Here is a 288358-nt window from a genome sequence, read left to right as displayed (position 1 = left end):
CAAGCCACCTCAACTGTTTCGTCACGATGTGGAGGAGCAGTGGCTCTATTCTGAGTCCCTTCCGGATGACCGAACTCCTCCTCACCCTATCCCTAACAGTCAGTCCAGCCTCCCAGCGAAGGAAACGCATTTTGATCATCTTTCTGGTTTGTACACAAAGCTTGTGACGATACAGGTAGAAAGTAGGAACTACATCAACCTGGAAATTGAGAGCTTTGCCTTTGGTCTCCAATATAGTGACTGATACCGAGATCCTAAGATCACCAATCTCTTTTTGAGCTGTCTGTGCAGAGAAATTCTGTCCATAAAAATAATGCACAGAACCGTTGACAAAGGGCAGCCTTGGTTTAGGACAACATTGTGAACCAAGCTCCTGCTCTGGTTGAAAAGAACCAAATGGCCCGTAACAGCAGGCCCCGAAACCTATACTGCTAAAGCACCACCCGCGGGACATCACGAAGGACTCGGTCAAAAGCCTTTTCCAAGTCCACAAAACACATATGGACGGGTTGGTCAAACCAACCAGGACGAAAACCAACCTCATGTCTCAAAGGTCCGACTAAAGGCCAGACTGTTCTCTCCAGCACTCTGAAATAGACTTCAGCGAGACTAAGAAGTGTGAGGCCTCTGTTGTTGGAACACACTCTCTGGTCACCATTCTTGAAAAGTAAAGAAAAAAATAGGGAAAAGTTTGCGACATCGGTTTGAGGTCGCTAACAAGATCCCATTCTGTATGGCTGTTGACTTAAGGATGTTGTCGACATGTACGGAAATTGATATTAGGTTCTTCAGAAATGCTCACCAAACATGTATCATATAAAATATCAAATTTTGGATTGTCAATAAACGGTCAGTGGCATCATGAGTTTCTCTGTACCAGGAGAAAGCCACTGTTCTGTGAAAGATAAATGTACTCTGCAAGTCAGAATCTCTGTCATGTTTGTCACTCATTGCTTGCCATTCATTGTGCGTCATCTAGTCAATGTGTATTGCCTAATGTAATGACGCCAGCTCAATATTAAGTTGTCGGGTACAGTTCTCTTCCATCTCGTAGTCTGTCCAATCATTGCATCCCGTGTCCATTGTCATGATATCAACCTATACAGAGAATGTTTAAAGCCGATGTAGTCACCTACAATTCTAATGACAAGCGCTGCGAATATTGACATATAAAACAAAATAACCTTGTCCGTTCAAATGAAAAGCTCATCTGCTTCGAGTCAAACACCAGTGGACCTTCTTCCAGCTAGGGAGTTCACTTCAGGCCTCCATTTAATTTAGTGTTCCTTATAACAAGACCCTTTAGTGCAATGCAGATATCACCATCGCCCACTCCAATATGTGCTAATGTCATTAGTGATTTGGGGAAGACATTAAAAGGAGGACGAGCTCGTCGACAGACAGAGAAGCAGCAGGGGATATGACAAGTGTGAGAAGGCTGCATAATTTATTTTAAAGACTCCTGATGGATGAGGTGATTTGAGGCAGTTATAAAGGAAGTCACTCCAATTCAATTTGACGACTGCAGGAATGTTGTCAAGACGCCAATGTTTACACTATGCAGTGTACTCCAGCCTAAGCTAAAACATAAAACATTCACCTATTACCGTATACTGTATGTGTATATACTGCGTCATGGGTGAGCTGGAGCCTATCCGAGCTGACTTTGGGGACACCCTGGACCAGTCACACATTCACACTCATGTTCACCCCTATTGACGGGGTACTGCCCATGAAAAAATAACATATTGCCCCCATATTGAACATATCGAACCAAACTATTTCATGCAGGTATGGGGTGGTTGGCCGCCATGTGACCTAGAGACAGTTAGCATCACTTCCGGTGTTCGGATGGGGATCAAGCAATCAAGCAATGAATATGCCCACATGCCAGCTCAGCATCTTTTTACAATGTGAGTAACGGTGCATGTTTGCTCCAATTGTGTGAGTGTGCATGGTGTGTTGCTTAAAGACATGAAATTGTTGAAAACAAGGCAATCGAACAGCAGTGAAAGCTTATCTTCCACGTCAGACATAACGAATGTAGCAGATGAAAATGGCACTTCTAACATGTCTACATGCGTTCTTACACCACGTCTGTCTGCATGAATACATTCTTGTATGTGTCCTTCATCGTTTCACTGTACTGTTTTTCCAATTTAATTTGATGTGAACAACACAAGTTGCTTCCCAGTAGCCTGCAGTTGACATGGGGGGTCTACCAGGTTGTATCATTCTGCCAGAACACCTGTTTATTTCTAGAACTATTTGATTTAAACAGGTGAATGTGTGTGTTCTCATAGTCTGGTGTTAACGACGAGTGCAGACCTTTCCATCTTATTTTCATGCAAGAGAGGAGACTTTGTAATCTTGGCAGTATATTTTTGCTGTTTACTGAATAATTGGGCACTTATACAGTTGGAGCCTTTAGATAAAGCGGTATGAGGAAATGATGAAGTTGTAGGTTTCTGTTGTGGGGCACTTCTTTCTGCATTTACCATTTTCATGAGCATTTTCAAGTTCCAAATGAAACGACCAGAGAGAGACAAAAAAGGAGATAAGGCGGACTACAGTTTCTGCGTTATAAATCTTTTAGTGAACACTTTTACAAAGCTCGGCACCGAGGCGTTCAACTAAGTGTTAGCACTTTAAGAAAAACAGCCCTGAAACTAGGACGTAACTGCTCTGATATCCTATCCTTAAGCGGGAGTTACATACATACCGACTTACGTGTTACCACACACACAGGCTCTGCAATTTTTGGGAAATTTGTTGGCCGTGGCCAGCACGTAGAGGAAGTAGGGTATCGGAGGGGTTGCAAGTGTGTTGTACGGAGGGAGCAAGCGATTTGTGATATTTTTGCCGTCCCGGGTCCAGAAACTTGAACACTGGACGTGTTTCAAACCAACCTGCTGTATGTGGGTCTTTGTAGGAGTTTGATCAGGACCTGTGGGCCTTTAAACCGCTCACATACCGAGTACTTTGGCCGTAAAATAAACTCAGAGATCTCTAGCGCAATACTCTTTTCTGTGTCTTCTCTTTTCTGTCAAGACTACTCAGTAATAACCTGAAATCCCTTTTTTCAATGATTTCCACATGTGGGAACAGCGCATTTATGCATCATTTTCACTCAGACTTTACATGACTTCTAACTATGAATAAGCTTATTTGCCCCACACCTAAGTCTGGCGTGATGTCATGAAAAACCCAGCAATTGGGATGTTTACTTTGTTTTGCATCGGCTCCTTGTGGCCAAGCTCTCAATTTTGATCTACATTTCTACCCTAACCAATGATCATTAGCTTTGAGTAGTGACCGAAAGGACAAGATCGCAAGTACAAGCGGCTGAAATTAGTTTCCTCCGTAGGGTGGCTGTGCTCTCCCTTAGAGTTAGAGTGAGGACCATTGTCATCCGGGAGGAACTGCGCATTGAGAGGAGCCAGATGAGGCGGCATCTGGTCAGGCTGCCTCCCGAACGCTTCCCCGGGGAGGCGTTCCAGGCACGTCTGACTGGTAGGAGGCCTCAGGAAAGACCCAAGACATGTTAGAGAGACTATGCCTCTCAACTGGTCTGGGAACACCTTGGTATCCCCCAGGTGGAGCTGGATGAAGCAGCCGGGGAGAAGGAAGTCTGTGTTTCTCTGGTTTCTCTTAGGCTGCTGTACTTGCAACCCGATCTCGTATAAGCGGAAGAAGATGGGTGAATGGATGGAGGGTTTGGACCGATTGTTTATTCTGCAATCTACACCGACAGAGTGAATATCCGCTCACTTGTTAGATGCAACATTCACCTTCTACTCAAGCATCAATGAGCCTAAACAACACATTCATCATATTTTTGTGCTTTCAATTAATGGTCAAGGACAAAAGAAAACCGCTTGTCTGAATGTCACACCTGTTTGAACTACAAAGTGGTAAATCTTAAAACTCAGTAAGCTGGAACTGAGTGTAAAACGCAATTACAGTAGAAAAACAGGCCAGGGCTGCTGTGGCAATTCAAAGCACCACTATGGTGCTTGAGTCCTTGTCCCCTCACTAAATAAATAGATAAAATACACAACTATAGAGAACCATGTCCTTTCTTTCACCTACTTCTGGCCTTCTCTCAAATGCCAGAGATGACTAAATGCATGTTTTTTAACAAAATACACACACTAGGATGATCTAGTTTACACTTTAATGGACTGTTTAAAACATTCAGAAGTGTTATGAAAACATTTTATCACACATATTTGTTACAATCATGATAAACAGAAATTAGATATCTTACAATATGCGCAACAGTGGTTTTATCGCTCTTATAGATCCAAATAATGTTAGATATCAATTGCATATCAGTCCAAATAAATAATTTCGGACGGAAAAAAACAATGCAAGAAACACAAGAAACCAGCGAGGCAGGACGGGAAATAACCAAAATAAAAGCATGATACAGACCACGACAGTACCCCCCATATAAACAAGTCTGCAGAAGTATGTAAGGCGAGAACAGTCAAGTACAAGTATAAAGGTGACATGGAGTACCAACTGGACCTTCAGGGATTTTAGTCAGATTCATGATGCACTTGACATTAGATGGGCCAGTATATCAAACCCTTTGTCCAGATTGGTAAGAAGTAACCAAAAACTGGTGGTGGATCAGTATGTTGGCAGTAGAACATGAAAGGGCAGGAGGGCATTCATTCAGGCATGACACTGATGGATCGATGGCACCAAAACTCCAGCCTCCTCTGACTGGAACAGAGGTAGCTAAAAGCCACCATCTTTTAGTATCACCCCATGAAAGGGGTAAACCAGCAATGAAGTCCCCACGATATGACTCAGGGGGTAGAGCAGTTGTCCAGTGACTTGAGTATTCTGGGTTCAGATCCCGTTCAAATCTTCTTCTTACCGATATTCAATATTGTTCAGCACTTCATTGTAGATGCCAATAATGAACTGATGCCGATATCGACAGCAGCTCTTCCCTCAGACTAATGTGGCAATATGTAAGTCAAGTTATAGAAAAGGTGCCAAGAGGCTGCATGTGACTCCGAGTGATTCTTCCTGTGATATTAGATAAGAAACATTGAAGGAAGACGCTTTGCTCTACTCGCATTACCAGCACTTTACAGTTTGTCATGCTTATATTTTGCGTTTCCTTTGTTTTCACATCGTTTCCCGTGTTGTGCTCTTATTTTGTTTTTTGTTTCCTGTTTGGCGTGACGTGCAGCTGCTTTGCGGTTGTCAGTGATCAGTGGCTACGCAAACGATGAACAAAATGTAACACTTTACACTCACTGAAAGTTAAATATTTAGAATCTGGAGGACAAACATGGAAATAATTCCACACGGCAGACATACTGAGCATGTTGCTCTGTGGAGCACGTCATATCGGCAGACTAAACATTACCAATATGATTCGATATCTCATTTTTATGCCAATGTCGGTCGATATATAGTATCAGACATTCCTAACCAGTATGGCCAATTGCAATATAGTTCCTCTATTATTGTATTATACTGTGTTTGGTTAGAATAATATAATAGGGCAGTGTGGTTAATAGTTAGTAGTTTTTACATTTGCGGATTAGCAGAATTTTTTTTTTCCCCTGCCTTTTTTTACCACAAAAAACACATTTCATTCACCCCTTCAGTACCGGCCATATTAGACGATTTTGACAGATTTTTCAAGGTACACAGAATATTGTGTTCTATGGCCGTATAAACATGGAACCTACCAAAAGAAAGCTTAGACTCTTGTCATTCATCAAAAAAACCTTTGTTTCTACCTTTTTCCATTCCTTAGGAGAACGTAGGTAAGTTTCAGGAAAATATCAGTTCCCAGCAAGAAAATGGAGAAAACCAGCTTTTTGTGAAAACATACATTTCAAGCATAACTTTCACTTTGACACTATTTTTTTTTGCTTTTGTGACAGCTCAAATATCTAAACAACTATACCAACATAAACAAAGTTTATTTGTTGTTTGTTTTACAACAAAATAACAATTTATTTACAAATATAACACCATGAACTATTTACAATTTTCACATTTGGAACTAAACTGTGTGTGTGCGTGCGTGTATACGTGTGCATGCGTTAAAAATTTTCCTACATGGTCTTCCACTTCCTCCATGCTGTCGAGTGTGTTTTTTGCATGCAGAAGATCCATGCTGAGCTCTTATCAAATCGCTCCTTGTATCTTGGTTTGGTTTGGTTTGGTTTGGTTTAGTTTATTTGAACATGAAGGTTACAATGGAATACATCTCGTGAATCATTCTTTGACAGTTCCACATGTCCAAAAGGAGTAGGAAGAAGCAAAGCTTATTTAATCCTACCCCCCATCCATTCTACATCTAGTACAGTACATGTAGTTCACTTCCTGGATTCCATGTCATGTTTTCAGTGATAGTCAGGATAACACATAATAGATAACGGTGAGATAACCCTCCCCCCAAAAAAAGAAAGAACATTCATAATAATGATAATAATGATGACAATACTAAATAAATAAATAAATAAATAAGAACAAAGCTTTTTTTTTTTTTTTTTTAAACACAACAAAGAAAATTATAAAAAAAAATAATAACAATAAATAAATAAATATAAATAAATAAATAAATAATAAAATTTAATTAAATAAATAAAAAATAAAATAAAATAAAATAAAATAAAAAACAAAATAAAAAAATAAATAAGATAAAATAACAAACCTGACAGAACAATCAGGACTCTTCTGCCTTGTATTTAGCAAACATCAACTGCTTGTATTGTTTTTTGAATTTGCTCATCTCTGTACATTGTTTGAGTTCTTTACTCAATCCGTTCCATAATTTAATTCCACACACGGAAATGCTGTGGGTTTTCAGCGTTGTTCTCGCATATAAATGTTTTAGGTTTAATTTTCCTCTAAGATCATATTTCTCCTCTCTGATTGAGAAATACTGTATGAGGTTTTTGGGTAACGAGTTATTATTAATTTTATACATTATTCTAGCGGTTTGAAAGTGTACTAAATCTGCGAATTTTAATATCTGTGATTTTAAAAATAAAGGGTTTGTATGTTCTCTATACTTGGCATTATGAATTATCCTCACAGATCTTTTTTGCAGTACAGTGAGTGAGTGAAGATTGCTTTTGTAATTATTTCCCCATATCTCCACACAATACGTTAGATATGGTAATACTAAGGAACAGTACAGAGTGTGGAGTGATTTTTGATCAAGAAGATATTTTGCTTTATTCAATATAGAGATATTTCTCGCCACCTTTTGTTGTATATATTTAATATGAGATTTCCAACTCATTTTTTCATCTATTATAACCCCAAGGAATTTATATTCTTCCACTTTTTCAATATCCGTTCCATTAATTTGTATTTGGTCGTACGTGTCGTGTTGTGGACGTTTGTATGGCTTAAAACTGCTCTAAAAGTGAATTAAATCATCACCTCTTTTTGCCTCTCGTGCAAAAAATCATAATGATTCATTGAATGAGTTAATTAGTGGTGAGTGCGTACACATTTTGTGTCACAAGTGAACAATGGCAACTGAAGAGAGAAGGGGAGGGTTCTGTAGCTGAATTTAATGTAATAATGACAACAGTTGCATTTATTGCGAATGTTGATGCAAAATCCGAGAACGTCAACATCAAGCAAGACGGACAGTTTGGCGACGGACAGTTTGATCGATATTTGTTACGCTCAAATTTTCGGCATTTCACCGGGAAGGCCAAGTGTTCCCAAACACAAGACTTTAACGACGGAAGAGGTTTTCCAAGCTCTGGATTCCCCTTGGCACCATCGCTAGCCATGACCCCCTGCTAGCCAAATACTGGACTGCACTGTACAGTTAAGGTAAATACTGTATTATTAGTATGAAATTAACTAAAACCCCTTTATTTTCAATAAAATGGGTCATAACCCAAATTGTTTATAGTTTGTGTGTGTCCCCAAGAGCAACGACAACACCTGTATGAGACCAAATTAACATTGTTATTGATGTGCTGAGTTGAAACAAGAAAATATCACGTCTGGTAGTTTGTAACTAAGTTGGCATATGAGGGTTGTTAGCCTTTTCTTCCATGGCAAATTTGACAAGCTCATCCAAATTGCTCGACCTCCGAGCATGGACCCTAAATTTTGCTGTCCTTCAAAATATCCAATATATTCACTTGTCGCGATTGGGTCTAGAACCAATGAACCACCATAAATGAGGGCCGACTGTACTCAGGTGAAGTTGGAAGCCATGTTGCCTCTAGTGTGCTTGTGTAGCTTTGTATGTATTACCAGTCAACCAGCATTACCTTTTCCACGTACCAGTACACCATACAAGTAAAGAAGTCCTTTTCTTGACTGAGCTACCTGATTCTATTTCTCTGACTGCGACAGTGCATTTACATGAGCTGTTCTTTCTTTGTGTGGACAAAGGAGTCCTGACAGAGTCTGACAGTGGCTGCTATTCTCTGCTTGAAGAGGACACATGCATTTCCAGGACATTACAGGCACTGAATGATTTCTAACCTTAACCAGGCAGGTGATAGGCAGGCAACATGAAGGCTTCAGATGGCTGCCTTGCTCGTGGTAATTAATGAGTCTGCATCAAATGTGCTCTTTGCAGACAAGCACAAATGCCCCGTCAGTGTCCATTACACACGATGTCAGTGTCTTGCACACACCAACCAGAGCCCTGACTCCAGTTTCTGTTTCCATACCCACCAACCCGAGGTAAGATTTAACAGTTTTCTTTGTTGGTTCTTGATGGGACATACGCAATCATTCCTGGTGCAGTTTCTTTTAGCTTGCAGTAAAACAGTTTTGTCAAGGAATGTCAACAATAAAGGTGCATTGAACCAAGCCAGGGGTGTCCAAACCTTTTCCAGCAAGGGCCACATAGTGAAAAATAAAAGCAGGCGAGGGCCATTTTGACATTTTGTAAACAACAAATGTAGATATACTAAGAGGCTATACAGTATATATTTCAAGAAAATTCTGTGATATAAGTGAAAAAGCCAAAAATTGCAGCTTTATTTGCTTTTCCTACTCATCATATTATGACTTACATTTTTTTTCTTTAATATTTCAACCCTACGCTGCTAAATTGGCATTACTTTTCCTCATAACATTACGAATTTATTCTAAAAAAAAAAAGGTGACCTTTTTCCTTGTTAAAATAATACTTTTTCACTGCTGTTCATGTTCATGTGTTCAGGTCAGAATACTCTAATTACTAAAGAGCGACAGACTCTGTGGGGACACTATTGTGGCTCCGTCTGCCGTCATAAGAGAGATGCGGCTAAACGTCATTAATGAAATAAATGAGTTACCGCCGGTCAAGCGCTATTTTTGACAGGCCTCGAAATAACACCCCTATTGAGACGGCAGCTCGTTAGCAAGGCAGCAAGTTAGCAAGCTAACCAGTTACCCTCAAATTTATAAACATACCACTTCCACACGGAAAGGGAGGAGAGCTTATCATGTCGGACATGCCATGGCAGCGTTAAAGTAATGTAATGTAAAGTCATGTCTCAATGTTTTGTGTCATTACTGCCACCTAGTGACCACAATGCTACATATCACTTGTATTTCAATATGTTTTGACGAATAGTAGACCATAGTCTACCACGAAGCAGCGATCATTTATGAATTAACTAATTTCTGAAAAAAAGCGAGTGTCAAAATGCAATATTACGAGGGACGACTGAACTCTTCCTCTAGTACTGCGAGGCGGGTTTACCTGGAAGGGAAAAAACTTTCTTCACTACATATTTTTGAGGCTAAAAATATTCAGAGTTAACACTTTGTTGTATCGGAGACATCTACCAGTGTAGGAACATTCCAAGAGCATAGAAGATCAAATAGAACATGTCGGGTTTTGAACTCCTCTTCAGGGAACAAGCTGGATTTGAAAAAAAAAAAAAAAGAAAAAAAAGAAACTCAAAGTTTCAGGTGTGGCCCAAGGATCAGCTAAAAACCTTCACAGGACATCGGAACGCATTCTTGACACATCTTTTTGGCTGCTCCTGCTAGGGGTCGCCACCGCAGGATTATCTGCTTTCGTCTCTACCTATGACCAACCCTCTTCAATACATCCACCAAACTCTCTAAAATTGAATATTTTTGTGGTTAGAGCATAGAAAACCTGTTTAAGACCTTCTAAATATTGTTTTTAACATTATTAAAGCCCTCTAGACATGAAATAACACCCCTATAGTTGTCTTTACACTCTTATTACCCAATATACTAGATATAATAGGAGAAAATAAGACAGAAATAAAACGTTGGCACCCTGCCATGGCATGTCCGACATGATAAGCTCTCCTCCCTTTCCGTGTGGAAGTGGTATTTTTATAAATTTGAGGGTAACTGGTCAGCTCGCTAACTTGCTGCCTTGCTAAGAAGCTGCCGTCTCAATAGGGATGTTATTTCTAGGCCTGTCAAAAATAGCGCTTGACCGGCGGTAACTCATTTATTTCATTAATGACGTTTAGCCGCATCTCTCTTATGACGGCAGACGGAGCCACAATAGTGTCCCCACAGAGTCTGTCGCTCTTTAGTAATAACAGTTGAAATAACACCCCTATAGTTGTCTTTACACTCTTATTACCCAATATACTAGATATAATAGGAGAAAATAAGACAGAAATAAAACGTTGGCACCCTTGTTTCTTTTTTACTAGCTGATCTGTACAGTACTTCCTGCGGTGACTATTGTCTCATCAATGTAACATTACTGACACCTAGTGGCCAGTCTGCTATGCGTCTCCCTTAAACAATTCCCTACAGCACTAGGAACCTTTACACTCCACTTGCAACTTTTTCTGCAGCCGTCCTGCAGACAGGAACTGAGTTGTTTGTTGTTCTATGTGTCTTCTATGAACAAATAAACCACACACACATAGTAAAGATGATTATAGGATTCCCTGGCTGGAATCTGTCCATAGCAGGGGTGTCCAAAGTGCGGCCTGGGGGCCATTTGCGGCCCGCCAGGTCACGGCACATTGTAAATATATCATTTTACACACACAAAGAAACCCCAGCACAAATGGAAAAATCTGCAGTAATTTTACAAGAACAAAGTCTAAATAAAATAGTCCAAATTGACTTTATTTTTCCCAGCTTAATTTTCCAAAAATGACAACTTTGTTTCTCATAATATTACAGCTTTTACCGACAACTTTCAACTGTATGTTACTAAAATGACATTATTTTTCCTCATAATATTGAGAGTTTATTCTCGGAAATTAACATTTTTTTTCTCATTAGAATACGACTTAATATTTTGACTTCATTTTCTGAAAATTACAGCTGATTTTTTTTTTTTTTTGTAGTTTTCTTGGAAAATTACACTTTTAAATGTGCCGTGAGCCGAAAACGAAACAACGGCAGGCCGCAAAAGGCACCCGGGCCGCACTTTGGACACTACTGTTTTTTTTCCACGTCTGCTCCTATTTTTTTTTTATTTTCCTTTCCAACTATTTCAACCTTTTTGTTGCAAATTTTCTTCTCATAATTATGACTTTATTCCCATAATATTTTGACTTTATTCTTGGAACAGTATAACTTTTTCCAAAACCAAATTTTTTTTTTAAATTACAACTTTATTCATTTTTTGTTTGTTTCTCATAATATTTTGACTTAAAAATGAAGGTCTTTTTTTCTTGAATATTTCAACTTTATCGTCCTAAAATGATGTCATTTTTCCTCAGAATATCACGATGTTAGTCTCATAAAATTACACCTTTTTTTCTCTTAGTAGCTCGGCTTTATTCGTATAAAATGAATTTTTCAATTTTTGCTGTTTTTTCTTCTTAAATTATATTTTTAGAAGGTGCCGCGGATCAATAAAAAAAAAAAAACAGCCGCAAATGGCCCTCGGGCGGCACTTTGGACACCTCTGCGTTACACTATCATTTGGTTTATCCATGGAGGCATAAAGACAGCTTGTCTTACATCTTTTTCATGCCCAGCTGTCCACGTTACTCCATGACGACTGTTTAGAATAAGCAAAATAAAATGCAGCTGGAAATAAAAATAGCTGCATCCCATTTAGCGCACTGTGCAGAATGAAATGAGAGAGTTCTCGATATCACGGCGTGCTGCACGCATCATGCGTGTTGTGTTCTACTCTGCTGTTGGTAATTGATCTGGCAGCAGTACTAACCACCTGGACCGAAGTCTCTTGAAAACAACGTCGGAAAGACTTCGCCTGCGTTCATGCAGATATGTTTGGATGGCCTGCGGGCGCACAATCAGGCGTTTTCTCAGAAGCACCCACCCAGCCTCTGTACACAATTCAATAAATTAAGTAGGTCCGTCATCTTTTGCCAAGACTGGCTTGTTTTTAATCAAATGTCTGACTTCAAAATACTATTCGGGCAAAAGCATTGCGAGAGCTGGCATTTATTAAAAATCGATTTAATAAAAATCCAAATTTGTGGGTGTTGTTTTGGGTTTCTCTGCTAGAAACCTCACATAAAATGAGTGGTGTAAATGAGTGTGTGGTGAAACAGCAAAAGTAATTGGAATTTTAGGTCAATCAGAGCACATCCTGAACCTTCAACACTGTATTGCACTCTGTATTTCTATGACCTTATCTGAATTAATGTGTGGAGCAGTCATAATAGCACCTTACCAAAGTTACGCACGCTACAAAAGAGAGTCCTGAGGACGGTAAACAATGTTGGGTATAGGGAGCACACACAAATGCATTTTTCATAACAGGGGTGTCCAATTTTCCAGCGAGGGCCACATAGTGAACAATGAAAGGACTGAAATGAAAGGACTTTGACATTTTGCAAAGCAGCACATGAGAATAAAGTCAAGATATTATGGGACTAAAGTCATAATATTAAGAAAATAAAATTTATAAAGATTATTTAGGAAGATGCTATGCTAAGAAGTTAGATATATTTCAAGATTTCAGCTTTGTCATGTACTGTAAGTGAAAAAGCCTATTATTAGTAGCAGCTTCACTCTTTGCTGTTTTTTTCCCCCATTTCTGCTGTTTTCTTTTTTTAATTTTCCAAATATTTCAACTTTTTTCTTAAGTAATTCTTCCGAAATTTTCTTTTTGTGATATTATGACTTTATTACCATAATGTTTTTATTTGTTTCTCATAATATTAGGACTTTATTATTTCAACTCTTTTGTGACTTTTTTTTTTGTTGAATGCAATTTTTATTTTGACTTTATTCTTGTAAAATTTCTGCTGATTTTTTTTTTACATTTTCCAAATATTTCAATGGTCTTCCTAAATAATCTTTATAAATTTTATTTTTTTTAATATTATGACTTTAGTCCCATAATATCTTGACTTTATTCTCATAATATTACATACATATAATATTATATTATTATTCTTATTCTTATTATTCTTATTATATATTATTCTGCAGCATAATTTAAAAAAATGACAGCTTTATTCATTGTTTTGTTTGTTTCTCATAATATTCAGACTATATTGATACAAATATTTATATAAATATTTATAATTTTACTGACTAAAATGACATCATTTTTCCTCATAATCCTACGACATTATTCTTGTAAAATTACGGCTTTTTCTCGTTAAAGTCTAACTTTTTTCTCCTAATATTTTTCCTTTATTTTTGTGAATTATTGCTGATTTTTCCACGTTTTTTTTGTTTTTTTTTTTAGTTTTCTTGTTAAATTACGTTGAAATACAATTACGTTTCTGCTACTAAAATTACGTTATTTTACGCAATAAATACAATGTTATCCTCATTTTTTGTAAAATTCTTGTTAGATTACCACTTCTTCCTCTAAATGTTTGACTTTATTCTAAATTTATTGTTGCTCTTTTTTTTTTAGTTTGATTCTTAAATGCTATTTTTAGAATGTGCCAATAAAACATTTTTTAAATTTATAGATGTGCTGAAATTTAAACCTGCACAAAGCAAGAAATAATTTTGTGATACTAAACATCCCCAAATTGTTCAAAAATCTAATTGAAACTTCATTTAAAACAACCTTGTGTAAAAACTAGGCATGAGAGAGGAGATAATAGACAACGTGTGCGGTCTATATTAAGTGTTTCGTGTTTGTGTGATACAAGTGACAGGGAAGAGGTGTTGGCCGTGATATCTAAAACGCAGCAGCGACTGAAGCGGACAGATGGAAGCAGCAAATAGGAGTGTGACACTCCAGCATGGTGGAAGATGGAGCTTAGAGTCTTGCATTGTGTCCAGACAGGCGGGGCTAACTGCGGCTGGAGCTGCATGCTGTTTCTGCGATTAGCGTTCCATCTGGCAGGGTGGGCCGAGACGAGCGGCCAGACTGCTGCAGCGTGTTGGGGATGTTCCTTTGCATTTGGCAGCAAGAATCCTTACACTCTCATTGTCCAGTTTGACACAACAGACCCAGAGGGATCAAACATCTGGCAGACTTAGTTTTCAAAACAATGAAGACGCCCCCGATACTTCACTCATTTCACGCATGTTATCTGTCGTCTTTGTTATCTTTGTCTTTCTAACCATGACTACTCATACTATTATTATTATTTCCCTACATTTCTGGTGGTTGACACTGGCTATGTTGTCCTTCCCCCTCACTTCCGCTCTGCTTTCACACAGCACAGCGGTCAGAGGTGTGGGCGTGTCTGTTGCTGCTGAGAAACTTGAGCTCTTTGCATATTTTCAAGATTTGACATTTATTATAAAACCTAATTTAATATTTAGATTTAAATGTAATATTTCGATTTTGTGTTTATATATACAATTTGTCTTTAGATTTACAATTATTTTTAGATTGTATTTAGATTCAATCTTTCTATTTACAATATGTTTAGCATTTCTATTTATATTTAATATTTATATTTACATGAAACATTCGATATTTTCAAAACACGAATTTCAAGATTTCACATTTAACACCTGATTTAATATTTAACATTTATTTAGATTTAACATTTACATTTAGCGTTTACATATACGGTTTATATTTCGATTTATGATTATTTGTAACATTTATTTTGATATGTAATATTTGTATAATATTATATTTAACATTTATATTTAGATTTAAGAGAGAGAGAGAATGGCCTTTACTTGCCGCTTATATAGAGGTACAACCGAAATCACCCGTCCACACATATACAACATAGCATACAATATGACAGGGGGGTCGGCAGGACAGGATGACTGGGCGATAAAAGGGGGAAGAGGAAAAGGGAGAACAAGAGGAGAGGGGAGGAGAAAAAAGGCAAGTCCAAAGGTCTGCTCGTCTGGGGAGTACAATGTGGGACTGTGGGCATACTGTACGACATAAGACCTCCACACACCAGAGATGGGAGAAAGGGGGGGTGAAGGTGTTCCAGCGCAGGCTGGCAGGAAGCCATATTTTAGCACATGCCGTGGACCCCGCCTGTCAGGACTGGGGGTGCTGATGCGGTGAAGGCATGGGACGGGAGAGGGGGTGTGTGTAGCATATGTGTATGTGTGTCCTTGGATGCGTGTGAGTGTCGGCCTGGAGAAGTCGCGGTGCTCAGTCCTCAGGACAGCATCACAATAAAACAGCAGCTGCCATGGAAACCACCGTATCCTGACCACATGCAATATTTGGACGTTATTCTTGTAACATGATGGTTTTTACGTGCGCAGATCAGGGTTGTCCAAACCTTTTTCAACCAAAGGCCACGTAGCGGAAATGAAAGGATGCGAGGGAGACTTTGTGACGTAGGTGAAAAACGTATTATTAGGATGAACTTTTGTCTTTGCTCTTTTTTTCCCATTTTTGCTGATTTTTAAAAAAATGTCCAAATAATGTTTGCCTATTGTTGTTATTCCCATAATAATTTGACTATTTCAACTTGTCAGTCTTGTACATTTTCTTCTCGTAATCATGACTTTCTTCCGATAATATTTGGACTTTATTCTCGTAACATTATGACTTTTTCTGCGTCATCATTAAAAAAAAAAATTACAGCTTTATTCATTGTTTTGTTTGTTTCTCGTAATATTAAGACTATATTGATATAAATATTTATATAAATATTTATAATTTTACTGACCAAAATGACATAATTTTTCCTCATAATATTACGACGTTATTCTTGTAAAATTACAGCTTTTTCTCGTTAAAGTCTAACTTTTTTTCCCCTAATATTTTCCCTTTATTTTTGTGAATTATTGCTGATTTTTCTGTTTTTTTAATTTATTTTTTTAACTTTTTTTTTGTTTTCTTGTTAAATTATGTTTTTAGAATGGGCCTTATCACAAATTTATACTGGACACAAAAAGCAAACGTACGATCTGAAGACGGCGTTTCTGACGCAGTACTTATTAAACGAGGTGTGAGGCAGGGCTGTATTCTATACCCTCATCCCTGTTTGATATCAACACTCAACGCATTTTTAAAAGCATTGAAAATTCGAGAGGCGCTTCGTTTTATCAACACCCTTTATTAGGTGTGCACAGTTATTAGGCAGCTTCTTTTCCTCTGGCAAAATGGACCAGAAAAGAGATTTAACAGACTCTGAAAAGTCAAGAACTGTAAAACATCTTTCACAGGGATGCAGCACTCTTGAAACTCTCTTGCCGAAATTGCACAAAAGCGTCTCAAGAAACGTGTCGAGAGAAAAACATGCAAATGAACTGCCAAATATTCCAACGTGAAGCTCCCAGGAACCCGTCCTTCCTTCAGTGCTGTCATAATCCAGAACTGTAATCTACCTGGAGTGTCCAGAAGTACGGTACATGGTGTTCAGTGCTCAGAGACATGGCCAAGGTAAGACAGGCTGAAACCCGCCCACCACTGAACAAAGACACACAAGTTGAAAGGCCATGACTTGGCCAAGAAATATCTGAAGGCAGATTTTTAGGCAGGACAACGCTCCATCTCATGCATCCAAATGCTCTGCTGCGTGGCGAGCTATTAAACCTAAACCTAAACCCTACTGAGTACTTGTGGGCCCTTAAATGTAAGTGAAGAAAAAGGGTACACCTCTCTGAACAGTGGCTGGGAGGCTTTGGTTGCTGCTGCACAAAAAGTTGATGGTCAAATGATCAAGAAACTGACAGACTCCATGGATGGAAGGCTTTTCCGTGTTATTGAAAAGAAGGGTGGCTGTATTGGTCACTGATTTATTTTTGGACATGTCAGAAATATTTATTTGTAAAGTTCGTGTTGTTTGTTTATCATTCTGGCTTTAAAAAAGTTGAGGAAATGACGTATTTAAGACAAACTATATCAATGGAGGGATCATGTGAGACAGAAATGAAATGTAGACTAGCTATAGCCAAAAGGGCTTTCAGTGCTAACATCAAGAAAAATCGCCTTCGACCGCAGGTTTAGAATACTTAAAAGCTACAGTATATAACTTCTACTTTATTATATGGATCTGAAACTTGGACAATAACTAAATCAACTGCAAAAAGATTGAAAGCTTATGCGATGTGGTGTGTACGTAAAATAGTTAAGGTATCCTGGAAAGAACAACAAACCAAGAAAGGAGTCCTAACAATGGCAAATCAACAGCGAAGGCTCTTGAAGTACAGTATAGTATGGAACGGAAAAACATGTTGTTTGGCCACACAATCAGACATAGCCTATTTCAAACTCTGCTCCTAGAGAGGAAAAATAGCGGGAAAAGAGGAAAAGACGTAGCCCAGGACGCAAATGAACTGATAACATCACCACATGGACAACAGATGCCATCAGAACCGCAAATTAGCGTCTAAAAACCGGGGCTGCTGTCGAACCATGATTTCCAACCTTCAGTGAGAAGATGCAACTAAATGATGATGAGAATGGACCGGAGGCCAACAAAAAAAGTAGCGGCGGGTCGCAAACGGCTTTGGATACTGTAGAAATTTGCACTGTAAGGATGTCATCGTTATGTCCTGTATCATCTTGCATGGGCCTCAGCCACAATGAACAATGCAACAACCTTGAAACCTTAGAGTACCGGTAAAGAGGAGGTCCTGAGTTTTACTTGGGGATCAAATAAAAAAATATCAAATACGGTGGAACCTCGGTTAGGCGGTTCTGTTTTTTGTGGAAAAGTTTCACCCTCCGGTACGTGTCATGTACAAGAAAGAAGTAACTGCAAAGTACGAGGATGTATGGGCAGACCGCATCAGCAATAAGGAGAAAGAAGAAATCAAGGAAGCTAATGTGGCCAAAGGGATAAAAACTGCGACTATTCCCTCCACTCTACATGCCTGCATTTGTAGAAAAACCCGTGATGCTCAAGTTCAACTACCCAAACTACTGGAACCCTGACACAAACGCCATACACAGGTGAAATACGGTCTTGGTAACCACTGGTGTGTTTTTTTGTAGATGCACACCGGAGCAGTCGGTAAATAAATGAAGACAGAGATGGAAGGTACCACCCAAACAGAAGGCAGGTTAAGATAGGGATCGTCAATGGCTACTGGACAAGATAGGTATGACTGAAGACAAAGTGCTTTAATCAGTTTCCCCACACTACTGTATCGTGTTGGTTATCAGCTGAGAACATCTGAAATATTTGTGTACTTTGAAGCTTATCTCGTTTACGAAAAAATCCATTTTTTTTTTTGCGTATGCACTGACCTTGAAGGACTGTGCAGTAACATCAGGAGCACTCATGTATTCGACACCATTTCTTCTTATTATGCTGCTAACCACTCCCACATTTCTCAACCGTTTCAGATCATTCAGGACACGTTGGCTATCTGTCAGGACTTTTTAAAAAAATCCCACATTTACCGCCTGGACTGGTCGCCAGCCGAAAGAAATAAATAAAATTAACATTGAAATAAAATATATGTAAAATATATTCTAGTTGGCATGGTTTCATTTTATGAAATGAACCTTGCAACGTTGCAGACTCGTGCAAAAGTACGAATTTGAACCGTGTGAATGATTAGTTCGAGAATGTTTTTTTTTTTTTGAGCAGTAAAAAGAGATGTGACTTTGCTCTCTCACGTTTTTTTTCGAAAATATCTGCTTTTTCGCGGTTGAAGGTCTCTTCTTAGTCAAAAAACATGCATGTATTTCCGTGCCAAGTCTCACCTCGAGGCTTGTCTTTTGATCACGGCAGCTCAATAACGAAAGTGACAAACACTATTGAATTAAAACGGTGGTGTCACGTTGTGTCTTTGGCTACAATCACGTCTTCGGTTACGATAAAAACAACCTTAAATGTTCATTTACCCCTTTTATTCGGATTGTTTTCTGCATGACAACTACAGGCCGCGCTGTGGTTAGCATGTTGGCCACACAGTCAGGAGATTGGGAGGCTCTGCGGCATCTCCGTGTGGAGTTTGCATGGTCTGCACGTGCATGCGCAGGTTTCCTCCCACGTTCCAAAAACACGCATGTTAGGTTAATTGGCGACTCTAAATTGTGAGTGTGAATGGTTGTTTGTCCATATGTGCCCTGCCATTGGCTGGCGACCAGTCCAGGGTGTACCCCGCCTCTCGCCCAAAGTCAGCTGGGATAGGCTCCAGCATGCCCCCGCGACCCTAATGAGGATAAGCAGCATAGAAGATGGAAGGTTGGATGAAAACTATTAAAAAAAACGTGTTTTGTGTTCACATTTTTGAAGACGTGTTAGTTAGCAAAGAACAGTCAACCGCTGATGACATCATAGACGGGCGACAAAGCTGATTTCCACTTCCTGTTTCCATGTGTTAGTAAGCTAGTAGGGTACTAACAAGGACGCTTTTGCGATAAAAAAAAACAAACATAAAGAACACAGTTGGACTCACGCAGTGTATTAATAAGACAAAAAGACGCACAGCATATCGTATGTACGCAAACTGAGGCAAAATTCTGGTGTCAATTTCCGGCGTGGACAAAAAAACATGCCAACCGACGTTCCACTGCAGTTGATGAAGGATTTTGTTTGTACTTGAGAAGTTTGTGAATGATTACTTTGTCTTATTTTACAGTTTCGATGTAAAAGTCTTAGTGATATGACAGGACGGCCAATCAGCATTGCATGGAGGACGTGGTGGACATACACTGTCATATTCAACTGATATTAAAAAAAAAAAAAATACGCTGAATGCCATGGGTAAATGTCAAGCAGAAAGCATGTGTGGCTTTCTTGTGGGTTCAAGGTGAGCAGTGTGTACAATGAAAACAACCACTGTGCCGCACAGGCAGTAAAAACAACAATAAGCCACACAATGGTTGTTAAAAACCACAAATAGGCTGCACTCCATTATTTTGTGCAGTGTAGCCTCAAGTCGTTAAATACATTAAAATGAAATGGTACGTTCTCCACAACAAGAACATTTAATCCTACCCAAATAAAGAAAAAAAAAAACGAGTATTACTACGACAGTATCATTTTACTGTGCCAGCTTGTGTAAACATAAGTTGGATGAATATGAAAAAGCTGTTTTCTAATTCAATAGACAACAGAGACATTAATACATTCCAAAAAACTATTAAAGTCACGCTGTGCCTATTTCCTTTTGTACCACGGCAGTACGAGCAATTGAGTTAAGGCATGCATATTACAGCCCTGCTAGAGGCATGTAAACATTTATTATTTCACCACTGATTAACTGTGCTATTATCAAACATATCAGCATGGCTCTCGGGAATCACCATTTCATCCTTTCGAACAGTTTTTGTGTCGGTTTGGAGAGACAGAGTTACAACTGTCAGAAATACAGGCTTTCAAGAACATGTCACGTAGGGCGCAGTAGTAGTCTGCAGGCAAAAATAGAAAAACAGCTACCAACAGGAGATGCGAAGGGAAAAGGACTGGAAATAAGCCAAAAACGAAGAATTGACCAAAAGCTACAAGTCAAGAACTGAAGACGAGGAATCAGTTCCAGAATATAGCTCAGTATGAAATAAAAAAATACTACACCATAATGGAAGAAAGGGACGGCATACAACGCTTACAGTCCTTGGCGTTACGAGAAAAGGACCAATCCAGTGTTTTTCTGCCGTAGCCGCTGTGCCTTTGAACGCCATTAAAGGTGCTGTCTGCCTCGGATAGGTACTGCATAGGGCACCCTAACCTTCGAATCTGTATGTAGTAATCCCTCTTTTATCGCAGTGGTTAGGGTTAGGACCCGACTGCGATAAGTGAATTTCTGGATTCCTTCGAGGAAAAGGCTTCTTGAGACGTCATCTGTACTTCTGTGTAGAAGGTGTCGGACGTTTCGCTCCTCATCCGAAGAGCTTCGTCAGCAAACTAATAAGTGCTGGTAGCTTAGGCCTTAAATACAGTAAGAGTGGGCGGAATTGGTGTGCCAACACCCTCCTCCTATTGGTTCGTTACACTAAGCCTGCATTCCTCATCTTTACAGTGGTATAATCCTATCCTGTTATTCACACCTACGATAAAAGGGAAGTGTCGCTCCCTGAATTGGGTATGAACGACTCTGATACTGGCTTGTTAGCATCTATTGTTCTGGCTCGGCCCTGCCTTCACCTCATTTGCAAGACTAAGAGCTGTGGGTTTTGGTCTCAGTAACCTGCTGAACACAGGGTCCAAATTGAACCTCAAACCACCATTCCGATTCAATGATGGGTTCTGTTGTTTGACAAAAATAGCTTCCTTTACTCCTCTTTCAAACCATCTGTTTTCTTTGGCCAAAATCTTTACCTCGCTGTCCTGAAAAGAGTGATTGGTAGCTTTCAGGTGTAGATGTACTGCTGATTGAGGACCACTAGCATTGTCCCTGCGATGTTGATAAAGCCTTTTTTGGAGCATTTGCTTAGTTTCCCCAATGTAGTGCTCTTTGCATTCCTCATCTTTACAGTGGATGGAATAGACCACATTGCTCTGTTTCTGGTTTGGAGCCTTGTCTTTAGGATGCACTAATTTTTGTCTCAGGGTATTTACTGGTTTGAAATAGGTAGGAATTTTGTGTTGCCATAAGATCCTCTGGAGTTTTTCGGAGACCCCCGCTACATAAGGGACTACCACTCCTCTCCTTTTAGCTTCTGTGGGCTTTTGGGTTTCTTTCCCTACTCTCTTCTTTTGACATTTGTTAAAAGCCCACCGTGGGTACCCACAGGTTGAGAGCGCTCTCTGGACATGTTGTGTCTCCTTTTTCTTTCCCTCAGCGGGGGTCTCCGAAAAAACTCCAGAGGATCTTATGGCAACACAAAATTCCTACCTATTTCAAACCAGTAAATACCCTGAGACAAAAATTAGTGCATCCTAAAGACAAGGCTCCAAACCAGAAACAGAGCAATGTGGTCTATTCCATCCACTGTAAAGATGAGGAATGCAAAGAGCACTACATTGGGGAAACTAAGCAAATGCTCCAAAAAAGGCTTTATCAACATCGCAGGGACAATGCTAGTGGTCCTCAATCAGCAGTACATCTACACCTGAAAGCTACCAATCACTCTTTTCAGGACAGCGAGGTAAAGATTTTGGCCAAAGAAAACAGATGGTTTGAAAGAGGAGTAAAGGAAGCTATTTTTGTCAAACAACAGAACCCATCATTGAATCGGAATGGTGGTTTGAGGTTCAATTTGGACCCTGTGTTCAGCAGGTTACTGAGACCAAAACCCACAGCTCTTAGTCTTGCAAATGAGGTGAAGGCAGGGCCGAGCCAGAACAATAGATGCTAACAAGCCAGTATCAGAGTCGTTCATACCCAATTCAGGGAGCGACACTTCCCTTTTATCGTAGGTGTGAATAACAGGATAGGATTATACCACTGTAAAGATGAGGAATGCAGGCTTAGTGTAACGAACCAATAGGAGGAGGGTGTTGGCACACCAATTCCGCCCACTCTTACTGTATTTAAGGCCTAAGCTACCAGCACTTATTAGTTTGCTGACGAAGCTCTTCGGATGAGGAGCGAAACGTCCGACACCTTCTACACAGAAGTACAGATGACGTCTCAAGAAGCCTTTTCCTCGATGGACAACTCCTGTACGACTGAGAGCCTACACAGACGTTCTGGATTCCTTATTTACAAATGGAATACTTTCATAGTTAGAGCATAGAAAACCTGTTCATGACCTTCTAAATACTGTTTTCAACATTATTAGAGCCCTCTAGACAGAAAATAACTCATATAGTCACATTATTACCCAATATAGTATACATAATCAGTGAATATAAGAAATATAAGACACGATTAAGAATCATGAGTGTTGCAATAAATGTGTTCCGGACGTGTGGACAGGAAGTGACGTCGGGGATTCAGAGTTGAGTTTTACCTGGATTATGGTCACAGCAGTACCCCGTGTGATTATTATGTTGCTGTTATTGTGCCTGTTTGGAGGTCATTCAAAGCTACGATAAAAGCCTGTAGTTCCGGTGATCAAGCCTGGTGCGTGTGTGACTTACCAGTGACAAGCTGTCAGGGGAGCCAGCACCTCACCTGTCATGACGAAAAATCCAAAAACGAGTAACAACATACAATAAATATTAATATTTTTCCATTGAACTGTGTTATAAATGTATTTTCTGTATGATTCCAACCATTTTTGACATTTTCTTCAGTAAATATGGCAGAATTTGCAGATTTCCTGATTAAATACAGGGAAGAAACCTAAGATGAGGCCACCGTGAGCGCCCCCCCTGCACACTGAGTTGGACCATGGCGGCTGCCAGTTTCTGTTTGTCAGCATGTGGCCAATAATGGAGTGTTGCAAAAACATTTATTACACACCGTGACTTTCCACAGCCTGTGTCATGTCTTTAATGTACGTGTGACATCATTATTCTTGCTAATTAGACAATAAAAATACATAGAAAGATGAAAGATGCATGAATTAATCAGGCATGCGTGAGCTGGAAGGTGCTTCTTGTCGCTACGGTCTATCTGGCGAGGAAAAGCCAATGAATGTTTTTTAAAATAACTTTATTAAAATATACAAACAGCAGTGCCGGCTAGAGTTACATTTATAAACAAGTGAAATGAAAGATATTTTCATGCTTGTGTACAAATGCTACAACCAGAGCATCTTCTTCCTGGCGGGATGACAGTCAAACATGTTTCTGGTATTCTGCCTGCTATTTTGCTCAACAAAGCGATTGTTGATTGATCATCTCGATCAGCTCCTCGTCCTTTTGGGGCGTAAGGAAGGCAGGTCCTGGGGATGCACACGCACTGTACCTAGCAATTGAAGCGGATAACTTGCTGACTGATAATCATCCTGGAACGATTTGTGGTCATTTCAGAAGAATCAGACAAAACAATGTTGTAGGCACATAATATTATCCAGAAAATAAGAAAAAGGGAAAGAGCAAATTCTGCCATATTTATGTTTTTTTTTCAACTATTTAATTTCAGCTTTCCTATATCTTTTAACAAGAACGTATTTTTTCTTTCCTTCAACATTGTTACTAAAATGATATTTTTCCTCATTTTAGAAGTTTATTCTCATAGAATTGCAACTTTTTTCTCATTAGAAAACTATTTTTGTTCTCTTAATATTTTGACTTTACTCTGGTAAAAATTTCTGCTCTTGATTTTTTCGGTATAATTTTCAACATATTTCAGTTTTCTTCTCCTGATATTTTGACTTTATCCCCATGTTATCAATTTCCCCCCAACCTAAGTTTCCAAAAATTACAACTCTATTCATTGTTTTTGACTTAATTAAAAAAAAAAAACTTTCTTTTTCATCTTCATACAACTAAAATGACCTTTTTCCTCACACTATTACTTTATTCTTGTGAAATTACGGCTTTTTTTCCTTGCTAGATTGCAACTCTTTTCTAAATATTTTGACTTTTGATTGATTTTCCCATTTTTGCTGCTCTTGGTTTTTTGTTCTTAAGTTTCCTTGTTGAATTACATTTTTTAAACTGTGCTGCGGGCCGATAACATCACAGCCGCGGGCCGCAAATGGCCCCCGGGCCGCGCTTTGGACACCCCTGTTTTAAGCCTTTAAAATAGGTGTGTCCCATAACGTCCATTGTTAGCTCAGTCATGCTAACTAGTTTTCTGCGTTTAGAATGTGCAGACCAGCGAAAGAAATTTGTGCTCATGTTTTACATAAGGATTGTGGATGATGGGCAACATTTTTTTTTTAAAAGTGTAGTTTTCCTTTAAGTAGAGGAGTAGTCTAGGTACACTCTAGAATACTACATTTGGTTTTGGGTTTGGTTTAATTTTATTTGAACATGCATGAAGGTTACAAAGGAATACATCTCACAAATCATCAAATCACATTCGATCAGCACCTTATTCGTCTTTTGAATGTTTTGTTTCGTTCATTTAGCCATTTTTATGCTAGAACATGCTCCATTTAGGCAAAACTATGTAAAATATGCACTTAAAAAAAAAAATGCCAGGCTGTATTCAAGCACGAATGATTTATGCAATGCATGTCATTGTGCCTCAGCAGCCATGAACCTCACCACACTGCTCATAATCATCCTGGACCCCATCTAACTGTTACGACTGTTGGTGAGAGGCTTTACTTTTGCACATGTAGAGTGTCTGTAAATAGGAATTGTCACTTTATGCATATTGCACATAAGTGTGCTGCTGCAGGAAGCTGACATTTGTGTATGCAGCTGCCTCATTGGCTCTGTGCAATACCTTTTGGCAAATGGAAAAGAAAGGTCAACTTCCACAGCTCCTTGGCTTGAAAAGGTGCCTTTTTTCCTAACTATGCACAGAAAACAAACAATTACATTCATGACTGCCTTTATTTACTCCCATGATTGAGCAGTGCGGGCAGACAGGCGCAGGCAGATTAATTAGCTCGCGCCTGGAAACCTTTATTTTCAGAGCATTGTCACATTGATGGATGGCTGATTAAAGTCATTGAGATGGTTATCAGTACGCAAGATCAAAACAGCCGAAACAAAGAAAAAAAAAATCTTACCTCAAAGGAACAACTAAATAAAGGAAAACACACAAATTCTAGTTTGGCTTGGGCAAACCAGGAGAGCTTTTTTTGTGGTTGTGGACGCTGTGATGAGAGAAGAAGAAAAGCAAGTAATTGGCTTGAAGGCTAAAAGTACACTACATCATGCCAGCCGCTGCTCAGATTGTCTGGCTTGTGTGTCTTTTGATGAGCTCTCTCATTAGGGTTCTATACAAGCCAGACTCTGGAAATATCACAGAATTAATTAAAATGATAGGGATAGGAGAAAGTGGGCTGCCAATGACAGGACGGCGGAAGACCCATATAATCATTGTTCTGATCAGAGCCCTATTGTCTGCCTATGAATGTGCCTGTTGACGGCGGGCAGCATCTCTTGTATGTTTATCTGGATTCCTGGGCCAGTCGCTGGTTTCCAGCGCGGTGCTGTTGATAGAGCATTCACTTCCCGATGCGCCGAGGAGGTTCAAAGGACTCTCTTAGTTGCCAGAGCGCACACAAAATCACCCCGACGGCGCTCACCGGGCTCCTTTTTTATCAGCTGGTTTTCAGATTGAGAACGATTGCGACTGTGTTCGTATCTGTCCTTGTTCTCACACGGGCGGCTTATTCGTCTCATGTAGAGAAAATCAGCAAATCCTCCAATTCCTCATCTTCCCAATTGTCATGTTCACAGACTGAAGGCTACAGGTTAATCCATCATTATAAGAAGACAGTCAAGCATTTATCCTGCATTACTTGGAGAGCCTGTATCCTGTCAATCTTAGTCATGCATAAGCACTAACTTAAGACTTTTACGAAAGTTAATAAGATGATGCTATATATATGTATATATATACAGTATATATAGTATAGTATAGTATATAGAGAGTACTCCTCCATCTCCATGTCACAGCAATTATGAATCATTTGTAGAATTAAAGGTATGATGTCCAGATAAGGAGAAAGTCCTGGTAATCCACATCATTATCGTTTAGAACCCTATTTAACTTTGACTCAAAAGGCAGTCTTCTGTCTTGTTTTGTTTCTCAGTATTCCAGGATAAAGATAAAGGAAAAAGATATGTAATTATAGAGTTAATATAGTTTGTAGGTAGTTTTTACTGCACGGTAATTCCTCGTTTATCACGGTCAATCAGTTCCGCAACTTCAACTTCCGCAAACTAGGATTCCTTATGAATAAATAGAATATTTTCTTAGTTAGCACATAGAAAACCCGCTTACAAACTAAATGTTTTGTCCACTTCTAGGGGATTAATAAAGATGATCTTATCTTGTAGAAAGACGAGACCCTGCATGGCACGTACCACCAACAAATTGAAGAGGTCGCCGACATCAGGAAAACATACCAGTTGCTGGACTGAAAGACGGCACGGAGGCGCTAATCATGGCAGCACAAGAACCAGCCCTAAACACAAGATCAATAGAAGCTGGGGTCTACCTCAGGTGCAGGCTGTGCAAAGAAGCCCCAGGGACACTGCAGCACATCACAGCAGGGTGTAAGATGCTGGCAGGAATACTGTACCAGAACATTTGTACCAAATATAGACCAAAAGTCCCAGAACCAAAGGTGGTTGAGAACAAAACCCAGATCCTGTGGGACTTACAGCTCAGGACTGACAAACTGGTGATGGCCAACCAGCCTGACGTAGTGGTGGTGAATAAACACCAGGAGACAGCGGTGGTGATACTGTAGATGTAACAATCTCGAGGGATCGCAACATCCAGAAGAAGGAACACAAAAAGCTGCTTGTCACGTTCCACTTGACATTGTTTGGTGTCCCTGTTTCCCTTTTGTTTATCTTCCATCCAGAGCCCATGTCCCTGGCTGGAGGCGGAGCTGCTGAACGCACCTGAGGTTGATTCCTACACCGACTACTTAGGCTGACTGCGGACAGCTGGGGAACGCCGCATTATTCCTATTGTCTCCATGCTTCTCCTGTGTTTCTACCCCGAGAAATGTGTGTTTTTTCAGTGTTACCTAGCGTTCAGCAACACCAGCCTTCAGCCGGCACTTAGTAGTCTATTTTTCCCATGGTGTACCCTTTTGTTGGCACCATCGCCTTGTGTTTAGTTTTGCAACAGAATCAAATTCTGTAAAGTCCCACCTGCCTCCTGCCTCTGCGTTCGGGATCCAGACCCACGCCACACCAACCCGTGACACTGCTGAAGGAAAAGCTACAAAAAATGTGGGGTGTGAAGACAACAGTGGGGCCAGTAGTGATCTGGCCACTGGGGGCAGTAACCCCCAAGGTGGATGGATGACTCCAGCAGATACCAAGAACATCTGAGATCTCTGTCCAGAAGAGCACAATACGGGGCACAGCTATGATCCTATGCAGAACTCTCAAACTCAGAGGCCTCTGGTAGAGGACCCAAGCTTCAAGGAGGTACCGCCGAGGTGGTTGAGAAAACCAGGCAAATCTTTAAAACCAATGTGGCACATGATTGACTCTTTCGGTGTCTCTACCTATAGTGTCTCCGTCCAACTCTTTCAGTTTATATATTGGGGTTGCTGGGGCTCAATTTCTGGGTGTTAGAATAGGAACAATGTCTCCCCGGGTTACGGTTGTCCTGGCTCACCCTTGCTGCAGCATCTTTTGTTGTACCTAATCAGTCTCTAGTTGCAATAATAAATTCCGCTTCCACAAATTGGACCACTGAGCTTGGAGTTAGTTTAGATGTTTGGTTTTGAAGCATCCATATATCCTACATTCTCTGCATGAACTTAGATTCTCACTGGGGTTGCTCTTGTGGTAACGTTCCAGTCTTGATTGACCCTGCAATGCAGTAAAATCTTCCGGCATTGCTTTCTGCAGTCTGCAACCTTAGCAGGGCGTAGGGATGGTGATGTTGGACTCATATAAGCCATTTCTCTGCCTCCAAACCTCATGTCCAGGCCACTTGATGCATGCAAAGAGCTCCAATTTGATGTCATGTGAGCACTCTCCCAAGCCTTGTCTGAGTCATTCAGGTCGGGTCTGTACCTTGCGGGCACTACAGATTCTTAATCCATTACAGAAAAGTATTTACTACTAACTGTGCTCCCAACTCCCTTGACATCATCAACCAGCTCCTCCCTTGTCATTCTGGGCTGCTCCCTCATCTTCCTCACAACCAGCATTACCCCTCTTATCAAGCTTCTTCTTCTTCTTGATGCTCTTGTAGTCCATTCCAGTCTTGTGCAGGTCTACAATCTTGTCCCCGTTGTCAGTTCTTGCTCTTGGTGGTGGAGTGGTTTGAATGGAAGAGAGCGTTTGTGTGACCGATGCCTTTTAGTCACTTAAAGAGTTGAGATTAGGAGTTCTTTCTTAAAGGGACAGGGCTCATTTGTGTGTTTCATGGACACATAACCTCTCTGTGGGGGTCACGATGCTTGCTGGTCAGGATCAAATACTTTCAGTCCATCAAATTAATTTGATACAATGTTATTTTTTCTGGATTTAAAAAAATATTCCATCTATGTTAGATAGATGATATACTGTTTATATCTTTGTAATATATATATTAGTGATATGAAATCTCTTTGTGGCAGATGATTCGCTACGCTTCTAGGTACATGGGTTTAAATACGATTAAAAAACAGAACAATTCAATGCAGTGTACAAACGATACGATTGATACGATTTGATTTGATACAATTCGATTCGATTCTACGGTTGCATTTGTTGATGAAGACATTAATCTTACATAAAAAAATAAAGAACCCAATTCCATAACAGTGGGACAGCAGTTACGTCACAGAGAGCAGTCATCTTTCCTGCATCGCTTCAGCATCCGTCACAAAGAAAAGTTGTAGGAGACTTGTAAATTTATACACAGATGCGCGGAAATTTGACTCTAGTTTGATTCACTTTGTCTGGACTTATTTCAGGAGCAAAATGCGAATGACAGGTTTGAAAAACGGTTGAAAAATGGTTGAAAAACGGTAGTGACATGCTCCTTTGTATAGCACACAATACAGACAGGCGCTGCCTGTGCTCTCCAGCCGGCGAGCCTGCCTGGGGAGGGGCGATCGCTGTGTGTGACTGGCCAGTCACAGGGCTTGGATCGCGAGCGTCATCACGATTACGGATAATGAGGAGTTGTACTCGTTTCATGTTCGTACTCGTCAAAAATGCCTTATCCGTAACGGATTTAAAACAAATATCCGGCTCATCCCTCGTCTCACAATCGATTAATTTAAGGATTTATGGCTGATTCTTATGTATATAGATATAGATATGTAGCTATACACTACAGTATATATGTTGGATAAGGCATTATGTGGAGAAAAGAGCAGATTACAAGTTAATGAATAGTACGTAATAAAACAGTCATCCTCTGATCTTTCCACAACTCTCTTTGGTGAATCACTGCTCTGCCGACGTGGTGGGGAGGCTTACTGGAGCCGATAAGTAAAGACCTCACTCCATCTGTTTAATTACGGTGGAGATTAGCAGATGATTCTGCATTACTAGTGCAATGAAATGTAGGATTGGGCCAGGCACATTAAAGGGAAAAATATGTAATCAGGTAATGGTGTGCATTAGCACAGTTAACATTCAGTACCAAAACACAACACAAGTACAGTAGATTCCAAAATAAATGCTTTTAGGAATTCAACTGTTTCACATGTGGGGCTGTGCCAATGTTTTGTATTTCTCAGAGCCTTATTATACTTGTAACACGTTGATGATGTCGCATCCTCAAACCAGCAGTTGGTTCTACAGTTGTTCACAAATAACTATTCTGCAGCCAGCTAGACATCTTGAACTGACACACTTCATACCTGCCACTGACAAAACAGTCGAAGAGATCATCTGCAGTTTGGGTCCATCAACGTACTGCCTTGATGAGCTACCCACTGGATTTCTAAAGTCTGTGCTGAGCAGTTTGCCACCACAACTCACGCATCTAGTTAACATCTCACTTCAGACTGGAACATTTCCAAAGGCCCTAAAAACTGCTGTCATTCTGAAGAGCAGTCTTGATGCCTCAGTACTGAACAACTATCGGCCTATATCAAACCTGCTATTCTTGGGAAAAGTCTTAGAAAATGTTGTATACCAACATCTTACTGACTTTCTCCTCTCTAACAAGGTGTTTGATACTTTCCAATCAGGTTTTAGGCCCCGCCACGGCACTGAGACAGCACTGATCAAGGTGACAAATGATATCCGTCTGAACACAGATGCAGGCAAAGCCTCACTTTTATTTCTGCTGGACTTTGGCGCTGCCTTTGACGCAGATGACCATGTGATCTTGAAAACTGGGTGGGAATCTCTGGTACTGCTCTAAACTGGGTCAAGTCCTATCTCGAGGACAGGAAGTGCTTTTTTGGAATTGGTAGATGTGTCTCAGAGCAAATGGCTATGACCTGTGGAGTTCCACAGGGGTCAATCCTGGGACCCCTATTGTTCAATCTATACGTGCTTCCTTTAGGCCAACTAATACGCAGCTGTGTTCTACCACAACTGTGCAGATGACACTCAGATCTACGTGTCACTGACGGCCGGTGAACATGGTCCTGCGGATTTACTTTGTCACTGCATCAAACAGATCAGTGTGTGGATGCAAAAGAGCTAAACTAAAATCATTGTCTTTGGCCCACAAAAACAAAGAGAAAGTGTTAACAGTCACCTTGAGAGTCTTTCTATAAAACCTCATCATCAGGTTAGAAATCTAGGGGTAATAATGGACTCAGATCTGAATTTTAGCAGCCACATTAAATCAATGACATCATCAGCTTTTTGCCATCTAAAAGCATTGCCAAAATCAAGGGAATAGTGTCTAAACCAGATTTTAGAGAGACTAATCCCTGCCTTTGTCTCCAGCAGGCTAGTCTACTGAAACGGCCTTCACACCAGGCTCTCTAAACCAGCAGTAAAACAGCTGCAGTACATCCAGAATGGTGCTGCTCGAGTCCTGACTAGAATCAGGAAATATGAGCATATTAGCCCAGTACTCAGGTCTCCGCACTGGCTTCCTGTTGCTCAGAGAATAGGCTTTAAAAACAGCTCTGCTTGTGTCCAAGTCTTTTCATGGTCTTCTGGACATCTCTTAGATCTCAAGCTCCAAGAAGCTCAGGGAGTGGTCGCCTGCGGGTGCCCAGAGTCAGGACTAAACACGGTGAGGACGCGTTACAGTTTTATGCTGCCAAAATCTGGAACAATCTTCCAGAAGATGTGCGACAATCCTCAACTTTGGTAATGTTCAAATCCAAGCTGAAAACATTTCTATTCAACTGTGCATATGACAACTGAAAGTATTTTACCTCCACTCTTCATTCTTTATCGTTTTTGTTTATGGAATGATTTATGGATTTTTATGTAAGGATTTTAGAATGATTCTATGTTTTTATGGAATGATTTTATGAAGTGCTTTTACCCGTCTTTTCTGTAAAGCACTTTGAATTACCTTGTGTATGAATTGTGCTCTATAAATAAACTTGCCTTGCCTTGCTTGCCTTAGTGACTGCACTGGGATGCAATTTCGTTGCAACACAATATGGTTTCTGTTACAGAAATGAACAAACAAAATCACTCATCAAATAAAAATGTTTATGTTGCCTCTTCATTTCTTTGTGTGTAATTATAACAATTTAGTTCTAGATGGTTTGAACTAATGATTATTTTTGCATGTTTCCATGAGTAATCAAGCTGATTAATTAGAGCTTTCTTACACCCAAGGCTTGGATGTATTGCTTTAAGATACATCATATTCACAAGAAATGGCTTATTTCATCCAAATGTACAGTAAGACCTTCTTTAAATTGGTTCCAGACCTGACCACGATGAGTGAATTTCCGCAAAGTAGGATTCCTTATTATTTATAAATTGAATATTTTTGTAGTTGGAGCATAGAAAACCTGTTTACGACCTTCTAAATACAATTTGTAACATCATGAGAGCCCTCTAGACATGAAGTAACACCCCTATAGTCACCTTTCTGCTCGTATTATGACAACTGTATTTTGGAATGCTTTTAATGTGTGAGTTTGGTGGCTGCCAATCTCATTGAAGGTTCCTATGCAACCTTGTGTTGTCTTTGGGAATACAGTCATCCCTCGCCACTGCGCAGTTTCACTCGATCACAGTTCTTCAAATATATATAAATTGATCATTCATGCTGTTTTGTGGTTGAACAAGGCCTTTATTAGTCAAAAATATGCATATTTAAGAACATTTTATGTGTTAGTTGCCTAAATAAAGCATAAAAATGGCTAAATTAACTAAAATATTAGTATAAGGCATTGATGATATGTAGTATTCTACACTGGTCACTCGGTGTCAAAAATGTTACTGTAATGTTCGGTGAGACACACAAGCACCAGACTTGATCACCGGAACAGCAGGTCTGAATTATCTCACAACAGGCACAATAATCCCTAATAAAAACACAGGCTACTTTTGCGGCCGTTACCAACGCCAAACTGAAATTCAGCTTTGAACCCCCGACATTACGTCTTCTGTTTCAGGTCCCCCATGGAGCACATTTATAGTAACACACATTTGTATGTCTTAAATGGCTTATTTACTCTTATTTTGTATATTGGGTAATAGAAGTGTAAAAGTGACTATAGGGGTGTTATTTCATGCCTAGAGGGCTCTAATATCGGTCGTAAACAGGTCGTAAACAGGTTTTCTATGCTGTAAGCACTAAAATTTTTTTTATAAATAAGGAATCCTGATTTGTGGCAATGCAGTTATCACGGTAGGGTCTGAAGCCAATTAACTGCGATAATCAAGGGATTACTGTACGTGTAAAAAGCATCACTTAGATTTTAACGCCAGTGTCGAGATGCTGCAAAAAAGACTTGCCTTCATTCTGGCCAACGTTTTTTTCATTCATTGGCATTTTAGTCACTGTTCATGCATCACTGGATGAACTAGACAGCGATCATTATAAAAACATCACTGATGGTAGTGCCACTCAACACGCAGCGGCAAAGACAATCACTTTCCAGAAATAATATTGTTTACCCGAAACACTGTTCTGTTTTGTTACCTTGTCTTAATTCTGCTTTTGGTATGCTAGATGCCCCGGACTTAGGCTAGGGCCGGTTCCAAAAGGCGCTCCTGTATCTGATTTACATCAGGCTCTTTCATACCGTTCCTTGAGCACAAGGTCCAGATTAGTGGTTGCCAAAATCTTTTCACAGTTTACCTGAAGCCATGTACCTCCTTACTCCTGCACACTTAAAAAACATATATTTTTAAAGTTTTTATTCACATACCCCCATGGCAATTTGCTTACCCCACTTTGGGAAACTAGGGCCCAGACGAAACCCATGTCCGTATTCCCTGAAGTGCTTCTCCTTCCAGCTTCCAGGGTGTGAATATTTCATGCTCTGACTGGACGTCTTCACGAAAACCACATCCGACTTCTTGTGTGTGATCCAAGATGGCTGAATAAACTTCCAATGCTGAGTATCATTCGTATCTTTATTAATACCACAAGATTCAATGTACCAAATGTTTGTGGTTACCATGTTTTTCAGCAATGTTCTTAATTAGTCCACATTTTTCATTGATAATTGTTAAAGACGAGTCTGCATCCTAGAATCCAATCTTTATAAGAAGACATTATCACATATTCCTCTCCGAGCCAAGCCTCCAAGCTTTGAGGCACATGTGCTAAGCACTTCCGCTTTGCAACCTTGACCATTTACCCCAATACTACTACTAATGCCCATCGCTCCAGATGGAGCGCAGGCCATTGACGACCCCTCACTATGGTACTCGGTTCTGGGCTCCTCTGGCCGCCCCTGGCCAGTTTGTTCCCTGCTGTTTCAGCTCTACATCAGTGTCTCGCCGCGAGCTGTTGCGAGGCTGTCCTCTCTTCCTCTTTCCCTGTGGGTTCCAGGTTGGGGCTTGGCATGTGGTGCTGGATGCTGGCTTCTTGAAGGTGTGTCCCATCCAGCCCCGCTGGAATCTGCTTGGCCACTGGTTTCAGTCGTCGTCACTTTGAATGTTCTCTGGCCAGTGGATGCTATAGATGCGCCTCAGACAGGTGTTTGACCATGTATCTCAATGCAAATGTATTGGTTCTTATACTGAATTTTTCAAATATTTTCTCAGAGCTTGGGACGTCAGACATTATCAATCGATATTTGCATTAAAATGAGACATGGGATCATATCGGTATTGTTCTTTCTGATCATGATATCAGTGCGCGAGTGACACCTCAGCAAACTATTCATTATGTCCACGGTCGGGAAGTTCTGCCTTCAGATTGTAAATATTTCATTTGCAATGATTTTAAAGAGGTGGTCACCAACCTTTTTGAGCCCCAAATCCCTGCTCTCGCCTGAACCATGGCAAGATCTACCCAGCAAGGAACTGTCCTAATACTAACATGTTTTGAATCTATATTCTGTCTTATTTATGTCTTATTTTCTCTTATTATGTCTACTCTCTTGGGTAATATGTCAAGGTGGCGATAGGGGTGTTATTTCATGTCTAGAGGGCTTTCATGATGCTAAAAAAAACATATTTAGAAGGTATTCTATTCTGTAACTCCGAAAATATTCAATTTCTAAGTAACGAATCCTACTTTGTAGAAATTCACTTATCGCAGTCAAGTCTGGAGCTGATTAACTGTGAAAAACTAGGGTTTACTGTATGTCGTACCGGTTGATATGTCGGTAATGAAGTGCTGGACGATATCGGATATCCGTAAGACAGCCAATATTGAGCACTTCTACTCACAATCACAGCACTCAATGAATACTTGGCTCACTTTGTCACCAAGCAGTTCTCACCATTAAATGATAACATTTAACATAAGAAGAAAAAGACACACAATGACATTGACCAACATCATGTCAGCAGGGCACACTACTTAACAGGCTTGTATTGAAAATCAGCGAGTGGCGAGTTTGTGAATGCGTTGGTGTCCGTTTGAAAGTGAGTGTTGGTGTTCGCCTATGAAGCGGAATTGCTCACGGTGGGACAGATAGGGAGCAGCTGTGGGTAATTGTTTTGCTCAGTTGCTGAGGCTCATCCTGGCCCTTTATAGATAAGCTGGAGTAAATCTGCCTTGATGTCCTGAGAGAGGAGGAGAGAAGATGGAAACAGAGGAGAGCAAACACAGGCCTTGGTCGGTTCTAGTTTGAAATGATTCTTCAAGACCCAAAGCGTCAAATGACTTTTAGAATCAAGTAAAGGGAAAAGAACAGCTTTGCTAGACTGCTCCTCCAGACTCCTACACACAATGCTTCATACCAACGTGTTGGCTCATATCCATAAGTGTCCAAATACAGAGAAATATGAAAGTCGTGTCGTGCAGAAGCACCACAAGCAATGGGCTGCACTGACTGGAAGATGGCGTAACTACCAAGGGCGGAAGATTGTTCTCAAAATGCACTCAATATTCCTGTTTTACCAGAATATAATGAATATTGTCAACACTTTGGAGACATGTTAACACCTTTTTCAGTTTGGTTTACATTGATAATGGAAGTGATAATAAACAGGTTATTGGATAATGATAATGTAATAATAGATATCCTTAAATACTTCAATATTATGGAGTACAGCTGTCCCTCACCATACTGTGGTTCGATTATCGCTCCCTCGCTATATTGCTATATTTCATAAATTAATTAACTAATCGATGATCGCTGATTCGTGGTAGACCATGGTCTATTTTTAGGCAAAACATATTGAAATACATGTGACATGTAGTATTCTGGTCACTAGGTGGCCGTAATGACACAAAACATTGATGAGACATTACCTTACATTTCATTACCTGAACACTGCACGGAGTCATGAAGTCAGCCACGGCATGTCCGAAAATGATAAAGTGATAAAGTGTCTCCCATTCCGTGTGGAAGTGGTCAGTTTTTGGCTTCTTCTGCATGTAAATCTATGATTGTAAAACTACAGTACAAAAATGAGTTTTGTGTTAACATTCTGGAGACACAGTTTGCTAACTAACTGTGTTAGTTAGCAAAGAACCACAGCGTCAATAGCTGATGACATCATACCTGGGTGACAAACTTTCAGTTCCTGTTTGCATGTGTTAGCAAGGTGCTAACAAGGATGTTTTGTGATAAAAATACATTGAAGGGATAGTTGGGATTTTTTTACATGAAGTTGTATGACATCCCCATCAGCAGTGTAGTCCATCAATGGTGACTTACACCCCCCCAACCCAATTGGTCCCGCGAGTCCAGTTCTGGTTGGATTTCTGTGACGAGGAACGTAGTTCTGCTTAGTTGCTGGGTCATTTAAGTAAAAAGGTTGGCTTCTCAAAACAATATGCATTCTTCCTGCATTATCACATATAAAAATCATTTTTGGACCAAAAATTCACTGATTTTCAGGGCCGTGAATGTGCAGGGATCCACTGACTTCTTACTGCTTGTGGATGAATTCTTTCTTTCTAAAAAAGTTCTTTCTTAAGACGTTTACCGTGAACTTTTACCTGCTTGACATTTTGCATTTATTCATTCCACTAAACACCACACAGCCATTGCGATCGAGAGGCTCTGTGTCTGTTGTTTCACCATTTGATGTCTTAATCGACCAATTGAAGCCAGTTAATGAGACAGATAATATCAACAGGAATCAGATATGCTCACGCCGCTATGAGATGGTCTGCCAAGGAAGAAAGTGCGATTGAGGGAACAAAAGCGTGCTCATGTCAAAGTATAGCATTTGACTTTCCAAACACAGATGCACACGTACAAAAGCGGACTGACCTGAACAAGAACAATGAAGGGAAAGCTAAAGTTATGATTCGATTCATTGTGGGGTAGCAGGGTCATTTCCATTTATTTCCATTTGAGATGGGTATTTATATCCTTCTTCTCACCCAGTGCTAGCTAGAATGGGCTCCAGCTATTCAGGTATTTGATCCCCTACAAACCAGCAAGCATTCTGAACCCCACAGACTGGGTATGTGCTCATGAAACACACGAATGAGTCCTGTCCCTTTAAGAAATGACTCTTAATCTCAAAACATTACGTGGATAAAAGACACCTGTCACATGAACGCTTTCTTCCATTCAAACCTCTCCACCACCATGGGCAAGACCAAAGAGCCGACCTCAGGGAAAAGATTGTAGACCTGCACAAGACTGGAATGGACTACAAGAGCATCAAGTAGAAGCTTGGTGAGAAAGAAGATAAATGGAAAAAAATCATAATACAAATATATAAAATGTATTGCAAACAACAATTTACCTGAAGTAAGCTGATTAAAAGTTTAAAAACCATAGCTAAACTAAACCTGAACCCCCCCTAAAATAGAAATAGAATGGTCAAAAAAGAAGTCATTAATGAGTAGCTGCACCATTCTTGTTAATCAGTTTAAAAATTTGTTTGGGCATGCTTGATGCCAGTGTTTCCAGGAGGCTAGTAGGAACGTTGCTCCAGGTGGCGAAGATAGCTTCACGGAGCGCATCCACTATCTGGAACTGATGTCCATTTTTGTAAAATGGACATCAAAAAAGGTATGCCAATGTCACAAATTCCTTGTGTGTCGTTTGTGTTATTTGTGCCACACTGAATTTTCGGCGCAAACTACCACCAAAACAAAGACACATTCACGTATATCAAGCCACACGATTAATATCTTTTTATAGATATTCTGTCTCTGTTAAAATGAACCCACCATAAAACAGATGTACCAAATCAGCATGGCATCAAATAAATATTCATCACCTTGTAGTCTCTGGAAGCCCAGTGATGTGTGTTTACCCTGCCCTGCTCTGACTTGAGTTTCGGGTGTGGGGCCTGCTGACAAACTGCCCCGGAAACTGTGGCAGTTGTTGAAGAAATCCAGATCATTCATGGGACACCACCAAAACATGAGGCTCATCAGATTGGGAAGCGGCCCCCGAAAAAAGTCAAGGTGACAAGGTCTTTGCATGTATCCATGCAGATTGTACAGTGAAACTTCTGGAAAGCCCCTTTCTAGGTGATAACCGCATAGGCCATGAAAAACATGGGCAACTGGCCTCAGGAGGACATGGTGGAACAGACAGAGAACCTTCTGGTGCAGCATGGAGCGGAGCAACCCCCATCAGGGATCAGGGTGTCGTCAAAAACCCTAGAGACCAATGGCTGACAACAGCCCTAGAACAACGAGCATGATAACCACATCAGGCATTTACACTTCTTGATGCAGAACGTAACATCTGCTATGGCCTCCCAGAGGACCACCAATTTTGCAATGACCAAAATGGCCTTGTCTCTCCCGTCAGAGAGATGTGAAATCATCAGCCAAAGGAGAGATAGAACTGGACCAGAGCTGTGATAACATCCTGAATTGCAAATTGATTCTTACCCAGAAGCAACTTTCCAGCACACCAATTGTACTCACCGCCGGGATCAACAAAAGGGACCAGGGCATAAAGTGCACCACCATGGAGTAACTTCCAGGCGGCATGGCCAGCTGTTAAAAAAGGGTGCGCCACCGTAATAAAATATCACAGAAAAATGGGGATAATTACAATTTTAACCCATCCTGTTCCGCAGCGTAGTCATGCATTTTGCCAGAACGTATTTGCTGTACAACAGGTGAGTCTGGTGCACTCCTCCTGTCCAAGTTGTAGTGCAGTTTTATTTTTAAATCCACCAAACAGTACATGGTTGAAAAGGGGACAGACAAAGAGGAAAGAAGGAGAAAAGTAATAGAGAATAGCATCGATCACATTGACATTCACTGGGATTGAAGTCTGGGTTGGGGGTTATTCGAATTGCGTTGGGAGAGAAAGGGGGGCAGATAGTAAGAACGTCCACTTCATCGCCTGTTTGTGCAGTGCTGATTCGGTCAGATATGCATCCGGTGCAGGAATAGCTGGTATCTGATTGTAGAGCGTGGTTGCAGAACCTGGTGAATGACAAAGACAGAGAAGGGGGGGAAACACAAGCAGACATAGCAACAACTGTCGCAAGAGCATCACCATCTGCTAAGGCGTAGAAACAACCAACTTGAAAGACCTACGACGGCCATAATAATACAAATATTAATAGTAAGGGTAATAAAAATAATATTCAGTGAAACAACCATGCATGCATGCATGCTAGTGTATATATAATTGAGCCTTTGTTGCTTGGGGCCACTGCTGGTTAACCCTGGGGGTGTAACATCGGCCAACGGCCCAGACCAGACCACCCAGTCATAACCTATGTCCATTTTACGGATCTGCAGCCGACGAAGGCCAATAGCCTACCTGGTCGACGAAGGCTAGATATTCGGAGGCTCCTCCGCCAGCCGCGATCAGCCTTGTGAACTTCGACGGTCTAGCCTTCCTCACACTTCCTCGTTGTGTTCTCATGTTTGCCCTGACGTCATGACGTGATTGCAAAAGGAGATCGAAAACATAACTAAAGTGAACGGGAACAAACAAAATGTGATATTATAGAAGCAAAGGTATTGTTTTTTTTTAAATGTAGGTTTTACAGGACAGACGAGATTTATCTCCAGCTGCACTTCATACAGTGGAACCTCGATTAGCATCCGCCTCCGGTTTTTCAGTTAACGTAAAAAATTTGCGCCACAATTTTGCCTCGGTTTGCGTACATTTTCCAGTTAGCGTACAATACTTTGTGCGTCTTGTTGTGTTATTAATACACTGCATGAGTCCAGTTGTGCTCTTAATGAATTTGTTTTAACCACAAAACGTTTTTATTAGCATCCTATTAGCTAGAAGTTACGTCGTGTCGTTAATGACGTTATTGGCAGTTGACTCTCCAAACTGTTAACGCAAACATGTTTTTATAGTTTTACATGCATAAAACAATTCTAAATGTATATACAGTACATGACAAATGAACGGGATACATGAACATTTAAGCAGAGTTTTTCCGTCACTGAAGACGTGATTGTTCCCAAAGACACGATGTAGCCCTGAGATGAACCACCACCGCCTTCCTATTTTCAGTCACATCAGGAATTCATCAGGAATCACATAGTCAATGAAGGTAAAAGTAACCATAAATGTTTATTTATCCCTTTCATTCATCATTTATATGCATGTAAGAAAGGGAGCATGAGGAAGCCGTTGGTGGCTGACGTCGTCCTCCGACCGTTCCTATTGAATGTGTGTGTGTTTAGGTGTCTACAGTGCGATTAAGAAACAAACAAAGTGGGGGGACCAACAGCACAAGATCCTAGCTGATTGACGGCAGCACGTTTTTTTTAAATATTTATTTTCAAAAGAAATGATAATTTTTCTGGGGACCCCACTGGTACCCCATTGAGGACCCCTGGGCGACGATATGTAACTTGAGTGGTAATACGTGATAAATTCACTATGTGTGTACAGTAATCCCTTGTTTATTGCAGTTAATTGGTTCCAGACCCGACCATGATAAGTGAATTTCCACAAAATAAGATTCCTGATTTATAAATGGAATACTTTTGCAGTAGTTACAACATAGAAAACCTATTTAAGACATGAAAATTAAACATCCATCCATCTTCTTCTGCTTCTCTGAGGTCGAGTCGCGGGGGCAGCAGCCGAAGCAGGGAGGCCCGGACTTCCCTCTCCACAGCTACTTTGTCCAGCTCCTCCCGGTGGATCCCAAGGCATTCCCAGGCCAGTGGAGAGACATAGTCTCTCCAAGGTGTCTTGGGAAATAAGACATCAATAAGACATAACATCAGCAGTGTTTACACATCCAGTGGGATTCAAACCACAGTCTCCTGTGCTAAGTGCTGGTGTCGTTATCCAATCATCTATTTAAATAAGTGTCAGGTAGTGTGTAAGTTCCTTACTGGCTGAAGTGCAGCATTAATAGTTCCAGTTTACAGTTGATCAAGCCCAGCGTACTGCTTTTGTCTTATCTACTTGTCTTTGTCTATTTACATTAAGGCTGTCCAGTGGAGATATTTATAATAAAAAACAAAATTAAAGGGTAAACAACATAAATATATATATTTACATACACCTGTGTTTAAAGACAAATGTTTGTGGTTTTATTAGTTATTAATATCAACATTTTTGATATTACTTGTGGTTTCATTTCATGAAACGCATAACACCGCCTCTCTTTCATTTTTAATGCGCACACCTACCTGGTTACGGTCACCACACTACCGTTCTCAGTGAAGCAGAAGACACGCACTTAACGCTTTACCTTCCAATACATCATCACTGATGCACCTGACTTTCATTTCTGCTGGCAACGTTGAGCATCAATAGCTAACCTCCAACGGTGATTGCCGGTGCTTGTAAATATCTATACTATGACACATATGGTGCAGTTCACAATCGATATTTATCTGATAACATGACAAATACATAAAACCTTCAAATAAAATAGATACACTCACCATAGTCTCTTTTTCCTCCTCAGTCAGCCATTGTGGGTGTGAATTGGTTTGTTGAACAGTTTTGTTATGATGAACCAATCAGGACTGAGGGCCTGCTTCTTTGCTCTGATTAACCAATCAGAAGTGGGGATGCAAGATGGCCCTGAGAGGCGTATCTGAAGTCTGATTGGCTAAAAAAATACAAGATACACATACTCTACTGGAAGCAGTGCAGCCCAGAAACAGGCTACTAACGAAAGATAATAGACTGATGGAAATAAATGACCACAAATACATGGAACAGATGTTAGAATTTAAGTTGTAAATGTATGTCGGTGCTTCTGGTAATGGTTAGGCCAGCAGGGAAGGCCTTGCTGGCCCTGAATGCACACCACGCCACATATATCTGACAATAAATCAAACTATGAAAAAAGAAAACACAACCAATAATCCGGAAAATACGATATTTTTACTCTCCCTTTTGTCTTTGCTTTCTAATTGTTGTCTTCTGGTATTGCTCTCCTCAACTGAAATTCACTGCTTTGAAAATGTGAAAAAGGTAAAGACATTTATTATTTATTGCACTGAGAGGCACAGTTTTGTCCTCGGTTTAAAACGCTAATCAGCGGCCCTGATTGCAATGAGTGGCCTTTGTCACATCTTTAATCCAGCAAATGTTTTCAGAAGTGCATAATTGAAATTCTGTTCAGGATGGCTGCAATTTTCAGCAAGGGGATAACGAGCCATCAGCTGAGAGTTTGAGGGACTGCTTGAAATGTGCCACGTGGTGAGCCTTTGATTGGTTTGCCAATGTATGCTCGATATTGACAATTGCAGAGAGCGACTGGGAGCTCTTTATTTAGTCTTAACCCTTATCCCTTGCTGGTCCTAATTAAGCAATCAAACATAATAAGAATCTATTAACGATGTAACTGTCATGCTGCACACTACGGTGATGCTGTCAAAGAACATCCAGTGCCCCAGTGGTTGCCACCAGTTGTAAACCTATTTGAACTATTTCACCAACTCTTATAATAGTTGTTGTGGATTATACCCCGGTATTACACTTAGAGCATGCAGTAATGCAAAACAACTGCTAGTTTTTGAAAGGCGTAGCGCTGGAAAATGCGCACAAGCGCGTGGTTTTTAAATACAACAATCCCTTGCCAGTTCGCACTTTGAATTTCATGGCTTCGCTCTATTACGGTTTTTCAAACACATATAAAATATATAAATCATAAATGAATACATCATCACTGTTTTGTGGGTGAAAAAAAAAGCATAATTAAGCAAATTTTACAGATTTTGTCATAAAAATGGCTAAATGAATTCAAATACAAATATAAGGCATTCAGAAGATGCATTCAAAGACGTTGTGATGATAAGTAGTACTCTACACTTGTCACTATATGTCAATAATGTTACCATCCATCCATCCACGCCACTTCGGGCGACAGGCGGGGTCGCCAGCCAATCACAGGGCACATATAGACAAACAACCATTCACACTCACATTCATACCTATGGACAATTTAGAGTCGCCAATTAACCTAACATGCATGTTTTTGGAATGTGGGAGGAAACCGGAGTGCCCGGAAAACCCACGCACGCACGGGGAGAACATGCAAACTCCACACAGAAATGCCCAAGGGAGAATCAAACCCAGACTGTTACTGTGTTGGCCAGCATGCGAACCACTACACCACCGTGTGGCTCAGTAATGTTACACTCAACAAAAATATAAACGCAGCACTTTTGTTTTTGCTGCCATTTTTTATGAAACAAACTTTTTCCACATACACAATACCACCATTTCTCGCAAATATTGTCCACAAATCTGTCTAAATCCGTGATAGTGAGCACTTCTCCTTTGCTGAGATAATCCATCCCACCTCACAGGTGCGCCATATCAAGATGCTGATTAAAAGCCATGATTAGTGCACAGGCGGGCCTTACACTGCCCACAAATACATATTATGTATGACTGCATGGTGTTGCCGTATGTGTTCCACCAACAAACATGTCTTTTGTCTGTCACTGGGACATCATGTGGACTGATGCATGTCCACGTTGTGCAAGGATGGTCTCCACTGCCATGTCACTAACCCGTTTCAAAGAAAATACTCTCTCAATAATAACACAAAAGACGTCCACCATAGACTTTATAAAGTGCACAAATAGGATAGTGTTAAAGTGCTAAAGATAATCGTGATCAGGATGGCGCTCCAGTGGTTGTGGTACCACCATGGAACATCACTGATGGCCTCCAAAACTTTTCCTCCTCCTCTTCCTGCACTTCATTGTTATTTAACCTGCACTACAGCTTGATACTGTGCAGGATGCTACATTGTTTTATTACATCAAGTCATACATGTGATAAAACAATGCATGTATTAATACTTATAAATGCTATGCAAGTATCGGCGAGGTTGTCAAATGATCCTTAAATGATCTACATATACACAATTAAAAAATGTGCTGTTGCTAAGTGTTGTACAGATGAGCGAAGTAGCTATTATTATTGTTGGGTGTAACTCTGAGCTGGAGATACATCTGCCCGACGGAGAACCGCTTTTCTTTCCCCTGTAATTTAAAAAAACGACTAACTTTGCCTCTATAAATGTTAGAGTTTGATTGTTCTCCTCCACTTTAATCAGGTTTTCGCGATTGCGATTGAAGGCAGATATCAATCGGTCATGACGTCAGGGTAAACATGAGAACACGTGACACAAGCAGGAAGCCTTCACAAGGCTGGTTTGTAACTGGAGGAGGTTTGGCCTTCGTTGACCGGGTAGGCTATTGGCCTAGTTGGCTGCAGACCCTTAAATTGGACACAGTCAACTATTATGTTTTAAATGTTTTATTTTTTTAGGTTAGGCCAATGCCAAAAATACTGTATCCCAATTGCAGAGGAGAGACAGTCCGTGTAAAAAAATGTATTAACAAAAACGGTCCACAAGGTAGAAAAAGACAAGAAACACAATACAAAGTACAGAAAACAGAAAACAGCCCGGACTTAGTCGTGCGGAAGGAAAAACTATCAAGAAGAGTGCTGCTATGCTACTAGTGGGTAAAAAACTGATGAACCAAACAAGCTGCTGAAAAAGGTAGCAGAGGAAAAAGACTAACAAAGGGCGCTGCTGAGAACCAAGCGGGAATCGAATGCTAACAATAGCACAAAAAAAACACTGCAGGAGGTAGCTTGGCAGGGAAACAACAGGTACTCACAAAAACAGAGACCAGAAAGTAGCGAATCACAGAGAGACTACAATGCTGGGAGGAGCCGGTAGCAGGTGAAGAGCTGGTAACAACCTGGCAACGCATTAAGAAGGCTTCACGATAGTTGCAGTCAGGTGTGTCAGGTGGCTCCTCCCAAGCGGCTCAGCAGTGTGCTGCAACAGACAGCAGATAGGCGGTAGCAGACAGGACGCAGATCATGACAATTGTGTCTTATTACGTCTACTATGTTGGGTAATACGAGTGTAAAGGTTGACTATAGGAGTGATATTTCATGCCTAGAGGGCAAAAGTGTACTTATAAAATATCCTTGACTTTGCACCAGAGCTAGTCGAGTATTGAGCGAGTCGTTTGTTTTGCTGAACCGGAACTCCTTTACCATCTCCTGCCGCTACTGCTAGCTAAATTAATAAAGGAAATAAGGGCGCATGTCATATTACTTGTGAAACTGTAACTCTGACTGCATTTGTATAAATGTATTGCGCTTGCGGAAAAGGCAACAGATCTGACTCTTGTCTCAAATCAACTCTCCTTTTCACTTCCTGTTCCTACCCAAGCTGCATTAAGGGTGCTCGGCAACGCAGAGCATCTAGAGATTATGGCTGCTCAACTGGACGAGTGCTCGCCAAAGCCGTTAAAAACAAACTGCAGATGGACTGTTAAAAAATACTGCAGTTTATCAAGTACAAGTGGACTGATCTTTATTTTTTTTCCACAATGACCTACAATCTCTTCAATTATTGGTAAGAAGTCTAGGGTATACCCCGACTCTCGCCCGAAAGTCAGCTGGGATAGGCTCCAATAATTTAATCAACTTGCGTGATTGGAGTGTTAAAACCCGGTACAATGTTTTCTACGCATGCACGCTGTGACGGCTGACTCAAGTGATCGGATTGTGTCGGATTGTTGGGGCGGCAGCCTAAGACTTCCCTATCCGCGACTGCTTCATCCAGCTCCTCCTGGCAGATCCAGAGGCGTTCCTATGCCAGTTGAGAGACATAGTCTCTCTAACGTGTTCTGGGGTTTCCCTGAGGCGACCTACCGGTTGGACACCACCCCAGGGAGGCCTCCAGGAGGCATCCTCACCAGATGCCCAAGGCACCTCTCAGTGTGTTTCTTCCTGATGACAGTGTTTCTCGCCTTATCTCTAAGAGAGAGCCCAGGCGCTTGTGCCCGCGATCTCGTCCTTTCGGTCGCTACTCATGAACATAGGTGAGGGTAAGAACATAGATCGACCGGTAAATTGAGAGCTTTGCCTTTCAGCCCAGCTCCCTCGTCACCACAACGGGCCGATGCAGAGTCTGCATCGCTGCAGATGCCGCACCAATCCGCCTGTCGATCTCACATTCCGTCCTGCCCTACTCGTGAACAAGCCCACAAGGTACTTAAACTCCTCCACTTCTCATCCTCGACCCGGTGTTGGGATTCCACCCTGTTCCATGCGAGAACCATGGACTCATTGACATTCCGGCCACTTCACACCCGACTCGCAAAGTCCCAATTCTGCAGCCACCAAAGCGGATCCCCTCAAGGCCCTGGCTGCACCTAGAAATTCTGTCCATAAAAGTAATGAACAGATTTGGAATCAGAATCGTTTCGGTGAGTGACTCAGAGAAACTCGAGTCAGTAAAAGGAATGGATTTTACCACATACCCTGCATCCCTCTGTGAACAAGCATATTTCAAGCATATTTCACCTCACATATACATTTCTGTAGGTTTAACCTCCATGTAGAAGTCGGATAACATAACGTGACGCCCAAAGTGAATTCTGGGGCCTCTCTCACTTTGAGAAGTTTTAAAGACGGCTACCCGTTCTGTGAAATCACTCTTGGTAGCAGAAAAGAGAGCTGGAGGTGTTAATTTCATGGGTTAGGTCTTAAATTGAGCTCTGCAATTTTCTCCCTGAGTAGATTAGAGGAAGGTCTCACTGTCTTCAGGTAAGGCAAGCCCCCGTATCCCTCCGACTCATCACTCCTCCCTCCTCTGCTTGACCCCATCACCCCATCACTTGTCACCCTGTGGCTGTGCACACCACACCTGCACTGCGAGTGGCGACACACACGATCAGCAGGGATGTCTTGTGTGTCTCTTTTGGCCTTTAGCAACAAGCTGGCGCCGTGGTCAGACGGACATGTTTGTGGATGGCGCACAGCCATGCTCACATGGTGAGTCCAGAGATTAAGAGCATTATCTTTAGCCTCAGGCTCAAATCCATTCCATTCCTTAAGTCAGCAGGGTTGTGAGGAAGTGCTGTAAGAATAACAGCAATGGACAGGGTCAAGTCGACACTGACGTACTGGAACATATGCTGTTAAATGTTAAACACCAGGTGACAGCATGAATAGTTATGAAAGTTTCTGGGGATTTAACAAATATACTGTACATCTTTCATCACCTTGGTGCTAATATGACATGAAGAAGAGTGGTACAGTTACAAAGGAACTCAGGCAGGCTAAATCACCAAAGAAGACCCTATCCCATATTGCTGAGTCCGTCTAAATACTTACGTCAGATGGTGTTATACGGCTGCCATTGGCTGGCAACCAGCCCAGGGTGTACCCCTCCTCTCGCCCAAAGTCAGCTGGGATAGGCTCCAGCATACCTCCGAGTAATATGTGAGAAATCACTCCTTTTGAATTTATATTTGGATGACTATTATCTTGGAATACTATAATTTCTAGTAGTGTTATCTCAGAATACTATTATTTGGATGACTATTATCTTGGAATACTATAATTTCTAGTACTGTTATCTCAGAATACTATTATTTGGATGACTATTATCTTGGAATACTATAATTTCTAGTAGTGTTATCTCAGAATACTATTATTTGGATGACTATTATCTTGGAATACTATAATTTCTAGTACTGTTATCTCAGAATACTATTATTTGGATGACTATTATCTTGGAATACTATAATTTCTAGTACTGTTATCTCAGAATACTATTATTTGGATGAGTTTGGATTATTATTATTTTGGAGCACTATTATCTTGGAATACCATTCATTTAGAGTACAATTATTTTCAAATACTATTATTCGGATGACTTATTATATTTGAAAACTACGATTTGGAGTACTATTATCTTGGAATACTATTATTTGGATCATTATTTTCTTGGAATACTATTATTCAGATGACTTACTATATTTGAATACTGTTATTTGGATGACTATTATCTTGGAATACTATTTTCTTGGAATAGGCCTACTATTATTTTAGAGTACAATTATTTTCAAATACTATTATTTGGATGACTTGTTATATTTGAAAACTGCTCTTTGGAGTACTATTATCTTGGAATACTATTATTCCGATGATTTACTATATTTAAATACTGTTATTTGGAAGACTATTATCTTGGAATAGTATTATTTTGGAGTACTATTATCTTGGAATACTATAATTTCTAATACTATTATCTTAGAATACTATTATTTTGATGACTATTATCTTGGAATACTATTTTCTTGGAATACTGTTATTTTAGAGGACAATTATTTTCAAATACTATTATTCGGATGACTTATTATATTTGAAAAGTACTATTTGGAATACTATCATTTTGAATGCTATTATCTTGGAATACTATTATCTTGAAATACAATTTTCTTGGTTTACTATTATTTGGAGTACTATTATCTGAAAATATGAATATTTGTGTCACTATTATTTCAGAAGAATATTATTTGTGTCATTATTATGTTGCAATACTACAATTTGAAGTACTATTATCTTGGAATACTATTATTTGGGTGACTTATCTTGAAATGCTATTATTTTGGAGTACTATTTTCTTGGAATACTATTATTTGGAGTACTGTTATCGCAGAAAACTAATAATACTAATATTTGTGTCATTATTATGTTGGAATACTATTAGTTGGAGCACTATTATCTTGGAATACTATTATTTGGATGACTTATCTTCAAATACCATGATTTGGAGTACTTTTATTTTGGAATACCCTTATTTGGATGAATTATCTTGGAATACTATTATCTTGGAATACTATTATCTTGGAATACTCTTTTTTGGATGACTATTATCTTGGAAGTGTAATATTTTGGAGTACTATTACACTTGGAGGTACTGTGTAAGGAACTTGTTGAGTTGGATAAGTGATTTTCCTGCAGGAAGTGTGATGATGAGAGGGTTGCCCACATGAAATGTGTGAGTATATAACATGTCATGTCTGCGAAAACATTCATGTTTGATGCTATTGTTGTCAAAATGGTGTCGTGTTGCGTATGGAGAGTTCCCTGGCAGCGGGAGGATGAGCTGTCTGCCTGCCCAACAGCCATAAAAGTCTAAAAAGCCGTAAGATTCCGCCCGAAAAGAGGACAGAAACCTTAGATAGTAGCTTGGATAGTAGAGAGATCACTCTACCACAAATAATGCGAGCAGTTGAGAATCTGCATTCAATGGCAGAGACACATTCTGCTTCATATAAAGCTATAAGGAAGGCAATAATAGAAATAGAAGTTAAAGGTGATTACAACAACCTCTATGAAGTCATAATGGATGTCAGTAAAGGTGCCACAAACATTATGGAAGAAAATAGAGCACAGAGCAAGGCTATCAAAAAACTAAGAAAAGAAGTCAAATGCAGTCTTATGCAGACTTGAGCGCTGCTCTTAAGGAGGTTAAATACCCTATGGAAGATATCGAGGCTCTGCAGGACGATATTAAGGAACTGTTGAATGACAATGCCGCCTTGCGCTCTGCTCTTAAGGAAGCTAAAAAACCCTAAAGAAAATACAGCATTATGCAAGGATGTTAGGGTTCTGCAGGATGATATCAGGGCATTATTGGAAGATAACGATGCCTTGCGCACTGCTCTCAAGGAGGCTATAAACCATATGGAAGCCACCTCATGTACTGATCTTAAGGACGCGAACGACCCCACGGAAGAAAATAGAGCATTATGCAATGATATCAACATTCTACAGGACGACATCAAGGCACTATTGAAGGGTAATGCTTCCTTTCGCACCACCGTTGGGGAAGAGAAAGAAGCAAAGGAGAATATCACGGAGCAAATTAAAAACTTCATTGACGAGTAAAACTGAAAATAGCAAAAAACAACAACAAAAAATTCCAGAATAACATAAGAACCACCGATTGCTATCCAAAGCTGGATGTTGAAAAGTTTGGAATGGCTATATACGGCTGCAAACCAGCTGAAAAACCACTGAAAAAGTCCAAAAAATGCACGCCTTCCATTTTAAGGCGGATTTGTTAAACAACGCCATGGGACAAAATCTTTAAGAGCAGGTCAGCAGGTCACGTTTTTTCACACCAAACCCATTAAGCCACGCCTTTATGTGTCGTCCTTTTTGCACGTTGTCATTCTGTAACAGAAAAAGAAAATGGAAACAAACTGGAAGCCTTTTGAAGCACATTATTACACAAATTGCCTTGGTAAAGTGGAAACTATTGTCCTAAAAAAGTAAGCTTTTTCTTTTTTAAAAGAAAACATGCACACAAAGTCAAATTCCGAAGCAAAAACTAGGTTTGTTCCCTGGACCCATGTTATAATTCCTAGTTATATTTTCTCATTGAAAGCTCATTTAAGAAACGTAGACAACAGTGTTCTCTCCGCATTGTAATTGAATCAGAAACGAGCCCCAGTGCACTGAGCCAGCCCGCCTTTTAAAGAGTAATGGCATCATTTGTTGAGTGTCCATTAACAAGCAACGCTATTTTATTAATTCCTCAACTTGGTTTCCTGCATCGTCCTAATTAATTCCATTTTGTTTTCTCGACCAAGGAAGTCTCTGCAGATTAATGATGTGGAACAAAAATGTTGTCAAGAAGCTGATGTGTTTCATCTACATGGGGTGAAATTTCTATCATTAGATACAAAATCCTGATGACTACAACTTTTTCCTTTAATTTGACTCTAGTCTTTTGGCAGGACGCATTATCTTCTCAGAGTTACTGATTAAGACGCAACATAATAAAATAAATGTGTTGTTCTAACATGAATATAATCACTCATTGACATTAAACATGTATAGTTCTGGTCAGAGGTTTACATACGCTCATCATGGGCATGAACATCTTATTAATTCAGGGCCCTTAATGATTCATTTGAACAGTTCTTGTTCACTCGTCGGGTCAACCACGCACGGGGGGGGCCCGATGCGGCTGCAGCAGCATGGGCTCGTGATTGTTCTTGACATTTAAATGTAAATAATGACACCTAGGATGAGGAAATTTCTCTGTGTAAGACTCAGTAAGACAGCATATGATCGCCAGCACTTGCTGGACTTTGCCTGGACGAACACTTAGAATTTCTCTGCTGATCAGAGAATAAGGGTGTGGTCTGTGGGGGGGTTGCCATGAAGGCACTCCAGGACTGCTTTGAGTGCACTGACTCGGTCATGTGTCAAGAGGCTGCCACTTACGAGGACCACATTGATCTTGATGAGTATGCCATCCATCTATCCATTTTCTTCCGCTTATCCAGGTCCGGGTTACTGGGACAGAAGTTTCAGTCAGAAAGTCCAGACTTCCCGGTCCCAGGCCGGCCGTGAGACATAATCCCTCCAGCGTGTCCTAGGTCTGGCTTGGAATGCCTGGAAGACCTCACCAGGGAGGTGTCCAGGAGGCATTGGGACTAGATGCCTAAAACACCTCAAATGGCTGCTCTCGATATAAAGGAGCAGCGGCTCTGCTGTGAGCTCCTCCCGGAGGGTCATTAGTCAGTCCAGCCACCCTACGAAGGAAACAGTCTGGTTTTTTCGGGCTGGTTCTGTGTCAGCCACAGCATCACTCAGCCAAACCAGAAACGATGAAAGAAACATTGTGGTTCATCTTTAGCAGATTTGCTATTTCGATTTTTTTAAAGTGCAATTTTGCAAAGTATTTTTGACAGCATGTGAATGTGCACTGTCTTCTGCATCCTTGTGGTGTATTAGTGCTGTGTGTATGTGTCTGTTGTTGTATTTAATACTGCTACCAAGAGAGGGTGTTGTATATTCATGTGAGAGTTGAACACTCCACCTCATCTCAGTATGTGTTTACCAGCATGTAGGAGCATATTAGCAACCCACAGTAGACAATAGCTAGCTAAATATAAAGCTACAACAGTCCTTATTGGCTAAGGGAGAACCCGTCCATTGTGTTCTGCGTCCTGATTGGCTTAAGACCATTGTTAATCAATCTCCTTCGTGTCATTTCCTGTTGCGCTTGTCCTGTTAAGCTAACTAAGTGAGCTGCTTGCTAACCGCTAATAAACAATAGAAGAAGAGGAAGAAGATTTCACTTATTGCGGGCTATTTTGGGAACCCATCCCCCACGATAAACAAGGGAACACTGTGCACTCTAAAGGCACGGAATTAAACAACTTCTTTTGAGAGATTTGTAGCACTAAACAGCATTTCTCCATGTGAAAGCTGGTCCCCATGCAGATGAAAAGCCACTCTGTCGCCACTCAGCTGATGTGCAGCAGACTCTGAAGAGACTCAACACACGGAAAGTCCCGGGCTCTGGTAACATATCTGGACGAGTGCTTAGCGAACGAGCAGACCAGCTGACTTTTGTTGTTGACGGATATTTTTAACACCTCGCTGGACCGAGACAAAGTCACTTCGTGCTTGAAGACAGCCATCTTCATCCCGGATCCAAAAAAACTCAAAATCTCATCGCTGAACAATCACTGACCTGCAGCACTCTCTCCAATTACAATAAAGTGCTCTGAGAGGCTGGTTAAAATAGAAGTACCTCTCCATAGTCCCACCCACATTTGATCCTTTCCAGTTTGGACACCGGCCAAAACGCTCCACTACGTATGCCATTTCCTCCGCTCTCCACCTGTGCCTTGAACGCCGAGAGAAGAAGAATTCATGTTTGGTTTCCGGACTTCAGTTGAGCATTTAATACCATCATTCCACAGCATCTGGTAGACAAACTGGGAACAATGCGGATCAGCGAAAATACCTCCAGCGTCACCACCCTCAGCACGGACTCCCAACAGGGTTGTTCACCCTGATGACACACAACTGCGCCCCCATGGCTGCCACCAACCAACATGGCTGTGGAGGCAGTCAGCAGCACAAAGTTCCTAGGAGTGCACATCACAGCCGACCTCACTTGGTCTGGAAACACTGCGTGTGTGGTCTAGAGGGCACAGCAGCCTCTACACTTCCTGCGCAGGATGACAAAAGCCCAAATGCCCCTTCTAGGAGCATTCTGACCAGCTGCATCTCCAAGTGATGTGGTGGTTGCAGTGCCTCTGACGATGGAGGCCAACAGAGAAATGACAGGTTGATCGCGGTGTCCTGTGTGGAAACATTAGCTTCGACAGTCAACTTTCTTACAATCTGGGCCACAAAACTTTCAGCGAGGTGAACACAAGGTAATATATGACAGTAAGTCGTTACTGGAATTACAACAGGCAAGCGGTGGGGATTACGTAGATGCGGCTTGGAAAAACGCTTTCTCTGACTGCTCTGAAAGCAGGATGACCTAGCGGCCTGCGGCGAAGCGGAGTCACATCCCAGAGAGCCACTTTACAGTGAGATGAAGGCGGCACCAGAGCAGACAAGTGCGGTTGTAGCACTAGTCTGACAACCAGACTAAAGGCTGGATCGTGACTGTGAGTCCATCTGTTGTATCGATCATCTTTCATAATCATTCGTTAGTGGTGAGCAGCTATACATTTTATACTTTAACGTGTGTGTGTGTGGCATGTTTAGGGGGTCAAGCTGCGTTGCGCTTGTTCGTTACCTTCATCGCGAAAAAAAAATGACAAAGGGTGAGGGTTATCAGAGCTGAATCGAATTAATATTACTTTTATTGCAAATGTTGATCTGAAATCGGAGGAGAATGTCAACGTCAAGCTAGCATGAGAGTTTGGAGGAGTAACACAGGTTACCCACATCAAGCTGAAACCCAACTCTGAACCACCGAGGTCACTTTCTGTCCGCCCCTCTTTCAGGTCCCCTAGGGAACACATTTATAGTAACACACACACAAGCACTAGTCTCATTTTATCCTATTATGTCTACTATATTGGGTTCTAGGAGTGTAGAGGTGACTATAGGGGTGCTATTTCAGGTATTCAGGGGTATAATAATGTTAAAAACAGTATTTCGTAAACATGTTTTCTGTGTTTAACTACAAAAATATTCCATTTAAAATAAGGGAAGCTGCTTTGCGGAAATTCACATATCACGGTTGGGTCTGGAACCAATTAACCACAATAAACCAGATTGTTTTTATTGTTCTTCTTATGTTCTGGTTATATGGCGGACTCAAGATGCACAAACAAGAAAAAGAGGGTTGTAACAAAAATATATACCTTAATTTAGTCCAAAAGGGAAACACAAAGCGATGGGGCAAAACTACACATCATGAAGGAGTCCACAGAAACTTCGGAAGTTCAGCAAAGGGGGGACTGAGATTCAGTGGGCAAGAGTCAACTAAGTCCAGAGATTATTTCGCAACTACGGGCAAAAAATATATATATATACAGTACAGGAAAAAAGTTTGGACACACACAACACAACTGATGGTCCCAACCCATTAATAAGGCAAGAAATACCACTAAGTAACCTGACAAGGCACACCTGTGCCATGAAAACCATTTGAGGTAACTACTTTATGAAGCAGGAAAAGGGTTTTGTGGAATCTAAATATTTAAGACATATTTAGAGTAATTTCACACTTTTTTGTTAACTACCTAATTCCACATGTATTCATTCATAGTTTTGAGAACCTACAATGTAAATAGTCATGGAAACAAAGAAAACACATCGAATGAGAAGGTGTGTCCAAACTTTTGACCGGTACTGTATGTCAATCCCTTACTGACGAGTTAATCTAATTAATCATTTTGTTTTTCAAACGCTATCATTATTACTACTAATAATACTACACATCTTCAGCGCAAATAGTAGTCTGTGGTGGATAAAGGTTCGAATATCCTTTATCTATAGCAATAGGTCCAAAAGTAAACAAGATTAAAAGTGACTTTAGATGTTAGGAACGATGGAGTTCAGGGGAGCATGAAGAAAAGCCGATGCAGAGAGCCAGGGCATCAATGGCAATTAATGCAAGTGGTGTCTCAGACAAGCAGCCTAATGAGTTTTAATATACATGCAGGTGAGGGAGAGCTGAGTCGTTGAAGCCCTTAATGAACCCATGACAGCCTAATTAGCCACAATTTACAATTCCAGGATTCTAATCAGAGGCACTGAATTGTTGCCATACATATTTGTGGGAATTACTCCTTTTTTTAATGCAGTCTGCTGCCTTGAGTAACACCACTGGGGAATATGATGTATTAGACCTTTTTGGGGCACATTTTTATTGATGATTCTATTTATGCCATATTTTTCTTCTTCCTCCATCAGCTGTGGTTACTGAGATATGATATAGCACTAACTGCCGCATGAATACAAGCACGCAAGTCATTATAGCGATGAAAGCTTTTTCTCTTTAAGAAAAACTGCAATGTGTCCACGTGACTCTCAAACTGAGGACGCTACAATAGCCACTTTTGAATGGGCCTGCCTGTTGCTTCCCTCTGGCCCAGTGTTGTATCCTTGCATGTTGCTCGCATGTGATCTGTATTTACACCTTCCATCTTCCCAAAGAAGGCAATGGTGATGTTGAACAAAGAGAACTTTATTACGACCAGCAAGCATCATGAGCAGGTCAGCCGCCCGGTGAGAAGGCTAGGTCAGTTCGGAAGCACTTCAAACGAGAATTGGGCAAGCAGTCAGACTTATAGGATTTGCAAACCATTACGTCAATCTGATGTCTAGACGGTTGGCTCTTTCCTTACATTGTCAGGTTGCTTTGACGCTGATTAAGGACTGTCACAACTGTGGAATCATGGTGCCAACCAATCTACCATCTTTAAGACTTTGGGCCTTCTCCCAAACATTGCCTGCATCTGGAAAAAGGTGCAAGGGTCTCACTAAGATCCTATGGGAGGTCTTGTTTGACCTACTCCCAGGGACCATTCAATATGTGTTTATTACCCTTGATTTATTCTTCTGTTTAAACAGTCCCAACAGATATACGTATTGTTTACTATTCAGCTGCTGGTCGAACTCTCGTCAGCAGAGCCTCACATTCCTGGAACACGTGGAGACATATAAGATATGGCGTTTTACCCATTACTGTATCAGATACTACACATGTTATATGCACGGTAGGGCCTGAAGGGTTGGCTCTTCGCCCAATGGAGACCTATCCAGTGATATAACATATGTTGGGGCTCTTTGCACAGTTTGGGCTGAATGGGGATTCCTTTTTCAACTTTGTTCGCCAATTATGTCACTTCATGTACAAGAAATGATGATAGCACACTGCCTACGATCAAGACCTTTCCAGTGATATAACCTATGGGAGTTTTGTGCGTGCCTTGTCCTGCATTAGTTGCGTCAGAATATGATATAATACCTTGAAAAATTCCAGTGGAAATCTTGAATAGGCCTGTCTGTTGCTTACCTCTGGCCCGGCGTTGTATACCTGACGGATGGGTTCCTAATCAAATGGGCGTTTTCAATTTTGTTTGTCAATCATGTCGCCATTATTATATAGAATGTTACCATTTACCGTAATTTCCAGTGCATAAGACGCACCGATGTTTAAGCTGCACCCACTAAATTTAGAGAGAAAAACAGATTTGCCCACATCATAAAATGACATATTGTGGCACGCACGGGTTCATGAGGACTAGGCAGCTCTTTATTTGACAGGAGCCAATCATGAGCTAGGAGAAAACTCACAACGAGCTTACCAACCTCGGAAATTGCAGGATGTCATTACTCAGTGTAACGGCCTGACTCACGGTGTCATCTTAGATAGAAGGGTAAAATCATCACACAGCAACTTAACACTCAATAGGTAGCTAGGAAATATACAAGACAAGTACCAATACGACTTTAAAATAGAAAACAGCAGCTATTTTAACTTCTTCCCATAATGCATTATTCCTAAAAGAGCAGTTCATTGGCCAATGGCTGCCACCAGAGGGAGCTCATGAGGGAATCAGATTGTTAGATGGAGCGATTTCCGATGGGTTGACAAGCTCGTCGTGAGTTCCCTTATAGCTTGTGATTGGCTCTTGCTAAAGAAAGAGCTACCGTTTCCTCACTGACGTGAGCGGCACAGTATTTAAACCATTAGTAGTAGTTCTGAAGTATAGGAGATGACGACATTAGAACATGGTCATAAATTAGCTGCACCGCTGTATAAGCCGCAGGGTTCAAAGTTTAAGATAAAAGTCGTGGCTTATACACCAGAAATGACGGTATAAATAGGGCTCTTCCTGCCATCGAGACCAATCCAGTGATGGGAGTTCGTTACACAGTTTGTCCCACATTAGTTGCGGCGGAATGCGATACAGTATAATAATAAATAATAACTATGATCAATTTTAAGATGGGTTGCTGCTTATTGCAGGCCCATAAAAACAAATTTCTATCCATGCAAAGGAGGCATACTTTTAATTAGGGATGTCCGATATTGGCTTTTTTGCTGATAACCGATATGCTGATATTGCGTGCTTTGCTGTACTGTTGTTGTAAATGGCTGCTAGGTTACACGTTTAGATCTCACATAGTTGTTTATTCAGTGTTATTCGTTGGTAGTGTCTTGTCTCTTGTTATCAACCTATTACGCTGCTGTGTGATGTTTTTTTAGCTCTTCCTTTAAAGACACCGTGACTAAGAGTTATATGTGGAATGGTAACATCCCACCCCCCCTCGATTTCTATGGAGCTGCTAAGTTTATTGTGAGCTCTGTTGTTACTAAGTAACCAAGAGTTACTTCTTCCTCTCAGTGTTGTGAGCGGCACAGTAATAACCACATGATTCCACAATGTGGCAACTTTGCGACATTGGCGCTAAAAGCTCTATATCAGCTTTCATTGTAGGGAAAAAAACGATACAATGTTGCCCGATATAAAGCCGATAATTACCGGTGGCCGATATTATCGGACATCCCGCCTTTTAATGTATTGTAATGATAAGACATCTTTGAGTAAACCAGTGTCATTTGAGAATCTCACTGTCATGTCCTGGATTTCACTTGTTCCCACATGTCCTGGAAGACCTGGAAAATAATTGACTAACTTTCCAGTCACTGAAAACATGGAAAATGAGAAAAATGGTCCTATAAATGGAAAGGTTATCCTGGAAAACTATTCATCCTCCTCTATACATTACGGCATTAAGGCACAGCGCTTCTCTGCTCTCAACTGGCACAGCACCCCACGTGACGCTACAAGCCAATCAAATTTGCATTTCTGCTTTGATCAGTTCTGCAGCTCAGTGCTTCCAGTTGACTTTGCTGCCAGATTTAGCGACTTTTTACCACCAAGAGACAAAACTAGTGACCATCCATACAACGTTATGACTTGGTTCTGTAGCGGCTGAAAATGTCCTGGAAAAGTTCTGGAAAATAATTTCAGGGAAACAGTGGCAGCCCTGCTGGTGTTTTGTTTTATGGAATTATTCATGACGTGTTCTGCTCTCTAACTGCTTGCTTGTTTTTAACATTTGTTCACATTTGTTTAAGTGCTTTTGCTTTGAATTGTCTTCTGTTTTGATAAAAATTGGTTTGGTTGAGCTTTTAGCAGATGTTGTTGCAGTTCCGTGGACATGTGTTTATTGATATTGAGCAGTTACCATAGCAACCCAGCAACCTGCACTTTCAAAAGGTTCATTTGAAGTCTTCAAATCTAAAAGTTCCTTAAACCAACCACCATCCTTCTTCAAGAAACCCACATAAGGGAAAAAAACCCTGGTTATACCTTGGATGCCCGCACGGAGAGTGACATCCGTGGGGTTGCCAACATTGTCAGGAACTCGGCAAGGTGGAAAGTGGTTGCTATCTCCCCTCCAGTGTTCGGCAAGGAATGGGCAGCTAGTAAAATCTTCAGCCTGACTCTTTGGAGACACCATCCCTGCTTTCAAGTCACCCCGCGTCTGGTGACTTTGACTGTTGCAGCACTATTTGTGGGCTGCACCTCATCCAACCCTGACAGAGTCACACTCGAAGATTGGGACTCAGCATCCAACTTTTGCTAGACTCCAAGCCACTAGATAGCTTCCACTTTGGAAGGTGGGACACCTCCTCAAACCCTGACCATGCATTGGCAAAACTCAATGATCCCTAACCCCACCATAGACTCATGGAAACCTTTCCTAGGTCCCAACACAGGCCATCATTGATCACTCCAGATAACCCAATCAAATCAGTACTAACCAAACCAGTGAAGAGGTGGAAAGTGGGGCATAGGGGGGCCCCTGGGTTTTTGTAAAGTTTCTTTTTAAATTTCATTTAAAATAATGATAAATTTGGCCCAGAATTTGGTGCGACGCCGCTGGTTAAGAATGTCCAAGAACTCATCTGTGCTTCTTTTCAACCGAATCTTAGTCGCCCAGGAGAAAGACTGATGGTGACATAACAGAGAGTTGTGTGATGAATTTTGACGAATCAGAGAGGAAGGATGGACTAGGTTTGGGAGGGCAGTAAATGATGGCCATGATGAGGTGGGCGACCAAGGTGTTTCAACACCAGGTGTTCAAGTGATGGAAATGATGGTCTGGATTTTAGATCTTGACTTGACGTGTAGCGTGTTAGCAGTTCAACCTTTACGGTCCTCAGTGCATCGTTGTCATGTATGAATATCCAGCAGGGGTGCTTTGGTTCAATGAAAAATACTCAAATACAGTGGTATCTCGGTTTTCATTATGAAGTGGTTCCAAAAGGCCCGACGAAAACCGAAATATACAACAATCAAAGCAATTTTCCCCATTAAAAAAAGTATATCCAATTAATCCACTCCAGACACCCAAAAATATGAACACATTTTTTTTTAATAGTACTTTAAATTTAAAAAAAAAAAAAAAAAAAAAAAAAAAAGCTTTGTTCTTATTTATTTATTTATTTATTTAGTATTGTCATCATTATTATCATTATTATGAATGTTCTCTCTTTTTTTGGGGGGGGAGAGGGTTATCTCACCGTTATCTATTATGTGTTATCCTGACTATCATTGAAAACATGACATGGAATCCAGGAAGTGAACTACATGTACTGTACAAGATGTAGAATGGATGGGGGGTAGGATTAAATAAGCTTTGCTTCTTCCTACTCCTTTTGGACATGTGGAACTGTCAAAGAATGATTCACGAGATGTATTCCATTGTAACCTTCATGTTCAAATAAACTAAACCAAACCAAACCAAACCAAACCAAATTAATCATCCCGGTGAGTAGAAACATAAACATATCCTAGCACCAAAACTTTTGTATTCATGTGTATTCATTTTTGTATTCACAAATGAATTTAAATGGACTGAAAATCATACGTGGCTGACGCAGCAGCTACAATCTCCAAGCTAGACATAATTAGCGTCCTAATTAAACAACACTGTTGTCTAAAATACCACATTTCTCAAGCCACACGTGGTACAGTATCTTATCATTATAGTTGCACACACAGTCTCTAAGCACCACACCACTTCAGCTTAAAGGCAGCAACTGTTCAATTATTAACAGCATATATTTTGATATATAAGTCGCACTTGACGGACGAAAAGTCCTCCAGAAAATACGGTACTTACAGTACTGTATTTCCCTCAGTCAAATACATTTCTAATCTTTATTTAGCGTTTTGTACATTTGGTCTCTTTTTGTTAAAATGAAGCTACCATAAAAATGTTCATATGTAAACTTACGTACATGCTTGAACAGGCAATTAACAAAGGAAGGTAATGCTGGAAGAGGCGTGACAGTCAGTCTCCATTTTGCTCAGGCATAAAGGAGTTTAATAGGTAGAAAATATTAAAGTGCATTCCCGTGAGCATGAACTGGAAAGCTCAGCAGGTACTAGAAGTACTAGAAGTGCCTGATTTCACAATGACTGACGTTTATTTTGCCAGAGTGGCAGAGGTAAGCGTTTAAGCAGTATATTTACATTTCATTATCTTGTTGGGTTTTCGTGTAATTGAGGTGTAACATTTTTTCACATCAGCACAATAAAAGAAGCTCTCATGCTTGAAATACATAACCGCCTGGGCATCGATCTTTATTTGCTTCATGTTTTCCAATTAAATAGAGTCAATTAATTGAAAAGTACCAATATACCTACAGCTAATTGTATATGCTCTACACAGTAGGCCAGAGGTGTTCAAAGTGGAAAAAATAACAGCAAAAATTTCAGTAGACATTGCATGTGAATGCTGAAACTGTCGAAATGTATTCACCACCCAAGTATCGAACCAGCAACCAACAGGTTGGGAGACGACCACTCTACGACCTGAACTATGTCACCGTGCGCAGAATAAGCAGGAAATTGTCCATTTATTTTCAGTGGGAAAATGGGAAAATGTTGAATTACGGAAAATGTGGGAATGGGGAAAGCCCCATGTCACATGTCCTGAATTTTCATGTTGGAATGGTTTGAAGAAGTTGAGAAATGTGGGAGTAGGTAGCGTACAAAAATGGCGAAATTTGAAATGTTGGAATGAAAAAATAGAGAATGATTGTTGAAGTGTAGAAATATGCTGAACCATTACACAAAGACGAGGATTGAACCAGCAACCACCAGATCGGGAGACAACCAATCTTCTACCTGAGCCATTTTGCCCTGTAGAATAAGTGCAATGTTCCAAAAAAAAAAAAAATACAGTAAAAATGTAAAATACATTTTTTACCAGTAGGGGGCCCTATTTAAATTGTCCGTTCGTTTTTTTTGCAGACTGAAAATGATCAGGATTTCAAATGTTGTAAAATAAAAATGCAGACGTAATGTTGAACTGTTTAAACAAGTTGAATGATTACAGTGGCATCAGAGATTGAACCAGCAACCGTCGGGTTGAGAATGCTTCTCAGCATTGACAAATAATGTAAATAACATGTCTGAGCTTTAGGGTTGGTGGGCTGTTAGCCGATATATACAATTGAATAAACACTTTCAATCCTCAGAGAAATGTGATATTAAACAGGTTATAATATGTTTGTAGTTTTAAAAGCACAGTCCAGACGCTTGTTAATATTCCTCCTGAAATGGTTAAGACTGCGTGTCCAGCTTAAGCATGTGTGTAATTACTCCTGGGCTTACTGGAAAGCCTTTTTCTGTGTTTGTTTGCGTCCACGACATGGCATGCAAAACTGTTGATGTCCAATTGTCAATCTTCTGTTCCACTTGCGATGGTCTCCTCTGTGTAACCGCTTCCAAGGGAGTTGAATTTTAACAGCATTGTTGTGCAATCTGTCAAAACAATGACTAAGCCGATTTGTATACAAGGGAACAGAATGTAATTCCGAATGAGACTTTGGGCTCTTCATCCCCTCTTCACTTGGAAAGTTCAAATATTTCTCGGGATAATATTATCATTTTTTCATCATTGACCTACTGTACTGCTTTGCGTTAAATCGCAGGGATTAAAGACAGCTATTAAAACCAAATCCACTCATGTTTGCCAGAGGATGAGATGAGACTTCAATTGAAGTTTGGGCTTTAGCGGTTTCATTTTGTTATCGATTGGATTTTCTGATCCTTCAAATAAAATGAAAGAAGAGCACGCCGCCTGCTATGAGCCGAAATGAATGTGAATATTTCATTCCATGGGGATTGGAGTAGTCAGTCATTTCCTGACAACAGGTTAATACCATAGACAAATAAATATGTGCGTATAGACATGGAATCAAAACTAAAAAGTGAAGCAGCCTGGTCGAAAAACTGACAACTTTCCAGGTTCCGTTCGGTCTTCGGTCGCGTTTCCAGGCCCGCAAGAGTGCGGTTAAGGTCGATAATGTCTTTAAGATGTTTTTGCAAAGGATTCATTGGATTTACATTACCAAGGGAAAAAATTGCCCAGGTTTTTCACACATTTCTGTTTTCGTCTGATGAATTAAAGACAAAAACCAAAGTTCCACTGTACAGTATGTAAAGACAAAATTTTGGTCTGTGTTATATGGATTAAGGCATGCCCATGTAGTAACAGGCACATTCATGATAACGTGTAATACTTGCAGTATTTGGTCATCAATCATGGCAGGTTTTGTTAGATCTAAGATCCAAGGGTTTTATTGTCATATGCACAGTAAAACAGGTAGTTATACTACGCAATGAAATTCTTATTCTGTTCATTCTCCCCAAAAAAAGAAAGAAAACACAAGAAAATGAACAAGAACATAAGAGACATTAATACCAATAATTTAAGCAACAAGAACAAAAGAGACATTAATACCAATAAATAAATAAATAAAGTGTTATGAGTGTGTGTGTGTGTTGCGTGCGGCGTGTGTGAGTGCTTCGTTGAGAAGCCTGATGTCAGTAAAAGCTTTTGCCAGCCTTGTGGTCCTGGACTTCAAACTCCTGTAGCGTCTGCCTGACGGTAGGAGTGTGAATAATGAGTGTTGTGGATGTGTGCTGCCCTTGATGAGGTTGTGTGTTCTGCGTAGGACTCTAGATTTATAAATGTCTTGCAGTGAGGGGAGGGCTGCCCCAACAATGTTCTGTGAGGTCTTCATCGCCCGCTGGAGTGCCTTCCTATCACGTGTTGTACAGTTACCGTACCAAACAGTGATAGAGGCGGTAAGGACACTTTCGATAGTGCGCCTGTAGAAGCAACTGAGGATTTTGGTTGACATGCCAAATTTCCTCAGTCTTCTCAGGAAGTACAGTCTCTTTTGGGATTTCTTGATAATTTGTTGGGTGTTGTGAGACCAGGTGAGGTCCTCGCTGATGTATGTGCCAAGGAACTTGAAGGTTTTCACCCTCTCCACCTCAGTCTCATCAATAAACAGGGGTCTATGTGGCTCCTTTTCCCTTTTTCTTGGGTCAATGATAATCTATTTTGTCTTATCTCTATTGAGATGGAGATTGTTATCATGAAACCAAGTCATGAGGTCCGTCACCTCTCTTCTGTATGATGTTTCAACACCACCAGTGATCAGGCCAATGACTGTAGTGTCATCCGCAAATTTAATGACGCTGGTGTTGTTCTGGGAGGCCACGCAATATGTTTGTTGCTTATTTGTGTGTGGCAATATCTATAAACTCTTTATTGCTTTATTAGCAAACACCCTGACTCGCTAGTAATTTCAACAACTTCCAGTGTTTCCCGAGGGTGCTAAGCCCTCTGGGTAATGTAGTACACATCAGCATTTACCAACACAGACTTTGTTAGAGCCGCCGCCGCCAACTGCTTTGGAACGAATGAGGATCCAGAGGCCATGCAGACAGAAATCAATGGCATGCAGTGATTACCATCAGTGAAAAGGCTTTGTGTATCTGGCGAGGAGGACACTGCTCCAAGAGACTGCATCACACCAAATAAAGAATTGTTAGTGCTACTAAATCCTGCAGTGGTAGAAACTTGTTTTCCACCTACCCAAAATCAAATGGAAAGAACGGCCCAGGCCAGCTGGACCAGGCCAACTGTCCATTAAATAAGTCATCATGATACTGATACTAATACACAGGGCTCATAGTGCACAGCTATACACACAGTCGATCTATGCCACATGAGTAGTTCTTCTGCCACAGCTCCGGCAATAACAATTTTGCTATAGCTTGGTTAATATGCAGATCACAATATGTAAATAGAGCATTGTCTGAGGTTTTTGACATTTTTTGAGAGTTGAGTCCCATTCCGTGCATTTATTAGGTGCCTCACGCTAGCAGCAACACGGATGTTGTGAGACTGTCTTGGTTGACACATCTCTTCATCACATCACATCTCTGACACAACATTGCATGGCAGTCAGGAACAGTACCTTTGAATTGGCAGACCGGACGGTGGTCCTCACATTCCAAGCAGGAACAAATCTGAAAATTGACAGAAATGCACAGTACACACTCAAGACAGTAGCTGTCAATCAAACTTCAGTTGTTCATCCTACACTGTTTATCCTTGAGGTTCATGGGTGAAGGGTATGGTCAGTCCCAGCTGAATTTGGGAAAGAGGCGGGGTACACCCTGGACTGGTGGTCAATCATGGGACCCAAGAAGACTTTTAGCTAAATCCACCTTGGGTGTGAAAGCCAAAGTATAGCTAAAGAGAAGTCAGCAAAGAAACATGCATCTCTCTTTCATTGGGTGCACGCAGCACACTGGAGGATAGCAAATTGGGCTGAACTAATTACAATTTAAACGAAAGCATAATTGGACATTTTGCGCTTGTCATAGGAATACGATGAGAGACAGATGGGTATGTAATTACATTACAAGTCTGACATCACTGCGGTGAATTACACGGCAACTCCCCATGCCCTTCATGGAGTGCTGCAGGAAAGTGGCCCACATTCAAAAACAATTTACTGATGATTTCCGTAATCAGTCACGCTCGACACTGGCATACTTCATCATCCAAATCAGGATAAATCACCACACTTATCCGCATCATGTTTACCGGATTCCAGGCTAATGTCGCAAAATTAGATGAAAAATGGGAAAATGTGCCTGTATTAATTACACTTTGATTACGCAGGGAGGTGATTACAAATGCACAGCTAATTGTACTGTTTACATAACAAAAAAATAAATATTTTTACCTTCTTGCGAAATGTCGCCACGTCCCAGTTGTTCGAATGTTATTTTCCGAAATCACATTCACACAAAAACGGTGTACGTTTCTAACGCAATTTAAGCTGTAAATTACTGCCACCAAAACGTACTACAGTGAAACTTGGGTTAGCGTACACCCCCCGTAAGCGTGTTTTCCTGTTGTCCAATTGGGATTATTTACGCCAAAATTTTGCCTCGGTATTATTAGTATACTGAGTCCAAATGTGTTCTTAATGTATTTTTTTTTTCTCTCACAAAATGTCCTTGTTAGCATCCTGTTAGCTTGCTACTACATGAAAACAGGAAGTGGAAGTAAGCTCTATGATGTCATCAGCTGTTGACTGTAGTTCTTTACTGACTAACACAGTTATACCACAAGTCTCAAAAATGTTAAGACAAAACATGTTTCTATAGTTTTTCATGCAGAAAACTATTTGAAATGCATATAAATACATATAAATGACAAATTAAAGGGATAAATGAACATTTAAGGTTACTTTTACCTTCATTGAAGACGTGATGATGCGTTACGCGTTAACATGGACACCACTTTGGTGTTTTGACATGAGTTATTTCTGGAATTCAATAGTTTCTTACCTCAAGTCTCTATTTTTCTTTTGTTCAAGGCTGCAAAACAACCCAAAATGGAGCCAAACAAAGTTGCCACTGCTAGCACTTTCATAAGGAAGGTAAGAAACACATGAAATTGTGGAAAAAAAGTGAAAATGTACAAGCAAAAAATAATGTCAAATGGATTCTGACTGGGGGCCCTGTAGCCCAGCACTGGCCTCTGTTCTGACCGCTCTCATGTGGATGCTTATCAAACATCTTATCATCAAGCTGCTCAAAATCCTGAGCTGGGAAATGTCATGGGGAACTACTGTAATGTCTACATCAGTTAACATCTGACAAAACGTAACTGCGACATACCCAAGAAAGCACATGACTTAAGAAAGCAGGAGAAAAGTCAAGGCGCTGTAAAATCTACATCAAGTTAAAGACACTAATTTCGACATTAACAATTCAGAATTCAACAATTCTGAGTTTTTTTTAGCTATGGTCTGAAACTTTTCATCAGTTTTTTGTTTCACTTCCATTTCTCCCTGTGAAAACAAGACATTTGGTCACCCTAGGCTGTACATTGAACGATGGCTAACGTTAGGAGAAACTTTGACAAATTGCTATTATTAGCTGACAACAAACATAACAAATTTGTGTGTGTGTTAATGAGGCGTGGCTTGCAACATCGCAGCAAGAAGAGGGCGGGACATACACCCCTGCAGTACCTAATCAAGGGAGACAGCACCTTAATGTATATCTTCCATGTGTTAATGCATCATACAATGTTTTTTTATCCCTGTGTTTTTTCCTTTATATTTAATCTGTGCATTTATTTAACTTATTTTATTGTTTGTTTCTGTATTGATTTTCATTTATTGTTATTTTAATTGCAAGTTAGCTATTTTTATTTTATATCTTTATATTTAATTTTGTAACATTTTTTCTCTTTTACCTTCATCACTGCACAAACTATATTGTGGCAGGTTTTTACTCCTATCGACTTATTTACTCAAATATATTCAATCTCCTAATTAATAGTAATTGATCATATTTTCTAATAATGTATTTATATTTATTCTTACTTTATTCGCTTTTATTATTTAGTCATTATTCACTTATCCTTTTTTTTTTTTTTACTTTTTCAACTTTTTTCCTCCTAGTAGAAAATCTCTTAATAGAAAATAGAGATTGATTGTATTGTTTTTGCAGATTGACCTTCACATGTCACAGCACCGAAGGGATGAAGCAGATCGACGAGCATTGATATTTTTCAGGTAATGGTGGTGGCATTAAGGGACATGATTAGTCTGGAATGGGTAGAGAAACTGAACAAACTGATTATTGGCTCAACACTCTTTACATTATTTCCCTTCCCTTTATCTCTATATTTCATCCCAGTGAAACTGTAAAACACAAGGCTTACAGATGAATTTATATACAATATACAGTGAAACTTATCGTTTTATGTAATTACCGGATTTTCCAGAGTACAAGTTGCACTTTTTTCATAGCTTGGTTGGTCCTGGTTGGTCAGCTGCTACTTACATATCAAAATATATATACATATATGTAATTTAACATGTTAATTCATACTGAATGGCATGGACCAACAAGTGAACATTACCATCAACAGCCATAAGCGGGCGCTCTAGGCTTGAATTCGATGGATTCGGTGATGTGGAATGAGATCGGGAGCTCGGTGAACTTGTTTACCGCCAACTTCCTTGTTACGTTAATTTAGCCTATTCAGCCTCCCAGGAATGTACTTTACGCTATTGTGTTGATGACATTGCTTAATCAATCAATACATAGCACAGAATTTCTGCACTCTTTTTCATATTGGGTAGCATAGGTTTTGCCTGTGTATACTGCATTTGGAGGTGAAAACAACATGATAACCAGAGAAAATCAATCAGAACCAAACCACACAAACCCTGGTCATAGCCTGTCCTGAAGAAGTACAAAACCACTGGTAACAGATGTGGAACAGGAAGAACAAGAAAACCATCCGCAGTTGATGACAGAAACATTGTGAGAGACGTAAAGGAGACTCTAAAAGAACTGCTAGTGACATCAACAACAACCTGTCTAGAGGGCAGGATCAAAGGTATCACTATCTACTGTTCATAGAAGACTTCATGAACAAAAGTACAAGGGATGCAAACCACTCGTTAGCGAGAAGAAGGCCAGGCAGGAATTTGCCAAAAAGTACAGATATGAGCCTAAACAATTTGTCAGTCCATAAAACGTTGGTCTCAGAATTTCATTATTCAATAACGTTTCTCACCCTCTTTGTCAAAACACTGGCACTTGCAACTTTCTTTGGTTCCATCTTGAGTTGTTTTTCAGCTGTGATCAAAAGAAAAGCAGAGAATTGAGCTGAGAAACACGATTGAATTCAACAAATAACTCATGGCAAAACACAAAGGTGGTGTCCGTGTTGATCTCGCTGCCACATCATGTTTTCGGCAACACTTATCATGACTTCAATGAAGGTAAAAGCAATCTGATACACTCATTTATCACTTTCATTTATCATTTATATGTATTTATGTGCATTTTGAATAGTTTTCTGCATGTAAAAGTATAATTGTAAAACTGTAAAAAAAAAAAACAACATGTTTTGTCTATCTGCAACGGATTCATTGGGTTTACATGATTTGCTATTGGAAAAATGGATTTAGTTAGCATACATTTTGCTACCTTCTGGAACGGATTAATGACGCTAACCAAGGTTCCATTGTCGTAACCAGAAATATATGTATTGTGTATATGTGTGTGTTCAATGATTTAAATGATTCAAGCAGACTTGATTGTGAGCAGAAGGCGTTCAGATGAAGGATCTCTGGTGGCTCCATCCAACCAGCATTCATAAACTTTTCCTCATGATGTCGCTTGCCGTTTTTATGACTCGGGTTTCATGCCAATTGTGTTAATTTCCTGAATATGTAAATTTGGATAATGTAAAACCCCCTTTGATTGGCAAAAGCGTTGTGAGTTAATGAACCTTTTGTAATTACGAGTGCGGGAGCAACAGCGGTACCTGGGCCTACATGATATGACAGGCAGCCTGTTTTTGCAATCAGCCGACACAGGCGACCAAAACCCATTAAAAACGTCTCATAGGCATTTCCTTAGAGGTCTATCATTAGACTATGAAACAAAACACCAGGCGTTACAACAATGGTATACATTTGACTTTCATTCCTTGTTGTAGCGCAGTGGAACCAATTCCACCATGAGCCAAAACAAGACTTGACAATTTGCCTCTAGAAAACAATTATTTCATTGACTAGACAACAAATAAATGGAACAAAAACAACAGTTGGATGTCTGCACCGAAAGACATTAAATTACTTTTATGGGTTCCCGAAACTAAAGCACTATTGTTTCCATTTTCTTATCTGAAAAAATGGATGCAAATAAAAATAAATAATATATTATATTATGTAATAAATGTAATATTTTAAAATAATAAATAAATAAGTGCATCATATATAATAAACAAAAATAAGAAATAAACATGAATAATAAACATATGTTGTTTTATAATGCTCAGAAGCATTTAGACATATACAATTCTAAATAATTTTGTACGCTATTTTTAATGTATTTATTCCTCCACTATCTATCAGGACCTTTTTAAAAAAATTACTGTAATTTCATATTTTCTGTGACAATTTTCCCATTGAAAATCAATGGGCAATTTATTTGGCACCACCTACTGGTAGAACATTATTTTACATTTTGCATTACTGCAACATTCTGCTTACTCTACAAGGTGACGTGGCTCGGATGGAGTGGTAGAGTTGTTGTTTCCCCAACCCGATGGTTGCTGGTTCAGTCCTTGTGTAATCATTCAACATATCATCATTCAGTCTGCATTTTTACTTTAAAACATTTCAAATTTTTAGTCTGCTAAAACAAATGAACATTAAAAGGTGCCCGCTTTACATATTCCACGACTGTAACGGTCCACTTAATCTACAGGGTGACATGACTCTGGTGGTAGTGTCTCCCAACCCGACGGTTGCTGGTTCATTCATCAGTCCTTGTGTCATCGCTCAACGTATTTATACATTTTAGCAATCATTCTCCATTCTTCTGTCAGTGCCGCCTCCTGTTGGTGGAAATTCATTTTAGGTTTTCCTCAGCCCAGCTCGTATCTGAAGATACTTGGTAAACTTGTTTTGTTACGTACGCTGTAAACGGCTCGTGTTGCGTCGGTCACCACCGGTGTTTTGTTGTTTTTTTTCGTCTGCTTGCTTCTAATTTGGCAGGTGATATAAAGTCAGTTGGAAAAGTTTGCTCATAGTTACTGAACGCGGTGCTTTTGAGAAAACTATAGTGAACGAGGCTGACAGATTAGTTCCCTGTTTGCCATCACTGGATGTTTGCAAGAATCACCAACTTCACACAAAAATAATTAAACAATAAAATCTTACAGATGACTTTCACACATACACAGTACACATATAATTGAATAATAAACAATAAATATAGCAACGTATGATCAATCCATGTCAATTTCAGGCTTAAAATAATGTCCTGATTTAAGACCAACCCATTTTCTCTTAAACCACACCCACTTCCGGTGTTTGACCCGCCCACTCCGAGTACAGATACGGATACAGATCATTTAGATGGGTGAACAGATACAGATAGCGGTGTACTCATTCAGCCATAATCTTTAATGTAAGTGTGACATTATAATTGTCGCTAATTGGACAATAAAATACAGTGGAAACCTCGGTTAGCGTACGCTCCAGTTAGCGTGTTTTTCAGTTATCGTCAAAAATGAATGCCAAAATTTTGTTTTTGACAATTTTTGACATTTTCCGGAAGATATACATCCTGATTATAAAATTATTTTTTTCATGTGAAAATTGCTACACAAGATATTTTTTCTTTTTAGGAAAAAAACACGAAAGTGTTGCTTAAAGTGAGACTTTCTTGAAATGTAGTCTCTGGAAATCTATGCACTGATTTTACAACCACCATTGCAATTTAACTCAATACTACAAGGTTCAACAATTACAGATTGTATTCAAATACGATTGATGACGAGATGGTTTCAAGCAACTGTAATTTCTCCAAATGGGAGAAGCGACTGATATCAGGATGGCTTTTTTTTTTTACATCTCATCCCATCCCTCAGAGGGAGGCGTACATGATGGAGAAAAGTCAACGTCTGACAACCCATTATAGAGTTAAAGTCAGCCCGGCTTCATTTCTCTCTGACATTAATTACAGGTGACAGGCCTAAGTACAAAGCTCCACACAATGATAATGATGACTCCTGAGGAAATTCTTCATGCTCTCACTCTGGTCTGCTGTGACAGGAATGATTATGCAAACTCTGAGCTTGTCAAGACGACAATATTGAGCGCCTGACAGTGGCCACCCGAAAGACAAAAAGTACATTAGAAATACAATCTTTTCAGCAGCTAGAATCGAGTCCAAATTGGAACCCTGGCGTTTGACGACGGTATCAAAGCCAATTTATGCGTTATGAGAAGCGCATTTTGAGTTCTTGTCATCAATGGCAGTGATATCATTATCCGAAGCTAACACGCTGCATCTTTGGCAGCTTTCACTCATCAGTCTGCGAAGGTGTTGACTTGAAGCTGTTTGGAATGTGACTGGATGAGTATTGTTGTCCATCATATCCATTTTCAACCCAAACAGATGAATAAATATAGTTGCACTGCTGTAGGTTGTAAGCAGTGATCACGGAAAATAACAAAACAAAAATGATAATATAAAATAAATATTAATATTTGTTCATCTAACTCACTCAATTTGTATATTTCCTGATCAAATACAGGGCAGAAACCGTCTGAGTGAACTGAATTGGATGGCAATTTACTCCGGTTTCCTCCCCCATTCCAAAAACATGCATGTTAGGTTAATTGGAGACTCTAAATTGTCCATAGGTATGAATGTGAGTGTGAATGGTTGTTTGTCTATATGTGCCCTGCGATTGGCTGGCGACCAGTCCAGGGTGTACCCCGCCTGTCGCCCGAAGTCAGCTGGGATAGGCTCCAGCATGCCCCCGCGACCCTAATGAGGAGAAGCGGTATTGAAAATGGATGGATGGATGGACTTTCTCCTGCCTGTGTCATGTCTTTAATAGTGATGAGTACGGGCATGAAACGAGTACAGCTTGTCATTATCCGTAATCGTCATGAAGGAAAATCATCATCGGGTAACTACTTATGTATTTACTCTTCACGCTCTGTCATTGGCCAGCCACACACAGCGACCGCCCCTCCCTAGACAGATGCCCTAAAGCTGGAGAGAGAAACCATGTCTTGTTTTTTTACTTATGCGGTGCATTTGACAAGACAGAGCTGTAAACGTCTCGTGTTGCGTCGGTCACTGCCGTTTTTTTTTTGTTTTTTTTTCTCGTCTGCTTGCTTCTAATTTGGCTGGTGATATAAAGTCATTTGGAAAACTTTGCTTGTAGTACTGAACGCGGTGCTTTTGAGAAAACTATAGCGAACGAGGCTGACAGATTATTTCCCTGTTTGCCATCACTGGATGTTTGCAGGAATAACCAACTTCAAACAAACAATAAATATACAATAGCAATTGATCAATCCATGTCAATTTCAGACGTAAAATAATGTCCTGATTTAAGACCCACCCATTTTCTGTTAAACCACGCCCACTCCCGGTTTATGCCCCACCCACTCCGAGTACAGATACGGATACAGATACAGATAGTGGTGTACTCACTCAGCCTTAGTCTTTAGTGTAAGTGTGACATTATAATTCTTGCTAACTGAACAAATACAGTGAAACCTTGGTTAGCGTACGCTCCAGTTAGCGTGTTTTTCGGTTATCGTCAAAGATTTCGCCAAAATTTTGTCTCGGTTTGCGGACATTTTCCGGTTCGCTACAATATAGTGCGTGTCTTGTCATCCCTCCTAGCAGCCTATTAGTTTGATAATGTATGGAAACACGAAGCGGAAGTCAGGTTCGTTGCCTGTCTTTGATGTCATCAGCGGTTGACTCTGTAGTTCTTTGCTAACTAACACAGTTACGCCACACAGTCTCAAAAATGCTAACGCAAAATACGTTTTTATAGTTTGACAATTATAGTTTTACATGCATAAAGCATTTTTAAATGCATGCTAATAGGCCGTTTTGTGATAAAACTACATTGAGAACACAGTTGTACTTAATAAGATGCGTGCCATATTGTACGCATGCAAATTCTGGCATACAAAAATACGCTAACCTAGGTTCCATTGCACTTTGTTTTCATCACGTTTTTATTACTACCGTACGTAGTCTTGCCAATTTCCTCTTCTCTGTATGAATAAACAGTTTTGTATCACATTCATGAGTGTCATGTCTCCAGCGCGGTCCAAAAGCCTCGCTGGGTCATCACAGAAAGATGACCTAAACTTGTCTTTATGGCATCTCACAGACTAAGGAAAAGTTTTAGCATTCCCCTCCTAGTATTAATAGATTTAACAAAAGCGCGACTAGAATGAAGTCAGTCTCTGTGCAGTCCTTTAATCCTGTAGTTTTTTCAACACCTTGAGATGTCGTCTGCAAGGCTGTAATGACTCTTTTAATGTCCCTTGGATAAGTGCTTGAAACTAGTTGAATGTAATCACCATGTCCTTTTCAACGGAATCATTTTAGGTTAATTTATGCCCTGAGGGAGCGACATACATTATGGCACACGAACGCTCACCAATGAAACACTGAGTAGCAGCAATAAAAATAATGTACTGAGGGAAACCTGTATAGAATTTTAATTCTTAATCAGAGACCACCATCTCGAAACATTCTGAAGCAGTAACAGCTTTCCCAACATGATACAAAAACAGCGTAAAAAAATACAGACATATACGGTAGGCTTTTGTTGTTTGTTTTCAAACACTTCTTAGTCCCGTCTGAAGAAACATTTGTGGTCTTACCTTTTATTTGTACATGAAGTACATGCAACTTGTCCTTCCCCAGGAAAAGCTCTGATACTTTGTTGTAAAAGTCTTGGATATGTAATCCTCCATCAGGCAAATTCATTCCTTCCGTTCACACCTTGCAGCTCACGCACTCCTTCAGGATGAAGCCGGTACTGCAAGCGTCTCCCCTGTGTGTTTTATTGTCCACTTAGCAAGATAAATGACGTCACGCTTACGTTAAAAATATTACACAGGCTATAGAAAGTCCTGGTGTATAATAAACATTTCTGCGACATTATACTATTGGCGACATGATGACAAAGAGAGACCGGCAGGTGCCATGATCCAACTCAGTCCACTCACTCATCTTAGCTTTCTGTCCTGTATTTGACCAGGAAATGTGCAAATTCAGCAAATTTCTGCGATTGAAATCCTACAGAAAATACATTTCTAACTGTTACATGGACGATAATATTTATTTGATGCTATTGTTACTCACAAAGGAAAGGAAAATGTGCTATCTGCACAATTGGGCATGAAACAGAAACGTGGGGGCCGCCACAAGGGGAGAGACCAGAGTGGATATTAATTCTCCTTTGATACATATCTCCCTGATCTCGTGGAGAGTCCCAGAAACCCTTGGATCACGGGGGAAGAATTCAGTCTGATTGATGAAGATTGTATTTAAGATAGGCATCTGTGCTGGAGCTGATACTAGTGGTCTGCCCGGCATACATACTGCATCCTGTAAGGCCTTCTCACCAAATACAATCACACATGCTATAAATTCATCCCAGTAGCATGAGAAAATGCACGGAACCTTGCTTGGTGTCATGAATCCGTTCCAGAATGACTCTAACGGAAATGTACCCCAACCTAATCAATTTTTCCCCAGAAGAAATAATGCAACTCCAATTAATCCATTCCAGAAAGCCGAAAATGTTAACACAAAACAATGTTTTTATACTTCTATAATTATATGTTTACATGCATAAAACAATTCTAAATGCATATGAATGATTAATGAAAGGGACAAATGAAGATTTAAGGCTATCTTTAACTTCATTGAAAATGTGATTGTCAGCAAAGAGACAATATAGCAGCAAGATCAACACGGACGCCACCTTCCTGTTTTGCCATGAGTTATTTCTTGATTTCAATAGCGTTAGCTTTGGTTTTGATCATGGCTGCAAAATGGAGCCAAAGAACGTTGCAACTGCCAGCATTTGAATGGAGAAGACGGAGAATTGTGTCGTAAATGTGTTAGCTAGCAAAGAACTACAGTCAAGGGTTGATGACACCATAGATGGGTGACGGATCGGACTTCCTGTTTCCATGTATCAGCAAGCTAATAGGCTGCTAACAAGAATGTTAAATAGCAATAAAACGACAAAATGGGCGTCATATTGTACACTAACCAGAAAATGTACGCAAAACAAGGCTAATTTTTGCGGAAATTTTCGACCTTAACACTGTTCTTGTGATCTGTACGCTTAAAATGTATTAAATATATTGTATAAAATGTATATATTGTGTTTTTAGGCATTTCTTAAAAACACTTGGAAGGTATATAAACACTTTTCCGGTTCTGTAAGTTAAAAATTATTGTTGATTCTTGGGAGAATGAACAGAATAAGAATTTCATTGCATAGTATAACTGCCTGTTTTACTATATATATGACAATAAAACTCTTGAATCTTGAATCTTGAAGATGTGCACATCACTTCATAAACAAAAATCAATTATAACTAAAATAAAGTAAAATATTTAATCACATTTTGTGTTAATTCAGTTAACATTCAGTTAATTCCTAATTAATCGCAGATCGAAATATATTTTTTTAATATAATAAAGAGGGATGTAAATCTCTTTTTGGTAAACGATTTGATACGCTTCGAGTTAAGATACGATTACAAAACGATATATTCAAACAAATGATATCATACGATTCAATACGGTGTACAAACAATACAATTCAAAGGTTACATTTGTTCTTGTAGAAATTACTCTTACATTATAAAAAAAAAGAAGACAATTCAATAAAAGTGGCATTCTTACATTATTTTCAAATGTTTAAAAGAGCACATCAGATCCCCAAGCATGCTGTACGGCCGGTGTCCCCAACCAGCGGACCGCGGGAAATAAATTAAATAACTTATAAATAACTTATGAATAACGATAATAACGATAATAAATAATTTTATGTAAAGGGATATCAAATTTGGAAATGTGTGCCATTATTTTATTAAAAAAATAATATACAGTTATAAATCCCACAGTTTATGCATGCTTAATGCAAGCGGCAATGGGTTATACTTTATTCTACGGTCCTTGAACGCACCATCTAACTTTCTCCCACACTGCGCAGTAGACTATTATACTGTATTTTATAGAGTGCTAATGTGCATATTTGTGCGGTGCATCTCTGAAAAACAAACTTCAGGCTCGTACAGGTGGATGGTGGGTCTGTGTTTATTTAGTGCTTTTAATTTGATGTTGTTCATGTCTTAGTTTTACACAATACATAATAAAAAAGATAAATTACATCGTTATAATGTATGTATGTTTTGCTAATGTGTTGAAAAGCTTTAGCGGTGACTAGCTAGCGTGCTGCTAATACTATTTAGATTCATTCTCGTCTTCGGTCGCGGTCACATTGACACAGCCCCCAGACAGCTGTCCTCGGCTATGCCTGCCGGTAACTAGAAGCTCGTAACCCAAACAACAAGCTATCACTGTATATATGACAATAAAAAATACCGGCAGCGCTCACCCTCTCACTTCTCTCTGGCAGCCGACGTACTCCGTGACAACTCAACTCACAGCAAGTAGATAAAAACAACTTTGGTCTTGTTGCGAGAGCCATCTGCCAGGGCTTTGAAGTTAACTTACCATTCAAAATACCCTTTTCTTTGTCCATTTCTGCTCAATATTTGTGTCCGCTTGTACTTGTAGCTCCACATCCACTGTGTTTCCTCAAAGTACGGCGTCGGCCGAGGGTCAAACAGGACGTGCATGCATTAAATGTGTGTCAACAAAATCTCCTTTTTCTGTTCTCCTCAGATGCACTCGTAATTGTGAGTTTTAGGCGCTAATTGTTTTTCATTTTTATTCACGTACCCCCATGACAACTAGTGTACCCCTGGGGGTATGCTTACCCCACCTTGAGAACCGAGGTACAACAGTATTCTCTCGTTTATCGTTTATCTCGTTAATTGGTTTTGTGATAAGTGAATTTCCGTAGGATTCCTTATTTAAAATTGGACTGCTTTTCTAAATGTTGTTTACGACCTTCTGAATACGCTTTTTAACATTATTAGAGCCCTCTAGACATGACATAAGACCCGTGTAGTCACCTTTACACTTTATTAGTACCCAATATGGTGGACATAAAAAGAGAAAAAAAGATATATAAGACATCATATAGATGTCTTATATATCTGTTAGCATTGGGAGAGTTCTTTGATGTTATTGTTATTGTTTCTGTACAGTATTTCCTGTGGTGGCTATTGTCTCATCAATACTGACACCTAGTGACCTGTGTATGAAACTACATATCACAACATCTTTGAACGCATCTTCTGAATGCCTTATATATATTTTTTTACTTCATTTAGGCATTTTTTTGCTTGAAAATAAGTTAAGATGTGCTTAAATATGCATAATTTTGACTGTTAATAGGCTGCAGTCTACCATGAAACAGTGGCGACTTATTAATATATTTTTGAAAAACCATGATAGATTATAAATAGTAATATGAATACTTGAGAAATACTGTAGTTACAAATCTTATTTATGGTGCTTTATATTTGTATTTTACTTAATTTAGCCATTTTTATGCTTTTAGGCAGAAAATGCAGAAAAGGTTTGCTTAAATAACTACTACTTAAGTAACTACTGCAAGAATGTGGCTGTGGTTTGACAGACACAGACAGAAGCCAAATGAATCATGATGAAAAAGAATCAGGATAAGTCATATTTGCATTTATAGGGTTTGCCTCTAATAAGCCGCTCTCTTTCTTTTGTTTCTATTTGCCCGTGATGGAAGAATTACTTTGTCTGTCAAATACCACACAGCTGTCAGAAGCAATGAAAGAGACCATTTGTTTGTAGACATTCGTGAGCCATACATTTACACCAAGACACGGGACAAGGTGGGCCTAAAAAATCAATTGAGATTGGACACAGTCCAGTTCCTGCCTCAATTGTCCTTTTAGTCCTAAAGGCTGCTTGGGGACCGAAATCATAAAGTCAAATAAAAGGCAAATTGCTCAAATGCCAGTAGGATGTCTTCAGTAAGCCATCGTCTTTTTAAAAACATATTAATGTCACTAAGGCAAATTCAGTTTTGCTGTTTTGTGCCACGGAGCAGGTTTAGTTCCTTGCTCAAGGGCATGTCGACAGCGCTGAGGAAGTGGTGTGCAGGTGACTTGGGTAAACAATAGCTTGTGCAGGGTTACCTGTTCCAGTACTTCTGGAGGGCGCTGGACTTGATCATAAATAAGGAATCCCACTTTGCGGAAATTCACTTATCACGGTCTGGAACCATTTAACTGCAGTAAACGAAGGATTACCGTACTGCTATAAAAATGTGTTTTGATGGATGCACTGTTTAATATTGAAGTATTCAAGGACGGCTGCCAGAAAGCATATGTAACCCAAGTGGTCCGCCCCTGTGTCCACCAGGGGCTCAAACCATTAGGATACCTTATTTATAAATGAAATATCTGTGACTTAGAGCATAGAAAACCTATTTAGGGCCTTCTAAATACGCTTTTTAAAATGATCAGAGCCCTCTAGACATGAAATAACACCCCTACAGTCACCTTTACACTCCTATTAACCAATATAGTAGACGATATAGACTCATCGGGAGAGCTCAATCCGTGTGTCATTCGTTCATTTTTTTCCATTTGAAACCAACACACAAAAAAAGTATTTTTTCATTATGTGCTGTTTTAAAATAAAGCAACAAAATAACATTTTGTTTTTCGGATTTTACATCAAACATGAAGAAGATGGATGATTAAGCGTATAAAGTACATTTTTTTCACCCAGTTCACCGAGCCGAGTTCACCCAAAAGTAGCTTTATGTGGACTTGGCTGTAAACACAAAACGGCAAGTTTGGAGGCTTTTGATGACATAATTCCACGATGTTTGGAAAGCAGCAATGTATATAATACACAGTGTACTCAGCATCTCAAACATAATTGTAAAAAATGTACTTTATACACTTGTTAGCCATCTTCCTCATATTTTATTTAATTAATAGATGCAAAATAAGGAAAACAAAGCATTTATTTGTTTGTTTTTGTTTAAAAAAATCTCAGAAATCTACTACATTCGCTAATACAAGTATAAAAGTGACTACAAGGGTGTTCTTTAATGTCTACAGGTCTCTAATATTGTTAAAAAAAGTTTTATGAAGGTGATAAACAGGTTTATGCTCTTAACTATGAAAATATTCCATTTATTAATATTCAATCCTACTTTGCAGAAATTCACTTATCACGGTCGGGTCTGGAACCAATTAACGACTGTATATTTTTTTATTAATAATACACAGTATTCCTCCAAGAAAAAGTGATGATATATGAGTTAATGTATTTTTGAAACCCTGCGACCCTAATGAGGATGGGCGGCATAGAAAATGGATGGAAGAGTGAGGCCGCAAAATTCCCAAATTCTCTTCTCTTATTTCAGGAATACAGTATTGTATGCATGGAAACATAGTAATTGTCAGACAAAGCTATGTACATTTTCATTAACCAGTATTGGTATTACATTCCACAGTTGGTGCTATCTAAACCAAGAGCTAAATCAGGAATGGACGTCCGACCCCTGGAATAAAGTGGCTGAATTGAAGATGTATTCTATCAATGACATTTGGAGGACCAATCGCAACATTGGACTACTTTCAAGCGCTGTTTTGTGAGTACCTATACTTTAAAAATTACACCCATGATTATTGGTTGTGGATTTGTAAAAACTGACCCGTTTAGGACTGTGACCACGTAGTTGCAGGTACATTCATGTAATACTGACAGTATTTTCATTATTTTAAGCATTACTGGAGCTTCCTTCTTGGGCGCATTGATTTGGCAAAGCCCATAGCAATGAATGCTGCTTCCATCAAAGAGAGCACGTTTGCTACTACTAATCATGGCAGACTTCGTGAGAGCTACTACTTTTTACTTTTACACCCCCCAGGCAGAGAATAACATTGCTGGGTGCTCAGCAGATCCAGCTACGGTGAAACACTAAGCCATTCTCACCGTGTTAGCATGTAGCACTAGTGCTACAAGCTTCATTGACAAAATAAAACCATAATAATACAGTCACTTCCGATGTCCGCTTTCACAGGGATGCCGACAGATGGGATGGATGTATCCCTCACAAGACCTGTGCTCCCTGTTGAGCTGGTAAATTCAATTCAAACTCACAGGCGATGCAGCAACTCCATTAGCTTACGTTACCTCTCGGTAGTAGTGATGTGCGTTTCGATACCGAAATATCAATACCTCTAAAACCAAACCTTTAGCCTCTAAAATCGACTCTCAAGTAACAAAAAGCAACTAATTTGGTAACTAAACTTGTCAAAATGAAAAGCAGTTGTTTAAAATAAATGAATGAATTCCTCTGATGTCTTATATTGTTTATTTTGCGAGCTATGCTATGATTTTGAAATACACTACTTTTTCAAATTTACCCGACAAGTCGGGCGTATTTGCGCAAAGTATCTGTTTCGGATCGGTATTGCCGATACCAGCCTGAATTTGACCCAAAATCGAATCAGAAAAGAAATCAGTTGTGTCGCACATCACTGCTCGGTCGTGGTGTCACGATATGCAAACGGACCATTGTTGGCTTTTTTGGAGGGTTTTTTTTAGAGGGATTTAGATTTAGAGCAGTGGTCACCAACCTTTTTGAGACCAAGATCCCTGGTCTTCGCGCAAGATCTACATCGTGTATATGTGTGTGTATATATTTATATATTTTATAAAAAGTAAAGTACAAATTGATAGATATTTAAAGCTTTGTCTTTCAATACAAAGCTTTGTGTTATTATTGGCTGTTGGCATCAACATTTCAGCGTTTTCCCATTGTGCCGTTTGCTCTCTTTTTTACCATTTTTGCTGTTTTTTACGTTTTATTTTGTTTCTGCAGTGATGCTATGACAAATAAGCCACGGGCCCCCAGGCCGCACTTTGGCCACCCCTACGTTTGTGGATCTTAGTCAGGGTTGGGCTCTGAGCAAACTACACCTCGGCTTGCTGGCTCAAGTGTCGTCGGCGAGCGATGGTGAGGAGAAGGAGACTACTCAATGCAGCCCCAACGAGCCGCAGCTCGAAGGTTTTTTTGCACGTCTACGGAGTTATATTTGTGCCTTAATTTTGGGGTAGCACATCGCCGCGCGCTCTGTCACTCGCTCTCTCTCTCTCTGTACGTGCGCTGATACCTCCGGTCGGGTTTTGGCGACTGGGCTCCTGGATGGAGCTTGCGGGTCGTGTGCCTGGAGCCGCGTTCAGCGGTCAAAATGCGTGCCTGTTGGTTGCTCTCCGCGAGGGGAGGGCGCTGATGTAATAATAAACGTTTTTCCAATATTCTCCGCGATCGACCGGCAAAATCACAAAGGTTGACCAGTAGCTCGCGATTGACGGGTTGGTGACCCCTGCTCTAGAGGCAGAAGAGGTGTGTCCCATTACGTGCATCGTTAGCTGCCTCATGCGTGCTGTTTTTCTCTCAGAAGAAAAGCGAAGGACGTGTGTGTTGATGTTTCACATAAGAATTGTAGATGATGGGCAAAATTCCAAAATAAAGTGCAGTTTTTCTGTAACACTGAGAAAGGATGAAAATACAGTATTAATGTTATTTTACGACAGCATCCGGCCCTCTCAGTGCCCGCACAGAAAAATTCTAAAAATTCTGGCCTTTGGACAAACGTAGTTGACGACCCCCACTTTATGATTTTCAAAAGAAATCTCTTCATTGTAGACAACAATCTCCACATATTTTTATTCATTCTTTTTTTTATCATATATAAAGCTCGGAGACATGGCGTCAGAAGAATTGTTTTTGATGTAAGTGAAGCTGCAGAAATATCTCATCTCCTCCTGGATCCAGATTGTGATGACCCTGCAGAGTCACCTTGGACGGAACAAATGATATAGACGGCTTACAGTGACAGCAGAGATGCACTTTATGCCATGTGAAGCCTTTTACAGGTCACTTCTTGAAGGATATTCCTTATTTTCTTTCTGGGAAAGTAAAGCAGAGGACCGACGATGCCAAATGGAGCGGAAAATCCATGGTTTAGTACTCAGGCAATGAGCTAACAAACATGAGTGATCATCCACACATCCTGGTAAACGCACAGTAGTTATACCGTACCTTGTTACCTTGTACCTTGTTATGGGCCTGCCCGAGCACATGCTCACATTTACAATGCTTTATTACAATGGAAAATCATTAGTATCAGTATTATTTATGTACCTATTTATAGAGTTTTTATGTGGAAATGATTCAGGTTTGAATATAAAACATCTGTATGACGTTTACAGTAGGTGGCAATGTCAGATTACCTTGCTACCCCTCATTAAATGCTGTACTGCATCCCAGCAAATTCTGTTTTTGGTCACTTCCTGTTTTCTCGCTAGCATTTCCTGCACTCCGCACTTTCTACAAGGCAGGTGGGAGTTATTTGGGAACTATTTTCTTAAGCCCTGCATCCACACCAGAAAGACCCCAGATTAATGCTTATGTTTCCCCCTTGAACTGAGTTTCAATACCTGCCGCTACTACCAGGTCCAGGTTACCTCCCCCCCCCCGGTTCCAGACCCACCCGTGATAGTGAATTTCCACGAAGCAGGATTACTTATTTTTAAATGGAATATTTTTGTAGTTAAAGCAAAGAAAACCTGTTTACAACCTTCTTAATATGCTTTTAAACATTATTAGAGCCCTCTAAACATGACATAACATCCCTATAGTCACCTTTGCACCGCTATTGACCAATATGGGAGACAAAATAAGAGAAAATAAGTAGTGTAAGACATTATATAGACTCACACTTATTTGCTTTGGGGGAGTTCCTTGTTCCTTTTACTTCCTGAACAGAACTTCCTGTTGGGCTATTGTCTCATCAATGTAACATTACTGCCACCTAGTGACCAGTGTAGAATCCTACATATCATCACTATGCCTTTGAATGTGTCTTCTTAAGGCCTTACATTTGTCTTTTACTTCATTTAGCCATTTTTAGGATTGAAAATACTTAATTTAGGCCAAAATATGTAAACTCGGCTTAAATATGGATCATTTTGACAATTAATAGGCTGTAGTTCACCACAAAAGAGCAATGATTTTTAATTTATTTATTTTTGAAAAACTGTGATGGAGTGAAGCCACAAAACTTGAAGCGCAAAGTGGTGAGGGGCGACGAATAAAAGTAGGATTAATACTTGAGAAATCGTTCAAAATCTTATTAATGCAAAATAACAAATTAACGGAATTTTTTTTATCTCTCCCTCTGCCTAACAAGGTAGCAGCTGTACCATTACACCCAAGCAAGTGAGTGATATCTGCCATTTTATTCTCTTATTCTGCTGCATGCTGCCTATCACTGCAACAACGAGCGTGATGTCAGATTACCCGTCTCTTTTTTTCTCTCCTGCCTCGGGCTGACTTGCGCCACACTATGCCCCCTTCCGCAAAATGGAGCCCCCCATGGATGGTGGGGCCCTCCGCACAGGAAGGGGCGGCTCAGCAGTCAGTCATTTACTCTGCGGTGCATTTCTTCAAAACTTAACTGAAAAAAATAGTATACCGTACGTCTCATTAGATACGTACCTCGCTGTTAAGATTCAGTTCATTTTGAATACGCTAAGGGAGCAACATTTAAAACATAAAACTGTTTTGCTTTTGTGTTTAATGGTTTTTAAAATGAAGCATGAAAATACGAAGGCAACCTGTTGGCAAATCATTTTCCATAATTTTCCTCTGGGTACATCTGCGTATCAATTCAATCCGAATACAGTTATGTATGCCCCAGTTAGCTTGTGTTACTGTTAACGCCAAAATTTTGCCCACATTTTCTGTTTCGCGTACAATATGGCGTGCGTCTTTTCATCTTATTATGCACTGCATGAGTCTAACTGTGTTCTTAATGTATTTTTATTACAAAACATACCTCTTAGCATCCTATTAGCTTGCTAATACATGGAAACAAGAAGGGAAAGCCAGCCATGATGTCATCAGTGGGTGACTGTAGTTCTTTGCGAATTAACACAGTTACGCCACAAGTCTCAAAAATGTTAGCACAAGAAATAGCTTTACAATTACAGTTTTACATGAATAAAATGATTCTAAGTGCATGTAAATGAGGAATGAAAGGGATCAATATATATTTCGGGTTACTTTCACCTTCATGGAGGACGTGCTGTGTTGGACCTCCATGGAAAGGAAAACGACATCAACCAAATTAACCAAACTAAAGTCCAGCAGGAAAAATAAATGAATATGTAACCGTTAATAGTGTTTAAGCGTCAAAGTGAAGTGCCACAGTGCCAGTAAAGGACACAAGTCACCTGAAACGAGTCAAACCACCAAGTGAGGCCTCTTTTTAACCCGCAGTCAGAAGACATCTAATTGCTAATCTATAATCCTTTTAAAACGCTTTTGCCTTTTTCCGATTGATCCCATTCCAAGTGGAACAGCAGCACCGGGGGCCACATTAATCCTGTTATTGAAAGCCTGAAGTGTGGCTCTAGAAATCCAAAAACCTCTTTTACCCTTGTCACACACACACTCCCCACCCACTGCTTTGTTATTGTCGGTAATTAAAAACGTCATCGAAACAAAAACAATACCAACTGTGTTCCACTGCAAAAGAAACGTTGAAAGAAATGTTTTGTCCTTTTCCATTGTCTTATTGTATTATTTTATGCATGTATACACTTCAAACTGTGCATGTGTGAGTGCATGTGCATGAACCCCCACCCTACTCTGGTTGCCTTATGATGTTATTGCACTTATATTTACAATTGTACTTATATTTAATATACTTATATTAGTACCTAAGTCAAGGGTGTCCACACAAATACAGAAAGTCTTCACATTTAATTCATATTCTTATTATTTATTGTCTTTATTTAATAAAAGTAGAGAAAACAACTCAAGCCCAATCCCAGCTTTACAACACTTAGAAAGATAGAAATTAACTTAAAAATCCAATTAAACAGACCAAAAAAACCCACAAAAAGTACATAAATATTAGTTATGTGTAAAAGGTCATCCCAAATCCACGAATGAAGTGAGGAAATAGCACACATTTTGCATAAAATACATATAAATTTCATCGATTTAAGTCAATACATTTTGAAGATAATAAACTTTAAAGACAACCCCCATGCTCTGTGACGTCATCCCAGTAAGACATCCTGTCGGCAAATTGTTTTCTGTGCAATCGCCATCCTTTATCGCGGTTAACTGGTTCGGTTAACATTTTCGTAGTTAGACCATAGAAAACCTTGTTTATGACTTTCTCAATACAATCTTTACCAGCCCTGTAGACATGAAATAACACCCCTATAGTCACCTTTACACTCCTATTATTCTTTGTTTATGCCACAGTGCTCAAATGGAATGTGCAGGCTACGGGATCACTGCAGGGACACAAGAGACGGCCATGGCTTTAATCATTAGCAAACTAAACACCTCCAATTTATTTACTGTGTTCTAAATTGAAGAAAGGGTGTAAAATGGAGTGCGGAAGAAGAACAAGAACGGAAGGAGCTTTTGACTTTATCATGTCGGATCTGTCATGTCTAAGTAATGGAACGTTACTGACGCCTAGTGGCCATGATACTGCATATACCTGTGTCTTTCAGTATTTTTGACAAAACAGCGATCAGTTATTAATTAATATATTTTTGAAAAAACACAATAGAGCGAGGGAGCGATAATGTAACCACGACATCACGAGGAACGACTGTAAACAAGAGTTTTAAGCACATTTTTGGAGTGAATGCCAAGACCTTGTGTCACGGGAGGATGCAGTATTGTCACGGCTCACTCTGTCTTTTTAATTGGCCGAAACACCAAACGTTTGCAAATAGCTGGACAAATAAAAAGAGCCTTCGAAGTGGTTGTGGTTGTGGCATTTCAACGATCATTATACAGTCGAACTTTGGTTAACATCCGCATATTTTAACGTTAAAGAAATTGCCTCTGTTCAGTGGAATTCTCCGATTAGCGTACAATATGGCGTCTTGTCACGTTATTAACACACTGCGTGGATTTTTAAAAATCACAAAACGTCCTTCCTTGTTGACATTCTCTCAGCTAGTTAAGCAAAATGGCAACCGCGACCCGAAAGAGGAGAAGCGGTACAGAAAATGGATGGATGGATGGATTGTTACGCATACTATATTAGTTTATTTGAATTTTATTACCAAGGTTCCGCTGTATTCTGATTTTTGAAGCGAACAGCTTTGACCCTTAATGGTAGCAATTCAACTCTTTATGTTGCAGGATATAAAAATAAAATATTGTTATTTGTTATCACAGAACCGGCACGGCACGGCACGGTGGTGTTGTGGCGACGACCACAGGATGCAGAGACGGTACCCAAGTGCAGGTAAGAATCTTTTAATTAATAAATTAACAAAATCCTAAACAACACAAATCAGCGGCAGGTGCGTAAGAACAGAAAGGTAAAGCCGGCAGAAAATAGAACAGACCAAAAGCGGAAGTACTACAAATTATTTGTAGTAGTTCTCCGGAACTAAGGAGATAAAATGGAATGTAAACAAACTGTCACCCAGGCAGAGGCACAGAGCGTGACAGGAACATACACAACAAAGCTGTTCAACGGCCAGTATTTGTCATGGCTTTTATTAATGTCAATATCAGTACCAGTATAGAAAAAAAATCTCCAAGTGTGATAATACTCCAAAATAATACTCTTCCAGGATAACAATCATCCAAATAATAGCATTCCAAGGTAATAGTCATCCAAATATAATTTCAAAAGGAGCGGTGTGGAGCGTTGAGGAGCTACGACTAGACGCAAACTCAATGTCGATAGACATAATTTGGACATTTTTCATCCGTTTCATTCATTATTCATACAGCAGATGTTTCTCAGACATATTTGGACATCAGGCATGCTGTTCTATCTACTGTCCAAGGCCAAAATTGGAATTTATCGCCGTATGACGCCATCTGATGTAAATATTTAGACGGAGGCAGATGGAATTGTTAAACGGCAGAATGTGATGGAGTCTTTAGCAACATTGTTTGTTGTTGGTATTCCAAACAAACAACCTTTTACAATGGAAATTCAGAAAAAAAGGTTTAGGGAACAAAAGGTCCTCACGGTGTGGAATTATCAACAAGACAAAGTGAGTGACAAAGTCAAAATAAAACTTAATATAACATGCCAGGTACACAAGCACCGGAATGGCTGAAAACGATAGGGGAATGTGAATAACTAATCCCCTGAAGGCACCTTTCGGGACCCCAATCAGACAACTTCCTGAAAGCATTTCACCTACCAATCCCACAAGGCCAGACAGGTTGCCGTACAAAAATTGGACTTATTATTTCGTTAATATTTATGTAATTATAATGGTTATTTCAAGCCTTAGTGGAAATTTAGTGGATGCTGTCGGGCACTGCAGTTTCTTCATTTGTGTGCAGCAGAAAGCATTCAAAGAAAACACACATCTCAATGAGGTAAACACCGCGTCCAATCACATGCAAACCAAACGCTTCTGGGTGGCCCGGGTGGTGACCTGGAGTCGTATGGAACGGTACAAAGAGGAGCTGTAATGGCTGGTGTCTGAAGATGTAAAAAGTGATTAACCAAAAGTTATATTCCATTGCAATTAAAATAATTAAAGCTGGGGGGCTTATTGCTGTTAGTTTGAATTGCTGCAGGAATGAGTTGGCAACAAAGCAGAGAAGTAAATTGCATTAGTGTGTTGAGGGGAACTGTATTAAAATGCTAATGTACAGCTGTTAATAGTTCTTCAAAAACCAATAATCCCCTACAGTCAGTCATGTGTCAAAATGGTTAATGGAAAAATATCCCAGAGGCACACAGGGTCCTTTTTCCATTCCGATTTTGATTAAAGCTGAAATTCTGTTCTGGGACAAAGCATGGATTAGGTTAGGATGGGACTGGCTGGTTTCATGTGGGGAATGTCTTCAAGTCTCGTTGTCTTCCTCACGGGAAGAAACCTGACGCCAAACTTATGAACTTATTAGCAGATCTCCATCTGTGGCAGCCATACACGTGGGCGTGTCCATTTGACTGAAATCGTGTCATTTACTGGTCCTAACTATTAAATCGGGGCTATTCAAAGTGTGGCTGAGGGGCCATGTGCGGCCCCTGCTTGTTTTTTTTATTGGCCCGTGGCACATCCTAAAAATAGAATTTAAAAAGAAAACCCCCCAAAAAAACAACAACACCAAAAAATAAAAAAATAAGCAGTAATTGTACAAGAATAAAGTAAAAAGAGAAACGTGTTGTAATCTAATGAGGATAAGTCGTCATTTTTAAAGACTAGCATCATAATATTACGAGGAAAAATAATGTCATGTTAGTAGCATAAAGCTGAAATAAAGAAATGAACGTAAAAATTATTTTTTAAAAGTCGTAATGTTATGAGAAACAAATAAAACAACAAATAAAGTTATAATTTTTGGGAAAATCAGGATGCAGAAAAAATTATAACGTTACGAGAATAAAGTCAAAATATTATGGGAATAAACTGATAATTAGTTGGAAAATTGGTCTTTAGTTGGAAAATAAAAAAAACAGCAGAATTGCAAAAAACAGCTGGAATTTTGGCAGTATTAACAAAATATACACTGCTCAAAAAAATTAGAGGAACACTTCGAAAACACATCAGATCTAAACTGGGGGAAAAATGATCTTGAATATCTTTCCTGATAATAAGTGGGTGATGTATTAGTAACAAAATGATGTCACATCATTTGATAGAAATGAAAATGATCACCCTATAGAGGGGGGAAATCAGACACCCCAAAAATGAAAGTGAAAAAAATGATGCAGCACACTGGTCCATTTTGCCAAAATGTCATTGTAGCAACTCAAAATGATTCTCAGTAGTTTGTGTGGCCCCCACGTGCTTGTACGCATGCGTGACAACGTGGGGGCATGCTCCTAATGAGACTATGGATGGTGTCCTGGGGGATCTCCTCCCAGATCTGGACCAGGGCATCAATGACCTCCTGGACAGTCTGAGGAGCAACCTGTTGGCCTGTTGGCCACCCTGTTCGCTGTATAAGTTATCATTTGTTTGCTGCATCAATGTTGGCATGAGATCGATGTAATTTATTGTTTTACTTACCACACTGGTTGGAAGAAGTCGGGCGTAGCGCATCACAAACAGGGCACTCTGTACGCCCTGTCAATCCGGAGTTGTTTCATCATGTTAGTGGTGCACCCTTTTTTTTGCAGAATTTCAGCCAAACTAGCGCGTGCCGGCGTACACTATCTCTGGTTGAAATGGATGAACACAAACACTTCCTGCCGCTTCTTCTTCGTTGGTGTTATGCGTCCGTTCGATCATCGAACGTAGGAATTGAAATTTTCAGAAATGAACGATTCCGGGAGAATCGGAATGTCAGTCCTGGGTCGCATCGATGCTCAGTGCCCAACCCTAATTGTCACGCTACGCTTTTGTAGTTAGCTGCGTTACCTTTGGCTGTGGAGACACGGCAGTGGGTGCCATCAATGGAGTGTTTAATTAAAACGGACAAGCTCACACAGAGCAGCAGGACAAATGATGATCTCCAACAAACAGCAAGTCCAAAGCATACACACAAAATGATAAGTGTTTCGATGGGTCAGCACTTCTGATTCTGAAGGCCCCGGGCAGATTAAGTCTTCATGGCAACACATAAAAGCTGAAACCTGATTGGACAAAAAACAAAAAAAAATCCAACATTCACAGAGACTACTGGAAGCAGTGCAGCCAAGAAACACTTTATGAAATGAAGATAACGGACTGTTGGGAATAAATTAAAACGATTTCATGGAATTGAAGCTGTAAATGGAGCTCAGTGCTTCTGGTAGCGTTTAGGCCAGTAGAGAAGGCTTTGCTGCCTGCTACTGTGTGGACGCCATGTCCTGAGTCAGGAGCAGTGTTGCCAGGTGCACTTATTCAAAGTGGACTTGCAAATCTTGTGAGTCACAGGTTCGTTTTTTGGGGGGGGTAGTTGCTTATTTGGACTTGCTTTTCTGTCTGTGTGATTCCTCCCAGCTACCCACAAAAGAGCGAAACGAGAGTGCCTTAGGTAGTTTGTTGTCCTTTTCCACACCCCCATTTCCTGGCCATCGCACCCGCCCAGTCGGCTCGGCACGCCCCCCAAACGCACACACATCATAGGGATAGAATTTATGACTCTTTGAAAGGACCTGAGACACGAACACACGTCTTTCTCTTTTCTGAAGATATAAAAACAGATAGAAAGAGGCAGCTACGAATGCACGTAATGGGATGCAACTATTCCGCCTGTAAAGCCTTCTGAAAAACCACCAACAACGCCCCATTTACATCATGTGACCCGCATACTAACCAAGCTACAGCGACATTGTTATTATGATCGTTATTAACATTGCTATGCCAAACAACTACGTTACTGGCGTAGTGAAACTTCGCTACTACTTTATACTCGCAACATTATAACTTTTTCCACAACCTAATTTTACAAAAATTACAACATTTGGTTTGTTGTTTTTTTTGTTTTCCATAATTTTACATCTTAAAAACAATCATGTGTTTGTTTCTTTCATATTTCAACTTTATGCTACTAAAATAACGTCATTTTTTCTCATAATATTACAATATCTCGTAAAATAACGACTTTCTTGGTAGATTACAAATGATTTCTCTTAATATTTTGACTTTTTTCTTCTAAAATGAATGCTGATTTCTTAAATGTTTGCTGATGATATTCCTTCTTTATTAATAACCAGTTGACATGCGCTGATATGGCCATAAAATGCCAGGGCTTGTGGCAGGTTCGACAAACATGCTGCTGGTATTTAGTCATAGGCACTGACGTGTTCAAGGAATCCCCGCTGGCTTGTTCAAGTGAGCATTGAGGGCAAACTTTTGGAGGCAGCTCTTTAATGAGGACAGCTATAAAAGCACCCCGTGGACCACAATGAACACACAAACCTGGCATCCACTTTAATTACTGATAAATCGCAAGCCAGCTAAAGGCAGCGGATTTCGCACCCTCAGAGGCTCTAATCTGTTTAAAGCTGACTGCTGATCCCAACTGCTGAATTGGAGGATTCCATAGCAGGTGCCACTGCGGAGTCCCTGAACAGACGCTATCAGTCTCTCATCCTCGTCTCCGCATCTCTCAGGAATCCAAAGCAAGTTTGCCGCTATGTTCAACTTTCTAGGATGCTTGGTTACGATGGAATCTGTTCAATTGCGCATGCTGTGTGATGGGAAGACGTGCCAAGAAGTAATTATAGTCAGGCAAGGGGCTCATGTGTTCTGGCGCTGGCGGTTTCTGTGGACTGTTTACATGATCTGTGTGCGCAGTATGCAGAATGGGAAGTGTGTACCAAGTGTAATTTGTCTCAATCCATTTTGCTGGGACAAAAAATACCGTGGAAGTTTTCCAGCGCCCCAGTTTTTGTATGATTCGGGTTTTGCCAAAAGTTTGACTTTGCTTTATCATGCAACATCACGTGCAACGTTTTATTTTACCCTTTGGTACATAGAATGTTGTGGTATTAATAAACATGTGGACTCGCAACATTGCAACACCAAATCTGCCGATACAGATTCCCTCGTCACTTTGCAGTTTGAATTTTGCCACTTCACTCGATGACGGTTTTTCAAAATGTATTATTCGATATCAGAGATTCTCAAACTATGATAGCTTTAGAGATCACAGATTCTCACATTTTGCATACACTGACCCCAGGAGGCGTTTTCTTGATCAGCCATTTTTAACCTGTGGAAAAGGAAATGGCTCCTACCTGTAGGTTCTTCCTCCAAGCAAAGGCGAGCTGCATCTGCTCCCGTGCGCCCCAGGGATCCGCGGGCCATACGTTGGGGGTCCGCAATTTTTATTTATTTTTTAGTAACTTAAGTTATGGCCTACAGTATGGTTAAAATGTGCATAACTATGAATGGGAACCACAAGGCCCATAAAGAAAGCATTGTGAGTCACAGTTCCATTAGGATTAGTGAATTTAAAACACTGACATTACTGTGACGCACTAGCTAAATCACTCACTTCACTCGGGATACACTAAGAGCCTCATCGACTAAAGGTTTGCGGGTTAAAAACACGTGCAAACTTGACTGGTGCGACGAGGACTGTCAAATAGGCAAAATAGCACTGGCAGTCCATTTTGCGTCTGCCTTCATGGATATGCAGATTAACAGAGCGCACAGAAGACTGGGAGGAGGGCATGCAAATGTAATCATTTTGCACCCACAACCTGATTTATCAAACATGAAACATGTTAGGGGTCTGTGTTTTTGCGTCTAAATTTAGCACGTTTTGAAGGCAGGTGCAAACTGGTACAGCGTTACTCATGGCAAGAAGGAGCCACGCAGTATGCGCGATGACAGTCGTGTGGCCCTGGCGCATCCCTTAGCGCAATAGTCTAATTTTTAGTGCGGATTTCACCTGGATATGCAGCTACCTGAATAATGTGTTTTCCACATACATTCCCATGCAAAATCACGGTTTGATTATCGCAGTTTTCCAATAAATGAGCGCTGTTTTGTGGTAGACTATGGTCTATTATTAGTCAAAACACATTGAAATACAAGGGACATGTAGTATTCTGGTCACTAGGCGGCAGTTACACAAAACATTGAGACATTACCTTACATGGCATTACCTTAACACTACGTGAATTCAGCCATGGCATGTCTGACATGACGGAGTGAAAAAAGCCCTCCTCCGATTCTGTGTAAAAAGTGCTAAGTTTGTGGCTTCTTCAGTTTGCAAGAAATAAATTTGAGGCTAACTTCTTGACTCGCTAGCTAGCAAGCAAGCTAGCAAGCCGCCTTGAGTCCCTGCAGCATAAGAGGGCGGGGTGTTATTTCATGTTTTGAGGGCACTAATAATGTTAAAAAAAAACATTTAGAAAGCTTAAAGCATACAAAACCTGTTTACGACCTTGTAAATATGGGTTTTAACATTTATAGAGACCTCTAGAAAGTAAATAAAACACCTATAGTCACCTTTATGCTATCATACTACACTATAGTAGACATAATAAGATAAAAAAGGACTGTGCAGTACTTCCTTCCTATTGTCTCATCAATGTAACATTACTGACACCTAGTGACCAGTGTAGATTACCACATATCATTGGAATGCATCTTCTGAATGCCTTATATTGGTATTTCAGTTCATTTAGCCATTTTTATGCTTGAACATGCTTAATTCAGTCATAATATGCACATAAAATTTGTTTCAATATGCACATTTTTTGACTAATAAGTCATATTCAACCAGAAAACAGCAAGATTCATGAGTTTATATACGTTTTAGAGTGAAACAAACAAACCACCATTCAGACAATACATTGTACTATCATTTTAATTTTTGAAACTTTTCCCCATTAAAGAAAATTCCAATGAATACTTTTAATATATTTAGTTGCTACAGCTTCAATACAGGTTTGCTGTTTTCAGTAAAATCACATCTAGGGCAGAAACATCATTTTCTGGGATAGAAGAACCAAGAACAAGCATAAATGACTCAGCAGGAAAGGGGGTAACACCAACAGCTCATGGGGTGCATGTACAGAAGCAACGCTAGAAGGATGAAATATGTACAATACAAACCATTCATACAAATTATGCAATCATTTCTATATATAAATACATTACAATTTTCTCTTCTGTGTGTGTGTGTGTGTGTGTGTGTGTGTGTATGTATATATAAAGTGGGAAAATAAGTATAATGCTAAGTTCAAGAGGCAAAATGTAAGAAAAATCAGGAAAAAAAGCATTAAAATAATGGTTATAAAATAACTCGTAAATGAGGAAACTAAGTATTTGATCCCAATACAAAACCAGGGTTGCATACATCCAAGGAGGGATTTTGGTCAGAGAAACCACCCCAAAGCATGTTTCCATCTCCATGTCAGTAGGGATGGTGTCGTTGGACTCATATTCACCATTTCTCTGCCTCCAAACACGTCCAGTCCATTTGAAGCATGCAAAGAGCTCCATTTTGGTGTTCAGACGGGTCTGGACATGTGTCTGCTTGAGCAGGGGGACCTTGTGGGTACTGCAGGATCTCAATCCATTACAGCAAAGTGTCTTATTAATGCTTTTTTGTGACGGTTCTCTCAACTCCCTTGACATCATCAACCAGCTCTTCCCCCATCATTCCCCTACCGGTTGAAATCTTGCATGAAAGCTCCTAGTCCATTCTGCAGGTCTTCAATCTTGACACCAGCTCTTAGGTGTTGCCCATGGTTGTAATGACAACATACCGAGTTGCGACTAGGAGTACTTTCTTAAAGGGACAGGACTCGTGTGTGTTTGATGGACACATAGCCGCTCTGTGGCGGTCACAATGCACAATGCTGGTTGGAAGGGGATCAAATACTTACAGCGGTGTGAGAAAGTGTTTGCCCTCTTCCTGATTTCTTTATTTTTTTTGCATGTTTGTCACACTTAAATGTTTCAGATCAACAAAAAATTTTGATATAAGTCAACGACAACACAACTGAACACAAAATGCAGTTTTTAAATAAAACGTTTTATTACTAAGGGAGGAAAAAAAAATCCAAACCTACATGTCCCTGTGTAAAAAAGTCATTGCCCCCCTGTTAAAACATAACTTAACTGATATTAATTGAGATCTATCAGTCTGAAAAAGGTTAGAAAGCCATTTTTAAACCTTTGGGACTCCAGTGAACCATAGTCAGAGCCATTATCCACAAATGGCAAAAACATGGAACAGTGGTGAACCTTCCCAGGAGTTTATTACCCCAAAAGCGCCGCGATGACTCATCCAAGAGGTCACAAAAGACCCCACAACAACATCCAAAGAAATGCAGGCCTCACTTTCCTCAGTTAAGGTCAGTGTTCATGACTCCATCATAAGAAAGACACTGGGCAAAAATGGCCTGCATGGCAGAGTTCTAAGACGAAAACCACTGCTGAACAAAAAGAACAACAAGGCTCATCTCAATTTTACCAGAAAACATCTTGAAGATCCCCGAGGCTTTTGGGAAAACACTCTGTGGTGTGACAAGACAAAAGTTGAACTTTTTGGAAGGTGTGTGTCCCATTACATGTGGCATAAAAGTAACGTTGCATTGCAGAAAAAGAACATCATACCAACAGTAAAATATGGTGGTGGTAGTGTGATGGTCTGGGGCTGTTTTACTGCTTCAAGACCTGGAAGACTTGCTGTGATAAATGGAACCATGAATTCGGCTGTCTGCCAAAAAATCCTGAATGAGAAAGTCTGGCCATCTGTTGGTGACCTCAAGCTGAAACCAACTTGGGTTCTGCAGCAGGACAATGATCCAAAACACACCAGCAAGTCCACCTCTGAATGACTGAAGAAAAACAAAATGAAAGACTTTGGAGTGGCCTAGTCCAAGTCCTGACCTGAATCCTATTGAGATGCTGTGGCATGACCTTAAAAAGGCGCTTCATGCTGGAAAACCCTCCAATGTGGCTGAATTACAACAATTCTGCAAAGATGAGTGGGCCAAAATTCCTCCACAGCGCTGGAAGAGACTCATTGCAAGTTATCACAAACGCTTGATTGCAGTTGTTGCTGCTAAGGGTGGCCCAACCACTTATTAGGTTTAGGGGGCAATCACTTTTTCACACAGGGACATGTAGGTTTGGATTTTTTTCTCCCTTAATAATAAAAAGTTTCATTTAAAAAACTGCATTTTGTGTTCAGTTGTGTTGTCATTGACTAATATTTACATTTGTTTGATGATCTGAAACATTTAAGTGTGACAAACATGAAAAAAAATAAAGAAATCAGGAAGGGGGAAAACACTTTTTCACACCACTGTATACCACCAAGTCATAAAGAGTGAGCCCCATCCCCCCCAAAACTATCCACAAACTATAATTAGGTGACAGTCAGGTAATCAGATGACGACCAGTTCAGAATTCCTTTATTCTTGCATTATTACAGTAATCCCTCATTTATCGCGGTTAACTGGTTCCAGACCCGAAAGTGCTAAGTGAATTTCCACGAAGTAGGATTCCTTATTTATAAGTGAAATATTTTCATAGTTAGAGCATAGTTACAGAAACCCGTTTAAGACCTTCTAAATACGCTTTTAAACATCATTACAGCCCTCAAGACATGAAATAACACCATTAGAGTCACCTTTACACTCCTATTACCCACATAGTAGACATAATAAGAGAAAATAAGACATAATATAGACTCACACACATTAGCATTAGGAGAGTTCCTTGTTGTTCCTTTTTTTTACTCCTTGTTTTTGTACAGTACTTCATGTGGTGGCTATCGTCTTATCAATGTAACATTACTGACACCTAGTGACCAGTGTAGAATATTACATATCATCATGTCTTTGGCATCTTCTGAATGCCTTATGTTTGCATTTCAGGTCATTTAGCCATTTTTATGCTTGAAAATGCTTACTTCAGGCAGAAAAATATGTAGAATTTGCTTAAATATGCATTGGACTATTAATAGTCAACCACGAAACAGCGGATTCATTCATTAATGCATTTTTGAAAAGCCGTGACATGGCGAGGGATTACTGTAGTGTGCATGTAACAACATTCTGAAGCCAGTCAAATGCTGAGTTAGTTGTACAGACCACCTCACAAATTCGCATTAAAGTCATGTTTGTATCCTCACAGCATCTTCACCTGGCTCGCACAGTCAATGATCAACAAGCCTGCATGAGTCCATCCAAAGAATTGCAAAAACTTTGTGAGTGTGACCAAACCCCCCACCCCAAAAAAGCACAGAGCGAGTCTGACGACACTCCAAAAAGTACCAATGAATGAACATTCAACAGGGATAAACCCCGAGTTGACAAAATCAAGTCATATAATTCTCTGCTTTTAAGCTTTTTTTTTTTTTTTTTACTAATTTAACATCAAAACAAAATGTAATCCCTGCAAAAATGTAAACGTTAGAATAAGATATCAATAGGATCGTTTGGTACCGGTTTGACATTTTAGCGGATAGGATGGCTAACATACACATTTCTTTGTGGTGGGTGTAAGCCCTGGTTAACGCTTGTCTACTGCATGAGGGGATGTCAGCCAGAGGGGAAGTATGGAGTGTCACTATGGTAGTTGTAATCCGGACACACTTTCTGCACCAGTTTGTAGTCGGTGCTGTAGAAGGAGATAAAGATGCAGATCACTTTAAAAGGTTTTGAGCAGAGCCAGGAGACGTGGCTCTGAGTTTGCTCCTGGTAGCACGTCTTGGATGGGTCAAAGTTGCAGAGCGTGTTCTTGGCGCCCTTCTCCACCTTCTCGTACTCTACGCGGCAATTGAAGGACTTGGAGTCCTTGGCATCGATGACCGACTGCTGCGCTGCTACATCAAACTCCACTATCTTCGTGGGCGGGACCAAGCTGACCGATACGTTGCCCTGGCCTGTTGAGTTGTGGCGGAAGTAGACACTGAATGTGCCGTTGCCGTGATCCACAATCTTACCAGTGATCAGTAGGTTGAGTTTCACTGTCTTGATATTAGAGTGAAAGTCCCCCCAGCCGAACATCTTCTTGAACTTCCCAGTCTTGACCATGGGCCGTCGTTTAGCCCTGGGCCGCGAGTCCTGCAGGTCTGTGGAGTTCCTCAACCAGTCCCACAGATCCTGCTCTGAATAGGGCTCTGGAGTATCATAACGGAAGTCCAATGCCGTGTTGTTCTCTTTGCCATGCAGAGTCTGTAACAACAGCCTACTGATGGACATGTCCTTACTGCCTTCTGTCCATATGTGCTTGAGAGTAGATTTCGGACTCCCAGACTTCACAATCTCAGACTTTGAGGCATGAGCACTTGTAATCTGATTAAAGAGAGAGAAAGAGAGAGAAATAGGTATTAGGAGTATGCATTTTAGCTCCACTTAACAGGTTATTTTATGTGCACGGAACACAGGCGAGTTTGGATGACATGAACATTTTGTGTGTTTGTGACAGTACTCAAGATCTCAACGTGGACAAAAATGGTATCCCCCCCCCCTTCAAATTGAAACAAACTGTTTGTATTCCAAATCATTCAGAAAAATGTGTTATATTATGTTTGTGTAAACGTCCCCCGTATGCCCAGCCTCGGGTGTCTGGGCATGTGAGTCTGCCCCTCACCGTCTCTGTTCCTCACAGGAGGAGGAGCTCAACGCTCTCCTCGAAGTCAGACATTTCGCTGCATATTGTTTTGTCTCCTTGCGTGCAAGTTCAATGAAATTGTACCTCTCATTATTCTAAAAGAATTTGTGTCGTCTCTTATTTATTTTGGAGCTCGCTGCAGACTTTCCCTTGACAAAACCACAACATCAGCTGCGTTGGCCGTCATGTCTGCGTGCACACAAACCATAAACCTGTTGGATGTTTGATAGCATACACTGCATTTGTCTGCAACCTGTTCCGAGGGGAACCCTAAAGCTTATGCAGGAAGTGTAGAAAAGGGTGAGCAGTTTGGACAAGACAAAATAACCAAAGCAGCCCGCAAGGTATGCTTGAGTCTGGTACTACATACTGTATATAGCAACTGCTACTGTATTTTCCAGATGGTAAGTCACACTTTTTTTTATAGTTTTGAGTACAATATGCCACATGTCTTGTTGTGTTATTACCCCTTTAAGGGCGGATGTTTTGTGTATTTTTATCACGAAAAGTCGCTATTAGCAGCCTGTTAACGTTCTAATAATTTGACACAGGAACTGAGACATTTATGCCACAAGTTTCTGCTTTTCTTTTGATCAATAACCTAAAATGGAACCAAAGTGCCAGCATTTTGATAAAGAAACCCAATACAAAGGTGGTGTCCGTGTTGATTTATCTGACTCATAGCCGTCTTTGTCAACAATCAAGTCCTCAGTCAACGACGTTAAATCTTCATTTATCCCTTTCATTCATCTTTTCTGTGTACTTATATGCTTTTCCAATTATTTTCTGCATGTTTCGGCATCCATTCATCATCGGGAGATGATGGTGTAGCGCAATCATGTACAGTTGCATCTTCTAGAGTGGCTGTGCAACCCAACCCTAGAATGGCAGTCTTTGGGGCATTTGTTGCACACAAAGGAGGTTGGCGCTAAGGTAGCAACTGTCCTTGCTTTCCTCTTTGCTCTTTTGTCTGCTTGCTGGTTGTTTCTGTTGTTCTCTGCCCTCTTGACTCGTCGGTGACTGCAGTCCTCCAGAGCAGACTAAACTATAATTATTCCTTATAGGATGTATTTTGTGATAATATTTTTCGGTGTCAGAACAGTTTAATGTGATTTACATTATCTCTAATGGGAAAAATGAATTTGGTTAGAGTACGTCTTGGGTTGCATTTGACCTTCTGGAACAGATTAATGACGCTGACCGAGGTTACCCGTAATTTGGCCTATTTTCAATGGAGCTATAATACAGAGAGAGGTCTCAACCTCGGACCCACATGAAGTTGCGACCCACTTTTATTTAGATCATGTGACATTTTTAATTATTTGTATTATTTTTGACATTTTTATTTCAGCCATTTTTATCTTTATTTTTGTATTTACACTTTTATTTAAGTCATTTTAATTTCTTTTTAAATATATTTTTACACTTATTTAAGTCATTTTTACATGAATTTATTTTTTTCACACTTTTATTTAAGTTATTCTTATTTGTATTGATTTTATTATTATTTACACTTTTTTTTAGGTAATATTAATTTATTTTTACTATGTTTTAAACTTTAAGTCTTTTTTATTTGTATTACTTGTATTTAAGTCTTTTTTTAATTTATTGTACTATATTTTACACTTTTAAGTCTTTTTATTAATTTTTATTAATTTATTTATTCGTTCATTTATGTATTAATTGTAATATTTATTTTTGATTTTCTCCTTTTATTGAAGTCAAACCAAGCATACGTATTTGTTTTTTTTAAATCACCTGTAATGTTGTGAAACATTAATACGCACAATTACATGTCCAAAGTGCATTTTAGAGGCATTTATGAAGGCATTTTGTCAAGGAAATGAGGAAGAACATAACTTCATGCATACAAATAATGCATGAATTAAAATTAAATATCAAAAACACCATAAAAGCAGATACTTCACTTGAAGTCAAACATGAGTTGTAGCTTACATATTTTAACGAATTGTTTTACTTGCTGTCTACGACCCACGCAGAATGGATCAGCGACCCACTTTTGGGTCCCAATCCACCAGTTGAGAATCGAGACGACATGCTGTGCATCCAGTTTGTCTGCGTCAAGAATGGGACATACAGTACGTACTGTATACTTGTACTCCAGGAAATGGGGAAATGGGGTTTCCACTTAACCTAAACATACCAGGAGAAGATGACAACCCCACAAATCAGAAATCGTAACCGTAGGAATTAGTGTATAATGCAACATGGTGACTGTGAAAGAGAATATAGAAATGTAAGTTTAAAAAACGTGCTTCTATTTGAGAACAATTCAGTGGCTTGGACAGGCAGAGGCAGTGCCCTAAAAACTACAGACTGCTCCTTGAGCAGGTGATTGATGAACCCGAGGGTGTTCACGTTTTTGCGTCCAATGAGTGGAATGAGATTGATACACGCCCCAGTGGAGGTATATGAGGTATATATGAGGTATGTGTGACATTGATGCTTTCTACATTCAAATGTGACAGACTATCAGTCTTGATGAGTTTTTTGCATTTTGCGTTTGCCTGCAGGATCAATACTACCAATCTCATAGACTTTCAAAATAATTGCCTCACATGTCTGCCATCACCACTGGGGACATACCACGTGTTGTACATCAGTGATACAAGGACAGTCATTTGATATGGAGTCAGATAGAAGATGTAGACGTAAGTTTTCATGTCAGTGTTAAAACTGAATTCTAGTTCCAACCGTAACTATCAACCCTCCCGCTTTTCCTGCGAAATGTCCGTATTTTGCACTTTTTTCCCTTCACCTACCAGTTTTCTAGTACAGTATTGCTGGAGCAGCGCAGCTTCCGGTCCAATCGGCGTAAAGACCCTGTCCTATACTGCAGTTTAATGATTTCGTCCGTCCTGATATTTATGTTGCACAGCAGCAAATTCCAATTTTTTGGTGATGGACGGAGGATAGAACAAGTCCACTTTGATAGCGGTGACTGAACTAGTGGAAGAGATGACAACAGCAATAAACAATACACAGTTGGAGTCTTTATTGATTTAAGGCTCTCGACACCACTGACCATAAATTGCTTTTGAAAAAAATGGAAAAGTATAGTGATTGTTTCGGAAAAAAATATATATATTACACACGGAGCGCCACAAGGTTCCATATTGGGACCAAATATTTATGTACAGTAGACGCCCCTACAACGTAAATAATCCGTTCGGAGAACGTTTACGTTATAGGGTTTTTACGTTATACGAAGCGTAAAATACATGTAAATAGCCTAATCCATTCTAAGATCTTCCCAAACTCACCCCTTTGGCCCTTCAAAATATTCAAAGTCCACCAAATATGGTGGGAAAATATAAGAAAACGTTAGCATAAACGTAGTAGAGTAACTAAGATTACTGTAAATCAGGGGTCGGGAACCTTTTTGGCTAAGAGAGCCATGAAAGCCACATATTTTAAAATGTATTTCCGTGAGAGCCATATCATATTTTTTAACACCGAATACAACCAAATGTGTGGATATTTAAGGAAGACCAACAATTTTAGAATATAACAAGTCTCTGAATTTATTCTTTGTAATAATATTGTTTTATTGAAGCTAACCAATAATAAATTAATTACTTTTTTACCTTTAATGCGACTTCTGGTGCTGCATGGCTTTGCGCCCTACTCCGTATCTTTCTTTCTTTTCCTTTTTCGTCAAAAGGGTTGCCTCTGCACAATTAGCTAGCTGACTATTTGATTAAAGGAGGGACGACCCCAATAATAATCAAGTTTTGGTGTCTGACACGGAAAATATGGGAAGGACAGCTGACATTGAGCTAGAAAATAAAGTGGATGGGTGGATGGTTAAAATGCATTAGAATGCATATTTTGAATGTTATTTTCAACATTGTGATTTCTGCAATGTTTTACTTTAAAATGTCAGGAAAACAAATTAAAATGAACACATTTTATGGTGTTAAGAAATGTCTGCGAGCCAGATGCAGTCATCAAAAGAGCCACATCTGGCTCCCGAGCCGTAGGTTCCCTACCCCTGCTGTAAATGAATAAAACTGAAAAACAAAAACAATCAACTAGTTTAAGGGCGACTACGAAGGGAGGTTGAAGGGAGAAGCCTGTCTCTCACACAAACTCACATACGTGCTGTATAAGTCAGCCAATGAGATGAGAGCGTAGGCGGTGCCCCGATAATCAGCCAATGAGAGCGTGAAGCGTAAGAAGGCGTCACCAAGTGTACTCTGTTAGTCATGGAAAATGTTTCCCTCTCTCTGTCGCGCCAGCTATTCAAATCGAATTTCTGAACTTGCACCGACTTGACGCTTTACGTTATGTGGAATGTCTTACGTAATACGATGCAAAAACTTTACATAAATTCTTTACGGTCAGTCGAATTTACGTAAAAGGAGGTTTACGTTATGCGAGGTACTAGTGTATAGAAATTATGTTTGTGGTGCATTAAAAATGTAAAATGTAGTAGTATAATAGTATTACTATGAAAGTAATCCCTTATTTATCACAGCTAATTGGTTCCAGACCTGATTGTGATAAGTTCATATACGTTTTTTTAACATGACAGCCTTAATATACACTCACACATTGCTTCGTATTCCGTGGCTTCACTCTATCACGATCTTTTCCAAAATATATTATTATTAAAAATTTTAATCAGATTAATCATATTTTTCAAATTCATTAATCCCGATTAATCACCATGTCACATCGTATGATCATATTACCTTATCGTTTTCCTTATGCATTTTAACTAGCAAAGAGTACATTTGGAATACAGGAAGTGAACAAATGTATTGCATTTGATGTGAAACGGATGGGGTGTAGGATTAAATAAGATTTGCTTCTTCCTACTCCCTTTTGGACATGTAGAACAGTAAATTATACTGTGTGATGTATTCCAATGTAACTTGTATGCATGTTCAAAATAAATTAGACCATTACCATTATCATGTCTGAAATATGCCCATTTTTACTGCATTTTATTGAAAGAAAGATAAATGACAGTGCAGGATAATATATTTGTATGTATTAATTTAAAACTTAAATCAAGTTAAGAGATGCCATGCATGTCTGAAAATCGATTTAGCTAACACTGGTTTCTTTAATAGAATATTTGAATCAGACTTTAGCTGTGTTGCTATGAGCAATGGCGAGTTGCATTCAAAGACACTAGGTCATTCAAGTTGAGTTCACGTGTTTTGAGTGAATTTTCTGGGATTTCCAAGCACACTTAAATACAGCAAATTACTTCCGCATTAAGAGTTACAAAGTGAGTGATAAGAATATCCACTTATTGATTTTCATTGCATTTCTGTTTATTCAGTCCACCCATACACGCATAATAATAATGTTGTTGTGATGTTCTGAGTGTCCATAAACGCACGTCGCGCTTTGTCTCGTGACAGTGAGGAAGTGTTGTTGCAATGAATGGACTATAGACGTGTTTGTTTGGAGTTGGAGGTACATATAAGGTGTTGGAATTGCACTGCTGTTTATGTGTTCAGAGCGTTAATTACGCTAAAAAATGTTATATTAATAAATCATCACTGTTTCATGGTTGAATGTGGCCTGTTTTTGATCATGAAAAAAAATGCATATTTAAGCAAATGTTACATATTTTTGCCTAAATGAAGCATTTTCAAGCATACAGTATAGATGGCTAAGTGAATAAAAAATACAAATATAAGGCATTCAGAAGACACATTCAAAGACTTGTTGCTATGTTGCTATAACATGTAATAATCTACACTGGTCACTAGGTGTCAGTAATGTTACACTGATGAGACAATAGCCAACAAGTACTTTACAGAACAGGGAGTTAAAAAACAACAACAAAGAACTCTCCCACTGTGAACATGTGTGAGTCTATATTGTGTCTTTTTTATGTCTTAAATGTTTTATTTTCTCTTATTATGTCTACTATATTGGGTAATATGAGTGTAAAGGTTACTATAGGGGTGTTATTTGATATCCAGAGTGCTCTAATAAGGTTAAAAAACATACTCAGAAGGTCATAAAACAGGTTTTTCTTGCTCTAGATGTGAAAATATTCCATTTATAAATAAGGAGTCCTACTTGGTGGAAATTCACTTATCACGGTCGGTTCTGGAACCTTTAACCGCAATAAATGAGGGATTATTGTATACTTTATTTATGGTGCATGTATTATATCACACAAGTAACCACCTCAACACATCCAAACATGCATTTCTTTTGTTTGTTCCGGCATTAGGGCGCCGCTGCTGTGACGTAATCCTTGACAGGCTGCCACGTGGGCGTCTTTTTGTCAGCAAGCTGAAGAAAAGCAAAACATACGCACCGAGTTAACGCTTGCCGGGTTTAAGTCTCATAAAATGAGTGACGTCATGCACAACGACAGTTCAAGTTCCCAAGTTCTTGCAACTGAAGGGGGCACATTTTCCACAAAAATATTGGTTACGTTCCAAAATATTTCTTCTGTTTTCGTAATCGATTTTCCCGGTTTTCACTAATCAAAACATGGTCACCCTCTGCATGCAAGCAAGGGAAAACAGTTCGGTTGCTCCGTTAGATAGTATTGTATGACCGCAAAGGATCATTCAGACTGATTACATTCAGAGCAAAAGAAACAAACAGGGCTTGACTCAATCCGTGAATCTACTAAGCGGCACTGAAGAAGGTCTCCAGGGATCTATTTATAGATTCAAATGTGAAACTGAGAAAACACTTGACTGGATGAGGCAAACACTCCAAAAACCACTTTCTATTGGAACAGGTAAAGTGGCCTATCAGTAATGATTATATTGCAAGGCATTTTCAACCATGTACTCCCTTAGAAACTGTAAAATTCTCTCCCAAATGGGAATTCACAGGGGAAAGATAAGATCAAATTAAAGCCGCGAGCAGCGTTGAACGGGCCCCACGCAACAACTGAGGGCATGCGCGTGCCGTCTCCTGTGGCCACTCGGTGGTGCTGAGACGAATTTAGGAAGTTCAAAGTGTTGTCTTCATCACATGTGCCATTTATAGTGACGATCTGACCTTGTGGAGCTGAGTTTTTAGCAGTTTAGTCGAGAATTGTCAGCTTGATCATCAAAACGGGTTGCCATGTACCGCTCGCATCTTATGGAATAGCCTACTCAGTCACTAATGATGAGTTTCAGGGGTTTGTGTTCGGGACCCCTGCTTTTTCATGCAACCTTTTATGCATGTTAAGACCCTCAAAAATGCAAGAAAAATTGCAAAATAGATAGAATAAAAAGTAATAATAAACATAGCTGTTTCAAATAAGCCTTCTTAGCACGTCAGTGCTCGGGCTCTAAAACTACAAACATGAGAAAAAGGGTTGATTTAGAGTTGCCCATAAACCAAACATGGATCCTACGCTGTTCTGTAATGTTTAGTTATACTTTAACCTCAAGCCAGTCCATTAACTCTGTCATATTTCCTTATTCACTTGCTTTTAAATAGAAGATAAATTCAAAGCCTCAAGCATGCAGTGGAACAATGGAAAAATATTTCTTATACATCATTGATTAATGTCTGCCTTCGGGGAGGTTTTTTTTGCTTGTAAGGATATCATTACTTTCCGACTCCTGACTAATGACAGCTTAAACAGAACCAAGACAAAGCTTGTAGCAGCTGTTGTTGGATGCGGCCAAGAAGCACAAATTTGAAGACTGGAATGACAATTTGATGGCAGTTTGTTTGTTTTTAAGGGACTATAACCCCCTTTGCCCGACGCAGTGACGCTTTAAAGGGCTACGCTGTTGTAAAACAAGTCCAATGTGCAGCCTCCCTGCACTGCATGTCATCTGTGTAATTCATAGACACTTTCTAGTAGGTTTTGGGATGAGGGCCAACAGCCAGCTGCGGCGTGGTCACCTGAGGGAACGGTCCATTTGGTAAACATGGCTGGCACCGTTACCAGATACCTTCATACATGCCCCCCTCCTGTATGCCAGCCAGACCTGGACAGTCTACAGCAGACATGCCAAACATCAACCACTTTCACTTGAGGTGTCTCTGCAGACTGCTTCGTATCAGGTGGCTGGATACAATCCCAGAGCACCAGTGTTTCCAGCCTTCTCCAGAAAGCTCATGTCAGGCGGGCAGGTTGTTGTCAGAATGTCTGACAAAAAACAAGAACTGCCTCAAAGTGTCCCTCGAAGACCTGGACCTCATTATGTAGGAATTACTTGCTTTGTGAACGTCCAAGTCAAAAAACAGAAGGATTGCAGAAGCACAGAGGAAACGTACTGCACACACGGCTGGAGCAACTGCTTCCTCCTCATGTCCCACATGTGGGCAAGCCTTCCTGGCCCAGACTGGCTTATTCAGCCACACGCACAATCAATGATTCTCAATCTGGCACTGAAGTCATGGTCGCCTTTGAATGGGAAGGACAAACATCATCAGTGCAAGGATATTTGGTTGCGCGTAGCAAGCAGCGGCGTAGATGCATGCTGACGCGGTTCTGTACACATTGACCATTCTTGTTCAAGTTTTCAAGGACGGGTTGCCACTTCGACTGAAATTTCCTGTAATGGTTGAATTTGGTGCCATGTTTGGAGGCAGGATGACTAACCCTCCTTTGTTTAGCGGTTGATACAGAGTTATATTCGCGGCAGACCTAGTTGTGCCACTGGTGTTACGGATGCCAGCTGGTGTGGCTATGTGAAAAAATACCTCCCCTCCCTCCCTGACGCCTGAAAGAGCCACGCTGGATAGCGGATAGTGGATAGCACAACTAGCGCTGGTTCAATTCTTGGGCGTGCACTTGGTTGTTGTAGTTAGCGGTGTGTACCTATCTAACGTAGCTTGTGGGGATAATCCCTCCTGCTGTTCTGATGGATCACAGCAGCCAGGCAAAGACAAAAGAGAGAAGTGAAGAGTGTCTTCGGCTTCCGCTGACACAAAAACACGGAGGGCAAAACAAATGACAGCTGTCAAAATGCGGAAACGCCGGAGACAGACACTGTAGCAGAAGATTATGGTAAATTCAGTCCCAACAGTTTCAGTGGTCCTTTGCGCTACAGTGCCCACCAGAAGTATTGGAAGAGTGAGGTCATATCCTTTATTTTTGCTGCAGACTGAAAACATTTGGGTTTGGATTGGATACACAACCTAGAAGACCCACCCCATTGTTCATGTGAGCAAACACCCATAGACAGCACTTTGCTTTTCATGTTGTTTTCACTTCTAAATGCAGTCTACACCTGCAAAACCTTCCTTACCCAATCTGAAACTGAACACAGACATCCAATGCTATTGCTAGTCGTACTGGTTGAATAAGAAAGGTAATAGGACACACATGGGCAACAAAACACACCCGCCAGTCACATGATCCGATACTTTTGCTCACAAGGAAAATGGGTGGGTTCCAAGCCATACACAAAACCATTCATCCAGATTTGTGAAAAAAATCTGGAATGGAGAAAAATCCCACACAGTCCAAAATGATGCAGAAGGTCCTAAAATAAGTTGATGCTGCAAAGTGGGGAGTAGCTATATTCTCATGATAATACTATACTACCTGTATATATACACACACACACACACACAACAATACATCCCATTTGCATTCCTCAACTTAATGGCCAGTTGTCTTAATACTTATGTCCTTATAGAGGATTTGCAGGCCAGATGGAAAATAATGAATAGTTCTTCTCAGCTACTGGTCAGTGTTAAATGAAAGTATAATATATTATTATTATTATTACAGCTGGCTCCAGCATTTGTGCCTCCCCGGTTAAACAGTCCATCAGCTGATCCTTACACATACCTATTATGGGTGATGCTTATCTCATAAACACAATGACAATTCTAAGTGACTGTGACTGACGGCCCTATAAAACTACTCGCCTTCTCGTAAACATAGCTCACATATAACGAGCGACAGTTTACTTTCGCTTTATAGAAGTGTGGACATGGCGTTTAACATAAGAGTGTTTTCTTTTTGCATCAGGAGGTTTGGTAAAATGTGTTATTTTCCGAATCCGGTTCGCTCTCATTAAACAGGTAACGCTGCAGGCAAGATCACACACTGACCCATTAACGTAGTTTATCGATTGAACCATAAATGCCCCGTGATAAATGGTGCGGCAACCCACTTTTATGATTTGATGCCATCCAAATCTTGTTTTAATGTTTTTTAATGAACCCATAAAACAAGAAAAATAGAAGCGGAAAACGAGACTGATATTGTTTTTGTGCGAGCATTCATTAAGCAGACAAAACACGCCTTAACTAGATAAAGCAATTTCAGTCGAAATTGAATGTGAATGCTGAACTTAAATGTAGAATAAATGTTGACATTGTCTAGAAATCTTTTGAAATCAATTCATCAACTGAGGATCAAACCGGCAACCATCAGGTTGGGCGAGGACATCACATTGTGTGCACGATTATTAGACAAGACAGTATTTTGACCATATTCTCAATTTTATGCATTTTTCCAAACCCAAGCTGAATAAACTTGAATGGCTATATTTTCCATGACAGATTTTTCAAAAGTTTTATGTACTGATGAGATGAGAGAGGCGCCGCACGGTGGTCTATGGTTAGCCTGCTGGCCAACACAGTAACAGTCTGGAGATCGGGAAGACCTGGGTTCGATTCTCCCTTGGGTATCCTCCCACATCCAAAAACATGCATGTTAGGTTAATTGGCGACTCTAAATTGTCTAAATTGTATGAATGTGAGTATGAATGGTTGATATGTGCCCTGCGATTGGCTGGCGACCAGGGTGTACTCCGGGATAGGCTCCAGCATGCCCCCGCGACCCTAATGAGGAAAAGCGGTATAGAAAATGGATGGATGGAGATGAGAGTGACTCTTGATGGACCAGAGTGATGGGTCTGTGGCTGCATCAGCAATGGGCGGAAAGCTCCACGCCTCAGACGCCAGCAAGGTGGAGGTGGGGTACTGGTAAGGGCTGGAATTATTAAAAGATAAGCTTGTTGGGCTGGAAGATGGACTCAAACTCAACTCCCAAACCTACTGCCACTTCCTTCACACAGCGGTGCAGGAAAAAGTCTGCATCTTTCCAGAAGACCGTGATTTTTACACAAAACAATGCTCCATCTCATCCATCCAAATACTCCACTGCGTGGCTAGCTAGTAGAGGTCTTCAAAAATAATCACCTGACCTCCTTGCTCGCCTGACCTAAACCCTACTGAGTACTTGTGGGCCCTTAAATGTAAGATTTACAGTGAAGAAAAAAGGTGCACCTCTCTGAACAGTGTCTGGGAGGCTTTGGTTGCTGCTGCACAAAAGGTTAGTGGTCAAATGATCAAGAAACTTTAAAAAAAAAAAAGAATATTTTTGTTTTTCTTTGAGTTAATAATCGTGCACACAGAGATATTCTCAACAAAAGCCAAAACCTTACTTTCACTCCCTTAAATATTCAGGTGTGAGGTTTATTAACATAACGGAGCACTGTTATTGTTAAATAATAAAACTAATAATAAATCATGCAAATTGCCTAGTAATTGTGCACACAGCGTATGACCTGAGCCATGCACCATACACAGAAAAAATGGGATGTTGCATGTAATAATACACATGTGAAATACATTGAAATTGTCCATTCGTTTTCAATGGGAAGAAAATACTAAATTATGGAAAATGAGTGTATTTTTTTTTAGAAAAGCCCTGATAGATACCCAACATGAGCCGAAGGAGCTGAATCTTTTGATGTTGCAATGTGCGAGTAGTTAATAATAAATCATAAAAATGGCGGAATGTGAAATGTAAAAATGACAAATGGTTGTTGAACCATTACACAAGGACCGAGGATCGAACCAGCAACCATCGGGTTGGAAGACAACTAATCCACCACCTGAGCCGTGCCACCTGTAGAATAAGCGGAATGTTACAGTAATGGAAAATGTAGAATGATTTTTCATCAGTAGGGTGCGCCTAATAAATTGCCCATTCATTTTCAGTTGGAAAACTGTCACAGAAAATATGAAATTACAGTAAATGCGGGATTTTTTTTTAAGTGCTGACAGGTAACCAATGTGTTGAATGACCTGAACATTTTTGGTTTGAATCGGTTGAAGAATTAAACTAAAAATGAGGCGGAATAAGAAGAAGTGGAGGAACTAGATGAAGCAATTTCTTTCGAAATTGCTTGTGAATGCTGAAAAGCTAAACTGAAATGCTGAAACATCCTACAAATGTGTAGAAATCTCTTCAGCACCTGAGCCATGCACAATACTGTGCACCCCGATTAGCGCACGCCCCGGTTAGCATGTGTTTCTGTTTACGTAGAAAATGTACACAAATATTTTGCCTCAGTGTGCGTACCCTGTCTTGGTTGTTGTGAGTGATGGTAAACTTCCTTTTACTGACTCGAGTCATTATGAGTCACTCACTGAACTGAAGCGGGTGCTACATGCTACTCGTCACATAGCGCGCACACGCAACAAGTCAACACCGTCAGTCATCGCAGTTAATTGATTCCAGACCAGACCGTGATAAATTAATTTCCACAAAGTACTATTCCTTATTGATAAATGAAATATATTTGTAGTTAGACCAAGAAAAACCTGTTTATGGCCTTCTAAATATTTTTTTTTTAATTTTTGGAGCCCTCTAGACAAGAAATAACACCCCTATAATCACTTTTATATAATATAATAGACATAATATGAGAAAATAAGACATAAATAAGACATAATATAGACTCACAAATGTGTACAGTGCTTCCAGCGGTAGCTATTGTTTCACCAATGTAACATTACTGACACCTAGTGACCAGTGTAGAATACCACATATCATCGCGACATCTTTGAATGTGTCCTCTGAATGCCTTGCGTTTGTATTTTAGTTCAGTTAGCCAGTTTTATGCTTCAAAGTGCTTAATTTAGGCAACAATTATGAATTAGTATATTTTTGAAAAACCGTGATAGTGATAAAAAGACCCCAGCACCTTTGGAAGTTCAAGTAGCGCTGCCCTTTCCTGCGTAGGGTTTTATCTGACCAGCCATTTTATTGTCCAGTCTCTCTCCATCATCTTTGTTTTCAAAGTCCTTTACAAAGGTTCTGTTGTCCCTTTTTCTGACCCATTATTTCTCTCTACACTACTATGAGCAAACAACGTACACGTACCCACCACAGCATTAGCTGTCCATGCAGAATCTGAGCTCTGATACGATAACTGTGTGGAAAATGATGTCTTTGCAAAGACAATACTGACAGTGATGTATTGATTTATTTGTCAGTGGGTGCTCCAAGTGGATTGAAAGGCCTAGAAAGTGACTTGTTTTTTTTTTTTTAAATGATTACACATAAAGATTCTACAAAGGGTGATGGTTAAGTGTTATATTTGTGCACCGAAGGCATACTGGGAACGTACCAGTGCTTATCATTTGTACTCTGTTGTGTGGTTCTGAATGGACGATCATGATACATGAAATACAGCATGGCCAGAACCATCCCATTGGCTTTTTGAATAAGACTGAAGACAAAAGCTCTTTCTCGATTCGGTGGGTCCCTTGAATGTTCCCAATTATTGAGAAAAGGCTCAATTCAAATGTGAGAAATGAAGACCCAAGCACAACATGACGTGTGTGAAAGAGGCATTATGACAGCGCCGAAAAAACACAAAGGCGGAATGTGGGGGGCGGCGGGCATTTGAGGTTCTAAGCTTCCCCACATAGGAGGAGGAGGAGGACTGATCCTGAACCTGCAGACAATTAACCCTCAGCTCCGATTCTTCAAAAAATGAGCCAACATAGGCTGGACTGAGAAGAATAAATGGAGTATGCCTCATGATTGTCGTCGGAATACAAAATATGAACGTCTATACATGGCGCATGCAGCCACAGACACAACAAACTCTGAAATAAATACAAATGAGCTTTGTATTTCAAACTGTGTCATGGTTTGTTGCCTTTGGTTCATTTTCCACTGCAAATATCACTAAACAAAACAAATACCATAATTAGGAAGAAAAATTGTAGCACAGCCAAAACCATTCATAATTTGAGCTTGTGTGACACAGATTACAATTCTCAGATGTTTTTTTTTCCGCGCTGGAACATTAAGCAGCGCATTTATATATGACCAAAGCATTCTGGAGCTCTTTTTCTTCTCATTGTCTACATCTCATAAGCTGTGAAACACAGCTGCCAACACACCAAAGGCAATTACAAGCTAAACTATTGCTGCTTGTTGCCATAATATGGTTGGAAAGGACTCCCTGAATATGATATGATGGCTTTTGGTGCATAGTGTCAGTACGAACTAACTTAAGAAGAAGATCCTGTACTCAGGGTGATACTGTAGGTGTTTTTTTTCCCACCGTGCTGATCTTTGCTGGATTGTATTTGCACTGGTCTGTGTCTTTGGTCCATCCAGCGTTCACGCTTGAGCTAAAGTAACCCAAACACCCTTATATAAATATAATTTAATTAAAAAGTACATTAAAAAAACACCCAACTACAGCAACAATGGAAAAATCAGCAGTAATTTCCATCATGAACAACCGGTATCATCCAATGCACAGCATCATCTCTTGACCGAAGAGCAGTTTCAGTGGCAGATTACTATCACTGTCCTGCTCCACTGAAGGACTAAGCAGTTCATTCCTCTCCCACACCATGCGGCTTTTTAACACAACAGAGGAAAAGCGATAAAATACACACACAGGACTGGTTTTATTACCTTATTATCTGTCTGTCTATCCATCCATCCATACATCCATCCATCCATCCATCCATCCATCCATCCATCCATATATCCATGTCATTTTAGTAGCATAAAGTGATAAATATTAAAGTTAAATATTAAAGAAAAAAATAAAAATTCAAAATATTATGAGAAACAAACAAAACAAAGAATGAAGTTGGAATTTTGGGACAATTAGGTTGGGGAAATATGTAATTACAATATTACAGGAATAAAGTCAAAATATTATGGGTAGAAAGTCATATTATTGAATATTATATTGAAATATTTGGAAAATTATTTTAAAAAAAAACAACAGAAATGGTAAAAAAAAAAATTCTGAGCATAAACTTGCAATAGTATGGGAAAAAATAAGTAAAATGTCATATTAGTGGCAAAAAGTTTAAATATTAAAGAAAAAAGTAACCTTTTTAAAAGTATTATATTATGAGAAATAAACAAAACAATCCAAAAAGTTGTAATTGGAAAATGTGGTCGGGGAAAAGTTATGAGAATATTATGGAATAAAGTCTAATTAGAAGAAGAAAACTCACAAATGGAAAGTTGAAATAGTAGCAAAAATGGAAAAAACACCTGTCATTTTACGAGAATAAAGTCAAAATATTCAGAGAATAATGTTGTCATTGAATGAGGCAAGAAAAGTCCCACTTTTTCAAGCATAAACGTATGACATTATGAGGACAAGTAATGTCATTTTAGTAGCGTTTCGTCTATATCACAAAGCTGAAATGCAGTTATATGCAAAATGTCTAAGTGGCCCTTGCATCCTGTCATTTTTCAGTATGTGGCCCTTGGTGGAAAAGGCTGGACACCCCTGAAATATATTTAGTAAAAGGCATTGGTCCTCATGGAGTGCAATCCATTGCTGTAAAGTTCGACACAATTGGTAAAAGCAACTTACGTATTAACTGATATTCAAGACCCCGACTGATATTATTACTTAGAACTCCTTTACTCAGTTCACCTAAAGACCCGAGGAGGGAGCTTAAAGGCCAAACGTGGCACCTATTTGCCTGTCATAGCCAACGCTTTCCTGATCAGCGGCTGTGAGCTTCCCCCTGAGCTGTTTTAACACTGAATACATCGCAAACAATGCAAAAGCCTCCCTGCAGCCCCTTTGTGAGTTCATTCACTTTCCACTTTAGTCCCACTCAAATAATCTTCAGTGTCACACTTAATGAGATTTTTCAATAATAAAAAAAAAGAAGAAGAAGAAGGAAAATGGGCCAATAACTCCCCCATCACACAGGATTGTCAACATTCCCAGCATCGGCTCAAATGCTTTTAAGGAACCACCTCTCCACCTCATTCTGCTCATAAGGATGCAAAATTGAGGATTATTACTTACTCAAATCGCATTAAATTATTCACTGTGCAAAAATGCAGCTGAATGTTGAGTATGCGTGAAATATGGCCCGTTATTCCCCTTCATTACCAATTAGCATTCTCTATATATTTTCCACGTCTTCAGAAGAACAATCAGAGACTCGTTTATCAACATGGGAATCAGATAACTGTATGCGCCACTATTAGCTGAAAGACCAAGAAATAAAGCCTTAATTATGTCGCCACCCGCGAAGGCTGTTGTGTTTCATGTAATTCATGTTTGGATTTGTGTGATGTTGATTCAAAGGCTATCCAAGACCGAAAAGAGGCACACTTTCTTATTTAGGTATTATTAGTGTGTGTAGACACTATTTATGTTTATTAAGTACAGTTGGGGAAATACGAATCTGAGCAAAGAGTCCGTCATACCCATAAGGGTGGGTTTATTTTAAACCTCAGCAATTTACTACCCTTTGCGGTCTCGAGAGGACACAAAACTCCCATCGACCCCCAAATCTGACACAGAAAGTAGCATACGAAGCATCTGAGTCAATTTTATTCCTAATATTTTTTACTGTAAATTTAAGCCAGATATTTAAAAAAAACAAAAAAACCCGACCATATAAATGAATTTCCACGTAGTCTGAGTCCTTATTTATAAATGGTATACTTGTGTAGTTAGAGCAGAGAATACCTGTTTATGACCTTCTAAATACAGTTTTTAACATTATTAGAGCCCTCTAGACATGAAATAAGTAACACCCCTGTTGTCACCTTCACACTCGTATTACCCAATATAGTAGAAATAATAAGACAAAATAAGACATAAATAAGATGCTTGTGTTCGTTGTTGTAAATGATACAGTAACCCAAGTCACAAATGTCACATGACATCAGTCAGCTGACCCTTTAATACAACCTTTAGATGTTTTTTTTTTTCCGCTGATGTACATCCGCAACTTATTTCAGACTGGTATATTTCCAAACAAAATGAAAAGCTAAAGTAGAGCCAATTTTAAAAAATGGAGACAATCATCAATTTACCACAATTTATTACCACAATTTTCTAAAATCATTGACAAGCTATTAAACAGCAGGTTGGACAAATTTTTGAATAAAAATGGATTACTCACCGAGAGCCAATACGGATACAGAGCTAACATTTCAACTTCCGCTAATCGCTGGCACTAATGGCGCTAATCGCTGGCGCTAATGGCGCTAATCGAAATTACAGACGAAATTACCAGCGCTATAGACGGCAGAGAATGTGCAGCTGCAGTATTTATCGAAAACCTTCAATACAATTAACCACAATATCCTAATTTAAAAAAACTAGAAAGGTGTGGAATCGGAGGGTTAGTTTTGGCCTGGGTAAAAAGCTACTTAGCAGATAGGAAGCAGTATGTGAAGCTAGAAGAATGTACATCTGCAAGCTTAAATATATCGTGCAGCGTACCCCAGGGGTCTATACTGGGACCAAAACTGTTCTACCTATACATTAATGACATCTGTAAAGTCACAAAGGACCGAAAGCTAGTAATATTTGCAGACGCTACTACTGCATTTTGTTCTGGAGAAAGCACACAAGAGCTAATAAAAATGATGAATGAAAAGATGAAATGTCTATACTAAGAAGATACTTTGAAAGGATACTTATGCACAAATACACATTGACGGCGTGGACATTGACAGGGTGAGTGAAAATACATTTCTAGGTGTCATAATAGATGACAAACTGAGCTGGAAATCTCATCTTAAAAATATACAACATAAAGTGGCAAGAAATACGTCAATACTGAACAAAGCAAAATTTGTTCTGGACCAAAAAAATCACTCCATACTCTCTATTGTTCTCTGATATTAGCATATCTAACTTATTGTGTGGAGATTTGGGGAAATAACTGCAAAAGTACACTTCAGTTGCTACTTGTGTGGCAAAAACGGTCAGTTAGTATAATCCATAATGCCGCTTAAAAACCCTGTATTCCTAAAATCACAATTATTAAAGTTTGCTGATCCAGTAAAATTTCAAACAGCTAAAATTATGCACGAAGCAAACAATAACCTGCTACCCTGAAACATAACACAATATTTCTCAACAAGAGACTAGAAATACGACCGTAAGGAACAATTTAACTTAACACTTATATGCAAGAACAGTGCTAAAAACCGTTAGCATTCCTGTATGTGGAACCCTAACCCCAAACCCTGTGGAACCAACTGAGTAAACAATGCACTAAAATGAGCCATTTCAAGAAACAGTACGAGCAGTTGATGTTTACAAAGGAACAAGAGTGTGTACTGTACACTGTGTACATACAATGTTATGTCTAATCACTCTTTCACTTACTACAAGTACTAACTCTTCATTTCTTTGTGAGTCCATAGTCTGTACTCACTCATCACCCAGCCATGTTTCTGTCAACTATTAACCTTTTCACCAGTTACTATGATGTATTTATTATTACTTATTATGACTGTTATATCATTTCTTTACAGTGACTACAAACCTTGACTCCTGTACCACATTGGTATCATTTTCCTACGTATTTAAAAATGGCAACGGGTACATTTTGAATACGGGATTGGACACGTGGAACTGTGAATTGGACTATGTGATGTATTCCAATGTAACGTGTATACATGGTCAAAAGAAATCCATTAGCATGGCCTTTTCAAAGGACCTGATCTCCACATGACATCAGTCAAAGTCCCAGGAAGCAATTGGCACCTCTAGCAAAACAAGTCAGTTCCGCTGTGTGAGCCCTTAATTCCATTGTGGAAATGTGTTTTTCTACACTTGTAATTGTTGCTATTAATTCATGATGAATTTAAAAAATTGTATTGTTTAGGTTTTTTTATGCGCTGCCTTGACTTCGGCTGTTCTGTCATTTCGATACTTGTTTTTGTTTATTTTAAACAGTATTTATACAGCACCCCCACGGTAGAGCAAAGAAGTTGGAGGTTGAATCAAGCCTGCGGTGAAATGCGTTGCAGTCTTAACGGAAATGGGAGTGAAGCCAGAGAGCCACATCGTTACTATGCAAAATTGTTACCTGCAGCCATATTATACTCATAATCCAATAAACCACAATTTCAGCTTCCACTGACCCCAAAAGACCTCGTCTTACACCCGTGACAGGCTGAAATCAATAAGATATAAGAGCAAGTGAAACGCCTCAGCTGAGACAATACGGTGTAGTTAAGGGGTCAATGCAGCTCTTGTATCCTGTAATTGCATTTCTAAAATTCTTTTTGCCTTCCTGCTGTTGATCATTGATTTTTACACCATCTATCACCATGTTTGCATGCACTAAGAAACAATGATTGGATAATTAAAACACCTTAATCAGATGCTATTGGGCTGTTTAAGGATGGGGTTAACACACGGAGACTATATGATTCTTCTTGCATGTATAGACTTTGATGGATGGATTTTTATGCAGAAGTCGCTTGCTTGTGTCCACTCCTCCTGCCGCTCCTCCGCTGTCTCTCCTCAGTGCCCGTGTTTGGGGTTCTTGGGGCAGAGCCACCCGAGTGCACCCTCCAGTCAGGTCTTCATGAGCCATGCGACTGCGGCAGGAGGGTGCCTAACTTTCATTTGACTTCAGTTGATTCCTTTTTTCTTTTTACGCTTTACTATTCTTGCTGGTTCTTATGGTTGCTATCATGTGGTTTCTCACTCACCCACTGATGTCATTATCAGCAGAAAAACCGACATCGATGTTATATATCATTTTTACGCCAATATCAGACTTTTTATGTCTTATTATGGCAAGTTGAAATGGTTGCGGGGGAAAAACAGCATTTTACAAGAAAAAAGTCAAAATGTTAACAGAAAAAAGTTGTTTTAAGAGGAAAAACTGTTATATTATAGAAAAAAATCATATTATGAAGAAAAATTTGTAGCATAGAGAAAATTTTAAAATCTGCTTTTTTAAGAGTCATAATATTTAAGAAACAAAAAAAAACAAAGTTGTCTTTTTGGAAATTAAGGTTAAAAATGTTATAAAATGTTCTATTCTTATTATGGGTATAAAGTCCAAATATTATGGGAATACAGTCAGAATTACGAGAAGAAAACCTGCAAAGATTATTTAAGTTGAAATGTTTGGAAAATAAAAAAAAACAGCAAAAATGAAAAAGTAAAGAGTGAAGTTGTTTTAAAAAAAAAAAAAAGCTGAGATGCAGTTTTTTCTTGAAATATACTGTATAGAACTTCTTCGCATATCGACATGTACTTTACAAAAATACCAAAGTGGCAAATCTGGCAAACCCTTTCATTTTCCACGATGCCGCCCTCAGCAGAAGTGCTGGAGCGAGTCTGGAACGGACTGCTTGTATCCGAGTGCAGAGATTAGAGATTTTAAATGCAGGCCAAAAATATAATAATCAAATATTCCTTTTGGGGTTGTTTTTTTTGCTTATATCAGATTGGGACGCCCCTAATCCCTACCACATTCCAAAACGTCCAGTCCCAGTTGACGTGGTTGTCAATGAAGAGCAAGCAGACTACAAATCAACTCTCAACTTTCTCTGAGTCCACTGGCAATTTCATGATAGTATATTGTATATACGGTGGAATATATACAGTACATAAATCTGGAAGTCATTTCAGTATTCCAACAGCGTTTTAAAATGAAATGGAATCCAAGTTTTGGCCAATAGGTGGCTTTTAGTTAGCCTTATCTTCCGTTTCCAATTATATTCACACCAGCTGCTTCTTATTCTCAGCATGTTGCCCAGCCACAGGCCTTGAATGCACCGCTGTGTGGTGGAGGGGGGACTTATTATTCATTCCAATGAAGTCCATCAAGTGCTCACCTGCATCTCAGAGCTGCAGCAGCCTCTGACAGGGCAGGATGAGTGGATACGAGGCCCTGCATGCGGCAATAAAGTCAACGCCTGCTTGTAAATGAACAGCAGCTAGTTGCAGATTAGGCCTTATCTGGCTGACTGGAAGGACGGATGCGGGGTAAGGCCACCGCAATCTGCTCATATTTGAACATCATAAGTCAGGTAGGTTCAGGCTCCTCTCGTTGGACTGCTAATAGGAAAATCAAAGGCCTGTGCTGTGTGTGTGCAGCCTGAGGGTAAAGGCTGTTAAGTGATCGCTTCGCCATGTCTGTCTGTCTCTCCACGCCTCATCAAAGCAGAGCAGCAGATAAATGTGAGCTGTTATCCGTTACCTAAGGCCTAATTGGCCCTTTAATTTCATATCAGATCTGCGGCCACTTCAGCCTCTTTGAGTCGCCTCAGTGGCCACATGATGCGAACGTACCCAAGCCGTTTCCGTCTGACAGATAGAGCACCTTTTAAAGTCACCCACCCTTTTAAGATGGTCCTCGTGCTGGGCGCAGCGGGCCGTGCGTTGTCACATGCGGCTTGTCAAGCTAACAAAGCATCCGAGGGACAAAGCACATTACCCACAGAATAAAAACGCTCCGAATCCAACGCATCGTCCGCCCGCAAAGACGGGATGTAAAAAAAGTCAGCCTAACGTTTCCCACAAAAGTCAACGCGAAACGTTTCCTGCTGCCGTATACGTCCATAAAGCAGACAAAAGTAGACGTGTGTATGTTTTACAGTGCACTTAAAATTCAATTTACGCTTTACTACCAATTACATTGCATTGTAAAATGTAATTGGTAGTAAAATCATGTGCAGACTGCAAATTGCTACATTTGAACCCAGTGAAAGCTGAATTGGTGCTCTTTCACACCAGGTGTGTGTGTGTGTGTGTGTGTGTGTGTATATCCACGTATATTTAGGCATGTGTGTGTGTGCGTGTATATGTATATGTGCACATATATTTTTGCATATATATGTGTGTGTGGGTATATTTATGTATGCATGTGTAATGTATGTATCGATGTGTGTGTGTATATTATGAGTGTGTGTGTATATACATTATATACACGTGTATGTATAGGTGTGTGTGTGTGTGTGTGTGTGTATATATATCCATATGTGTGTGTATTAGATAGATACTTTATTTATCGCCAAGGGAAATTCATATTATGTAAGTATATATGTATGCATATATTTGTGTGTGCGTATGTACTGTATACAGTATGTGTATGTGTGCATGTGTATAAATATTTCTATACACAAACGTACATATATATACAAATATACATACATATTTATGTATGCATGTATAATGTATGTAACGTAGAAGGACTGTGTAAAATGACAATGTTTAATTTTAATTTTAATTTTTTTTACTTTTTTAATTTTTTTAATTTATTTTTTTATTTTTTTTTATTTATTTTTTTTTTACTTTTTTATATTGTATATTGTTTATATTTTATATTGACAATGTTTCATTTTTAATCAGATTAGTTTAGAAATTAATTCATCACGATTAATCACATTTGAAGCTGTGGGTGAAATTGCATTAACTGTGTTTGATTCCCAGAAAGAACACTGAAAGACAGGATTATGTTTACCACAGTGTATGCTTGTTAACATTTTAATCACGCTAAAACATACTAAAAATTGGGCTGAGTTAGGCTATAGGCTGGAGTTCCAGGTATTTTGAACAGTATTGTCGTTTTCAAACGCAGTACAGTAACAACAAAGTTTTATCCAACACTAATAATAATAATAGTTAAATATTTGAGCCTTTTTAATCAGTTCCCTTTTTTGTACGGCAAATGGAGGATTGTTTGAATGAATCTTTGTAGTAGTTGTTGACGTGCAGTGGCCTCCTATGACCTGCTTTTGCTGTGCTGTGTTGTGTAGACTTTGGAGTGTCCGTGAATGCACAACAAGTGTTGTTCCGAGGATGGACGGCGAGAAGCGTTTGTGAGTTTGAGATACGAGTATGGTGCTGGAACTGAGCGCTGCTGTTGATGTACAGGTATGGAGGCAGGAATACGTTTTTAAACGTGTCATACTCTGTGTATGTCTTTGGGGACGCGGGATGAAGACCTCCAATAGATTGTCTCCGTTTGTGAGGCCTTTGCTCCACAAAACTCGCTGATATTGCGACAAAGGTGTACAGGTTGACTTTGGCTGCATCATGACCTTGTCTATTGTCCAGCCAAATTATGGAGCTTTTGTAGGAGTAATGTCCACTTACCCTGTCCATTGTTCTCCCAGTGTGCCTTTCAAGCCGATGCTAGGTACCATTGATCACAGACGACAGCAGCCAGCTGACATCGTCACGCACATGTCAATGGCATTGTGCTTCCATTTTGCCTTTCTCGTGTGGCTCATTAAAAGGGTAACGAGAAAAAAAGAATGATTCAATTTCTGTTAAAAAAAAAAAGTGTTTTATACTTTTTACTCCAGTTTATTTATTTATTTGAAGGCTGAAAAACATTTGTGGTATTACATTTTATTTGGATATGAAGTACATGCACCCTATACACCCTCCTGGAAAACTTACTGATACTTTGTTGTAAAAGACAGATCACCTTCTGGTGAGCTTGGATATAATAATCCTGCATATTGGCAGTCAAACTCATCCATTCATTCAGCAGCAGCATTATACAGTCGTGCTGATATAGTGGCGTCCAAAGTGCGGCCTAGGGGCCGTGTGCGGACCACTGCTGTTTTTTTATTGGTCCACAGTGCATTCGAAAGATATAACTTAACAAGAAAACTAAAACAAAACAACAGCAAAAATGGAAAAAAAAGAGTAAACAAAGAATACAGTCAAAATGTGAAGAGAAAAAAAGTTGTAATCTGACAAAAAAAGGTACAATTTTCCGAGAATAACGTTGTAATATTATGAGGAAAAATAACATAATTTTAGTAGCATAAAGTTGAAATGTTAAAGATATTTTTTGTAAGTTGTAATATTATGAAAAACAAACAAAACAATGAATAAAGTTGTATTTTGGGGAAAACTAGGCTGCAATAATGTTACAACATACTGGATTATAGGAATAAAGTCATGTTTACAAGAAGAAAGGTGAAATAGTTGGAAAATAAATGTAAAAAAAACAACAGAAGAGATGAAAAAGAAAACAGCTGTCGTTTTACGAGAATAAAGCTAAAATATTAAGAGGAAACCATTGAAGTATGAAATATTTCAGACACAAACAAACAAAATAAAGCTGTCATTTTTGGAAAATTTGATCAGGGAATAAGAAGTCATATGGGAAAAAAAAAGTCCAAATATTATCGGAATAAATTCATAAATACGGGGAGAAAATTGACAAGCACAAAGTTGAGATAGGTGGAAAATTAAAACAACAACGGCAGAAAGCGCTGTCATTTTACGAGAATAAAGTTAAAATATACTTAAGAATCCGATGCGAAAAAAGTTGCAATTTTACGAGAACAAACCCGTAACATTGCGAGGAAAAATAATGCAATTTTAGGAGCACAGATATTACAAAAATATTAATATTATAAGAATATTAAAGGGAAAAAAATAAGTTGTAATATTTGAGAACCAAACTAAGCAAAATAAAGGCTTCACCTATATGACAAAGCTGCGATGCACTTTCTCCATCCATCCATCCATTTTCTATGCTGCTTATCCTCACGAGGGTCGCGGGGGTATGCTGGAGCCTATCCCAGCTGACTTCGAGCGAGAGGCGGGGTACACCCTAGACTGGTCGCCAGCCAATCGCAGTACAGTCTTGTCTTCCATTTGCCAAATCCCAACAAGGAAAATAAATCCTGCATGTTGTCACGCATGCTTCTCCAACGTAATCCAGTGAGAAAAAGCTGTCCTGATTTGGCAACATCTTTGATTTCTGGTGGTCCAACGAAGCCACGGCACATCGACAAGTCATCCCGCTTGACGACACACACACACACTCTCGCACACACTCTGAATGCAGCGGCTAAAGTGTTGTGCTGCAGAGTTAACCGGTGGGATTTTCCCCCAACAAGCGTGGGGACAGCTGCGGTATTAGCGGCACGGGCTATTTCTCCCGGTGACTGAGATCTGCTCAAAGCATTTGGGGCTTGAGTCGGGCTATTTAAGAAGGGGGATTAGAAAAAGGATTCCATCCAGGATTTACTACTCCTGGGCGGTGTTTGTGGGAGAGTTAAACGTGCTTCATAGCAAGCAAGAACAGTGAGGCGGCGCCGATGTTCGACGTTTCGTCAATCATTTACAGCGGTGGTTGTCAACTGCTGGGTCGGGACCCAAAAGTGGGTTGCGGATCCTTTGTGGGTCGGTTGCAAGTCAAAAACTCCATCAACATATGTAACATACAACTCATGTCTGACTGCGGTGTTTTCTGCATCATTTGCATGCATGCAGTTATCATGTTCGTCCTCATTTCCTTGACGAAATGCATTCAGAAATGCCTCTAAAATGCACTTTGGTCATGTAATTATGTGTATTAATGTTTCAAAAGATGACAGGTGATTTAAAAAAAAACAACATCAATTTGGTTGATTTGACTTCAATACAAGCAGAAAAAATATAAATGATTTAATACAATTATTTCATAAATGAAGGAAAAAATAAATAAAACTGGAAAAATAATACAAATAAAAAGACTTAAACACACGTGTAAATGATAACGACACAAAGACTCAAATAAAAGTGTACAAAATAATCAATGCAAATTTAAAAAGACTAAAATAAAAATGTAAAAAATGTAAATAAAAACAAATATAAAACACTTAAATAAGTGTAATGAATCATTAAAAATGAATTTAATTGACTGAAATAAAAGTGTAAATAATAATAAAACAGAAATAAAAATGACTTTTAAAAATAAATACAAATATATATCACTTCAATAAATGTAAGAAATAATTAAAAATAAATCAAAATGACTGAAATAAAAGGGTAAATAGTAATAATATAAAAATAAAAATTACTTAAGTAAAAGTGAAAAAAATAATATAATAAATAAAATAAAGAAGACATAAACATGTAAAAAATAAATACAAATATAAATTGCTTAAATAAGTGTAAGAAATATTTTAAAATAAATTAAAATGACTGAAATAAAAGTGTAAATAATAATAAAATTAAAATGACTTCAACAAAAGTGTAAAAAAACAATACAAATAAATAAAAAACAAAAATGACTTTAATTGAAGTGTAAAAAAATAACAGCACAAATGAATTAAAATGACTTAAAAGTGTAAATGATCAAAATCAAAAATCGAATAAACAAAAATTAAGATTTTCCATCTTCTCTCAGATTTGCAGTTGCTCGTTTGCTATTCAACAGCTCTATGGTTTTCATGTTGTTTTCACCTCTAAATGCAGTCTGCACAGGCAAAACCTGCTGAATTATTTGAAGGATGAGCTTGGCTAAATGAAAAGCAGAGCGAAGGAAGACGTGTCACTGAAGTATGACTTCCATCCTGCATGACTGACAGCTGTCAGTCGCTAACAAGTTCTCCTTCGCTATTTTTCCAGCCGCCCCGGTGGGAATGGGAAACCATCCATAGCGCGCCAAATGGAATTGTAATTTTGAAAATCAATACAGCTGTTTCTGTAACTAATAAAGTCCTGTCATGTCCCCACAATGGGATCCTGATAAGGACTGTGATTGGCCTTTTCCATCATCCATGCGGTCCTGATCCAGATAATTCACAAAAGGACACCGAGGTAAGTACTTTCATATATTGATTTGTAAGTTCACATCTAGAGATATTGTATTTCTCATCTAGTCGCCCACAGTGTTCCATCCCTCATCAAATAAACACATCTATTGAATCCAAGTGAGGCGCTCATGATTGACAGCTGGACATTTTTACCTAATCGATAACAGCAAAGCCTCGCTAACAGCCAGCACACACGCTTTGGCTACAACATGAGGTACGCTAGCACAAGCACCACCGTCAATTTCTTGCAAATCCCTACTTTGAAAAAGATAATATTGCTCAGTTTTGATTGGCATTGTAAGATTTGTGAATATTTTGCTTGTTATTTTAGCTGAAGTGTGCAGAATTTTTAATATGGTACATAAAGAAACACTCTAACAGTGCAGTTCTATAATAGGAGTGTCCAAAGAATGGCGCAGGGGGCATTTGGGGCTTTTTTTATGGGCCTGCAGCCATCCATCCATTTTCTATGCCACATATCCTCACTAGGGTCGCGGGGGTAGGCTGGAGCCTACCCCAGCTGACTTTGGGCGAGAGGCGGGGTACACCCTGGACTGATCGCCAGCCAATAAAACGCACGCACGCACGGGGAGAAGATGCAAACTCCACACGGAGATGCCCAACAGAGATTCGAACCCAAGTCTTCCCGATCTCCTGACTGTGTGGCCAACATGCTAACCACTAGTTGCCCGCAGCAGATTCTAAAGATAGAATTTAAAAAGAAAACAACAAAAATCTGCAGTCATTTTAACATTAATAAAGTCAAAATATTAATATATATATATAATAATATAATATAATAATATTATAATATATATCATAATATAACGGTGTAATATTATGAGAATCAAAAGAATAAAACAGTTTGGGAAAATTAGGCTTCGTCGTAGTTACATGAAGAAAATTTACATGAGGAAAGTTGAAATAGTCGTGGGAAAAAAACAGCAGAATTGGAAAAAAACAGCTGTCATTTTACAAGAATAAAGCCAAAATATTACAAGAAAAAAGTCGCACTTTATGACGGAAAAAAATTGCAATTTTTTCACAATAAATTGATAATATTATGAGGAAAAATCATTTAATGTTGTAATATTAGAGAAACAAAACAAGTCAGCTTTATTTCAGACACATTGAACAAAGTTTAAATATTTGGAAAATTAAAAAAAAAAAAAACAGCAAAGTGGTGGAAAAATTCATTTTAAAATTTCATTTTTCACCATGTGGCCCACCTGGTCGACACCGATTTTAACTTCATCAGCTATTTGCTAAATTACTTTCTGATGCTCTGAACCGAACTTGAGCACAACGCATTTTAATAATTGTCACGCTCTGCATAAGGCTCAAGATTTTATTTATGCATTTTATTTATACTTCCTGTTTCCGCCTGTTTGTGCTTTGCCCTGCAGGTATCTTTGTCTCGTGAGTGGGGGCGGAGCAACGTGGTCGGTGGTCGCAATCGTCTTCATAAATTCTTTATTCTGCGCCACTTCTTCCATGCCTCCTATTTGTTTGCTGCCCGATTCCTTGCTTAAGTCTTTCTTACGGGTAGGCTTTTTCTTTGGCGTCTTCCTGGACTGCCTTGTTGCTCCGTTCCAACATGGAGTTTGATACTTTATTTGATACTTTAGTGTCACGGTTCGATATTTTTTTTTTGATACAACAAAAGAAAATGTCCTGCCTTTTTTAAACTTGTGTTGAAATGATTAAAATGACCAATATGTATTTGTTTCAAGTCAAAGGTAGCTTTTAAATGAAACCTACGTGGTGAAGCTGTTACCTGCAGTGCATCCTCAGTATATTAAACATTACAATTAGAAAATTGAAAAAAAAAAATCAATTATCCAAATGACAACGCAGCCGACGTCAAGGGGAAAACATGAAAAACTTAAGCCACTGGAAGATTTGTACAATTCCTCATAAAATAACAGCAACAATAACAAGTATGTGTAGAAAAATGCATTTCCACAATGGAGTTCAAGGCGCGCATGGCGCAATTTACTTCTTTTTTTTTAAGGTTTTGCACAAAACTAGCCGGGTGAATGCTCGTTTGTGTGTGTGTGTGTGTGTCCTGTGATTGGCTGGCGGCCAGTCATGGGTGTACCCCACCCTCACCCAAGGTCCCTGATGAGGACAAGTGGTGGAGAAGAATGGACGGATGTCTTCCCTACAAGAGATTAGTCATTTACAAGCGCTCATCGCTCATTTGTGTTCATTCTGTTACAGTCATCCGTAAGTGTCCCTGCAGGGTGACCGGTCCACCGTAGCATCGCTGCAGGAGAAGATGAAAAGGGGACGCTACTGTTGGGTACTGTGTACAACACACCACTCCCGTGGCAAATGCATCGCTGGCAAGGCAGTGGAGGGAAACATTTCCCCCCTTCTTTTCCTATCTGTGCATTATCCTCCCCAAGGGAGCGCAGCGTCTCAGCCTGCTCCGTTCCACTGCTCAGCCAAGCCGGTCATCAGGTTAGAAAACGGGGTGATCCATCACAGTGCTACAGAAAATCCACTTCCTGGATTGCCAAACTCAGTCAGTGCCAGAACTCATATGCTGTTTCTTGTGTCTCCCCACAGCTAATGACTAAATACTGCAACCGGAACACAAACACTCCTCTGTGGCTCTTATGCCGAAATGAGTAGGATTAATATCACTTCGAGACAGACTGTTATTATTCCTATTCACCAGTAACTAGGGCTGTCAACCGATTAAAATATTTAATTGGGATTAATCACATTTTGTCAATAGTTAACTTATAATTAATCACATTTAACCGCAGATAGAAATACGTTTTTATCTATACTAAGTAGGGCTGTAAATCTCTTTGTGGTAAACGATTCGATACGCAACTACAACGATAACTGATTTTATGTAAAGGGCCATCAATTTTTGGAAATATGGACTATTATTTTATTAAACAAATAATATACTGTGCAGTTAGAAATCCCACAGTTTTTGCATGTTTAATGCGAGCTGGGTTTTGTCCCACTTTGTTGGACGGCCTTTGAAAGCACCTTCTTCTGTCTTTCACGCTGCACAGATAGACTACTATACTGTATTTTTACCCTTTTTCTGTCGCCTCGTTTTTGCTCCCAAATGCTGATACTATGTGGGAATGCATAATTCTGAAAAAGAAACTCCAGGGTGGTACTGGTTGGTAGATGGTGGGTCTGCATTCATTTCATGCTTTTAATTTGATGTTGTTCCCGTCATAGTTTTACACAATACATAATAAATAAGATCAATTAGGTCGTTATAATGTACGTATGTTTTGCTGATGTGTTGAAAATCTTTCCCGGTGACTAGCGAGTGCACTGCTAATGCTATTGACATCCATTCTCATCTTCAGCTATGGTCACATTGACACAAGCCCCCAAAATAGCTGTCCTCGGCCATGCCTGCTATTAAATAGCAGCTTGTAACCCAAATTTTAGCTGGCAGTTCAAAGCCAAAAATTAACAGAGAGACAGCTTGCATCTAAAAAACACTGGTTGGGACACACGTATGCCAACATACCACTGCATAAATGACAATAAAAAATACCGGCCAGGGCTTTGAAGCTAAATTTACCAAATAAAATCCCCTTTTCTTTCTCCATCCTGTTCAATATTTGCTCCCGCTTGTAGCTCCACTGTCACCGCTGCGTTTCCTCAAACTACGTTGCGGTCCGAGGGTCAAACAGGGCATGCGCACGTTAATCACACGTCAAAAAAAATAGTGCTGTTGAAGGAAACTTCCATTAACGCGTTATTTACACAATAAGAGTAAATAACAGATAAATATGACATAACATAGATAGAGAGATACAAAAAATTCATGGCAACGATGTGTGGTGTTACATACAGTAATCACTTGCCACTTCCCGCTTCGCATTTTGTGGCTTCACTTGATCGCGGTATTTGAATAAAGCTTGTTATTAGTCAAAAATGTCAATATTTAAGCAAACTCTACATGTTTTTGCCAAAATTCAGCATTTTCAAGCCACTAAAAATGGCTAACTGAAATAAAGTACAAATATCAGCCATTCAGAAGACAGATTCAAAGACGTTGTGATATGTACTATTGTACACTGGTCACTAGGGGTCAGTAATGTCACCGCAGGGAGTACTGCACAGAGCAAGAGGAGACAAAAAGAACAAGGAGCACACCCAATGCTAACATGTGTGAGTCTATGTTATGTCATATTTATGTCTTATTTACTCTTATTATGTCTGCCATATTGGCTAATACGGGTAAGACATGTTCTGTTTGGTTTTGGTTTGGTTTGGTAACCTAAAACAACAAATCTACGGGATTCGACACGAGGAAGACGCCAGATTGTTCCTAATGATTCGTTGACCTGAGTTGTCTACTCTGCGCCACTACTTCCTTGTTCGCTTATTTGCTTGTTTCATGCCCAGTAACTGTTGTCGTTTTTGTATACTTCCTCAAGCTGTAGTATCTGCTCTTTTGGATAACACAGTAGAGTTTGTGTAAGGTTCAAATAACCTGTATTGCACAACATTCACGACTCTAAGTAAGAGCAAGGGTAATGTTCACTACTCACGTCTGGGACTAGCGTTGCCAGATGCACAATAATTGTTGTTTTTGTACAATGATTTCACCCTCTGTGTGATCAATAAGTCCTAAAATATTAGCAAACACATACAGGATACAACCTGCCTTGCCTGATGTTATGTATTTCCTCATGTACCTCTTTACCGCATCAAAGAAAAGGAAAGTGAAATTAGACATAATGTAAATGTATTAGTTATTAGTACTGTACTGTGCAGTACTTATTTTACAGTAAGTTCAAATGCATAAATGTAAATGTTAGTTATTAGTACTGTAGTACTTAATTAGTACTGTGCAAAAAGAAGAATAGCATGATGGAGGAAAACAGTCACTTCTGGTCTTTAAGTGAACTTTTTTTCCTTCGTAGTGAGTCCCAAGCATGAGGCAGACTCTTCTTTAAAGACAAGGAAAGTGAAAATAAACAGTGAAGTGAAATTAGACATGGTAAATGTATTCGTTATTAGTAGATTTTTACATTTAAATGTATAAATATGAATACATTTACTGTTCTTTACTTTTTACCGTCGTAGTGTGGCCCAACCGCGAGGCGGACTCTTCTTCAAAGAAAAGAAAAAGGAAAGTGAAAAGTAAAGTGAAATTAGACGTGGTTGTCAGGAAACGTGGGGGCTGCCGAGTGCTTGACCCCCAGTATGCAGAGACAGACTGCGGTGGTGGAAAAATAAAAGTCTTTTAATAGCGCGAGCGGGTCAGGTGCTCACAGTAGTACAGGATGAAGGCGACACAAACCGACTCTGCGAAAAACATCCACGGAAGACTTGGGCAGTAGCAACAGGTAACGGAACCGTCAAGGTGACGGCACAGACGCAGCACGCAAAGGCAATCACAGGCTTTTAAACTCCACTAATAGGGACAGCGAACATGTGTGCAGAACACCACCGGGGTAAAGCGGCCCAGCGGGAAGTGCAGCCCTCCAAAATAAGAGCGCAGGACAGGAAGTAATCACTCCTGTCCTGCGGAACATGACAGTGGTAAATGTATTCGTTATTAGCACCGTACTGTATTGGTACTCAGTACAATACCGAAGTCCAACCATCCATCCATTTTCTATACCGCTTCTCCTCTTTAGGGTCGCGGGGGCATGCTGGAGCCTATCCCAGCTGACTTCGGGCGACAGGGGTACACCCTGGACTGGTCGCCAGCCAATCGCAGGGCAACCTTTGCAACCAAACAACCATTCACACTCACATTCATACCTATGGACAATTTAGCGTCGCCAATTAACCTAACATGCATGTTTTTGGAATGTGGGAGGAAACCGGAGTACCCGGAGAAAACCCACACACACACGGGGAGAACATGCAATCTCCACACAGAAATGCCCAAGGGAGAATCGAACCCAGGTCTTCCCGATTTCCAGGCTGTTACTGTGTTGGCCAGCATGCTAACCACTAGACCACCGTGCGGCCCCAATACTGAAGTAGTGCTTATTTTTACATTTAAATTTATAAATATAAATGTACTAAACTTAAATGTATTACTTATTAGTTGTGTACTGCGGTAGCATTTATTTAGTCCTGTACAAAAAGAATAATAGCATGGTGGAAAAATGGTGGAAAAGAGCCTTCTCTTGAAAGAAAAGGAAAGTGAAATGAAATGTTCAGAAAGTGAAGAAATCAACATCCAAACGGCTCAAATGCGGCGGCCGCCATAAAGCATCACGATGGTATCTTTGAGCATGTGACATGATCAGCTCCTATGAAATGGACAGTGATAACTAAGCAGTGAAGTGGTCTCATTTTCGACACTTCCTCCATTCAGTAAGCCTGTCTCTCCCTCCCTTGCAACACCCCTTTTATGTGTTCAACGTGCATGTGAGTGGTTGAGTTTGAATGCAAGGATGCGGGCTGTAGACGTTAAACGGCGATTGCTGCATCACTTCACTCGTGAAGAGTCGAGAATAAGGCAGACACTGGCGCACCTGGAGATGTAAGGACGGTCGGATGAGGTTATCTCGGGGTTTCAGGGACGCTTCAAAGCACTACTTTAAGGGGTGACACGCTTTGCCGTAAAAGGATTGCGGAGAGGGAAGTGAGGGGACGTTTCTCCAGCTTCTCTAAGGATCAAACCCGGGGCGTGGGCTGGTTGGGAGTTTTTGAGAATAGGACCCTTCGACGGTCGGCTCTATCTTTGACCTCTGAACTGCAAACATGATTGAAAATGTGGAGCAGAACATAGAGGAGAGAGTAGAGGCTAGAGCGTCATTAATCATAGAGCCTGGCTGCCTTGACACACACACACACACACACACACACACACACACTTGTGTTTACTTATTGTATTTTTTTAACACCATCCCAGATACAAATCACTCATTTGCCCCCCATGTGGTTGTGGAATATCGTCCTCGCAATGATGCATGCAGAGACGAATAAAACCAAACACAACAATTGCGCTGCTGATTGCCGTGTGCGCAGGAGGCAGCGATATCGCCGACTTCACGGGCGCGCACCAAGGTCAAGCGTGTTTTTTTTTTTTTTGTCCGGTGCTGGCGGGAAACATGCTGCACTCGGATCAGACGTCCCATGGCTCCCACACCCGGATCACACGGGTTATGGGTGACGCAGTGTAAAGACCGAATCACCTTGACGTGTCCATTCCGAAATGATCCCACACTCGTCCTTCTGCGGCATTCGTTTACGTTTCACGGCCTTCTCGGTTAACACTTGTGGCGGAACTGGGTTAGTTAGCAAAGAACTACAGAGCCAAGCGCTGACGACATCGTAGACGGGCAACGGCGCGGACGTCCGCTTCCTGTTTCCGTGTGTTAGCGAGCTAATAAGATGCTAAATAGGCCGTTTGGTGATTAAAAAAATACATGAAGAACACAGTTATTTTGGAAAATGTACACAAACCGAGGCAAAATTTTGCTAACCGGGGCGTGTGCTAACAGAGTTTCTACTGTAATGCGCATTTATATGCGTAAATAAATAAATAGGAGTAAAAAGAGGAGACTATTTAACTTGTTTAATAAAAGAACAATGTATAGACCTGTTCCACATGAAATGTATCATTAAATCGCTTCTGTTGGCACATAAATAAATAATAGTAAGTACTGTAAATAAATAAATATTTTATCTTTAATATTCACACACTTCCAGCAATTCCTTCTCGGTGACCCATACATGACTCTATGGCAAAACATGCAGGAGGTTGTTATCCTAATTTGGGTTTTTTTTAAGATCTTTTTCCTAAAAATGTTTTTTTTGTTGTTGCTTACACATCATTTTTATATGTAATAATTTAACATATGGAAAGAAACGCTTAGCATTACAGCCTATTATTAATTACACTCAGATTTTACTTCTGTTTGCCTAAATTAAGCTTTTCTGAGCATAAAAATGGCTAAATTAAGTAAAATACAAACATAAGGCATTCAGAAGACACATTCAAAGACGTTGTGATGATATGGAGTATTCTACACTGGTCACTAGGTGTCAGTACCGAAGTATTGTACACAACAGGAAGTGAAAAAAACAACAATAACAAACCTAAACCTAACATGTGAGTCTATATTATGTCTTATTTATGTCTTATGTGTCTTATTTTCTCTTATTATGTCTACCATGTTGGGTAACATGAGTGTAAAGGTGACTATAGGGGTGTTATTTCATGTCTAGAGGGCTCTAATAATGTTAAAAAAAATGTATTTAGAAGGTCGTAAACAGGTTGTCTATGCGTTAACTATGAAAATATTCGATTTATAAACAAAGAATGCTACTTCGTGGAAATGCACTTATCACTGTCGTGTCTGGAAGCGATTAATCATAATAAATGAGGGATTACTGTGTATTTAAATTGGCCAATAGGTTTGACTTCGTGGGTCAATCATAGGGAAAGCGTCACTGTTTGCAGCGAGCGTCATTTCAGTGTAACAGCAATCAGCGGACTAGCATAAAGAAAAGGAAAGCTGCTCCCATGGAAGCACAAAAATGCTCCGAAAGGGGAGAAAGGCCAACCAACATTGTATAATGATGGTATCCTTCAACATGTGAAAGGATCTGCTCCTACGAAATCGAGAGTGAAAACTAGTAGCGAGGTAACCGAGGTAACCAGTAACGAGGTATTCTGGGCACGAGAGGTTAAATAATGAATTCATTAAATTGTCAAAATATGAGAAACATAAAACAAATGAATGAGCTGCGGTGTAAAAATGGCCCCTGGGTGGCACTTTGGACACACCAGTGCTTGGCTATCAATGACGCGATACCCTCAGGCTGTGAAGTGACGCCTCCATGCTGCATGAACAGCTACGTAGCGGGAAAATGCTCACTTAATTGACGTAAAAACCATAAAACACCACGGCGCCACTTCATGGCCACACAGGCAACGTGCCTGAGTGCTTGTCACCGCCACTGATGTCATTTCTAAAGGTGCGCAGACACGCGGGGGTGTGTGCGTGTTAAAATGCACAACGTGTGGGAACTTTAGCCCGCATCTTAATTTATTAGCTTAAGCACATGATTAACCCATAAGCAACCATAACACTTGAAAGTGTCGAAGTGACGCATAGAAAGCATGTGGGCATGGTTGTCATGTGACTATCCCAGGATGCGGCTTCCCCAAAATGGCCGTGTGTCAGGTAAGCTAGCTCATTTCCAAACGCTTAATTTTTTCTCTTTTTACACCCATTTAAATGTATGTGAAAGTATGTAATGTATTCATAGGGTGTCAAACATTACAATTCAACCCTTATTACTATATTTCTTTCAGGAATTCATAAAAAAAACAGGCTAGGAAAATATCGCAACCGGGCTTTTAGCTTTAGAATTGCTGTGACGTGTTAGCATAAATGCTAATAATACGCTCAATAAATGTCACTGTTTCAGTAAATATATGTCCTTTGTTCAATTTAAAAGTGTGCCACACAAAAAGATGATGACATACTGGTGAGACAAAGGAAAAACACATTTAGTTGAAAAACAAAACACTGTGAGAGTTTTGTATTCCGCAATATCCACCTTATGCATAATATGTATCCTACCTAATATACAGTAGCTAACAGCTAACGTATGCATAATATCTAATATATATAATATCTAACATGTAATATATTTAACAACTAATCTATGTATAATATGTAGTATATTTAATAACTAACATATGTATGATATGTAGTGTATTTACTATCTAACATATGTATAAGATTTAATATATTTCAAGTCTGACATTGGTAAAATATCTACTGTATTTAACATCTAACATACGTATAATCCATCCTTCCATCCATCCACTGGGCTCGAGGGGGTATGCTGGAGCCTATCCCAGCTGACTTTGGGTGAGAGGCGGGGTACACCCAGGACCGGTCGCCGTGGCACATATAGACAAACAACCGTTCACGCTCACATTCATACCTACGGACAATTTAGAGCCTCCAATTAACCTAACATGCATGTTTTTGGATGGGAAAGGAAACCAGAGTACCGGGAGTAAACCCACACACGCACGGGGAGAACATTCAAACTACACACAGAGGAGATCTCCTGACTGTGTGGCCAACATGCTAACCACTAGGCCACCGCGCGGCCCCATAATATTTAATATATTTATAATATGTAATATGTTTAACATGTAACATTTGTATCATATGTAATATAGTAAACACCATCCGCCCCCTCCTTAACACTGGACTAACACTTAAAACCGCTGTACAAATGAAAAAAAATATGATTATTATTATATTTTTCTAATAATTTAAGAGGAGTAGTTCTAATAAATAGTGATTTTTGAATGAACAAATTAAAAGATACACAATAATCCGAATTTTTTAAAAATATGTAACCATGATGCATCGTGCAGTACAGCAGCTGTTCTGAAGGAAGTGTTCTCCTGCAGCCAATGATGATAATCCCAGATGGGATTGTGCTGTCCAGGAATAATGAGTCTTCCTAATTGAATGGAGGAGTGGAGGTGAGGACCCACTGCGGTGTTTTATGGACTGTTTTGTGGTCTACCTGCGCCGGAGCTCTTATCAGGGTCAAGGCGGGGATCTCAGACAAGAGGCTTAGCAGAGACAAGTGTCTTTAACAGCAAATAAAACCATCAAAGTTCACCTTTAATCCCTGCTGCTGCTGCTGCTGCTGCTGCGGATAAGGCTGCACAATAAGCTCCGTTCACTCCATACCGACCGCCTTTGTGGGCATGTGTGTGTGTGTGTGTGTGTGTGTGTGTGTGTGTGTGTGTGTGTGTGTGTGTGTGCGAGAGAGAGAGAGACAGCGTGTCGCTATTATTCAACTCCATCATTTATAATCTCGCTGTGGATAGGATTTAGTTTTGGTGTTTTTATTTCATATTCGCTCGTTTCATTTCTCGAAGTAAAAGCGAAGTCGAACAAAATGTATCTCCTTCTTAATGCCACAATTATTTCATATCGAATAATCAAATAATCAAAAAGGCTTTCCAAGACGTGGAGAAGATACCTTCAGCACCTTGGAGAGCTCCTTTGACACATTTACATTTATATTTATTGTTTAGATGTATTTATATTGCTTTTATATTTTGGAAATATTATTTTCAGATTCCTTTTTTTACTAATAATGCATTTATAAATGTATATATATATAAATATAAATAATTAACATTGACATGTGCATTTAAGACAATTTAAGTCAACGTGTGATGAAATATTATGCATTCTGAGGATGTTAGTTAGATAATAATAAGTTTAAAAATAAAAGCTATAACGGTAATTGAAAAAAAAATCACATGTGACACCAGTGCGTCTGATTTATGAGGTTTTATGCTGCTTTAAAAAACGAAAACACACACAAATACAGTATATTGCATATAAATGTATGTAAAGGAAACGTGGCTTTTTTGCATGGAGTTCACGTGAATCTTGCAGTCTTGTACAAGTACATACTGCAAAGTAGAATAAAATGTTCATTTAAAAAAAATGCATATTTGCATATGCGTAATTAATAATAATCAAAGTATTATTCTATTAATAGCTATGGCTTTCCTTCCTTTTCTTTAATTATTGAAGCTTCTTCAAGAAAAAGCATTTTTTCACTTCAAATGAAAACTTTTTCCGCGCATAAATGAGACGGGACTCGTGCGTTGGGTCTTTTCTTCCGCGAGGAAAACGGCGCTGCATCAGTGGTGTCATTGCAAGGAATCCACTGACAGTTAAATGAATAGAAAAGTTTGAAACCCCCCACGTTAGCGCATTGGTGCGCGGCAGATCAGACGGTCTCCTTGCTGCAGCCACTTTGCTCTTGCAAAACGACAACACGTGCGTTTAATTCAGGGAACTAAAACATAAAAAAATCCCCCGAAAAGTTTCCCTTAAGTGTTGAAATGCAGTGTGAGGCGTGTGAAGTTAGCAGGGAGGACACGAGAGAGCGACTCACCAGGTGAAGTGCAGGTGTGAGGAGGAACACGGCGCACCAGCACATCCTCAGCATCCTCCCGCTGCTCAAACTTCCGCTCGTTTCCTCGGGATGCTTCTCGCGGCTCTACCGACCATAAATCCACCTGGCGTGTGCCTCGCTGCACCGTCAAGTCCCTCAAGCAGCGGAGAGGACACGGCGAACCCCCATGACTGCGAGCGGAGAGGTTGGAGGGACGCGGGGGCGCGGAAGTGATGCTGTGCTTCACCGGGGGGGGGAGAGGGGCGGCGTTCCTAACAGTGACTTGACTTCATCCAGGTGCAGAGAGGAGTGAGGCCATCGCTGGGAGCAAGCTGGTGCTTCTGGTGGTCTGGATGCCGGCGGTGTGAAGACAAACTGGGGCGGGTGGGGGGGTGGATGTGCGTTTTATATGCACACATGTACTCGCTCAAGGGGGGTGAGGGATGAGGCGGGATGGGGAGGAGTGAAAAGGCAGAAAAGACCAATAAAAGGCAAAGAGATTGGCCGGAAGGAAGGTAGAAGTTTACTTTTTACGGACTCATGAGGAACAAAGCTGCACTTGATGGAGATGAATGCAAAGTACCACCTTCCTCCATCCTGGCACAAACCACTACACTGCTTACACGTGACTACACTTGCACATTTCACTTTTTAAAAATGTAGGACAATTTGTTACACTCCTAATCTTTACTGATTGAAGAAATATGCTTTTTGGGGGGAAATGAAGGGTCATAAATTGTAGCATATATGTTAGCACATGCAGTGGTATGAAAAAGTGCTTGCCCGCTTCCTGATTTCTTTTGTTTTTCAGTGTTTCAGATCATCAAACTAATTAAAATATTAGTCGATGACAACACAACTGAACACAAAATGGAGTTTTTAAATGAAACTTTTTATTATTAAGGGAGAAAAAAAAACCCTACATGTCCCTGTGTGAAAAAGTGATTGCCCCCTAAAGCTAATAAGTAGTTGGGCCACCCTTAGCAGCAACAACTGCAATCAAGCGTTTGTGATAACTTGCAATGAGTCTCTTTCAGCGCTGTGGAGGAATTTTGGCCCACTCATCTTTGCAGAATTGTTGTCATTCAGCCACATTGGAGGGTTTTCCAGCATGAAGCGCCTTTTTAAGGTCATGCCACAGCATCTCAATAGGATTCAGGTCAGGACTTTGATTAGGCCACTCCAAAGTCTTCATTTTGTTATTCTTCAGTCATTCAGAGGTGGACTTGCTGGTGTGTTTTGGATCATTGTCCTGCTGCAGAACCCAAGTTGGTTTCAGCTTGAGGTCACCAACAGATGGCCGGACTTTCTCCTTCAGCAGAATTCATGGTTCCATGTATCACAGCAAGTCTTCCAGGTCCTGAAGCCGCAAAACAGCCCCAAACCATCACACTACCACCACCATATTTTACTGTTGGTATGATGGGTTTTTTTCTGAAAGGCGGTGTAACTTTCACGCCAGATGTAATGGGACAGGTCTTTTGTGACCTCTTTGATGAGTCTTTGCTGCGGTCTTGGGCTAATTTTCGTTGGCCGGCCACTCCTCGGAAGGTTCAGTGTTGTTCCATGTTTTCGCCATTTGTGGATAACGGCTCTCACTGTGTTTCGCTGGAGTCCCAAAGCTTTAGAAATGGCTTTATAACCTTTTCCACACTGATAGATCTCAATTAGTCTCAGTTAAGTTTTAAGGGGGGCCCACACACACGGGGAGAACATGCAAACTCCACACAGAGATGCCCGACGGAGATTCAAACCCACATCTTCCCGATCTCCTGACTGTGTGGCCAACGTGCTAACCACTAGGCCCACTTGACAGCACACACCGCAAGGCATTGGTGTCCAAAGTAGACTCACTGATTTGTCACCAATAAAGTTTTGATCCGATAGCTTAGCATACATTGGGTTAACATAAATAAGTATTGTATCTGCAATTGACTGGCGAACAGTCCAGGTGTACCCCACCACCCAAAGTCAGCTGGGATTGGCTCCAGCATACCCGTGACCCTAGTGAGGATAAGCATGCAGAAAATGGATGGATGGATGAAATAAATAAATAAAAATAAATGAAGAAAATAATATTGCTATAAAGAAACTGAAAAATATATATAATTAAAAAATATATTTATATTGATATAAATAAATAAATAAATAATTCATATAAATAAAATCAAATAATAATATATAAAAAAATGTAAAAAATATATATAAATGAAGAATATACTGATATAGCAACCTTGTACAGTTTATCTGTACATTAACACTTCACATGAACTCGTTGATTAAGAAACTGAAATGTCGCCTAAATCTATGCCATAACAGCAAAAAGGCAGTTGTACACATATTTTGCGAAATTTGTTCTGTTTAAAGCAAGAAAACAAACTCTGTCCTGCAATCCTCCACACAGACGACAAGCAACCTTTAATATTTTATCATAAAAAAAACACAAAGAAAAAAATATCAATACAAATAAATAGAGCAAAAATATGTAAATGAGGAAAAATAGCCCTACAAAATGACCTCCAGCAGGCCACTGGTGTGAATGTTTCAATCAGAAACAGGCTCCATGAGGGTGGCCTGAGGGCCCGACGTCCTGTAGTGGGCCCTGTGCTCACTGCCCAGCACCGTAGAGCTCGATTGGCATTTGCCATAGACAACCAGAATTGGCAACTACACCACTGGTGCCCTGTGCTCTTCCCTGATGAGAGCAAGTTCAACCTGAGCACATGCGACAGACGTGAAAGGGTCTGGAGATGCCGTGGAGAACGTTATGCTGCCTGCAACATCATTCAGCATGACCGGTTTGGTGATGGGTCAGTGATGGTCTGGGGAGGCATGTCCCTGGAAGGACGCACAGACCTCTACAGGTTAGATAACGGCACCCTGACTGCTATTAGGTATCGGGATGAAATCCTTGGACCCATTGTCAGAACCTACGCTGGTGCAGTGGGACCTGGGTTCCTCCTGGTTCATGACAATGCCCGACCTCATGTGGCTAGTGTATGCAGGTAGTTCCTGGAGGATGTTGGAATTGATACCATTGACTGGCCCCCACGTTCACCTGACCTAAACCCAATAGAACACCTCTGGGACATTATGTTTAGGTCCATCCGGCGCCGCCAGGTTGCTCCTCAGACTGTCCAGGAGCTCATTGATGCCCTGGTCCAGATCTGGGAGGAGATCCCCAAGGACACCATCCGTAGTCTCATTAGGAGCATGCCCCCACGTTGTCAGGCATGCGTACAAGCACGTGGGGGCCACACAAACTACTGAGAATCATTTTGAGTTGCTACAATGACATTTTAGCTAAATGGACCAGTGTGCTGCATCATTTTTTCACTTTCATTTTTGGGGTGTCTTTGATTCCCCCCAGCTGTCTTCTGGCAAGAGACGGGGTACGCCCTGGACTGGTCGCCAGCCAATGAATAAATAGAATAGAAATTAATAAAATAAAAATAGGTAAATTAAGAAAAATATGTTATTATAAATAAATAAAGAAAAACATATAAATTAAGAAAAATATATTTTAATAAATAAATCAAAATATACAAGGAAAAACGAGGCCACAGTATGGTATTGTCCGGTATTATAACTGAAGAAGTGAAAATATATAAATAAAAATCTATATATTTATATGAATATATACATCAAGAAACATCGATTAATATAAATTCAACTAAAATATATCATGTAGGAAATATATTACTATAAATAAATTAAGAAAAACATGTTAATATAAATTAAATCAATACATACAAATAGATTGACCAATAATTGATTAGAAGTGATGCTGTCCGTCTGGAAACATTGCATTGATCAGGAAAAAGCGAGCCAGGTATTTGTCAGCAGGATGATGGCTGCACAAATAAACTGCTTTCCACAAAATTGTAAGCAGGCACGAGAACCCATCAAATGTGGACGTGGGGATGACGGTGCAGTTTCGCATGTTTTCGTCACGTTTGAGAGTGGAACTTTTTCCCGTAATTGTATTTGGTCCGCGTGTAACGCATGGTGACGGAATTCGGGAGGTATTAGGAAGAGTGGGCTTGTAGGACAGCAACCTCCACACCTCCATGCTTCGCGTCAGAACGTGCGTACTGTATGAGCGCGTGTGTTGGCCTCGGTGGCGTGGACGAGCTAGGTGAAGTTTGCTCCATTGCCGAGTGTGTGTCCCTGGGTGGGGGGTTAGACAGGAGGATCCTTTGTGTCACAAGACAGGAGGGGACTTGAATCAATTCTCTTGTATTTTGCCCGTAAATCAGCCAGCTGATGGTGTCCTGCACTGCATGCTCCAGATAGCCTTCAACTGGCCCGGCATGGCACGTGGACCACCAGCAAGGGGACATTAATCACTACCGGGTTGGCTTATTCCATATTGTCGCTAGGAAACACAATAGCGACTGCGATAAACTTACAGTATGTACTTAAATATGTGTCCTTAGTGTGAAATATTTGCTGGAATAATAGCGACTGTGTTTTTTTTGTTACTCTTCTGGCACCACCTTGAGGCTGTTTTGTGAATCAACTTGGAAGATGAACTAGCAAGCCGCAAAGCAGTTATTCTCATCCATATGCACGCGCAGCCACAGTACACGTCATGAAAACCGCTGAGAATAAATTGAACTGAACAACAAATATATGAATTCATTAAATATAATAACAATGAAATAAAATATATCAAAATGCATTTTATTTTAATAGTATTTTTATTTAATAAAATACAAATCTGTTAAATAAATAAAAAAATGTATAAATTCAAAAGAATTCAACTGAATGAATGTAGCTTGTTGTTGCTCGCTGGTTGTTTCTTCAACGTCTTTCCCTTTATGATGGACTTTCTTAGTCCTAACTTTTTCCGAAATCCCTATTTAAACGATTTCCACATGCGAGAACAATGCACGTAAAAAAATGAAATAGGTGAAAAAGCCTATTATTAGTGTCAGCTTCGCTCTTTTATCCCAATTTTTGCTTCTTTTTTAAAAAAAAAAAAGTCTCAATATTTCAACTTTATTCCCATAATATTTTCACTTTATTCCCATATTATAATTTTTCCCCCAACCTAATTTTCCAAAAAATGTCAACTTTATTTTGTTTTTTTGTTTCTCATAATATTCCTACTTAATACATATTAATAAGGTATTTTTTCTTTAATATTTCAACATTATGCTACTAAAATGACATTATTTTTCTTCATAATATTACAAGTTTATTCTCATAAAATTGCAACTTTTTTATTGTTAGAATACGACTTTATTCTTGTTTTTTTTCCAACTATTTCGACTTTCTTCTTGTAAATGTTCTTCTGGTAATATTCCGACTTTATCTCCATAATATTTTGACTTCATTCTCACAATATTAGAACTTTTCTCCGCAACCAAATTTTCCAAAAATGACAACTTGTTTTGTTTTTTTTCTCAGAATGTTGTGACTTTTTAAAAAATAACGTCTTTTTTTAAAATGCCATTAGTATTCCTCATAATATTAAGAATTTTTTCTCGTAAAATTATAATCTTTTCTCTCTTAATATTTTTACTTTATTCTTGTAAAATTACTGCTGATTTTCCCATTTTTGTTGTTTTTTTTTGTTCAATTCTATTTTTAAATATAAAACAAATGACCCGTTATATACAAAAGACAAGTTTTCTGAAAATGTGGCCCAGCAAACAACTCAGCTGAGTATCCCTGCTGTATCTTTTTGTTTCATCCTGAATTTTCACCCAAAATATCCCTAACTTTTAGTGAGTACTGTGTATAAATAATGTGTGCTTGGTTTCAAGAGGCTGATCTGAGGTCAGTTTGACCTTGCTGGTGCTCACGTGGATCATAAACACTTGAGTGTTTGCTCTTTGAGTCGTGCTTTTGTGAGTCTTGTTGCATTTGAAGGCCACGATTGAGGATCAGTGAAGCACAGATGCTGAGAATTGAGCTGCTGACTTCAAAGAATAGAGCGATGGAACCAGAGTGGGTTGCCATCCAATAAAGGAAGGACGTGTCTTACGTCTCAATCACACAGCTGCTCCTCTTCCTCTCGTCAAAGCAAGAGTGTAATCAGGAGGTCCATGTGCGTACCTTTGTGCTGGCCCTTCATTACTGGGCTGGATAATGACAGCGGAACGTCTTACTAATGGGTCGCTATTGGGCTCCAAAGGGAGGGGCATTGAGACAAGATAAAAAGATAAAGAGGATGATTGCGGAGCAGAGTGAAGATGGTGTCCGGCAGCATGGAAATGTCAGCCCTGGCTCGGCTCCATGTCCGATTGTGAGGGCAGATGCGGCGGCGAGCCCTCGGGCGGGGTGGCGCCGCGCAGCCCGAGCAGCTGCCGTGTGAAGTGTCACTCCACATCCACAGAGCGGACCGGCAGTCAAACCAGGCTTGACCAGGAGGGGCTGAGGGGCTGCAATTGAAGCATGGCGACAAAAAGGCCCGGCAGCCTGTTGGCTTGCTCAAGGCTGCCAGCACTTTCCAGGAGGATGTGGAAGGTGGGGAGGCTGACAGAGACAAATGATAGCAAATAGCGGCGCGCCGGCCAAAGGATGCAGCTGCCGGCTATCAAAGGCATCACAATTAGCATGACTGCTGGCGTCAGAAAGTCAAGTTTCCGTTTGGATGTGAGCGTGAATGAATGAGTTTATTTTTGCTTCAAACGTTCAAAAAGTACAAAACTCAAGAGTTCACGCAAGTAAGTAAACTTTTTTTGGGTCATTTTGTGTTGCTACTGGGCGAATTCAGGAAGTGCTGTGCAGAACAGGAAGTAAAAAAAGAACAAGGAACTCTCCCAATGCTAACATGTGTTAGTCTATAATGTGTCTTATTTATGTCTTATTTTCTCTTATTATGCTACGATATTGGGTAAAAGGAGTGTAAAGATGACTATAAGGGTGTTATTTCACGTCTAGAGGGCTCTAATAATGTTCAAAATCGCATTTAGAAGGTTGTAAACAGGTTTTATATGCGCTACCTACAAAAAAATTTCAATTTATAAATAAGGAACCCTACTTAGCGGAAATTCACCCGTCACAATCGGGTATGGAACCAATTAAATGCAAAAAACAAGGGATTACTGTATGACGAAGATCTGACCTTGCGGAGCAGTTTTGTGGCAAATCAGACTGGCCATCAAAGTTTGTCACCGTGTGCCTGCCGCCCGCACCCTACGGCATAGGCTAAAATGCTTCATCATTTAATTAATTCATATTTGGCCTCATTTGGTCAAAGAGGTTGTCAAAAAGACCCCTGATTTTGACCCAAAATGGTCGACTTCCCGTTTGTTTGCGAAAATGAGTTTCTGAGACATTTTTACACCTCCTGTCATGACACATCTCTCCACCAGATTTAGGGAAACACAGGTTCATTTTTAATAAATTTGTAGTGGGAGCTTTTGAGTAAAGATTTGTGCTCAGAACTCTTAAAGTAGCACATTTTTCACAGGGTTCACAGAGTTTTCAGGCACCTAAAAATGCAACGGAATGTATGGAATAATAGTAAAAATAGCAGTTCCGATTGCATAAAACATTTCTATAAAAACTTACTAGAAAGTAAAATATCTAAAAACGCTTCAGAGGCCTACTTAGAGGCGAAAAAATGTGTTGTTTTTTTCTATTTTCTGTACTACTGTACTGTACTACGGTCTTCTACTACAGTTCGATACTACTGCCCTATACTACAGTCCCACACCATTATCCAATACTACTGTCCTATAACATGGTCCGATACTACTGACCCAAAGTATACTATACTACTATACTATACTACTGTCCTATGCTATACACACTAGGGTACTATACTACAGTCTGATACCATTGACCAATACTACTGTCCTATAATATGGTCCAATATTACTGTCCCACAGTATACTACGTACTATATGACAGTCCTATACTACAGTACGTTCCTATACTACTATCCTGTACTACTGTCCTATACTAGGGTCTGATACTGCTGTCCTATATTACTGTCCTGTTCTAGTATCCTCTAATATGGTCCTATACTACAGTTCTATACCACTGTTGCATAATATGGCCTTTTCTACAGTTCAATACCATTACTTATAATACGAGACTATATTATGGTCCTACACTACTGTCCGATACTGCTGTCCTGTACTACAGTATACTACTGTCCTACAGTAAACTACCGTCCTATACTGCAGTCCTGTACTACATTTTCCTGCAGAAAAACTACTGTCCTATACTATAGTCCTGTACTACATTATCCTACAGTAAACTACTGTCCTATACTATAGTCCTGTACTACATTATCCTGCAGTAAACTACTGTCCTATACTATAGTCCTGTACTACATTATCCTACAGTAAACTACTGTCCTACACTACAGTCATGTACTGCAGTCATACAGTATATACTTCGGTCCTGTACTACAATCCTACTGTATACTGTCCTACACCACAGTCCTGTACCACATTATCCTACAGTAAACTCCTGTCCTATACTACAGTCCTACAGTATATACTTCGGTCCTGTACTACAATCCTACTGTATACTGTCCTATACCACAGTCCTGTACTACATTATCCTACAGTAAACTCCTGTCCTATACTACAGTCCTACAGTATATACTTCGGTCCTGTACTACAATCCTACCGTATACTATGGTCCAATACTACGGTCCTATACTATTGTCATATTGTCATTCAGTACTGCTGTCTGATATTACGGTCTGATGCTATTGTCCTACACTCTCTTGTTCTACAGTATAGTACTGTCCTGTACTACAGTCCCACAGTGTACTACAGTCATGTACTACGGTCCTCCAGTATACTGCAGTCATACAGTAGACTACGAGTACAGAGGCAGTAGACAACATCGAGTATGTCAGGTATTAAAGAAAAATGGAACAAATACCATAACAACAGTAAACATCCCTGCACTCTGTAGTGGGGGGGGGATGTAGTAAAGTCAGTGAGGTGAAAAGAAGAGGCTTTTCCTTGATGAAAGGACTTCCTCTCTCGGCAGCAGGCAGTTCATTGACAGCCTGAGATGTGATTAGGTGAAGTGCCGATTAAATGAGAGGACCAAAAACATGTTTCTGTCTGATCCCAATCAGCAGCACTGATGGTAAAGACAATTACTTCAACGAGCACACGACGACAATTTCACAAATGGAAGAAAACTACTTTCAGGCTTCATTGTGCTGCTTCATGTTTGCAGCGCCAGTGCAGTCCGGATTCATGCTCATTTGAAACAAGTAGACACATAAATAAATAATTAAACCTCACTGTTCTCTTCTGTGGACATATTTAACCGTATTTCACATGAATTACTTTTTAAATACTTTTAAAAACATAACATCGTGTGTTCGTGTTATGAAATTGAAACGGTCATTTACTGACATCTAGCGTTGACATAGAGCATTGCAACATCTATCCAGAGGACAGTACTGTATGTCCATGGTGCATAATAATGACCACACTGCACAATATTTCTTTTGTTTATTATCAGCAATTAGTCAAATACATATAAACAAAGAGTAGGAAAAGATCAGAGTTCATCACATTTAGCATATCCACCTTCACTCCATTTTTTTTGTCCTTTTTTTGGTATGTATTTTTTCAGTAAAAAAGAGAAAAAGAATATGGTACATTAATAATAAATTAAAAAAGTATTTTCCCTCTATTTACAAGTCATACTGAAGGAAATATAAATAAAACATTCCATGAACAAAATTTCAGGCGGTGATATGATGTTTTGGTATTGATGATAAATACACTGTATACTTTCAAGCATACATTTTCAGTACTTATACAGTACTTTCTTTAGAGGAACCACTGCAAAAGTCTTTTATTTTCAACTCCATCTTGTAAATCTTGGGGGGGGGGGGGGGGGGGGGGGGGGGAGAGATGTGACATCCGTTGTTTCAATGCTTCAAAAATGTTTACTTGAGAGAGTCGCCATTTGGTTGCATGAATTCACAGACTATATGAATGTACATACATACAGTATACATTCATATATACTTGTATATGTACTGTACATACATATGCACTACTCACTAACACTCCCTCCTAACCATAACACCCTAACCCCCTAACTCTCTAAACGGGGTAGGGTTAGTGGGTTAGGGATAGGATGGTGTTAGGGTAGGGTGTTAGGATACCTTAACCTTAACCCCCTAACCTTACCCCTAACTCCCTCCTAACCCCACCCCTAACACCCTTCTATTCCTAACCCTACCCTGAGGCCCTAATTCCCTAACTCTACCCCATCTCCCTCCTAACCTTAACCCTACCCTAACACCAGGTTGGGGGTTATAGTTAGGGCATAGGGTAGGGTTAGAGGGTTGGCGTTAGGTTTAGGGCATTAGGGTAGGATTTGGGGTTAGGTTTAGGAGGGAGTTAGGGCTAGGGTTAGCGAGTTAAGGGGGATTTAAGGGTAGGGTTAGGGGGCTAGGGTTTGGGAAGGAGTTAAGGGGTTAAGGATTAGGCTGTTAGGGATAAGAGGGAGCTAGGGGGTTTGGATTAGGAGGTAGTTAAGGTAAGGTTAGGGGGTTAGGGATAAGAGGGAGTTCGGGGTAGGGTTGGGGGTTGGCGTTTAGGAGGGAGTTATGGGGGTTAGGGTTGGGTGTTGTTTTTGTGAGTAATGTATTCATGTACAGTATAACCTTCTCAGCCGTGGGAACCATTTCAGATGAGCCTGACATAATTGAATAGTCTTAATCCTGAAATATCAAAGCATTATGGGAACATTTCTATCGTCAGGTCTCAACATAAAGTTCAGGGAAACGATGCTGATGTTAAAGACGGTGTATTGTCATATTTCAAAATATGGGCCAAAAAAATGATTTCCATGAGGCCGTACTAAAATTCTTAATGCCTCGGGCAGAGCTAGCGATGCTTATAAATAAAGACTTTTTGACAGAAGTTATGACAAGAGAGACGAGAGCTGAAGCCAGTGGAAAATGAAGCATAATAGAAAATATCATACCTCCAGAGGAAGTAAGATCGAAATCGAAGGTAACAGGGCCCTCATTCTTTCTGAGTCAGTCCATCCTTCATGTGAAATGTTTTGGTCGCCCTTGTCAACCTCCCGTCCCAATGCGCCCCCCGTGGCTTCCATCACACTCTTCTACAAAAGTACAAATCTTCAAGAGCTTGAGAAGAAAAGCTGTACAAGTTGACAGAGAAAAAACAAACATCCTATTTACAGAATGCCATCATATCACATACTGTATAAGAGGCAATGGGAGTGAGATCGGGCTGCAAGCAAGCAACTCCATCGCCCACCGGCTTGTTTGAGACAGGAAGTGAGACATGAGTACAACACGCTGCACTAATATAGTGCAAAATGATGCCAGGAAAACAAAAAAAAGGCAGAAAATAGCGGGACTGCGAGGTTCATACTCTTCAGGGCCCAGTTTATCATAAATAAAATACAAAATAAATCAACCATGACCGCTCAGCTGTGACCCAACCAATGGGTAGGTTGGTGGGTAGCTTGACGTAAAAGAGCACATAGAATTGAAGGCATATAAAAGTTATGAAGGCTCTTGTGCAACAAAACACTACAGATACAAAAATGCGATGGAACCTCGGGTTTTATAGGATTTATTTATTTATTCATTGCAGACAAAGTAGTCTGTTTGCTCGCGTACCATTGTGTGGAATTAAGTGGCCTAACAATGCATCCACATCTCTGTGAAGAATGGTGGTTCTTTCAGAGTTGGGGCACTGTGGACAGATTCCAGCCTGGGAATCCTTTAATCACTTTTATTATGTGTGTGTGTGTGTGTGTGTGTGTGTGTGTGTGTGTGTGTGTGTGGTTCACTTGCTCATAAAACAACTCAATAAAGAAGTTGGAGTTGTAAGAAGATGGCGTTTGTTACAATAGGATTGTAATGTAAAGGTTCTGACACAGGGACACCGGGGTATAAACGTTTTGGGGGTTTTGGGACCCCTCTTTCTGTGAACTCCATTTGCACTAAAGAAGACATCAACTTGACATGAGGTTCTATAACAGTTGTTCTATTAATTATAATTAATAATAATTATTATTATAACATGTTTTGCTAAATTCCTTAAGTTTAACGTGTACCCCTAACATATGCATCAGGGCCTGCCAAAAGCACCTGGAAGGATGTACAGATAAAGAGGAAGTTCACATCATTTGTTATAGTTTAGAACCATATTTAAGTGTAGATGACTCAGCGAGCTGCAGATATGGTTTTGAGCGCTTTTCCTACATTTTGGTTTTTGTCTGACCTTAGTGACGAATACCGAGGCTCCAGTGTAAAAGAAAAAGGCTGCTATGAGCATGGATCGTGATTGTTGATGTTGTGTCCGAGGTTGTCTGCAGATCCGCACGGTCGACAACACGTCTACATGTCGGCGTCTCCATCATAGGCCAGCGTCAGGGGCTTCAGCCTGTTGTTCATCTGTCGTCGCTGTGGTTTCTTTGGCTTCTTGCTGCACGACAAAGACAAAGACAAAGTCGATTTAAAGCAACGACTGTAAGTTCAAACCATTCCTGGCTCAAACTCAACATGGTCTTCAAGTTGAATGATGAGTTCCACTGCAAACTGCAGTGCATTGCAGGCCAGCAAGAACACACCCCAAATATACAGCATGTGCAATCTACTACGTAGTCCTCGTAATGCAGGGGTGTCCGAGGTGCGGCCCAATGGGCCATTAATTGGCCCGCGGCACATACTAAAAATATAATTTAACAAGAAACTCAAAGGGAAAAAAACAGCAAAAATTGAAAAAATCAGCAGTAATTTTACAAGAATTAGTTAAAAGTTAAAAGTTAAAATATTAAGAAAAAAAAGTTGAGATCTAACAAGAAAAAATTAAAATTAAAAACAATCTATGCATTTTCTATGCCGCTTATCCTCACTTAGCGTAAATTAAAAACTAATTAATTAAAATGAAAAATGGTGCAAAATTATGAGAAAAATCCTGTTATTTTACTAACATAAATATTAAAGAAAAGAAGACAATATTTTTGAAAAGTCATAATATGAAAAACAAAAACAAACAACAAATAAAGTTGTCATTTTTGGAAAATTACGTTACGAAAAAACAGTTATAATGTAATGAGAGTAAAGTCAAATGGGAATAATGTCATAATTGCTTGAAGAGAGTTAAAATAGTTGGAAAATAAAAAAAAACAGCATAAATGGAAAAAAAAAAACATGAGAATAAAGTCAAAATATTAAGATAAAAAAGTCGTATTCTAACAAGGAAAAAGTTGAACAAACTTATGTCGACAAACAAAACAAAAGAAAGGTTTTTGAAAATTGAGTTGGAGGAAAAACGTTTTAATATTATGGGAAGTTAAAATAGTTATAAGTCATAATTTTATGAGACAAAAATGTATGAAGATTATCTGAGAAGAAAGTTGAAATATTTTGAAAATGTAAAAAACAACAGCAAAAATAGGGAAAAAAAGAGCAACACAGTAACGTATGCAAATGAGTTATGTTCCAAGAGTGCATATAACTTCTTCGTAAGTTTGTGTTGCTTTACGAAATATCAAAGCTGCCCTTGCATCCTTTCATTTTTCAGTTTGTGACCTGGAAAATGTTTGGACACCCCTGCCGTGTCTGAGTTCTGAACGCCTGCTTGCTTGTTATGATAAATATGTGAATGAGTACTACACACAGGAAGTGTGGCTTCTACGTGGAGTACAAGCACCTCGGTCAAATCATCTTGATGATGAACGCTTACCTCCAGGATGTGATGGACGTGAACTGACTAAACTGGCATGACAGGTCATTTGAGCACACAAGATTAAGATGGAGAGAGGGACTAAGTGATGAGCGTTTCAAATTGAGCTGGTGGCTGCTGTGAGGGTGGAGGAGGCTGCTGCTGCTGCTGCTGCTGGACTTGGCTGAGCTGCAGCAGCTCTTGTTTTTCTAGTTTCTGGCAGGCAGGGCAGATGTAAGGCACTGTGTAGCTGTTTGGCTCCATCCAGCAAAGCCCATCTTCATGGGACTTGGAGTTTGGCTCATGGCAAAGACAACAACCAGAATGACTGAGCAGAGAATGTGAGGGTGGGGGGTGAAGGTGGAGAAAGAACACAAAACATGAAAGGATGAAATGATGACGGAAAGCAAAAGTCAAACAAAAACTAAATGTGTAAAAAAAACAAAAACAGAAAATGACGTCATGGAGTCCAAACTTGTCCTACAATGCCAGTGCCAGCATGCTTTGTGGCACCTTTGAATATTGCGGCTTCACTCTATCATGGTTTTTCAAAAATATATGAATTAATAAATCATGCTGTTTCATGCCTACTGTAAATATGCATATTTAAGCAAATTTTACAATTTTTTGGCCGAAATTCAGCATTTTCAAGCATAAAAATGGATAAATAAAGTAAAATATACATTTTAGGCATTCAGAAGACGCATTCAAAGACGTGATGATATGGTATTCTACACTGGTCACTGGGGCTGTGTTCACACGGCAGGTCAGTTACAATGTTTTTGCTCTTATGTGACCTTTATCTGACTTTTTCATGTCAGTGTGTGGACATAAATTCGATATGTATGTGATGCGAATGCAGTATAAACGGTCAGGTCGCATATATCCGACCTATACGTCATCGAAAGACATGTATTGCCGTGCTGAAACTTCGATAAAAGTACTTACCGATGTACGCAAAAGCACTTCTTGTCATCCGAAAGTTATTTTTAAAAAGTGTCAGTGAAGTGGCTCCCACACACTTCTCGGAACAGATATTGCCGGAAGTTCTCCACAAACTGCCATACCCCAAATTCTTGCCCTTTTTCTTCTTAATCTGCTGCGCAGGATCATTTGGGTTAAGAAAATATTGACTCCTGTTGCACAAAATCCTTGAAATTGACACAAACGCGCCAAAAAGCGCACACGCTGCTGTCATCTTTACTTCCGTAAACACACGGAAACGCGTGTGACGTCGTGCTTCTGCGCACGCACGTCACTTCCCGGACGCTTTGCGTTCACATTGACAAGTCGCATTTCTTTAATGATATGAACGGCCGCATAAAAAATCGTATTTTAACAAAAAAAAATCTGAATTGGGCATCATACCCTGCCGTGTGATGATGAGACAATAAGTACTGTACGGAACAGGACGCAAAAAATGAACAACAACAAGGAACTCTAGCATGTGGGAGTCTATATTATGTCTTATTTTGTCTTATTGAGTTTACCATGTTGTGTAATAGGAGTGTTAAGGTTTCTATAGGGTTTTCTTTCACGTCCAGAGGGCTGTAGTAATGTTAAAAACTGTATTTAGAGGGTCGTAAACAGCTTTCTATGCTCCAACTCCAAAAATATTCCATTTATGAATAAGAAACCCTACTTTGACAGTCAGGTCTGGAACCAATTACACATGATAAACGAGGGATTACTGTGATTTATGAAGCTTGCATCCACACCAGGAAGACGCCGGATTATTCGTCATGGTTTCCATGTGAGGACCTGAGTTCCCTTGTTTGTGCTACGACTTCCTTGCTACCTTTTTGCTCGTGACTACCTTCCACGCTAGGGTCCAAAGACCTAGCCGGGGCCGAGGTTAAGCAAAACATATGCAACTGCAAAAACCTTTGTGGACGGGTGGAACATATTGAGAGTAAACACATTACATTTTGGTGAAAATCCAGATAAAAATGGTGCCAGACTTTAATTTCAGGCAATCATGTTTTAAATAAAACACAATAAACTACAATTAGATTAAATTAAACAAATAAATACATGAAAGAAATTGTCATCATAAATTCCTGGACTGTCCCCTTTATCCAGATCTTCACCAAAATTGTAACGGCTTCTTCGTTGGTCCCTGTGCCTAACGAAGGTTTGGTGGACATCAGTTTGTACTGTCAGCGTAATCCTGCTAATCGTGTTCATTTGTTGTTCTTTTGCATGTTAACATCATTGTGACGCCCATGACGTCACTGGTGAAATGGAATGAGTGAGGACTGAACATGAAAGCACGAGTGTGAGAAGGTACGTTACCTACCATGCTAAGTACGTCATTGAGATGATGAAGACCAGCAGGACAAACACTCCTGCCGCTACGCCGTACACCCACGTCTTCAGCTTGCCGTCTGCAAACAAACAATATGAAAAAGTGTACTAAATACTGTGGAGTCATAGGAAGTGTAGGAAGCGTCATTTGTTTCTTTATTACCAGAACCTTTTTAGACCCCGAAATTACCAATTTTTATTCAATTACATTTCCCGCATAATTTCTAATAGGGGGAAAAATTCAATCAATAAAATCAAGTTGCATAAAAGCTTCAGTAATAAAGAACAGAACCAACTGTCATAGGTGCAGTACAGTGTCTCACCAGAAGGGGGCAGCAGAGATCCATGTTTGGAATTGTTTGACTCTTTCTGGCGCAATAGTCTTGGTTTTGTTAATTCAGGGGTGTCCAAACTTTTTCCAATGGGGGCCACATGGTGAAAAATGAAAGGGTGCAACTTTGCCACTTTGATATTTAGTAAACCAACACATGTAGACATGCTAAGAAGTTCTATTTATTTCAGGAATAAACTGCATCTCAGCTTTGTCATATACTGTAGGTGAAAAAACATATTATTAGTATCAACTTCGGTCTCTGCTGTTTTTTGCCCTCATTTTTGTTGTTTTGTTTTTCAGTTTTCCAAATATTTCAACTTTCTGCTTCCATTTCTTCTTTTTGTTTTATTATGATTTTATTCCCACAATATTTTGACTTCATTCCCAAAATATTACAATATTGTAACTTTTTCTGTTTTGTTTGTTTCTCATAATATTCCGACGTTAAAAAAGAGCATATTTTTTTCTTTAATATTTCAACTGTATGTTACTAAAACGACATGTTTTGTCAAATTAATTTCTCACAAAATTGCAACTTTTTTTCTTGCTAGAGTCTGACTTTTTTCTCTTCATATTTTGACTTTCTTCTCCCAAAATTACAGCTGTTTTTGTTTTTGTTATTTAGATTTTTCAACTATTTCAGCTTTCTACTTAAATAACCTCTGTAAATGTCCTTTTCAGCATTAATATTATAACTTTTTCGCCCAACCTGTTTCCAAAAATTACAAGTTCATTTTGTTTTGTTTGTTTCTCATAATATTATGGCTTATAAAAAGTCACGTTTTTTTATTTAATATTCCAACTCTATGCGACTAAAATGACATTTTTCTTGGTAATATTACGTGTTTATTATCGTGAAATTGTGACTTTTTGAGAATATTTTCTTGTCTTGATATTTTGACTTAATTCCCACAAAATTACAGCTTTTTTTTCCCCATTTCTGCTGCATTTTTCTTTCTTTTTTCTTTTTAAACGATTTCAACTTTCTTCTTAAATAATCGTTTTCGGCATAATGATAGAAATTTTCCAAAAATTACAAATTTATTTAGTTTGGTTTGTTTATGTCTCATAGTATTACAACTTTTTTTTAAAAAATCATTTTTATTTCATATTTTAACTTCATGCTACTAAAATTATGTTATTTGTCCTCATAATATTACATTATTCTTGTTTTAAAAAAAAACTTTTCTCATTAGATTGCAACTTTTTTCTTAAATAAATCTTATTTTGACTTAAAATTGGTGCTGATTTTTTCCATTTTTGCTGGTTTCTTTTTTTAAAATATTTTTAGAATGTCACATGTACTGCACAAGATGTGGAACGGACGGGGGGTAGGATTAAATAAGCTTTGCTTCTTCCTCCTCCTTTTGTACATGTGGAACTGTGAAATGGTGATTCATGAGTTGTCTTCCACTGTAACCTTCATGCATGTTCATATAAAATTAAACCAAACCAAACATGGGCCATTAAAAAACCTGCCATGGGCCGCAAATGGTCCCTGCGCCGCACTTCGGACATCCCTGTATTAATTGTATGCTCATTGTGAAATTCACATCTCTACCTGGACCAAAGGGCTGCAGAAACCAGGTGCGTCCCACCCTGCCTGGTGGGCTGACTGCCGGCTGTGTGGGGTTGAAGGCTCGGATGGTCTTGACATCTGCTTTGTTGTCTCCGGTGGTGGGGATCTCCAGCACTGGGATGACGGTGCACTGGTCAAGTAGGCCGTCAGAGGTCATGACTTCTGTGTAGCCCTCCTCACAGCCACAGACACCCGCCTGACACGAACAGGAAGTTCATCACAAATGAAATATCATATAAATATGATGTGTCTGTATGTGGTAGTGGTTACGCAAAGAAAACAATCATGGCAAATGATGTTTCCCGCCACGTGAAAACATTTCTTATTCAGGATCAGAGTCCTCTCCACCTGCACTGCTTGCATTTTGATGAAATCATGAACCGCATCGTTTTCACCTTTACAAAAAATGACAAAAAGCATTTTTACATTAATAGCTTAATGCTACCATCTGCCTCGGCAGACGGCATGCTGCTTGTTTGTGGTGGTGGTGTGTGTGTGTGTGTGTGTGTGTGTGTGTGTTGGGGGGGTGCCTACACAACCAAACCTCGTTCACTGTGACACATTCCAAACACTGTTCATTCCCCTGCAGGGATCCCCAGCTGCCAGATAATCTCTGGAGGATAATCGAGCTCAGAAAGCATCACCCATCGCAGACGAAACACAACATGAAAGATCATTTCCGTCGCCTTAGTGGCAAACTAAGGTGTGCTTCGGTTCAGCATTGTGACATCCTTCACCACTGTTGCTGCGTTGGATGTGTCATACATAACTACATTTGTATGTACTCACTCATCTATGTCTGCTCAAACTGCCACTCTTTCTTTCTTCCTTATTGACCAAACTCACCTCTGTACAGAAGGAACGAGGCTTGGTGCAGGCCGGGTCACATGATCTGTCAGCCAATGGCTTGGTCGTTGCTGGGCAGCCGCCTGTCATTCGAAAAGTCACAGGTCAGAGCGCAACATCCAAAAGCAGCAACGCTGTTTCTTGTTACTACATTTCATGTCACGATGTGTCGTGTTCAAGTGCTCTACGTTTCATGGTCAGAACGTTCCGTCATGACGCAAAACTCATTTCGGCCGCTTGTACCCGTGATCTTGTCCTTTCGGTCACTGCCCAAAGCTATGGCCATAGGTGAGCGTAGGAATGTAGATCGCCCGGTAAAATGAGAGCTTTGCCTCTCGACCCAGCTCTCTCTTCACCACATCGGACTGATGCAGAGTCCGCATCACTGCAGACGTCGCACCAATCCGCCTGTCGATCAGCTACGACACTCCACCCTTCTCCGAGCGGGAACCATGGACTCGGACTTGGAGATGCTGATTCTCCTCTCAAAAGTAACTGAATTTTAAAAAATAACGTTATGACATCCACATAAATGTAATGGGATAGCATAGAAAGTAATGATTGCTCATTGATGCATCTCTGGCACTGACTGGCTTACCATGAAGTTGCACTCTACCTTCAGATAATCATCATTACCTGCGTTTGCTATTATTTTTAACTCTGTTACTCCCAACACTGGTGGTAAGGCTATTGTCCGTGCATCAACAACTCACCTGTGACGTTCAAGCCATCTGAGCGCTGGCACCATACACGGCGTGATGAGCCTCTCCATGGTCCAGCTTGCCACTTGTATTCTAAACACTGTCCCTCTGGAGGAAGAACATTACTTAGGTGACTACAGCATATGGTAATCCCTCGTTTATCGTCGTTAATTGGTTCCAGACCCCACCATGATAAGTGAATTTCCGTGAAGTAGGAGTTCTTCTTTATAAAAATAAAATATTTTCATAGTTGGAGCATAGACAACCTGTTTACGACTTTCTAAATATGTTTTTTTAACATTATTAGAGCCCTCTAAACATGAAATAACACCCCTATAGTCACCTATAAACTTGTATTACCCAATATAGTAGACATAATAACAGAAAATAAGACATACAAAACAGTATAAGACATAATAGAGGTCAGTGTTGTTTGTTTTTTTTTTACAGTTTTTTTTAAACCAATCCATGTACGGTAGATATGGTTTGATGTTTTTTATATTTAAAGAAAAAACACCCAGCATCTCAGCTTTGTGTTAAGGGTGAATTTTCTCCTCACGTTATGCTTTTTTTGCTCATTGTGTGAAAGCCCTTGATTTTTTCTTTTTACAAATCTTTAAACTTTCTCCTTGTACATTTTTTTAAAATTATATTGTCTTTGTTCTCATAATATTTTGACTTTATTAACATAACATGGTAACTTTTACCTAACCTAAATTCCCTAAAGTTGCTCATTTATTCTTTGTTTTGTTTGTTTAACTGTTTAAAGTACTTTAATCTTCATACTTTTAGTCTTTAATATTTCAACTTCACGCCACTTTTTCTCTTAATAGTATGACTTTATTCTCCTAATATTTTATCTTTATTCTCATAAAATTAGTACCCTTTTTTCCATTTTTGCTGTTGTTTGTTTTAGTTTTTTCGTTTAGTTGTATTTACGGGTCATGGGAGAGTTCCTTGTTTGTTGTTTTATTTTTTTACATCATATTCTATACGGTACTTCCAGCAGTGGCTACTGTCTCATCAATGTAACATTACTGACACCTAGTGACCAGTGTGGAACACTACATATCATCACATCTTTGAATGCATCTTCTGAATGCCTTATATTTGTTCATTTTTATGCCTGAAAATGTGCCAAATATGTATTTTTTCAATTAGTAATAGGCTGTATTCACCACGAAACAGTGAAGATTTATGAATTCATATATTTTGAAAAACAGTGATGGAGTTAAGCCACATCATTTGAAGTGCAAAGTGAGGGATTACTGTGCTGAAATGAGAAATGAGAATCTAAAAAGTGTAAGTCTGACCTGTACATGGCCGGGCCTCAAGCTCCTGCTCGGGACACTGAAGCAGATTTTCAGGGTCTTGAGCCACAACGGCCCGAGAGCGGACTTGGACTGAGCCAAAACCCAGATCGTCCCCACCCACGCAGCTTAACTGACACGGACTCCAACCGGTCCAGTCCGTCAGGTAGCATTCTCCTATAAATTTGAATGAATGAATGTAATATTGGTTGCTGTACAGCATATTAGCTTGCATTTCGCCCAGACCATGCTCACGGCATGACTTTACCTGGACAAGGTACAGTGCAGGACTCCTGCAGTATGATCTGTGGATCTCCATCCACCACAGGCTCCAGATCTCCACACAACTCGTCGTCCACGACACTCCTCTGCAGATCCGATCCATCAGACACGAAGCATGACACGTTCCTAAAGCGCAAGCCGTCACCACACCTCGCCCCCTGTAGTAAAAGAAGTTACTTTAAACCAAAAAGGTAGTGGCTTATACACTGGAATTTACGGTAAATACATTTTTACCATAAGAAATAATCCAAACACAAACACTTTTTATAGTCTTACAATTATAGTTTTACATGCAGAAAACTATTTGCATATAAATGATGCATATAAACGCATATAAATGATGAATGAAATCTACCTTCATTGAAGTTTAGACAAAGACAGCAACTGAATGACGAGCAGCGACATCAAAACGGACACCACCTTTGCGTTTTGCTGAGAGTTCTTTCATGAATTCAATAGTGTTTCTCACCTTTTTTTATCAAAATGCTGGCACTTTCAACTTTCTTTGGTGCCATTGTGGGTTATTTTGCAGCACCGGTCAATAAAAAGCAGACACTTGTGGCATAACTGTGAGTTAGCACAAAACTACACAGTCTGGTGACGTGAAATACGGGCGACGGAACTGACTTCCGCTTCCACTTCCATGCTAAAAGAAACAGGCTGCTAACAATAATGTTGGGCATAATTTGGATTTGAATAATTCTGATTCACTCTGAAGAAGACTGTCAGGTATACGTTGCTGGGACGAGGGAATTATTCCACCAAGCCTGGACCTAAAAAAGTCCCATCCCAACCCAAAATGCGGAGAAAACGATGAAAGGAGCATGCCTCGCTCTATTGAAGGAGAGGAAATGACGCACAACAAACAAGGTACTCGACATAAGTTCTCAACTTGAAACTGTCACGTTCTGCGGAGCTGTCGAGTGCTTGAACCCCAGTGTGCAGAGACAGGCGTGGGTGGTGGAAAATACTTTAAAAATACTTTAATAAAGCAGGTGCAAACAACAGAAAGCGACAAAAGTGAAAAAGGCTCTGTGAAAAGTAAGAGGTAAGGTACCCTTAATCTTGGAAGGAAACACGCTAATGATAATAACAGAACAACTATTATGGCCGCACGAAATCACATTCCAAACAACAAAAGCGAGACATATGAAAAAGTTCAACAGGCTAATTGCACCAAGAAACCAAAATAATGTGGCAATCGAAAAACAAACTATGGATTGATGGGTGAAAAATGAATCGAAGCGACCACTATCCAAGACAGAAGCATGCATACTATCTTGTGGATTCAATTATGCAGTAACGCCAAACAAAATCCCGTATGAGGAGTACATTCTAGCCACCGAGCTAGCGTGTCAATCAATTAAAGACCGCAGAAGTCAGGAATAAGGTCGGAATGACGTCGCAGGAATACACAAAGCGGCCAAACTGCCAACAGGCAACGTAAATAAAGAGGAGAGAAAAGCCATACATGCGCTAGCCACAGATAAAACAATAACAATTACCGGCAGACAAACGAAGAACGACAGCATGAGAAGTTAAAAAAGACCCAACAGAAGAAAAGAAGAAGGCGTTTAAAATAGTACTCAAGCCCGCACTCAACGAAGGAAAACAGGGAAACAACAAGGAAACATACAACCAGCTGATACCAACTGCCAACATCACACTACGTATTTAAAATATAAACGAGAAATATACAGGCAAAAAGAGGGTTTTGCCATGGGAGATCCCTTATCAGCCATTATGAGTGCTTTCTTCATGGAGGACCTGAGGGCCATCAACACACCACCGACAAAATGCAGAATCATCAGGTCATCACTTAAACGCAATAGACAACACATTAAACATCCAATTTACTCACAAAGAAGAAACTGACAACGCAATAAACTTTCTGGACAGGAACACAGCACACGGACGATGGCAGCATCAAAATAAAAATACATAGGAAACCAACACACACTGACCAGTATCTCTTATGGATATCGGAACATCTCTTTGCCCACAAACGCTCCATCGTGAGAACACTCTTTGACAGAACCAACATTGTAACAGACAAACAAGACCAACAAGAGGACAGACACATTTACCATACTGTGTCAACACCCAAAATGGGCAATACAAAAAGGAAAACAACAGGTCAGAGAGAAAGAACAACAAACCAAGCCAAACAAAAACAAAACAGATAAAACACCAATGCTGCATGATAATGCTTACATTTATCATACAGCAGGGGCATCAATGACAAAACACAATATAAACACCAATAAAACCATAGAAAAAAACCCAGACATTTATTTGTCCACCCACTTTGATATGAAATACGGCGCATGTCTTGTAATAAAACATCCATCTATTTATTTTCTATGCCGCTTATCGCGGGGATATGATGTGCACATCCCAGCTGACTTCGGGCGAGGTGCCAGTCAATCGCAGGGCACATAAAGACAAACAACCATCCACACCTACGGACAGTATAGACTGCATTTGGAATGTGGGAAGAAACCGGAGAACCCGGAGAAAACCCACGAGAACATGCAAACACCACGCAGAGATGCCCAAGCGGAGATTCGAACCCATGTCTTCCCGATCTGCTGACTGTGTTGCCAACATGCTAACCACATGGCCACTGTCCGCCAGCAATAAAACATATATTGGGGAAACAGGGAGGGAATACAAGGAAAAAGGAACATAGGACCAAATGTGACAAGGAAACAGTGAGGGTGTGCACACGAGCAACCAAACACAAAGCAGAGCAGGAACAACTCAAATCCACCATTTCTAACCATTGCAAAAGAGAGAACCATGTTATCGACTGGAATGGAGCAAACATTATTGGGACACAGGACAACAAAAACCACCGCTGGATCATAGAGGCAACTGAAATATGGAAACGTGCCTATGGAACCATAAACCGGGACAAGGGGGCCTTTTTACTCCCACACACCTGGGATGAGGGCCTAACGAAATATTAATCGATTACCAAAATAGTTGTCGATTAATCAGATAATCGATTAATCGTCGATTCATTGATTAATCGTTGCAGATCTAGTATGAATGATAGATCAAATAAACCTCTTTGGATTATTAATCATGTTGGTTGCGCACCCCGCTTTGCATGATATCACTGTGTTGCAAATGTTGCACCGAGCCGACCACTTTTATTTATGAAGTTAAGCCAAACCTTTTTGCCGCTTCTTCACTGGTGCTCGCCAGCTCGCATACTGCATCAATAAATGTAAGTATTTTTGCATTAAATTAATGGACATTTGATTCACTAACCCAAAAAACACAGACTCTACGCTGGTAAAATAAGTGAAAAAGGTCAAAAACAGAGTTGTAAAAAACTCAAACGGAGAAAATGACATTTAGAAAACATAAAACGGAATTTGGGAAAAAATAAAACAGATTTCATAGGGCTCTACATATTGAGGATCTTTGACAAGAGTAAAAATGTGACTTTATGACTATTATGCATTTGGTGATGTAAAAATATCACGGTCTTATAATGACATTATATACATCAGATTAATAGAAATAGTACAAGTTCGGCCCCCTGGTCTTTAGCTTTCTGAAAATGTGGTCCCCATGGCAATTTAGTTGAATAGCCATGCTTAGGGTATGAAGACACCACATGGACACTTGACTATTTATCCAGAAGACCTTGTATTTTGTCAGATATTGATGTTGGAAGTCTTGCCTCACACCCATCACATAATCCCAAAGATGTTTTGATGGTGTTGAGATGTATTTCGACTTTTTTTCATTCCTCGTCTCGACTAATGTGTGTTTGTGTGAGTACAAGCAGCTGGAAGCTGACTGACCTCCGACTTGCATTCAGACCAGGTGCTGTATCTCCACGTATAGCAGGGCTTCACCAGACACGGCTTCCACTGCTCCATCTGCGATGGGCATGGCCTCCCATCGCCTTGGGGAGCCTGGATCACTGTCCGCTTTCTCCACATCTTACCTAAAAAGAGGAGATAGGAAGCAGAAGAGCAATGAAAGTCATGAAAACAGCAGGCAGACAGGTACCTTCATGTCCGTCAAGGTTAGAATACAGAAATTTAGACTATCATGAATTCATGAAATGGTACAGCACCTGCTTTTGAAATAGGAGGGAGAAGGATTAACAATGCCTGATAGATAATCAAGGACTTCTAGTCTCCAAAAACCCATATCTTGCATTGTTCAAAAACCATCCATCCATTTTCTTCCACTTATCCGGGTACGGGTCGTGAAGGCAGCAGTCTTAATAGGGAAGTCCAGACTTCCTGGTCTCCGACCACCCCTTCCAGTTCCACAGCGAGGACACCAAGACGTTCACAGGCCAGCTGTGAGACATGATACTTTCAGCGTATCCTAGGTCTGCCCTGGGGTCTTCTCACAGATGGCATGCCCAGAACACCTCACTAGGGAAGCGTCTGACTAGATTCCCAAGCGACCGCAACTGGCTCCTCTCGATGTGAAGGAGCAGCTGCCCCTACTCTGAGCTCCTCCCAGATGACCAAGCTCCTCACCCTATCTCTCAGGGTGAGTCCAGCCACCCTAGAGAGGAAAATCATTTCAGCCACTTCTATCCGCAATCTTGTTCTTTCGATCATGACCCAAAGCTCATGACCATAGGTGAGGTGAGAACACCTTTCGGCTCTCTCTTCACCATGACGGTTACTGCAGACACTGCGCCGATTCGTCTGTTGTCCTCACGCACACCTTTCCGCACTCGTGAACGAGAGCTCGAGATACTTGAACTCCCCCACCTGGGGCAAGATCTCACTCCCAATCCAAAGGGTGCAATGCACCCTTTTCCTACTGAGAACCATGGCCTCAGATTTGGAGGTGCTGAGTCTCATCCCAGAAGCTTCACACCCCACTGATCATCATGGCTCCTTTAAATGATCTGCACCATCACCAGTTCATGAACTACTCCCCATGGTAACAACAATTACTTGCCACCTGTTTCTCCGTAGATTGCTCTTTGTGTTCGCGTGTTCTTGATGACCAGCCTTTGATCACTTCCTACCACATTCTTGGATCGAACCTTATTATTGGATGTGATTAGTGCAATCTACAGGGTCTGTTCCAGGCCCTGCAACAATTTTTAATACGGTACACGTTCTAGGAAAACTCCCACATTGAAAAGTGCCTCAGGGAAAGGAAGTGAAAAACCCAATTAGCTGTTGTCTCCAAGGACACGCATGTGGACTTTGCCCTAACCCCAAAGCAAATAATACAATTATCTACACCTTATTAAGGGGCGCGCTGATCCATAAACTACACATTGGATTATTTATTTAGTCGGCATGCAATGTTATCACCCGTCAGTGACAAACTGATTGTCTCCACGTTTTGTTGCTATGGATCAGTATAAAATCAGCATAGCTCTTGGTGGCTGTTGGGTAGTGTAACTTTGTGTGTATATACTGTAAACACCTTTTGCACTCCTAGCATTAATGTTTTTTTAAATATTACAAACCATGTATTGGAGACGGCAGATTTAATGTTGCACTTATTCTTCCTTGAAATTGTTAAAACAATATTGTAACTCCTGAAGGACTCCTACAATATACATATACATATTTGATATGTAGGTTCTGCACATACTGACCACTTTGCTTAAGGAAAGTCAATGTGAAAAGTGACGTGGAATTAGACGTGGTAAAATGTTCCGAAAGCAGCTGCGACCATCATAAAAGATAAATATGGTATCTTTGAACATGTGAAAGGATCTGCTCCTATGAAACGGACAATGATAACTAAACAGTGTCATTATTGACACTTCCTCCTCCCGATAAGCCTGTCTCTCCCTACTTTGCAACACCCCTTCTAGTGTGCAAGGCAACCACAGCAATGAAAATAAGGAATTTTACTCTTTTTTTAAATGTAATTGTTGCAGTTCATCTTTTTATGACTATATTTTATATGACCTTAATGTGTTCTGGTATTGTGTGAGTGAAATAGCTGTTCATTTATTTTTGACTAACACTAAAACTCAACCTGGGGTGTGTAGTTTTTTTTTAAGTACTTGTACTTTTTGAAGTAGTTTTTAAAATCCACATTTTATTTGAACTAAAATGTGTTTTGTTTGAAATATTGTACTTACTGAAATATTGGACTTATCGACATTTTAAATCACATCCATTGCTGAGTAAAAAAAGAGTTAATAAAATACAAAACGGAAGTTGAGGGAAAAATTACGTAACAACACATCACCTGACATGAATGATGGGGAGGAGACCCTGGCTGGTGCTAAAATGACATTAAAGATGGAGACAGACGTGCATTGGCCACGGCATTGGCCACCGGGGCGCCTGAAGGTCAATATCTTGGCCAACGCACTGGTTAACCACTGGTTTGTTGCTACGCTACAGGCTGCATGCTACAATAGTACGAGCCACAGGTGATCGGCTTTTGTGATCGGCGTTGAAAGGCATTGATCGGCATATGCCGATCACATGCTTTTCACGGAAATCGGACGATTTTGATCGATGGCCGATCAATCAGAGCATCCCTACTTGAATGTATACCTCCTTGTACTTCTTGCACTAAAAAAGAGACCCTGTCCTGCTGTTTAAAAAAGTAAGTGACTTTTGCTGTCAGTGCATTTTAAATGAGCTACTTTTTACTTTTACTGAAGTATGTTTTTAGACCAGTAATCATACTTGTACTTGAGTAACATTTCATCAAAGTATTAGTACTTTTATTGAGTACAATTATTAAATACTCTTTTCACCTCTGAACTCAACTACATCTCCATCAAAACAGACCGGACCATCTTATCATGTTAAATTGCAGTGTTTTATGTCCACACAATGTTAAGAATTCCACATGCACATGTTCTCCCGTTGGATGGTTCAGGCAGTGACGGTAGTTGAGTGGTGGGTAGCAGTGAGAAGGCTGCTTGGTAAAATAAAAAGATGGCAGCTGTACAAACGTGTGTACAAACGTGTACACGTAGCTTGGCGGTCTTCAGCTCTTTGTGTGCTTCTTGATCGAAACCAGGAGTCTCCTGTTTCCAGGTACAGTATGTTCGTTTGGAATGTCAAGATAATTGTTATTCCTGGCTCTAGAGCAGAAAGGCAAGCATGTCCAGCCAGCACCAAGCGAAATAAATACAACGGGAAGAAATGGGAAGAAACGTGATGTATTCTCCCAGACCAAGAAACATAATTACGTTTAGAACGATTGCTAAAGCCTTCAATGGATTGAATCTTCTCATGGACTTAAAGAGTGCAAAGTATTCCCTGAGCCCCAAAGCACACACTTTTACCGGATCATTGATCCATGAGCCATCCTATGAAATTACATGTGAAGATATTATTATCCCTCTCTCTTGCTTATGGACTGTAAGGCAATCATTCACATCATGAAGCACTTGTAGTTATGGCCTCCACGAAAGGAACAGTGATGGTTCACTAACAGCCAAGAAATGATCTGAAAAACTGTATGAAGAAACAAGCTTGAAACTTACATACCAACGTAGTCAAATATTAATGTTAATGTGTCCAAATGTGAATGAAGATCAAGCCAGAATTTAACATCAAAGTGAGCATGGTGGCTTGTGGGACTCCTGAAGCAGCTGACATGTACCGGCTGACCTCAACTGACGGTGGAGGGAATACTTCAAGGCCCTTTCCAATCCCAGTCACATACCTTCCGCAGAGGAAGCAGAGCCTGAGGACACGAACGTGGACGTGCCTGAGGTGTCTGAGGTAGTCAAAAAAACCCTCAGTGGCAACACTGCGGGGTGGACGAGTTTCCTCAAGGCTTTGGATGTTGTAAGACCGTCTTGTCTCTTCAACATTGCGTGGAAGTTGGGAACAGTACCTCTGGACTGGCAGACCGGGGTGGTGGTCCCCCTTTTCAAAAAGGGTGACTGAAGCATGTGTTCCAACTACAGGGGGATCACACGCTTCAGCCTCCCTGGGAAAATCTATTCCAGAGCGTTGAAAAGAAGGGTAGGACCAATAGTCGAACTTCGGACACAGGAAATGCAATGCTGTGTGTGGGGGTCTGCTCAAAGGATGCAGAATAACAAAGTTCCAATGTTCATATTTTTGTCTGCAATGATACTGCAACCAATAGCCCTCTGGTCCAAAGTCTTTTCAAACACAGTGATGTCAAAATAGTGCCAAGAATACCTTGGAGTCCACACTTGTGTGTACAGTCGGACCACGCCGACCACTCGGACAACTGGCAGTTGACAGGACACTCCACCACACAGGATGCGTTCATCTGCCACTTCCTCTCCAGGCCCAGCTAAAAGAAAGCGTTGTGTTAACTCTGACTTTATTAAAAGAGGCCAAAAAAAACCCAACAACTAACCTCTTTACAAAACGTAAGGTCGACAGATTTTCCGTCACTGCGCACACAGTCCAGCATACGGGTCTTGATACCATTTCCACAGACTGCTCGATCACTCAGCTGACAGGTACTCCAGTCTGCACACATTTCATCAATAGAAACAATGTATACTGCAGTTGTGCTCACGCTAACCCCAGTCACAGTGTAAATATCAATCAAATATGAATAGTGTCCATTGAAGATCAGAGTATGTAGCAAGCTCTTTGAGTCTCACCAGTGATGTTGTAGGAATAGTGGAAGCAATTGCTATTGAGTTTGCAAGACTCCGTTTCTGTGCTTGGAGGACACTCCTTCTCCTCTCCTGGCTGACGGAGGAGGTAAGCCCTCCTCTCTCGCGTGCTGTTCCCATTACATGGCTACATGAGCACAGGAGAACAATGGTTAGTAACACTTTTGTTTATACGTTATTGACGAAAAATGATGTTAATGTTTTTTTTTATTTTCTATCTCAATCAAGCAAAAACACAGCAAAAATGTGACAAACAACGCAGAAAAACAAACGATAAAAAATACATATAAAATACCACTTTGTCATATAAAGAATGCTTGGCTGTCTCTCTCTGTCAAACAGGCTCGCACTGCTCTGTAAACAGACCCCCACCCGTTATGCTTTGTATCAAAGCCTGGTCTTCCTGGAGAGGCTGTGTCGCAGTCCCTATGATTACCGTAACCCATCCATTTTCTTTCACTTATCCGGGTCCGGGTCACAAGAGCAGCAGTCTCAGGAGGGAAGCCCAGACTTCCCAGTCTCTGACCACCTCTTCCAGTTCCGTCAGGAGAACACAGAGGCGTTTCCAGGCCAGTTGTGAGACGTAATGCCTGCAGCTTGTCCTGGGTCTACCCAGTGGCCTCCTTTCGGCTGGGCATTCCCGGAACACGTCACTAGGCTGTCGTCCAGGATGCATCTGGACTAGATGCCCGAGCCAACTCAACTAGCTCCTCTTGATGTGAAGGAGCAGTGGCTCTCCTCTGAGCTTCCGGATCACCGAGCTCCTCACCCTCTCTTTTAGGCCGAGTCCAGCCACCCTATGTCGGAAACTCATTTTGGCTTGTATCAGTGATCTTGCTCTTTCAATCACTACCCAGAGCTCATGACCGTGAGGGTAGCATCATAGATCGTCCGGTAAATCGAGAGCTTTGCCTTCTGGCTCAGCTCTCTTTTCAACACAATAGTGCGGTACAGCGGCTGCATTAGTGCAAACACTGCGTTGAACCGCCGTCAATCTCAAGCACCCGCCTTCCCGCGCTCGTGAACAAAACCTTCAGATACATGAACTCCCCCACAAAGGGAAAGACCTCACTCACCTCACAGTTTTTGGATTATAGCTCAGTTAATTATCCTTCACTTCAGAAAAACAGACAGTAATGAAGAAAAATGGTGTCTTCTGCAAACCCCGGTGCACAGATAAGAAGTAAAGATTCTTACCAGTGAGCATGGACTCCAGGCCCCCCAGTCTGACAACACACAATCCTCTGGGCAGGGCAAGCGGCTGTTACGAGCACCCAGAGGCATCTCCTCAGGGTCACACAGGTAGTCCTCCACCGGCTCCGAGGGCCCGTCAATGGTGTTCAGCATACACCTGTTACACAGAAAGCTGTATTATTTAAATTGCCTGAGAAGCTGGAATGGTACCAACAAGAACCAGTGTTGTAACGCCAGTCAGTGGTCAGATTTAGAACACTGGTTCCAGCGCAAGCGACTTAAAAAAAAAAAAGCACAAAGTCACTTATAATAGCAGACCTGGCAACACTGATGTGTGTCTATGGATAGATAGTCAGACAGATAGATTAGATAGATAGAGTAGATTGTCATTGCACACAATACTGTATACAGTCGTCCCTCGCTACGTCGCAGATCAAACATCGCTTCCTCACGCTATCGCATTTAAAAAAAAATTCATTAATACATTTTTGCTCTTTTGTGGTTGACTATTGACTACTTGACTACTTTATTAGTAAAAAAAATATATTGAAATACAAGTTATATGTAGTATTCTGGTCACTAAGCATCAATAATGTTACACTGATGAAATATGACATTATACTACATTTCCTTCACACAGCCATGGGATGTCCGACATGACATAATGAAAAAAATTCCTCCTATTCCATGTGGAAGTGGTAAGTTTTTGGCTTCTTACTTTGTCCTTCTTCCCCACTCTGTTTGAAACCCTTCTTTAAGTTTAGAATAAACATACTGGAGGCTAACTAGTTAGCTCGGTAGCATGTTATGTTTATGTTATGTTTTGCCGTCTCTTGTGTCCCTGCAGAGATCCCGTAGCCTGCGCATTATATTTGGGTAATGTGCTGTAAACAAAGAATAATAGGCACGTAAAGGTTTCTATAGGGGTGTTACTTCATGTCTACAGGACTCTAATAATACTGAATCCTACTTCGTGGAAATTCACTTATCACAGTCAGATCTGGAACCAGTTAGCCACAATAAACAAGCGACGACTGTACAACAAAACTTGGTTCAGTGGCTCCATTTCCATTACTAGAACCATTAAGATATGGTAAAGCTTACACTGTTTACAATGTGACACGTATAAAAATATAGATGCAAAATATTGAATGTCAAATATAGAATCAAATATACAGTGTAGTGATAGGGGTATTCCTGTGTTGATGATGATGGTGGAGGAGGTGTGGTCCCCCAGCTTGACTTGTTGGAGTCTGTTGGTAAGGAAATCCCTGAGCCACAAACACAAACAGAATTCCCAGAGCCTGGAATCCTGTCTGGTCCTGCTGCCTTGTTGAGGTTGATGTTTTGGAGGGACTGCTCATCCCGGAAGAGCTGGAAACCGAGTGGTGGTTGCTCCACCATATAATGTGTCGTATGTCTAACTTTTTCTTATTATGTGTACTATTTTAGGTAATGCAAGTGTAAAGGTGAGTCTAGGGTACCGCATATTAGAAGGTCGTAAACAGGTTTTCTATGCTCTAACCACGAAAATATTCCATTTGTTAATAAGGAATCCTACTTTGCGAAAATTCAGTTATCTATTATCTAGTTATCTAGTCTTGTCGACTATACTTTCTTTTTTTTCCACAATAATAACGCATAACTAGGCATTGTAGTGGTCTCTTTATTTCGACTTTTTCTTCCCAGTAAGTCCATCTCTCCCTCCTGTGCAACGCCCCTTCCAGTGTGCAAAACAAGGAACGGAATGGGATTCTTTTTTTTTAAGTGATCTCACCGGACTTTTCTGGTCTGCACTCCTTCACCACAGTTGTTCTTCAGGTCCACGTTGCTAACTTTCCATACGCTCCACGGCTCTGCCACCCAGACATACTGCCCACAGTCACTGAGGCAAGGCACCACTTCATACACCTAAATGAAGCAAACGTCGCAATTACCCGCTTGATCTTGTTTTACGAAAAAAATGTCACAGTAAACAAAAAACAACTTACTTGTGCCTGAAGTTGAAATGCATTCCCCAAAGAAGACAGAGGAACAGCATGAATTCAATTAGAATGATTGTACAGTACAATTAAAAATGATATGTTGTACACCGGGGGTCTCAAATTCAGCTTGAGGTAGGGCCTTGGTGGTCCTATCACATGTCATTTTGGTGTTGGCACTGTGATTGTAGTTAGTGTTCTGTCTAGTGAGACCCTCTCTGTTTATTTCACTATGTGACATTTATGTGACATTGCTTGCCCAATTAAACAGCCTCAAAATATAAAATATAAAGCCACAAAATATACAGCATGTGTTTGAGACCCCCGATGTACACACATTTGACGTCATTCCTTGTCGTTGCTTTGCCCCCCACCTGGTTGACATGGTCTAGTTTAGGGCACGGCCTTCCGCTGTTGTACGGCTTTTCCCGGAGCCACTTGGAGCGCACTTTGACCCCGCTGCCACACGACTTGCTGCATCGAGACCAGTTGGACCACTCGCTGAGTTTACAATCAGACGGGCAGGGAATGATGCAAGCCTCTTCAATGTAACCTGAAAGTAAAAACCAGCGTTATCCAAACATATCTATCTATTTGGCACATCAACACATCGAGCAGATTAATGTGATTGTTCATGACAATGTTTTTGTTTTGCTGACGTGTTTTCGCAAATATTTAATGATACGACCAGAAAAAAGAGGAAATGGCAGGTGTGTGACAGGAGCTTTCTGATGTATTTAAGGACCTGCTGCAAAAAAAACCCAAACAAAGAAAAAAACTAGGCCAAGATCATCTATATTTGAGGAGCACTCTGCTGTTTTTAAAAACGGACTGCAAAAAAAAACAACCAAAGTACACTAGTCAAAGATCCTCAACAGGACCATTCTGCTGCTTTTAAGGACCCACTGCAAAAATGCCAGTCAAAGATCCTCCATATGACAGAAGCGCTGTGCTGTTTCTAAGGACCCACTGCAAAAATGCTAGTCAAAGATCCTCAATATGACAGGAGCATTGTGCCGTTTTTAAGGGCCAACTGCAAAAAAAAACAACCCAAAAAATGCTAGTCAAAGATCCTCAATATGACAGGAGCATTGTGCAGTTTTTAAGGGCCAACTGCAAAAAAAAAACAACCCAAAAAATGCTAGTCAAAGACCCTCAATATGACAGAAAGCGCTCTGCCATTTTTAAGGGCCAACTGCAAAAAAAAAATAAAAAAAATGCTAGTCAAAGATCCTCAATATGACAGAAAGCGCTCTGCTGTTTTTTAGGGCCAACTGCAAAAAAAACCAAAAAAAAAATGCTAGTCAAAGATCCTCAATATGACAGGAGCATTCTGCCATTTTTAAGGGCCAACTGCAAAAAAAAAAAAAAAAAAAAATGCTAGTCAAAGATCCTCAATATGACAGAAAGCGCTCTGCTGTTTTTTAGGGCCAACTGCAAAAAAAAAAAAAAAAAAATGCTAGTCATAGATCCTCAATATGACAGGAGCATTCTGCCATTTTTAAGGGCCAACTGCAACAAAACAAAAAAAAATGCTAGTCAAAGACCCTTAATATGACAAAAGAGCTCTCCTGTTTTTAAGGACCGAGTGCAAAAATGCAAGTCAACGATCCTCTATAAGACAGGAGTACCCTGTTGTTTTTAAGTTCCTACTGTAAAAAAAACAACAAAACACTATTCAAAGATTCTCGATATTATAGGAGCACTCTGCTGTTGTTAAGGACCTACTGCAAAAAAAAAAAAAAAAAAAAAACAGCAGTCAAAGATCCTCTATATCAGTGGTTCTCAACTGGTTTGGTTGCGGGACGCACCATCCCCATTCAATGACAAGCAGCGGCCCAAATTGTGCAATTTTAGCAAAACAAACTTATCAAATATCTTCTATGTAAAGCAGTGCTTCTCAAACAGAGGGGTGGGCCCCCCTGGGGAGGGTGAGAAGTAGGGATGACTTTCAATATTAGTGCAGACCTGCCAACATGCATGAATTTGTCGTACTTAGCATGCAATGTGAAACTTGAATATGCTTGTATGCTTCTCTGCTCTCCATTTTGTTGCATTTTCGCTGGTTTCAGTTTCAGCGAATAAAGAAATAGATATTATCAGTTTCTCAATAATATTTCAAATAAACATTTCCGTCCCCCAATGGGGGCACGACAGAAAATATTTGAGAACTACTGATTTAAAGGGACTGTTTGCGACAAAAAAGTGAGCTACAGCAATGAGACGCTGTCCCCTCTGTAAGGCGCGCTCTTCTCCAGCAGTTATCTGCAGCAGTTGCTCAAGCTTGATGAAGTTGCCCCTGAACATGGCACGCATCCCGTGGCAGCGTAGCAAGCAAAAAGATGGAACAGATGTGCGTTCTAAAAAACATAAACATGCTTGCCAAAGATCTTTTATATAGCAGGAGCTCTCTGCTGCTTTGAAGGACGGAAATAAAAAGATCTTCAATATGTTGCGGAGCTTGCTGCTCTTTTTAAGGATATACCGGTACTTCAAACATGCTCGTCAAAGATCCCCTACAGCAGGGGTCTCAAACACAATTTACCTGGGGGCCCCTGGAGGTAGGGTCTGAGTGAGGCTGGGCCGCATCAAGTATTGGGAGTAGGGCTGGGAACACGCGATACATGGCTCACAATAACAATAATATCTTGATACGGTAATAGGGTGAATCAAATCATTTCACAGTTTATATTTTGCTGCATTCAGCTGGGATAGGCTCCAGCTTACCCGTGACCCTAAAGAAGACAAGCGGTATAGAAAATAGACTCACTCACTCTTAGTCAGTGTAGGCTTATGTGTGCATCCTACGAGTAACATTGGCTTGTCGCAGGCCGTATTACAGTCATCTTTGAAGACAAGTCGCGGGCCGCAAAATGTGACTCGGCGGGCCACAAATGGCTCACGGGCCACGACTTTGAGACCCTTGACTTAGAGGTTAGAGGTTTACTGTAGTGTTTCCTGTCAAGTCGCGGGCTGCAAAATGTGACTTGGCGGGCTGCAAATGGCCCGCGGGCCGCGAGTTTGAGACCCCTGCTCTACAGTATATAACAGAAGCACTCTGCTGTTTCTAAGAACCTACTGCAAAAACGCTAGTCAAAGATCCTCTACATGACGAGAGCATTTTGCTGTTTTTAAGGACATACTGCAAAAACACAAGTCAAAGATCCTCCATGTATCAGAAACACCGCTTTTTCCAAGGACCTCCTACAAAAGAACTTGTCAAAGATCGTCAATATGACAGTAGGGCGCTGTCATTTGTTCAGGACCTACTGCAAAAAAACCCTCAAAACTAACGCTTGTCAAAGATCCTCTAATCCTCTGTACGACAAGAGTGCTCTGCTGTTTGTAGGAATCTGCTGCAAAAATATTAGACTCTGCTAAGTTTTGTGGAAAGAGCAGCCAATCACTGTCGCTCCTACAATATCAGCAACAATAACATGCTGCTAAAATCACAGAGACAGCAGGACCACCTTTTAGTCCTTATTACATTTCCAGCCAGTTGGCATCAAAGTGTGGTGAGAGGAGAGATGCTTTCTCACGGAGCACAAACACAGTGCTTTGGTGTCTTCTGTAGTTTCCCAAGACGACAGCGGCTCTGTGATTCTTAATTCCCTCTCCTCCCCTTGTTGGCAAATACCAGGCTGTGTTCATACACTTCCAAGTGGCCTGACAGATTTGGGTTTTGGCTGACACAACCCTGAGCCCCCACCCCCTGATGGAATGCAATATTTGCAAGGGAGAGTACAGAAAAACACAACGGATATGCTTTTCACAACAGTCAGCAACAATGCTGAGATGCTGTTTAAACATCTGATCTATTGTTGGGTTTTCTATTGCTTATCATCTACAATTACAAATCTGCGTATACTCATAGTATTTATAACTTTTGATGACTTCAATAATCTAGAACTCACCGTGACTGTTGCAGCGTGACGTCTCCACAATGCGGTTATCCTGGTCATAGCAAACCATGGCCTGGTATCGATACCCCTGACCACACTCCTTGATATCGCCCTGGACCTTCATGCCCAGTTGTCCTTCCATGCGGCTGCCCTCTGATAGAATACAGTCGGACCAGTTGCCCACAGGCTGGGCGTTGTACTTGTTGCACGGGCAGTACTGGGTCTCACTCAGTGGATACATCTGGTGGTTCTTACACTGGTCTCGCTTTTTGCTCTTACCTGCAGACACAGCACCGCAGGAGATAATTGCCTGCTATACAATGTCCATTGTAAATAGCTGCATCCAGTGCTTACATTAATATCACACTGACTTGCGATGGTTATTGGCTCAAGGCTGAAGGCCTCTTATCTCTAAAACAACTCCACATGCTTGTCTAGGCATGTGAGTCTGCCCTTCATCGGTCTCCCCCCGCTCCGCCACATATGTAGTTTCCTGTATTAACTAACATTTTAGGATGAATAGTCAGACATTTTCTCTGGAAGCCGTCTGTTCAGATGATCAGTCTGATTGTATTGTTTGTCTCCTTGCATGCAAGTCTTATTTAATTCTTATTTAATTCTCAAAGAACTTGCCTGGTCTCTCATCTATTTTGGAGCCGGAAGCAGATTTTGTCTTCAGTCAGGGAGAACAAATGTGTCATTATATTATTTAAGCTGTGTTCTAACATATGGGGTATCATAAATATTAACATCTGTTTCATCAGCTTGTGAATTCTGTTGCTAAAAAAAATAGGACACGTAACAAAAAAAGAAGCCTTCCGGCTCTCACCCATCAGAATCCTTTTGCGCACTCTGACACCCACACAGTCGGCTGTGCAAGAGGAGAACTTGGACCAGTTGCTCAGTTGGCAGTCCTCCTGGCACGGCACCTGGCACGGCTGGGTGAGAGGTGGCATGGAGCTGGACAACTTGAGACAAGCTTCCACATCTGCCTGTCCACCCACTCGCTTCCGGCACGAAACCGCTACAAGGTTGAAAGAGAGGACGCTGTGTTACTTTTATTATGAATAAAAAGATGTCAACATCTAGACCAGAGGTGTCCAAAGCGCGGCCCTGGAGGCACTTGCGGCCCCCGGCTGTTTTTTTATTGGCCCGAGGCACATAATTTAGCAAAAAAAAAAAAAAAACAACAAAAATAGAAAACATCTGCCTTAATTTTACAATAATAAAATCAAAATATTATGGGTGAAAAAAAAAAAAAAAGTCGTAATTTTACAAGAACAATGTTGTAATATTATAAAAGAAAACGTCATTTTAGTAGCATAAAGCTGAACTATTAATGAAAAAATATGTCTAATATTATCACAAAATACAAAACAACAAACAAAGTTGTCATTTTTGGACAATTAAATCATGGAAAAAGTTATAAAATTATAGGAATAAAATCAAAATATTATGACAATAAAGTCATAATTACAAGAAGAACATTTACAAGAAAAAAGTTGAAATATCTGAAAAAAAACAGCAGAAATGAAAAAAAAATAAAGACAAAATATTAAGAGAAAAAAGCTGTATTATAACAAGAAAAAAAAGTTAACATTTTAAGAAAATAAACTTAACGTCCACCAATATTGGCAGCACGTTTGGTCTTTGACGTTCGACTGTCACGACCATCATTCAGCATGTTAAAGGATCTTCTCCTCCGAAAGCGACAGTAATAACTAAGCAGCACAGTAGTCTTTTTATTGTTTTATTTGTCCTCTTGCCTCTTCTACTTTTTCCTTCCAATAAGCCACAGAGTGAAGGTGTATTTACAACCTGGATCTCGTGTGTGTGTGTGTGGGTGTGTGTGTGTGTGTGTGTGTGTGTGTGTGTGTGTCCCATCACCTCGAACCTGTAGGCCTGCACCACAAGTTTCCTCCGATCCGGGGCTGTCCTGACGAACTGACCACGGAACCATTTGACATCTCCGCCATTTATGTGTTTTCCATCTGTAGACACGCGTGAAGCAGAAACCCTGGATTACTTAACCTAACACACTGGACGAATAAAATAAACATGTATGTTAACACGTAATCATTATTGTATGTGGGCAAAAAGCAACAACTAAAGGTTAACAATAACAACGATATTTACGAAGTGCCCGCAAGGCATGCTGGGTACTCTAGTGGCAACAGATGATGAGTATAGCATGGGAGAATACAACCAAATAGTTTTATTTATACTGTGCATGTCATCATCCTTTGCATAGTTATATCTGTAGATACCTGTATCCTGGACAGACAGAGGGAGCCTCACACTCCCTATCCTGAGTCAGCACTTCTGGACAGTCCTGCCCTCCATTGGCTGGTAACTGGATGATGATGCGTTTTCTGTACTGCTTTTTCTTAGTCTTACCACCTAAGAACAAGCAAATGAACAAGCTCAGCTCTCTCTCCGCCACGACAGTCCGGTACAGCGACCGCATTACTGCCGGTCTAGCTCACCCTCCAGCTTTCCCTCACTCGTGAACAACACCCTGAGGACTTAGAATTATCAAATCTATTCGTGTTTGCAGTAGCCTGATAGATAGTAACCATTTTTTGTTGAAGTCTATTCAGAATCACGCTTTATTTGAACTGAAAAGCATTTCTTATTGTGTCAAATAATGTAATTTCATTCAAATGTAATTGGGATTGATTACATACAAAACTTCTAGTACATTTTTTAAGTCTATATAATAAAACTATATAATGTGAACAGTGGAACCTCGGTTAGTTTGCGTCCAAATGTATTGGGTCCAACTGTACTGTATTGGTTTGGGTCCAACTGTGTTTTTAATGTATATTTAGCACAAAACGTCCTTGTTAGCAGCCTATTAGCTTGCTAATACGTGGAAACAGAAGTGAAAGTCAGCTCCGTCGTCCGTCTATGATGTCATCAACGCTTGCTAATGAACACAGTTACAAAATTCAAACACAATTCTAGCTTTACAGGGAAAAAACAATTCTAAATACATATAAATAATGAATGAAAAGGATATATTCAAGGTCACTTTTACCTTTATTGCAGCACCCCAATGAATGCGTTTTTTCATTATAAACTACTATTGGTACATGTTTGTATATTTGCGAGGTATACCTTTGGAGTGTTAGGTTTCTGTGTGATGTATTTAGTGTTAGTAAAGTGTTCTCAGTAAGCTGACACTGTGAGTCAGACTGTTATGTTGTTATACTGTTACATATAATGACCTCCTGCGATTTCCATGGGGTTGACAAGCTCGTTGTGAGTGCACTGATAGCTTCTGATTGGCTCCTGCCAAAGAAAGTGCTACCGTTTCTTTGCTAACTCGCGAATGCCACAGTATTTAAACAATTAGTAGTAGTTCTGGAATAAAGGAGATGTCATGAGGTTAGCCATAAATTAGCCGCAGGGTTCAAAGTTTAAGAAAAAAGTAGTGGCTTATACACCGGAATTTACGGTACTTGAGATGAGAAATCCCACTGAATTTAAGAAATAACTAATGGTGAACTGAAGGTGATGTCCTTATTGATCTCGCTGCCACATCGTGTCTTTGGCAACAATCACGTCTTCAACAAGGGTAAAAATAATCTTCAAATTTGAATTGATCCCTTTCATTCATCATTTATATGCATTTTGAAATGTTTCCTGCATGTAAAACTACAATTACCTTATCTTAATGTTGAGGGCTGTCTCGGCTGACACGTCTCTTCAACATTACGCGGAAGTGGGGAACAGTACCTCTGGATTGGCAGACCAGGGTGGCGGTCCCCCTTTTCAAGAAGGGTGACCAGAGGGTGTGTTCCAACTACGTATAGGGGGATCACAACCCTCAGCCTCCCTGGGAAAGTCTATACCAAGGTATAGACCAAGGTAAACCAAGGAATGCCCAGCCGGAAGAAGGCCCCGGGGCAGACCTAGGACACGATGGTGGGATTATGTCTCACAGCTGGCCTGGGAACGCCTTGGTGTCGTCCCGAAGGAGATGGCAAAGGTGGCCGGGGACCGGGAAGTCTGGGCTTCCCTACTGAGACTGCTGCCCCCGCAACCCGGACCCGGATAAGCGGAGGAAAATGGATGGATGGATGGGTGGAACGAATTAATTGGATTTACAATATTTCTTATGGGAAAAATGTATTCGGTTAGAGTACGTTTTAGTTAGAGTCGGGCCTTTTGGAATGGATTAATGACGCTAGCAAAGGTTCCACTGCATAGATTAACAACGCATTTTTGCTACTTTAAAATAGATGTCTTTATCAGATTTGTTTCAAACTATGAAATATATACTGAATGTAACAGCCAAAAGCACTCTCTTGCTGGAAGTGAACTTTTCAAGGGCAGGAGAAGGCATTCAAGGGGAATATTGAATAACAACTCCATTATTTTCTCAGAAAGTCCACTGGTGCTGAGGTCGTTGACTTCATTCTACAGTATATCTGAAACACAATACCAATCTGATTACATTACAGCGCCAACGTTTCTGGAATCCTGGTGAAAGATATTTCCAGCCAATTGTGATTAGGTAACTGGTATCATGTGGTATCGACTGAAATAGTCAGTGTCATACGGTGGAAAATCCTAATTTTTTTGGCCATGGATGGTAGATAGAACAGCATGAGTAACCTCCAGATGATAACTCTGCTTCAGTATAAATAACAAATGAAAGGGCCGAAAAATGTCGGAACAACATCTATCAACATTCAGTTTGTGTCTTATAAAAGGCCAAGCTCCACACATCACCTCATAGCTCTTGGACGGATCACCATTTGTTGGAATACCATTATTTTGATCTCTATTGTTTAGTATTATTACATCTTCAGATTCAGTCTAACAGCTGAGTACACTTCAGTCTAACTTCAGCTTTTCATACTGTACAATGCCTTCTTGACACACTCACATAGCACAATCAGAGTTGCTCAACAATTACAGTACTTACATATGGCTGATGTTAAAAATACTGGAAGAGGCAGACACACAATAAGATTAATGGTTCTCACTCTCACAAGCTTAACTGTCACTTCTACACAAACGTAACTTTCACTTTCTAGAGGGGCATGGCAACTGCTATATACAGACTCTATGTACTTTCATTCTGGGCTCTCTTCATCCATCTTTCTCGTGGATGTAGAGTCCAGCACTGTAACCCAATGCAGTCGTCCCTCGTTTATAGTGGTTAATTGGTTGCAGGCATGACCACAATAAACCAATTTCCGCAATATAAGATTCAATTTATTTTAATACATGGAATATTTTCGTTTATGACTTTCTGCATATAGTTTTTTACATTATTAGAACCCTCTAGACATGAAATAACACACCTATAGTCCCCTCTACACTCCTATTATTCATTGTTTACATTGCACGTCTTTATGCTGCAGGGACTCGACATGGCTGCTAGCTAGTGAGCTAGAGAGCTAACCAGTTAGCCTCAAATTTATTTCCTCTAAACTTAAGAACTTACCACTTCCACATTGAATGGGAAAATAACTTTTTTTTTACTTTAACATGTCGGACATGCCATGGCTGACTTCATGAATTCATGCAGTGTTAAGGTAATGTAATGTAAGGTAATGTCTAAATGTTTTGTGTCATTACTTCCACCTAGTGACCAGAATACTACACATCACCTGTACTTCAATATGATTTGACTAATAATAGACCATAGTCTACCACAAATCAGCTGTCATTTATTAATTCATTAATGTTTGAAAATATATTGTGCTATAGCGAGGGAGCGATAACCGAACCGTGATGTTGCGAGGGACGACTGTATATTGCTCTTATTTTTAATACAATTTGTAAACCTTTTATTATTATTTATTATTATAATTGTGTGATTATAGGCTACTTCTCCGACAGCAACGTGGGTCAAAGAAAGGAAGAAAGGCTAAGGAGAAACAATAGCCTTCATACTATTATCTTGAAATACAGTATTCCCTCATTTATCATGGTTAATTGGTTCCAGACTCAACCGTAGTAGGATTCCTTATTTATAAATTTAATATTTTTGTAGTAAGAGCAGAGAGAACTTGTTTTCAGCTTTCTAAATAAGTTTTATAACATTGTTAGAGCCCTCTAGGCACCCCTTTAGTCACCTTTACACTCGTATTACCCAATATAGTAGACAAATAATAAATCATAAATAAGACATTTAAGACATAAATAAGACTAGTGCTCGTGTGTGTTGCTATAAACGTGTTCCCAAGGGGAGCGGATGGTGGCCGCACAGTAGCCCGTGTTTTTATTAGGGATTTTTATTAGGGGTTATTGTGCTTGTTGTTCCATCGATCAAAGTCTGGTGCTTGTGTGTCTCACCGAACATTACAGTAACATGTGATGAGGGATGACTGTACCATTACTTTGGAACGCTATCACGCTTCATTTAATCATGCCGGCTAAGAAAAGCCAGACTACAGGCAATGGCAAAGGCAGTGGAGTGAAAGATGCCAAGATGTTTCTTGCACATTTATCTAACTTTTGCATGCGTTTTTACTGTTATTCAGGTAATTGATATTCCTTTATATGGATCTGCCCATTTTTACTATTACAAGCACTGTCTTGGGCGCACATGTATTTGTTAAGTGAATGTTTCTTGGACGTTATCCATTCACCATTCCATAAACGTATGGTGCACTGCGGCTCGAGGCGGACGAGAGGTAAGATTCTGCCCGAGTAACGCTGAAAACGGCAAAAAAAATGCCACAGTAACATATGACAACCGCCAATCGTGATTAAAAGCCGGCCGTCGGAATTCGGAACAAGTCCAAAGTTTGGAACAGCTCTTGCCGTCTGTCAACGTCTAGGTGTGTCTGTAAAGCAGCTGAAAAACCGTTCAAAATGTCAAAAAATCGTACGCCTTTGTTTTTTTGGACGGAATCGTTAAACAGCACAGTGGGAAATAACCTCAGATGTATCAGAACAAGATGCATACCTGTTTGGCATACTGCAGGACAGGGGCTCCAGTCACTGTAAGGGGTGACGATACAGTCTCTCTTGCATGGCAGCAGGCAGGGCCTGACAGTGTCTGGGCGCAGGCTCTCTGGACACCTGGAGGAACATCAATGACATTCTTAAACACACGTAGCACAGAAACAGCATGTGTGCACAGGTAGTAAAGGTAAAACTTAAGAGGATGGATTTAAAGCAGTTAACCCCAAGCGATCAGTGCCCCCCAACACCGGATTGACAGTGACTAGTTTGATAATGATAGTGCTGCCATGGTCTGCATTACTACAGACTCTTATTTAGGCCTCTTCCGGGTTTTTGTGTGGCACTTCCTGGTCTCTGCTCTATGTTTCAGGAAGCTGGTTACTGGGGAACAGAGAAACGAGGCAGGCGGATGTGATTAATTGCAATCGTCAGCACTCTTGACGCTGCTATATTTTTGTCAACCCCAAAAAACATAGTGAAAAATGAAAGGATGCAACTTTGCCACTTTGCCATTTGGTAAAGCAACACATGCAGATATGCTAAGAAGTTATTCATATTTCAAGAAAAACTGCATTTTAGTTTTGTGATATAAGTGAAAAAGCCTACTATTAGTACGCTTATTATGAGTATCAACTTCCGTCTTTGCTCTTTTATTTCCATTTATGCTGTTCTTTTTTGGTTACTTTTCCAAATATTCAACTCTATGCTACGAAAATGATATTATTTTTCCTCATTATATTACAAATTTGTATACTTTTTTGTCGTTAGAATACATCTTTTTTCTCTTCATATTTAACTTTATTGACCTCAAATTACAGCTGTTTTTTTTTTTTTCATTTCTGATGTTGGTTTTTTAAAATTTTTTAACTATTGCAATTTTCTTCTTGGAAATGTTCTTTTTGTATTTACGATTTATTCTGATAATATTCTGACTTTATTCTTGTAACATAATAATTTTTTTCGCAACCTAATTTTCCAAAAGTTACAACATTATTCATTGTTTATTTTGTTTCTCATAATATTACGACTTAAAAAAAAAAACATAGCTTACATACTCAAAGCAGGAAGAGGGCGGAATATAACGCTTGCACTACCATTTATCCTGCCCAACAGCAGAATGTGACGTGTGCGTTATGTCTTGGTAAACGGATGGATCCAAACAATGATATCATTATTGAAATGATATTTCTAACACATTAAAACAATGCTTTTCGGTGACACACTCCTCATTTGGATCATAGCTGACGCGGACGGTTAATGGTGGTGCCCTGTCTCTATTGATGTGAAAATGATCCTGAGGCACCAGTTCACTGCGCCGCCTGTAGTTTTAGGAATCAGCGGTAGAATAACAAGCTTGACTCATTTCCATACACAGCATGGGGGCAGTGCCGCTCTCCTGCCAGAATAATAGCTTCAGCTGAATAAATAAATACATAATCCATGGTCCCAGCAGATACCTTCAGGGTCAGAAATACACCCAGATGTTGGAGACAGTTGGCCAGCAGCTCATCTCTGCCAGTGTGAGGTCACAACAGACAAAGTGGGACATTAAATACGAAAAAGTGCCAAGTACATAAAACAAGCTTTATCCTAATTCATTGTTAATTATTGCACTAGAAGTCAGTTGTGCAGACTGTGAGTCCAACATTGCAAATCATCCCCACTGGACATCAGTGTCTTACAGATCAAACACATACATTTGGAAACATTATGTATTATTTAGGACAGACTCACTTTTTGGGAGGAACCTGGCCCACATTGACCCGGACACACATGACTTTCCGGGTTTGCATCCCCACAGAGCAAGAAGCCTCATTTCCTCGTCCTCGACCCACGGATGTGTTGGTGGCTGGGATGGAGGAGTCCTCTATGCATTGTCCCCATGGAGCAGTCTGCCAGTGGTACACAGTACACGGATGCTCGTTGCAGCTCCTCACTTCCTGCAAGGCACTGATGTTGGGACACTGGATTCCACCTATTAAATGACAGAATACATATTTGACTAGACTGGTGCTCCACAAAAATAAGAAATTGTTAAGCTAATAAACAGATGGGCAAACTCATCAGGTCAAGACTCCGCTGTCCTCAAAGAGAAAAAGCACTCTTTTGAGGACAAAATTGTACATATTCTGGACAGAGAAGACAGATGGTTTGAAAGATGACTGAAGGAGGCCATATTCATCAAAGTTGTGAAACCATCTCTGAACAGAGGGGGAGGTCTACGACACCATCTCTCCCCAATTTACAACGCTTCTCCTTTCATCCTTTCCTAAAAGAATCAATCATTTAGCCCCAAACAAACACACTCGTTTTGGTCAAAATTTTGCCTTGGTTTTCATACACTTACACTTAACAAACTAGCCTTGCCCTGTACTGTATTGTTCTGCAAAATTGAGTGCCCAAGTGCTTTTTTTAAGACATTTTAACAGCATTGCGAACACAATTTAAGGCCCATTTCACATCCATACTGGCAAAAAAGTACAAAAGTACAAAATCAAAGACCCTGAATTACTTGCACAGTACAGTAATCCCTCGCCTGCACAGGAAGTACTGTACAGAACATGAAATTAAACAACTTAAACAACAAGGAACTCTCCCGATGCTAACGTGTGGGTCTATATTATGTCTTATCCGTGTCTTATTTTCTCCTATTACATCTACTATATTGGGTAGCGGGAGTTTAAAGGTGGTTATAGGGGTGTTACTTAATGTCTAGAGGGCTCTAATAATGTTAAATAGCTTTTCTATGCTCTAACCTCAATAAGATTCGATTTATAAATAAGGACTCCTACTTCATGGAAATTCACAGCTGGGTTTTGAAAGAATTAGCTACAATAAACTAGGGATTACCGTACTGGATTTTTTAAGGTACCCCGCAGATACATTTAATAACTCGCGATGGGACCAAAGAGAGTTGCGAGTGCCAGCATTGTGATAAAGAAGATGAGAAACCCTGTTGAATTCCATCTCGCCTGGATGTACGGGACGTCTGCTCAACGTTAAGTTCTTCTTTTGCATTGTTTTCAGTGTATGAAACTATAATTATTCTCTAAAATGTATTTTTGTTCAGATTTTTGGTGTCTGGAACGAATTTATTTGATTTACATTATTTCCTATGGGATTAATTCCCTCAATTTTTGCCACTGGAAGCTGTTTTGACTCACAGTCCTGCTTGTATAAGTACTCTTGACACAATTTACTTTGAGAGCAGAAGAGTTTGGATCATGGACCTTTCAGTATCTGGAAACATTCCCTGTTACAAAATACAGACCAGAAAGCAGGTATAAAATTGCTTTGGTTCTGTGAGCATGGGGAGATAAAAACAAAATTCCCTACAACTACTACCCTTTATTTGGACCTGGTAGAAAACAAATGAGCCTGAAATGCCAGGAGAGATTGATCGTAGCTATTTCTCTTGGCTGCCAGGAAGGACTGATAGAGATAAGATAACCCCCCAGGACAGAATGTCAACACGGAGCCTCAAGACTTAATATGAAGTCAGGTGGGGAGTGCCCATGATGTGATGTTCTTCACAACAAAACCCTGACACTATCGGCTACCAAGCGTCACCTTGGGAACAGAGCACCCTGCAGGAGAGCCAGCCAGTATTGTCTGGAATTGAATGATACTGTATCTCATACCGCATCTTCCACACGTTTATGGACATGATGCAGATGACCAAAGACATGACTGACCTCCAAGTAATGCCCTTCGGAAACATTTACAGAAGATTTAATTACATTTCAACAGACCACTCAAATGTCAGGAGTGAATTAGTCCCCTTATTGGCTTCAACGCAGTCTCACAAAACACTGGCTAATTAAACATGTCATTAATATTTCATTTGCGTCCATGTAATTTAATATGCATTTTGGCTCAATCACTGATGAGCAGTGATGGGATTATGGTGTCACTAACGGCGTGACAATAATCCCTCGCCATTCCCCGGCCTCAGTCTATCACCTTTTTCAAAATTCTTAATTTTCTGTAATTCAATAATTAGCAATGAAGAAATCATTAATATGCACATATTTTTTGCTTCAATGAAGCATTGTCAAGCACAAAAATGGCTAAATGAAATAAAATACAAATATGAGACGCATTGAAAGTCATTGTGATATGCAGTATTCTACATGTGTAATGTCTTATTTTCTCCTATTACGTCTACTATATTGGATAATACGAGTTTAAAGGTGGTTATAGGGGTGTTACTTAATGTCTGGAGGGCTCTAATAATGTTAAATAGCTTTTCTATGCTCTAACCTCAATAAGATTCGATTTATAAATAAGGACTCCTACTTCATGGAAGTTCATGGTTGGGTTTTGAAACAATTAGCTACAATAAACTAAGGATTACTGTACTGGATTTTTAAGGTAATTTTTAAAGATATAATTTATACACACACACACAGTATGTGATAGGCAGTAATTCATTTAATGCCATTATTATTATTATTATTATTATTATTATCCACTGTATCATATTCGGGCATGGATGAAGTCATATATGCTCGTGTGTCCATTCTCACCGAATGTGTCGGTGTGAAAAAGCCAGGGACAGCATGTTGTACAATGTGTTCTCGAAGTGAGACAGGACATGTTACAATGATAGTGAGGCCAAAAAATAATCATCTGGAAGTGCTGCCAAGCCAGGCGTGAACCATCTGGTCATTTTTTTTCCTTGAAACCAAGGAAATGGTTCGGTTTTTCCAGTGTGATTGACAGCTCGGTGGGTTGGGATGTCAAACAAACCACACTCTGATCTGTCTAATTCCGGCATCATTTAGGGAAGCCCGTATGTCCACTGGAATTGGGATTCCACTGTTCAGGTTGTCCTGGAAGACGTTTTGCTTCTCCATCCTCATACTCAAAGACTTGACAGAACAGCTCTAGTCTGAGTGGTTGGTGTAGAATTGCTCAAGGACGGTTTCACTCTTTTGTGGTGCAAAAACTGCAGTCGTTAAGATACAACGGCTTGAGGCCTGTGCCAGCTAACAGTGGCTTGGGTGGAATCATCTCATTAGGATTCCATTCCGATGTAACAAGGGTCCACATGACTGTCGTTGGCTGGCAGAGGCCCCACTCCATTGTATCTTAACGACTGCCCATTTTGAACCACTAAAGAGAAACCCATGCCACAACCTTTGCAGTTGCACATCATTTCATTTTGACCCCCCCTCTCTTAAGGAAGAAACACCGAGACCACAATGTTAAAGATACAAATCCATATATTCCCATATCAATTTAAAAGGTCTTGTAGAGTGACGTCATGAATGATCATGTTTTCATGAATGTAAACCCTCCCGCCAGATGTAAATGTTTCTCAACTCTTCAAGAGTAGCTTCTTACCTTCTCCTGCATTATACGCCAAAATGGAGCGAGTTCTGGTCTGCTTCCCCTCTGTATTTTTTCCAGAACAGGTGTGAGAGCAGAGGGACCAAGATGTCCAAGGGCTGAGGGCACAGTCCTTGGGGCAAGGCACCTCGCAGATGACCGGCATGGGAAGGATGGCATCCCGGCATAGCTGTCTTTCCACATGTTCACCTGGTGGCAAAAAACAGCATTTTTTAAATATAGATTTGTATAGTTTACCTTCAAGTTATTCAATGTGCTTTCATATTGTTACCTCATTCACATATCCACACATTAATATTTTGCCATGGGACAAAGTGACAGAGCCAAATAAGGGTGGACTCACATGCCTAGACACCGAAAGCTATTATTTGAATCAGGTGATAAGCATGTGGCGGACTTGTTTTGGAGACAAGGCCTGCAACCCTGAGCAGATAATATCAAGCATGGAACTGTGCTTTGTTCACCAAACAGCTGTCCGTGAAGTGGCGAGCGCAGAAGCGCAGTGACCGTGAGGTAGGTCTTTTGTTCCCCGGAAAACAAAAAAATTTTCCCACTGCCACCTTATTCTGGTTTAAATACACAATTCCTACATCCAAAAAACACACCGTGGATGAAATGCAAAAAAGATGGTGTCATTAAAACCTGTGTTTTAGAATATGTATGTACAGTCGTCCCTCGCCACTGTGCGGTTGGAACAACAACGACAGCTCTCTCGCGCTTTTGCGATTTATCAAAAATTAATTAATTAATTAATGATCGCCTTTTTGTGGCTGACTATGGCCTATTATTAGTAAAAAACACTGAAAGACAAGTCATATGTAGTATTCTGGTCACTAGGCACCAGTAATGTTACAATGATGAGACATTACAGTACCTTAGGTACAACAGTGTATGTAGTCAGCCATGGCATGTCCGACATGATAAAGTGAAAAAAGTCCTCCTCCCATTGCGTGTGGCAGTGGTTTTTGTCTTCTTACTTCATTATGTCTAGAGGCCTCTAATGATGTTAAAAACCATATTCAGAAGGTCATAAACAGGTTTTCTAAGCTCTAACTACGAAAATATAAAATTTATTAATATTGAATCCTACATCAAATTCACTTATCGCGGTCAGGTCGGGGCCCACTTAACCGCGATAAACGAGGGACAACTGTACATACATTTTATTACTGCGCAATGACAAGCAGCCTACGGCAGGAAGTATTGTGAGAGTGACAGAGTTGTGCAACGGATGCGGTCATTTTTGATGGAAATAGTCAGGCTGTCCTCACACGTCCTTCATCCCATGACAGCCCATCACTGAAGGACCATATCTATGAAAATGTCGTGTGAAGACGAGCAAGAATGACTCATTGTGTTACCAATGACACGGACAGAAACCTCAGGGGAAACAGTGATCCATTTTCATCTGCAGCAGACAACAGGAGATCAATAAGATCCCATTGAGGGTACGGAGGGCTTGGCGGGGGTGGGGAAGTTCAATTAATGGCTTCCTTGCAACAGATAATGGTTGTCCTTCGAGTGGCTGCATGACATCTGCGTCTTTTTTGGAAATCCTGCCTTGTTTGGTTGACCAACCAAAAATATTCTGCACTGTTTATGAAGAATTTAGAGATTATCTCAAGACGTGCATGTGCAAAATGATGATTTCCATACAATAAACACTTTTTTGGGAGGTATTGTTTAGAGACTGACTTTGTTCCTGCCGTCTCTCAGGTTTGTGTTGTTTGGGAAAAAAAGACGATGAAAAGATTTGAAAAGAGACAATGACTTCATGCATTGAATGCCACTTAAATCAACTCAAATCAGCACATTGCACACAGTAAGCTTGGATGACATTGCTACTCTCTTTTCTGTCTCCCCTTCTGGATATCCAAAGTGGCTCAGGTGGCGTTAACCTTCCCAGTGAGGGCCAAATAGAGAAAAATGAAAGGATGCAAGGGCCGCTTTGATATTCAGTAAAGCAACACAGTACAGTATATACAGTGGTGTGAAAAAGTGCTTGCCCCTTCAATATTTCTCTTTTTTTTTGCTTGTTTGTTACACTTACGGTTTCAGACCATCAAACAAATTTTAATATTAGTCAATGACAACACAAGTGAACACAAAATGCAGTTTTTAATTGAGATCTATCAGTCTGGAAAAGGTTATAAAGCCATTCCTAAAGCTTTGGGACTCCAGCGAACCACAGGGAGAGTCATCATCCACAAATGACGAAAACATTGAACACTGAACCTTCCCAGGAGTTAACCGGGCAACCAAAATTACTCCTAGAGCGCAGCGACGACTCATCCAAGAGGTCACAAAAGACCCCACAAAAACATCCAAACAACCGCAGGCCTCACTTGCCTCAGTTATTGCCTCTCATTATTCTCAAATAACTTGTCTCGTCTCTCATCTACTTTGGAACGGCCACAGATTTTCCCTTGACAGTCGGTCTCACAGTCCGAACCAGTTATTGAAAGACCACCGTCCACAGACCATGTGTCAATACGTGATCCTAAAACGTGGCTGTACGTCAACAGCACCCGGACAACGCTTTTGAACCGACTCCTGAGCAAAGCTCTGAGATGCTACACCCCGTTTTTATCATCGTAACAGACACAGTGGGACTTCTACATCACCTAGGGCGGGACAATTTGTAATTTAACCAGCATTTTCAGAATAAATGCGCATCTGAATTTGCAAAACAACTCAGCGACAGAACCACCGTCATGCGGGACGTCTGCAGATTGCACAGTTGCAGATGAAAGTAACGCTGTCCGCACGATCTTCCAAGGACAATATCCATGTGATGTTCAAGGCAAACCGAGCACGGACAATTAATAGTAACGATCACGTCCGTGTGGAACGTGGAAGATGGTAATGGTCTCCATGAATGTGATCCTTATTATGCGCTTTTGGCTGCTCTCTCCCAAGAGCCCTCATTAGCCCTTGGTGTTATAATCCACAGTCTATTCATTATTTTCATATCATATTCCCTTTCTCTCTCTTCCCTGTTTCTTTTACATCTATTTGTACAGTATGTGCTGTGTTGTATATGTTATTTATGATGAAATTAATGCTCTATCCTTTTTCCATTTCAGTCATACTGAGCAGGGATCACAGCAGATGGAAACGTCAGCATCATATGACTCATGGCGAACAAGGCATTAAAATTCAAACTGTGTAAAAATGTCAAGCCAGTCTATGGATGTAGACTTTATCTCTACTATATTCTTATGTTTTGCTGACCAGTGCCAGCGTTCATTGTTTGCCTTTTCATTATTTATACTTTATTTCACAGCAGGTTGTGGCATTTGGCCTGCAAGTTAAAGCTCGTAATTCTTTCATCATACTCCTAAAATATTAAAGACAGTGACGAGAATTCTCTCAAGGTACATTTCTGTGGATTTTTTTATTTTATGATTTGCTTTTCCTAAACCGCTTGCAAAAGTATCACTTCCAGTGAAGACAAATTCCAGTTTGATGGTGAGAGATGCAGCCACGATTTAAAGCATGTATCCGGTGTTGGGTAGCAAGCACAAGTCTGTCCCTGCTGACATTGCGAAGGACGTGAGGACACTCTGAATACATCACCAGTCGATACCAGGAATATGAGCAAGAATACATCCCCACTACCTCTGCTCTTTTTGTCCTGACACATGCAGTCCAAAATAAAACATGGAAAAAGGAATGTACGTGCATCATTGATGTAAACCAGTGACCTCGCTCATATTGCGCTGAGCAGCCAGTCACTTTGTGGTGAACTTTGCATTTCTGGTTCTCACTGACGTCTCGTGTGACATCACGTACGACGACCCTTCTACACCCACTTTCTAAATATAGAATTTAACTGAAAAACTTTAACTGAAAAAACAAAACAACAACAGCAAAAATGGAAAAATCTGCGGTAATTTTACAAGAATTAGGTCAAAATATTAAGAGGAAAAAAATTTATCCTTCAGGAAGCGATAAACCGTAAAGAAAATACAGCATTTTGCAAGGATGTTAGGGTTCTGCAGGATGCTATCAGGGCATTATTGGAAGATAACGCTGCCTTGCGCACTGTTCTCAAGGAGGCTATAAACCATATGGAAGCCACCTCATGTACTGATCTTAAGGACGCTAAAGACCCGAGGGAAGAAAATAGAGCACTATGCAATGATATCAACATTCTACAGGATGATATCAATGCACTATTGAAGGATAATGCTGACTTCCGCACCACCCTTGAGGAAGAGAAAGAAGCAAAGGAGCAAATTAAAAACTTCACTGACGAGATGGATCAGATGGCACGAATGAATGATGTGGTCCTCACAGGGCTCCAAACCACACCCAAGCCAAGACACATTCCTACAATAAAGCAACAGATTGCTAACTTCCTACAATCGAAGGAGGTGGATGTCGATGTCAACAGTATTGACACGTGCGTCCCACTCCATGGCAGAAACAACACCGCACCTGTCATCATTAACTTCACCAACAGGGAATCCAAAACTGCACTGCTGAAACAAGGAAAGAAGCTAAGAGGCACCAACGTCTACATGAATGAGCATCTCACAAAACGCAATTCCGACATCGCCAAGAAAGCACGAGACCCGAGGAAGCAAGGAAAGATTCAAAACACTTGGAGCACTAACGGGAAAATCTACATCAAACTAAAAGGAGGTCCAGGAGTCGCAAGAGTGCTTGTTGTCCAAGATATCAGCGATCTGGATGCATATTAAAGATCGTACTACTATACACCCTACAAGACAGACCAATGCAACGAGAAGGACTACATTCCATAGCAATAACCTTGACATAGTTAATAAAAGGAACTCTTGTATACAAACCCAGCGTCACTAGCAGTGCAACACCAAAGAGGACGTGGATATCGACAGGAGAGGAAGGACAGGGTAAATAGAAAGGGAAAAGGAAAGGAAACGGAGGAAAAAATGGGAAATTTTTTTTTTTTTTTTTTTTTTAGCATGTATTTAGCATGTATATGTGTATATGTGCATACTTGTGTAGGTGCAGATGTAAGTGTATATATGTATGCGCGTGTTTGTATGTACACACATGTATGTATTAGCAATTGATGTGCTGCGAAGGAGGGGTTGGTAAATAAGCTCTGCTTCTTCCTACTCCTTTTCGGACATATGCATGTTTGAAATACATTAAACCAAACCAAACCAAACCAATGAGAAAAAGTCATGTTTTACAAGAATAATGTCATTTTAGTAGCATAAAGTTGAAATATTAGATGAATGTAAATTACATATATATAGTACAATGTACATTTTTGGAAAATTAGGTTCTGGAAAAAAGCCCGCACGGTGGCCCAGTGGTTAGCAAGTTGGCCGCACAGTCAGTAGATCGGGAAAATCTGGGTTCGAATCTCCGTTGGGCATCTCTGTGTGGAGGTTGCATGTTCTCCCTGTGCGTGTGTGGGTTTTCTCCGGGTACTCCGGTTTGCTCCCACATTCTAAAAACATGCATGTTAGGTTAATTGGCGACTAAATTGTCCATAGGTATGAATGTGAGTGTGAATGATTGTTTGTCTATATGTGCCCTGTGATTGGCTGGCGACCAGTCCAGGGTGTACCCCACCTCTCACCCAAAGTCAGCTGGGATTGGCTCCACCATGCCCGCGACCCTACTGAGGATAAGCGCCAAAGAAGATGGATGGATGGGTTCCGGAAAAAAATAAGTAAAAAAAGCCGCATTCTAATGAAATTTTTTTTCCAGAGACTAAACTCGTAATATTATGAGGAAATTGTGATTTTAGTAAAAGAAAAAAATATTTTTTACAAACAAAACAAAATAAAGTTACATTTTTGAAAAATTAGGTTGGGAATAAGTTATAATATTATTGGAATAAAGTCATATAGTATTGCTAGAAAAACATTTATGAAGATTGTTTAAAAAGAAACTTGAAACATTTGGAAAATAAGAAAAAACAACATTAAAAATAGGGGAAAAAGAAAAGGAAAAAAGAAAAGAAAAAGTTGACACTAATAACAGGCTTTTTCACCTATATCACAAAGCGGAGATGCAATTTTTGAACTTCTTAGCATATCTACTTTACAAAATATCTAAGTGGTCCTTGCATCCTTTCATTTTTCAGAATGTGGCCCTCGGTGGAAAAAGTTTGCCCACCCCAGATCTACTGTTCCTGTAACGACCATCTGAATGCCATAACATCAACGTAGCAATCAGGTTCCTTCAGGATGACAATAAAGTCCAAACTCACCGTCACTGGTGACACACTGGACTTGGGGATTCTGTGTTCCTGGCCCACATTCCTTCTCATTATCGGGGATGCACTCTTCCAGTTTGACCACCAGCCAGTCATAGCAGCTGGGGTCTTCGCATGGTATCGCTTCCACCAGGTGTGGGCAGTTCCCTGTTCCGCCCGTTGGATCGTTAACAATCTTCCTCTTCCTCATTTTGAAACCTGTTCAAAAGCAACAAGAGTGTAAAACGCACCTGTTTAACTCTCACCCTCTTTACAGTATGCAAAGACCAGTATTAGGTTACCGTGCATGTGCCTGAAAATATAATGCAGTATAAATATTTCATCTGCTACTAATTATGTAAGTTTACCCCCTTACAAAATTATGAACCGTCCATCTTTTGATCGTAAATTTATTTTAACACAGAAACATTCTGCATTCTTTGCTGAGTGTACAGAAAGACTTCACTGCATTCAAATTTCACGGCTTCACTCTATCACGGTTTATTAAAATGATACTAATTAACAAATCATCCCTGTTTTGTGGTTGAATACGGCCTACCATTAGTCAAGAAACATGCATATTTAAACACAATTTACATATTTTTTTTGGCTAAATGAAGTAAAATATAAATATACAACATTCAGAAGACGCATTTAATTGTGATGATATGTAGTATTCTACACCGGTCACTAGGTGTCAGTAATGTTACACAGATGAGACAGTCGCTACCGCAGAAAGAACAACAAGGAACTCTCCCAATGCTAACATGTTCGAGTCTATATTATGTCTTATTTGTGTCCTATATGTCTTATTTTCTCTTATTATGTCTAATATATTGGGTGATACGACTGTAAAGGTGACTTTAGGGGTGTTATTTCATGTCTAGAGAAGGGTTCTCAAATGGTCTCAACCTGGGACCCACATTTCAAAATGGTCATTAAGTTGACCCACTTTAATTTAAGTCATTTTTTATTTGTAGTATTTTATACACTTTTATTGAAGTCATATTTACTTTTATTTATTCTTATTATTTTTTACATTTTAATTGAAGTCACTGTCATTGTTATATTTATGTACCATATTTCTTTCATCATTTATTTATTCATTTTATTTAGATTTTTTACACTTTTACTTAAGGCATTTTTATTTTTATTTTATACACTTTTATTTAAGTCGTTTTTGTATTTGTTTACTTCTTCCTGCATTATTTTATTTTATTTTTTTTATACTTTTACTTAAGTCAAAACAAGCAAATGCATTTGCTTTTTAAAACCGCCTGTCATCTTTTGAAGAAGATGATTACAGTGCTACATGAATACTAATAATTACATGTCCAAAGTGCATTTATAAGGCATTTTCTCAAGGAAATCAGGAAGACCATGATAACTGCAGGCATACAAATAATGCAGAAATGAAAATTAAATAACAAAATTGCGCAGAATAAGACAACTAAATCAGATATTTCACTAACTGTGCAATGAAAATATGCCAAAAATGATGATGACTAAAATATTGCTCACTTTACGTTGAAATAAGTAAAACATCAGTTCTAAGTTGCATATTTTAATGTTTTGGCTTGCCGTCTGCAACCGACCCGGAATGAATCCGCAACCCGCTTTTGGGTCCTGACCCACCAGTTGAGAACCACTGGTCTAGAATTCTCCAATAATGTAAAAAAAAAAACACATTAGAAGGCAGTAAATAGGTTTTCTATGCTCTGACTACAAAAATACTCAATTTATAAATAAGGAATCCTACTTTGTGGAAATTCAATTATCATGGTCGGGCCTGGAACCAATTAACTGCGATAAACAAGGGATTACTGTTAAGGGACGCCCCACTGTAAGTACAACACAGTGAGTTTAAAGGTTAATTTTAATTTAAGTTTGAATAAATGCATAGGAATCTGTTGCTTCTCCGGAATGTGAACTACATTGGTCATTCCCTGCATGTGTTCAGGTGATCCAGGTCCTGGGAAGAGGCGGCTGTCAACTCCATCCCATCCAAGGTCACTCACCCACTAATCCACACTTCTGCTCAGAACCGATAACGCAGCAGAGGAGGTGGAGGCGGCAGAATCCAACCTTTTTTTTTTATATCATCTTGGCCTCCCGCTAAAACCTTTATTTAATCAGGCAGTTTAGCTGAACACGTGCTGCCTTGTGTCTGGACCCCCTGATGGGGGACTTATCCTCGAGGGGGGAGGGTTTGTGTCATGGAGGATGAGGCGTGTATCAGGCATCACACCCGTACAATCTGCTGGGGGTATTAATAATCCTGGGTGCCCCTGTCAGAGCTGGGGGCTTCATTTTGATGAGAGCAATCACGTGTGATGACACATCTTGGAGATGAGAAAGAAGAAAACAATGTTTCTTCTTCAACTTAAAAGCGCAATTTTCCCGTTAGCGTACAATATATGGCACACGTCTTGTGTTACTGACTGCGTGAGTCCAGCTGTGTTCTTAACGTAAAAACATCCGTAAGCATCCTACTAGCATGCTAATACATGGAAACAAGAAGTGGAAGTCGGCTCCGTCGCCCGTCTATGATGTCATCAGCGGTTGACTGGAATTCCTTGCTAACGAGCACAGTTACACCACAAGTCTCCAAAATGCCAACACAACACACGTTTTTAGCGATTTACAATTATAGTTTTACAAGCAGAAAACAATTCGACACGCATATAAGTTACGAACGAAAGCGATAAATGTCACTTATACCTATAATTGTTGACAAAGACAGCGATGAGACTGTGAGAGTAACATGGACACCACCTTTGTGTTTTGTCATGGGTTACTGCATTTCTTCAATTCAATAGTGTCTCTCACCTTCTTTATTGAAGTACTGGCACTTGCTTTGTCTCCAGTTTGGGTTATTTTGCAGCCAAAAAAGCAGAGACTTGTAGCGTAATTTTGTTAGTTGGCAAACAACTACATAGTCAACCACTGATGACATCATAGACAGGCGACAGAGTTGAATTCCATTTCCTGTGTCCATGGGTGATGATGAACATATTATGAAAACAGTTGCCCTCACGCAGTGAGTAACACAATAAGACGCGTACCACATTGGACGCTAACCAAATTGGACGCTAACAGCAAAACGTTGCTGTAAATTTTTGACGTCAACCGGAAAACGCCGGTTCGTATGCTAACCGGGACCCCATTGTACTGGTCCCTGGAAATGGAACCCTCCCGCAAAGAGGATGGGTCAGTACGTTATGATTCAGGGCTCTATTTTTAGTAGCTAAACCATTGAACCATATGAATTTGCTAGCTATTAATCAATATACACTGTGTGCACAATTACTAGGCAAGACAGTATTTTCCCCATATTTGCATTTTTATGCATATATTCCAAGCCCGAGCTTGAATGCCTATTTGGTTTAAGCATACCAGGTGATGTGCATGTGTGTACTGGGGGAGGGTGTGGCTTTAGGAGATCAACACCCTTTATTAGGTGTGCACAAGTATTAGGCAGCTTTTCCTCTGGCAAAATGGGCCACAAAAGAGATTTAACAGACTCTGAAAAGTCAAGAACTGTAAAACATCTTTCAAAGGGATGCAGCACTCTTGAAATTGCCAAGATACAGTATTAGGACGTGACTACTGTCACAATCGTAACCCACATCTGTCCGCCCCCACTCAGCACCGGAACACATTTACAGCGACACACAAGAGCACAAGTCTTTTGTGTGTCTTAAATGGTGACTATAGGTGACTATAGGGGGGTTCTTTCATGTCTCGAGGGCTTTAATAATGTTAAAAAAACATCGTACTTTGTAAACTGGTTTTCTATGCTCTAACTACAAAAATATAGCATTTATAAATAGAGAATCCTACTTAGCAGAAATTCACTTATCGGGTCTGGAACCAATTAACCACAATAAACGAGGGATTACGAAAAGTTTGGAAATATGGGTATGGTGCAACTGTAAAAATCATTTCATGGATACTGATGCCAGCTCTACAGAGCATAATTACTTAGCATATACCACACGGATGATTATAAAAACAAGGCCTTACCTTTCTTCGCACTTTGATCTTGACAGTTTTCATAGGTGCAGGGTCCCCAGGCAGTCCAGGACGATACCTCACACTGGACCGGACAGTTGATATGGCAGAGTTGGGTGGTGTTGGGGGCAACCCCCACACACAGATCACTGTCCACTGGCCGCAATACTGAATGAGGCACACAAAAACACACCAATGTCAGAGTAGAGAAAATATATGCACAGTAGATACCCCAAGTCTGTGTGCATTGTACTTGAAAGTATGCCTGAAAGGATGCCTGCGGAATGGAGGGACAGTGTGTTGGTGCCATTCTTTAAGAACAAGGCTGACATTCAGAGTTATGGCAACTCTGGGAATCAGAGGCATAACATGAGGATATCTAGGGCAGCAGTGAGGTGTGCTGTAGGTGTCACAGTAGGTTCCAGGTTGGACTGCATCGAAGATCCGCCCTGTGCACCTATTTGTTTGCTATAGTGATGGACAGATTGAGGCTCCATGGACAATGATATTGGCAGATGACATTGGGGTCTGCAGTGAGAGCAGGTGGAAGAAAACCTGGACAGGCGGAGGAATGAGCTGAAGAGGAGAAGAATGATGGTCATTGGTAGCAAGACTGAATACAGTGTGTCCATGAAAGGGTATCAGGTGAAGACTCGAGGTGATGAAGGAGTTGAAGTACTTAGGGCCAACCATCCAGAGCAATGGAGAGTGGAAAAGAAGTGAAGAAGCAAGTGCAGGCAGAGGGGAGTGGGTGGAGTATCAGCAAAAGTGAAGGGGAAGATTTATTGAGACCTGTATGGCATGGTCTGAAGGAGCAGATCAGAGACCAGCCCATGTTAGGCTTGTGGGACAGAGCACAGACTGAGATGGTTTGGCCATGAGATGGATGGATTGTGGTGATATTGGTTGAAGAATGCTGGGTACCAAGCAGGAGAAGAAGGGAAGACCAGGAGATTTCTCGATGTGGTTACAGAGGACATGCATGTAGGGCTGACAGAGATAGGGGAAGGACAGGGTAAGATAGGAGTACGTGATATGCTTTGGCAACCCCTAATGGGACAAACCCAAAGCAGAGGAATATACACATACATGAAATACACAGTTAGATGTAGTTGCATATAGGCCTCATTTCTTGTTTTTGCATTTTGAAGCTCTACTTAGAACCTCCTTAAGATCCAACAATGTAAATTCTTGCAATTTTTCAACTGGTCTTAACATTTTGATCAGGAGTATACAAACAGGCATAGAGACGATAATTAACATAGACTCTACAATTAACATAACAACATTGTTAAAACCCACCTGGCAAAACCTGAAAACGCCACACAGAACCAAGGACCAAGAACTTGCTGGCTTTAAGGATGAGGTCCTAATGTAAGACCAGACTGGTGGGATTGTCAGGGGGCTCATAACAGGCTTATAGGTGACTTTTCTGCAAGGTCGCTGGGCTGATGAATCGTCCTTGCTGTGCCACAACTAGACATGGACTCATTCACATGCAAATTGCTTTTTCTTGGTTCAAGGTGTATCTTTTCATTGTGTCACATAATGTGTGTACACCTGACATGAAACACAAGACCCAGTAATAGGTCAACATGGCGTGATGAGACATTCACTACCTTGGATGATACAAGTAAAGGTTGCACCTGGATCGAGGCATACTGATAGCAGTACGTATGGGTTTAAAGGGGTTATGTCTTCATCACCATTTGTTTATTCGCAGCCTATGCGTCTGCTCTGAATAACAGCCTTTTATTGTTGTAATTTCCTGTTTCCACCTGTGCTCCCTGTCCAACGTTGTTTTGTCTTCTCAGTGAGAGTTCTCCATTCTGTGCCACTACCTCCTTTACGAATATTTTTATTCATCCAGGTTATTGTGTTTAGAGCATTGAACGGATCGCTATCGGACTGTTCAGATGGTCCTATAAGACTTTTCACCTCTCATACAAGCAGGGTTCATCAGGTCACACTCAAAGACTAGGTAGGACAGCTCTAGTCTGACTACATGGGACAGCCGTGTCACCACAAAATAATGAAATCGTCCTTGTCTGGGAATGACTCTACCTTAGATGATAAATACCTTGGATCTTGCAACAACCCATCACACTAGTGCTGTCCTATCTAGTCTTTAAGGATGAACTGATGAAGCCTGCTCAGATGAGGTGCGAAACATCTTTTCAGACCACCTGAACAGTCCAGTTGTGATTTGTAGGTAGGTTTTTGTTGTTCCTTTGTTTCTCTGGTGTCTTTCTGGACTGGTTTGTTTCTCCATTCCCCAAGTCTTGTAAGTGTTGCTTCCCAGCCTGAAGCCGAAGTATCTGCTCGTTTTGAGTTAATTATTATCACATGTTTCTAGAGGACGAATAAGGGTTAAATAAAAACATATACATAGAATAAACACCATAAGATAGAATTCAACTACTTTGTGAATGTTAAGCTGTTAGTGTCCATATCTATTCACACTGACTGAGCAGTCATGTGATTCATTACCAGCGTTTGGAGGACAAGTGTTCTCTTTGTGGTCCTCCTTGAGTCAGCTCCACACAACCACAAAGGCTGATGAATGATGCCAACCTTGAGCAGGTAACACTATGCCAGATGCTGTAGGCTTCACTGTGTTCTACTTCGAGCTGCCAAATTTGAACCCTCGGAGGCCGCCTGCCCCTGTAGCCCTGTATGACACCAATACTTTATTCCTTATGTAAAATACAGTAGTACCTCGGTTTTTGAACGCCCTGTCTTCTGTAAGATCCGGTTTTCAACAAAAGCTATGGGGTTTCGTGCACTGTCTCAGTAATCGTATTGCCAAACAGTGCACCTAACAAACTAGTCCGTTTGCTTGTGTATCGTTTTGCAAAATCGAGCGCCCAAACCAAGAATCCCACTCGTTGGTGACTCAGTCCCTGTGAAGAAGTGTTGGTGGTTCTTTTAGAGATGCGACACTATAGACAAATTCCGACCAGGGAATCCTTTAATCATCTTTATTATGTGTGTGCGTCAGTGTGTGTGTGTGTGGTTTATTTGTTCACAGAACGATGAACAAATTATTTTATGCACATTTTTGAAATTTGATGATTTTGTCAGCTTAACTGGACAAGAGAATCCATGCTTATAGCCGCCTTGCTCATCACAATGAAATCATCTGCTGCACTCAGGGAAGTCATTGCAGTGATGTCATTGCTGCTTGATAAGTGCAGGCACATGTAACAGCCACTGTGTTTGGAACTTTGATCACTTTCAATTTGACGTCTGATTTAACATATACTGTACTGTGTATGCTTTCACGGCGCAGTTCATAGACGAACGGCAAACAAAACACGAGTCGAAGATCATCTATAGGACAAAGTGCATTGCTGTCTTTCGGAAAAGTGCTGGAAAAATGTTACAATGTGTTGTAACCACAAAACATCATAACATTAAGCACTGTAACACAAAACATGGTAACTCGAAATATTGTAACCTGACACGTCTTAACACAAAATGCTGTAAACATGAAATGTCGTAACAAACGTTGTAACAAAACGCCATAACACAAAAAATCATGTGTGTGTGTGCATGTGTTAAAATTTCCCTACAATGCCTGACCTTCTGCACACTACACTCCTCCACACTCTCTCACTTCCTCCTTACTGTAGTGTGTTTACATGCAAAAGATCCATGCCGAGCTCTTACCAAATACACTTCTGCCATCTTTTGGCCGTTTTTATGGCATTAAACCTGCTTTAAAAGTGACATCTTTCACTGTGCAATTGCGTCATCACCTCTTTTTGCCTCTCGCGCACAAAAAGTAAAAGATGTATAAATACGTCTTTGGTATTAAAGGAGTTAATCATGATTAATCACCATTAGCAACTATGTCTGAAATATGCCCATTTTTACTGTAAGTAATTTACAGAAAGATACATGACAGGACAGGATGATATATTTGTATGCATTAACAGCTCCAAATGAACAGAATATGTCAGTTAAGCTAAACGATACCACACAAGTCTAAAAATGTATTTATCTAACACTAGTCTCTTTAATAAAAGCAGAACATTTGAATCACACTTTAAACCGTGTTATTATGAGCAGTGAGATGTTGCATTCAAAGACATAATGTAATTGAAGGTAAACTTACTTGTTTTCAGTGTATTTTCCAGCATACTTAAATGTAGCAAATTGTACATCCGAATTAAGAGTTATGAAGTGAGTGCTAAGAATATCCACTTCACGTTTTTCTTTATCTTCCTGTTTATTTACACACACACGCACACACACACACACACACACACACACACACACGCATTATAAAGCAGTTTTTAATGTTCGGAATGTCCCTGAGTGCATCTCATGTTCTTGTAATGAGATTGAGGAAGTGTCGTTCCCATGGTAAACGGACTAGAGACGTGCGTGAGTTGGAGATACATCCGGTATATGGTGTTGGAAGTATACAGCTGTTGATGTGTTCTGGTCACAATGAAGTTATAAAAGAGCGTCAGACTCTGTGTGACTGTGTGGGGACGCTCCACTGCTCTACCGTCTGCCATCATAACAGAGAGGCTTGCTTGCTCTGGTGCGCATGCGTTAATTGCACTTAAAAAATTAACGTAATTAATTAAATAAATTAGTTACCGCCGTTAACACGTTATTTTTTACAGCCGTAGCTATCATATATAACAGTTATGAAGTTAACACTCAAGCAGGCTGGCTTTGCAGGGGGAGCGACATGGTTTCTTGTTTCGTCCTGGCAATATTCCTAGCAGCAAATGGTTGAAAGTGTGAGACTCGAGGCTGTTAGCTGAAATGTGACGCTGAAGGATAAAAGCGTCTAGCTGGTAGTGAGCAGCTGAGCTGAATCGTTGTCAGTAGCAGACGCCAGTTGAGCGTTCCTGGCCAGATGGACCGAGACTTATTGTGTGGATGGAAAAGCACGGGCGTGCTACCAAAGCTCTTCCAGCCTTCGTGTACTGTACACAGTAACGCCTCCAATTTAGGTGAAAGCTCATTTTTCATCTCCCGTCCTCTCTGCATGGCTTTTGCGTGCATATTAGCATATTCATAGAGTAGCGCCCCAGATTTAATATGAGGAGAAAACCACTTTAATTCTCATCTCTGGCCCACACGTGGCTGGGAAAGCAAGTGGGGGCAGACTGTGAACACAATATGGCGCAGATAAAGTTGTGTTTACATACTCTCATTGTGCATGAATGTAATATTAAACTGGTGCCATTAATGTTTTTTTTAAGCATTTATTTTACCGGGGTGGAACGATCAGACAGTGGAGATCTGGTGATCTGGTGAATAGGGACAGATTTGAGGAAGTGTGATTACCTTCTTTGCTTTTGAGAGAACTGAGGTTGGATGGCGTATCTGCACTGGCCTGCACACAGTAAACCTCCCGAGTCTGAAAGCCACCCCCACACAAGCCTGTTTGGTTCCCTCTGCGACGATCCTGTTGGCTCAGCAGCATATCCACCCTGCACTCCGTCCACTCAGTCGTCTTCCAGCTGTAACTGTGGACAGACGGTTACACTGATGAAATAGCTGATATAATTTAACCACTCGTAACATTTGTCACTCATAGGATTAACGAGCTTCTTCAATGGCAGCCACATTGTAGAGGTTTATTGAACTTAGGTGTACTGTATGTTTGCTTCCACTTCACAATCTCAATGTCCACTGAGTACAAACTACTGCATTTTGCTAAGGTAAACAGAGGTTGTTAATTGCTGTGGTTGTTCGGTTAGTGAATTGCATCAGCAACATTGTTGTTCCAACCCTGAGGTCAGAAATAGTCAACCCTGCCAAATCTGTTCTGATAACGGCATTCATTTGAGGTCCCCATCAAAAAGGATGGGGACAGAAGAAGCTCTGGTGGTGGGTCTGGTCGGCACTGTGTCTGGTGATATTTGTTTTGCTATGCCAAGCTGTAGTGTACCTGGTAAAGATGATGTGTGCTAACAGAACATGTGAGAAAAGACCTCACTTACACGATGCAGGGCGCCACTGTTTCTCCTTGGGGACTGCACGGCTGCTTCTCCTCCAACTCTGGACACTCAGCTCCTCCTCCAATGGGGAACTGGCTGACTTTTCGCGTCCGTGTCTGCTCTCCCTTGGGCCCGTTGGGGTCGTAGCACTCCTGAGAGCAAGCTGACCACTCAGACCAGTCGGTCACATCACAGTCTTTGGTCATGACACATGCTTGGTAGGTCACTGGAAGCGATTCATGGGAGCAAAGGCTGGAAACGAGGAAGAAAGCAGCACCAGAAGACTTTGTGAATAGTGTGAAACATTAAATAACTGTATTCAGACACAGCTTGACGATGACAGAGAAGTGGAGTGGTGCTTAGTTTATTGTACATTCATTTGTATAAGGCTCTAACCACCTTCAACCTCCGAAACAGCTGATTGATTGATGACATAGGTAGAGTATCACTTGGCCGTTTCTTGAAGTGACATTTGATAATCACAAGGAGAAAGTGTGTTGCTGCAAAGTGTCAGTGCAATAGTGTGTATATTGGTTTTCACACTGTCATGATAATAAAGCTCTCTGTCTTTGAACACAGATTGTTGAGCTGCATAAGCAAGGCTCTCGAAGATCGCCACTGCTGCTGAGACTGAACGCAGTAAGACAGTAAGACAGTAAGACACAGTAAGACAGTCATTTGAAGCTTCTTCAAAGATGCTGAGGGTTATGGAACAAAATAAAGTCAAGTGGTAGACCCCAAAAAATGTCACCGGCCCTGAGCCGGAGTCATTGGCTGTCCCTCAAGACATGGGACGATCCTCGACCCAAATGAAGGTTTTTACTGGTGCCGAGTGCAGTCCAATAACCATTAGACGGCGTCTACGAGAGAAGGGTTCAAAGGCATCGTCTTGTTCAATGCCACAAAATTCCCTATTTGGAATTTGCTCAGGGCTGCACGGTGGTCTAGTGGTTACCATGTCGGGCAACACAGGAACAGCATGGAAATCGGGAAGACCTGGGTTCGATTCTCACTTGGGTATTTCTGTGTGGAGTTTGCATGTTCTCCCCGTGTGCGCGTCGGTTTTCTCCGGGTACTCCAGCTTCCTCCCACATTCCAAAAACATGCATGTTAGGTTAATTGGCGACTCTAAATTGTCCATAGGTATGAATGTGAGTGTCAATGGTTGTTTGTCTATATGTGCCCTGGGATTGGCTGGCGACCAGTCCAGGGTGTACCACGCCTGTCGCCCGAAGTCAGCTGGGATAGGCTCCAGCATGCCCCCGCGACCCTAATGAGTAGAAATGGTATAGAATATGGATGGATGGATGGAATTTGCTCAAGAGCACTAAACATGGGACATTGAAAGCTGAAGAAAGTTTTATTCTCTGATGAGAAAGAATGTAAGCTTGACAGTCCTGATGGCTTCCAACATTACTGGTGTGACAAGGAGATCCCACTTGAGATGTTATCCGCACGGCACAGTGTGGATCTGGGCTGATTTTTCCTTCAATGGAACAATGGAGCTTCAGGGGCGTCAAATGGCAGCTGGCTGTGTGAAGATGTTGCAGAGGGCATCCCTCATGACTGAAAACCCTCGTCTGTGTGGTAATGACTGGATTTTTCAGCAGGACACTGCAGCTCACAATGCCCACCTGGCAAAGGACTTTTTCCAGAGGAATAATGTCACTCTTTTGGACCATGCTGTGCATTCCCCTGATCTAAATCCAATTGAGAACATTTGGGGATGGATAGCAAGGGAAGTTTACAAAAATGGACATCAGTTCCAGACAGTGTATGCCCTCTGTGAAGCCATCTTCACCATCTGGAGCAACATTCCCAATAGCCTCCTGGAAACACTGGCATCAAGCATGTCCAAACCAATTTTTGCGGTGATTAACAAGAAGGGCGCAGCTCCTCATTACTGAGTCCTTTTTTGAAACATTTTAAGGGGGGGGTTGGTTTTTTTTGAGCTATGGTTTTAAACTTTTGATCAGCTGAAGAACAGCCTATTTCACTTTAATGCTTGTTTGCAATAAATTGCTTACTCTTGGCAAATTGCTAGCCATCCAAGTAAAGGTGCTTGTCATAAATTGAGGGCAATTTAGAGGGCAACAGTTGTTTCTGGCAGGCAATTGCTTTATGTAATCACTTCAACAGCGACAGTTGATTGTGCAATGTGGCTGTAGAGGTCTTTCTTGCTCATATTTGTAGACAAGACACAGAGTGTGTGTTGCCAGGTCTCGAGAGAGAACCAAGGAACTAGATCTCTGAAAACAAGCCCAAAACAACAGGGACCTTGGAATTTACAGGAAATGTTACAAAAAACAAGCCCAAAATTGGTGTGGGGTCTGCAGTGATGCAGACTCTGCATCGGTCTGTCGTGGTGAAGAGGGAGCTGAGCCAGAAGGCAAAGCTGTCAATTTATCTGTCGATCTACGATCCTACCCTCACCTATGGTCATGAGCTTTGAGTGACTTTCAGAGACCGAAAGGACAAGATTGCGAGTACAAGCGGCCAAAATAAGTTTCCTCTGTAGGGTGGCTGGGCTTTCCATTAAAGGTAGAGTGAAAAACTCTGGGAGGAACTCCCGGAAAACCACTGCTCCTCCATATCGAGACGAGCCAGATGAGGTGCTTCAGGCATCTGGTCAGAATGCCTCCCGGACGCCTCCCTGGGAAGGTGTTCAGGGCACGTCCGACCAGTAGGAGGCCTTGAGGAAGACCCAGGTATAGGTCTTCTCCCGGTATATCTCTTAACTGACCTGCAAACACCTCTGGATTCTTCTGGAGGAGCTGGACAGTAGCCCAGGAGAGGGAAGTCTTGGCTTCTCTACTTTAGGCTGCTGCCCCTGCGACCTGACCCCAAATAAGCAGCCCGACCCCAAATAAGCGGAAGAAAATGGATGAATGGACAATAGCACACAGAACAACAGGCTGAATACAGTAGGTGTCCGGTGTGTTAATGTAACACATTAAGAGTTACTCAGCTACTGCCCAATGTCCATGAATGTACCTTGTGTTCTTGTCTGTGCTGTTCGTTAGCTACACTGCCACGAGGTTGATCGGGACGGGAAGGACACTGAGTGGGGACCTACCGTCCATCCAACACACAGCAGCAGATATCTGCTGATGAAGAGCATGCCATAAAAAGGGAAACAACATCTCACCGCTCACAGTCCCATCCATTCATCCATACATTTTCTTCCGCCGGTCGTGGGGTCAGCAGATTCAGTGGGGACGTCCAGACTTCCCACCTCCACCTCCTCCAGTTCCACCAGGAGGACACAAAGGCATTCCCAGGCCAGCCATGAGATATGATACCCCCAGAGTGTCCTAGGTCTGCCCCGGGGCCTCCTCCCAGCTGGGCATGCCTGGAACACCTCACCAGAAGGAGTCCAGAAGGCATCCAGACTAGATGCCCGAGCCACCTGAACTGGCTTGATGTGAAGGAGCCGCGGTTCTACTCTGAGCCCCTCACGGATGCCCAAGCTCGCAACCTGTCTCGCACGGAGACAAGCAGTCCCTATATTTGATATTTGAGAAGTCTGTGTTGAAATTTTCCACAATTTGGGTCCCCGTTTGTCATCGAGAGGTGATGGCAGGTCCCGCAGCCAAACCAGTTGAGAACTACTGAGCTACATAAAGAACAGCATAAAGAACATACCTGGGACGCTGAATAGGCTAAATTAACACAAGAAGCCAGCGATTCCAACAAGCAAGTTCATGGTAAGCAAGTTCACCAAGCTGCAAGATCTCATTACATACACATCACTGTAGCCAAGCCTACAGCGCCCTCTCGCAGCTGTTGACAGTCCTGTCCAATCCTGTCCAATATATATATATTGGTATATAACTCGCACCTGACTATAAGTTGCATGTGTGATCAACTTAGCAGTGAATTTATTATTATGCACAGGATGCAGCGTTAGTGTGATAAAAAATAGCTCTATCAACTTCACTGGTGCCACAAACAAAATAAAAACATCTATAAAATCCTGGTGAAGTGCGTCTGTACGTCCTTAAACTCAATCGTCCATATCTCATCGCTTTGGCTAATGACTGGGTTGCTGAAGAGCTGCTTGTTCTGTTTTGAACAAACAATAATTGCTTCCTTCTTGAACAGTTCAACTCCTTTTGTCTCTGTAGACTTTCTGCTGCTGTTTGTGCAAACTACCCACTATTTCGGGCTTTTATCTTTTCTCCTACACTGCATGAGAGGCTAAACTGTAACAGCTCAGGTGTGATCGTAGCACTGGGATACATTTGTGAAACCGTTATTGAGAAGACAAAACAGAAATAGAATCAAAATAGAAGCAAAATAAACGGTCCCTAACTACACCATAAAAAGTATGACATATATCCATCTTCTATGCCGCTTATCCTCACTAGGGTCGTAGGGGTATGCAAACTCAGATGCCCACCAGAGTTTTGAACCCACATCTGTGTGGCCAACATGCTAACCACTAGGCCACCGTGCAGCCCAAGAATGAATATGGCCCGCTACCGCTAGTATTTCCTGTTGGATTTGTTGTCTTATGTTAATTTAACCTATTCAGCCTCCCAGGTATGTTCTTTATGCAATTGTGTAGCAGAATAATGTGTTAATGTTAGCGGACACCTATTCAGCCTGTTGTTCTGTTTGCTATTGTTTAGTTGAATAACTTTCCACAATAAATGCCTGTTCTTTGTCTTGTATTTTGTGATTTCTAAATAAATGTTTTTTCCCCACTTTGTGACGCATTTTTTTTATACTACGGAGCTACTTATAGTCCCGGAAATATGGCAATTACGGTAATTAAATACAGGAATTTGATTTGTAACTTTCACCGAAACTTATTACAAAAATACATATATAATAAATGTAAACCATGTGCTATTGGATATGAATATGTGAAAGAATGTTTATCAGTTCAGGCCAATTCCAGTATGATGGCTCAGCCATAAATAAGTAAATCTTGAGTTGTTTCCAACATCAGTGCAGTCACCATGAAGTAAGCCTCTTGAGAGCTTTGAGTAGTTATATGTCTCGGGATGAATATAACAAGCTAAAATACATTCAGTCATGAAAGTATCACAGTCTATTTGAACACTGGATTTTGACAAGTGGTATTTGCTTGAAGTTTGATCATCCATGGCATGTGACCTTGCCTCAGACGTTCAGAGAGAATGCATCGGCGATGTCTTTTCTTTTTTCTAAGGGTGCAATGGCCATTGCTCACAGGCCTCTGTTAAAGCTGAATGAGTTCTGGGAGACAGAACCAGGCCAGTCATCTAACAAAGACATCACACTGACCTCACGAGAGACTGAATGTACTACGACTACTGGTCCCCATGGAACATTCAAAGATATGCCCAGTGCTACATACTCATGTCATGATGTTATTTTTGAGCCCCTTCATTGAGTTAGCAGAAAAAAGCTTATAATAATAAAACAAAGTGCCAGGCTCTGTGAATGTTACAATGACTAAAGCAGTCCACTTCACTAACTGCCACAACTGTTGGAAGTACAGGAAGTTTCTAGTAACGGGTAATCTAATTGTTATTCCAAACAACGCTGTTACTGTTACAGACACATGGCGCGTTATTTGATGCTCTGTTTGAACTTAATTCTGACCTTAATATAGCACATCAACAGCATGCACAGTAGTCCCTCGTTCATTATGCTCCAGACCCAAAGTTAGAGATATATTTTCATAGTCAGAACATAGAAAACCTGTTTACAACCCTCTGAATACAGCTTTTTAACATGAATAGGGCCCTCTGAGCATGAAATAACACCACTATAGTCACCTTTACACTCGTATTACTCAATATAGTAGACATAATCAGAGAATATAAGCCATTTAAGACATAAATAAGAATTGTGCTTGTGTGTGTTCCCAAGAAGAACAGAGTGACGGGGGGACAGGAAGTGACATCAGGGGTTCAGAGTTGAGTTTTAGCTTGTGTGGGTTACTGAAGCAACAGTAGCCCGTGTTTTTGTTAGGTGTTTTTCTTCTAGAATATCGTTCCTGTTGTGAGAGCATTCAAACCTTGAAAAAAAGCCTGTTGTTCCAGCGATCAAGTCTGGTGGTTGTGTGTCTCAACATTAACGTTACTGACACCTAGTGAGCAGTGTAGAGCACTACATATCATTCACTACGTCTTTAAATGCATCTTCTGAATGCCTGTATTTGAGTTCCGATTAACCAAAATAAATGAGCGATTACTGTATGAGACATAAGAACAAATTGTTCTGGGATTGGATTGGGCTTAAAAGAGTCATTTAAAAGACTCTACTCGAACGTCAACTCAACTCAAGCGTCACACAAGAGAATGCAATGGCTCGCCGGAGAAGTGTGTGGATTTAAAAGTGTGGGTTTCAAGATGTAAGTACGCACACTACTTCAACTTCTTTGATGTAAAAGACATACCGTACATACATGTGAAGTGTACATTATGTACCACAGCAAAGTGTTTATCCTTTGTTAGTAACTAATGTCATCAAACATCTCTCAACACTACAAAGCTAAACCCCAATTCTGTCAAATATTTGAACATTTTTCTACAAAAGTATCACAATCATTACTTTCAATGCTAACTAATTTGATTAATGAAGGAATAATTCCATTCCCAATTCAATTACTTTTTTGGAAAAGAGTCGAATAACCAACCCATAGGGATGGATTTGACTAAGAGATCAGAAAAAGGGTCGGTTTGAATAGGACTGAAAATGTCACAAAAAGGCCTGAAAGTGTCCTCAATAAGGTCAATTGATGCAAATAAGGTGTTCAAAGTTCCTCTTACCTTAGAGGTTCAACATTTCCACTCTTGTGTACACAGGTGACTTCTCTTGTCTGGTATCCAATTTGCAGGTCCCAGGACTTTCCTCCCGGGCGATTCTGACGGTTCCTGTTTCGATTCTTTTTGGTGAGCTCTCTGGTCCCAGGATCTTTTACCTTTCCTCTCTCCCTCAATTTCTCTCGGACTTTCTCTCTGATTTTCTCTTTTTTGGCCTTGTTTTTAAGTTTTCTCTGTCGTTTGGGCCGGTCGGCCTGTCGGGACGGTCTGTCTGGATTTCCGTTGCCCTTGCCCAGTTTCCTGGTGGATCTTGGTGGTTTGTCTCCATCTTTGGAAACGTCATCACCCTGAATCGACTTCTTGTCACCTACTTTGGGCCGTTTGTCGCCTCTTTTGGATTGCTTTTTGTCCTCTCCAGCCTGTTTGCCACCATCACTTGGGGGTTTATCGCTGTCTCTGGATGGCTGCTCAGTCTCACTGGATGGTTTGTTAGCTTCCCTGGCCTGCCTTGAGGCTGGCACAGAGCAGAGCCCCCAGGGTCCAACCCGCAGACTGTATTGGCTCTCTTCTCCCTCACATGGTCCTGGCTGACAGGTCTGAAACTCTGTCAGGTTTGGGCATGCTGACCCCCCAAATAATGGGGGAGCAAGAACAATGCGAATTCTGTTTTGCAAACCTATCCCACAGGTCTTAGAACAGGATGTCCACGGACTGAACTCAGACACCACACAATCCCGAGGGCAAGGGATCAGACAAGCTTGCTCCAGACGAGGTTTGGGTTCAAAGTATTCACAAATTGCGTCCTCTGCAGGCTCGCCATTTGCTTTCTGGACACAGCCCACTTCTCGGGTCTGAATGCCCTCGTCTCCTCGGGTGCATACGGTGGGCCGTTGCACACCTGCACTGCGCATTGACACAGGGACGCACTGGTTCCATGCTCCCAGTTGCCAGTCATACAGATCTTTGTGCCAGTCACACACTCTGAAGCAACTCTGCTGGTTGTTCGGTCGCTCGCCCTGGTTGCAGTTTGTGTGTAGGGTGGTCCAACCTTCAGCGTGTGCGCACCATACCGCTCTGCTCTGGCTACCACCTGGCCCACACTCACTGCCCATGCATCGACCCCATGGTCCTGTAAAAGAATGTCAGAAATGTTAGTTAAATTCATTCCCATCAATATTCAATTGTACAAATAGTTCACAGTCACAGATCAGCACTCTTTGTTTGGATTTTTAAGAAAATGTGTTTATACTGTAGTTCTGTTATAGACATTATTATTATACTTTTAGATTCATTGGTATTCTTTCCTCATAATATTACGAGTTTATTTTTGTAAAACTGTGAATTAGAATATGACTTTTTTTCCTTAATATTTAGACTTTAATCTTGTAAAATTACAGCAGTTTTTCCCATTTTTGCTGTAGTTTTTTTTCAATTTTCCAACTATTTCATCTTTCTTCATGTAAATTTTCTTCTTGTAATCACTACTTTATTCCCTTAATATTTTGACTGAATTCTCATAACATTAGAAGTTTTTCCACTTGCTCCTAATTTTTTAAAAATGACAACTTTATTTGTTGTTTTGTTTTTTCATACTACAACTTTAAAAAAATATATTTTTTAATATTTTAACTGTATGCTACTAAAATGATATACTGTAATGATGACAATATTACAAAGTTACATAAAATTACGACTTTTTGTTGTTACATGACTACTTTTTTCGCTTAATATTCTTCTTGTAATATTACTGCAAATTTTTCCACTTTGCTGTTGCTGGGGGTTTTTTTTGTAGTTTTCTTGTTAAACTATATTTTTGGAGTGTGCCACGGACTAATAAAAAAAATCTGCGGGCTGAAAATGGCCCCTGAGCCACACGTTGGACACCACTGGTCTATCAGCTCAGTGCATTTTCACACACACACAGTCACACAGTACAACTAGAGTTTCACGACACTCACAGGTGACCTGTGCAAAAGTACTGACAGTAGAGGATAGTAAGCTATCAGCATAGCTAGAACCAGTTCGAGCCAGTCTCTCTCACACAAACTTAACTTTCACTTTTCAGGCACAGAAGCTGCACTTTCACTTTCTAGATACACTTTCTAAATATAATAATTTGGATTTTAGACATATGATCATAATTGATCTGAGTTCATATTTTAATTGGTGCATTCATATCGTGACAGAAAAAGTGAGATGGCTGTAGCCTCTGTGATCCAAAAAATGATCCTGATTAAAAGATGAATGGGTTGAATGTAACACTGTAACATTGTTTGTAGGGATGATATGCAATGTGTTATATTCAGAGACCGTATGAGACAATGCTTTATATTATCAGTCACTGAAGCTGAGATGCAGCAGTGAAAATGTCAACAGAAGCAGTAGGCTGAATTAGCCTGTGGCTGCAGGCAGAAGGTCGGAATCAATACGAATCAATACAAGCAGCAAGAAACGACTCCGGACACGAGAGACAGCTGCCAAGGCTGTCAGTATCATATTTGGCGGTAAATACGGAAAGTGTGTCCAAAAGAAGAACCTGAGAGGTACATTACATCTACCATTCAATGATACATTGGCTCCTCGGTTGTCCTCACTTATCCTTTCCAGAAGGTCTGGTGAAAACCGAGTCATTTTTTCCCCAAAGGAAATCATGTAAATGTAATTAACCCCAAACATTTTAACAAAAAATACATTTTAGAGGGGGAGGAGGCGAGTTTACAATTTGAAGGGGGAATCCCTTCTTTGTTTTTAGCTGTCACCGCACTCATGTGGCACAAAAAAACATACCCCGAGAGGTCTGTTTCTGTTTTAACATGCATACTTTTACATGCAGAAAACACCTCAAAACAGTCATACATGACATATAAAATTGATATGAGCCATTAGCTCTCGTAACTGAAGTCCTCCGAAGCAGTATCTCCTGCTGTCTTTCATCAGTCCACACCAACAACTTACACAAATGTACACTCCTGATCAAAATTTTAAAAACCAGTTGGAAAATTGCAAGAATTTACACTTTTATCTTATGGAGCTTCAAAGTAGGGCTTCAAAATGTGAAAAGAAGAAATGGGAGTGAGACATAAAAAAGTACGAGTAAGCGATTTATTGCAAACAGCGCATTAAACTAAAAGAGGCTGTTCAGCTGGTCAAAAGTTGAAGAGCCTAGTCTTGAAAAGACAAAATCTTGGCAACAATGTGGAATCAATGTCATTTTCTGTCAGGTATTCACACTCATGATCTCTTGATGGCAAAGGCAAAAAAGCTTTCTCTCTTTGAAAGCTTTGTATGTATATATATATATATATATATATATATATATATATATATACACACACACACACATGTATATAAGTGCTCTGATCAGAGTTTTATGCTACAGATACCGATCATCCATGAGTGAAATCAGCTGATCATACTGATACAGATCACATAGATTATTTTTAAATTTGGCCGATTGATCGGAGAACCCCTAATATACAGTATATATACAGTAAATGGCTCCTATTGAGGGGCCCTGATATATAACTTATATTGGCCACTACTGGTGTAGTGTTAGATATTATACAGTTTAATTGCTCAGTGCATTGGCAGTGTAATAACGTTTCATATGGGCCTTTGGCGGACACACACACACACACACTCACCTAGCACAATCAGAGTTGCGCAACACTTAAGATATGACTCATGGAAAACAGACACACAATAGATGCGTTGTTCTCACTCACACCAGCTTGACTCTCACTGTCACACAAACTTGACTTTCACTTTCTGGACGCATAGGCTTAGGTTTTACTCTATAGAGGGTTGCGGCATCTGCTATATACTGTATAGTCTGTGTACTTTCATTCTGGGCCTTTTAAAATGTAACCTTTTAAAATGTTTGATCATTGATCATCTTCTGTTGTTGTTGCTTAATTTATTGGTATATATGTTTATGTGTTTATGTTTCTTATGTTCTTATTCTTTCTTGTGTTTCCTTTCTTTTCTTGGGAGTATGAACAGAATAAGATTTTCATTGCATGGTATAACTGCTGTTTTACCATGCACATGACAATAAAACTCTTGAATCTTGAATCTTGAATCTTGAATCTTGACAATTTTAGCAACTAGGAGTGGGGGAAATAATCAATTCTTATATGCATCACAATGCGGACATTGACGATTATTCATCGATTCATAAATGACAATAACCAATGCTGACGGAACAACACAAAGACGGAAAGCGGAAGTGCCGCCCGGACAGTTTATGGTGGTGCACCTAAGTGTAAGACGCTACTAAAATGGCTGCTGGATTTAAAACGAGAGTCTGGAAGCATTTTGGCTTTCACATAGTCGAAGGTAAAAATGAGCTGGACATTATGCAAGCTTTGTCACACAAGCTTAAAATATTTTGGGAACACAACAAATATGAGAAACCACATAGCACGTTTCCACCCGAACCAGGATGAAAAACAGCCAGCCGAAGTTGCTGCCAACCAGAGAACCATCGAGCAGGTGATAATTAACTATCCAACCAACTCGAAAAAGGCGAAACGAATCACAAAGTCAATCTCAACCTTTATTGCAAAGGATTTGTGGCCGTATTCGGTTGTTGAAAAGCAGGGCTTTCGTGCTTTGTTGTGCACTTTGGAACCCAGATACAACGTCCCATCGCAACGTTATTTCACTGACACTGCAATTGTGAATAAGGGCAGCCTAGTTTTTTGGGCTATTCATAATATACTGATGCCTGCAAGCATTATTCTTGTATGAGAGCCGCTGGGACAGAAATCAATATTTTGTATGAAAGCTCTTTTTGGCTTTGCTAAACAGCAAAAATTCTGTGCTCAGGATTTTATCTTGAATTCAAAAGTCTATTATTTATTTGTGAATAATGGCAGATTTTTTTTATGTTGGTTACTCAGAATATGCTGAAGTTTGTTAATTTTATACAGTAAATGCTGCTACTGGAGCACTTTACTTTCCCTGGTGGTTCTCAGCAATGGGAAATATGTTGATAGATGTAACCTTGCAATTATTAAGATAATGGAAGTAAATTCATCTATTTCATGTTTATTTTCATCGTGGATCATTACAAATATGCTTTGTTTTAGTAGTACAAAGTGAGTCAAAAGAAATTATATATAGAAAAAAATTACAAACTAGTGATTACAAAAAAGATGCATCGATAATCGTTTTATCATCGCATTGCAGGCCTGTGCTCTATATCCAAAACATGTCGGATAGTCAGGCAATATGGACGCAGGTAACATTAATTGCACAGACTACAATATTGAAGGGAACTGCAGCAGAAAACTTTATATCAAGCTCAGGTACTTACAAGCACACATTTTTTTGTATAGTTGTTTATATTATATCTGTACCATCTAGTTGAGCAGTGATAATAATAATTAAAAAAAAACATACTCACTGTGTCAGCGTATTCACTCCCGTTAGGCATGCAAAGTAAAAGACCCACCTCCCAACCTATTTAACACAGCTACTGTATGCCACTGAATTAAAACTGTATCAAAATAAACAATATTTCAATAACGACTATATCATAACTGCACGCAAACACTATAACTATGTGAAATACAGCTCTATTTTTAGATATTTAGGCTCTACAACATATAAATGTAACATTGTGAAATACATGTGGTGCTATGGACAGTCAAACCTTGGTTTTCATATGCCCCCGTTTTTGTATGATTTGGTTTTCATTAAAATTGTTCAAATTTTGCCTTCGTTTGTGTACTTCGTTTCCATGCAATACAGTCAAACCTACCCTAGTTTTTGTATGATTCGGTTTTTGTCAAAAATCTTGGCAAAAATGTTGCTTGTTTTTGTAGACTTTCTCTGTTTCTGTACAATACAGTCAAGGTTTTCGTATGCAGCAGTTTTTGTATGATTAGGGTTTTGTCGAAAATGTTCTCAAATATCTTGCCAATGTTTTCGTACACGTTCTCAATTTTCATACAATATAGTCAAGGTTTTCACACGCACCAGTTTTCGTGTGATTAGGTTTTTGTTAAAAATTTTCTGTAATATTTTGCTTTTGTTTTCCTACACTTTTTCGGTTTTCATGCAATACAGTCAAACCTCGTTTTTTTATATGCCCCAGTTTCCGTATGAGACGGTTTTTGCCAAAATATTTTTTATAAGATGTTGCCTTGGTTTACATACACAGTCTTGTCTTTCATATAACACAGCAAAATCTCTGTTTTCATATGCCCCACTTTCCGTATGAGACGGTTTTTGCCGAAAATTTTCTCTAAAATGCACTGTCTCGGTTTTCATACAATACAGCCAGATTCATATGCCCAAGTTTTTGTGTGATGCTAAATTTGCCTCTGTTTTTGTACACTGAGGGTTTTTGTACAATACAGTGAAACCTTGATTCTCGTACAGCCTAGTTTCCGTATGATCCGGTTTACATCGAAAATCTTCGGTAAAATTTTGCCTCCAGTTTCATACAGTGTCTCGGTTTCCGTACAATCCAGTCAAACCTTGGTTTTCGTAAGCCCCAGTTTTCATATGATTTGTTTTTTGTCGAAAATAATAGCCTCGGTTTTTGAACACTGTTAAGTACAATATTGTAGAGCAACGAGACAAAGTTGTCTGTTTTCCCTGTACTTTATTGTTCTGTGAAATCGAGCGTTTTATTGTGCACTGCAGCCTTAAATGAAGCCATAAATGAGGCCCCCGGCCTACCTTGCGCCACAAAGAAGACGGGTGCTGGCATTTACAAATGTAATGGTAATCCGCGTGAGATGCGCATCACAGTGGCATTTGGGGGGATTTTTTTTTTTCTGAAACACATCAAAGCAGCGGCAGGCAGTCAATATGTATTCATATGTGGAACACATCCACGATAAAGAGACAGAGATCCAGAAAAAAGGTCAAGATTTACAATAATTACTGGAAGTCTCATTTATTTGCAAGTATAGAAAAACACAATTTCGTTGCCACCACATCATAACGCGTACTGCAAACACAATGTAGTTAAATAGAGAAAAAAATATATATTTACAGCAAAATAACATTATGCTGCAAGAAAATAGTCGTAGTATTTAGAAGTGAATATTACAGTTACAGTATCTTATAATATTACTTTTTCCATGTAATAGTTTGACTTGTTCTTCGTAACTAAGCCTGCCGCTTTATGACTTTATACTGCTTTTGTGATCCATATTATTTTATTTTAGTAGTCTGGTGTGATTTTCTTGTAGGCCTGCAACAACCGACTATTTTCTTCATCGATTAATATCAAGTTTGTTGTTTGGATTAATCGAGTAAACAGTTAAGCCCTACAGAGACCAAGTCAATATGAGCCAAAAACAAACAATTAGTGGTTTGGTCCGCAGCATATCAGAAAAGAGGCAGAAATGTTGATCACTGTTTTCCGAAGTCGAAGCTGATGTGTGTGAATATCTCATTTTGCCTAAAACACAAAGGTCTGCTTTTATGGATGACGAAGGGAATTAAAAAATATTCACATTTAGGAGCCTGAAATAAACCAGAAAATTTGTCATATAATCGATGAATCATCGATTCATTGATTAACTCATTCAACCAAAGACGTATTTATACTTCTTGTACGTTTTTTGGCGCGAGAGGCAAAAAGAGGCGCAATTGCACAATAAAAGATGTCACTCTAAGAGCAGTTTTAAGCCATAAGAACGGCCACAAGGTGGCAGAAGTGCATTTGATAAGAGCTCGGCAAGGGTCTTTTGTAGTAAAAACACACTTGACAGCAAGGAGGAAGCAGAAAAACATGGACGAGTGAGGTTACGCATTGTAGGGAAATTTTGACGCATGCACACGCACACACGGGTGTGCATACGCATGCACACAGAGCGTTTAGTGACGTGAAAATTGTAAATAGTCCATAGTAAAATAAATTGTTATGTTGATGTAAAACAACCCTGTTTACCTATGCGCTACTGCTGATTACTAAAAAACACTTTTTTTTTCTAATGAAAGACAAAAGTCTAATCTTTCTTTTGGTATGTTCCATGTTTGGATAGCCACAGAACACAATATTCTGTGTGCCTTGAAAGATGAGTTCATTGTTAATTGCTCTATTCTCATGTACTGTACTTGTTTCCATACGTCTCCTTTCAACCTATTCTTGCTCAGGTTTTCACGGAGATGGAGTCTATCCCAGCTGACTTTGGGTGAGAGTCACTAGTCACCAGTCAATGACGGGGCACATTTATACAACAAACAAGCATTCAGTCTCAAATTCACATCGTCACCGAGTGGGCCGGCATTGGTGCCTCAGCATGATCCTTGCAATGCAGTGAAATAACCAAACTACAATTAGTACTTTGCTGTGAAAAAGTATCCAAACAAGGCAGCCCTCAAGACAAGACAAATAACAAGTAGCAGAATCTCCCCTTGAGATTTGTATCAACACATTGTGTTTTTGCATATCTTTGTGTTTTTGCCATATTTTTTTCCTGACTTCAGAAGTTTTACAACTTGCAGAATCAGCACAAAAAGTCTCCCTTTTAAATGGTTTGGTCACTCAAATCCATTTGTCCCTAAAATACATGATATCAGCAGGGCGTTAATTGCTCATACAAGCACACCCGTGCATCTGCATGCTCTATTCTGGTTTCTGTGTGTTTGTCTCAGTGTTTTAAACTATAATAGACACCTGCTGTGCACCAGGATGCCACAAAAAAGACGACATGGTAAGGAAATGGCATTTTACCGCATTGCCAAAGATCCCGAAAGATGACATAAGTGGATTTTGGCCACAAAAAGTGCTTCCTTTCTTCCACTGTTATGTTGCCATTCACTAAACCCCCAGGTTCTCAAAGTGTGGTACGCGTACCCCAATTGTAATGGGGGGGTAACCCAACTCCATCGTTCCTGACTAACACACATGGCTTCAATTGAGGGTCATTCAATTTTTGGGAATGGTGCACCTACATATTCAAAGTAAAGTAAATACAGCACAGTTACCACTCATTTGTAAGCACTCGTCTGGAAGCAACAAAGACTTTCCCAGGCTGACTTATCTATACTGTAAAATATACAGTATTTAAAAACTCACTTATTTGTTCATATAACGCACACAGAACGATGAACAACTTCCTTCATGTCAGAAAAGGAGAAATTAAGCCCTGCGCCGTTCATGTGTCGATGCGGTCAAGCGCATTGGTAACTGTGAGTGTTAGGCATAAGCTTTTAGACATCAACCAATCAGAGGACAGAAAAATGCAGACGTGACTCTACGCCTGCTAGATGGCCTTGTGAGGTGAATCTGAAATCGGTTCAAGAAACAGCCCCATTGCTAATAGTTTAAGTGAGATGGGCCAGCACTCCTGATACTGAAGGCCCTGGGCAGATTACATTGACATGGCAACACCTAGAAGCTGAAATCTGATTGGATAAAACAAAATGTCTAACATACACTTACTGGAAGCAGTGCAGCCAAGAGACACGCTACTAAATGAAGATAATAACCTGTTGGGAATAAATACATACAATTTCATGGGACAAAATAGCAGACGAGAAGAAGAATGGAAAATACGTAGTGACCTGGGAGAGAGAAAGAACAAACAGCATTGACCAGATGATAGCAGGAGAGCTCCTTTACCGACTCTGCCCTTTTAGATGAAAAGGCTTTAGTCAATCAGGGCTGGGTAGAAGAGGGGCTATGAAAAAACATTCCCTGAGGGCGAGGAAGAAAAGATAAGGGTGGGGCAAGAAAACCGATGGACCAGAAGAAGAGCAATTGAGTAGAGAAGCTTGGTGCCCTGTGGCCTGCTCAGACATGGAGTCACCAGCTATACTGCAGTACTAATCCAATAGTCTTGACCTGATTATGAGACTCTGCTTGGCAACATCACACATGCTATCGCTAGATAGATAGATATAGTGTGGAAAAATATAGTATATGGACATAAGAAGCACCTTAGAGATGCTTCCCAAACACAAAACTAACAGCTCAGTGTTATGTGCATGCAGAATCTGCTATCGCAATTAGAGACTGATGAAGTACAGCAAAAATGTCAAAGGGGGGAAGCCAGGACAACAAGTCACTGGGGATCATCACGATCCCTACACTCCCAAACCGTGTCTCAAGACCCAAATACTAACCCTGACCCGAATTTGAACATGGCTCTTTGATGACTAAAACGTGAGGAGGCGAGTTTGCATTGATGAGGCGAGACGAGGCCGGACGAAAATGTTCGAGGGCTGCTTCCTTTTGTTCGTGTAATGTCGGTCAAAAGCTAAAGAGTATCGAATCTGAAGTGGCGCCTGAAGGCTCATTAAGCCAATGTTCGTTGGAAGGTAAGTGTATCTTATGTAATGTTATTTGACAATCAAGGTATGATCGATTTCATAGTACGCTTAAAGAACGGCAATTTTTATTGACACAATATTCATGAAAAAAAAGCTAAAAGAAAAAAACAGCGACGACGACACCCAAAAGAGAAAAATCTGCAGTAATTTGACAAGAATAACATTGTAATATTATGAGGAAAAACAACACAACGTCATTATAGTAGCATGAAGTTGAAATAATTAAGAAAGCCTTTCTTTTAAGTCGTAACAAAAAACAAACAAAACAACAAATAAAGTTGTCATATTTGGAAAATTGGGTTGTGGAAAAGTTATAATATTAAGAGGAAAAAGTTGTAATCTAGCGACAAAAAGTCGTCATTTTACGAGAATAACATTGTAATATTATGTGGAAAAACAACGTCATTATACTAGCATAATGTTGAAATAATTAGGAAAGATTATTTTTTAAAGTCGTAATGTAAAACAAACAAAACAACAAATAAAGTTGTTATTTTTTGAGAATTGGGTTGTGGAAAAAGTTATTAAGAGAAAACGTTATCTCACGACAAAAAGTCATAATTTTATGAGTAATATTAAGAGGAAAATGTCATTTTAGTAGCATAAAGTCGAAATACATTAGACATTTTTTTTAAAGTCATTATGACAAACAAACAAGACCAAAAAGATGTCTTTTTTGGCAAATTAGGTTGCCGAAAAAGTGATGTTACGAGAATAAAGTCAAAATATTATGGGAATAAAGTTTAAAAATGTACAAAAAGAAAGTTGAAATAGTTGGAAAATTTAAAAAAAAAAAAAAACAAGAGGAGAATTTTAAAAAACGGTAATTTTATGAAAATAGTCAAAATGTTAAGAAAAAAAGTCATATTCTAATGAGAAAAATAGTCTAAATTTTATGAGAGTAAACTCGTCATATTATAAGGAAAATTAATTCCATTTTAGTAGCATAAAGATTAAATATTAAAGAAAACATATTTATTATTTTAAGTCTTTTAATATTATTAGAAACAAACAAAATTAGGTGTGGCAAAAAATTATAATATCATGGGAATAAAACCAAATATTACAGAATTTACAAAGATTATTTAAGAAGAAAGTTGAAATATTAGTAAAAATAAAAAAAAAATACCAAAAAAAAGGGAAAAAAAGCAGCATGCTTAGAAGAAAAAACAAACAAACCCAACAGCACAGATACTCGCTTTACGCTCACGTCTACACACACTCAAGTTTCTCTTTCTAAAGTGGCGCGACAACTGCTATATAGACTCTATACTGACCGGCAGCAATACACAACGAAGGGAATACGCAAAAAAAACACCTGCTTCTTTTGCAACGTTGATGTTCAGAGTTCTGCTCTTCGCGCCTCGCTCGTCGTGACCGTGATCGGTGGATTGTGAGGAGGTGTTGTGTGGCTGTTGTGGAGAACGACAGAGAATGTGGATGCAGTGTTGGAACTGCTGTTGGCGTGTCAAAGTCAGAATACACTTACGAAAAAAAAAGAGCGTCAGATTCTATGTGCCTTTGTCAGAACGCCACATTACTTCCAAGACACTTGGAAAATGTTTGTTTTTGAAAATAGCCACGTTGGTGTGGGCATGGCCTCAGTTAGTCAGTTAGTTAGAGGTTTAGTGCGGATCTCATTAAAGCTTTCCACAAGATAAGACCAGGATACGGGATTCTCTAGGGTTGAGCAGTCATTAGAGCGTTGCCTGTAATGCAGCTCTTAGATGAAAATATTAATCCTAATCCTTTTCCTTAATACGCAGTTGACACTGTCTGCGAGACAGCGTTGTAAACATTTGGGTTTTCTATTTCTTGTCGCCCTTTTTATCATGACATATCGTGGCTAATTAAAATGAGGAGCGGGGAAAACAAACTAGAAAAGGCCAACACATCTCACAATTCCCGCAAATGGTGTTGCTGTAAATTCCCATAAGTGACGACGTATGTTGCTAGTCAGGCAGCCAACCAATAAGGAAAACTCAAAACACAAGGCCTTCTTTTCTTGCTTTAGTGAAGCTTTCTTTGTAGCTGTTTCATACGGGAACAAAAAATGCAATTACTACCTCTCAATGTACATTTGACATGCTAAACACAACTAGCTAGCCAGTAAGTAACTGCTAACAACATACCATCCAGTTTACAAACATATTCAAAGTAATATTTCAGGAACATTTGTGATTCACATAGATACTTACAAAGACAAAAGTTTCCCAAGGCTCAAACGTTTTAGAGAAATGTTTCCAAAACATTTTGCATTTCTTGTGTGTTTGTGCACAAGCGTGTGCCTGTGGAGGCTGGCGATAAGCCCTCCCCACGACTTAATGTCCCATTTCCTACACCGTACATATTTCAAGTGAGGGACAATCTTCCTAAAAGTGGACGAAAAGGCGAGGCATTTGCCGACAGAGTACAGGACAGAGTCCCCACCCTCCTCCCGGGCCCGACGTCGAGGTGCGGTGCACCTGGTTTTGAACATTTCAGCTCCGTAAACAGACAAAAATGAGTGCAGAAGATGAAAGCAGCGATGCACTTCAGGTACTGTAAGGAACTTTACCACAAAAAAAATCACCCTGTTACCATTGCACTCGCACCTTCCTAAAAAGAAACACTATAAATCCAAAGTGTGGCACCTTGCAATTTCATTTTCATGATTCATTCTAAAAACAATTGTTCGCGACGTTTGAGCGGCTTGGACCGCTGATTTCTCGTACTTTGTTTAGCATGTCTAATTTGACTTCACTTTTCACTTTCACTTTCCTTTTCTTTTATTTGACACACCGCCATCAGAAGAGTTTGCCTCACACTTGGGAGACATCATGAAGGGAAAAAAAAAAGAACTAAAAAGAACAAAAGCGACGTCCTTCCTCACCGCTTCACAATTTGATTTTCACCGCTTCCCTCTATCACGCTTTTTCAAAAATGCACCGAATAATAAATCATGAGCAAATTTTTTTACCGAAATTAAGCATTTTCCAGCATAAAGAATGAACTAAAATACAAATGAGAAAAAGACGTATCCGAAGACATTGACGTAGTGTTCTACACTGGTCACTAGGTGTCAGTAATTTTAGTCTAATGCTGGGTGTGACACACAAGCACCAGACTTGATCGCCGGAACAACAGGCTTTTATTGCAGGTTTGAATAATCTCACAACAGGTACAATAATCCCTAATAAAAATCCCCAATAAAAGCACGGGCTACTGTTGCGGCCGTAACCAATGGCAAAGCGATACTCCAAACCCAACCCTCCCCACGTCATTTCCTGTCCGCCACTCGCTCTCCTCACCGAGGGAACACATTTATGGCAGCACACACGAGCATGAGTCTTATTTATGTCTTTCATGGCGTATTTTCTCTTATTATGTGTACTCTATTGGGTAATCGGAGTGTAAAGGTAACTATAGGGGTGTTATTTCATGTCTAGAGGGCTCTAAAAAGGTTTAGAAAATGTATTTAGAAGGTTGTAAACAGGTTTTCCACACTCTAACTACCAAAATATTAGATTCATAAATAAGGAATTCTACTTAGCAGAAATTCAACGATGTCACCGTCGGGTCTGGATGACGAACGAGGGATATTGGCGCTCTTTTTCTTTTTTACAGTGTTAATAATTTATGGGAATGCCTTGTAACCACAAAATTTCATAACCATGAAACATGGTAACACATGGACCATCTGTATATCATTGCTGTCCTTCAAAAATTGTGATGTAGAAGTATTAATAGCCACAGTAGGGCATTAGTGTCGTTTGCGGTTGTATTATTCAGGTTTAGAGCGTCATTTGGGTTACCCTCACTGTCAGAGGCTTTTCTAGTGTGACAGATAGAAAAGTACCGTCATTTTTGCACACACACACTTCCACATGCACGCCCCAGAGATTTACCTCAAAGGATCAAGGTCAGTCTGCACACTTGACTGTCTACTGGTGGCATCACACAGCTGACTGCACACATTATATTGTTGTTTTCATCACATCGTGTTTACATGTTCTCATGCAGAAGCGTCTTAACAAAACATGTGAGCAGTAATGAGTAGCAGTAAAGCGGGATCTCTGCTTGTCAATGCTGACGATATATTTCCTTGTTGGAGAGCGTCTACCTCGGAGGCAGTAATTCTGATGATAAAAACATCATTGCTGGTGTCTTTTCTCCCAGCTCTCACTGCCGGAACAATTGCCAGTATACTGTAACTGATGAATTATTCAAGGCTGGGATCAGTCTGTGCTGTTCCTGGATGCTGAATGTACGGCAGCATTCGTGAAGTGTAATAAGTCACGGGCGTTTCAGTTCTCACCCGACATACGCCAGGGACTCATTCAATCAATGTCTGCGCATGGTGAACGTGGAAGTGGGTCTGCACGCGTACGCATTCTAATCAAGCACTAAAATTTGGCTAATGTTAGCATAGTGGATCAAAACAAACATTACAACGTGTCACTGTTGTTGTCAAAAAATTGTCAGAAATGTTCTTCAATAGCGGTTACGTCCTGAATGTGGGGGATGGATGTTTACACACAAATGCAGTACGCACACACAGATTCTCATCTTTACTTTGTGAACGCTGAATGAAAAGTTCTCATACTTTGTTGTCGAAGTCTGACCACCTGCTGGCGAGTTTGAATATATAATCCTCCATCTCGGCAGTCAAATTCATTCATTCATTCAGCAGAGCATAAAAATATCTTGAATGCATTTGACTTGCTGCTCTCCAGCTGGTGCTGCTGCTGTCAAAAAAAAGCTGACTTTTCTTCTCTATGGAAGGACGGCAGTGACAAGCACATGTGAGCTCACGCATGCCCCCACCCCTCCCTTCGGGTTGAAGTTTCATAAATAAATATTGCAGCATTATATTACAGGCGAGATGCTAACAAACACAAACTGGCAGGCCCCATCATCCAACTCAGTCGGTAGGCAGGGCTTGTGCACAAAGCCGAGAAGCCAAGCTCACGGTGGCCTCATCTTAGGTTTCTGCCCTGGATTTGATTAGGAAATGTGCAAATTTGTCCATTAATACTGAAGATTTTTATTGTTATTATTATTTTTATATAACGTCAATGCAATACATACTGTACACTCATACACTCTAGGCATAATGAAAACATAAGCAATATGTTTACGCTGGTTAAACATCATCTACGTATGACAAGAGCACTCTGCTGATATTCAAGACCCACTGCAAAAATACTAGTCAAAGATCCTCTATTTCGGCGATGTCCCAACATTTTCCACCAACGGACGCATACTTAAAATACTTAAAATCAAACGAAACATACTAAAAATCGAAGACCACATGGGTCATTTTAATATTTACGTAAATATGCAAAAAAACAGCCTGCATCTCAGCTTTGTTATAGGTGGAAATCACAGCTGGAAATGTCGTGGAATATTGAGAAGCAAGAACAAGACACATCTGGAGTTGGAAGGAGAAGGGGGGGGCTCTTCAACCACAGTTAAATAAGGCTCTAAATGATAGCATTGACGTGGCAGTACCAGAACTTTCTCCTTATCTGGAATTTATTTGAAGTTTATAATTTTCCCCATCTACGGGAAGCAGGGATTTTGAGTAAGGGACACACTTAACATTAAAAGAATTTGCCAAAACATGTTGTACAGAGCAGCTGTCAGGTCGACCTCTTCTTTACTTACTAAGATTAACTCTCCAATGTAATTCATCCCTATTGGGGGTCCCAAAACCCCCCAAAAGGAATCTGCTGCAAAACATGTGGGCTGGTGTCATATCATTCCCGGGCTTGGCCCGTGGGCTGCCAGTGGAACCTCAGTTTTTGTCAGTCATTCGTTCCAAAAGTTTCATCGTAAACCAAAATGTATGAAAACAAAGGCAAATTTTCCAATTGGAAATAATGTACCTCCAATTAACTAGTTGCAGATAGCCAAACATAGGGGAAAAAATGCATTTTACAGATAATTATTATAACTTTACATGCAGAAAGCAATATGAAATCATTCAAAAAGACAAATGGATGGAGCTTATTGTTGATGCGGACTTCCCATGCATCCTGGCAAGATAAAATTCAATAGTGTCTCTCGCCTTCTTTACCAAACTGCAACCACTTGCAACTGTAAAGGCCATTGCTTGTCTTAGCCTTTCATCCTTTCCTTGGACCACGTTGCTATCAGGGAAATAGTCAATAATCACACAATTTAAAAGGTTTTAAAATTGTATTAAAAAATAAGAGGAATATATTTGGTTACAGCGCTGGACTCTATCATCATTGAGGAAGACCAAGCAAGAGCCCAGAATGAAAGTACACAGTCTATATAGCCCCTCTTGAAAGTGAAAGTTAAGCTTGTGAGTTAAGCTTGTGTGAGTGTGTGTGTGTCAAGAAGGCCGTCTATGAGAAGCTAAGCTATTAATCTGAAAATGCACTGAACTATTTGGACAGAATCTGAAGCAGTCACACTCAGTAAAAAATGCACGGACAGTGAATCAGCAACGCATTGGGTGCTCTGTTTGGCCACTCTATTTCGAGAAGATAAAGTACAGGGCAAGTGGACTAGTTTGTTACGTGCAATAGTGTACGAAAACCAAGGCATAATTTTACTGAAAATTTTGGATGAAAACTAAAAACTGAGGTGCTAGCTATACATCCAGTGCCCCGATCTTCAAATACGATTTAACATAGTGTAAATATCGAGAAATAATCCTAAAAATTGTACAGCCAATTAAACAGGACGCATCATGATTCAGATGTGTGTCACCTGGGACTATTTCAGGATTAAGATTAAGATTATTTTGTCATAAAATGGGAACAGTCAAGATTTACTAAAGAAAAGAAGGGTCACGTGTAGAATATCATACGCTATGATTAGCGTGTTTTTCGCTTAACGTAAAAAAAATATTGCCTTGGTTTGTGTACATTTTCCCGGTTAGCGTACAACGTGGCGCACGTCTTGTCGTGTTATTAATACACTACGTGAGTCCAACTGTGTTCTTAATCTATTTTTATAAAAAAATGTCAATGGTGGGAGCCTATTAGTTTGCTACAACATGGAGTACCTGGTGGAAAGCCATGCAAGTATGAGGAGAACATGTAAACTCCACTTAGAGAGGTGACGGCGGAAACAAGAAAAGTGAGAATTTCATTGTTGACCCATCCATACGGTCTTCATAGCTCTATAATTACACCGTCTCAATGTCCTCCGGAGCCTCATAAATGCTGCTGTCAAAGGGCGCCTGTCTCTGGCATCCTTTATTTCATTTCCAAGTGCAGTTGATCTTTTATTATTGCACTGATGTTCAGGTATTAAAGATTTAATTGATTCCATCTGCTGCCATGTCTCTGCATCCTGAGGTAAGTCAGCATGAATCAAATTATAGCTGAACATGATATCATTGCTTTAATAGCTGATGGTTTTGTCATCTATTCTCAGTCTTGTGCAGGTTTACAACCTTGTCCCTGAGGTCAGCGCTTTGGTCTTGCCCACGGTGGTGGAGAGGTTTGAATGAAAGAGAATGTTTTGGCCACATAATGAGTTGACATTCGGAGTTCTTTCTTAAAGGGACAGGACTAATTTGTGTGTCTACCAACTTGTTGGTTGGTAGGGGATCTTTTTTTCCAATCAAATACAAATTTAACTTTTAAACATCGTATTATTATTTTATATAATTTTCTTTTTTTCTGGATTTTTTTTTTTTTTACATCCTATATCGGGGCTGCAGCCCAGTTCGGCCCCGCCCACGGACCGGTACCGGGCCACGGGAAGCTTTCAAGTGCAATGATTAAAAAAAAAAAAACACAAAAAAAAAGACATTTCTAGCTAAATAGAATTTTATGTAAATGCACATCAATGTTGTAAATGTGGGACAATATTTTATTTAAAAAAATAATCCAAATCCCATAGTTTTTGCATGTATATGTTGTTTGTTGCGAGCAGCGACCTGCTCCACTTTGTTCGACGGTCCCTGAATGCACCATTGTGCACATTTGCTGGTGCACAACCTCAAGTTAATTCATGCTAGCAAACTGCCTGTTTTCACACACATCAACTAGCCCCGTAATAATCTTCTCTCTGAAAAACAAACTCCAGGCTCATACTGGCGGATGGTGCGTCTGCATTCATTTTCCATAGTAAATAAGGTAAATTAGATCGCTATAATGTACAAACCTGCCCCCCAACAGAGATTTCTGGGAACACGAGCCGGTCCGTGAGTCAACAAAAGTTGGAGACCGCTGTTGTATATCACTCAATAATCCATAAAAATGATAGACTGTGCATATCTCTGTAAGGGGTAAACTCACAAAATCAGCAGCGGGTGAAATGCAGTGGAACTTTGGTTATTAGTGTCATTAATTTGTTCCAGAGGGTCCGACTCTAACCAAAAAGGACGCCAACCAAATACATTTTTCCCATAAGAGATAATGTAAATCCAATTAATCCGTTTCAAAAAGCCAAAAATGTTAACACAAAACCCGTTTCTATAATTTTACAAATATAGGTTTACCATGCAGAAAACAATTTGAAATTCATATAAATACATATAAATAATAAATGAATGGGATAAATGAACATTTAAGGTTACATTTACCTTCATTGAAACCTGATTCTTGACGTGACTGTTCCCAAAGACACGATGTGGCAGCAAGATCAACACCTTTCTCTTCAACACCACCTTCCTGTTTTGCCATGAGTTATTTCTTGAATTAAGTAGTGCTTGTTGTCTCAATAACCCACAATGGAGTCAAAGAAAGTTGCCAGCGCCAGCATTTTGATAAAGAAGGTGAGAAAAACTATTGAATTCAAGAAATAACTCATGGCAAAACAGGAAGGTGGTGTTGAAGAAGGAGGTGTTGATCTCGCTGCCACATTGTGTCTTTGGGAACAGTCAGTAAATCCGCCAAAATGTGTTGGTGTTCACATTTTTGAGAGTCAACCTCTGATGACATCAAAGACGGGTGACATAGTGTAGCTGACATCCGGTTCCCGTTGCCGTTTTGTTGGGAAGATAAGGATGCTAGCAGGCCGTTTTGTGATAAAACTACGATAAGAACACAGTTGGACTCACGCAATGTTTTAATAACACGACAAGACGTGTACGCAAATTTCCCGTTGTATAAAAATCCAGGAAACGTCGTCAACACACGCATAGCACCGTGTGTGAAATTCATGTTCATGCATGGCGCGATGCCGGTGAGATACATGAAGTAGAATATAAAAGACAAAATCAAAGTGGATGAGGGAGGCGCTCTAACAGAATAAGCAAGTGACCCTTTCTACCCCACATCCTCCTGCTCGGGCTAATTGCAGAAAACAGAGCAGATGGGGTACAGAGGCTCCTCTGGGAGGGCTTTATGGAGGTGAAGGTGGGGGTTGGTGTTTGGAAGGATGGATAGGTAGTTGGATGGATGGTGGAAGCGTTGATTAGCATGGCCCAGATGCACTGAAATCGCACTTCGGATGCCGGTGATATATTTAGCACTGCCACATGTACGTCTCGCACATTGAAACAAGTACGGTGTGCTGATTTAAAGCAACCTGAGGCCCGACAGCCATAATTACCGTTTTGAGTGTACGGGTACGAAGGTTGGATCTGATGTGACTGTTTCAAGTGGGAATTTGTTTGGATGTGCAGAATGCTCATCTTTATTGTGTCAAGCACATTCCCTCATTGATTTCACTCAGACATCTACTCCTCCATTCTGTGCCACTGCATATTAGCATATTCTAGTTAGCATATGGCTTCTTTCAAACAAGGAAAGGCATTTTTTTGTGTGTGAACTAATGAAAAAGGAGAATTGTGGCGTCGTAGGTGAGCAACAGGGAGGAGGCAACTGATCTGTCCTCTACTCAAAGGATGTAGTACACAATTAAACGCGTTCTATAAAGGAATGCTTTGTTGTGGTTGTTTTTTTTTTATTTGGTTGGTTTCTAACTAATTAATCCTGATTGTGCAGAGCGTTGTTTCCTAATCCACCTATTTTTTCCCTTTGGTTTGGTAGAACAACATGAGCAACGTCTAAATACGTCTGACAAACATCTGCTAGTATGAGTAACAAACGCATCGCAACAGTCGTAGCTCCTGAACGCTCCACATCACTCCTTTTGAAATTATATTTGGATTACTGTTATCTTGGAATATTGCTATTTGGGGTACTATTATTTTGGAATACTATTATTTGGATGACTAATATCTTGGAAAAGTATTATCTCAGAATACTATTATTTGAAGTACTATTATCTGAGAATAGTATGATATCGGAATAGTATTATTTAGAGTACTATTATCTTGGAATACTATTATTTGGAGTAGTATTATCTTTGAATATAATTACTTTCGAGTACTATTAACTCAGAATACTGTTATTTTGGAGTACCATTATCTTGGAAAACTATTATTTGGATGAACATTGTCTTGGAATACTATTTGAAGTAATATCTTAGAATACTGTCATTTGGATGACTGTTATCTCAGAAAAGTATTATGTCAGAATATTATTATTTGGAGTACTATTATCTCAGAATAGTACGATCTCAGAATAGTATTATTTTGGAGTATTATTATCTTGGAATACTATGATTTTTGAGCACCATTATCTTGGAATACTGTTATTTGAATGACTCATATCTCAGAATACTATTATTTTACAGTACTATTATCTTGGAATACTATTATATAGATGACTATCATCTCAGAATACTATTATTTGTAGTACTATTGTCTATGAATATAATTATTTTGCAGTACTATTATCTTGGAATACTATTATATGGATGACTATCATCTCGGAATACTATTATTTGTAGTACTATTGTCTATGAATATAATTATTTTGCAGTACTATTATCTTGGAATACTATTATATGGATGACTATCATCTCAGAATACTATTATTTGTAGTACTATTGTCTATGAATATAATTATTTTGCAGTACTATTATCTTGGAATACTATTATATGGATGACTATCATCTCGGAATACTATTATTTGTAGTACTATTGTCTATGAATATAATTATTTTGCAGTTCTATTATCTTGGAATACTATTATATGGATGACTATCATCTCGGAATACTATTATTTGTAGTACTATTGTCTATGAATATAATTATTTTGCAGTTCTATTATCTTGGAATACTATTATATGGATGACTATCATCTCGGAATACTATTATTTGTAGTACTATTGTCGATGAATATAATTATTTTGCAGTACTATTATCTTGGAATACTATGATTTTCGAGCACTATTATCTTGGAATACTGTTATTTGAATGACTCTTATCTCAGAATACTATTATTTTACAGTACTATTATCTTGGAATACTATTATATGGATGACTATCATCTCGGAATACTGTTATTTGTAGTACTATTGTCTATGAATATAATTATTTTGCAGTACTATTATTTTGGAATACTATTATTTGGAGTACTATTATCTTGAAATACAATTATTTAAGTAACTAATATATTGGAATACTATTATTTCAATAACTAATATCTTGGAATACTATTATTTTGATCACTATTATTTCGGTATACTATTATTTGGAGTACTGTTATCTTGGAATGCTCTTATTTGAAGTAATATTACCTTATTATGGAGTACTATTACACTTGGAGGTACTGTGTAATGAACATGTTTTTGGATTTACTGTCCTGCAGGAGAGGGGTGTGCTAATAAGAGGGTAGCCTACATGAAATATATGCGTACAGAACATGTCATGGCTGTGAAAACATTCATTTTTGATGCAATTGTTGTGAAAATGTTGTCACGTTGCATATGGGGAGTTCCATGGCTGGAGGAGGACAAGCTGTGCGCTTGCTCAACAGCCAAAAAAAGTCATAAAAGCAGCAAGATTCCGCCCGAGCAATGGCAAAAACTGAAGAAAAAAAAAAAAAAAAGAAGACGTCTGATTTAACATTGGGAGAACCGCTTATCGCTAGCCATAGCCGGCCGTCAGACATTTTCAATGTCCAAAGTTTGGGGTGGCTAGCGCCATCTGTCAGCATCTAGGGATGTCTGTAAAGCAACTGAAAAAACAACAAAATGTCCAAAAAAGGTACCCCTTTGTTTTTCAGATGGAATCATTAAACTCCGCAGTGAGACAGAACCTTAAGACACAAAACAAGTGCCTCAGTCACTGTATTATGACCAAAATGGCTTTAAATGTGTAAGTGTGTCAGCCTTGATGAGTTGCGTGAGTTTAAATGAAAAAACAAAAATAGTTTGCAGCATGTTTCCAATGGGTGTAAGTACAATTCCCTAAATGGCACTCTTGTGACAGGAGTTGATATCATATCGGGAAAGATCATTTTCCCGATATGATATCAACTCCTGTCACAAGAGTGCCTGATGTTGCTCCGAATGCTACAGACTCCTACAAACGTACGAGTGACAAATGTGTTTTAAGTACGCCAGTCGTATGCAGGGCGACACTATCAGACAACAGCCCGCAGAAATATGTTATGTTAGTTTCATTTACTGTGGTGGCTGGGAAATGATTGTCTTGGCCTGCAGCAATGTTCACCTGACAGAGTAACGGAGGGCAGCTGACTCCCATCGGAATAAAAGCTCATTTTAAACCTGACCGAGCCTGCAGCTCAAGCACGTCGCGGTAGGAAACATGCATGGTCAGTGAACGCAGCAATGGTTTAAAAGTGAGAACTCAAAATCTCACCACGACTTAAACAAATGACATGTCAGGATCGTGGATTTATGATTTATTTTTTGGACTTGAAAATGGCACCAAACCTGGTTGGCTGGTTAATACGAGTGTATATGACTCCAGAAAAGCTCCACAGATATAACTGCGATATACTTGGTATCTGTATTAAATGTGAGAAAGAAAAGAGTACAGCTGGGCCATACAGGCCAAAAAGTAAACCAGCGCAGTTGTTTGTAGTTGTCCGGGTTGTGTTCTCTGCATAAGACAGGAAATAAAAAGAATGATGGTCAAAACAAGACTCTAGTAAAAGCTCAAATTGTCCGCTTCCACCACACAGACATCTCTTCCCGTGGCTAATATTCAGAAAGACTGCATGTTCATTTCACACCCACAGCCACTTCTCGGTTTTCAGCTGAATTCAATTATGCTAGTGGCACAAAATTACCCGCAATGCTCCTAAGTGCTCATGGGGGAGCCGCCGCATGCTGGAGTGGAAGCAGCTAGTTGTGAGGGCTTGCAGTCTTTTGACAGGAATATATCGAGGGTGGACAAATGCTCCAAATTGCCACAAAATCTAATATAACCAACTCTACATGGGCAGCATTTCCCATTCCGATTCAGATCATTTGCATTCAAATACAACACTTTATAGCTTCTCTCACACATTAGCAAGCGTGCTTTCCATCCAGGCATGAGCGTACTGGTGCAGGCGGCGTCAACGCAAATGAGCACTTTAGTTGTATGTGAACTTCCGTGAAGTACGATTCCTTATTTATAAATCCAATGTTTTTGTAGTCAGAGCATAGAAAAGCATAGAAAACGACCTTCTAAATACGGTTGTTAATATTATTAGAGCCCTCTAGACATGAAACAACACCCCTATAGTCACTATTACCCAATGTACATAGAGTAGAAATAAATAAGACATAATATACTGTAGACTCCCACATGTCAGCATTGGGACAGTCCCTTGTTCTGTTTTCACTTCCTGTTCTGTGCAGTACTTCCTACGATGACTACTGTCTCATCAATGTAACATTACTGACACCTAGTGACAAGTGTAGAATACTACACATCATCACAATGTCTCTGAATGTGTCTTTTGAATGCTCTATATTTGTATTTTAGTTCATTTAGCCATTTATATGCTTAAAAATGCGTCATTTAGGCAAAAAAAAATACATAAACATTGCTTAAATGTGCAGTTTTACTAATGATAGCCTGTTGTATTGATATATTTTTGAAAACCCGTGATAGAGTGAAGCCATAAAATTTGAAGTGGGGAGGATTTACCGTATTCTATCTAAAAGACTACAATGAGTAATTTACAATATAGCTAATGGACACCAAAAAAACAGGACAAAATCATATAAAATATGTTAAAATGGTATTTTAAACAATACAAAAAATAAATAAGTAAAACAATAACATCATTAAAATAAGTGATTCATTCCAGTACTAAGAACTACTATAAGAATGAAAACTTAAATGACACATGGCTTTGCTATGGGTTCCTATCGGCCATCGTTTCAACAGACTGAGACTGCCGCTGCGCTTACGCATTACGCACTTACTCGGGCCAAGCGCATATCATTTAGACAAGATCTCAATAATTTAGCTGCTTTTCACTAGCTTCCTGATAATTAATAAATAACCTCACGTGACTGAAGTATCGAAAGTGTTGATATTTTGATATGCAAATCGATTTAAGAGCATCAATAATTCAGGATCGATCCGAACATCACGATTATAGATTCCCTTTATCTTCTTAAATGAGTGTACGCTCAACAAACACTGCAGTCGCACGACCATCCATCTCACTAAAAAGCAGTGGCGGGCGGTACATTTGGTAGCTGGGCCTTCAGTGGTCCTTCAACACCGTGAGAGCCAGTATCAAAACACAATCAAATGAGTAGAAATATATGCCATGCGCTTCATATCATAAATATGTTGAGCATTCATCTCTTTTGCTCTCTGACACAATCTCTCATCCCTTGGCAGCAGCACGGACGCTCTGGTAAATCTCTGGTAAACCTTCACTGAAGCTGTAGCAGACCCTGATTGGATAAACCGTCAAAAAACGTCACTTCCTTGGTGAAGCTGAGCTTCACTGGGGGTCTGTGGAGCAGGGCGGTCCTTCATTTAGATTGGAGTGAATTACACCCAACAAAAATATAAATAACTGTTTCCTTGTGACTTTTTTGCTAGTTCTTTACCTTTTTTTACTATTTTTGTGAGTCTTTATGGGTCTTATCTTTTATTCTTACCCTTTTTTGGCATTGTGGTAAGTACAGTAACTTGTTCATTGTGCATGCCTTGACCTTGTTGTTATTGCTATTTAGGCTATCTTCTTGTTAATCGGTGTCATGTAAAACACACACAGATTATTTATCATAACATTGCCCTCCAGGCTGCATCTACACATAAATCTTTCCACACTCTACTCGTCTTGTCTGTACTTCTTCCCTACAACAGTGGCTGACAGGAAGCATCTACGTTACTATCATTTGCCTGCAGCTGTCGGAGTATATGTGAATATGTCAGAGTAAGTCATGTCAGTACTGCGGATGAGGACACAGCGGTGCTCTCACAATCCAAAAACACTCGGCAAACTCTGCGTGACCCTGATATAACATCACCTGGAGGTTGCAGCTGCTTTGTTTACGCGCGTTCTTTGTGCCAGCAGCCACGAAAAATAGTAGTCAATATGTGTATGTCTACATGTATATGTTCATATAAATGGATATATTTATGTATATGAATGTCTACATATGTATACAGTATGTATGTGTACAGACATGGATCAAGTTGTTGGTTTGCGTGTGTCAAGGGTGTCCAGACTTTCCCCAGCGAGGGCCACACAGTGAAAAATGAAAGAATGCAAGGGCCATTTTGATATTACACATGTAGATATGCTAAGAAGTTATATATATTTCAAGAAAAACCTTCATCTCAACCGGTGAAAAAGCATATTATTAGTATCAACTTTGGTCTTTTCTACTTTCTTCTTAAAAAATCTTCATAAATTTTCTTTTTGTAATATTATATTTTTTCCCCATCCATTTTCTATACCGCTTCTCCTCATTAGGGTCGCAGGGGCATGCTGGAGCCTATCCCAGCTGACTTCAGGCAACAGATACAGGTACACCCTGGACTGGTCGCCAGCCAATGGCAGGGCACATATAGACAAACAATCATTCACACTCACATTCATACCTATGGACAATTTAGAGTCACCAATTAACCTAACATGCATGTTTTTGGAATGTGGGAGGAAACCGGAGTACCCGGAGAAAACCCACACACGCACGGGGAGAACATGCAAACTCCACACAGAAATACCCAAGGGAGAATCGAACCCAGACTTCCCGATCTCCAGACTGTTACTGTGTTGGCCAGCATGCTAACCACTAGACCACCGTGCGGCCTATGTTTTTTCCCATTATATAAATTTTTCCTCCAACCTAATTTTCTAAAAATTACAAATTTTGTTTTGTTTGTTTCTTATAATATTACAACTTTTGTATAATGTCTTGTCTAATATTTCAACTCTATGCTACGAAAAATACATTATTTTTCCGCATAATTTCACAAATCGCAGGAGGTCATTACCCAATAAAACAGTCTGACTCACGGTGTCATCTCACTAGGGATGTAAATCTCTTTGCGACTGACGATTCGATTCGAATCTCGATACACAGGTGTTATACGATATTTAAAAAAAAAACGAACGACTCCATACAATTGGATGCCGTGTACCAACGATACCATTCGATTTAATTCTATGCTTAATGTTCGTTGATGTAGATATTAATCTTACATTATAAAATCAAGATGCCAATTATATGAAAGTAGCATTCTTACTGTATTTCTAAATGTGTAGCATATCATATACCCAAGCATGCTGTTAGGCACTGGCAAAAATAGAGTCAACAGAATAACATATTGTTTAGACACGAAACAAAACAAGACTTCCTGAAAGAACATCTTTTTCTTTGATAAATTTAGTGTTGTTCTTAGTAAGATGACACCGCAAGTCCGGCTGTTATGTTGTTATACTGTTATATATCTATCTATATATATATAGATAGATATATAACAGTATACATAACATAACAGTATATATATATATATATATACTGTATATATAATGACCTCCTGCGATTGCCAATGGGTCGTTGTGAGTGCACTGATAGCTCGCGATTGGCTCATGCCAAAGAAAGAGCTACCGTATCCTCATTGACTCGCGAGCGGCACACCATTTAAACAATTAGTAGTAGTTCTGAAGTAAAGGAGACGCCACGAGATTAGAATTTAGCCATAGATTAGCCGCACCGTTGTATAAGCCGCAGGGTTTAAAGTTTAAGGTAATACACAAGAATTTCCGGGAGTGGTTTGCTTGTCTACGCAGAAACGACACAGCAACATTGACAGATTTTCCCACTCTGGAAGCCCAGAATGCGGTTTCCGTGTAAATGAAAGGCTGAAACACTAAAATACTTTGCCGTTTCGACCTGAAAACTTTCCCGTGTGGACAGCCCCTAAGGCCGCCTTGCTGCATCCCACACAGGGTGTCTTTAATCTGTGCAGTTCACGATTAAATCTCAAAACTATCGAGGCATTCTGGAGCCAAATGTGTCAAAAGCTTGGACTCGGTCACGGGTCATTGAAGTAATAGTCAGTTTACAAACTTACATTTACACCAGCCTTCCACTATCAACATCCATGTTTAATAATTCCACTGTTGATCTACTTTTGTCAGTGAATGAATGTCATTTTACAACTGAATTATCTGATTTAATCGCGTATATGAGCGCTTGTGGGTATATGACACACGCACTGCGATGACCCAGTGCCGGCTCATTTTCGGGAATGAATCAGGGCGTGCATTTAACCTCTCACTCAGATTCGAGTGTGTGTCACTTCACTTTAGTGCGACCGCTGCAGAACGACTTGTTCAAAGGCGTAATCAAGTCTCTTTTAACTGTCAAAACACAAGGATCGCTCGCCGGCCTCTGTGGGGTTTCAGTGGCCTCCTTAGCATGGCTGGCGCGTCGGTGTCTTCCACGGAGCCTTCAGGACCCGATCCATTATTCAGTGGCGCAATGGAGCTTGTTTCTGTGACTTTGCTGTTGTAGTTTGCCATGGGTGATTACATAACAGACTCAAGTCGGCGTTCACAGGTCACATGGTTCATGTACTGATGTAATGTATTTTCTCCCCTTTCAGACTGATGGAATTGTGATATCATCCAACTGGTCCACAGTATAAAACGTAGAGGTACAGTATTATGGCAATGGTCTACAGAAGTCCCTGCTGCTGCTGCTGCCTCAAGATGCCGCCCAATCCACGCAGAGACTACGGGTTCTGATGCTGCAAGAGCAGCTTCAAGCGGCAGCGCATGAGCTTCTTCGCTCCTCCTCTCCTCCTCTCCTCTTCCTCTCTGGCCCTCTCATCTTCCACGGCCCGTTTCTGCTGGGCCTCTCTGGTGGCAGACTGGTGGTTTTTAGTTGTTAATTATTTGATGTCTAACGCAGGGGTGTCAAACTCGTGCCATGGAGGGCCGAGACACTTTCTTCAGCAGGTGATGTCATTGATGAGCTCCTTCTCTCAAACTGAAGGTGTTGATCATTAAAATCACCCGCTTTAGTGACCGGCTGGAAAGAAAACCTGCAGCGTCTCAGCCCTCCATGGCACGAGTTTGACACATGTGGTCTAACGGCTCGCTTTCTCTGTTTCCTCAAAGTGTCTTGACAGTCCAGATAGCGCCCCCCCCCAGTAAACATCCAATCACTGTTAGTATGCAAATGAACCATGACGCAGCACTGTGGTGCCAGGTTTCAAAACAGCATGGCCAGGGAGATGAGAGGTGAGGGGAGCATTCTTGCGCTGTTTCTGGCGGAGTTTTCACCTCGAAAATTTAGATTTGGAAAGACAAGCCATTTATTTAGGGGGGCGTTGACGCCCCCTTTGCCCTGTGTGTATATTGCAGAAATCAGTGCGCACAATGTGCGTTGTGAGTGCAGAGCACGTGCTCACGCCGTCTGTAGAGCAAGTGACCGTGGCAACAATTTGAAAGACTCGCGAAGTGAGTGCGTTGTGCGCTCATTGGCAGTAGAGGACAGGCCCGTCACACGTACTCGGGGTGAATCCGTAGCCCCGACGCAGCCCGCACACAGCGAAAGTTCCTCCTTCACTAAAAGTGCTAAGTCGTGTCTGCGTGCTTCCAAATCCGTACTGAGGCGGTACTCAAAATCTTGCCCACGTTTTTGCAAGTACGGCGGGTTGGGACCGCCATCTTATGGGCGCCACACACGGGAGGCGACATGGCCTCTACTCCATTTTTCAATGGAACCTGTGCGATCGGGCGATTATGTCGCTTGGCTGGACGGCGACGCGCGAAATTCATGCGTGTGAAAGTTTGTGTTTGTGCGTGTCATCGTGCACACGCTGGCTTGCGACGCGATCCCAGGAAGTTGAAAGGTTTTCAGCTTTTCATCTCTGTCGCCAAGACGTGGACCAATCAGCGGGAGTTTCATTGATCGACCAATGAGCGGACAGGATGCTAATCGGTACGCTATACTTGGCGTGCCAGGTTTCCCGGGAGTTATTTGACATTTCTACAAAAGATTATAGAGATATAAAGAAAAAAGCGGCATGGGAACTCCTCGGTGCCAGAGTAAACATATCGGGTAAGTTTACATTCATTTTACACTGACGTTTATGTAAGTTTACTTCAATACTAGCAACATCCGGTACTAGCAAGAGCACTCGATGAACACCGGCCGCTATTTCTCCTCTGAACTACTTTGCTACCCCCAAATTCCCTCCACAACTGACAGCCAATCAAAACATTGGGAGAGTATTGTACAATTCGCTCTGGATGTGAACACGTCAATCACAGGTGTCCCTGGTCACAGAAGCTCGTCGCCTCCCATGTGCACGGTTTGCTACGCGTTGACGATGAGTTTCGCCAATCGCAGTCGTTTGTCACCTCCCGCGTGTGCCCGCCCATTAGCCATATATCGGATTCTTTCACTTGTGTGCACTGCTTGTCCTATAAGTAAACATCCTCATGTCAAAAACTCAACGAAAGTGCTGCCCTTAATTTGAAGAGTCAACACAAACATCTGTCACTAGCTGGTGTTGACGTAGCAGCATTTCAATCACACTTTGTACCTCCTAAATGTTATAGTATGTAATCTAATCAAAGTGTCACCATTGATATTTAACAGCTGATTAATGGCCTTTGAATCGGAGAAATTATATTGTTAGTGTAATAACTTAGAGCGTGACTTCCTGTTTGTGATGTATGGTGGAAGTCCAACACCAAATTTGGGGTTGTAGTGAGTTGCAGCGTTTTGTGAGTCCCCAAGGGGGCTCTGTAAATTTACAATGTTCAACTTTTTGTACCACACACAGCCATTCATCATGATACTCGTCCTGAAACTTCTGAGTTTTTTTTTTGTGTTTTCCCTGAGATTATGTATACAGTAATTGCTCAGCCTGACCTACCTGCGAGCGACTGATGCTGCATGCTGGCGGACTCGGTGCACTATAGACGGCTATAGAGCTAGCTAGTAGCCACCCCGAGTGCTGCTTCAATGCTGCTTCGATAGTGAAGCTTAACATAACACATTCACACAATATGTATTTTTTCTTCTCACAATTTGATTAATTCCTTAAAACCTTCATATTATTTGTTTTTTAAAAAAGTGTTACCGATAATTCTCTAATGGCAGGCCGGTGGATCTTTAAGTGGCCCTAATAATTTTATTTATATTACAGTCGCCCCTCTGATATGTCGTGGTTCGAATATTGCTCCCTCCATATTATTAGTCAAAAAATATTGAAATATAAGTTGTATGGAGTATTCTAGTCACTAGTCATCAGTAATGTTATGAGACATGATGCTAGATTACATTACCTTTCACACTGCATGGAGACTGGCTACTGAGCCAGCAGAACCGAGCCGACATGCTTGGCTGAGATCCACTGAAAAAAAGGTTCTGCTCTCATTCCGTTTAGAAGTGGCAAGTTTTTGGCGTCTTTGTTCTTCTTCCCCACTCCATTTGAAACCCTTTCAGAAGTTTAGAATAAAATAGTCAAAGTAAATTGGAAAGGCTAACAAGTTAGCTCGCTAGCTTGCTATGCTACTGTTATGTCCCTGCACAATGTGATGTAAACAAAAAATAGTGTAAAAGTCACTACAGGGGTGTTATTTCATGTCTACAGGGCTATAATATTGTTAAAACCCATATTTAGAAAGTCACAAACAGGTTTTCTATGCGCTAACTACAAAAAAAATGTGTTTATTAATACTGAATCTTACTTCGTGTCTGGAACCAACTAACCACCATGACTGTATTAAGATTATTATTATTATTATTGTTATTATGATTATAGCCTTTAGCCAGGTCATCAGGCTAGCACTATAACCGCGCTTCCATCTCCCTCTAAAGCGCCCCGAGTTGATGCAAACATTTCTCCAAGCTGCGTCTACATAATCGTAATTCCGCTAACGACTTACCATTACATGTGAACTTGTGTTCACCTAGCTGCTACTTTTGAGGCAAGATGGGATGAGATAAAATGGCCTAACTTTCATACAGTTTTCCCATAAACAACTAAACACTTTGATACGATATCCGCAAATATGCTGGGCAGCGAATGCTGAATCGCGAATATTCGGGCATCCATTGCACTGTTTTCTCAGAGAGGCTAAATAGACAACTTGGAAAGGTTTTCGGATCTTGTGTTGGACGAGGGTTAGCTGGAACGATTGCTAATAGAGGATGACATGGAGAAGAAGAAACAGCTTGATGAAAAGCTCTTAATGCTACTTAGGCCAATCCTCCAGCACGTTCACTAGATTTCAAAAAGCTTCAGGGGAAACATGACTTAGACAGAGGTTTAAAGTTGAGTAGGAAGGCTCATCGCTGGACCACAATATACACACAAACATGGCACTGGACCCACCAAAAATAAACTTTGCTGACAATCTCAAATCAAAGTGATTTGCACACCCCGATAACGACAGTACACTCACACCTCGTTCTTCAAACGCCTCAGTTTTTGTATGATTCGGTTCTAGGTACTCGTACATTGCCTCAGCTATCGTACAATATTGCACGTAACAGACTGTTGCAGTTCACCCTTTTGTCCGTTAAATCTTGTGGTATTAATAAAGATATGGCCGATACTCCCGGCATTGCTTGTTTATTCATCCATCTTGGATCACACACTCAACACCAAACCTGGCGATACTTCGATGACACAGTACTACGGTATCCTGTAAGGCAGTGGTCCCCAACCTTTTTTGACCCACGGACCGGCGTGTGTTCCCACAAATCTCCCGCGGATTTATCGAATTTATCTTATTTATTATGTATAAAAGCACAAAATGAATGCCGACCCACCATCCACCAGTTCAAGTTTTTCCAGAAATATGATTACATCGCTGTTTGACGTGTTTGGTAAACGCAGTGCGCTAGCATGAATGAACTTGAGACAAATGTGCACATTAGCACTCAATAAGTCATCAAAACTTACCTTTATGCATTCCCACATAGTATCAGCGTTTGAGACCAAATATGAGGTGAAAGAAAAATGGTAAAAATACAGTAGTAGTCTATCTGTGCGGCATGAGATAAAGTTAGCACACGCACAATGGACATGCGTCAAGTGACATGGATGTAACAGAGAGAATCCGGCCACTTTTCAAAATAAAACATAAAAAAAAAATGAAATAATGGAAAATATTTTTTCTTTCTGTGTGGCCCGGGGGTTGGGGACCACTGCTGTAAGGCACATTCATTTGGCAAACTCAAACGAGAATGTGACGCAACGTCAACAATAAAAGTGCTATTAAATGTTCATTTATATTTATTTTGCATTGTTTTATGCATGTAAAACTATAATTATTCTCTATGAAATGTATTTTTTGTTCATATTTTTGGGTGTCTGGAACGAATGAAATAGATTTACATGATTTCATGGGAAAAATTGCTTTGGTTTTCGCATGCTTTCAGTTTTCATCTGACCAAATTAATGACAAAAACTGTATAATTGCTGACTAAGTTAAGTTTGCTCAAGAAGCTAAAAGAAAACATTCCAATTTTACTTCTCTGCCTGTTAATAAAGCCATTGAAGTGCTTCGTGAGTCTCTCCTTAACCACAAAAAGTACTGCACACTGGCCACTAGGTGTCAGTAACGTTACATTGATGAGACAATAGCCACCGCAGGAAATCCAGAAGTACAGTACGTTTTCAGTTAAAGTTGAAAATTTACCTCCGTTTATGTACTTTTTCCGATTAGCGTACAGTATGGGGTGCCTCTGGTTGTGTTATTAATACACTGCGTGGAGTGCGATTGTGTTCTTAATGTACTTTGTAGGGATGTCGATCGATTAAAATATTTAATTGCAAATAATCGCATTTGTCCATAGTTAACTCCTATTTAATCGCAGATAGGAAAGGTTTTACCTATTATAAGTAGGGATGTAAACCTCTTTTTGGTCAACGATTCGATACGCATCGAGATACACGGGTTTAGAAACGATTCAGAAGTGATATGTTTTAAAAGCAATGATTCGACACAGTGTACAAACGATACAATTCAATTCGATACCATTCAACGGTTACATTTGTTGATGTAGACATTAATCTTACATTATAAAATAAAGAAGCTAATTCTATAAAAGTGGCATTCTTACAGGATTTTCCAATGTGTAAAAGAGCACATCATCACCCCAAGCATGCTGTAAGGCAGGGGCCCCCAACCACCAGGCCACAGGAAACATTCAGGCGCAATGATAAAAATTAAAAAAACACATTAAAAAATTTGTAAAGAACTCCATCAAATTTTATGTAAAGGGAAATAATTTTGGGAATACAGGTCATTATTTTATTAATAAAAAAACAATTTGCAATAAGAATCCCCACTGTTTTTGCATGTTTAATGCGAGTGGCGACTTAGCCCACTTTGTTCAACAGTCCATGAACGCACCATCTAACTTTCTCCCACACTGCACAGATAGACTACTATACTGTATTTTTGCCGTTTTTCTTTCACTTCATATTTGGTCCCAAATGCTGACACAATGTGGGAATGCATAAAGGTAAGATTCGATGACCTCATTGAGTGCTAATGTGCATGTTTGTGCGGTGCACCTCTCTGGAAAAACAAACTCCAGGCTTGTACTGGTGGATGGTGGTTCTGTATTCATTTAGTGCTTTTAATTTGATGTTGTTCCTGTCTTAGTTTTACACAATACATAATAAATAAGATTAATTAGATCGCTATAATGTACGTATGTTTTGCTGATGTGTTGAATCTTTACCGGTGACTAGCTAGCGCCCTGCCAATGCTAGCGCGGCTAATGCTATTTACAGTCATTCTTGTTTTCATCCATGGTCACATTGACACAAGCCCCCGAATAGTTGTCCTCGGCTATGCCTGCTACTAACTAGCAGTTTGTAACCCAAATTTTAGTTCGCACTTCAGAGCAAAAAATACCGACATTGCACCAGTAACTTCTCTCTTTTCCTTGGCATTTGAGAGGCGATGTACTCCGTGACAACTCAACTCACAGCGACAGCAGATAAAAATAACTTTGGTCTTGTGGAGAGAGCCATCTGCCAGGGCTTTGAAGCTAAACTTACCATTCAAAATAACCCTTCCTTTGTCCATTTCTGTTCAATATTTGTTCCCGCTTGTGGCTCCACATTAACTGCCACACCGCTGCATTTCCCCAAACTACGGTGTGGGCCAAGGGTCAAACAGGACGTGCCGTTAAAGGAAATTTCTGTTAACGCAATATTAACGCATTGAGTTTGACAGCCCAAGTATTCTTGTTAGGATCCTGTTAGCTTACTGTGTTGTGTGTTCATACACCACAAAATCACACAAAACTGGGCTTTCGCCATCATAAATCAAGATGCTAAGAAAACAATGAGTTGAGTAAAACGGCTCATGTGCATGCTTTTCTCCACAGCACACTTCACCTGAGAAGAAGAGCATCTGGTTGAAGCACCCACAGAGAATAATGGCTGCAATTTGGCACTCGATGAAACACTGAAAACGCCTCATTGATGCTGCAAAGAGAAAGTCAACAAGCCTTCACACCCACTGAAGCTGTGACATTTGAGGGAACAAGGTACTTGAAAGTTGCAGCATGAGATGACTCAGGCCCTGTCCACACAGGAACACTCCTTAGTGGGACTGGTTGGAAAAATAAATGTATGAATGACAGGGCGGGTTAGATGAAATCTTACAGCAAACTTCTTCCCAGCCATTTCCTGCTCCGTTACCAATGAGAGAACAAAACAGCAGAATTTACACAGTTTTCTGTTAATTCCTGCTTGTGTAATGGTATACAGTGTAACCTTGATTAGCATCAGTAATCCGTACCAGAAGGTCCGACTCTAACGGAATCTATTTGCCCATAAGAAATAATGTAAATCCAATTAATCCGTCCCAAAAAAACAAAACACATTTGTATAGTTTTACATGTATAAAGCAATTCTAAATGCATATAAATGATGAATGAAAGGGATTGTTGACAAAGACACGACGTGGCAGCGGGCTCAACATGGGCAAGTCCCTGCTTTTCTTTTGATAATGGCTGCAAAATAACCCCCAATGGGAGCAAAGAAAGTTGCCAGTGCCAGCATTTTGATAAAGAAGGTGACAAACACTATTGAATTCCAGAAATAACCCACAGCAAAGCATGAAGGTGATGCCCATGTTGATCTCGCTGCCACATCGGGTCTTTGTCAACAATCACGTCTTCAATGAAGGTAAAATTAACCTTAAATGTTCATTTATCCCTTTCATTCGTCATTAATATGTTTTTTGAAATGTTTTATGCATGTAAAACTATAAAAACGACTAAGACTTACTGTATTAGTTGGCAAAGAACTACAGTCAGCTGCTGATGACGTCATAGACGGGCGCCAGAGCTGACTTCCTGTTTCCATGTGTTTGCAAGGTAATCGGATGTTAACGAGGACGTTTTGTGATAAAAATACATTAAGAACACAGTTGGACTCACGCACTGTAATAACACGACAAGGCATGTACCATATTGCACGCTAAAATGTTGGCGTCAATTTTCGACGTTCTCCGAAAAACACCCCAGGCAGGGTTCCACTGTACTTCTACCTTTTGTGGCAGAGGGCATGGGTTCGATCCCCAGCCAAGGTAGTGTTAGGCAAGTCTTCCGGTGTAAGCAAGGTGTCCCTGATTTATTTTGGGGGGGACTTGACAACCCTACGATCAGTTTGTTTAGCTACAGTAACAAGTTCATAGTAGCGTTTAAAGAGATAGTATTACAGCTCCATTCAACTGCGCGTGCTGTAATATTTGAATTTTGTTGCAAAATGAGATCTGCCCTGGCTATCTGTGATTACGTATATAATCAGCAGCAAAGAAAAAGATGCTAAATACAAGCAAAGTACTCATGCAATGTGACAAAACAGTACTTCTATAATCATACGGTTTCTGCTGGTTTGTACATGGACACTTTTTAAACCGTGTGACGTGATGTCTTTACTGCAAAAAGCAGGCTTGTCCCTTTGCGTTTATGACCCACGAGCAGTTAAGATTTGGCTTTGGAAACCCATCTTGATGAAAATCCAGGCAGATCAGTTGGACCCCATCTGGAGGTGATCTGGCTCACATTGAGATGATCCGAGCAGAGGCAGCAGGGGTGTAAATCTCAAAATAAGATCTGGGAGCCAAAAGGCTAAACAACACAAACAGGATTCAGGGATCATGAATGGGTACAAAATCATCTTTTCTTGCAAGAGGATGCTCCACTAGGAAGTCTCTCATGCTTGGCAACACTGCACGAACATGAAACAATTAATTCTGGAGGAATGTGGTGCTTTATGGAAAAGCTACGTCATGTGGCTCCTCTCAATGCAGAAGAGCAGCGGTTCTACTCTGAGTTTCTCCCAGATGACACTGCTTCTCACCTTATCTATAAGGGAGAGAACCGATCCAGTGTGAGATAATTCAATCCCACAATGGTGATTGCGTGCCTCACCAAGTATTACAGTAACATTACTGACACCTTGTGACCAGCGTCCTACATCAGCGTCTGTAAATGTCTGTTGTGAATGCCTTATATTCGTTTTTTTTAGTTAATTTAGCTTTTTTACGCTTGAAAATGCTCAATTTAGGCAAAAAAACACATAACATTTGCTTAAATATGCATGTTTTGTCTGTTAGTAGGCCATATTGTACCACAAAACAGCATGATTGACAGGCTCATAGCTCAGAAAATGCACTAATTAGTCGGTGTGTCACAAGATCTCGCAAGATTAAAACATGACGGCATTTCTTTTTAAGAAAAAAACTGTCTCGTGACACGTAGTAATTTTGCTGACATCCATATTTTGCCATTTGCATGTGCGTCTGTTTTCATCATCTCTTGCCTCCAAACAGGCAGGAAGAGAGTTCACTCTGTGCATTGCACACTCAAGATGTCTTTTTTGTGTGTCATGATCAGACTGGCCCGCCTTCCCCTTCCCTTGCTCATCCAATCAGCAGTCAGAACGCACTGTAGATGCATTCCATAGAACAATGGCTTGGAAAGAGTGAGAAGTTTTGTCAATCATACATTCACTTTGTCTCAGTGGGGGGAGGCGGGGCCGCTAGCACACACAAACACACACACACACACACACAGTGCAGCCAGTAAGTCTGCAGGGTAACGTAGTAGAAATTAGGAGGAAAAAAGATGATTGCAGAGCAAAATCCACAGTCCCCGTGTGGGAATATTCTGGCTTCAAGAAGACATTTAATCAGCAAAGTAAACACAAGCGGAACATCGCAAAATACTGTGTTCACAGACAGTGTAGTTTGCTACATTGCAAAACGAATGCTGCTCTTTAACACAGTTGAAAAGCCAGCATTTCAAGAAATGCTCCAAACGTTTGACAGACAGTACCATTTGTGAGAAAATACTTGTCGCAAACGCAGATTCCACAACTTTACGGAGTGAAAGATAGCATAGAAATTAAAGAAAAACTTTGTCCAGACATATTTTTTCATTGTACTTTTTTTTTTTTTTTAATTAATCTCATCGTGTCTCATTCTCATGGTCCCAAATCTCATCTCATGAGCTGGGTGTCTCGTCACAGCACTGCGTAAGAAGACCGGCTGCCATATAACACACAATATCAATCAAATCTTCAATATTAAACACTCTTATAGGCGACAGCATACCTCCTCCTCGACCCAAATGAGGATAAACGGCATTGAATATGGATGTATGGATGGATAAATACTCTTAATGCACAAACATCACCATCAAACATACTTATTTGTTCATATAACGCATGCACAGCAATGAACAACTTCATGCTCTGTCGCCTTTCTTGTGCACTCCCTGCTCTGTGCAGGCACTGTTCACATGATGCATTCAAGCACACTGCATAAATTTGAGTGTTAGGCTTTCAGACATGACTAGTTTTGAATTTTTATTCACCCTCATGACAATTTGTGTACCCCTGAAGGTCTGGCTACCCCACTGTGGGAACCTAAGGCATAGATGACATCACGATGCTCTTCTTTATACCTTCGTGGTTGGCTGGAGTCAAGCCGAGCGCTCCGTTTTCCACTTCATGCTGAAACTGATCATCAATCAATTCTACACTATTGACAACGTTCCTAAGGGAATACTCATCCCTTGCCACATCCTCTGCTATTCTTGCTATAAATGCACAAATAGAAAGTGGAAAATCAATCAGTAAATTGACATGTGGAGATAAAAAACTGTAGAATTTGGACTGAAAAACTCATTGATCTTGAGCAAAAGTGGGAAATTCCTAAATTATAATTTTTTGAAAACATTGAAGGCATACCCGGCAACATCACTTGCAATACTATTGTGACTAATACTACACATGGTAATCAGGGACACTAGCTCCAGGAAGTCTTTGATACGAAGCAGAGTGTGTGGCGCATTAGGCAGGCATCGCCAACATCTGTGACGGAGAGGGACAGAGAGTCGGACAGTTTTTTTTTTTTCCATTTTGCATTTTTTGCTATGTTTTTCCTTGATTGCAAAATTGGAGAAGGTTGTTCACATTCACATACTGTGTTTAATAGTACATCGTTCATATTGTAAATACTACAATACACTCTTACTCACGTGAGGTGAATGGTTATTTGTATATACTGTGTGTGATTGACTGGTGACCAGTCCGGGGTGTATCCCGCCTCTTGCCAAAAGTCAACTTGGATAGACCCCAGCTATCCTAACCCTGAACAAGAGTGCTTGTCTAAAAGTGGCTAAAATGAAAATGAATGTCTTGCCTTCTTTTTGTCCATTATAAGTATCAAATGTTAATCTATGGTGATATAAATAGAGAGGATTTATTTATGGCTGCCTTGAAGTATTGCATCTCTGTTGCTATTAAAATCGAAGTCGGCTGACCTGCAATTCAGGTGTCAGTGCGCAAATGAAGCCTTGATCTGAAGAATCTGCTGTACTTTACCCTCCACCCCTCTTTTCGTCCCTCATGAGACCCGTCTCAGTCGTAAGGTGAACGGTCATTGACCAGAATGGTGACATGATGTGTGCGTGTGTGTGTGTGTGTGTGTATGTGTGTATTTTTGATGGTAATGTGGGAGGGGGTGCAATTGGGACAATGAGGAAAGAACAAAGAGGAGGCCGTGTGATTGGCGATCAGGCTCTTCTTTCTTTTGTGCGCCACATGGACAAGAGGAACGGTGACAGAGGGGCAGAACACAAACAAGGACAATAAGGATGCTGTGTGTGTGTGTGTGCTTTATAGCCTCAATCAGCTCCATTCTTTGTGTCTGTTTTGGAAGCTGGGTATTGGATAGGGGCACTGCCCACATTTCCATTAGGCTTTGCTCTAAACAGTGTTTATTTGTGAAATGCACCCAGTAGAAGAAGCATAATGGGTTCTTTACATCACATTAGTTTGAGAGAAGACCTGCTGCCGGTGTCGGTATCGGTTGGGTAATGCTGAATGAAGTGCTGGACAATATCGGATATGGGTAAAGAAGCCATTTGAGCATTGTTACTGTGAAACGTGCACTCCTCATTCAGTTTTAGTAATTGTATTTAATTACACTTTATCACACACTGTTTTAATATCCAGTAATTCCTCGTTTATCGCGGTTAATTTGCAATAAAAGACCTGACTGTGGTAAGTGAATTTTCGCAAATTAGCTTCCCTTATTAATACATAAAATATTTTCATAGTTAGAGAATAGAAAACCTGCTTATGGCCTTCTAAATAAAGCTTTTAACATTATTAGAGCCTTCTAGGCATTAAATAACACCCCTATAGTCACCTTTATAGTCCTATTACCCAATATAGTAGACATAATAAGAGAAAATAAGATAAAATTAATAATAATAATAATATAGACTCACACAAGTTAGGATTGTCTTATATTGTCTTATCAGTGTAACTTAAGTGGCACCTAGTGACCAATGTAGAATACTACATTTACAACTCACAAACACACATATCCCTAGCCTACGGTTTGTTTAATTTTTGATGTTTACTGCATGCTATGTATCGTCTGAATGCCTTATATTTGTATTTTAGTCCTTTCATCCATTTTTATGCTTAAATGTTTAATTTAGGCAAAAGATATGTAAGATTTGCTTACATATGCATTGTTTTAGACTAATAAACTAGGCCGTAGTCAACCACAAAACAGGAATGATTTCATAAATATATTTTTGAACAACCGTGATAGAGTGAAGCCGCAAAAGTCAAAGTGCAAAGTGGCGAGGGAATACTGTACTTCACAATATCACTGTGTTTTCTCATAATAGATATATGTAACTTAGATGAACGTGTCTCTTCTTAAAGAACTACAAAGAGCACGTATAGGTTTCTTTTAGTGATAACTTAAAGCTTTGACACATTGATAACCGATATCACATAACCACTGGGATGTTTCTGAGCACCATTTTTAGAAGAAAATCTATGTTTAACATCAGCGAAACAGCGCGAAACGGCTTTTCCAGCTTGGGGGCATACCTATACATTTCGTATCCGTGATCTATGCCGGTATAGCATGATGACGCTGCCACACGGACACTCCATTTAAACTTGTGCGGAAACTGCAGACTTCAAACTGCATGAGTCTTCGAATGGTGTACAGGTTTGTACAAGAGTTTTTGAATTATACGTTTTATATTTTCATTCTCGACCAGTCCAGGGTGTACCCCGCCTGTCGCCCGAAGTCAGCTGGGATAGGCTCCAGCATACCCCCGCGACCCTAATGAGGAAGAAGCGGTATAGAAAATGGATGGATGGATGGATATTTTCATTCTAACTTACAAACAGGTTCATTACACATGTTGCAGATTTTTACAGTCCAGACGGATGCAACTGTATTATTAGCCATCTAGGCTATATTTGTATAAACCAGGGGTGTCCAAACTGCAGACCGACGCCATTTGTGGCGTATTCAAAAAATATAATTTAACAAAAAAAAAATTAAAAACAGCAAAAATGGAAAAATCAGTAATAATTTTATAGAAATAAAGTCATAATATTAAAGACAAAAAAGTTGTAATCTAATGAGGGAATTTTACGAGAATAATGTTGAGTTTTTAAAAATAATTTTTAAAAATTAATTAATTTCAAAAAATATAAATAATGAAAAAAGACATTCTTTTAAAGTCGTGTGACAGACAAACAAAACGAATAAAGTTGTAACTTTTGGAAAATTAAGTTGCGGGAAGAGTTATAATGTGATGAGAAGAAAGTAAAAATATGGGAATAAAGTCAAAGGAATTTTAAATTGTTGGAACATTTTAAACAAAAAACAGCAGAAATGAAAAAAAACAGCTGTAATTTTCCTACAATAAAGTTAAAATATTAAGATTGAAAAAGTTGTATTCTAAGAAGAAAAACGTCACTATTTTAGGAGAGTAAACTTGTAATATTATGCGGAAAAATAATGTTATTTTGCCAGTATAGAGTTGAAATATTAAAGAAAAAATATTTCAATTTTTTAAAAGTCGTAATATCGGAAAAACAAAACAAAATAAAGTTTGTCATTTTTGGACAATTAGGTAGGGGAAAAAGTTATAATATGGATAAAGTCAGAATTTCTTGAAATATAAATAACTTCTTAGCATATCTACATGTGTTGCTTTCCAAAATATCAGTGGCAAAGTTGCATCCTTTCATTTTTCACTATGTGGCCCTCGCTGGAAAAAGTTTGGACACCCCTGGTAAGGACTGATAGTGTCCCTTCTGTTCACACATTTCTGACATTGCAGTGTGTCCTCTACTCTGCTGGAAGCAGATCAGGGATCAGCTGTAATTGACCTGGATTTACTTGCCAAGGCGTCAAACCTGCTGGCCTGTTAAGAAGCTGGAACCAATGTGAATGCTTGGCCTCACCTTGTTCATTCCATTCATAATTTTGGAGTAAACCTCAAGGGAGTGGATGTAATCAACTTAATAAGGAACAGCTGTAATCGCTCATGTTTTTGTGTTTCATCCGGAGACAATACATACTAATCCTCCCCTAAAACACTTATACACAGAGATTACACATGGCGACAAACCTCATGCATGTGCAAGTAGTGTCATCACCAGTGTTACTGTACTGAAGGAGCAGCCGACCAGCAAATAATTGATTAAATGCTAATATTACCGCTGTGCATTTCATATAGCATTATTTCCCTTGGCACTTCTGCGCATTGCTGGGAACAGCACGACCCACTGCTTCTGTGCAATTTGTTACACAAAATCAATTTTATTCACATCCTTTTTCTAACTGCAGAGGTGGGATGGAAGAGATCTGGAAGGAAGACAGACTCCCCCAAACATGTCAAAGCCAGATCAACATGAGCGAAAAACCACTTGGCATCAATATCACGATGCTACTCAAAGAACCTACGACTAAAAATAATAAGCCAGTGCACTTAAGCCAAGAGGAGACACAAGCTGGTCTATAGCATATCTAGGTTAACTTTGTCTGGACAATCTGCTCTAGTTGCCTTAATCTCCTCCCCTGCATTGACTCAGAGGAAGACTTGGCCCATAATACCCCTCCTGTTCCTTTATATTGGTGCAAACAACCAAGCTGATGAAGGGGAAATTGTTTGTCTGAGGTCTAAATAATAATTGTGGACTTCTTGATTTGTGGAAAGGCTCGACCCCACTATGCTGTTTAACCATTACATCTGAAAAAGGAAGCGTATGTTTTTTGGACTTTTTTACTGTTTTTTCAGCTGGTTCACTGATGTATATAAATGCTGACAGACTGCCCTATCCATTCTAAACCTTGACCGTGTTCAAAATTTCCAAGAGAGAGTTGGACAGCGATTGGCGGTTCTCATATGTTAGTCTGACAGGGGTTTTCCTTTTGCAGCTTTCACTGTTACTCGGCCCCAATCTTACCACTTTCTACATTTTTATAGGCAGGCAGAAAGCTCATCCTCCTCCATCATCCAAATAGTACGATAATCACTTCTAAATAGGTTTTTTAATATTATTACAGCCCTCTAGACATGAATTTTTTTCTGGTGGCTATTGTCTCATTAATGTAACATTAGTGACACCTAGTAACCAGTTAGAATACCATATACAGTATGTCTCTGAATGCGTCTTCTGAAGTCTTCTTAGTTATATTTTTGTTCATGTGGCCATTTTTATTCTTGAAAATGCTTTATTTAGGCCAAGGATATGTAAAAAATTGCTGAAATATGCATGTATTTTACTAATTAGCCGTATCCAACCACAAAAAAGCGATTTTATTTTGTTAATTTATTTTGAAAAACCATGATAGAGTGAAGGTGTGAAATTCAAACCGCAAAGTGGCGAGGGACGACTGTATTCCAAGTTAATGGTGATACAACTATAATTTCAAAACAAACAATGTGGAGCATCCGGGAAGTACGACCGCTATGATGAGGCGATGGGTGGAGCTTGGCCTTTTATAAGTCGCAAACCGGATGTTGATAGACGTAATTCGGACAAAACGGATGAAAACATCTGATTCGGACATTTTTCAGCCATTTTGTTTGTTACTCAAACTTAAGCAGACGTTTCGCTGATGTGTTTAGACGTTACTATTGTTGTTACTGTTCTATCGACCCTCTATGGCCAAAAAATCTGTACATTTAAGACTCGAGCATATGGCAGCAAATTCAGATACTCCTTGCATTACCAAGGTAAACAAGGATACAGTAACTGGCATCATGATAGGTGCAATAAAGAATACCCTGATCCGTGGTGATTGTTAATATTAGCAGTGAGTTTCCAATAATAGGATAAATGACACTGGTTTTTCCTTAACTCTTTCGATACCAAAGATGTATTTATACGTTTTTGTCATCTCGAACGCCTGATCCCAACAATATATTTATACATCTTTAAAGTTTTTTTTACGCGAGAGGCAAAAAAGAGGTGATGATGCAACTCTCCACTAATGCATTAACATTTCAGAGCACTTAAGCCATAAAAACGGCCACAAGGTGGCAGAAGTGCATTTGATAAGAGCTCGGCAGGGATCCTTACAATGGAAGAATCACAATTGACAGGAAGGAGGAAGTGGGAGAGCGTGGCGGAGTGTCGCATGCAGCAGGTTACGCTTTCTAGAGAAATTTTAACTCATGCATATTCACACACAAAATATGAAAATTGTAATTAGTTCATGGTGGTATAGTTGTAAATATTTTTTTTTCTGTTGTTAGTGTTGGTATGGTTTAGATATTTGAGATGTTACAAAAGAAAAAAAAAATGGTGTCAAAGTGAAAGTTATGCTTGAAATGTATCTTTTCACAGAAAGCTGTTTTCCCTCCCTTTTCTAGTCGGAAACTGATATTTTCCTGAAACCCCTATGTTTTACTGCTGATTACTTAAGAACGGAAAAAGGTAGAAACAAACTTTTCTTTCTAATGAAAGACGGGGGTCTAATCTTTCTTTTGGTAGGTACCATGTTTATATTACCATAGAACACTATATTCTATGTGCCTTGAAAGATCAGTCAAATCGTCTAAAATGGCCGGTACTTTGAGAAATGGCTGGGATTGAATGAGTTAATGAGCACTACATTTAAGTCGATGTGAATATACATTATTGTGATGGCTGTTCAATAGGCTCAGCATCTAAAAAAAGTCTGCACTGTGACAGTTGATACTACAGGCACAGACAATTACTGTACTTTTGCAATTAATGTGTGCAATTTATGTGTAAATGTGCAATTAAGCTAGTAACTGTATGCCTCAACAGGCTTTCTCAGGTTTTTGTGGTGTACTTTGTATAAAGAGAGCAAATTAACACGGCTTATGAGGACGACACGGCCATGGATGCTCAGTATCACCAGTCATCTCTGATGATGACACCGAAAGCAACACCATTCTTGTCAGACGTTAAGTTCTTTTTTTTTTGTGAGTGTATCAAGCATGGAAGAGGTGCATGATGTAGTGCGGCGACATAAACTGTAACAGCACTGGTGTCTGCCAAAAATAATACGCAAATAAAGTACAAATACTTTGTAGCAAGGTGTTCAGGAATGATTAAATAATGACACATGACAACTGGGCAGAGCACAAACCACCAAATGAAATGACTGTGGCCTACATGTCAACACAAACAACAGTTTTCACCTTACCAACAAACTACCATAGAACAAAACAATGAAATAGACTATCCAATTAAAAAGAAGACGGGACACTCATGTTGACTAAGGATTGCTACATTTGGTGTTGGGTGTGTGATGGCTAAATAATTAATGCTGGGAGTATTGTACGCATGTTTATTAATACCACAGGATTCAACATACGAAAGGGAAAAATACAAGTTTGTTACCCGCAATTTTGTAGGGGAAATTGGCAAAACTGTACGGCATTAAAATGGGGCATTCGAAAACCAAGGTTCGACTGTGCTCATATAGTCAGTATATACAGTACACATACTGTAATACTATTTTGCTAGCTGTAAAATGCATGTACCTGTATGTTGAGTTGTGTGTTTGTATATTGCTTGTAGGTTTAGTGTATTTACACAGTTGTACAGAGCTCGCTGATCAGGAGTCAGAGCAGTCTCGATATACATACTATACAAGGGAAAGTCCATGAGCAAGCTGAACAAGTTGAAAGGTACCTTTCAACAACTGGAGGTAAAGCATTACATTTCCTGTGTTGATTGACATTGTTTGACATTTTTAGAATATTGCATATGAATTAGGGCTGTTGTCAATCGATTAAAATATTTAATCGCGATAAATCGCATTTAGTCCATAGTTAACTCAAAATTAATCGCAGATGAAAAAAGTTTGTATAATAAGTAGGGAAGTAAATCTCTTTGTTGTAAACAATAACTATATAAAATTTTATATAAAGGGATCTAAATTTTGGAAATACGGGCCATTATTTTATTCCAATAGTAATATACAATTATAAATCCCCCAGTTTTTGCGTGTTTACTGCGAGCGGCGTTGTGTCCCACTGCACAGATAGACTACTATACTGTATTTTTACCCTTTTTCTTTCACCTCACATCTGCTTCCAAATACTGATACAATGTGGGAATGCATAAAGGATCTGATGACCTTATAGAGTGCTAATGTGCATATTTGTTCGGTACACAACCTCTCCGAAAAGCAAAGTCGAGGCTCGCACTGGTGGATGGTGAGTTCAAAAATAATATGCAGTTAGAAATCCCCTAGTTTTTGAATGCTGAATGTGATGTGCGATTTGGAATGTGAGCTGTGATTTGTCCCGCTTTGTTTGACCGTCCTTGAACGCACCTTCTCCCTTTCACAGATATATACTTCATTCATCTCCAAGAGAAATTCACACAAATGGATTACTATACTGTATGTTTACCCTTTTTCTTTCGCATCATATTTGCTCCAAATGCTGATACTATGTGGGAATGCATAAAGGTAAGATTTGATTACCTCATTGAGAGCTAATGTGCATATTTGTGGGACACGACCTCTCTGAAAAACAAGTCCATATGCTCGTACTGGTGGATGGTGGGACTGTAATCATTCTGCGCTTTTAATTTGATGTTGTTCCTGTCATACTTTTACGCAATACATAATAAAACAGGTGCCCTGCGATTGGCTAGCGACCAGTCCAGGGTGTACCCCGCCTCTCGCCCGAAGTCAGCTGGGATAGGCTTCAGCATACCCGCGACCCTAATGAGGATAAGAAGCTGGATGGATGGATAATAAAACAGGATGTCGTCAAAATGAATAGTGCCGTTAAAGGAAACTTCCGTTAACGCTTTAATAACATGTTAACTTTGACAGCCGTAATATGAATATATGTATACAAGTATGGATTGTATTTAAGTCTCCACCCAAAGCCTACATTGATCCCATGCAGACTGAACCGCATTACTGGAACCATAAGCATTGATCAGCCAGGACTACTGGGGGTGAAACCAGCGCATTGATCCAGCCAAACAGAGAGATTAAACTGTAGTGAAAGAGAACAGTGAGCTTCAGCTGCATCCAAAAGGGCATTCCCGTCTTGACGGCTTGGGGGATCCATCCCCCCCGCCACTCCGTGCTTTCTTCACTCTGCTTACTAGAGCATGTATTAGTATTGTCTGACCATGTGCTCCTCTCTCATAGTTAATGAGTCCCAGACATCACTCAAAACAGCGAAAACACTGACATCCATTCCTGTATAATAATAATAATAATATAATAATGAGTCACCAACCTCTCACCTTCACCACAAAGCAAACATTCAGCAGACCACAGCCTGGTTGTGTTACACTTGTTTAAACCTGAGCTGCAGTATTTGTATTTGTCATCAATTACACGTGTCAAACAGTGATGAATGAGTCCAACAGAAGTGCAGGGCTGAGAAATCCCAATCAGGAGAGGCACAGCTAAAAGACTTCCAGCACCGACCACTGTATATGCAGTACATACAGTACATACAGTAATCATCTGATACAGGAGGGACTGACGCACGACAATGCTTTCAATGAACTTCTGCCTCAGGGTGGTGACGCCACAATAAACAAATGCTTTCCTGCATGCTGTGAGGACGCCAATGTTTACATATGAATATTTGACCAAGCAGTAGTGGATGGCACATGCTTTTACCAAGTCAGCATTTTCAAACCCAAAGGGGACAGAGGACAGACTGCAGAACGTACCTGTTTGCCAGATGTACCTGGGCTTAGTTGCCACTGCGGTTTGTGCATTCAGTTCCCAGATGGAGAAAAAGAGCAGCGCTAACCTCCAGAGCAACGCGACCCTTTTCAGGACCCCCAACATCCCAACAGCTCCGCCGGCCAGCCCCATGGCCACTGCACCGCAAGCACAGTACTTCCCAATGCAGGCAGCAGGATCCAAAAGAAGCCACGAGGTGAAGAAGTGTGCGCCTTATATTGCTTTTGTCGACACCGGTATGTCCAGGAGAGGTAATCCTGGTCGATGCAGGACGGAGGGATCCTCAGGCTGTCCTCTGTGTCTCTTTCTCTCTTGGCACCTTCATTAGACAGAATGAGGTTTGGCACCAATAAGACAAGGAACAATAGATCCCTAAGCCTGCTGCTGTTGTATGCCGGGTGGATGCAGCGCCTCCCTCCCTCCCTTCTCTTCCTCTCTCTCTCACACACACACAGACACACGCACGCACACACACACGCGCGCGCTTCATACACGTAGACACGCCCACCCGCTCTACCCTCCCTCCTGCTTTTGCATTCTAGTATCCATATAGACAAACTGTTCTGTACGGAGCCCAAAAATGTTGTATTTTGAGCATGTGGCGTCATCACCAACTCGCCTCTTTCTCTGACCCAAATTGTTTAAAGCAGTGGTTCTCAACTGGTTTGGCTGCCAGACCCACCAGCACCCCTTAATGACCCATATTGCAAAAACTTTCCCACTCAAATTTCTCAAATATCCTATATTTTAATTGTAGCTACGCTGAGGTTACCCAGCATGCCCTGCGGGTTGTAGATGTGGGTATAGTTTTGCATGTGTCAGTGTTATTTTGATACACACATAGTCTTTGTGGTGCATTTGTTTTGAATGGTTGTGTTGCTGTGTGTATCATAGAGGGTGAGTGTGTGTGTGTGTCCTGAAGACCCCTATGAGAAGTTATTAGACTGACAATGCACTGAGCAATTAGACATTATAATACCTAACAGTGTTTTAACAACACGACAAGACATGGGCCATATTGTACGCGAACCGTGAAATGTATGCGAACTGCGGAAATTTTCTACGTAAACCGAAAAAATATGTTGAATGGGGCATACACTAACTCAGATTCCACTGTAATATTGAAATGTAGCAAGAACCATGCATCAAAGTTGTGTTTTGGTGGAAAAAATCAACTTAAAACCCCCCAAAAAAGAAAAATATGAGAATTGGCTACTTGTCTGTGATTTGGGGATGTGATGATTAAAATGCACAGACTCAAATCACATAAATCACATATATTCATACAGTAATCTTTTGTTTATCGCAGTTAATTTGTTCCAGACCCGGCAGTGTTTAATCTATTTTCACATATAAGTATGCGTACTTATTTATAAATTGAATATTTTTGTAGTTAGTGCATAGAAAACCTATTTATAACCTTCGAAATATGTTTTTTACATTATTAGAGCCCTCTAGACATTAAATAGCACCCCTATAATCACCTTTACATTCTTCCTACTCAATATAGTAGACATAACTAAAAATAAGACATATTAGGCATAAATAAGACATAACACACTCACATGTGAGAGCTGGGAGATTTCCTTGTTGTTTTTTTCTGGAAAGCATACTTTCTGCAGTGGCTATTGTCTCATCAATGTAACATTACTGACACCTAGAGACCAGTGATACTACATATCACATCATCTTTGAATGCGTTTTCTGATTGTCTTATATTTGTATTTTCATTAATTTAGCCATTTTTATGCTTGAAAATTTAGGCCATACATAATATTTGATTAAATATGCCTATTTTTTGTCTAATAACAGGCCGTAGTCAACCACAAAACCACGATAATTTATGAATTTATTTTGAAAAACCATAATAGAGTGAAGGCGCAAAAATTCAAACCGCAAAGTTGGAAGGGATACATATATTCAGTGGGAAAAAAGACAAATCATTGATTGAGCTCAAGTTGATCTCAAATGATATCAAAGTGAAAGAAATGTATTATTCATGGCAGACAACCACTGCACTCAATGGCGGCAGATAATAAATTTGATCAGCGGCAGGCAGGTCAGTAAATCAGTCGTGCAATGTCATCACACATTCCTACAAGACAACCAATCCAATTCTTCCTACGGAAGAATCACTTATACATTGTAGTGCTACGTAATAAGCTAGAATGGAATTTATGCAAAATATTTTTCATGTTACAGTTCTATAAACCAGAAATGTGCTGTGAGCACCCTAACTTCATAACCATTTTATCAAATATACGTGAATTTAAAGGGGAAAAAGTGAGGACTTAAACCAAAATCAATCAAAACCACCTGCATCAATCCATGACTCTTGTCACTACAATGTTAGGGCAAAGTTCTCCTTTTGGTCAAATCTCTGATTCTGAGTGTCTGATCTGTTACAGAAAGGAGCCTGTTCTTATGAACAGTATCTGATGGAATGTAACCTATTGTAATTGTGAAAATATCGAAGGAGCACCATGATTATGTTCACAATTCTTATTAAAAACAGCCCAACCCAAGCATGTTTAACGTGAATCGTGTCAAAACTGTCCATCCATCCAATTTTAATCCTTATTCTGTTAAGGGTCCTTGCAAAGCTGGATACCATCCTAGCTGACACCTCGGGTTGCTGGCCAGTCAACCAGAGGGCGACTACTGTGTAAATACTGGACCAAACTTTGAAGAAAAGATCTACAATCCCTTGTCAAATGAAGATGGGAATGAGAGCATACACCCAAAGCTCGTCCAAGTTCGATGTTCCTCACTGAAGAGGAAATAATTGATATTGTAACAAATATACATCTAAAACATCTACTGACTGTAATAGAATCAATATAGAAATAATAGAAAAAGGTTATTAAGGACATCTCAGAACGATTAACCTACATGAGTGATTCATCATTTCAATCAGGTAAATTCAATTCCATTTTGTTTACATAGCACCAATTCACAGAAGACAGAGGGGCTTTGCTTGCGTTGGGCTGTGTATATAGCTGATATCAAGCAGTATGCGCTCCATTTATCAGAATCAATATCATGGTGACTTACCCAATGGACAGTTGGCCTGGGGCGTCTCTTTTTTTGGATAGGGGGAAAAAAAGTTTCTAGCGCTAATAATTCTTTGTTCTGATGCAGTCTCTTGGAGCAGTGTCCTCCTAATATGTGTGCCACTCAGTACTCAGTAAGAAACACTTGATTTCTGTCGGCATGGCTTAGCAAGCTCCACATTGACACCACCAAGTCATGCCTGTCCTCACTCTCTCAGCTCCTGTCTTCTTGCCCGCTCAGGTTTTAAAACCTGTTCCTCTTCCTCTGCATATTCAGGCTCAAAAAGATAAGGTCCTGGATCCTCATTTGTTCCAAAGTAGGTGTCGTTGTTGGCTCTCATGGTGCTTTGTGATGATTAGTGGTAGCAAACACAGAACGCACTCTCTATGCTGTTGTTGTTGTTGTTGTTGTTGCGGAAGACGGGTTAGTTAGTTATTGGCTGTGTGAAATCAGTGCGCCAAGGAAAGAAGTTCTGGAAATGCTTAAAATGACCGAAATACTGTACAGTATGTTACATGTCATCATGAATGTGCCTGTTACTACATGGTTATAGCATGTCTATAAAACGTTGGCAATTTTTCGATGTTTTTTAGAGGGCTTTCTAGGTGGAATAGATGGATCCCTATTACCTGCATTGTTAGGCATCTATCTAAGAGAAAGATGTGTTCTTGCCTCACATAGGGAATGTGGATGATGGGCAAAATTCCAAAACCTTTCAACATTTTTGGAATCATGAGTAAATGTGAGCTCTGGGAGTGTCGTGTTCCACTAAGTTGGTACTGCACCAAGAGCTCTTTAAGGTACAGTGGTGCAAGGCCATGTAGTGCTTTGTAAGTGGGGAGGACAATTTTAAACTCAATTCTAAATGTTATAGGTAGCCTGTATGAGCAGGGAAGCCCATACAGGAGAAATATGAACTCTTCTCCTGGTTCTTGTTAGAATTCGTGCAGCAGCGTTTTGGACCAGCTGGAATGTCTGTACAGACTTGCTTAGGCAGCCTATTAGGAGGGCATTGCAATAGCCTGGCCTGGAGGTCACAAAAGCATGGACTCGTTTTTCAGCATCAGGAAGTGGCAGTAAATGTTTTGCAGGTGGAAGAATAGCTAGGAATGAATGGATATCTTTTATCAGGATTATTACAATGTAATTCATCAGATTTCTTGATTGAAGAGGGAAAATGTTTGTTTGAAACGAATTATGAAAATAGTTTTTTTTGTTTTACTTAATATCTCTTAACATTAATATACTATGTAAATACCATTTAATGTAATTATTGATTATATTATGTTGTAGTAATCTTCACTCTTAATGAAAGCATCATTAGTCAGCAGTGATTTTGTTTCCAATCCTCAGAAAGTGTGTGGTTCAACCCCAAGTAGCAGATGGGCGACAGAATGTTCGAGCCGAGTGTCCCCCGCTACATACGATACGTCCACTAAAACGTCCTCTCCAACCCCCCACATCCGCCCCTTCAGTCCCTTTGGTCATTTCACAGGCATTAGCTTAATAAAGGAACATGTCACCCGCTGCTCACTGTGGACCTCAACGACAAATTGGTTGAACATCTGTCATGCTTGGCCTCTTCTGACTGTTTTCAACCTCCATTTGAAGGACTCATGCCAGTGAGAAAATCAGTACACACACAGTCTACATTTCCTAAAAAAGTATGGTAGCTTCCGCTTTTCAAGGTGACTTCATACCAGGTCCACCATGAATAGCAAAAATCTGCAAGTACACCCATAAAACTTTTCGTAAACATGGCTCACCCCAACGAAACCCTCCTGCTTACTTGATGTTGATGTTCTTCTCCAATTTCTGATCAACATTTGCAATCAGTGACTTATTTCCTTCCTGAGAAGACTGAGGAAATTTGGCATGTCCACCACAATCCTGAGTTGCTTCTACAGATGCACTATCGAAAGTGTCCTTACCGCCTCCATCACTGTTTGGTACGGTAACTGTACAACACGTGACAGGAAGGCACTCCAGCGGGTGATCAAGACCTCACAGAACATTGTTGGGGCAGCCCTCCCCTCACTGCAAGACATTTATAAATCTAGAGTCCTACGCAGAACACACAACCTCATCAAGGACAGCACACATCCACAACACTCATTATTCACACTCCTACCGTCAGGCAGACACTACAGGAGTTTGAAGTCCAGGACCACAAGGCTGGCAAACAGCTTTTACCCACAGGCCATCAGGCTCCTCAACGAAGCACTCGCACACGCCGCACGCAACACACGCACACACTCATAGCACTTTATTTATTTATTTATTTGTATTATTTACTTGTATTAATGTCTCTTCTGTTGTTGTTGCTTAATTTATTGGTATATATGTTTATGTGTTTATGTTTCTTATGTTCTTATTCTTTCATTTGTTTTCTTTCTTTTCTTGGGAGAATGAACAGAATAAGATTTTCATTGCATGGTATAACTGCTGTTATACCATGCAATGAACTATGCACATGACAATAAAACTCTCTTGAATCTTGAATCTTGAATCTTGAATCTTATTTGGTTACGTTCAGCTGAACCCTCCCCTTCTCTCTTCAATATGCCTCACACGTAATAAACGCATTTAAAGTATAATATGTGCAGTAATCTCTCGTTTATCCTGGTTAATTGGTTACAGCCCTGACTGTGATAAGTGAATTTCCGCAAAGTAAGATTCCTTATTTAGAAATTTAATATTTTCATAGTTAGGGGCATAGAAAACCTGTTTACGACCTTAAATACAATTTTTAACATTAGAGCTCTCAAGGCATTAAATAACACCCCTATAGTCACCTTTACGCACCTGTTACCCAATATAGTAAACATAAGACAGAAAATAAGACATTTAAGACATAAGACATATTATAGACTCACATGTTAGCATTGCGAAAGTTCCTTGTTGCTCTTGCGATGGCTATTGTCTCGTCAGTGCAACAATACCTAGTGACCAGTGCAGAAAGCTAAATATCAACAACATGTATTTGAATGTGTTTTCTGAATGCCTTATTTGTATTTTTGTTAATTTTCCCATTTTATACTTGAAAATGCTTAATTTAGGCCATGAATATGTTAAATTTGCTTACTTGCTGATTTATTAATATATTTTGAAAACCCGGGATATGGAGTGAAGCCTCGAAATTGAGGAAATCAATAACGGTATACTTTTTTTGTCATTCTAGATAGATAGATAGATACTTTATTAATCTGCAAGAGAATAAAGACAAACATGCTGTACATTTTCCTTGTATTATAACGTGTTTAAAAATTGTTACCGACTTATGGCGAGATGTGAGATATGAAATGTGACGTACGTGCGCCCTTCGTTCCTTTTTATTCAACTTTGTCAACCACCTGTCTTCTCCGTCAATGCTTCCGGGTCCAATTCCCGGCGTACCCTCCAGTCGTGACAATTACAAAAACAAAAATTCAACAGGTCAAATGTCTGAAGGGGTTAAATTTGGTTCCCACTCTGCTACTGTGAACATGTTAACTGAACTCCTTGCTGCTATAATGATCGACTATGAGCAATATCATGACCAATCAATGGTGATGCTATAATGATTGACATCCTGTCTATTCAATAACGCATTAACAGTGATGGGAAAAGCAGTCGATGGCACAGCAACACAATCAGCCAGGAACAACAAAACATGCCAACTGTCTCAGTGGAATCCTGTATAATTTCAAAATCCCAGCAGGATGCTATTAGTCCCAAAAAGTACACACCTGAAGAAAAGACAATGTCCCTTCAGGTTTATCTGCATTGTAACAAACATGAATGAGATGTAACAGGTCCCATTTTATTTGGAATTTCTTAATATAATGTAATGGTGTTACTTTTGTAATACAGTATACTTTATATAGTAATACTGCTGAGATATCCACATCACTCACTATGTTTACATGCACTGAAAACATCCATCCATTTTCTATGCCGCCTATCCTCATTAGGGTCGCCGGGGTATGCTGGAGCCTATCCCAGCTGACTCTGGGCGAGAGGCGGGGCACATATAGACGAACAACCATTCACACTCACATTCATACCTATGGACAATTTAGAGTCGCCAATTAACCTAATATGCATGTTTTTGGAATGTGGAATTTAAACACATGAAATCCCTGTTGTGTAGAAACTTATTGCATATTATAACTTCCATATTCACAATAGAATAGGATTAAAAAGGTCAAATAGGTGGACAACAATAACGGTGGTAGATAACACTACACACACACACACACACACACACACAATATCCCACACTGCATTTGCATGAGTGCTTTTGAAACAAAAAAAACTAGCGCCTTTCACCTTCTCTGCAACTTTGCTGTCACACATAGATCGCAATTTTGTTTCCACACCTCTCACGGCCACCATAAAATAGCTTAAACACTATTTTTTTTTCACAAGCCGCAAACTGTATTCCAATCACTTAATTTACATGACTTGGTTCAACCTAGCTTAAAAGGTGCTGCCCCTCTTCGGCTCCAAATGGTGACAATTTTTCCCAATCGAAAAATACAAGAACACCACCCGAGCTAGCAGATGTTCTACAATAATGGTTTAAAAGAACAGATTGAACATTTAGTTTGACCATGAATAGCAGGACTGGCGTTAATGGCTTTCACTCACCGCTTTCTGGCGTGCATGTTCATAGCACCTTCACAAACACAACAATAGTCTCATACGAGCAACTGACAATCTTTGCCAAATCCCTATCATTAGCTAATGTGTGTGCGATTGTGTTGTGTAGTGCGTGGCTTTCAGCGTTGGAACAGTAACTGGGCGGAATACACAGTTTGAGGGTTAGCACCCTCATCTAGTACCTAACCAAGGATGACATCACCTTTGAAGTGACAGGTGTACTGAAATTAGACGTTAGCTTTAAGGTTCTTTATTATTAATACAGAGTTTATTGTTTCAATAACCATACAGCTTTAGGAAGCTTTGAAGGTCACACATCTGCAGACAGAGCAATGCTATCATATCGCCATGACATATACATTTTACCTTCATTGAAGACGTGATTGTTGCCAAAGACAAGATGTGGCAGCTAGATCAACACAGGCACCACCTTCTTGTTTTGCCATAAGTTATTTCTGGAATTCAGTAGTGGTTCTCACCTCAAGTCTCTGCTTTTCTTTGGATCACGGCTGCAAAATAACCCAAAATGGAGCCAAAGAAAGTTGCATTTTGATAAAGAAGGTGAGAAACACTATCAAATTCAAGAAATAACTCATAGCAAAATAGGAAGGTGGCCGCACAGTGGCCTGCTGGTTAGCATGTTGGCCACACAGTCAAGCGATTGGGAAAATCTGGGTTCGAATCTCCGTTGGGCATCTCTGTGTGGAGTTTGCATGTTCCCCCCGTGCGTGGGTTTTCTGCGGGTTCCCTCCCACATGCATGTTAGGTTAATTGCCGAATGTGAGTATGTGAATCTGAGTGTGAATGGTTGTTTGTGTACATGTGCCCCGCCTCTCGTCCAAAGTTAGCTTGGATAGGCTCCAGCATACCCACGACCCTAGTGAGGAAAAGCGGCCTCGAAGATGGATGGATGGATGGAAAATAGGAAGGTGGTGTCCGTGTTGATCTTGCTGCCACATCCTATTTTTGGCAACAATCACGTCTTCAATGAAGGTAAAAGTAAGCTTAAATATTCATTTATTCCTTTCATTTGTTTAGAATTGTTTTATGCATGTAAAACTATAATTGTAAAATTATAAAATGTGTTTTTGTTAACATTTCAGACTTGTTAGTTTGAAAAAGAACTACAGTCAACCGCTGATTACATCGCAGCTGGCAACAGCTGTTTCCATTTCCTGTTTCCATCTATTAGCAGGCTAATAGGATGCTAACAAGGACATTTTGTGTTAAAAATACATTAAGAACAAAGTTGGACTCATGTAGTGTATTAACATGAAGAAATGTACATAAACCGGGGCGAAATTTTGGTTTACACTTTCTGTTACCGGTAATTGACAAAAATACTAACAGGGACGGACACTAACCATGGTTCCGCTGTACTTCAATCATATAATATAAAAAAGTCAAATTCACCCATATGAAATAAAATCCATAACAAATTGGCATAATAATCACAGAAAACCAGCAGCAATACACAACAGAGGAAATGTGCAAAAAATCATAAGTCTGTTTGTGTTGTAATGTCATATTCTTGTGGGCCTTGCAGGCACCCGTAGTGACGACATGGGCTATGACTCATGTTAGTGTGTTGCTAGGTTACTAGGCTGGATGCCAATGGCTGTATATTGCACAGTACCTATTAAAGAACGATAAAAAAAGACACTCGGTCAGCATGCCTCATGGATATAACAACGTCGGTGTTCAGAATTTCGTGACAGTGATTGGTGGATAATGAGGAAATCTTGTGTTGCTGGTGTGGGGAGCGACGGTGAAATGTATGTGCGGTGTTGGAACTGAGCATTGCTCTTGGCGTATTAAGGTTTCTAAAGAGCGTCAGACTGTGTGCTTCTTTTGAGACTTAAAAGATGTTAGTTGCACAACATCATCTTGTTACAGATGGCTAAGTCTGCATTCATTTAGCACCAGTAGCCACTTAATTTTTCTTTTTGGTTACTACAGTTTACATTGTTATGGAAGTTTCCATACAAACACTCATCCGATATTGAAGAAGAAGTTTAAGTGCTGACACTGAAGACATGATTTAATACCACTGCCATGATCAATGAAGTGGAACCCCAAGACGCAGAGTCAGTATTGTGAGGATCTGACTTTTTTGACATCGTCACTCCCAGATTCTTGTATTCTATCTTGAGAATGCTGTCTCAAAGACTGTGTCCTGAAGCTTTTTGATGACCAAAGTCCACCACAGAAAGTCTAAGAAGGGCAAAGAACCACACAGCAACAGGTAGAGCCTACACCCAAACAACAAACCTACAGGAACTACCGTTACAGAAGTTGTCGCTGGCCTTCTTGAAACCAAGAACTGGACTGTTCAGGTTATCTTAGAAGACATTTCACCTCTCATCCGAGCAGACTTCATCAGTTCATGTTGAAAGACTAGGTAGCTAGTAGACTAGTCAGCTCGAGTCTGACGAGATACAGTAAGAGACTATCACATACAGCTGTCCTACCTAGTCTTTGAGCACAAACTGGGCTGGACTGTTCAGGTTGTCTCAGATGTTTTGCCTCTCATTTGAGCAGGCTTTAGGAGTACAGTGAAGTACAATGTTTACTTCAGTTTACAAGATTCTCAGGTGGAAGATGGTACTACAGTTTGTTTTCAATTTAGTGTTGGGAGTGACTGCAGTAATATTGTATTCCATTTATGGTTTACTTGTATTTGGTTATGGATTTAGAAAGAAAAGTAAGTCAGTTGGCTACATTTGGATTTTCTTTTACTTTTTACAAGGTTAAGAGCCCATGTGAAACAACAGGTAGACAGGCAAAACAAGTTTAAATTGTCTTTATGAGCGAAACACTTGTTCAGCTGTTCTGACAATAAATATTGATTGCTGAAAGTACATTCTGTGTACATTATTGATTCGGTATCTCACTAGTGCGAGGGCAATGGCGTAGCGCACATTGACGGTTTCGTTGAGGTTGGCAGGTCTGTCACATGTGCAAGAACACATATCTGAATGAAAGGTAACAGCATTTGTGTTGAAATATGTCAGGATGTGAAGTGTCAAGCACTCAGGCACTAGTTTAGTTTTATGTCCAAAATCAGGAACAAAGAGACAACAGTAATCCAAACAGCTCACATCAGTCAGTGGGTTCAGTTAGGAATAGTCCATGACTTCAGTCAGGCTTTAGCCTGATCTCTCTATTGTCCTCCAATCCATTTGTTTAAGACTGGTAACCCAGATTAGGGGGCGAAGGCAATGTGGGCATGCTTTTAGTGCCCTAAAAGTCCCACTTCAGGCTGTCTGTTTGTGCACCCCAAAAGAGGATTTGAGGAATCACACTAAGAAATTGGGTCATTGTATTACAGCTATTTTTAGCATGCTTACCTTTCATTAGCTGCCAAGGTCCCAGGGAGGAAGAGGGGAACAGCATTATTGGGGGGAGGGGGTACTGCTGAAATTGCGTATGCAATGAGTGTTTCAGATTTTGCTCTTCAGGTTGCACTTGAATGTACAATGGGGGGGAAATAAGTATTTGATCCCCTGTTGATGTTTACCCCCTTACAAAGACATGAAGTCCGTCATTTTGAAGCTGAAAACATCCCAGTTCTTGCATGGCTAACATACTCACCGCCCAGCAGGTCTGGGATGATCTGGATCGCCGCATACGACAGCGGCTTCCACTTCCTGCCAATATACAGCAGCTTCGCACAGCCATTGGAGAGAGGAATGGACCTAGATTCCACAGGGCTCAATCAACAACCCCATCAACTATGCCAAGGAGATCTGGTGCACTGTGTCAGGCTGGTGGTGGTGACACTAGATACTGACCAGTTTTCTGAACTCCCTTTAAGAGAGTAAAACAACACATATTGGAGTAGCCTTTTATTGTGGTCAGTCTGAGGCACACCAGTGCAGTGATCATGTTGTCTAATAAGCACACCTCTGAGGTAGACAGATTGTCTTGGCAAAAGAAAAGTGCTCACCAACACAGATTTGTTTACAGACCAGTCAATAGTCCAGCAAATGGAGCGATTTTGGGTCCAGAACGCATTTTGTTTATTGTAGCACTTCTTGACACTTTGTAGTATATTTTTAATGTGAGGTTTCCCGCTCATTTTATCACCTGACGCCTTTCATTCTCCCTGTCAATGTCTACACCGCCTATTTTTTTTTGTGTGTTTAAGTATCTTTAATCCACTCGTACAGTGAAACCTTGGTTAACGTCATTCATTCGTTCAAGAAGGTCAGACTCTAACCAAAACGGACGCTAACCAAATCAATTTTTTCCGATAAGAAATTATGTAAGTCCAATGTATCTGGTCCAGAAAGCCAAAAATGTTTATAGTTTTACAATTTGTTTGGCAGAAAAGAATTAAAAAATGCATATAAATAGATGAAACGAAAGGGATAAATGACCATTTAAGGTTATTTTTACCTTCATTGTAGACGTGATTCTTGACATGACTCTTCCCAAAGACACAATGTGCAGCGAGAACATCTACTTCAAAACCACCTTCCTGTTTTGCCATGAGTTATTTCTTGAATTTTCTCACCTCATTAATCCAAAATGGAGCCAAAGAAAGTTGCAAGTGCCAGCATTTTGATAAAGAAGGTGAGAAACACGATTGAATTCAAGAAATGACAAAATGACTCATGACAAAACAGGAAGTTGTTCATCTCGCTGTCACATCATGTCTTTGGAACAGTCATCTCTTCAATAAATGTTTATTTATTTCTTTAATTTGTCATTTATATGCATTTAGAATTGTTTTATGCATATAAAACTATTATGGTAAAACCATAAAAATGTGTTTTGTGAGTCAACCGTTGATGACTTCTGGTTCTGGTTGCCATTTTGTTAGCAAACTAAGGAGGCTAAAAAGGATTTTTTGTGATAAAAATACATGAACACAGTTGAACTCTCGCAGTGTATTAATAACATGGCAAGGTGCGCGGCATGTTGTACGCTAACCGAAAAATATACGCAAACAGAGGCAAAATTGTGGCGCAAAAAACACGACAACAAAGGCGGACGGTAACTGAGGTTCCACTGTAAAAGTATCCTTCAAGCAGGGGAGGACTTACCATTAGGCATTTCCAGGGGCCACCAAATGTATCATAAAAACTGATTATTGATTTTTTTTCTTCGATTTAAAGTACATATTACTGTTTTAGTCTTAATTCGGGTGCTTGAAACTACATCTACAAACTACAAATGTGGAGTCTATCATGATCATTTCGTCCGCTGCCCCTACCTTCACATGCAATGCACTATTCCTTCTTCCCCTGTGGAGCGGAGAAGACGAGAGGCAAAGCAAACAGATTTGATCAAAACTACCGAAGGGGTCAACCTTTTTCACAACAAAGCAGACAAAGGAGGGCAGCAGCACCGCCACTGCGGTAGTTTTAGAGATGAAGCCGAGAGCGACGGTTTTCATCACAAAGATGTGAGTATACTGAGACTTTATCTAGCTCAGGAAATAGGACAATTTTCTCATACTCACACTTGTTAGTAGATGATAAACGTTAATATTTAAAATAGTTTGTTTTGTTATTTTTGGGGGGCGAGGGTGTTATATAAACATGGCTATGTAACTAACAGAAAGCAGGGAAAAGTGGCCTAAATTACATACTCACATTTAGTAAACATTTTAATTAAAGGATGTGGAGGGCCCCAATGACTAGGTTTACCTTGGGCCCCCAAATGACTAAATACACCTCTGCCTTCAAGGCCAAGCTCAGTATCCATAATCACACTCCCATTATAATCAACTCAAAATGCAACAACCAAATAAAAAGCCCTGAAGCCTTTGGCTTTATTTATCCCTTCCACAGTCAGTCATAATGAAGTGGAGGCTCTTGACGTGGATGCTCCTTTTGGGAGAGAACAACCGTAGAACAACCACAGATGACAAAAATGATTGCAAAACACTTGTCAGTAGAAAAACACTTCAGAATACCACCATTATCACGTCACAGTTATATAAAAACCACCAATAATATTCAAAAAAGTCAATATAACAATGTCATCAATATCCTAAAGCAAGAAACTCCCCTACACATCATCTCTAAACATCTCCAAACCTCTACCCTGCACCATCATCTGGAGCAGTTCACAATGAATATTTATCTAATGACAAAAAATGATCACTCACCTCTCACTCATTAGCACGGGTCTGGAATTGGAAGTGGTGAACAAACGCTTTCCACGGCTGACAACCAAGTGAATTTCTCCTCCTCCTTCGTCAGCCATTGTATGCGTTATTGCCTGCAAAGAGCTACAGACTCTTTAGTGGCGGTTGGCAAGCAAATTCTTTCTTGTGGGCCTGCTAGCTGGCCCTGTCAGCAACTCATTCAATACCAGAGACATGGTTATGGGTTTTTATAAACCCGAATGCCCGATCCCAACAACGTATTTATACGTCTTTTACATTTTTTTGCATAAGAGGCAAAATGAGGTGATGATGCAAATCCCCACTAATGCATTTGACTTCAGAGCAATTTTAGTAAAGCAGAGGCTCCGGTGACTTCGCCTCAACTCTGACTTAGAGGTCTCATCCCTCAACGGGGGAGATTTAACCCTTTAAACGGATTAGTCAGGTAGGGAGGTGCGTGTGCTTCCTACACAATGTGCCAGAAGTGCATTTGATAAGAGTTCGGCAGGGATCATGTGAACGGGAAAATCACATATGACAGGAAGGAGGAAGTGAGAGAGCGTGGAGGTGTGCAGCGTGCAGACGGTTATGCATTATAGGGAAATTTTGACGCATGCGCACACATAGTTCAGTTCCAAATGTGAAAATTGTAAACAGTTCATGGTCTTATATTTGTAAATAAATTGGAATTTTGATGTAAAACAACCCTTTTTTGTGTTATACATTTTGTGGTATAGTTGTTTAAATATTTGAGCTGTCACAAAAGCAAAAAATATTTGTGTCAAAGTGAAAGTTATGCTTGAAATGTGTATTTTCACAAAAAGCTGGTTTTCTCCATTATTTAGTCAGGAACTGATATTTTCCTGAAACTTACGGCTGATTACTAAAGAACAGAAAAAAGTAGAAATTTTTTTCTGGTGAAAGATGGGACGCTAATCTTTCTTTTTGTTAGGTTCCATGTTTATATAGCCATAGAACACGATATTCTGTGTGCCTTGAAAAATCAGTCAAAATCGTCTAAAATTGCCGGTACTGAAGGGGTTGTTTTTTGAAAAATGTGTTTAAGCGATATAGGGCCAGCCCTCCTGATTCTGAAGGCCCTGGGCAGATGACATGGAAACATAGAAGCTGAAATTTAATTAGACAAAAAAAAATCTAACATACTAGAGGCAGTACAACTAAGAGACATGCTACAAATAAAGATAGACTGTTGGGAATAAATGAATACAAGTTAATGCAACAAATACTAGAATTGAAGTTGCAGATGTCTGTCAGTGCTTCTTGTAGCGTTTATGCCAGCAGAGAAGGCTTTGCTGGCCCTGAAGGCAGCGCAAACTATGAAACATGGCAAATGTACTGTATGTATGAAATTGTTTTGTTCAACCCCGGCCATGAAATGTTACCAGAAAACTTTTAGAACCAAAATATTAATAATAATAATAATAATAATAATAATAATAAATAGATAAATAAATACTCATGTTTTTTAAAAATATTTTGGGAAATAAATTAATTACAATATTTCTTATGGGAAAAATTATTCGGTTAGATTAAAAAAAAAAAAGTACATTACAGTCAGACCTTTTGGAACAGTATAATGATGCTAAACAATTTAATGTACCGGTAAATGCATATCATTTTGAAAATAAGGGCATTTGTCAAATAACATACAGATGTATTTTCCTTGTTGGCGTTCAAAGTTTTCAAAATTAATGTCCTATTCTTGTTTTTCCACTTGCTCTCTTCAACTCACCGAAACACGATGCAGCCGCCGAGATTTACGGGTTTATTTCATAGTCTGCTTGTGCCAACCAGCTTCATCTTTCCACCGCACATTTGTTGCGATCGCTCAACAACTACATAAAAACTATAAATACTCCATGAAATCCTGCGTGTTGCTAGGATTCAGGGACACGTGCAGATGCAGCTCCGCAAACATCCTTCCTTCACCACACAGCCTCAGGCCACACGTATAAACAGTGCGCTCACCAGGAAAACGTGCATGCACCATACAACTGTCTGCAATATTGGGAGAAAGTATCATGACAAAGCTGAATGACGTCCATATTGCTTAGCTTCAGGCAAACCATAAAATACTGCAGTAACGTGATTTCACCCAATTCATTGTGATGTGAATGAAAGGATTTCTAATGTACACTGCTCAAAAAAATTAAAGGAACACTTCGAAAACACATCAGATCTAAACTGGGGGGAAAATGATGTTGAGTATCTTTCCTGATAATAAGTGGGTGATGTATTAGTAACAAAATGATGCCACATAATTTGATAGAAATGAAAATGATCACCCTATAGAGGGGGGAAATCAAAGACACCCCAAAAATGAAAGTGAAAAAATGATGCAGCAGACTGGTCCATTTTGCTAAAATGTCATTGTAGCAACTCAAAATGATTCTCAGTAGTTTGTGTGGCCCCCACGTGCTTGTACGCATGCCTGACAACGTCGGGGCATGCTCCTAATGAGACTATGGATGGTGTCCTGGGGGATCTCCTCCCAGATCTGGACCAGGGCATCACTGCGGTACCTGGACGCATGGAGGAGATTCCAGGAGACAGGTAGTTACTCCAGGAGAGCTGGACAGGGCCGTAGAAGGTCCTTCAACCCTCAGCAGGTTCGGTATCTGCTCCTTTGTGCAAGGAGGAACAGGATGAGCACTGCCAGAGCCCTACAAAATGACCTCCAGCAGGCCACTGGTGTGAATGTTTCTGACCAAACAATCAGAAACAGGCTCCATGAGGGTGGCCTGAGGGCCCGACGTCCTGTAGTGGGCCCTGTGCTCACTGCCCAGCACCGTAGAGCTCGATTGGCATTTGCCATAGACAACCAGAATTGGCAACTACACCACTGGTGCCCTGTGCTCTTCCCTGATGAGAGCAAGTTCAACCTGAGCACATGTGACAGATGTGAAAGGGTCTGGAGATGCCGTGGAGAACGTTATGCTGCCTGCAACATCATTCAGCATGACCGGTTTGGTGGTGGGTCAGTGATGGTCTGGGGAGGCATATCCCTGGAAGGACGCACAGACCTCTACAGGTTAGATAACGGCACCCTGACTGCTATTAGGTATCGGGATGAAATCCTTGGACCCATTGTCAGAACCTAGTGCAGTGGGACCTGGGTTCCTCCTGGTCCACGACAATGCCCGACCTCATGTGGCTAGTGTATGCAGGTAGTTCCTGGAGGATGAAGGAATTGATACCATTGACTGGCCCCCACGTTCACCTGACCTAAACCCAATAGAACACCTCTGGGACATTATGTTTAGGTCCATCCGGCGCCGCCAGGTTGCTCCTCAGACTGTCCAGGAGCTCATGGATGCCCTGGTCCAGATCTGGGAGGAGATCCCCCAGGACACCATCCGTAGTCTCATTAGGAGCATGCCCCGACGTTGTCAGGCATGCGTACAAGCACGTGGGGGCCACACAAACTACTGAGAATCATTTTGAGTTTCTACAATGTCATTTTGGCAAAATTAACCAGTGTGCTGCATCATTTTTTCACTTTCATTTTTGGGGTGTCTTTGATTTCCCCCCTCTATAGGGTGATCATTTTCATTTCTATCAAATGATGTGGCATCATTTTGTTACTAATACATCACCCACTTATTATCAGGAAAGATATTCAAGATCATTTTTCCCCCAGTTTAGATCTGATGTGTTTTCGAAGTGTTCCTTTCATTTTTTTGAGCAGTATATTTTCTATTCAAACACAAAGTAATAATATGAGGTGACCCTGTTACCATGCATTATTTAAACCTGTCAATATGTAAGCATCTAATTAAGGCTACGTCTACATCAATATGCGTATACAGTGGAACCTCACTTTTCCTAAAAGATTTAATAATTTAACAGATATCTAACAGATCAACAAGGCACAGCCACCTTGGCATCAAGCGTGTCCATGACCAGTGACTGCACATCTGAATGGAATGCTAATGAGGTGATTCCAAGAGGTCACAAAAGACCCCACAACAACATCCAAAGAACTGCAGGCCTCGCTTGCCTCAGTTAAGGTCAGTGTTCATGACTCCACCTTAAGACAGACACTGGGCAAAAACGGCCTGCATGGTAGAGTTCCAAGACCTAAACCACTGCTGAACAAAAAGGACATTAAGGCACGTCTCAATTTTGCCAGAAAAAATCTTGATCGCCAAGACCTTTGGGAAAAGTAACGCCGCATTTCAGAAAAACAACATTATACCGACCGCAAAATACAGTGGTGGTAGTGTGATAGTCTGGAGCTGTTTTGCTGCTTCAGGGTGTGGAAAACTTGCTGTGATAAATGGAAACATGAGTTCTGACCAAAAAATCCTGAAGGAGAAAGTCCGGCCATCTGTTGGTGACCTCAAGCTGAAACCAACTTGGGTTCTGCAGCAGGACAATGATCCAAAACACACCAGAAAGTCCACCTCTGAATGGCTGAAGAAAAACAAAATGAAGACTTTGGAGTGGCCTAGTCAAAGTCCTGACCTGAATCCTATTGAGATGTTGTGGCATGACCTTAAAAAAGCTGGAAAACCCTCCAATGTGGCTGAATTACAACAATTCTTCAAAGATGAGTGGGCCAAAATTCCTCCACAGCGCTGGAAGAGACTCATTGCAAGTTATCACAAACGCTTGATTGCAGTTGTTGCTGCTAAGGGTGGCCCAACCACTTATTAGCTTTAGGGGGCAATCACTTTTTCACACAGGGACATGTAGGGTTTTTTTTCTCCCTTAATAATAAAAGTTTCATTTAAAAACTGCATTTTGTGTTCAGTTGTGTTGTCATTGACTAATATTTTAATTAGTTTGATGATCTGAAACATTTAAGTGTGACAAACATACAAAAAAATAAGAAATCAGGAAGGGGGCCGAGACTTTTTCACACCACTGTAGTTGACACAATACTACAGTATCCTGTAAGGCACATGTATTTCTCAGGGTTACACAAACAAGTTTGTTTGAGTGCCCAAACAATCCTACACTTTGGTAACTCAGTCTTGTGGAGTTACACTGTGAAATACACTGTGGGAGTCCAACTGTGTTCCTAACGTGTCTATTCCAAAACATGACTGTTAGCATGCTATCAACTCCCACTCGGACATCGTATGATGCCATCAGCGGTTGACTTTGTAGTAGTGATGTGCGGATCAATGCTGAAATATTAATACTTCTGATACCAGCGCTTCATGCTCTGAAATAGATTCTCAAATCAAGATATTGATACTTTTGATACTTCAGTCATTTCAGGTAATGTTTGTCTGAAATGTTTGTCTGTTGAAACGTTGACTGATCGTAAACAGAGCCGTGTGTGAATTGAGAATAACATTTTAATTATAAAAGTCTTTCTTAATAATTAATCACTTATTTTCTTATTTCACTTTTGTTTTTTACAGTTTAAAATACCATTTTCACATATATCTGATTTTGTACTACAATATACTACCTCAGTATACTTCAAGGTTTAAAATAAATAAAAGTAATGAATTATTATATTATTAATTAATTAAAATTAATCATTTATTACATTAATGCATTAATTGTATTAATGTTGTGTATTATTTATGCTATATACACACAGTACTTTTTCAAATTTGACAGACACAATTTGCAAAGTATTGGTATCGGATTAGTATCGGCGATACCAGCCTGAATTTTGCGTAGTATCGGATTGGAAACAGTCACAGGTGCTGTATCGAACATCGTTACTCTGTAGTTTTTGCTAACTATCATAGTTATCTCTTCTCAAGCCGCTGCTTATTTGGCTGCAAAATATTAAAAATATATTTAAGTTTTTGTATGATAAGGTTTTAGACCAGGGGTGTCCTAAGTGCGGCCCGCGGTCCATTTTTTTAAATATAATTTAACAAGAAAATTACAAAAAAAACAGCAAAAGTGGAAAACGCTACAGTAATTTTACAAGAATAAAGTCAAAATATTAAGATAAAAAAAGTTGTAATCTTTACAATCTTAAATGTACGACTTTATGTCCTTTAATATTGTGAAAAATAACATCATTTTCCATCCATCCATTTTCTATACCGCTTCTCCTCTTTAGGATAATTTTAGCAGCATAAAGTTGAAATATAAGACACATATAAGACATATATAAGAGACCTTTTTTTACGTTGCATTATAAAAAACAAAGAACAATAAATAAAGTTGTAATTTTGGGGAAATCAGGTTGGGAAAAAATGTTATATAGGAAAAGTCAAAATATTATGGGAATAAAGTCGAAGTATTACAAGGAGAAAATTTACAAAGATTATTTAAGAAGAAAGTTGAAATATTTGCAAAATGTTTAAGAAATTGGGGGAAAAAAGAGCCAAGAGCAAAGTTGATACTAATAACAGGCTTTCTCCCCTGTATGACAAAGCTGAGATGCAGTTAAAAAAAAAATACCGCATATATAACATCTTAGCATATCTCCATGTGTTGCTTTACAAAATATCAAAGTGGCAAAGTTGCATCCTTTCATTTTTCAGCCCTCGGTGGAAAAAGTTTGGACACCCCTGCTTTAGACGGGCCCTTTGGAATAAACTAACGAAAAGCGCGGTTCCGCTGCATTTGCTGTTTTATGTGTATTTGTAAATCTTAGAAAAAACATACTGTACGAAGGGTAGTTGAAGGGAGGGGCTGCACTGCCACTGCTGGCTGTTGTTTGTCACATAAAAAACAGCACCTTCAGGATGCATCTACATAATCCACTCGACACACTTTTTAATCATTTCATTGTTAAACTGCTCGGAAGACTTGTTGTATCTTGTTTTAGAAGCTATGCCAAATGTGAAGAGATATATATGAATGAATGACTGAATAAATCAGATATTTACATGAGTGTCCTCAGATGCATATATGAATATTATGCTACTATGAAACTGCGTTCGTCTGCCTGTGATATATGATATACAGAATACTAATGCGAATGAAATTTGGCGGCATATTAGAAGGAAGAAGGCAGAAAACATGCAGGCTTGTTTTTTTCTTTTTACCCCACGCTTTTCCCCATCCCCCACCCTTAAACCCCCACAACTGCACTCCCCACGACCCCCCAGGATCTTTGAGGCTCTACCAATGAGAGCTGAACTGCGCTATTCCTTCCCGGAGACAGGAACCTCCAGGTCTGGTGCAGTCCTGTCATGCTGCTTAACACCAATCACATGCTTGGCATGGAAGGATTCCAACAATATGTGTCTTCATGGTTCCTACCCCTGGGCCTGGTGAAGCACTCCCAAGTAAAAAAAAAAAAAAAAAAGCATGTTTGTTTCTCATCCTACTGAGCTGAAATGTGAACTCCCGCATCTTCAGACATTTCGGTGTGATTCAAAGTCAACCAAGGACACATTTGGTCCACACCGACTTGTCTTAAATTTGCAGCCTTCACCATTGGGAGCATCCTGCTGCTTCAAAATGAGGCTTTGGATTAAACTAAATCCGCTCAGCATAATATCAATATCAGTGACACAGTATTTCATATCGGGGAGCTGTGATTACATTATATTTATAGCCTCTTCTTTATGTATTTATAGCCTTATTTTTTCTTGCTAGTTTTCATAACTTTTGTTATAAAAATATCTTGGTCTACTTTTTTCTTATTAGTTTTTTTTACCATTTAAGCATATTTTATAAATGGATGACAGTAAATCCCTATTTCGCGGCTTCACGCTGTCACCGTTTTTCCAAAATATGAATAAACATTGCTGTTTCGTGGTTGAATACGGCCTATTATGGGCCTAAATTAAGCATTTTCAAGCATAAAAATGGCTACGTGAACACAGACACACACACAAGGCATTCAAAAGATGCATTCAAAGATGTTTTGATGAGTAGTATTCTACAGTGGTCATTAGGTAAATTAATGAGACAATAGCCCGGAAGTACTTTATAGAACAGGAAATAAAAAAAAAAAAGAACAAAAACAATGGACTCTCAATGGTAACATGTGAGTCTATATTATGTCTTATTTCTGTCTTATTTTCTCTTATTACGTCTACTATATTGGGTAATATGAGGAAATAACAGGGGTGTTATTTCATGTCTAGAGCAGTGCTTCTCAACTGGCGAGCCGGGACCCAAATGTGGGTCGCGGATCCATTCTGGGTGGATGACATGGTTTGTGAATTACATATTTTAATGTGTGACTTGTTTTTGATGTAAAATATCAAATTGAGCAATATTTTAGTCATCTTCCTGTATGGTACACATTTATTTATTGCACAGTTAAGTGAAATATGTGCTTTTGAGGTCTTATTTAGTGCAATGTTGACATTTAATTTTAATTTATGCATTTTTGTGCGCATGCAGTTATGTTATTCCTCATTTTCTTGACAAAATGCCTTAATAAAATCCTCTAAAATGCACTTTAGACATGTAATTCTTATAACTATTGTGTATTAATGTTTGTATCAGAGTTGTAGAGGGATACACGATGTAACAAACATGGACTGCACAAAAGAGAAAGGCGATGGACCGTACCGAGACAAGGGTGCTAGACCTCTGAAATGTACGGCTTAAAGAGAAGACCGTCGTCATTTCAGAGGTATGTAAATGTTACGGCGAGACTCAGTCATCGGCTGTGTGCACACACACACACACACACACACACACACACACACACACACGCATACACAGCGTCTCGCCTAACAGTCTATCAATCGAGGCGCATCGAGGACGACGCATCGAGTTTCTGCCTCTCATTTTACATCCATAACACTCATTTCTGCTTCCAATAAAGCATAAGCATTCCAACTTACTGTAGCATGTTTGCGGCATCCACAGTCAAACGTAGCACACGTCACCAGACATAAGGCATCATCGCCGGCGCACTTCCGCCACTTTGTTTTTCTATTTTCTTTTTTTCTATATTAAACCGCAGGGTAGAAGTTTATTGGTTGTAGTACGTTGATATTTAGCTTGATGCATTTTTTTTTTTACATTTTTCCAAATTGTGGTTGCAGCAGAATAATGTGTTCAGTTTGTGTTATTTTGTTAATTGATGGTTTTGTGGGGGTTGTTTTCCAACAAAAATAGGTAAAAGCGATGCTTAAATGTCCAGTTGTCCGTTTGTCATTTGTAATTATTTTTGTAGAATTTTATGCATGTAAAACTATACTTATTATCTAGAAAATGTGTTTTGTGTTCACATTTTTGGGTGTCTGGAACGGATTCATTGGATTTACATTATTTTCTATGGAAAAATTTGCTTTGGTTAGAGTCTGTTTTGGTTTGAGTCTGACCTTCTGGAAAGGATTAATGACGTTAACCAAGGCATCTTCTGTATCAGTAAGTTAAATACATAAATGAAAGCATAAATAAAAATAATGACCTAAATAAAAGTGTAATAAATAAAAATAAAAATGACTTAAATAAAAATAAAAAAAAAATAACCTAAAATAGATAAAAATGACTTAAAAGTGGGTCGCGACTAAACGACCATTGGAAAATGTGGGTGCCAGTTTGAGACCAGGTGTGAACCCCTGGTCTAGAGGACTTTAATAATGTTAAAAACCATATTTAGAACGTCGTTAACAGGTTTTCTAGGCTCTAACTATGAAATATTTCATTTATAAATAAGGAATCCTACTTTGCGAAAATTCACGGTTGGGTCTAGAACCAATTAACCGCGATAAAAGAGGGATTAAATTCATTTCACAATCCTCACTCATGAAAATTAAATTGTGTAAATGAAATTGAATGCATGTAAAACATAAAATCCAGGTTAACCGTCTTGGCTGTGTTTTTGCAAAAGTCATTTACGGGAGTGACTCGCTTTTCATTAACTCAAACTGAGTTCCCATTGGAAATAACAACTTGGTTGGTGGCCCCATTTTTGTATACATTTTAATATGATACACTGATAAACACTGGCACACTGATACACCTCGTTTGTTTGTGACAAAGTATCTATTATTCAGGGTTTGTACTGAAGTGTGATATTCCTAGAATATGGGTCAGACGTGTTTATTTCTGCATACAGCTGCGGCACACTCCCGCTTCCACAGGCCAGGCAGAACAGGAGACGCATCCAGGCAGAACACACATTTTTATTTTGCCGGCATTCATTTAGCAGCCTCAATACAGCAGTTAGCTCGTGTGGGACCTAAACAGACACGTTTCGTCAGTCTGAAAACATGTTCCGAGCAAAACGGATGAACGACTCCAACCAAGGTTCCACTGTGTATTCAAGTGTAAACGCTATGTATTTCAGGAAATATGGACACAATTTATTGCGTCTGTGCGGATGCTTTTGTACTGGATCCCAGAGCATAAGCCTCCGGAAGAGATTTCGCAGAAGTCGCTAAAATCTAAAAAAAAAAAAAAAAGAAAATCTTTTAGATTTTTCTATTCATAGCGAGTACTGAACCGAGACCTCTGTATTGAACGGTTCAGTTCAGATTCGTGTATTTTTGCACCCCGAATGAATACCACGCATGAAGGTAACGTATGAAGACTGATACTTAAAGGGGGGTGTGACCCGCTATTTGAGAAGCGCTGCAAGGAACAGCAATTCAGAGAGGCGATGCTTCGCATTCAAATGAATTTCATTCAGTCTTCCACGCTGTGCTGACGAGCTTGTGTTCAAACCATCAGCCATCACTTGCACTGCGGAGGCAGCCTCCATGTTAATTTGATTTACACTACGTTTGAACTATCTGACGGATTTTTAATGCACACACACACACACACACACACGCACGCACACAAAATAATGATCTTTGTTCTTCACAGCTGTGACATCATTCCTCATGGGACCTGTGGGAAACAATGTGTCTCCCAGTGGACCCATTGCGGTGAAAATGGAGACACTGTTGGCTTAATTATTAATGCCTTCTGAGTCATTTGCTGCTCATTCTGTTTCAACTAATTCAACCAATTTATTAGCTATAATAAAGAATAATCGAATAATAAAATAACCATCTCCAACCGGTAAAGCAGTTTAAAGTTTGGTATCCATCCATCCAGCCATCCATCCATCTTCTAAGCCACTTATCCTCCCTAGTGTCGCGGGGGTATGCTGGAGCCTTAGTTTGGTGTTCTCCTGCAAATTCCAAATAGGCAATCTTGTGGTGTTGAAGGAGACGAGGCCTTTGAAGATGTTTTTACTTCTTAAAAGCCTTCTCTTGCAGATGGTGTCTGATGGTTATTGGACTGCACTCAGCACCAGTAATCTATATTTGGGCCGAGGATCATCCCGTGCCTTGACGGACTCAGATCAGGGCCGGTGAAATGTTTTGGGGTCTACCACTTGACTTTTTTGATCCATAATAAGACGTTTCAAATGACTGTCTTACTGCGTCCAACCTCAGTACCAATGGTGCACTGCGAGAGGCCTTGCTTATGCAGCTCAACAACCCCACCGCGTTCAAAGAGAAAGATTTTTTGCCTTTGCCATCAAGACATCATGACAGTGTGAATACCTGACACTAAATCACATTCAATCCACATTTTTGCCAAGGTTTTGCCTTTTAAAGGCTGTGCTCTTAAACTTTTGATCAGCTGATGAACAGCCTAGTTGACTTTAATGCTTGTTTGCAATAAATTAAGGTCTGTAATAAAAGGTAATATATTGCAATTCTTCAACTGGTCTTAAAATTTTGATTAGCAATGTACAGTATATGCCATTAAAGTGCTAGAGAACTACACATCCATCACAATATCATACGTGTTGAAGGGAGGTGAGGTAGTTTTTGCTTCCACGGTAGTTTTTGCTTTCTTGCTTGAGGCAGCATTCAGACAGGCCACTGAGATATTCCCATTCACACAATCACTGCCTGCTCCTGTGGTCAATGGAAATGAAAAGGGCAGCAATTTTAGCATGAGGACCAATCGCAAGATAATCATAATGGCTGCTGATTGCTGCTCATCAAGGCCCCTTGGAATAGAAATATCACAAACAAAAAGGTCAAACAGAACACAAAGCTCAGTAAGAACACAGTTTTTGGTCACGGGATATATATGATCATATTTGGTCAAATATATGACTACACAAACACTACACCACGTATGCTATATTTAACAGGTTTACTTTGGTTATTGTGATTCCACTTGTTCTAACAGTGATTGGAGTAATGGCTCAATAGCGCCCTCTCTCGGTCGTGGGCTATACAGTATATAAGGCAGAGTGGCATTACCGCTTTAGTTCGTCAGCCCTGTGACCCGAGGTGAGTTGAGGAGCGCTTTTCTATGCAATTGTATGTTTAGCTACGATGCTAATGTAACTCATTGTCACTGTAGTCTGTAACAAGCCTCATGGTACTGACCAGTGAACATTGTCCCACACCAGGTACGTGCTTATTGTTTATGTAACATATACTAAAGATTGTTCATGTTTAATGTGAGTTCATCAGCCCTGTGGTATTGACCAGTGCATCAGTGTATGTAGCCCCCCTCGGTGCTCACAAGATGGCGCCCAAGAGATGTGAGGATGTTAGCAGGCCTAAAAATGCGGTGTTCATTTCCACCAAATAAACAACGCAGCGCTAGGGAGACCTGCACCACCCAGAGCTACGGTGCCTTCAGCGGGGGTTACACATACACATTTCTCATGTTGCACTGAGTTAGTTACTTAGTTGAAAGACGTGGGCCTCCCGTTCATGCATTTAAAAAAGATACCGCTGCCACCTACTGGTTACCTTGTGTAAGAACAGACACTCACACTGACAAGTAAAATAAAATAAAACGTGGTTTGATGTAAATATATTATCGTTAAATGTTGAAAAACAAACCTCATGATATTCAGTAATATTCATATAGACAAATCATATAGATGGTATTGAAATAAAGTTGAAATATTAAAGAAAAACACTTAATGTCGTAATATGAGGAACTAATTTTGGGAAAATTAGGTTGGTGTGAAAGTTATATTATGGTAATAATCAAAATATTATGAACATGAAGTAAGGGGTGTTTTAGAATAGTCGACTATTTGATGATTCGATTCGGAGGATGACTATCAATCTTGTGAATCATGAACATGTCATGTGATCAAGATTGTACCATTCTAACTACATGGGGGATGGCCACAGTCACTGCCGAGCTCAGATTTTTACGAAGAATGTCTTTGTTTTTGTGAAAAATAGCCCATTTTGATCAAATAAAAAACAGCCTAATTTGTGTTAATAAATAATTTAAAATGACATGTGTTTAACAGAAGACCTATGCTTACCACGCATTAATAAAAATCACCCGGTTCGGTGGCACAAGCCACCATACTTTTACGCCACATGTAATGGGACACAACTTTTGTCTCGTCAGACCACAGAATATTTTCCCAACAAGTCTTTGGGGTCAAGATGTTTTCTGGCAAAATTGAGACAAGCCGTAGTGTTCTTTTAGTTCAGCAGTGGTTTTGGTCTTGGAACTCTGCCATGCAGGCCGTTTTTGCGCAAGGTCTTCTCAAGGTGGAGTCATGAACACTGACCTTAACTGAGGCAAGTGAGGCCTGCAGTTCGTTGGCTGTTATTGTGGGGTCTTTTGTGACCTCTTGGATGAGTCGTCACTGCGCTCTTGGGGTCATTTTGGTTGACCGGCCACTCTTGGGAAGGTTCACCACTGTTCCACGTTTCGGCCATTTGTGCATAATGGCTCTCACTGTGGTTCGCTGGAGTCCCAAAAGCTTTACAAATGGCTTTATAACCTTTTTCCAGACTGGTAGATCTCAATTACTTTCTTTTTCTGTTATTCCTGAATTTCGATCATGGCATGATGTCTTGATTTTGAGGATCTTTTGGTCTACTTAACTTTTGCAGGCAGGTCCTGTTTAAGTGATTTCTTGATTGAGAACAGGTGTGGCAGTAATCAGCACTGTATGGAGCCCCCCTCGGTGCTCACAAGATGGCGCCCAAGAGATGTGAGGCTGTCAGCAGGCCTAGAAATGCAATATTTCATATTTCCAATACTTATATTTGACATCACATTTGCTATGTCATTTTCCAGGTCCTTTATGCGCCAAGTGCCTCGACATCACTTATATAATTGGAGCTATATGAATAAAATTGAATTGACACAGTTCCACATCTTTGGAATCTGTCTTTGATTCAGATGTAAGGACAAAATGCTGCATTGGTTTTTGGTATTTTTATTGTACGTGTCACAGCCAACCAGCATGGGTGACAGAGTTTGCTGTTGGACTTATCCAATTAAAATGCATCCAAATAACTTCAAATGTGGCATTTTGTTTTTATATAGAGTAAGTCTGTCTGCATCCTTAATCATTAAACCTTACTACTATTTTCTACGTACTAAGTATTGTAGTTGATTTTGACAGTGTAATGACATGTTTACGCCAGCAGAGGGTGTGTGATGGTGCTGGGTCAGTAGGGAGACTAGAGCCGGTAGCTTTAGCCTTGCACCGCTGACAAATAAACAAGCTTAAACATGAGAAGATGCTAACTTTGGTTCTCTCTATTGTTTCACAGTGACTTTTACACAGTGCGTCCTAACCCCATGTAGCCTTTGCACCTGGTTCTCCTAGGTCTGATGCCAGTAACACGTGTGTCCGTCTTTCACCTCCAAATGGGCAGGAAGAGGGTTCACTCTGTGCATTGGTTTCAGCACCGAAACGAAAATGGTGTGTGTTCACAGAGAAAGTAATCCAATCAAATATATTATATATATATAAGAAAATATATATATATTATATAGCACGTTTTATAAACATTGTTTCCAAAGTGCGGCGCAGACTAGCAAAACCACAAATAATAAGTAAATAAGGGAATGTAAATGTAAATAATAAGTAAACATCACTACAGTAAAAACTAAAAGATCAAATAAAAACAAAGAAACGTACAACAGTAAAATATTTAAAACAAGAAATAGGAACAATAAAAGCGAAAAATCCAAGAAGTAGGTAAAAAATAAATAAGTAAATTCAATTTATAAACTAAAATAAATAAAACCATTAAAACTAAAAAAAAAAATCAAAGACACAGAGGACCATACGACTCACGCCGAGTTAAAAGCCAGAGAATAAAAGTGGGTTTTAAGACGAGACTTACGTAAAGCTTTCAATTGTGGGGGCCGTTTTTACATGAGGGGGGAGAGTGTTCCACAGCTTTGGGCCAACTACAGAAAAGGCCCGGTCTCCCCTGGTCTTAAGTCTGGTCTTAGGCACCACCAGTTGGAGCTGGCCTTCGGACCTCAAAGTAATTTAATACTTCGCAAAAGAAATGCTGTACACGTTTTATACACAGTAGAAATTGCTTATGAGAAAATACATGTCGTAAACGGCAATTCCGCAACTTTACAGAGTGAAAGATGACATATTTTTTCCATGTTATCATAACATGAGCGTTTAATTTGGTCTTTAAAAAAATGCTGATCAGACAATAAACATTTCAAAACACACCTGCATTGTTTTGTGACTCAGTTCAATTAAAAGTTTGTTTGTCCAGGCAAATTTTTTCATTGTACTTGTTTTAAAATGAATGTTAAAATCTTGTCTCGCTTCGTTCTTGTGGACCCGTTCTTATACATAGTCTCGTGTCTTCCAACGGCGCTGGCTTGCGGTTCCTGTTTCCATGCAGTGGCAAGCTAATACGATATGTTTTGTGATAAAAACGCATTAAGAACACAGCTGGAGCATTCAAACCTGGACGAAATGATCCCCAGCTTCCTAACATTAGGTGACTGGGGCGATGCCATAGATAACCCCTTTTCAATATTCCTCACTAAAGTTACAGAAAAAGAAATAATTGAAATTGTAAACATAAAAAACACTGATCAGCAAAACTGAAGGCAAACATCAATTTACAAATAACAGGTTATTTTTCTCACTTCCATAATGCGCCAAATGTATTGAAAAAAAATCGACAATGGCTTAGACAAATTCATAAAAAAATACAAATGACTTTCAATCTCATCTTGTGAGCTGAGTTTCAATAAATTACTTTGTCACGGTGCTTTTTGTCTCACTCCCCCTTCTTGTTTTTGCATATTGTAGCTCTACTTAAAACCTCATTAGGATCCAAATGTGCAAAATGTAAATTCTAGCAATTTTTCAACTGGTCTTAAGATTTTGATCAGGAGAGTATGAACGTGGTTTGAAAAGCGGCTCATTTGGTGAGGTGGATCAGAAGATTCAGCACCAGCTGGTGGGCTTGCCGTTAGCTTACGCGAGTACTGACTTTGGCTCTTTGAATGGAAGAAAATCAGCTCATTCTTTGGTTTTAAAACAAGTGACACAAATGTGTTTCCGCTCTAGTGAAGTTAATTTTATTTACATGGTACCAATTCGCAGCATACAATAGTAATTTACAGAGTTTTGGGGGGGGAGTGCAATGAAAGATAAATAGGTATTTTACCTTTCCTCCTATCCCACTACATGAAGTTGAAAAAGCTCTGTAAATAATACAGTTAGGGCTGGATTGTTATATAACTCTGCTAACAAGCAGAGTGCTCAAGATGTGCAGCTCACCAAAACCTAAAATCCACAATCAGACTTAATTGATGGTGGTTATTTAAATTTGTAAAGTCCAGTTCTCTGCCTTACGCTGTGCGTGTTCACATAAAAGGGGGCATTTGACATCATTTTATTGTACTTCTGTGCACAAACGGAGAGATCCCAGGCCGTGTATTTCACCCGTCACGCATCAAGCATGCCCAAAGCAATTTTTGAAGTGATGAACAAGAACGGTGGAGCTACTCATTACTGAGTTCTACTGAGAACATTTTTTGTTCTGGTTTGGAGAGGTTTTTGTTACTTTTGGAGCGATGGTCTTAAACTTTTGATCAGCTGCTAAACAGCCTATTTCAGTTTAATTGTTGTTTTCAATAAATTACTCTTTCAAAGTGCTTTTTGTCTCACTCCCCCTTCTTGTTCTTGCATATTGTAACTCTACTTAAAACCTCATTAAGATCCAAATGTCCAAAATGCAAATTCTAGCAATTTTTCAACTGGTCTTAAGATTCTGATCAGGAGTGTATCTTTTTCATCATTTATTTTTTGTTCATAAAATACAGTAAAGATGGGCATATTTCACACATAGTTGCAAGTGGTGATTAATCATCATTAAGTGGAAAGCTGATTTAATTGATTACAAATGTTAATCATTTGACAGCCCCGGTTTAAACATATTATCATGGCCAAAAAGAGCACTGTTGCCGCCAATCGGGCGAGGGAGGAGTAATGGCAGGAAATAACAGACTGTGTGTAAATGCCCAAGTTAAGACTTATTATAGAGAACCCCTTCATTATAAGATATCAGTATATATTCCATTATGCCCCAAGTGTTCACATTTCTGACAGCTCAACAATGTGGAACTTTTACACATCAACCCAGGGGTGCTCGCACTTTTTTAGCCTGCGAGCTACTTTTAAAATGACCAAGTCCCAAAGATCTACCTACTACTATAAATATAGAAAGTATACATATTTACTATTTTTATTTT

At 40.0% G+C, this 288358-nt stretch overlaps 2 protein-coding genes across 2 annotated transcripts; both read right to left on the bottom strand.

Moving 5' to 3' along the window:
* Positions 1–93897: 93897 nt before the first annotated feature.
* Positions 93898–137501, bottom strand: nxph1 (neurexophilin 1). The gene is made up of 2 exons (XM_054764076.1): positions 137138–137501; positions 93898–98360 (listed from the first exon to the last, which is right to left on the bottom strand). The coding sequence occupies exons 1-2, from the start codon at positions 137189–137191 to the stop codon at positions 97605–97607; spliced, it is 810 nt and encodes a 269-aa protein (XP_054620051.1). The 5' UTR covers positions 137192–137501; the 3' UTR covers positions 93898–97604.
* Positions 137502–146986: 9485 nt separating this feature from the next.
* On the bottom strand, positions 146987–257527 carry thsd7aa (thrombospondin, type I, domain containing 7Aa). The gene is made up of 28 exons (XM_054764079.1): positions 257136–257527; positions 209060–210182; positions 202296–202544; positions 201637–201818; positions 196336–196491; positions 192325–192528; positions 186102–186296; positions 182487–182727; positions 180754–180869; positions 176090–176222; positions 175710–175813; positions 174652–174846; positions 173835–174101; positions 170295–170473; positions 169930–169935; positions 169716–169849; positions 167942–168095; positions 166730–166871; positions 166477–166592; positions 166293–166410; positions 161976–162121; positions 158141–158312; positions 157876–158049; positions 156575–156670; positions 155862–155944; positions 154998–155211; positions 153095–153182; positions 146987–149553 (listed from the first exon to the last, which is right to left on the bottom strand). The coding sequence occupies exons 1-28, from the start codon at positions 257281–257283 to the stop codon at positions 149466–149468; spliced, it is 5223 nt and encodes a 1740-aa protein (XP_054620054.1). The 5' UTR covers positions 257284–257527; the 3' UTR covers positions 146987–149465.
* Between the last annotated feature and the right edge of the window lie 30831 nt (positions 257528–288358).

Source organism: Dunckerocampus dactyliophorus, chromosome 20 (assembly GCF_027744805.1).
Source record: "Dunckerocampus dactyliophorus isolate RoL2022-P2 chromosome 20, RoL_Ddac_1.1, whole genome shotgun sequence".
Taxonomy (NCBI): Eukaryota; Metazoa; Chordata; class Actinopteri; order Syngnathiformes; family Syngnathidae; genus Dunckerocampus; species Dunckerocampus dactyliophorus.
The sequence above is the reverse complement of the archived record's forward strand: the minus strand, read 5'-3'. Positions and strand labels throughout refer to the sequence as shown.

Coding starts and splice junctions, on each gene's coding strand:
- thsd7aa (XM_054764079.1), bottom strand. CDS start 257,283: ATGGGGCTGGCCGGCGGAGCTGTTGGGATGTTGGGGGTCCTGAAAAGG. Junction 176,223..180,753: donor TCCTGCAGTATGCCAAACAG/GTATGCATCTTG, acceptor GCTTGTTCTTAG/GTGGTAAGACTAAGAAAAAG. Junction 170,474..173,834: donor GTCACGCTGCAACAGTCACG/GTGAGTTCTAGA, acceptor TTTTACTTTCAG/GTTACATTGAAGAGGCTTGC.
- nxph1 (XM_054764076.1), bottom strand. CDS start 137,191: ATGCTGAGGATGTGCTGGTGCGCCGTGTTCCTCCTCACACCTGCACTT. Junction 98,361..137,137: donor TCACACCTGCACTTCACCTG/GTGAGTCGCTCT, acceptor CTCTTTAATCAG/ATTACAAGTGCTCATGCCTC.